The 288,358-nt window shown below is 42.9% G+C and overlaps 2 protein-coding genes across 6 annotated transcripts; both read left to right on the plus strand.

The window, feature by feature from the left end:
• Window positions 1-38,619: 38,619 nt before the first annotated feature.
• Window positions 38,620-163,398, plus strand: pacrg (PARK2 co-regulated). The gene is made up of 5 exons (XM_041954034.1): window positions 38,620-38,688; window positions 57,893-58,018; window positions 100,841-101,012; window positions 107,929-108,078; window positions 163,167-163,398. Exons 1-5 carry the CDS (start codon window positions 38,620-38,622, stop codon window positions 163,325-163,327), a joined length of 678 nt encoding a protein of 225 aa, XP_041809968.1. The 3' UTR covers window positions 163,328-163,398.
• Window positions 163,399-173,316: 9,918 nt separating this feature from the next.
• qkia (QKI, KH domain containing, RNA binding a) lies at window positions 173,317-251,201 on the plus strand. Of its 5 annotated transcripts, none has more exons than XM_041953401.1 (8): window positions 173,317-173,731; window positions 201,069-201,211; window positions 213,613-213,729; window positions 221,773-221,916; window positions 242,245-242,332; window positions 243,781-244,221; window positions 246,231-246,305; window positions 247,570-251,201. In XM_041953401.1, the coding sequence occupies exons 1-8, from the start codon at window positions 173,587-173,589 to the stop codon at window positions 247,584-247,586; spliced, it is 1,170 nt and encodes a 389-aa protein (XP_041809335.1). In that variant the 5' UTR covers window positions 173,317-173,586; the 3' UTR covers window positions 247,587-251,201. The 5 variants fall into 5 exon arrangements, with proteins under 5 accessions (XP_041809335.1, XP_041809339.1, XP_041809334.1 ...); XM_041953405.1 differs by having other exon boundaries at window positions 243,781-244,080; XM_041953400.1 differs by lacking the exon at window positions 247,570-251,201 and having other exon boundaries at window positions 246,231-247,138.
• The last annotated feature ends 37,157 nt before the right edge of the window (window positions 251,202-288,358 follow it).

The following is a 288,358-nucleotide window of genomic DNA, read 5'->3' on the forward strand; positions in this document are numbered from 1 at the left end:
AGGGGAGAGGCGGGCTAAGTTTGGGGAAATAGTTGAATGGGAAAGGGAATATATGGCTGAAAGATAAGAGAAGGCAGAGGGACTGGCTGCTCGAGGCTCTGATTTACACTCGGGATCCAGAGACGGCAGTGAGGGGACGAGAGGCCCTGAGCTGACTGGCTGCTGGCTGCAGACATTTCCATACTATAATGACGTACTGGTAAGATTAAGGATAGTTGACTGACAGATTGCGCCTGAAATTATTTTAAAATGAAATGACAGCTCACTCAAGAGTGAGATTGTCACCGACAGACGAGCCTGAAGCGTTCTGTCAGCTTCTTCTATTCCTTCGCCATCTCCATCCACCTGTCCATATCTCTTCACCGCCATCCCCCATGATAGTAGCTCCTGTCCCCATCTGTCCTCAAAGACGGAGCAGAATTCGATTTGACATCTTACACACATCCAGCGACGACCAAATGAACAGAAATGGGGAGAAAAGCGGTTTGGGGCAGAGCCCTAAACGCCATCTGATTTGAAGACAGGTTTGGTGAGGTGTCATGCTCAGTTCTTCAGCTCTCAGCCCATTTCTCTGTCTCTCTCTGCTGTATATTAGATAATAAATGACATGACATTCTTTCTGCATATTTCTACATTGGCATGATGTGTGATTTTGTGTGTGTGTGTGTATGTGTGTGTCGCAAATTTGATTGATGGATGGAAGATGACGGCGCTGTCATGCAAGAGTGGTCATGCATTTTCATATTTGTCTGCCTGGAAAATGATGCATGCCTTAAAGTCCCACACACACACACACACACACACACACACACAAACACACACACACATTGATCTGAGAATGCACACAGATCCGTGCACACATGCATCCATGCCGCCCCGCACACACACGTGCAGGACATAAACAGAATTTTGTGGCTGTTGTGTTAAGCTGGGTGATGAGCTGTTTTAGCTCCCAGTGGCAGACAGGACTTGTCCATAAGGCAGGAGACCTGGAGGGAACAGGTTCAGGAGCAAGAGAGGCAGTGAGGGGGTTGGGACTAGGGACAGGTAAAAAGAGATGCATACAGAACAACAGGCAGTCACAATGAAAAATGCTAAAGGGATATAACTGCTAATGAAAATACGCTGTAAATTTTGATGACAAAAAACATAGAAACTCATGCTCTTGGTGTTCGGTTCCGCAGTTTTCCTTCCTCTCTGTCTCCTGTCTCTCCCCTGTCTGTCTTGTGTGCAAGACTCACCTGCTGCCACAGTACAAAAGCACCGGCCTTCCGCTCGTCGATTTGTCCATTCATCCTCGTGGTGCCCACCCCAACGCTCCAGTCTACGCCCTGGCAGTTTGTACCATGACTGATCTGGAACTGGATTCCTTTTTGGCCTGTCCGCTCACCGGCGTCAGTGTGTGGACCTCCTACACCCGTCTGTTCCACCTGTCTTTGGAACTTTCATTAAAACCACTGACTTGTAGCGTGCTCCTGCTTCCGTGTCTGAGTTTTCAGCATTTGGTTGCATCCACTGTTAAACTGTTTGTTATGTGACTCGGCTGCACACAGCACGGTTCACATCCTGTAACAGGATCGTTTAAGTTGCAGGTAACACTTACCTGTGTTTTTTTTTAATCGTACCGAGCTCCTCTGGCGAAAGGCCTCAGGCCGTGTTCACTAACACTCACAGTCCTCTCAAAGAGCTTTTAAAGTTTCTATCTTTGGAGTGATTTAGGAAAATTCTCCAAGCAACTCTCATGATGAACACAGAAACATTTACTTTTACTATTACTTCTCTAATATTCAGTTGACATCTTTGAGTTTGGGTACTAATTTTGTTGCCTCTTTTTGTAGTTTCTTATGTTATATCAGGATCCATTTACTTTTGCCATTTGTTATTAAATTGATCAGCTTTATTAAAGCATTTTTTCTTCTTAAACCTTGGTGCTTTGGCCTGTTTTGCTTGGTCCCTGACACGACTGCAAAAGTTTATCTATTCCAGAGTCAAGCAACGCTTACAGTTGGAGATGATTGTGAGATGGGAGATAGTGAAACAGGAAATTGGTGGCAGGGAAAGAGGGAAGAAGCAGTGACTTCTTCTACGATTTCGTTGAATTTCATGATCGCTCAATCCAGTCACAGATATCTGGACTTATCTCAATTTCTACACCTCATCTGAGATCAGCCGCGTGCGCCTCCATGTCATCATGAAAACAGTCTAGGACACAACAGCAATTCAGAGATTTTAAAAGAACTATTTTGGGTTAGCCTCAAAAATACCAAACAAATCTGTGCCACAGCTGCAACGATCTTAAATTCAAGGGAAACGCGCTAAAAGAAATCTTGGCACCGCATGCCACAGAAACAGCACTAAAAGGCACTGCCCTTTGATACATCTGGAGTTAACTACATTTTTTGGTTAAGATGATATTTGAGGCATTTTGGCCCGGAAAGTATGACTGCTAAGAAGCAGACAGGGAACACAGGGAGAGGGAAGATGGTTTGACATGCAACAAAGGTCACCAGCTGAAACTGAGCTGCAGCTTTATGATTATGTGACATGTGCGCTCACCATTCGGCTGCAACATCTCTTCTTCATCCCTATACCAAATGCCAGGCCTGATACAAATCTGGAGAAGCTCAGTCTGAAATAGATTTTTTTTTAAGACTAGAGAGCTCCCCACAGAGCCGAAAAAGACATTATACGACTGTTACCACAGGCTAAGTGGTACTTCTCCTGAAGAGACTCCCAATCTTCATGCAGAAGATGTTTAGAGTGCCACTTTAACAAAAGGAAAGGAAATTAAAACTGGCCAACGGAGGAATGAAGAAATGAAAGAGAGGAAGAATGGAAGAAAGAAGCCCTCTTCCTACTAACCTGCATGTAAACACAGCAGCCAATCACAGCCCCCGCTCACCACAATCACATCACTGGGAAGCAATCTGGATCAGACCTGGTCAGGAGGCTTATATTATGTTAAAGCACCCTGTTCAGAGAGCTGTTAGCTTTACGCTGCGTATCACTGAAACCACATCAGCAACCCAGACACCTCATTATACTGATCTCCCTCTCGCTCCCTCTCCCTCTCTCTCTCTTTTTCCCTTTTCTTCTTTATCTCGCTCTCCCAATCGCCGTCTCTCGATCTTTCTCCTGCTTCCCCTCGAACACACACACACACACACACACACACACACACACACACACACACACACACACACACACCAATACTCATTACAGCCGTCCTCATTGTCCAGGAAGTGGAAGCGATAGCTTTTTTCTCGTTATTTCCATCACCCCTCTGCTTTGCCAGCTCTTGGCCTCCTCTAAGATAATACCCATTTATCCCACAGGGTGTTTACACAAGCGATTCAGGTTAAGCGACTGGCTGAGAGGAATGACAGACAGCAGCTTTCCTTTATTCAAAGAAAATTGGATTCATCAACCACTGCTTAATGGTGGCATTCAAGCTTTTGACTACACTCCATCTAACACATTAGTAGGTGTTTGTGCTGTATTTAACCATGTGTTTGCGCACATGTATGCCTGAACAAATGCCTGTACCTTATGATCTAAATAAGGGAACCCAGCTTTAGAGGGATATGCTATTGGTTTTTGCTATCAGTGCTCAACAACCATAAAGCCTGAAGCCTTTACATCCCTGTGCCTTATAAAAATCACTCTCTGGGTTACCCATCATAAACTACACCAATAAACAGCCCTGTATCCACTATGCTAATATGGAGTCTTTTTGCATGAAGTGTGTTTTAATGTTTTACTGGAGAATTTGAGGAGCAGCGGCAGATCCCGAGGTCATTTTAATAGGTTATTTCAATTTATCAGCCCTGTAGGTAACAGCAGAGGCACAAGCATTGAAAACACCTTTCAGCGCTTGTCTCCTTGGTTCATTTCTTATTTTATTCTCTTCAATTAATTTATACCATTTTCCTTTCTCCTGCTTCCCTTTCCCTTGAAAGAAATCAGTTCTATCTATCTTGGCTTTTCTGGCCCTGTTCAATTACGTCTGAAATGCCCAATACCTGCTTTAGAAAAACCTATACATAATGAGGTTAAGTCCAATAATAGTCTATTGAATATAAGGTTAAAATAGACAAGGACATTTTATAATCACTTTCCAAAGTCCTGTGTTCGTTTCAGCCATCCATCCACCCCACCTGCCTCCAAATATGGACTTTTGTGCTCTTTAGGCTACATCACCTGACTTCCTCTTTTGTTTTTCGTTGTAATTACTGCGGCCACAAGTGGCCACCTAATAACAAACAAATGTAAAGGTGGGCTGTGACAAGCTGCATGCAAAGTTGACCATATGGCCATGTTAGGCATAAAACTTTAAAATATTTGACCTGCGGCTGGGACTGGCTCACGGGAATCTTTCATAAACTGACTCAGTAATGGTAAAGGAGAGGAGTTTACCTCACAAATTACACCATCTACCTTCAAAACACAGCATCGCCTGTCTGTGGAAAATGGATGGTTGTTTGATTTCTTTCTTTCAGTGTGTTTGGGGATTAACTCCAGAATAAGATCTCAACAGGTCAGTAGCTCTGTGAATGTATAATGATTATTTCCAATAGAATTTCATGGATAATTACTTTATGTCACTGTGTGCAGCATTACTGTAACATTTCTCCACACAATTTCAATGTACTGTCAAGAAATTAAGAAATGTGATTCAATGGAAAACAAATGTACAGGGATTAATAAGAGAGAAACGTTAGAGCGGCATGCCCACCTTTCTAATGGGTGTAAGATGGTGAACCATTTCATCCTAGTGTGTTTCACTGGTGGAACGGCTCTCACATTGTAATTAGCTGCCATGGGACAACAAACCATTGCAAGAGTGTGCCTTGTTTCTGATTTATGAAGCATTTAAAAGGTTGCACGGGAGGAAAAAAAAAAGACAAAAGGTTCCCGACTAAATAAAGCAGGCCTCAGCCCGGCTCTCAAAGCCAATGTAACACAGAGAGAGAGAGAGGAGAGGGGGAAAGTGAGAGAGGATTCATGATTAACTTTCATTTCCTATGCCTTATTATTCCCTCCCTAAATGAAATTTCAGAGGAGGAGATAAATCTTCAGGCAGTGGCCGTGCACCTAACGTCCAGGAATAGCTACTGCTCGCCACTGCTCAGCTTATCGCTTTAAATTCACAGCAAACTAGCTGTCTAGCAATATGAAAGCCTTGCATTGCTTTAGTGTGTGTGTGTGTGGGTGTGTGTATGTGTGTGTGTGTGTGAGAGAGAGAGAGAGATAGAGAGAGGGAGGAAATAAGGCCGTCAGTCAGTCTACCTCAGATATTTATAGATATGAATGGTGGATCTATGTGTGTGTGTGTGTATGTTCATATGTGATATGCATGCGAGTGGCTCCAGTAATGGTTTATTTAAGGAGATCAATAGAATTGAAAGCATGAATCACACAGCCATTTAATCACATTGCTCTCAGACGATCTCGAGATGGACACATGGATAAGTAGATATTGATGTCATGGCTCAACCATCCATCCCGCTCATAATTCCATTGTGGTGGAAAGACCGACTGCCCACCGACTCCTGTAACTATCAGCTCTCCTGTGCTCTCCAGCCAACAGGTAACGACCACTTTCCTTTTTCTCATTTATTCCAACCGGACAATTGAATTTATTCTAATACACGAACACCAGCCCTGAGTCATTAATGCTTTTCCATTAAATTTGCCAGATGAGCACATTACATATTATAATACATCATATTGCAAAATAGGTTTTAGGTATTCGGTGTCAACATTAACTTTATTCGCCAAGGGGAAATACGTCCTGCAGTCGAGCAAAATGCAAAAAGCGCGTGATATAAATATGTATGTTTAATTATGACCGCAACACAAGCTCACCTATAACAATGTATGTGTATCAGTAGCAGCATGAATGAAAAGATAGACAACTGATCTCTCACATTATTATAATTTTTTTTTGCATTTACCAGACGGAAAATACATCCACACATGTATGGATTATGAGAGCCAGACTAGATGCTGTCAGTTCAAAACAGTAAAAGTTGCATACCTCGCACACGTGTTCTCATGCTTCAGTGTTGTGTGGATGCACATTAGTTTATCTTTCCCTGCCCCACCCACTGGACCCTTAGACCATTACACTAAAATGACATAAAACTAGCTTTTCTAAGTTGTGATAAAGTTTGTTTGCAGTTTATTGATATATGTATTGGAATTCTATGGGGAAAGTGCTTGTTGGTTGCAGGAGACTTTTTGTTGCAGTACCACTGTTGGCCAATTGCCTGATGGGAAAACACTTCTGAGTTGCATTATGGCACTAGTGTGGGTGACTGACAGTTCTGTGGCTGTGGCATAGATTTTAATGACTGAACCGCATCAGTTTTGACCGTTCTTTTTTCAGACCTGGCTCTTGCAAGTCCCCTAGCTTTATAAAAGCAATACTGGAGAACTCTTGTGAAAGTGCAACATCAAACATTATTAAACGTCAGTTTATCATTGTCAAGTAGACAGCAATACATCGGTAAACCTGCTGCAAAAATTCGACTGTGGAAAAGATGATTGATAGCCATGATTTGGCAGTAAAATTCACATCCACCACAATGGCTCCAGTCACACGTCAGTTCTCATGGCAAAGTCCTCTCTGTCTGAAGAGGATAAATAGGAGCGAGCATGGAAGTGAGTTTTTTTAATCAGCCTCACACTAACTCTACCATCTGCTATCACAGGAAACTCTCAAAGCTTTAGCTCCATTTTTGATGGAAGAACAGAAACTGTGCTGTGAAATTGACAGTCAGCAGTCAAACCAGTGCGTATATGGATGAAATTGTTAACAATGATTGCATTAGTTTAGTTGCTAACACAATCGATGCTCTAATTATTTGTTTATATTAAAGGGCAAACGCGATAAAACACAACAACGATCCACTGATTTCCATTGTCAATGTGCCACTTTATGATACATTTTAAAGCATTTAAACCCTCAAATGAATGCCTCATTCTTTACTTCACATCACCCTATTTATTCTGAATGTTGCCATGGTGCTGATTAGGTCTCAGTAGTCTCTGCAGAAACTCCCATTTCATTAGGACTCTATTCTAAACATTGTGAAAAATGATAATCAAGGCACACTGAAGAATTAAACAGGACAAGAAATTTTCCAGTTTTGGGTTTGGAAGTACTGGAAATCTGTTTGCCCAGTCCCCGTTTCATATTCCCCATCTATCGTTGATATTCATGGTGCCTGAGCCATTTGCTTGCTTTCTCGGCCAACTACGGTCCACCCACCAGTTATGAAAATTTATGGCCATGTTTGGAGACTACAGAGACCGGCGGACCAAGCGTGTGTCCTCTGCTCGTACCTTTGAATTATCCATCTTGCTTTATCCCCCAGCCTGGCCTGCACATACTGTACACAGCTTGATTGCGCGCTTGCTCATGCTGTACTGTACCTCCGCAGTGGGAGGACAACTCACACACAACAGGCGCTTCAATCAAATGTGTGGTAATACATTCTGCCAGGCATTATGTCACGGTAATTACAGGTATGGAGAGGAGCTGTGCATGATCAGCGCTGCAGGTGGTAATTATTCTCCACATGCATAAGTGAAAATGATTGACAGACAATGATGGACATCTAAAAAATTATATATATCGCCTCCTTAATCGTTGTTAATTTGCATTCAGTGTCTATATCTAACGGGGGAGTGTAATGATAGACTGATTGTGCTTGTTAATTATCTCGTCCTCACAACACCTCTTCTCCTCAGTGTTTATTTGTTCTGCGTTGTCTCGTATCTCAGCTTAAACAAGCTATAGATCGCACAGTATCCGCATGGTAAAAAAAAGGCACCAGATTAATCATGTTTGGGATGCAGCGTTGTGAGGACTGAACTTTAAACCTGCTATCAGATGCGGAGTGTTGGTGGTTCAGTCCATAGGGGCCAGACCCTGGTGTGCCGCAGTGCTTAAGTGGAAGGCAGTTTGTTTCTCTCCCCGTGTGCATGTATAATTTGCGTGTGGGCGTGTTTTGCATATGGGCCCCTGTCAGACAGCGGGCAGTAGAAACAGGGTCCCTGCGACTTGTGCGTGTGTGTGTGTGCGTGTGTGCTGCGTGCATGTGTATGCTCGTGTCCCTCCACCGTGATGCTTATTATGCCAGGAGTAGAGCCTTCGCAAATTGCCGCAATAACAGACATTTTCAGCTCTCCTGTTTTTGACCTGCTTTATCTTGGCCGCCAATTCAGTCATCCACTGAAGCCATACACGCCATCAAGCGAACACACAGGCACGTCTCTGTGCGCGAGATGCGTTCAGTGTGATGTTGGCAGCGTCCGCGCGAGTGTGTAATTGTTGTCGGACTTGGATCAGACGAATTTTGAGATTCTGGGAAGACTGAACTTGTTGATGGAGTGCGCCGGCTGCAGCAGGCACGTGCGAGTGTGGATCTGAAACGCTGCCTAAACAGGGAGAAGCAATGAGCAGAGCAGAGCAGAGCAGAGCAGAGGGGAGGCCTTTAAGCGCTGTATCACGTTCTCAGGCCATTAGCCTTTAGTCTAGGCTTTTTGTCTACTGCTTCTTGGTTCCTGCTGGTGGCGCGGTCAATACTTAATTAAAGTCTGACACAAGAGAAGGGCCTTCATGCTGCTGGGGAGCGGAACGGGTCCTCTCTGATGTGCCTCGCTGAACCACACACCTTTATACTTCTCTTCTCTTTTTAAATATATAGAGTTTATTACAATTTATCACGACTGCTTTTGGCCATAATTCCTATGGAATCACATTCATATCAAACAATTCTGCACCTCACAATTTAAGTGCCAGTATTCAGTGCTCATGTCCTGAGGTAAAAAGTTGAGGCGTGGATGTTCTAGAGTTGGACGGGCATGAGGCATGTCTGACTCTCGTGCAGAAATGGTTGGTCTTGTCACAGACATGCGATCATCTTTTTATCACCCGTAATCACAGTCTTTCCCTCATCGCTCATGCTGTAGTTGACAGGTGCAGATATTGTAGACGGTGTGGGTTTAGAAAATGTTTTCATCGTAAACTTTAATTCATGTAATCTTGCTCAGTCAATTTCTTGACTGGGTTGAGCACTGAGGTCTGATAATGGATTGACATTGCGAAAATGTATGCGTGCAGGAAAATAGAGGCAAAGGGTAAAATAACCACCCAAACTGCGGGTGCATCATATTTAGTGATTTCAGCTCTTTACTTGTTGAATACGATGGCCTAACTAAGAGAAACAATGATCAAAACTACAAAACTAAGACCCAGATTGCAATAAGGTGGAATCTTACTTTTAAAGGAAGTTGTTACATACAGACATATGAATGAACACTTTCAAACAAACAAAGTCATTAAAGCACGCAACAGAGCACCCGCTTTTTCTCACAGCAGACATGTTGACTTGCAGGAAAAGCACAGGTGTAACTAATAATACTAACGATGGCTTTGTTCCATTTAAGCGTCCCAGTAAACGTTGCCAATGCGGCAACTTAATAGCATGAAACTGGAACACCTCAACGAAATTGAGCCATCATTATTAATGCTATTAATTACATCTGCGCCTCCTGCTATGACGCACCGAAATGTCTGCCTGGGAAGTGGCCTATAAAATGTACTTCTGATGCATCCTGCTAAGCGCTCTGTGTGTGAACACGGAAAGACCTCATAGAAAACAGCAGCAATTAGACCTCCGCCTGTCATCGTTTGATGATCTGCCCTCTTCACATACTTTGTTTGATCGGCTCACAGCCTGCCGGTTGCTGGAAATTAAACCTCTGTTCATTTCCTCGCCAGTTTATCCTCTATCGGCCCGATGAACGTCTTCACGGTCACTGACCACAGAGCAATCTAGGGCGCCCTTTTATTTGCGTGCCCACACCACCAGTTCCCCGACAACAGGGAGCAAACATCTTTCAACTAATGATCTACTTTACATTTGTTTTAATTAGGTGCATTTAAATAGCTCTGAGCAATAATTAACTAGCCAGAGCATCGAAGTGGGAGTAAGTGAGTGAGTAAGGCTTTTCTGTTGCGGGGTGTTGTTGTTGTTTTTCCTTCTGCAGCTAGCTCCATCAGCCAGGGCAATGTGCCAAAACTGCATTAAACAGGAGCGTGTTCTTTCTTCCCCTCTTCTTCTCCTCTGAACATTTCCAGGGGGGAAGAGGGTCCGCCTCTGGTAGGCGCACGTCGGCTGCGTGACAACAAACAAGCCACAGTGGGACAGGTGCGGAGTGAAAGAGCGGGAGTGCAAACCCGCCGTCGAACGCAAAGCGCGTTAGAGGAAACGGGGGAACGACAGAAGGAAAGGCGGGGAGAAAATGTGACACATGAAGGGAGAAAGGAGGGAGAGGAGGGGAGGGGAGGCGGGTGAAGGTGGGCGGATGCTTCCAGGGCACAGCTCAAGATGGTGTTTGAAGTGCTCCGGGGGTCTCTTCCCTTTATTGTCTCTCTTAATGAGCTTTTTATGTTCTTGTGTATTTTACCCACCATGTGATGGTCGCTGAACGCCTCCTTCATGGCCTCCTGATGGATCTTTCTTTTCTATTCACCGCTGCATGTAAATTTAATTATAAGCATCTGGTTAGAGAAAAGGACTAATTAGCAGATAGGGGCTAGAACATCAGGTCAGAGGCTTTCCTCTCCCTGCCGCCCCCATGTCCTCACACTCTCCCCTCTATCCCTCCGGCGGAGATTATGCCGCTTTTTGGACCAGAGTCTTGGCTGCGTTCATGCTTCTGGTTTTCGGTTTTGAGGACAGCATAGTCACAGCAGAGCAATACCAATCCGGGTGAAGCAAAATAAGGTTAGGACAATTGAAAATAGTAGGAACAAGCTGTCAGGAAAACACGATGAATAACAGTCTGAATTCAAAGGCGCAGCTGGGCTTGTAGAAAAACAAGCAGTCTATAATTAGAGGAGAAGGGTGAATTCCGATTGAGGCGAGCGCGTAACCCGTTAAGGGGGTTATGTAGAAAAGGGAGGCTTCGGAAACTCCAAAGAAACACTAAAGTTTGCTTTCAAAGATTCTGTGTGATTTCAAACACTGTACTCTCAGAGCTAGGAGTTTCTCCCAGGGCATGTTTTCCACCAAAATATCGCCTATAATGATGCAGCCTGTGGGGTGTAGAGGTATCCCCAAGGACCTCAAAATTAAGGCTTTTTTTTTGCACCCTCAGTACTCCAAAACTTAAAAGAAACCCCACATCAGTAAGATACTTCTGGTAATTTAGCCCGTGGATAGCACGTCCAGCAACACTTTCCTTCTTCTTTTCTTTTCTTTTCTTTTTTCACACATCTCAGCCAAGGTTATTTGTCTTTCGTAAATTGGCAAAGACTGCTTGAGTGTGAAAGCGAAGGATTGATTAATTCATTTGTTCTGTGGTATTTAAAAGCACACACGAAGAACAAATGCGCTCTCCCTTCCTCTGGTCCATGAAATGATCTGACAGCTGATGTTAAAATGCTGATGCTCTTACTGTCACTTTGTCATGTGATGGAAAGCTTCTACTTGCCCCATTTCCACAATCACTGCAGCATACAGCAGTAGGTTATAACTTATTGTCTATTGATGTTTTGCTCTCAGCCTTTGTTTTTTTTTTGAACTACTGACCTTGTTTTTATCAGCATAAAACCAGCAATTAGCGGCTAACATGGGCATTAGCCTGTCTGTCCTGGTGGCCCTGGAGGTAATAGCCTTGGTCAGACAATAACAGCACCCTGACATGGGTAAACGGATGTGATGTTTTAATGAGGAACTAAGGGATGCCGTTGAAGAAAAGTGCGGTGAAGCGAAGCAGGAATGGATGCAGGGAAAAGACGGGGCAAGAGCGGAGCACAAGTTCCCTCTTTACCTTTGAGGAGGACGCGAGTCGTTTAATTGTGTTGTAATGGAGGTCACTGCTTACATGGTCTCTTGGCAGTCTGCAACCCTTTGGTCCTCCAACCAGCCCCACAGTCTGCAGAGCTCCATGACTAAATGTCTGGTGTCTGTTAAGGAGATGAAGAGTGATGGTGGAAGAGGATGAAACAGAAGACAACATGGAGGACCTCTAAGGCCTTGTTTCATTTAGTCCTGTGGTCACAGGGGGGAGTGGTGACTGACAGTAGAGGTGACTTGCTTGTCTGCTTGGCTGATTGCTGCACTGACTGACTCTCCCTCTCTCCCTCTGTCTTTCTCTTTCTATCCACCTCTCTTGCACTTCATCTCCCCCCTCACCCCTCTCTTTCTCTCTCTCTCCTCAGAAAAGACTTTTTTTTTAGAATAAACATGATAATGGGTCGGGATAAAGAAACAAGAAAATGTCAGACAACTTACACGAGGAGATACTGTTTCTTGTCTTCTCTTTGACAACGGTAGGTCAGAGCTTTCACTTTCCAATCTTTTTTCTTTGCACGACTGCTGCAAGCACTTCGTGTCAGCTGTGTTTTGGCAGGGGGCACCTCTACAGAGGTATATATTTCTGGGGCAACCGTGGTGTTTTTTGGCTTGAAGAGAATGTTGAATTTTTTTGAAGTTAACCTGCTGTAAAGTTGCAGTGGGTGTATTAGTAGGGGTGCTAATAGAGAGCAAGTGGTTGCTGCCCAGTATTTGTGTTCTCTATTTTGACTGGGTGGTGCAGCAGCTACCAGCTTCATGCATGTAGGCCCAGCATTTATTGTAACATACACTACCATAGTACTGGCCTTATCTCATATTCAAATTCTATATCTTAAATCAAGGTTGAAAAAAATCTGTAGAAAGCAACTACCTTATTTTTTGCAATCATAGAAAATAACATATAGAATAATAACAAATAGTAGACAAAGACATCTTTCCAGGTGGTCCCTGAACACAACACATATAGTGGTTAGTGTCATTGAAGATATCTATCATGGCAGTTGTCAAGAAAACAAAAGCAGATGCGTTTTCCAAGAGAAATGGACAAATAATATTTTTTTTTGTTAAAAAGGAATGATGAAAAAGGTCAATCTCAAGCACCATTACTGCTTGAAACCTGTTAAACTGGATGAGCTATAAGTACAGGTGTGCCTGGATAAAGTTAATGCTCTTCGATGGAGTTTGGATGCCAAACAAGTGGCTTTCACAAGACAACCTTCCAACAGGGACAGTTTTATGCAGGCAAGTTTTGTGCTTAGCGAGCTAATAGCTAAGAAGCTAAAACCTGATTCAGAAGGAGAATTTGTGAAGGACAGCCATGTTGCTGCTAACAATTGGTTGTGTGATCTGGTCTTAATGGTGGACATTACAAGTTCCTCTCAAAGCTAGGTACAACAACCCCCAGCAGTTCCAGCCAGCGTATTAGAGGTTAGTGTGATATACCTGTTCAATATTTTAGTGTGTTGAAACGGCCCTTAATAGGAAAAAGCCATCACTGGAGTTGTAGCATAAAAGACAGGGAATGGTTAGAAAAATGATATTATAAACATTTTTATAGGTCAAGGATAATCCAACTTTGAAGCTGATGCTGCTTCAAGCCTTTTCTTTCTTTAGTATCTTTGCAAACTGGTTGATTCTAGCTACTAACTAGGGTCTAATTTAGATTTTTTTTTTTCTTGTAGTGGTTTTGCCATGGCTATAACGCAATCTGCAGAAGTCACTGCATTGGCCAATCAAATATCAGCAATTCCTAATGTGAATGCAGTATTTCTACTGTTTACCTTGCTATTGCTGCAGAGGAAGATAGAATTATTGTCCCACTGATCCTTTTCTAGCATTATCAAATCTGCAGTGCACCGTTTTGTCATCCGAGAAGCCTTCAAAGTCAAGCTGCAAACTGGACTTCCTAGGTCATATGGCATTGTCTCACCAGTACCTGAAACAACATGATCCCACCATCACAGCCCCTTGCATTTTCTTTTGAAGCAGTGCAATCATTTCCTTCCACTCAGATGCCGTTAAAGGGTCAAAGCAGTGGTCTGTGCCAGAGAAAGGGAAAACTCAATATAACACATCCCAGAAGCAGTTGAAGAAAAGAGTTTGACAGGAAACACCCAAAACAAGTTACTTGGTTTTTAAAAGTCCTGTCCTCATAAAAGAGATGATTAAAATGCTTTTGTGCAATGGGACGTAACATTGGTGATGGTGGGAAACTTTTTGATATCATCAAAACAACACACCGTAGCTGGCAGCCTATCTTCTAAATGGCTAATAAAAGAAGTGTTCGTAGGCTTAATGTTTTATTTGGTTTATCGAGAAGGAATTGTGTGACATTAAGTTTTTTTTTCCTTGTAAACACAACATAAGCAGAGGCCTCAAAAAATAGGCAAGGGGGCAGAATGAGAAAAGGAAGAGGTGGGGCATAAACAAGTCGGGTCTGGCTGAGTGAGCAAGCTAATTAACTCGAAAAACTATAAAAATGTAAATTGCAATTTGCTACCGTGGGCATCTAATTAAAGCCACTGGAATGTTAAGGACCAAATTGAATTCGCTAAAGAAGAGGAAAAATATATGATTTTGCCACATTTTCAGGTATTGATCGTCTACAGTGGCCTTCTTCACAGAAATACGGAGACAGAAAGAGGGAGAGGGTGGACGAGGGATGTGAGGGGGAAGCAAAGTGAAAGCTAGAGAGACGTCTGGTGAACTCGCCACAAGCAGACTGTGGGTATTGAAACGGCCAATGGCAGGTCCTTCCACTAACTGCGTGTTACTGTTTTCAAAATCCCCATCGCTACAGGATGCAACTACAATGACAACTTCTGAGCAACCTCCATGCTGAGTTATGCTAACAATGGGAGGTTACCCTAACCCTAACCTGGTTGCAAAGAGCATGAGTGTAAACAAGCTAGCGGCTGTTACCTTTCTATGCAAATATTCCACCAAAACAAAAGTCCCCCCTAACACTAGATTGCCCCCCTAACACTAGATTCCCCCCCCAGAATGATCCCTTTCTCCAGGGCTGACACAATACAAGACTACAGTGAACTAAGCGTTCCTGCAAAAGCAAAACAGTGTGACAGAGACAACAAAACACAACACCTGCCAGAGACAGAGACTGTAATCACAGCCAAATGGCACCACTAATACTCCACAGGTGCACAGTGTGGGTGGTTACATGATACTTGGAAGAATTATATGAAATGAGAATTGACTGGGACTTGCTACAAATCCTCCTAAGGTTCACCAAGCCTCAAAGATCCTCCACGGCCCTGGAGTTAATTGTGTTAGCTTAATTGGTGCAGTGTATGTATGATACTTTGGTGTTATTATTGTGCGTGCAAAATTGTGGTGCTTTATCTCGTTACGTCATGTCCTCTGGGCATGTGATTAGCATGTGCTCCCACAGTCTTTTGAGGTGTGTGCGCAGATGTGTCTTTGTTGAAGCGTGTGCGGGCGTGCGGGCGTGTGTATGTGCACGCGTGCAGGTAAATAAACAAAATTATCCCCCATGCATCATCGTTGAAGAGCCAAGCCGCTGCGTTCAGATGCCAGTCCATTTCTCAATCCAAAACTGGAGGTGTATGAAAAAAGAAACAAACCCTGAGGGGAAGCTAGCCAGCTACTACACACACTTTATTTTTTACTCATTCTGTTTTTATTTTACGGCTGCACAGCTCTGAATATTTAAGTTGTCATTATACCAGATGGGCGCAGGAAGGCTGCGGATTGTATGGCTTTTATTGAAGTAATAAACAATAATCACTAGCTCCCCTAACAAACAGAGGAGGCCGACTGAACGCTCCGGCTTTTTCTCCACCATGATGTTATATTCCTAAAGCTAATGAGTGGGATTCTGGTACGGCAGAAAGGTGAGTTTTTTGTGGCTTTGCATAAATTCACATCTCTAAAGCCTTCTCTGTGTTACCTCTCGTTTATCCTCCTCATGCTCGCCTAGGTGTGAAACAGGATCCCTCCGCTAATGAAATGTGTTTAGCAGCTCGAAAAACAAAAACGTTTCTTTTATTCTATCCCAAGAAACGAAACATCTTTTCATTTTAAGTTGAACATACTGCGTGTGATGGGTAGAATTGATCTGACTCGAGGTGGAGTCTAGACGGCTTGTTGTGGAGCCAAGAAGGCAAATGTAGCTGATAAGAACGAAAGCTCTGATGGACAAATTTACAAGTTGCATAAATCCTTCCTTTTCTTCTCCTTCTCTGTTTCCTCCCGCCCTCCACGGCCTACCAGCATCCCTGTCGACAGTTGCAGTTTGTTAGCTCTGTAAAAGTTTTATATGCGCAGAAGAGAGGAATGGTCTGTCTGTTGCCGGCATGAGTTACGGGCTGCAGTAAACAAACTTGAAAAAGGCGATAAATAGACTGAATCAGGATGTCAGCTCCAATAATGCATTAACAAGAATCTCTCGGTTGCTCAAGACATGCTACTAAATGCATACTGTACAGCAAGAGCATGGCATTGTGTCTAAGCACACGTGTCTGCTCCCTAATTCTTGTAGTTTCCTTGAACAGCCACACTTATAAGTTGTAGCCCTCAGCATGTCTTCCTAAAGTAGTAAATTCCCGCTTTTGAGTAAATATTCTTTTAAATAACCTCCTTATGTTAATGTGTTACTGTGGCTGAACATTTGCACTTTTTAGCACGGATGTGCAGGAGAGTAGAAAGAAGCAGGGATATCTGCCAAATTAGTGCTATCAAAAACAACAACAACACAAGCTACAGCCTCAGAAAATGGTATAGAGTTGATACATTTTGTCAGGTAGCTTTTATTGAGGGTGCTGTTGCAACATATTGCCAAATATTCTTGTTATTTTCACAACCTCCTGTATGCACAATGAGCTTTGAAACAGCTGCCAGATCATCTGCAGTCTCCACTGCTTTGCATTGCATCAATTGTGCACATTAATTTACAGGTCTTGTGGAGTGCTAGTGCCTAAGTGAAAAAAAAACTTTGCATGTTGTGTGAAGCCTTTTGTGGCTTATAAATTGCCTCAAGTGATGTCAGCGGAGTCAGTGTAGTTGGGGTTGAAGACTGTAAGTGAAAAATTGAGCTAAATCTGGGTAATAAAGTGAACTTTGTAGCCCGCTCCTCATCTCTGCTTGAGGCAAGGTGCTTGAGGCTACATTAGCCGGAAACTCCCTCTGTAGTGAAGTTGCATTGTTGTTAATGTAGGCACTATGTTTTGACAAGGAGGAAGAACATGTGGAATAAAAAAGACGATATCTCTGGTTCTGCTGCATCGACTTTGATGCTTTTTAAAAATCTGTCCGTGGTGAGTCCGGCAATGTGCAGTGCCAAACCGGTGGAGTCCTCTTTTGAAGTAATCACCGAACAACTTGCCGTCCATCATGTAGTTGCAGTAGCATTTCCTTTCCCTTTTCTCACACTGCATGTTTCCTCTGCTCTTCTTGCTAAAGCTCACAGCCACAATCATTCGCAGATGCTAAAAATGACAAGATTGTATTGATTGCATGACACCTCCACTAAGCAGTGTCTTATTTATATCCACATTTGCTTTTTAAAAATGCATTGTGTCAGTAGTACGTTGTTCTTTTATTACAGTGGACACACGTACACGCACACACACACACACACACACACACACACACTTACACATATTGATCAGAAGTTAAAAGACTCAGGGAGCAAAACTAAGCGAGACAGGCCAGACATTTATGAGCAGAAAATGACAGTTAACGATTACCTCGGCGTTGTTTTTTATCAAATACATAAAGACATTCATATTTTTCCCTCTCTGCTGGTTGCGGCACCTAGGGCCATTTATTCCACCAACTGCAATCCAACTTTACATATTCATTGCCTTAAGAACAAAATCATTTATTACAACAAACAACCAATTAATAAGAAATCAATATGAGACTCCCAGAAGTGTTTTGCTCAAAACGTTAATGAATTTTTAAAAACCTCTTAGGTGAAACAAATTGAAAAACTGAAGAAAGTAAAGTAAGAGGGTGCTGGATGCCAGATATGCTGAGGTAAATGATATGAAGCAGAAGAAGAAAAAAAAATGTGCCAAATTAGTTTTTTGTATGCATAGTGTTAATGATTAAAACTGTGTGTGTGTGTGTGTGTGTGTGTGTGTGTGTGTGTGTGTGTGGAGGGTGGGTGGGTGTGTTGGTGATAAAAGTGGGAAAGAGGAAATAAACCTGGCCCTTCTGAAGGTGCGACACCATTAAACAGCATATTTATTGCTCCCCATATATCATTTTTAATTTACATTTATGGGGTCGTTGATATGTGTTAAACATATATTGATGTGTCGCGAGTTTGTGTTTCATATTGCCGCGCTCGTTTCCTTTTATTTGACCTCCAAGTGCCTTTAGGCTCTTCTGTGTGCAGAATCAAAACAAATATGCTTTTCACCTACTGTTTTTTCCCCCTCTTTCTTCTTTTACAAACGCCATTTTAGGCAGCAACATATACAATAAATAGAGACAGACTGGCTACTTGGATAAATACACCTGATATCATAAAGAAGAGAAGCTGTCTTTTGTTGCTGCAACCACAGCGTCTTCCAGTGTGTCACGCACAGTTTATTGAATTTGAACCTGTTTCAACCTTCTTGACTGATTCACGATATCTCTCTCTTGAACCGTGAGTCATACTGGCTCTGTTTGTGTTGGATTTACAGAGCTGCTGAGAATTCTTCACTCTTTTGTGTTTTCTTCCTGAGCAGCTGCTCTCTAATGCTCTGCAATGGCAAATTTTAGCTACTTTTATAGTCAAAGCATTAACTTGAACAAACATAGAAGACACTCGCAGGTGCAACATGCACACACACACACTCACACACATGAGCATGGATATACACAGAAAATAGCAGACTGCAAATCAGATGCTGCAGCTTCTGTGAAATCTCTTTGTTTGTACTGCCGGGCATCAGGCTCCATGCAGCCCGGTGTGCCTGCGTGTGTCATGTGTGTCTTGGTAGAGACTGAATCGCCTCTCTCTCTCTCTCTCTCTCTCTCTCTCTCTCTCTCTCTCTCTCTCTCTCTCTCTCTCTCTCTCTCTCTCTCTCTCTCTCTCTGCTTGCAGGGAGACCGTACAGAGCCCTGGTACAGAAGGACACAATGAGGTGGCAGCTCCGCTTGGCTGGCCAGGCATAGGCGGAACAGGAAGAGAGATTACCTCCCAGAGGGTGTGTGTGTGTGTGTGTGTGTGTGTGTGTGTGTGTGTGTGTGTGACATCCTTTCCCAATTAGGAACACATTCACCTCTTTGCTACCAGGGTCATTGGTGCATTATCTTCATTTTGGAAAACACAACCACATCTCCGCACATTTTCTAAATGTTACATGACAGGATGCTGTGGAAGTATTTTAAACACTTGGCAGTATGTACAGTGTGAGAGGGCGTGTGACAGAGGCGTGACTTTCATTAAAGGATAACTTTCGTTTTTTACAACCTGGACCTTATTTGTAGCATTAAATACGACCATTTACTCACCCAGACAACTTTGGTGGCATTTGGAGTCGTTTTGAAGAATTTAGCCCCAGAGGAGTGGCGCGTATATCCGTATAATGCGAGTACTCGGGGCATCCATGCGCAGCCTCTATACAACGCATAATCTGCGGCAAAACTCGTTCATATTCCAATATTTTGTTATGATTGTTTATTTTATTTTATTGTAGTTATCTTAATTTTATTCACTCTTTCTAGTCTTATCTTTCTTACCATCTAACATGGGGGTTGCAATGAAAATTTCATTGACATGTGCAATGACAATAAAGACTCTTGAATCTTGAATCTCTTGAATCTTGATATGCTGGTGCTATTTCCCTCAAAAAAATCTAACAATGTAGAGTAGTGTGGAACTTCAACCTTCCATCCATCCATCCATTAACTATAGATGCTTATCGTGGGGGAGTCTGAAGCCTATCCCAGCACGCTTTGGCCGAAATGGTGGGCTACATATTGAATAGGCTGCCAGCATTTGACAGTGCAGTATTAATGTATAATAATAATATTAATTGCTAGCTATGCATCAACTGATTTCAATGAAAAATCAAGTTCCTTTCCCAAATAAACACACTCATGCCAGTGAGATAAAACAACCTGTGCCTGCTAGTAAGATTTTCCCATCCTTGCTGCAGTTGTGCACCTGCCAACTCCACCAGCTTGTTGTTTACAGTTCCACTTTGTAGTCTAAGTTAAAGTTTCACATATGCACTGAACAGTTCTTTGGCACACGCGGAGGTACAGTTATACTTGCCTGGGAGCTTATACTTAATTAAACATAATGCTTAGCTTATATTGTAAATAAACTAAATATAGACAAATAAACCAAGGAGTCCCATCCCTCTTAATATACATACAACTGTAGTGTACAGACCCATAGTCTTAGAGCCAACTCTGTAATTCTATATAGACTTTAAACGTATTTTAACAAGAGGACAGAAACCTGCCAAGAGAGGCAAACATCCCAACATATAAACTGCAATGCACTGTACATGTATGCATCTATGGATAAATCTGTCAATATGTGTTTTCATCATAGTAGCAGCGTCGATTTTGTTTATTTCTTCACTTTTATGCTCATTTTCCACCACTTCTGACACATTATTTCAGTCCAGACTCTTCCCAACTTTTCCCATTGTTCCTTCCGTCTTATGTGCACCTGCCTGCACACCCTCATTCCCCCTTAAAGCAAACCAGCAAGAGTAAGATTTTGATTTTGAAAGTAACCAACAAAAAAAAACAAAACAAACAATCCCCTCCCTTCAGGCCTCCCTCCAAAGCCACTCCACCAAAACACATGAATGCACAAGACTGCTGCTGGAGGACGAGTCCACAACAGAGTGCTGTGGAGAGGATCCTTGTCATCGCTAACCGTATCTAACTACCTCGTGTCTCCATCACATGTAAAACACCAGGCGTTCATCAAGCTAGCACTGACAGCTGTCAAGCTACACTGGCATTTTGGGTGCACTTTCTCCGCCGTTTTTGTGTGACTAGCTGCCTGTAGCTATGGCAATATATCTGCCTGGTCTTGAGTGCATGGGCAGAGTGCATGCAGGTAGGCAGGTCGATGGGCTGACAGGCAGGTAGGTCATCCAATCACTTCATTCAGGCCTTTTTTGTGTATTTTTTGTCACTTTTGTCGTTTGATTTATTGGTTGATGCCAGGATGCAAAGAGAATTTCAACAAATCTAATAAAAAATGTTTTTAAAATATATGATCGACTATAGCTTTAATTAGCCACTCCCTGTACATACAGTACAGTTGCCACCTTGTCTGTGGTGCCTCGTAGCCTTTAGTCTTTTAGTTTTTGCTTGTCTCCCTTGTCCTTGTTGGACCTCATTGACTGCCTACTTGTTGCTGACCTTGTTTTCGAACAAACACCAAGTATTTTAACCTTATCCGCTGTGCCTCTGTGTCATGATTTGGCTCCTCGCAACATTTACCAGATTTGTCAGTTCAATTCTTCAGCTCCTCCGGACTATAAAATCCTAAACCTCAGTCAAGTAAAATAAAAAGACAGGACCCTGACAAGTGCACACAGAGTGTAGGAGTTGAGCTTTCATAGGGAATAATAGCTACTCTTCAGGCTACTGTCTTTTTAAATGAAAGACCCCCAAGGGCTAGATAACATGCAACCCATTTCCTACTAACTAGATTTTCGTGATCCCGAATATACATCTATGAGCTGCATGTAGGCAAACAGACAGATAGACAGCGAGAGAGGCAGACAGACGGGACATGTATCCGGAGGGGAGAGTGGTATTCTGTGAGGATTGATAGACTCCATATTGTGAGCTAATGATCTCCCTAGGGCGCTGGGGAGAAACGATGAAACCAGCCTGCATGACACTGTCACACTCCCTATGTCGCGCTGCCACCTTCATCTCTCAGTCTTTTCTCTCCCTCTCACTCTCTGTCTTCCTCTCAACCTCACTTTGTCTCCTCCTCGGGGAAATGCATCGATTCACCTTTGTTTGTACTGTCACCCACACATATTCAACTGTCACAGCGAGGAGCGCAGTTCACCGAACTGATGGAGCTGATTTAGAGTAAGAGGCATACGCTGTCCTCATTTCCCAAAAATGAAACTCCACCACATCTATTCTAATTTGTTCAATCTGGATGAAAAATGCCAGAAATGTCTGCAGGAGGTGTTTAAAAGTTGCTGGAGGGATGGTTTCGAATAGGTGGGAGATAGCATCATTTGCAGACATAGTAGGGAAAAGATCATTTTTAAACCAATTGTCAGCACTCGTACAATCGCGGGCACAATGAATGCATTCGCGGGTCGTGTTAATGGAAAAGCACAATCATCTGAAACGATCTGATTCTCACTGCAGTGCCAAGCTGTCACCGCTTCAAGACAAGAGAAGGTCGGAGAAGAGGTAAAGACACAAAAAGATCTGATGTTGACTGCAGGTAGAACTTGCCACTGAGGCATTTTATCTGGAGCTGATGTTTTGAAACAATATTCTCCAGCCAAAGACTGTTTGTCTATGTGTACCGTGCCCATAGAGGGATTATGAGACAACAGGTTCCCCGGCACAAACATGTAGAAGGCGACCACCGAACCTCTACAACACGGAGACACTCAAACTGAAAAAGACTCAAAATTGTGTTATTTTCACCTCTTTTTAGTTGTTTTGTGATGCTTTCAAGAAATGTCAAAGTTGTTTCTGAGATTACTAATAGTTTTGTGAGCCTGTGTTCTTTTTCTTTCTCTATGTAGGCTTTTCTTTCTCTATGTAGGCTTCTTCGTGGTTGTTTTGTGTCTCCTCATGGTCATTTTGTGTCTCTTTGTTGTCGCATTGCGTGTCTTTGTAGTCATTTTGTGTCTCTTTATTGTCATATTGTATCTTTGAGTCTCTTTGTAGTTATATTGGTATATAATAGGTATTATAGTTATATTGTGTCTATATTGCATCTCTTTGAAGTTGTTTTGTTTCTCTATGCAGTCGTATCGTGTCTCTCTGTAGTCATTTTGAGCCTTCGCAGTCCTTATATTGACTTTTTAACTAAAATGTTAAGAGTCACCTCAGACACAGGCTCCCTGCCGAGAGGCTCCCTGACCCCCTGATAGGCCAGTTCAATAATCCATCTGTGCCGGCGGTTACAAACAGGTTGTAATATAAACATAATTTTTCCTGCCACATCATCTTTCCTGTTCTTAACATGTGACTTGTGCTTCCGTCCTCCTGCAGAGCTGAAAACAAATAATCTCCTTTTGATGCTGACACCTTGCCATTTTTGGTTCATTCTCACCTTTCCCACGAGAGGAAGTCTTTGTAGTCTAGAATTACAGTTTTCTTAACCTCCCGTCTCTTCACCTCCCCTCAGTTCTCAATCAAATGTACACAGCGAGGTCTGTGTTTTGATTGCTTTGCTGCCTTCATATTGTTGACTTGTTTCATAAAGAGATAGATGCTGGGGGAGAGAGACCGAGTAGGTGAGCCACAGCTGGTGAATGGGCTGAGATGGGGTTAGATGAGGGCTCAACTGTGTGTTGGTTTGCTTTGAAATTGCTAAGACTCATCTGTCTGAATTCCACTGCTATTTCAACCTTATCTATGCTGCACTGGAGTGTGGACAAGATTGACAAAGACAGTGCAGCATTTCAAAAAGATTTATGCACCTGGGCTACTTGTTGAGAGTGTACTAACTTTCTCTGTCCTTCTGACTCACCGTGCCATTTTCTGATAATGGTTTGATTTCCCGACTCATTCTCTTTGGGTTGTTTTACCTGCATCATCAAGGCAAGCAAGCAAAAAGTGTCATTGCAAATCTCAGAGGAAAAATAGCATTGATTGAAGGCCCAGGGGACTGTGAATCACTTACTGAGGAAGATTCATCCCAGCAGCTCCATCTTGACGCATGCAGACGCCAGCATGTTATCCTGTTTGTGCCAAGAAAATAATGGCATTTCTGAGTATCTGGAAAACATATTTTGTTTCACTTGAAAGTTGGGTTTTTCTGCACTATAAAGGCAAATTGCAAATACTGGTAATAAAGGTTTAGCATGGCTGTATCAATTATTACGTTTTAGCCATAAATGCTATTGAAGGGACAGTAAGATTTTTACACGCTTTTTACAATCGTCATAGCATAGCCTGTCTGCTGGGATTTGACAGGGTTATTGATCAATACTAGCTCAGTCATTATTGTGCCTGGCTTTCAAACATGACTTCCCAGATTGTACTCTAGCTTGTAATAAAAACCACAACCATTACATCTGTCACCTTTTCATGGTTTTATCTGACAAAAGGTGTTGCCTCTAAGGCCAATAAATGGCTAAAGCAAATGAAAAAGCAATGCCATTATTACAAAATTCAGCATTTTGATATAAGATCTTTCCCCCTTTAGTTCAAATCACAGGAGGTTTCTATTAAAAGTTCCAATTATAGAAATTTCCTGGGTCTAGTGCTTGCTTTGGAAAATGGCATAGGGAAACTAATCAATACATAGGATGTACCGTACAGGGGACATATCCTGTGTATTAATGCCTCTCTAATTTGTCATTTCTATGTACTGTGTCGGCTGAGATGTAGCTTCCTACAGTGATGGATGGTACTTCTTCTTCTTGTTAGCAAAACACTGGTGGAAAAACTGAAGAACATTTAGCATTACAAGGGTTTTTGGGAGGCCATAAAAATGCCAATAGGCCAATAAAAACCTGTGAATGCACAGTGTGATGACGCCGCATGTGAGCATTAAGTGTGGGTTTAGAGGGTTTTGGCTCCAAAATCAACAAATAAAAATGTATACTTCTGTATGGTGGGTCCTCCCACAGAATTCCTTACTTGGGTAGAAAATGTGTCATACCTCAGCCATCCAATGGGAATCACAAAGCTCTAAGTGTCCAATATTGCTGCAGGTGGGTTGAAATAAGGACAATGCCCGGCTGGAGCAGTCGCTCTGGATGTCTAATATTGCCAGTGGTGATTTAACATTGGTGCAGACACAAAGGTTGACCCGCTGATATAGTGTTTTTTAAAAATGTGACTTTCTGTTTGTGTCATTCAACCTCCTGTCACTGGCACTAAAGGGGATTGTGGGAGTGGGATGGGTAATTTGTGGAGACTGTGAGAGTGACGATGCCACATATAGGAGGAGATCAGGAATCCTAGTGATAGTTTTTTTCTTGTCTGAAACAGTGATTCCCAAACCTTTTATATTATGACTCCTTCAAGAGTCAAAGCACATAGATCATAAAAAAATCTGAAAAAATATATAATATCTGTAAATATGTTTTTTTTTTCTATTTTCTTGTCCCGCTAACCATCTTGTGACCCCCTCAGGTTGATCTCAGGTGAGGTCTAGACCCCCTGGTTGAGAGTCACTATTCTTACATCTCCACCGAGCCAAAAGGTCTCAGTGAAAGTCAAAGCTGTGCTTTTTTCAAAATATTATGTAAATTACGGTATATTTGCATCTATAATTGAAAAGGCTGACATGCCAGGGTGGTGTTTCAGGTTTACTGAGTCATCTTTCATTTCCATGCAGAGTAAAACCCTGAATCTGGAACACTGATGTCAAAACACCTGTTCTGCAACATTTTCCAGAATTCAGTGCATCAGTGTACGTTTTTAGTGCATTACGGCCGACATCGGCATTAAATCCACCTGAACCGTCACTGTGACGTTCCCCATTCTTCTGCTGGGTCTGCATTTCAAAGCAGAACTTTATGAGCGTTAAATATCAGAAATGGCTTCTTCATACAGTAGGTTCTGCATCGAGCCTGAGTCCTTTCTGGCAACAAAATAGTATGAACACAACCGGGGAACATGACACAATTTTCACCCTAAAGAGGCATATGATTGTAGGCTTCGCTGCATGATACCGTGTGTATTGGATTTCAGTCTGCACAATTTACATCCATTACCACCTAAGTCTCTCTCTCTTTCTTCCTCTCTCTCTCTTTCTCACTCACACATACAGTATATATCCATTCATACTGCCGAAACAATTATAAGTAGTTTCCCTCAGTCTTAAGAGAGCTAGTGAGGTGTGCTTGTTCTATAATTACAACTTTCATTGTGTGCGTCCCACTGCAGTGCCCCAGACCACCATATCTGCCTCAGCCACTTTGTTCAATGGATGTCAGATCACACCGTGTGGTCTACGTTGGCAGAGACCATTATATTTAAAACACTGCAGGAACTTCTGAAACAACAGGGACGCTCATTTCCTTTCTTCTAATTTCCTCTCTTCTCCCGTTTTTGACACTACCCTTCTTGTGATTTTTGTCTTTCGTGCGTGCCGACATCGTCTCCTTTTCTCCTTTTTTCCCCCCTTCCCAAGTCTTTTTATATCTCCCTCCACCGCCAATCTTTATGCATCGCATGCTTTCACACTCCATTTTCCATGCTGGCTCTGGGTATCCCCACTGTGGAGAACTCTGCCTGTTTCATCTAAGTGTGGAAACAGTGCGCTAATATTGCCTGCTTATACCCATTGGGCGGGGTAATGGCAGCCATCAGTCACTGATGCAGCACAAAAACTGACATTTCACTCTTCTTGCGCTGACAAACAGTGTATACCTCCCACAGCTCTGTCATTCTCTCTTTTGTTTCTTAGTAGTATTTCCTTTTTTCTCTCTGATTCTTCATTTGTCAGTCTGCCTCCAAGTCTCCTCGGTACTCTGTTTTCATCTCCCGATCACTCTTTTAAGCTGGTATCATACCACAAGGCAAAGGTCATGACCCTTGAAGGATGTTGTTGCAGAAATGGAAATAGCACTTGATTCTAAAAGCTTTACGACTGATCATTTTACTCATGCATAAATTATTCAGTCAGGTCCTAAACAGAGGGACGCATTAAGAGTCATGGCTATGATTACAACTCAATCATCCTGCAGGGAATTCGTATTGCAGCTCAGTGAAGGAATTATTGGCAGGACGAATGGCAGATATATGGCCAATGTCTTTAAATCCAGCAATCAAATCACTTTCTTTACTTTGTCTAGCTTCCTAGGAATGAACATCTTAGCACAGTGAACCAGGATTTAAGTACCGACCTGCAAGCATTTACATATTTTATTTCATCAGAAAGTGAAACAGAATTTTTCATTTGAAATTCAAATTCAGAGTCACATTCACCTCATCTTTTTCGGGGTGATGTCCTTTTAAACCTGCATGAACTGATTTCTTGGTCACTTTGGGTCAACTGTGAAAACAACACTGACGTATAAACTGACCTTGCAAAGTTTATATGTTGAACTTACTTAATTACACATGCAGCAGATGTACCAAAGAATGCTCCGTTATGTTCACCAGTTATTCGCTAACTTTGTCCGTCTGTTGTTTGTTGCTGGGCAGGTAGCGTCCAGGGTTTTTAGAGATGTAAAAAAGGTGTTGATAAGACTAGTGAGAGAAAACAATGAGACAAAACAGGCTGAAACACTGTTAATTCAACACTGCAAATGCGACCTTTCATATTACATATAGTCATTTATTGGTCCAGGAGGGGCCAAAGAGAATACATACATACGTGTGTGTGTGTGTGTGTACTGATAACATATTTAAACATCTGACACATAGCTCTTTTGTTAGAGGATAGCTAGCAGTGCTGTTGAATGAGCTGTGTATGTCTTATGCTTGGATTAGGTCTCGATATAAATTTTCTCTCTTTATGGCCACTCTGGGCTCCATAGTCATTTGATCAATTGCTAATATAAAGATATTGATTTTGAATTATTTGATCAAACTCCAAATTCATTAAACCAGGTCTGGCTTTCTCTTCTTCTTGCAGGAAGTGTTCTTTACAACAGTCCCGGCATTGAGCACACATAATGGTGCTGAGACAAGCTCCACCCTTTCTATTTAAGAAACAAAAGCTACAATAATCAGTCGTTGCAGCTGCATACATGATTGCCTCCATGAATAAATAACTGTCATTTAGAAGTCAGTGGGGAAACTCTCACATATACTGTACATATTGTTCAGATGCTAGGTGGTTATTACCAGATGGATAAAAACTGTATCTGATAATAGCACATTTGAGATTTCTATCACCTCGACAACACAGTGCATAAACAGCTTCTGACGTCCTGCACGCGGGTAGAGTTTTTATAAAAAGCTAATTAATTAAAGAACTGATGTAAAAACTTGACATGGAGGACAAAACAACAGCAGCAACAAACGGCAAACAGCATCTGCTTTTCTGTGAGGGGGGCCTCGAGTGGGAGGCATTGTTAGGAGGTGCAAATCTGCAAAAGGATTTCTTCCTCTCATTTGTAATTGCGAAGGTATCTGGCGCGTCTGCTCGTCTCACACAGGAATGAACTGCAGAGGCTTATTTGTGTAATTGCTTTGGCTGAGGAGGGAGCCCAGAGGTGAGCCCAGCAAAACACCACAATGACCAGGCTGTTTGCTCGCCTGAACTCAGAACAAAGGCCACAACACCGCTCTTCATTTGCGCTCCTTTTTTTGTGTGTGTTAGCTCACACTGCACAGCACGAAGCTTCATTCTAAATTGCACCTTCTCCTGTAAATGCTCAACAACCTGAAGATGATGATCCATTTTAAGCACTTTCAATGACATAATCAAGCATTATTCTCTTTATTATATAATGCTGAAGCTTTTGCAACTCCCCATCCTCTTTCCCCTCTCGCCTCCCCTCCTGTCTTGTTAATCTGATGGGGAAACAGGGACTTGCTGGGCTAGCAGGGCACACTGCTGTGGTGAAGAAGCCACTAGAAGTCACAGGTTTGATTCCCACAGTTCAATAATAGCTGCCCTTGCTGCTGAAACATTCTGTTGCAAGACTGTGAGTCTCTTAACGCTTCACACATTGTCATTGCTGTAAATTAGTACATTAGACAAAAAGTGTGAATGAAATTTAAATTATGTGAGAGGAGTAGTGGGACACACATAGCTTCCATCACACATGTGTTTCTGGGAGATCAAGGAAAGCATAATGAAGTTCAGGTATAGTATGGAAGCACAGTGGAATCTTACTGCTGTGAGACCCCTTTAAATAAAAGAAAACATCATTAGAACAATAATCATCAGACATCATCACTGTCCAAAATTTCAGCAAATATTAGAGAAACAATAAGATTAGCCTGTACTGAACTATGTTTTTCTGCTTTGTTATACTGTTGATCATCACCTGACCCCTCTGATTTATCTTGTGACGCCTTAGAGGGGCCTGACCCCCATGTTGGGAACCACTGGCAAATAATGTACAGCAGTATTTTATTTGTCACAGTGCACTTTGGCTTAACTCCTGAGGCTTTCAGCTCCTAAAACACTAGGCTACAATGAATGCACGCAAGAGTGTTACTTTCACAAAAGGTGAGACAAACACAAAAAGGTATTTGCTTGATTGTCTCACAGGATGCTCACAAAACATCATTTTCCACAGTGGCAGCATGCACTTTAACAGTTAAGTGTAGCCTTTTCTCATTAACCCAGCGGATCCTGGTGCGGATTCGTCTGCCCTTTCAAATCGCTGTCTCCAGGGTAACTGAAGCAGTAACTCTTGCACCTGTTAACTACTGAACAGAGAGAGCAGATGATTCATCTGAAGACAGACTGCAATCACCTCTTTTCATAGATTAATAACCTCCTGTGGTTCTCGACCTGCAGCATTTCAGCGGATGTCTGTTGTGGAGTGCTGGTGGAGAATCTCGCTAAACTGCATTGCACTTGCTGAGCAATCAGCTGAAAATTATTGGTAATTTTGACAGGAGAGGTGATATTTTGCTGTTTTCATGCACACATGCACACACAGAGACACGACTACACATACAATATGATGTCACCCCGTGGGGCAGGCAAGAGTTCAGTCTGTGTGGGATGAGCAGAAGGCGGTTGCTGGGCACTCCAGAAGTTGCAAGTGGGGTTGCTGAGGGTCAGTGATCTGCAGCCCCACGATCCCAGAGACGGCGGCTGCTGTGTGGCTACACCACCCGGCTGCAGGGTCAGGGCACCAGAGACTACGGGTGCTCTCCCTTCGAATGTGACAAATACGATCTGACATGTCGCTGCATGCTTAAAAACACTGCCCCCTTTCACTCATACTGGCACACAATTTTTTTTCCCCTCCGCTTCTTTCTCTGGCACACAAACACCCACACAGACAGGAACAGACACATGAATACAAAAAACAAAACAACAACCAGTAGCTTTCTCTATTTCTCTTACAAAGGCAGACGCAGGAACACAAAGACAGTCAAACCCAGAAAGGCAGTTACTCACTCTTGCGTGAACACGCACACACACATCAGTCTATACTCCCCCTGTGGCTGTCATCAGAAGCAGCCACTCTGCCCTGCACTATGTAAAAGTAACAGCTTGCTTTTATTCTCCCTGGTCTCAGTCTTCTCTTTTCCTCCTGCTCACTCCTCCTCTCCTCTGTGGTGCCTTCCAGTCATTCCGCGTCATCCCACCTCTCCGACACCTCTCCTGCCACCTAAAAGTTAAGTGCATTTGCAGACCTTCTCAGATAGGCTGTCATATATATTTCAAAGGCGTTTCTAAGCACACTGAGACGGGCCGAACGCACATTTACCAAGGGGCTATACGGGCCGTACTTTCCTGCTGCGGCTCTTTGGAAGTCATTTTTCGTTCTTGAATAAGATACTTTTTGAATGCTCTCACACTCACTCAAAAAATTAATGTGTACTTATGATGTTCGTAGTGGGTCAATAATATAAATTGCCTGTCTTTTACAGGATTTAAGGAGATGTCTTACATAAACAGAAAGTCATAATTTATTCATTTAGTACAATATTTGAAAATGACATAAATGACATCGATTTTTGCTGCTAACTACACACTACATAGCAGTTGTCACAATTACACTGGTTCATTTAACTGACTTACATATTTAATACTTATACATGTACGTGTATAAAAACAGCAATAATCTTATTTTATGGATGGGGTGTCATTTGTGGTTATTGTTCTAGGTTTAATAGTGGAAATCTTACTGATACAACACACATGCACATACAGATAAGCAGATGTATAACATGATATGAATAGTGGTGCACAGATGAAACACAAACATAAAAAGGGCGGTTCTGGAATTTGAAAGATTTTAATCTAAGGCACGCAAATCACACACACACACACACACACACACACACACACACACACACACAATTTGTATTTCCTCCTTTGATGCTCTTATGGAAATTGTGGTAATTTCACCTGCGCGTCTGCTCGTCCTCATAACCCCCACCCAGGATCTTAGAATGCTGGGAAGTGTTAATAATATTTAAAGTTAAATGCCATCTGTTCCCAGGGCCTAACGTGAATACCAATATGGCCGGCAAACGTTGCAATTAACGGAGCCAAGATGTCAGGAACACCGAGAGGCAGGCTTCGAGCCTCCTGCTCCGGGAAAAGAGAGGCAGATGTGATGTGAGCAGAGATGACTCTTCTGTTCTTGGGGAAAAAAAAAAACCCTCCTCTTGTCCCCCCTTTCCCTACCTCCATCTGCCCATATGTGATAGGATCCCCAGTATCATCTTCACTTAAGGGAATCTGCTTTGAAATATATCGGCTTTATAAATGCCTGTCTCTCTCTGTTTGAATGTTTTATACACAGAGCTGAGACGCATCAGTCAGGTGAATGAGAGGCATGCTGTTTTTTTCTGGAATGAAAGCAAATTGCATTTGCCCTGCCATACACAGTTTGTCGCCGCGGGGATGTTCTGTTGGTGTTTGTGTGTGTCTTTGCGTGTGTGAATAAGAAGGGAATGCATTTGACTAGCTAGATTTTAAAAAATGCGTACGTAAGACGAGGGGATTCAGAAACATTTGTGCAATGCATATCAAGACTAAGACTAATGTGGATGATATTGAAAATGTAATTAATGGAAGGAAAATTTTCTTTCTACTTTATGTTTCTTTTCTTTTTTTGCCAGTGCTTGTAGATCCTTATCTAAAAGTTTTCTGTCAACATCTCAACCTCTTCTTCTCTTTTTTCCTTCTGCTTTTAGTTTAATGGCAGACAAGTAAACATAAAATTGTGCATTAAAGTCACATTCACGAGTCACTGCCAAGTTTCTCTGTGGTTATTTTGTACTTAAATACAGTCACTCAGATAATAAAGGGAATCACATCTTTCTGTTTGGCAGCAGATTATATCTCCTCCTCATCTATTCAACCTCCAGACCCTTCAGATCTGCTGGCCAATGACTGCTCTCCATTCCACGGTCCTCGTTAAAATCCACGGATGACCTACAGCTCTATCTGGAACTGTTAGATCTCTCAGCTCCACTGACATCTTTAAAATGCATCTTTTGATTGTCATCACAAAGACATGACTGTTTCTATAATTGTATTTAAAATTTTGATTCTCATGCATATGTATTGACTGATTTTCAGAATTCTGTTTGCAGCTGTCATTTACCTCTGAACTAATTCTAAGTTGTCATGGCTGTAATTTTAATGCTACATGTGCAGAGGTAGAACAGGGGGTTCGTACCACCAACATTACAATTAATGGCCAACTTGCTAATCCCTGAGCGACAGCACTGGCAATCATCTGACAACAGACACAACTCTTTGACTGACATCTCCGACAAAAATATGTTTATATACTACAAATTAGACATAATGTTGGCCTGGCCGATTAAATTTCCCTGGAAAAAAAATGTATTTGCGATGCAAATTAGTTCTAAGTGTATGTCATTTTTAGACATGATTGGCTATGTATATTGAAACACAAAATTAGACGTCATAGGGTGGATTGGATGTGATGGAAAATTGGATTTTTAATATTGCTTGAAGCAAATCAGACATGTTCCTGAAAGTTTCGTCACCTGACAATTATAGTGTACACTAGTGTTTTCAAGAGGCTCAGCTTTCCATACACACACACACACACAGATTTTTGTACTATCCATAATCACTGCAACTACATGCCTCACCCCAACCCTTACCTATACCTAATTTTAACTTAGCCCTTTAAACTAAGTCTTAAGCCTCAAACAGCCCTTTGAAGGCCTGCCTGAAAGTGAGGACAGGCCAAAACATCCAAAAATGCCCTCTCTTACGCACATATACGACTATCTACTATCAAACAGATACATTTGAAAGCAAATTTTCCCCGGGCCCTGTGTTCACACGAAGTTGGTGTTTCTGACAGCCAAAACTGAGCTTCTCAGTCGGTCTCCCCAGAGCAGATCCTACAAATTTTAAAACACCATTATCCCGTCACCTTCTCTCTTTTTTTCTCCCTCTCTCTTCGCACCATGTCCACAGTGGAGTCGTGTGCAGGAGAGGCCAGCCTTTGTGCACCCCGGTGGGATCACTGGTGTCGCTGTTCACACATTTAGGTTCATGTGACATTGACCTGTGGGTGACAGGGAAGCTCAATTCTTTGGAGGTTTAGGTGTTGCCAAGGCTGCTGAAAGCGCCACCAGTGAAGTCATACTGTGAGGCATGCAGCATTCAATGGGTTTACTTTGATGATTCAGGCTGAAAAAGCCTGACAGCCCACCGCAACACAATGGCCTGTAATCTATTTAAGATTAAAGTCTGTCAGCCAGACAGTTTCAAAGAGACATACACTACCCATGAATTTAGAGGGGACAGATAAAAGTGTGTTACCTGTAGCAAGCATTATCACGTAAACAATTATCACCCACAGTGCAGCAATATTAGATATATTATCCATTTATATATCATCTGACCTGTGTCTGATTAGTGCTGCTATGGTCCAGTGGGCATGTTAGAGTGTATGCTCCAAGGAAGAGCCAGCTATGCCTTCCAACATCAGCTGGCCTCAAAGCTGCTTCTATAATGCATGAAGATCAATACGCTGTGGCTTTGTGAGTGAGGCCTTGCAACTCTGTGCCCATATCAAGTATTCCCGCCAACTGCCCTGCCGTTTGAAGAGATCTAGGCCTTTGGATTTATCAGGGCTCAGGGGAAAGCAGACTACGGTCTGGATACCTGAACTGCTATTGTTTGGTTAAAAAAACACAAAGCTGGTAGTGCTGTGTTTTGGGTATTTCTGACATTTGCAGTTTTATGACAGGATTTGATGACGGCTTTCAGTACTAAATGGGTTATTTTCTTCAAGCTTTACCTTCATCTTATTCCCTGTTAAAGGACTTTGCTGCTGTTTTCATTGTATTTTAAGCTTCATTGTTGTATGTTCTTGCTCTCATGTGTAATATAAACAAATTTTCATGATTGCATCACCTACATGTTAGTGCTTAGAAGTGCATCTGCAGCTATTGCTGTAAATGCAAATTCAAAGAAGAAGAAATTATCTGCATGTGTGGTGGGGACTAGTAACAGTCACATCCAGTCAAATCTGTTTCTCTCACATCCTCACATAGCAGCACACCCCCTACCCTGGTGCAGTGGCACTTTTGTTTTGCAAGAAGAGAGTGAAAGTTGAGTGTTGATTACTTTAAGGCACCCTGTGGATTTTTCCATATTGGAGGAAATGTGGCTTTAGTTACATCCAAATTTTCTCACCAAAAATACATTTTGTGAATCCCACCACCCAACAAACATATTTAATACATTGACATGTTTAATGCATAAACATATTTGTTGCAAAGCCCTTAAAAAATATTTAGAAACCGCGCTGGCTGGGTTCTTCTCTTCTTTTACAACCTTTTCAAACGCACACAAGTAGTCAAAAGCTTCACAGAGTACCCGTAAGTGATTTTAAAAAAAATATATATTGATTCAGAGAATTATTTATTTATTCATCCATGTTTCATATTCTTACTTTTTCCATCTCAGGGTCTGGGCTGTCACATAGCCCACTCTGCACTGGGAAGAAGGTAACCAGCCATGGTGACCATGCATGTTGTTATAATATGGGGAAAAAACTCCTGCAGGAAGCTCACTTGAAGAACATGCAAACTCCACATAAAGACACATGGCATCAAACTGAGGGCTTGTGGCCTTGTGATAACCACAGAGTCAGAGTCTGCGCTGCCAAAGAATTTATATCCATGTCCAGCAGGCAAATGTTACATACATGAAAGGGTTTTGGTGATGATGGGGAGGATGTGTACAGGTACCTTCACCAATCAAGGCAACTACAGCAACAGCATAAAGCCTGCACTCGCACTGAGACAGCAGTAGGAGGCAAAACCAGGATTTCTGATACTAAAATGGTGCTGTATCAACCTACACTACTTGTATGAATATATTACTCTCTGGGGACTAGTGTGCCTACCCACAACCACTCATCGAAGGTTGAACATGTATAGGAGCTCAGTTCTGCCAAAGAGTGATGTTTCTTGTTGTCACACTGTTTTTAATAGAGAGGAAACTATTTCGGTTGTATACAGTATTTCAAAAGAAAAAAGCAAAGGTTATTAAGGTATTTTGTATCTAAGATCTTCTAATATGTTACGATATGACCCTTCAGATTTATCTCTGGCCCTCAGGTTGGCAACCACTGTGCTCCCTTGTTCAATCTCCCAAATGCACCAGCAGAGTGAACCACGTGTATGTCCAATTGACAGCTTTGGTTGTGACGCCTTGTTTGTGTTAGAGTTATAACTGAATTGAGATTTAAACATTTATTGAGCCCCACACTGAGCACCTCTACACAGAGCCTACGCCGTAGCCTACGCAGTTACAACGCCAAAACACTAGGCAGTGCCTAGCAAACGCTGAACAGTTACTTTTATTGAAGTTACTGCAACGAAAAGAAGAAGGAGCAGCCGGAAATGTGCAGGAGGAAATGCGACGCCATCAAGTGGATCAGTCACAGTTGTTGCAGTCTGCATCACCTTGATGCAGTTACATTTTCTGTGGGGCAGAGCTTGATCTGGCATACTTACACTGTAGCTTATGCTGTGGCCTTGGTGCAGAAGTGCAGTTTTGGTCAGGTGCCACTAAATATACACTATAGCTTTTTCTATATTTAAATAACAGTTTGATAGGCTGTAACACTTGTGATATGCATTCAGTCCCCTCATAGCAAATCACTACAACATCCCAATAACACTCCTTTTGGGAGGACTGGATCATGTATTAGTTGAGCAACACTGTTGGGCTTTATTGTATTGCTTCTATACTGTCCCTATAGGACATTAAATATATATGATTGTGTATCTTTTCTGATGTAAAAGTCATAAAACATTTAACATCGTAGGCGACCACACATACAACGATCCTGATTCACTCTTGCAATGGATGTGATTAATCACAGTCACATACCTTGTACAGTACACTTTGTGTGACTTTCACAACCTGATGAACTGCTAAACCCAACAAGCCCCTGGCCGCTCTCCCTACAGCCTAATGGCCTGGTCTAATGGCTGTTTGTCTTGTTTCATGGTAATTGGGTGGCAACTGACTCTGCAGCAAAGTCTCTGCTATCCTTTTCCTGCAGAGATTCTTCTGCTGGTCCCCTCTGGGTCCTCTGCTTTGTAGATACCGGTTTCGGCTCTAATGATATCATAATTGCTGTTTTCCCTGACAGTGGACAATGGTTGCCAAGCCTGAAGGTGGCCCAGCAAATGAGCTGGAGATCAAACAGGGGACACCATGATGATGAAGGAACAGTGTAGATGCAGGAAAAATAACATAAATTAACCAAAGCATGGTGTATGGTGGTCCCTTTTCAATGCTGTTACTCGTATTTTTTCCCTTGATTCTTCCCCTACCTGCCCAACCACCTGGTTATCCACAATACATCATTAGTGGAGGAAAATGCAAATGAATCTTTGCTGTGTAAGTGGATCTGGACACTATGTGTGTGTCCTTGAAGCAGCTGAGAAACTGAGATATTAACCTGACCCATGTGGTGACCGGCTCCAACAGCCCAACAGAGCTACAGATATTCAAGCTTACACACACATGTTCAGACACGAACACAGGAAACTCAAGAGACTGGCTAAACGAATGATGTATTTTGTATTTCATGCATCATTTCTGCAATGTCTGTTTCTACAATTCACAAAGACCAGCTTCCACCCTCGCCGCACACTCACAGGAGTGAGATAGCGCAATGCTGTTTGAACAATCATTTCTCAGTCCAGCTGAATTCATGCTGACGCTCCAGTTTGCTCAGTTTGCTTTCTGAAAACTCCCCTCTTCCTCTTTTTAATCCTCTGAGGGGAGCAGAGAGAGGGAAAGAGAAAGAGAGAGAGACCAGCATTGAATGCTGACAGGGACATAACTTGCCTTCCCTGCATACCTTGTTTACAGTCTCCCTCCCTGCTGCTATACCCTCCTCTCTCAATGGAGCCATAAAAAACAAATAGGGGCTTTTAGAGAAATTGCCTGTGCACTGAAGATTAATAACAGTTGCACCAGTTCACCCAAGAAAGTCTCCAGAGGCAAAAACGATATTGGAAGATTAAAAGTGCCACATCTCTAAATTGGAATGATTCAGAGCTCAGGCTGCTCTCTAACCAGCTTATTGAGAGTCAAGGCCTTAGTCTTCCTGCCAGACAAAGAGCATCATTAAGTATTTACTTCTGGATGAGGATCTGCTGCTTGAGTACAATGATAGGCAGAGGATGTGATCGATCCTCTGTGTCTGAGACGAAAGTGTTGTGGCCCTGGAGCTGTCACAGAAGCACACAAAAAGACAGGTCACCTGGTGTGAACTTAGGTCGTCTTTCCACTGTTTGTATCAGTTGAACCAACCTGGTGACGGTAAGCACCACTTTGACCCATCACTATCAAACACAACAAAGGTTAAGGAGCAGTGCAAATCTTTTGGCCCGCTATGAGACCTTCATTGTAGCTGCCTTTGCAAACAAATAGACTATAGGTCCATTGCCCTCCTCCTACCTCATGATAATTAAGAAGATTAGGTAGCAGGCAGTAGTGGAACAAGTCTGCAAATCTTTTACTTCAGGACATTGTGTTTCAGGCACAGCTGCCTTACACTTGAGTGGTTCCAGGTTAAATTCCCAGCTGGGATGGATACTTCTGTCCTGAATTCAACCTGTTACTTAAGTAAAAGTAAAGAAGAATTGCCAGTGAAATGTACTTCACTGTAAAAGTATGTCATGCCATTCTAGAATAATATATCATTCTGTTTGTATGGGTAACAAATACATATATGAATATTTTACTGTTGTAATTCATCAGCTTTAGAGCTACTTTAGATACTTTGCATACCACTGAGTAGATTAGTAGCACACAATGACATCCGATCATGCAGGCATATCATGTACAATAATTGCCCTGGAGTAGAAGTGTAAAGCTAAATTAAATGGCAATACTCAACAAGTACAAGTCAGAATTGTACTTAAGTACAGTACTTGGGTAATTGTACATGTGCATTGAGATATAATAAAACAATCTTGCCCCCATCTGAAAAAAAACATGACATGACAAAGAAATCACTCACTAAGTAATCACACAAATAATATTTCTCTCATTTCTGTTTTGCTGTAATATTATAATATACATTATAATATAATATACATCTTCTGATTTTATCTCCATACAAATCTGCTGACTGCTTTTTTAATGTGATCAAAAGAAATATAACCTTTTTCCTGCTTACTGTGAACATTCAGACATCCTCCACTGACTAACCACGACACTTCGCTCTATTTTCAGCAGCGCCCAGGGATTTCTATGGTTACAAGGAAACACACGTCTCCGCAGCAACCAGACTCGAGCGTCTTTGACGTTGCATAGCAACCACTTCATTAAAAAAAACAACGAGCGTCACGTTTTGAGAGCCACACAAACAGCCTATTAATCAACTTAGTTAGTAACATCGCGTTACATTTTCGGGTCGGATTTGCCTCATCATTTCACAAGGAAACACCTGTAGATATGTCGAAGAACAAGAAGGAGCTGGAAGCACAAGGCTTCACCGTGAAGGCCACTATGAAGAACTCCGTGGTGAGTGAAGTTATTTGTGAGTGTTTGGTTAACGTTAGCTTTTAGCAGCGTATGCTAGCATTAAGTTTGACTGCCTTTTCTGATACAATTGACTGTCAGCCGACTGCGTTCACTATTTACTGTATGTGTTATTGGGGAAGTTCTAAAGAAATATCATGTGATAATTGGGATAAAAAGTGCGCATTTAGCGTGAGGTAATCGGTAGCGAGCCATTTCTGTCAGTAAGCTCAAGTTGACTATCTCTACAAAGTCTTGGCTTGAAACACTAACAGTGCCTTTGAGTGACATCTTAGACAGGAGTCACATACTAGTATCGGGGACAGAGACAGTCTCAGCTGTGCTTTGTTTGGTATGTTACACGAACACTGACAGTCTGGACCCCCGCATGCTGCCATCAGTCTGGCACCACTATCTAGGTTAAGTTACAATTGATGGAAAAGGATGGAGGGAGTTGGCAGCCTCTTACTTGCCGCTTTAAATTATCCTCTTACTCTTTCTTCCCCTCCATCATTTCTCTATTGTTATTCAGCAGAACCTATCATCTTTCTGTTCTTTGTGCAGAGAAAAATCTCAACACCCTGAAAAGACCGCAGAGATGCGGTAGCAGTGGAAAAAGAAAAAAAAAAAAAAATGCGTGAATAGTCTCTGTTGTGTGTGTGTGTGTGTGTGTGCGTGTGTGTGGAACTCTTTTGGTCAGACAAGCTTGGGTATGTTTCACACAAATTATGGGGGTTTCAGAACTCCAAAATTATCCAATAACTTTTATGGGCTAAAATGACACTTTTAGAACCCATTCCAAAGCTATAATGCACTGATTAGACACTATGAAATTCAGAAGCCATATGCTAAGAAAAATGCAAATCTCTTTCTTTTTTATAGCATCTTGGAGATATCACATGAGAAGGGAAGGTTTTATAGACGTCATAAGCATTCTTGTGGGGTAGTTGGAATTGGATGCAGCATATGCTTTTGACAAGCTTAGAGTTGTCTATTTGTTTTTCCAGCCACCAAAGCTTTTATGTGTTCTAAAGAAACTATTGTGCACTTATTTTTGTACTGGTGCCCCAAACAGAAGCATCCTGGTCCATGGTTTCCTTGCAGAGCTCTCCCCATCATGGACCTCCAGTGTAGTTAAACTGTGTTGAAGGAGTTGACTAATTTCCAAAGACAGTCATGTTGTCGGGTCTTCCTCGCCTCTCATTTACTGCAAATGAAGATGGATCAGGAAAGTGTAATAGGTTTGTATAGCGGAGGACATTAGTCTTTATTGATGACCTGTATTGACTGGTCGGTAAATCTTGCTTCTGTGTGGGAAAAAAATTATTATTTTAAAAAATCTGGTCTGGTTTAATGTGGAGTAGGTCTTCTGTTCCATGAATCAGTAAATTTATTAGATCAAGATGCGTTGCAAATATATTGTCACTGTAGTGTATGGTTTGGTGTACTTGCAGAATTATGAAATCGAGTAATTTACCTGACCAGTGGCTTTAAATACAGTCTTGTAAAAAATAGGATGATGTATGAAACTGGCTTTCCCTCCAGCTGATGTTGTTTGGCAACAAAGGCCACTGAAAGATGTATGTGTAGCCTCCTGCTACACATGTGGTAGGTCATCGGAGCAGCTATGGTGACAGACTGTAAGCTTTTGAAGAAAACAAGCCTCCCAGCAGCACATTTACACAGGCATCCTTTCTTTGGCACACATAAACCAGAGCTTATTGGTGCTTTTGTGAGGTTATGTAAATAAAATGTGCCATCACACTTTTTTAACACTGAAATCTGTGTTGATTATAGTCATTCTGCTGTTGGTTTTTTACTATACAAATTTGACTTACTTCAGTTGAAGTTGTTCACCTTTTGTCATCAGAAAGACTGCCTTTCTTCAGTTTGTGTGAGGAGTATCTTAATATAAGGAACACACTCTGAGATACCTCACTTACTGTATTGCTTCTTCTTGCTTTTAATTCTCACTTGGCACTTTTACACAGTCGCGGCTGGTGAGCAACAAAGCATGTCACAGACAGACACATTGCTGAAATTGACAGATTGAGGCGCTCTTTTACTCTCACTTGCCTGGTCTGTCAGGCAATTATCCTCAACCTATTTTTTTAGAGACAACACCATGCTCTTCATGAGAATTTCCTTCTTTAAGGATGAAAATGAAAACAGGTGGCTTACATTTTGAGAAATCTTTATTTTTCATTGTATTTCGTACATGCAAACCTGGCAACATATCATTGTCTTTGTTTTTTTGTCAGGGCTAGAGTAAAACCTTCATCTTCAAGAATACCTTACGTTGTGATTCCTGTGCTTTGTTTCGATGCTGTTTATGTTTTGAATTGGTTCATGGTGAAAGGAGACTGCATCAGAAAGTGAGGCATCCATTGTCAGCAATAATTTAATGACTGAATTTAACAAAAGTGTCAGTTCAATATTTTACTGTCAGGGATTCCGCGGCTCTCACTTCCATATCTTTTCTGCATATCTTTTCTGATTAGAGGTTGACTGTCCAGTCTTTGGTACTTTGATGCAAACAATTTAACAAGGTCTCTGACTCTCTGAGCTGGTTTTTAGCATACAGTTATTGCATTATTATGTTCACACTTCACTTAAAAGACTCAGGCCTTTGTGATAAATAGAAGTGGAATATAATAATAACAGTAAATAGTTGGACATGAAACTGCAGCTGTCTTTTTTCTATGACAGAGACTACCCTGAGATACGAAAGAGGCAGTCAGAGCTATCATTGACTTCCTCCTCCTTTTTTGAAGGTCATAAACAAATCTGCTGTCAAGAGCCTTCACTAGGAAGCTCGTGCAAAGCCCTTTAATATTCACCATCTCCCCAGAGGATCTGATACGTCTGATACATGACTAGTACTCCTACGCTACCACACCACTGGCTAAATCCTCAACAGAAACCATTACATTTTTCAGAAGCTTGCTTGTGTCTGTTGCCTTCTGTTTTTTTCCTCCCCTGTGGTCACTGACATATCGCTCTAGAGAGGGCAGCTTTGCAGAGAGCTGTGATTTGTAGGTAACGACAAGGCCATTTCAAGCCTTGAAAGGGTGTGGGGACTTGAAGCATAGGCTTATTATGCTTTAAAGTATTTGTGGTCATAGAAATTGAATCAATAGCACAGGCCCCTGAAACTCTCCCCCTTTTTTTCTATTGATTCATCCCCAAGCATTTAAAGAGGGAAAAAAGATGCATTTTACAATTGGGTGGGAGGTCGTCACCTTGTGTTTCAGGCAGAAAGAGGGACAAAGCAGTTATTTTCTCTGTCAGAGACTTATTCCAGCTTGGTGTCAAAAAATAACAGGGGTTTGGGGAGAGAGCACAAATGCCTGCATAGTGTTGACAGGAATGGACATGAATACACATCATGTCAACATTGCTGTTGACACAGATACAGAAGATGAAGAAGATAGTGGTTTTCTTATGATGCTGGATATGAATGAGTGCAATGAATAAAATTGATTATTGGTATAATCTTTAGGAAATATATGTTTTTGGCAATCCTGTCTAATTAAATAGCTGACAGAGAAATACTTCAAAAACTACTTCATACTAGGCCTGGGCGATTAATTGCATTTTGTTTTCAATTTCAAATCCAATATTGCCTTAATGCAGTCATGTTTTTGGTTTGCAACATTGCCAACAATGGTCCAATGGATGTTTTTTCACAGAGGAGATTCTGACTTGTCACAGCAGGAACAGCATGTTCCATAGCAATTAAGTGTCTCAGTAAGACACGCCATTAAGCCACCTTGCACAATATTAGAGCCCTGACAGGGCACCTAAATGAAATGCAAGTCATCATTAGTGTCTTTTAATTACACCTATGCTTCTCCCACTATGTCATATGAAACTGCCTTATGGTATTGCAGATTCTCACAGTTGTGTCACAGTACACAGTATGTTGTCATATTGCCCAACCTAATTATGCAGCATTTTTCACTTATTTCTCCTCTGATAATCAGACATAATTGTCATTTCTTTTTAGTTCATTTGTTCAGGCTGACATTATGTTCATTAGTGAGACATATTTGTCCCGCAGATATCATTTTCAGTTGGTAAAGTGGTAGCGGCTGCAGTTGACTTACAGACTGTCACATCAATCAAAAAAAAATATAATTGGAAGAATTTCTATTTCTAAGTCAACTTAAAACAACTTGTAGAGCTGTATCAATCTAATCCACACTTGTCACGTTGTTGCAATTTTCGATACATGTTGTTAATTTGTAGGGCTGTACAATTAATTGCAGTACTGTTAAATCACAATGTGGCCAAGTGCAATGTCCAAATCACAGGAGGTGCACTTTTCGTTAAATGTAAGATGCGCTACAACAACAATTACCGTTGCCACTAAAATTGTGACTCATATATATATATATAGCTGTCAAAATAGTCACAATCGTTTTTTTTTTTTTTTGTATGTTGCTTAGTGCTGCTAGCTATACAGGTTTGAATTCCAACACGTCTGAAATGTCTGATTTGTCAACTGTTTTTCCAGCCATCTATGGCACAACACAAGGCCAACAGTATTTGAGTCACTCAACAAGTTAGAGATGTGGGTGGTGATTCAAAGGTGTGGACCCAGGCTAACTCATTTCATCTCTCTGTTTACATGTCTCCCTTAAGGTAAAAACATTTGGTCAATAACTATTGACCTCACTTGGGATCAGCCATGTAGATAAGGTACAATTGATGTATAGACTCTTGAAGATGTCGAATATGTGACCTTAGATCATCATCATGCCCTGCAATTGATTTATGTAGTCTGTAATTTGTTTGATGTTTGCCACAACACAGCCTGTAATATTTCCTCTGTTTGTGTGCTTTGACATTTTAACAAAGAGCATCTCTGGGGATATTTTCAAGCTCTCAAGAGTCATGAAGGCCTTTTGTTCAGGAAATCCTCCTTTATGAAAATACTTGAAAGACAAGATGAAAGTTCTTGATGTCCCTATACTCTCTTGTGTCCTACACTACATATACAACGCAACCCAACACTCTTGAGAACATGGACAAGATCCTCTTTAAGACAGTGCATTGCAGCAATTCACCTGAGAGGGCAAATCAATACAAACTGCACCTGATCCAAACCTCAACTTTCGTGTGACGAGGTTCTGCGGATTGCTGAGCCAATAGACCGCTTTTATAACAAGCACCCCTCATTTACTGTTTGCTTGGTCGCTGGGATAAAAATTGAGCTGGCAAACAGCTTCCCCAAGTCTGCTACAACCCTCCTCGCAACCCGCCAACACCTTTCCCTCCAGCACCACCGTCATCCCTGGCTCACCCCACTAACCCCGGGGGACAAATGGAGACTCCATGCTCGCAGACGTGACCTCCATATCTTATTCCATTCCTCCCCCACAGCATCATCATTATATACCTGAGCAGATGTCTCAGCCCCCTGTGCTGTCTCCCTCTCTGTCTTTATCTTTACCCTCTCTCTATCTCTGTCTTTATCTCTCTCTTTCTTTCCCTGCGGAACCTTCATTCAACCAGACAGGTCTATGGGTTACTAAATAATTACTTTATATTATAGTAAAACCTAAACTAAATCAGCAATTTGATAATGACAAATAAAATTATGCTAAATAATAAGATGGAACAGATCATAGATGCACTTGAATGTTATTTTTGTTTCACTGTAGTATTTTTGCCTCCAGCAGATAGTATGCAACCATATTTTGTTAAGCTTGTGGCAGAGATGTGTTCATTCGCAACTCAGCTGTGTGCCTTTAATGCTATAACCTGTCAACTTAATAAATCAGGTCATCTGATCAAATTAAACAAGTGACAGTTTAGAATTGATCCTTGATTAGGGTTTAAATGAGTCTAGAATTTCAGTGCAAACTGATTAGAGGTAATCTTGCTTTAAATTACAATATAAAATTTAATACAGATTCAAAAGTTTGCCTAATAGTCTGGTTTGTATCTGTTAAAGGTTGATTTAAAATGATTAAATTATTTCTGCCGCCCACCGAAACACCACGGGGTGGAGAAACAAACAGAACATAAACTCAACAAGGATAAAACTTTGAGACAGAAATAAGCCCATTGTCAGTTGTACGGATGGTAGGCAGTTGTTGACCAAGATTGAATCCTTGAAAGCTTTTATTGAGATGAATCTGTCTATTTATTATTTTCACTCGCAGTCAAAATCGCTCTTCCCCATCGCTCCAAACACATTTACCTGACACAGGAACTCATAATGTGCCCAGCATGATACATAAATTGGCTATGAAGACGTTTGGGGTGTTTTGCGTCTGTGTTGTGTGTGAAGCATGCCTATGCAAGTAAAGGCAAATTGAGCACGTTTCTGCTGCTTGATGCCGTGCTGTAGATTCCCTTACCTGTCTGCTCGCCTGCCTCACTTGAACTGCCTCGTGGAAGTGTTTTCTAAACCAGTCGTGCTTGTAGACACACAGACCCGTGCACACACTAAAACTGTTTTTCTGGATCCAGCTTTCCTTCCCTCTGCTCCTGCACGCTCATCTTATCAGCACCAGAAGCCTGTAGTCCATCCCGGTAAGCAGCTGGGTTATTTGAGGAAGAATTGAGTCATGGTAAAACAGGTTAAATTGGCAATGGTCTCCGGAGGCCTGCTGCCGTTTCCATTACTATCGATCAACCACGGAGCCTAAAGGCCTTGAGTGGACGGAGCATTGGCTGACTTGGAAATCTTACAGTTTCCCCCCATAACTTTTGACTTTGTTGACTTTGGCTGCCTTGCCCCTTACTTTAAAAGCAGTGGGAAAAAAACTGATCCAAACAGAAGTACATTTTTAACATTGTTCGGAATGTTGTGATCCATGAAATGTTATTAATTAAAAGTGAGTATTAAAGGCAAGTGAAGCCTGTCTATGAAACGCCATTTCTTTCGACACTTTGCTTTGATCTACTAGAAACCAAAATTTGGCGTTCTGATCACATTGAAAATCAACATTTCAACTGCAAATGAATTTGGCAGGACTTAAATGAAGTACTTTCTGTGCTCCTCACACCAGGTATCACCAGATAGATTAGGTTATAATTGATGGCATGCCATCTGAAGTGCATGACTGCTGAAACGTCTGTGACCTTTTCCGTGGTTAAGGAAGACACCATCTGGAAACTTCAGTCAGATATGGAGAAGTACTTCCACAGCGTTCTATCATGACCTTGTAGGATGTGCTCAGCTGATTATGTCTATTATGTTTGCTTTCTTCAGAGTCTGGTTGACAATTACACTGGCCTCTGTGTTTGTTATGTTCTCCTTCAAGCCCTTGTAGCTTGCATCCTAATTAGGTGGCTTTTAATGGAGAATGTTTATTGCTCTTGCAGGGCCTCTATTTTCCGCTCTTGAGTTAATAAGCCCTGTGTCATGTGATAACCAATGCAGAGGACATCTAGACCTATGCCTCTTCTATGAGCAGTGTCCTTCCTGTATCAAAAGCAAGAACAGAGGGCCATCAGCTGAATTATGTGCTTGTTTTCACTTGGTCTCAGTCATATTGAAAGCACAGAATAATATGGGGTCATACTTTAATGTCTCATATTAAAACATAACCTTACATACATCCACACACAAACAGAGTGGTTGATGTGGGTTACTTTGTCCATTACACGCCAGGTTTCCTGTAAATGATTAGGAATGGCCATAAAAATCTGTTTGCTTAATATGCTGTCAGCTAATGTTGAGTTATCCATCTTTAACAAGCTTGGTAATACAGTAAGAATGCTGAAAGCTAACTTTCAACCTTGTTTCATTGTTGCGTATCACCAATATCACTGTTTTCACATAGAAATACAGTAAAAAGTATAAATTCATCAGCAGTTTGTCAATTGGTAATTGTTTGGTAACAAATTTGGCATGATAACTACAAGTAACAGAGGAATTGTCCTGAACCATTATTGCAAAAACTTCTAAATGTGGGTTATATTAGGTTGAATTCCATTCAGCAGGATTTGGTTATCTATTGTACTATTGTACAGTATGTCCATTATGAATGTTAGTTTCAGTTTGTGGCTACATTTCATCATTGTGATTTGTCTGTATTTTGTAATGATTTTTAGACCCGTTCTTCTTTACATCAATAAAAAATTTAGAACTCAATTTTAAAGCACTGATTCCCAGACCTCTTTTATAACTGAACAGGCTTTCAGGCTGCTCTGACCCTTTTTGTCTTTAATTTGAATTAACCAAGTGTTTACATTACTTTGTGTCTGTGGCCGTATGTAAGTGTACCTGTTATAAGTGACACATACTGCCCTCGTGTCTATACTGTGGATATAGGGGTCAGCTAAAATTAAACCTAAATGAGGCTATTCTTATGTGTTTTAAACTGACAGGACATCAGCCATTTATTCACCCATCTTCCATCATTACCACCCATCGCACTGACTTGTCCTTGCTAGAGGAGAATAGGCCCTAGTGTTCTAATCTACTGGTGTTAGGCATGTGTTATCCACTTTTCTACAGGGTCATATGTGGCTGCTCACATACTGCCTACATCAACATAATAGGAACCAGTAGCAGAAAAATCAATGTACCTGACAGTGTTATTCCATTCCAATAATGCCAAATGGTTGCCTTTGTTTCGCTACCCCCCACCTTGAAAATCTTTTAAAATCACCATCAATGCAGTAACACTGGCCTGACCTTTTGAATTTTGCTGACGAGCACAGAGATCAAATTGGGCTGTATGTCTGTGATCCCTATGCATTAGTGACGCATAGCAAATATAACCTCATATAATAAATGTTAGAAGACCAACATGCAGCTATACAAAAACCTAGACAAGAAGGACGGGAGGCCAGAGCAAAACTACTGCAGTGCCACCATCTCGCACACTGAATTCAGTTTAAAACGACAGCAGCCAACTTCATAGATGGTGCTCCAGGGCTCTGGTGTTCTTCACCCAGTGCAAGAAAGTAAACCTGCAAAACCTTTGAGATTTGAAGTAGTGTGTTCGTTCCCTTCAGAATTCCACTAAGGATTACTCTGCTATTTAGCTCATGCCTCGCATCCAGCTGAGTCAAAGTGCTCCCAGTTGAAGGTACGCTGGAGGCAACGGCTCTGCTGCAGCAAGCTGGAGAAGGCAGGGAATAGGGAAGGGCTCGAAGGCAAAAGTACTCCGATACTGTCAGAAATGATCCACATCACGGCCTAGCACCCCTCCTGGCTCCAGCCACCACTGCTCATTACCCTCACCGTACGGAAACAGAGAGCAAATTCTTCTAACGAGTGTTTGACCAACACGGCGTGCTGTAGCGAAGACAGAGAGGCAACCTGCTCATGACTCATTCTCTCTCTCTCTCTGTCACTCTCTTCTACCCCTCTCTCTCTTCTCCCTTTTTTCTCTGTCTTTTCTCTCTCTCCCTCCCACTACCTTAAGACAGAGGAGAACAAAGGGAGAAACAGAAGAAAAGCAATATAACCTCTTGGCCCTTATCTGCGGAGCACACCAGAGCATGTCTGGCCTCAGACACGGCTTTGCCTGTCCTTTGAAGGCCCTCATCTCCCTTTGATTTCAGCCAAATGGTTCAGCACAGTGACAGATGCTCAACTTTCCATCTGTCACTCTGACACCCGTCTCTTTAGTGTTGGTGAATCTAACTGACTTTGTTTGGACTGGCTGTCTCGTTGTCTGAATAAGGTTGTGACATGGATGCTGATGTGAGTGCTAATGTAGAGATTGTGACTAAGACCTTTTAGTTGAGACAGATAAAAGAAAACTCCCCGCCACTCTTTTAAGGTCGTCTGTACTGTCTTAGCTGTATGCATTAACATTTCAGGCATTTAGTTGATGCTCTGATACTGAGTGATTTAATGAGGAGTCTAAGGGTCATCATCACATTACCTTGACAACATTCCTCTGAGATGGGCCACAGAAAGACATAAAAATTCAAGCCAAGGAGAGTCATAGAAGGCAGCCTTTTTATGAGAGGAAATTAGAGTGAGTAGAGGGGAAAGATATTGGAGAGCGAATATGATTCAGGAGGGAGTGGATGACGTAGCATACCTCTTAAACAGATGAGTACTCATTTTATGATTGAAGATGAAAGGGGGGTTTTGCTGCTCAGGCTGAACTTTGGAGGTCATATTTAACTCTTGCTTAAACAATAAACAGTAAAGCACTCTTTTTAATCATTGTTTTGGTGTGGTCTGTGTTGAGATCTTTCCCATCCACTGTAAGCTATATATTGGTATTTGACGATGAAACTAAAGGCACAATGCCTGGCTGTTATTGTCGCAAGCCCCTGATTCACTGTTCACATAGCCTTGATTTATGCTTGCCATCAGTGTTGTGGGATAGAGGAGGTGGTGCAGAAAGACTCATACTAATAGTCTAGACACCTGTTTCACTGTCAGAGCATCAGCAACCTGCACTGCAGAGCAAGAGGTGGAAAAGTGGGAGGGTTTATTGGATAGATGGATGGATAGGTGAATGGATTGTAGGAGCAGGGATTGGCAGCTAGATCTGTGTGACTTTCCTGCCCTCTGAATAAAGGCGAGGGGTGGCTGGCACAAGGCGCTTTGGGCATATTTTTGCTTTTGCTGTTTTTTTATTTGTTTGCATGTGTGACTGTGCATGTGTGTGTCTTTGTGCGAGTGCCTCCCTGTAGCTCAGGCAAAAGTGTCGCCTCTCTGTCTGAGAGATTTGCTGCAACCACAGTGTGAGATTTGAGGCGTTTGAGAAGTTGGCTGTTTTAATGGTACTGGGGAGCCAGATTTTTTTTCTTTGTCTCTTGGGCTATTCCGAAGGGTGGATCATTCAGATGATGATGACGCAGGGGGTCTCAATGACAGACCTCTGTTCCATATATATCACTCACTGTTTCCTGTAACAACATCTGCTGGGAGCCCCTTTCCATTTTTCCATTTAGTAAACAAATTCCAGATTAAGAGTGCATTTTAGTGTACATTCAAGTAAGTGAAGGAAGTAGATAAAGGGCGCGTCTAAAATTCCATTCTCTGCACTGCACACTCAATATGTGTACTATTGTTCAACATACTTTTGTGTAAATAAGTACTAGTATGCATCTTCTTAAATGTACTGGTCAGCACTGAAGTTATACGCATGCCGCTCTCCAAGAGCCTCCTTTGAGACGCATCACCATGGTAACCTGTGCCAACCAACCTCACCTCTCTCTAATCATAATAATCATAATAAGTGTGGGTTCAAACATCATTGTTGTCGTCAGTGCCGCATAGTGGGATATTTGTGCCAGTGTCGTATCCAGTATTTGCATATTGAAATATTCACCAGAAATAGTATGCACCTCACGTACTATTTAGTTAATTAGTTCACGGTTTCGGACATATTAAAAAAATTCAGATACTATTTTAGCATACTCAATAGTATGTTAGTATGGAATTTTGGATGGACCCAAAGTGTATGGGTGCGTGTGTGTGTGCGGATGCGTGCTGAGTTAGGCAGACTGTGTATCTTGGGTATCTGCTCGCAGGGATGTAGCTTTCAGTGTGCTTTCCCTCTGTTTAATTTATGTAAAGGTCAAATTTCAGAGCATGCCCGGCTTTTTCGTCTCTGCATGGTGTCTCTGTAAGCAAACCCCCAACATCATTTTTAACAGACGGCCTTACAGGCAGCAAGACTGATTTCCAGGAATAGAACGTCACACTGGGTGTGTGATAAGACTAAGGGCCTGGGGTTCATTTTGCAATACATACTAATCACCAAGATAATGTTCTTCACTGTTAAACAATATGCCCATATCAGAGGTAGAACCGGTATCTCTTGCCATGTGCTGTGTGCTTATCTCCCCATGCCTCCCTCCACTCCTCAGGGATCTGTCAGTGCTGGGCTACCTGTGACACTTGTGAATGTGTGTGTGGGTGTGGGGCAGTGTGGGGAGGCTGCAGACTGACCTGCTCCCTCCTCTCTCATCACTACGGCTGTCTGTCTGTGGCTCTGTGGTGAAATCGATGGCCTCCTGCTGCTCTGGGTGTGTCCTTCTTCTGTTCCTTCCCCTGTGGCCTTGTTGCTGCCAAATCAAACCTTCCACAGCTCCCAGTGATGGTTCTCTAAAGTGTGTGGTCGCAAATACATTCACCTCCTTGCCTATCTCACTGCTCATCTCCTTGCCGGGCTCCAGCCAACTTGCCCATCTCAGCATCTTCCTGTCTGGTTGTTTATTTCTATGACCGTCTCCTTACTACTCTTTCAACTTCAGCTTTTAGATGAGTCATTCAGCTAGTCTGAGCTGTGACCAGCCCTCCATAAACAATCTAAAACAAAGAATCTACTAACTTCAGGAACATTAATATTCTATGAGGTGGTTATCAGTCTGCCTTAAATTAAATGCAGTTATGAGGATGTTTATTGACAAGAAGCTACTTATTTGATTAATAAAATTGGAAGGACAGTTAAATTCTTCTTTCTCAGCAGCAATAGTGGCAACTGCAGCAGGTCAGGGATGTAGTTTTCCTTCTGTGTCTCATTAATTTCATGGCCCAGCACAGTGTTTTAATACCTTCAGGTGTCGTCACTGATTGGGGCTGTAAAGACAAAGCATTGGATCAGTGCGTGCCCCACTCTCATAAAAGCCAGGACCACAGAGTGTGCACCGTTATCTTTGCTGACGCACAGACACATACACACTTATATACATGCAAACAAACACACACACAAATTGCACAAATTGAACAGTGGTCAGACAAATACGCCCCCAAAAAATAAGGTATGTCTCTTGTGGCTGTGTGGCCGTGTTTGTGTGTGTGTGTGAGTGTGTAGCAGTGTAATTAGTGGACTGAGCTTCTGGGTCTGAAAAGTGAAGCCAATAAACCTGCATACTTTCTAATGGTCAGCAGGGGGCAACTCCAATGGCTGCAAAATTAAGTTGTATGTAAACTTGTGAGAAAATGACCCTGCTTCTCACTTGATTTATTTCCTCAGCAGTCTTCTTCAACACAGCATGATGTTCGGTTTGTGAATTATGGTGTGAGTATGAGTAAAATATGATAAAGCTTCAGGGTGTGGCTACTTTGTGATAGCCAAATCACTGTCACAGTGTGTAGCGCATAGCAATCCCCAACTCTTTCCCCACCCTTTCATCCAAATATGGTTTCTGGCTCCAAAAAACAGAGATGGGGACGACCATAATGGCCACAATGGATGATCATAGTGGCTCCATCCACTTTTTATCATACAGTCTATGGCAATACATTGCAGTTGGTAAACAACTGAAAAAAGAGAATGTTAATTCTCTCTCTAACAACAGTTTGCATCAAATTGCCAAATTTCAATCTTGTGCCACAGTAATTGATCACTGATATGTTGACCAGTTAGTGTTGAAAAGTGTCTATTTGCACCTGGGTGAGAAACCTACATTTGCTGACAACAACCATGATTTGGGTGAAAATAGTATCTGCCTTAATTATAACAAGACTATGAGACAATTATATAGGTTTAGCACAACCTGCACAAGTGTGGTGTACTGCATACACGTGTGTTTATGTGGTTTGTGTTGGTCTAAATCCACACTGAAAGTCCATCTTGGCTTTAGTTCAGAGTTATGTGAGTCAAGCAATGTGCAAGTTTCTTCTGAGTTTAGCCTCATGGGCTCAGTGCATGTGGTTTCCCGTTCACTTAACAAGTAGTAAGAGTTGCTATATTCTGCCTATGCCATGCAGCCTGATTCACTCTGAGCCATCATCTCAGCTGTGGTTTGGTGATATGAATCAGCCAATAGGGCTCTGTAAGCACAAGGCTGCCCTGCTGCCTGGCTGATAAGTGGGCCACACAGAGAAGATGGAAAATACTCAGGGCATTCTCACTCCTTCTCTCTCCCTCATTCTGTCTTGCTCACTCTCTTTTTCTTGCTCACACAGAGCCTCTTCCACTTACACTCCTCCCCTCGCACTCCTACCTCAAACTCTTTATTTCACATCCTGTTAACGTCTCCCTGTGTCTATGCTGTTCTTTTAAGTGATGGGGTTAAACTAGAGGAGACAGAAAACAGTGGGGCGCTCTTCAATGCTTGAAGCTTCTTTTTGAAGTTCTTCTTTAAAGTTATCCTTCTTACGCACAGTTCAATTGTAGGTGGCTGTCACCTGTTTCATCCTTCTGTCTTTGTAGTGACATGAGGTGTGTGTAGTGTTGTCTTTGCCTAGCGGTGTCGTCATTTTTCATTACAAACATCCCTGCCCTTGTGCCTGTGTGCACACAATACAGTTGATGCAAAAGCCTCTGACACAGTGACAATTGTAAAGTACACGTCTACAGTCCTGTGAGCTCTGAACAAAAGGCTCTGTTACCTTTCATCAGTCTGTGGTTTTCTCGTCCAGTGAGAGCTCTTTACTCATTTGTTCTCATCCGACCTTGTCTTTCAAAACAGGGCTAATTTCTGCACATAATGAAACTGGCTCTCAGACTGATTGCACTTCTTGCTGTTTGGTCATGAGAAATTAATGGAGTGCTGCACAAATATTGCAGATTTATTCTTCTGAAAGGAATCAGCCTCCCACCAGTCTGCGTTTTGCCCTGCAGAGGGAATGAGTAAGCAAAAATATCCTGTCGGAATGATTGTTTGACCATATAGCAGAGATTTCCTAACAGCCTAAATACCTCCATTATTTGGACTATGTCTTGTTCATTTAAATGCAGTTTGAGAATAAAGCATGTATCTCAAGCCCTGCTTGTATCCCTGCTGGGTGGCAGGCAGCGAGCCGGGCTATGGCGGGAAATGCCCTGTAAATAAAGAGAGCTAATTTTGTTGCCTGTGGCAGTGAAGTGCAAGCTGACCTTATCAGGAGAGCCTCGGCCTGTCTATTCCATCCTCTGTGACTCACCTACCCTGCACCCTCCCTCAGGAAAGGCGGCCTTCTGAGCTAGATTTCAATAACCTCTCAACCGAGAACAACAGTGAAATGCAGAGAGAGTGAGCGAATGAGCAAGCGGGTGCCTACACCTTTGCTGCCTCAGTAAACGGGTGATGCAATGCACCTGTGTGCAGTGGCAGTGTTGTACCCCTACAAATACAATGCAATACAATGCCAAAAAAAATTATTTTTGCCCTGACAGACAAGAGGCAGGAGAGTGATAGGAGATGGATCGAAACGATAAGGGTGATTAACGAGGGCCTCATTTGAGGAAGTGCAGTAGTGATGGCAATGCAGGGTTGACAATTAATTGACAGCCCTTCACCAGACATCTATGCAAGGTATTCAGAGGTGTTTTGGGTGGTGGTGGTGATATTGAGGCAGAGAGATGGAGAGATGAGAGAAAGAATGCTCTGGAGCTAGAGGCCCAGACACGGTGATGGATCACCTACATGCTGCAGCCGCCCCGCCACGCTGAACTCACCCTCAGAACTGATGAGCCACACCTCATGTCTCCTCTTTTCCCTCTTCCTGTCATATTATTCCTCCATCACCCTCCTCCATTCTCCATCTCTTGATTTCGTCGCTCTCTGTCTCTCAGTTCTTTCTCCTTCCATTTCTTTCCAGCTTGGTCTTGTGTCTATGTCTCTGTGGTTTATCTCAACCACCACCTTTAGCCCACTTCAGCCTCTCTCATTATTTCTCTCTTTTTTTTAATTTTGTGTTTTTTGACTACCCAATCCTCTCTGTGTGGCAAAATCAGGCGGGAGAGCCATGGAAGTGCCATACCAATAAGGTTAGAGCGAGCATCTCTTTTTCTTGTGGTGACACCTTTATAAATGACAGGAGCATGAGGCCCTGCCGGTGCTCAATCACCTCTGCAGGGACTTATCCATGGGGAGCTCAGCATGTATGGTGTGTGAGCGAGTGTGCGCATGCAAGAGTGCATGTTTGTGTGTTATTGCCTCTGTGGGTCTTGCAGCAGCCAGGTTTACGGTAGAGCTAGTTGGAGTGGACAACAGCATTAGGGAGGGAACAGATCTGGAGGCAGAGTGAAGGCGAAGGAGAGAAATGACAGCCTGGAGCTCATCTGACCAGTACTGCCTTGTTATGACTCCCTGATGTGTGCACCAGGGGCACACAAAACAGACACTTCCTCCCTTTATTGCCTTACACCACCTCTATCTCTGTTCTGTAGTCTGTCGCCTCACAGGCTTGCTTTATGGCCTCCACTGAGGGGCGGGATGTTATCTTCTTGTATTGGTCTTGTTATAGGCTCCTTTTTTCTGTCTTTTTCCACCATCTGTGTTTGTGTTTATTCCTGTGTTTTAGATCAGGGATTTTGTATCACACAAGGGTATGCTGCGCTGCATGGGGCTGCTCCTACGGTTTCTTATAACAATGCAACCACCTCTGTGGCTGTTCAAACCAACAATGCAGTTAGATTAGGGTAAGAGAGAAACCATGATGATTCAAATGTGTTTTTGAGACATTCGGAGCTAAAAAGTGATGTGATGTGCTGGCTGACAAGAGAATCAGCAGTTGTCAAAATTGAGTTAACACAAATGCATGCTCACCCTTACAATGAAGAACTTAAGGACGTTATTGTCCACAACATGTACACTGTCTGCTTCTTATCTGAAATACTTACGCCCTGTTCATGCCCTGTTCATGTGGTTATAAAAGCCACAGAACAAAACAGAAGAAACAAACTCTAGTTTCTGTTAAGACAAACTAGGTTAGTGACAATTACTTTGGGATTCAGGGATTCAGTGATACTCTTTTTACTCTGAAATGCAGGAGCTTTATACCCAAATGTCATGAATGGCAGAACAGGAGCAGGCAGATCATTGGACTGGCATCAGGAAGCCGGCAGGTGATAATCTCCCCACAACGCTGTTCCTATTACAGTTTGCCTTAAGCTGCTGCGAACGGAAGCCCACATCTATAATGGAGGAAAGGGATTCTGTCTTTGGGTGTTTGTAGTGTGTGCAGAGCCACATGAAAATACGTCATACATGCCCTACGTGCATGTATGTGTACCTTTCTGGCTGTTGATGTGTGTTAGGTGGCATTGATGATAATTGGAGAGAAAACCGGGAAAAAGCAGTGAAGCTTGCAACACCTCACCCATGAACACAGGCCATGGAAGTGACTGCAGCGTCATCATTCCTGACCATAAAAGCTGCTCAGCCAGTCAATGCAGTCTGGGTTCATTCTCTCCTTGCTGCCCAGTCTGAGCTATTTTTAGCCTCCCTGTGCAGCGTGGCTCAACCACCATCGTAGCTACCTGGATATGAGGGCTTTGTCACTCCTGCAGGCTGGAGCAGCACTGATCTTGCAAGCTTTACAGCTTCCTTTTTCTACAGCGAGGGCTGCAAAACAACTCCTGCACTGAAAGGAATGAACAGAGACAGATAGAGAAAAGAGTGAAGACAAACGATAATAGTGATGTATATTTCACAAGGTCTAAATGAAACAACAAAAGGCATTCCATTCCTGTATTAACTTAGAATTTCTCTTGATGTGACAAGACAGAAACAGTATTTTAATGAGACAAGCTGACACCTAACTATTCAAGGCAATGCTAAGTTAAAACAATTCAGGCAATTATTGACTATCTGATTAAAATCTAATACTGTAAAAGGAAAATTTGGAGTAATCTCTCTTTTTCAGTCGTGCACTGTCCACAGGCATTTTACAAAACAATAAATTAACAATTTTTTGTAACCGCGCGTGCGTGATTAAACACACCGTTGCAACTAAAATTATACTCTACTAAAGACGTGACTTTAGCGGGCATACTTGTATGTTTGTTGTGATGGATTTTATTTAAGACTATTACAGTAGGCAATACTGAAAAGTGACTTTTCTTGTGTTTTACATGCATTGTTAGTCACAGACATTTTGTTAAGGTAGTCCTTCTCCTCCAGGTATACAAACCTGTGCCTATTAATTCAGCATAATATTATTCAGTATTCCCTGGCATGGTAAACAAATGCTCCAAACAGATTCATTTGAAATGACTGCGCTGCAATCCCACGGTGCATTAGGGCTGTTTGAATGCAGCAAGTGCTTGGAGACACTCACTCAGAGTCCCTCATAATAGTTTCTCCTCTCTTCTTGTTTCTCTTGTGCCTAGCTATGCTGGCACCAGCTACACCCTGTCACACGTGTAACTTAAACTGTGTTCCATATTACATCATTCCTTGGTAGTGGTTTTAGCTACATTTGTGGTTCTGGGCTTTTTTGTATCTATTTTGCATTGGAATTATGCAACAAACAGGCAACACTTGTGAATGATGTAACATAAAAAAACTAAACTACTGTTGAGTAGCATCATATTAATAGACTAAAACCCTTTAAAATCTCTCAGTCTGAGGCAGTCCTGCCAAAGATAACACATCCCACTCTCGCTCTCCTCTGCCTGTGGACCGCTGTGGCAAAATTCAGTTTCTCAATGGGTGGTAATCTGAGGATTAATGACAGCAACACATCTGCCAGTCATGTGGCAGCGCGACACAGATGGCAGGGGATGCACACAAGGGACACAGACAAGGAAAAGATTTGCTCCAACATTCTGTCATTCGTCCACTACAACATGCTGTTGCAAAGCTGTAATGTTTTCAATCAAATAAATCCAAATTCCTCAAGTACATTAATGGCTTCCACTGGAGCAATCTCACCATCAGTGAGAAGTTTCGGTCACTTCCTTGATGTGGTATGAGCGTTTCTGTGCAGATTTTTTTGGAGCAGTTGATCCATTCCAGGCAGCTAAAACATGTCATTTTTCAACACATTGTCTTCGTAGTATCCTTCATCATGTTAAGAACAACATTTTTATGAATTTAAACAACTAACATTCTTCTTTCTAATCTCAAAATCTTTGGTCTCTTTTTTCTACTTCAATGTGTTGCATTTATTTACATCTGTTGTATGACTACCGCGGTCAATGGCCCCCCCAAACAATAGCAGCAGATACTGTGGCTGATGTGATAGGAGTCCCATTGACTTTCAGTGGCACAGGAATAGCACATATCCAATATGGAGGCAGAGAAAAGATCATCCTAATAATGCCTCTGGCAGTGCCTCTGGCTACAGGGCCAACACACACACAAACGCACACACAGGCACACACTATCTGTGTTTTCCCTTCCTTAGAGGAGCTGAGGAGCAGGCACATGTGTCTCCCTGAATTACTTTTAAGGAAAGGCAGGGGGAGAGATTCTATTCTTGTAGGAGAAAACACAGTCAATTCTGATTTCATAAAACAACGCTTTCACTTGCTGTGTACGTCTCATTCTCTTTATTTCTCTGTTTTGCTCCTTGCTCTTCATTCCCATTTCCTCCTTTGTGTCTTACCAGGTGGTGGGTCCCCCAGTTGCAGGGGCTTTTAAGGAGCGTCCCTCCAAATCAACCAAATTTCGCAAGTTCTACGACCGCGGAGATTTCGCATTTGTAATGAGGCAAGGAAACGGCATTGCATGGAAGGTAGGAGTGCTGGTGCTGCCCTGTGTTAACTAATGGTTCTGGTTTTCACACACTGTTAATAAAAGGGCAAGGGTGCTAAATTTGCCAACAGGGAATGCTGTATGTCAGAATGTGGATGGAGGGCGGGTACTCTCAATACCATTAAACAACCTTTAGGAGCAAATGCAAAGCTACAGGGGCCTAATTAAAAGCTTGTAAAGAAAAAAACATCAATCAGGCCACGATGAAAATATCTGTCAGACAACACCCACGAATTGTTCATTTACAATTACACATAGATCTGAGATACTAGTCCTTGAAAACAACAGTTGTGGTGGTTGAATTTAAGACTTGATGGTGCTATGCAAACACAGTTTATTGTCATCATTATCAACTCTGCTGGAGGTGATGATGACAGTTTCTCACACACTCACAGGTCCAATACGGGCTGTTATCCTGTAGGAGGCAGTGTAGATTAGCTCACTTGAAGGCTCCACCTGTCTCACAGCACCAATCACAGAATCCATCAATCACAAACTCTGTAAGAACTCAGGGAAGTCGCAACGAGGCACAGGGAGTAATTGTATATGTATTTGTGTTTGTACTATATGTATGTGTGTGAGTATATTTCAACACACAAGCCTTCACAGAGCCATTAGGCTCCTGACTGGCACAGTGTGTGTGGGATGGATGCATTCTTCTAATCACCATGTTGCTTTATTTCAGTTCCCACTACGCTGCCAGCTATTCCATAACTTCACAACCGCTGTGCAGCGACCGCTCTTAATGACATTTATTCATAGTGAGCAATGATAAATGAATCAAACAAATTATATCGGTTTCCTCCCCTTTTTCTTACTTCAAAGAGAGAAGGAAGGGTGGGTGGGTGAGTGAGCTATCTCACGAGTTAGCTGTCTGTCTTCAGGTGAAAACAGTGTAAAAGCTCTCTCTATATGAATTATTTATGTAAAATGTTCAAATGAATCTTTGCGTTTGCGAAAAATAATGGATTTTTTTTGTACTCTGCCCCTGAAAAAGCACTCAGCAAATGGGATTTGGTGTATGAAATTGTTGCTGTCATATTCAATGCAGCTGTTATGCTTATTGATTTCCCTCAATACTTTTATACATGCTAGTCATTTTTGAAATCCTCCAAAAGATTATTGCTTAAGCCCATTGTGGTTCTTTGGGTTTGCAGTTTGGCTGTGAACAAGTGTCTGTAGTATGTTTTTTTTATGAGGCAGTGTCTTTTTTAGGAGAAAGATAGATTTTTCCTGTCCGATCACTGTTTCCTTAAAATCAGTCTTTATCAGCCTTCTGTTTGTTTGAAGCAGTCCAGGTGGAGAATGTGGCCACTTGCTATGTGGATTTGTTGTGTGGGTTTGTATGTGGAAATAGTGTAACAAAGAGTGTAACCATGATCGGAGTAAGTGGAGAGGGGCTGCTGCATGTTTGCACTGAGCTGCCCTCAGGGCACAGGTTCAAGACGGCAGCTCAGGATCAATCCCAGTCTCAGAGCTCAGCCCCCTAGCAAATAAAAAGTCTGGGGAAAGTACGAAAGAGAGAGAGTCTTTCGGAAAGAAAAATAAATGGTGTGTTGGTTTAGTTTGTGGACTGAGTACTCAAGCATACGGAGTGTGTGCATGTGTGTTTGTGCGTGTGTACTGTATTTGTGTATCAGTTTGATTGTCTGCATGGTTGAATAAGTGTATTCAGGTCAGGAGTTCAGCATCCCTCCTACAAAGATGCTGTCTGTACATGTTTGCCTCTGTGCAGCAGCAAACAGCCAATACTACCATGAAATAGACAAACAGGCCTGATTGAATGTCACAACTGTGCTCGGTTGCACCTGCACCCATAGTGCAAGAGTACTGAACACACCCTGAGCACACTTAAACCATTGGAAATTAATCTTGAAGTCTTGGGAAATAACTGCTTTGATTGCTAGATGACTCTAGCATGCAGCAACAAGCTTTGATGTGATACATCAGGTCATCCCGTGCATTGTTAGCAAATGCTCAGTTTATTTACACCCAAGCCGAAACAAAGCAAGTGAGTTTTGGAATCCTCTTTATCCCTGCCTGTGAAATGTGAGACACACATTGACAGATTGGGCCCACTAACTCCTGAAATATATATCTTGGTCTGTTTTGGCTTGCTAAATGCTTTCCATAAGAGCTATCCAATAAGTAAAGCTCTCCACCATTTCATGCTGGACGGGCAGCATACAATTGGCCTGTAACTTGCATATAATTGCAGAGTCTGGTGTTGATTCTCAGTGGGATCTTTTTTTTTTACCCTTGCTAACTCACATTTCCGTATATCAACCTCTTTTGTTTTCCCAAGTCTTCACACAGTTCTCTTTACAGACACGCACAGCCAGTAATCTCAAATCCAAACCCAACACTAACAGTTTGTCACTCATTATATAACAGTCATAAAGATCACTAACAACAGGTAGCATTACAATATGTATCACTTCTTTACTGCAGGGGTTGTGCTGCCTGACAGTATTTCTCACAGAAACAAATCAGAAATGCAGCAATATGCTTCAATAGGCTTTTCTTTTTTCTTTTTTTTTTGCCATTTTTCCTGTGCAATCTTCTGCAGGTATGTCCAGACATCCAGCATTTATTGTGTCCAAGTGGGACAACTGATCATGTGGCAGGTGGCCATAATCTCTCCACCTCAATGAGGAAAATATTTCCTCTATAGGGTTTAGGAATAGAGCGTGAGGTGGCTGGAAAAATGACACCATCCTGGAATGGGCTGTAAACCAGTGACTGGAAGAATCGTCACATTGTCTCATACAGTTGCAAAATATTGTGGATTCTGCATCACTTCTATATTTTCTTGCTTGGCACAAATCCTTCAAAGAATTCATCAAGGTTATGATTTTTTTTTTATTACTTTTTAGTCAGGTTTTGAATGTCAGTTTAACAGTTTTGACAGTGGCATGTAAATGTGCACAATGGAGTGTTGAGAGATTTGGTGGTGATTGCGTTTAAGTGAGAAAACTGTTCAAGAAATTTGAAGGATGTGGTCATTGAATGCATTTTGTGTGAAAGCAATGAAAAGTGAGCCACAGTTTAGTCCACACTGACTCCTGTTGTGCTGAATGTGTGAAGATTTTTTTTTTTAAAAAGTGAACGCAGCATAAAGAAATGTGAGTGAGCAATTGCAAAAAAAGGGAGTAATTGAAATGAATGTTGCTATTAAAAATATTGCATAATGTGGTTTTGATATAGTACATGATTAATTGTGGAAACAGAAAACATCAATTTCTAATTATCTACAATTACTTGTACAGCCTGAACCATATTTTATGGTTTCAAAACATCCTGTGTTTGGATACATTGGTGTTAGTGAAGTAGTCTCCTTATATTTATTTTAATTTGGATGGTAATAAGTAGAGAGCTGGGACTAGTGTTATTCGATTGATATTTCCCTATAACCTGTCTCTTCTTTTCTTAATAAAACAAATGCAAAGCGAGCCTTACCTGTTATTGCAGAGTATGAAATGCTTTGCAGTTTGACAGAACATGGTTTGCTCCTTGGATATGGTAGTGTGTTTTAAGCAGTGTGTTCCATCCTGCAAACACAGTATTTGTTGAACATGTATATGTTGTTGAATTTGTAGAAAAAGTGTGAGGTCTAAATGACTCAGAATAATGAGCAGAGGGACATACAACTTTGTGTAAATGTGCACGCTTGTGTGCTGGTGTATGTGTGGTTTTATAGTGAGCCTATAGGTACAGGGAAATGCAAGTGAACTAAATGTCAAGGGCAAGTTGAAAAAGGGAAGGTTGTATCTGAAAGGTAATTTGGCTCTCCAGAGGTAAAAGCCTCAGCTGTAATGGCGCGCTCAGGTAAAAGCTTTACACGTATGGGGAACATGTGCAGCAGATAGATAAGAGAGAGACGAGCAAGTTCCTATCCCTGTCTATGTGTATTTGTGTGTGTGTGTGTGTGTGTGTGTGTGTGCATAAGTGCGTGTATGTTTGTCTGTGTATTTGGCCCCTGCCATAACATAGAAGCCAAAGGCCTGGAACAGCACCGTAATCTACTGCGATCCCCAGTGCCAAAAAGAGAGAGATGGAAATGTTGGAGAGAGAGAGAGAGAGAGAGAATGAGAGAAAGAGAGAGAAAGAGAGAGAGCAAGCGAGAGAGGGAGAGAGAGAGAGAGCTCCACAGGGACTCAGCAATCAGGAGACATGGCAGCCGCTTGGCTCTCAGTTATAATGGATGAGTTGAGGTCTCCCTGTGTTCCCTGTGGGGCTTGGTTTGACTCTTCCATCTCTACCCTCTGCTGTGCTCTGCAGGCTTGCAGCCAAACATGACGGTACACAGATACATGCACACACAGTCACCTCACGTGTACTATTCCCCTCCTAAACAGCCTTGTTTATTTCATTCCATTGATCGCCTATCTGCTTTATCTTGTCTCTTGATCTTCTGTTCAGCTCTGTGTCTCCTGTACGCTCCAGGTTGTTGTTTTGTCCTCTTTATAAATCCTGCCTGTCTGTTTCTGCAGGCTTCCACCATTCCATGTTGCGCTACACCCCACCCCAGCTCATGTATTTTATCTATTCCCCTTTGTCCTTTTATGGGGTCTGTCTGGGGGCAGAAAGAAAAAGCCATTTTATAAAAATATCAATGCAAACCTGATTTCTATACACCCTCTGCCGCCACACCAGCCTCAGTCGGCAGAGGGGGCACAGAGATGAGGGGGGGACAATCAATTAATCTGATCAAGCGCTTTAGGAAATGGAGAGCGTAAGCGCTCCTAGGGGACGGATATCCATCTCCTTGGGATGATTGAATTACGCACAGAGTGAGAGTTGGAGAGGAGGGAGGGCTGGAGAAATGAGGTGGTTAGGGTGACCGAGGATGAGGGAGCTTGTGCTTGAGAAACGCAGTGGGAGTGTGTGCTTGATACAAGAGAATGAACGATAGAGAGACAGAGAATGAAATAGAGCAAAAGACTGTGGTGAAAGAGAGATGAGGTCATTGCAGAAACAGCAATGGAGAGGAGCCTTATTTCTCTACCTCCCTCCTTTCCCCCCCATCTAACCATTTACATTTTTATGTGTCATACCTTATGGTTGATAACCTCTTCTTTTGACAGCTATATTACATGGCATGGGAACATCATTTTGCTTTGGAGTGAGTTCACAGCTGAGTGCTACTCTTGACAAATCTGTCATTTATTTGATGGTAAATCGTCATTCAGTATGCATATGGACCAGAAGTATGGAGGGGTTTATAGCAATGGCCTATGGTGCGATAATGGCCGCGTCATCTCATATCTAAATTGAATTTCTCATAATGTCATAGACTGAAGTGTGTGATTGACAAGGAATTACTGTAACATTGTGCTAATATACTGTAACTCCTGAAGTTCTATACAGAAACCTGTCTAACCTAACAACAAATACTGTAGCCATCCCAAAATACAAAAGCATCGCACTTTCGCAACAGCTGTTTAATAGAAATGCTTCAGTAAGTAAGCTCTTCCATTGTTTTTTAAGTTGCACAATATGGTTCAACAGATTGCTTAGAAATGCACAGCTCCCTTTGAATGCCACACTTTTGCAGAAAATGACCTTCTCTCCTGCTTCTGTTCAATGCATACCATACCTTCTCTTCTACTCTATGTGAATGATTTTTTATCTGCTGTGAGCACTAGAGCTTTGTCAGGGAACCTTTGAATAGACAGAATAAAATGGGGTTAACCATGCGTTTTCTCCAGCTCCCTGGCTGAAAGCTGGATACTCTGGGGGGATAGTTCTGTGTCATAAGGAAAAAGATGAAACACAATAAGGGGAGAGAATATGAACAAGCCCCCCTGGGCTTTCTCTGAGAGGAGAGAGAAGAGAGAAGGAGGGAGTTTAGATTAGAGAAGTGGAAAAGGCATCGGGCATTCTCACTGAGAAAAGAGAGAGATGAGGAGAGAAAGAGGAGAGGAAGGAGGTTGTTGTTGTTCCAACAAACAGCGCTGGCTAACATCAAGGCCTGTATGGTCTGCCTCCCTGGAGGGAGAGAATTGCAGAATGACTGCTGGGAAGAAGCCCGATGAGCTGCGCCGCTGCCATGCTGCTGGTGTGACTGCAGGAATGGTGGGACTGTTGGAATGGAAGCATCCAGCTGAGATAGCTTGTCTGCGGATCTTGAACTGCCACACCGCCTGCCGCCCTCAGCCATTATTCATAGCTGACGAACGCCACACGAAGCTGATGATGGTTGTTTAGCCTGTGGGCCTTCCACTCTTGCTGTGGTATGAGACAATTGCAAAAAATGGATTTTTGGAGAAAATGGAGGATCATTGGTGAAGCTTTTATTTCTGAAAACGACTTACAATGTGAATCAATATAAAACTGTTTATGTCTTCATCAATGGGTGGGGAACAAAGTGACCTAGCTCCTATATGAGGCTAAGAATTACTCCTAAGAAATTACATTTGTTGTCACGATCCCAATTTCTAGCAATAGTGAGCTTTTTCTGTGTAGCTTCCACATGCAATGCTTTTACAGTTAACCGTTGGCTTTCCCAGGATTATCTCTCCTCAAACCAGCATGCCACACCTCACACTGATACTTTTAGACATGGATGCAGACATGGAAAATGAGCTTCTCATTCTGGGTTGTGATCTTTGGAACACCGTGCAGTCTTCCATCATATGGACCTCCCCTTCTGTTATTTCCTCTCTTTGTCCCTGAGCTCACATCGTCCCTCTGGACATCCTGTTGATCTCAGTTCCACTGCTGCCCACTGCAGCCTCCCACACCTCCAACCCCAGCTGCAACCACTCACAGCTGGCTCCCCTCTGCAGATGGTGACTAAAACAAATGCACACGTGCTCTCGTAGGGAAACACAGGACTGTGACTCCTAGTAGGCAGATGGGAAAAGCCGTGGATAGCTGGGGGTAAAGAAGGGAGAGTGAAGTGATAGATGACATCACAGTGAAGAGTGGGAAGGAGATTGTGGAAGGGGCAGGGTGGCTACCAAATTAGACAGAGACAGAGGACAAGACAGAGAGGGACATGGCACGTCTGCCAAGGCTACAAATCATGTCCCCGAATGCAGCACCCGTGCTGTCACCCCTCCCTCCCACAAAATAAGCCAGAGATCTATTGATTGGCACTCGTATTTGCTAGCGGGCTCCAGCTCAAAATGGAGCCTTTAATTAACTTAATGGACCGGCTGCAGCTGTGTGTGAGCCAGTGAGGGAGGAATAGAAATAGATAGATAGAGGGGTAGAGGGAGTGAGAGCCAGCATAAAGAATAAGTGGGGTTAACTGCAGACCCCTTCTACTATCAGTCAGGATGGACAGGACTGAGGCAAGGAGGGAGAAGGAGGTGAGATTGATGGGGGTGGTTTCCTCTCTATTCCTCAGCATCTTCTATTCCCCCGCATCCTGTACCCAGTGTACCTCTTGGTGCCCACTATAATTTCCTATTTTCACCAGTACCCTGTACATACAGGAGACATGTGTTTGACACAGGTCTGCTGCGCGTTCAACCAGTATATCCCCATACAGATCAACCACCAACCACGTGTCTGTCTGAGTGGGGCACCTCTGTGGGGTCCATCGGACCCCGTCATGTCACGCTCTCAGTCAGCAATCACTCCCAAAATGCAAGGGCCTTGCCAGCCAGCCCCCAGTTTCTGCACACTGCTGGCCGCTCTCCTCCACCCACCTCTCTCTCTCTCTCTCTCCCCTCCCCTATGCACCATTCTCATTCCTGTCCACTCATCCATTCTGTCAAAGGTTAATTGGTTTGGAAATGATTCGATTCATTCTGGACGTTAATGCTGTTATCATGCTTTTGTTCGAAAAAAAAAGAGAGAAAGAAAAACTACCCCCCACATGCACTTAAGCCTAATTTAAAATAAAGGAGAAAAAGAAAAAAATCCAATTTAATCTTTTTTTTTTTCTTACTCCAGCCCAGGCTTGTCCCCACAAGTCTTTTCCTTTAAATTATGGCAGAATTTCATTACCTTGAAAGCTTTTCTGCCCCCTCCCTCTGCTCCCCTCCCTGTCTCCAATACTTTGAATGGATCAGGACTAATGTCTTTCTCGTAACCTCAAGGTCGGAATATTTGGATCCGTGGAAGCGCTCAAGGGTCCCTGTGATTAATGCACTGTACAAAGTACCTTGGAAAAATGCGGTGGCTGGCTGATGGCTGCACAGAGTGATCAGTTGTGCACCCGCACATGCACAAAGATACGCAGACACATGACTACATCTGCTGGAGGTAGTTGTAGACAGAGGTGCCCCTGTGAGTGCCCTTCATGTGGATCATGGGAGGCATTCTTATTCAAATAGGGTTACCAAGAGGCCCTCTCTCAATTCTCCCAAACAGTGCCATACTGTGCTTCCTTCCCCAAGGAGCTTTATGCTTTTCTCAGTGTGTTATATCTTTACTTACACAGGCTTTGTTGGACACAACCAGGTTATCACTTCCCTCAGAGCTGCTTATAGGATGATGGATTTTCATTGGAGCACATCATTTTTGTTAGATTTCCTCTAAGAAAAAGTCCTGTTGCACTGCTGTGAAATAATTTCAGTTTTCATTGACTTATTAACATGCCACGTCAATTAGAGAATTAATTAGATTCCATCTAAATGTCAAAGAGAGATGTTTTTTTTCTACTCTGATATCTACAATAAAACAGCCGTTGTCTGATTACCGTTGTGGTCTTGATGTTTTTTGCTGACACAGCTGCGATGTCTGATAAAAATGTGATTTTCTCTGTTTCTGTGGCCAAAGGTTGCAGAAGGTCCTTGTTGGCTGATGTGCATGCTGTCCACGCCCTATTGATCAGAGACACAGAGGCCTCTGTATTGAAGTTGTTTGCAGAGCTGCAGATGCTATCTGCACTTTTGTTAATTATTTACATTCGGTTCCACAAATCTGATCAATAGTTAATTGAGCCAGCGGGAGCTGTCTGAGAGAAAAACAAAAACTTTGCAGAACCAAGGGACAAAATCGTCAGTGCTGCCAGTTTTATTTCCCCATCTACTCTTAAGTGTAATGATATTATATTGGTTTTCCTGGTTTTAAGACAAAGTGAGAAAGCCAGGAAGAAACACTGAATGGCTTCATGCTCCATGCTTGTCTAGTCTAGACTTCTTCCTCTTACAGCAGTAATAATTCTAAATGGCAGCATTTTAAGGGAGCAGAACTCGTGGCTATTCTGCTGATTGAAGTGCCATTTAAAGTGGCAGGTGGGTGACTAGAATACACTTCTAGTGTTTGTCTCTGGTGAGCGGTTGGGAAAGAGAGGCCTGTGAAGTCCAGGGACTGTGTTTATCAATGCGTGCATAGAATCTAGATGTATGAGCTGCCCATACCCACGAGGTTAATGAAGCATGCAGTATAGACACCTGTAAGAAGTAAACAATAATAAATCCTACCTGTTCTACATCTGCTCCTGCTTGAACATGCTAATTTTAAAATTCATTTAAAATCTTTGTTAATCATAGATTCCTGCATTTGGAAACAGACTCATGCTCCCTGAATGCCTCAGTGACCTCAGTAAATATTTTCGAGTATCAAATTTGTCCTGCCTTTCAGAAATACTTGAATAGCTTGTAGTCAGTTCTTTCAGTACACATCTGTCTGAATATGGAGACGATTATAGCATTATCTCAGCTGTTGCCTAGTTTTAATTACTTTCGACAGTAAACATATTTATCAAAAAATGTTAATAATTTTTAGCTAATTTTATTTTATTTTTTCCAAAATCTATCCTCTGTTGGCTTCATCAGCAGAAAAACCTGTAACTGGTTCATCAGCTGTTCATGAGATATTTATCAGTGTGTGTGAGAAGCGACAGCTAAATTCCTGCCACCTGCCACTAAGGGTGTTAAAAATATATCGATATGCAGGTGATACCATTTTACACTGTTCCGCTGTTCCTTTCCACTTAACACTGAGAAGTTACATCTATCGTGCATTGCAAGATAATCCTATATTCCTTGTATGTAGCAATATATGATGGAAATAAGACTAAATACTAAATTCATGTTATTCTTGTGAATTAAAGATATAGATTGCAGACATTTGCATATCTTTACTGACTAATTTTAATATTACAAGGCTCACAAAAAGAAATACGGTACTTTGGCATCTGACTTGATGAAAAATTTACATTTGAATACAGTATCATATATTCAACCTTCGTCAACTGTGACACAAGCTTGGCTTTTTGTGCAGAAATAGAAGCATCTTCCTTCTGAGCTGCAAGAAAATAAGATGGGGAGTGGGGATGTAATTTTAAGACATTTTGCAGCCTCCACTCCTAAATTCTTGGACTGTGTTTACCATCCTGCATTTTGTTTGTTTATTATTTTGCAAATTTTGTTTTATGTCCTACTAGGCTAAATATATGACTACTTGTAGAGGCATTGAGCAAGAAGATAAAAACTTAGCAGACAATGAAGTTGAGCAAAATGAGGTTCAGTTTATATGAGCACTTTCACATATGACACAGGAAAAAAAAACACTTAGAGGCAGTTAAGCACTGTTTCACCTATGATAAGAGCTGTGACAGAGGTGAAGAAAAAATTGCTTGACCTTAAAAAAAACTGCAATTTGCAGCACAATGACAGACATTATTGCCACAGAAGGGTTCCAGGGTACTTCAGTGTCACCCATAGATGACAAAATAGTGGCAATTATTGGCGAACCGTCCCTAAAACACATCATCCCTGATGGTGACACTGAGAGAGCAACTGTGTCAACCACCAAAGAGGTGAGCTTATTATGATAGCAAAACATAGCAATTCATCATGTGTGCAGAATGATATAAACTTAATTATTGTCCTCAAATTACGTTGACTGAGAAAAGGGAAGGACGTGCAGTATGCAGCTGTATGCGTCCAAACATGAGATAGCCCAAAGGAAGACTGGGTGGAGGCTAATGTACATTTTAAAAAATAACTAAATTACACCTAAGTCCTACAGTAGGTTTTGAAATGAGCAAAAATGCCTATTACCTTGTGAAAATTTCATTTTTTCAGAACAAGAAACATCTATTAGCTATGAATAAAGCTTACCTGAAAATGGTGTATTATCCCATGTCTGAATTGCACTGAATCAACAGACTGTCAATCAATCTGTCACTTACGTTGATTTACAAAAGTGTAGAATTTGTAGAAATAGATAAATCTGATTATATGTAGAAATGAGTGCACAAATGCTGTTCGTACACACAAGTATCGATGTCTCCACTTTCCAGACAGGAGGAACAGGAGAGTGATGAAGCAGACGCTGGTGTGTTTGAGTTTGTATGTATGTGTGTAAATGTGTGTGTGTGTCTGTCTGAGTGATTGACTGACAGGAACTGATTAAGGTATGCAGTAGCAGCTACATTTTAGTAATCTGTGCTGCCACACCTCAGGGGACGAACCGTATGCGCCTGGATCTAGCTGTTAATGCTGCAGGGCCCATAATGCATTATGAGGAGAAATTCATCTCATTGTTTCTTTTCCCATTTACCAGTTTGAGCTGCGTGTTTGCCATTGTTAACTGACAAACGTGTCAATGACTAATCTGCCTGGGTGTTCGACCACCATACCTTGTATTGGCTTTGGCGTTTCCTTATCTGGCTTCTGTTTCCAGCCTGTCACTGATAAGAGAGAAGGGAGGGAGGGAGGTGTATGTGTGGAGCTGGATGAATAAGAAAAAGGGAAAGAAATAGCGAACGGTATAAAAAAAATTATATAGTGAGTTTTAGAGCAAAAGAGAGAGACAGAAATAGAGAAAGAAATAGGGCATGATTAAAGAGAGAGGTCTCTGTGGTGACACTCTTTCCCATTTTCTCAGTTTTGTGCAAGGTAGTTTGTTGAACACGCTATGTTGTCGTTGTTTCCTGATTTCATGGGAGCAGATAATCTCAGTTTTGTCCTCCTGGGCCACAGGCTTGGAAGTCTTGAGAGAAAATACAATACATTTGGGGCATCCATCCATCCTCCTGCATCTTTAGGATAGTTGCTTTTGATTTGATTTGTGCGTGTGTGTAAGTGCCTGCACACACACTCACACCAGTGTATATTTCTCAGCGTAAGGAGGAAGCTTCAGTAATTTGTGCTCAGAGGGATGAGCAATGGAGGAGGCAAGCAGCGTGGTGCCAGCCGTGACTCCAACTTCAATCTGAGTCTGACCTGACCCAGCAGTATTGCTAAATCTGACTTGTTACATGACGGGTGCTCTGGCTCACCTCGCCTCGCTGAGACAACCTCTGGCCGCAATCTGGGTGTCTTTGTCAGCTCAGAGCAGCCCGGCCCCCAGAATCGCTGAGGTGGTGGATTTTCCTCTCCACCCTCACTCAATCTCTACCCCCTCCCTTCTTCCTTCCCAACATCCACAGATCAGCATTTTTTCTTTGCTGTCACCCATTCACACTCCCATGGAGCATCAAGGCTTTCTCAACACCAGGGGACAGTAGTCTCGAGATGGAAACCCCTAGATTACTTTCTTACTGCCAATTAGCAGCACACACCTCACAGTAACCCACTCAATGACCTGACACAGAAACTGAAGGGAAAAAAAGGAATGAAAGAAAAGTATGACAAGAAACAGGAGGGGAATGATGAGAAAGAGAGAGAGTAAAACATACACACACACACACAAGGGCTTGATTAAGTGGTCTTTTTAAATGCGTGAGTGGGTAGCAATTCAGCAGCTCTTTAGTCTCAGGAGGACCTGTCTCAATTACCCTAATGAGTCAGAGTGACTCTGGCTTCATAGGAAGGCTATGGGAGACAGGGAGCCCAGCAAGACCATACAGGAGAGGAGCAAGGGCCTCGATATGTGTATGTTTGTGTGTGTGGGTGTGTGTGTGTTTGTGCATGTCTGTGTGAAACATGCAGGATGTGGATGCCCTGTGAAGTTAAATGGAGCATGCTAGATTCCCAATGAGCCAGTGTTAGCTGGCGGTCTGACACACAGTGACCTCCCACAGTGCACATCACTTTCTCATCTGGGCTGTCAGGGAATGGCAGTTAACTCCAGTCTGCCCTGAACCTTGGCCTTCGCTAAACCAATACATATCTCCAATAAAGGCCTAGCATGGAGAATGCTCATGTCACAATATGTAGGCCTACCGCTGTTTTTGTCCTGCCTCGTGAAGACAGAATTAAATCATTTTGCATTTGTGACCCGGAAAGTCTCAGTGTTATTATAAGCTTTAAGTCAAAAATGGTGCGAGTTTGGCTGTCATAATTTTTCTGGGACAATACATTTGGCTTTCTGCTTCCTGACACAAGGTAATGGAACCAGCTTTGTTGCTGTATATTAACCTTTCCTTCAGCAAACGCACAAACATGTCACAAACTACACTGTTGTGGAAGCTATCAGCACAGTGTAATCATCACTATTACCCTCATGTATCCAGCATTCCCCTTCACATGACATTCCATTAGCAATTCAACACACAACCACTCAGCACCCTGTGGCCTCTCAGGAATACATGTCAGTGTAAGAGCACCAGGCTTTACAATTACTATGTGTTATTCATACAACCCTCGCATATCACCAGTACACATTAGGTCACAGAATATCCTGTAGTATCTGTTTTAAAGTAAAATACAGTGTTTTCTTGAATTTATCAAAAATGCATATCTGACACTGTCCTTTGGTGTCTCTCTTTGTCCTTCTGTTATGCTGTTTGTGAACACCTTTTGCTCTAGAGAATGATGTCTTGTCTGGCCAGATTCCCCTGCAACCTGGTTTCAGGGTGATTTGTTTTTAATGACCCCATGAACTTTTGTCTAGCATAGCATAGGTAAAAATTTGATCAGTGACAAAATGTCAAAGACATAACGCAGGCTGTATTTCCATGAAATATGCTGCGGAGATTCTAGAGAATTTATTTTGGTGATCTCATGCAACTCTAAAATCTCCACTCGCACACAATACACTTCATGTGATTATCTGGCAAGAAAATGGCACCATTCCTAAGTTAAACATGCACATAACATTTTCTGTAATGTCATAGGCCAGTTGTTTTGTATTGCCTCGTTCAGGTCAAACCTTTTTACCTTTCTACCTAAGTAAACTCTTCATTCTACTGAACTTTAAAGTTTTAGTCTTGTTTCCTCTCTTCCTTTGTTTTTATCCCTGTGTTTTACACTACCGGGCAAGGTGTGTTTGTGGGGCCAAAGCCCTCACTGATAGCCATGTCACCTTTCACTTTCAATTGCTGAAAAACAACTGAAATCATTTGTCATTCTTTCTGGGCCACTGAGTGAAATATGACTCATAGGCCTCAGAAATGTTGAAATTGAAAAAGCACATTGGCACACAGTGCCTTCGTCTCAAATCTCCTTCCTCTCCTCCTTCTTTCCTCCACACTGTCAGTCATACAGAAGAAATGGCCTCCATTTAGACACTCCTAACGGTCTGTCTTAATGGCTCTATGTGATAGAAGTTATTTATGGCAGGATTAATGTTAATCTGTCAGTCTGGGGAAAAAATCTAACCATGAAATGGTCATTCTAAAAGGCTGTACCCTGTTGCTGACGACCAGAATGCTCCTCCTCTTATAAAGGAAATAAAGAAAAGTTGTATGCCAAGGCCAGGGATGATTTAGCTCATTGCCATTAAGTCGGGGTTTGAATTGCAATACAGCTGGCAGAGCTTGGCTTTAGGTGTGAAAATGTCAATAGCCAAGAGTGCCGCGTCTCCCTTGTCAGCCCTGACGGAAGACCAACGACCAGCCAGGCTGCCATTTGTCTTCCTGAGTGAGTTTTCTAATAACCGTAATGGCTGTGGTAATAAATTACCACCAGCCTGTCACAGAGAACATAGTGCAGCATTTAAATCTAACAAAGAGCCCCCATTCCCCCTCCCAGTTTTACCCTGATTTTATTCTTAAAACTTAGTAACTCCCTCATTCCCCTAAGGAGCACTTTAAGCTAATAGTGAATAGCCAAACCCCACTGCAGAGCTCAAGTATATCACATCCTAACTGGACAGAAAATCCTCGACTCTCCTCTTTCCCCAACATTAGAATAGAATATTTTGCACTTCCTTGGTAGATATTTTTAAAATTCACACTATATTACCCGCTAACTGAATTATGCAGCAATGTCCTAACTGCATTGGTCACCTGTCTGCTGGACTCCCACTTTGGTGAAATAACAAATTACGGCTGATGGCTGATTGGAGTGAGGTGTCATCTTACCCTTGACCCCATCATTATGTGCCCCTCACACAAGCGAGTGTTTTTCCATCCCCCTCCCATGGAGTTGACTGCAGTTCCTCTGTGAGATGAGCATGCTCAGTAATTGGAGCAGTGGGAGGCGATTTGTTCCCGTCCTTTCCTTCAGCAGCAGCAGTTTGCCGGTGGGCAGCCCATGGAGCCATGCCATCCTGCCATTTGTCAGACAGGGTGCAATTTCCCGGTCATCTGTTTCCATCCATAACTGAAGGTGAGGAAGAAAATGGTGAATGATGGAGACTTTAATGTGGCTCCTCATGCTGTAGGAGCTTACTCCTAGTAGCGACAAGCCACACTCATACACTCTCACCCTTGTGGCAAATGCCACAGCACAGTGCTCATAGTCTTCAAACGCTCGCTATTTACAAGTGACGCATTTCTCACTAATGTGGGGCTCTGCTGCTTTTGTAACCAGACCTGTGGTGTACAGATGGATGGAGGATAAAGTGCCCCTGGGAAGGCGTGTCATGTTGAAATGAAAGCTGCCTAACACGAAAGACTTGCCCCTGAGCAACAAGCGAGAGATTCCAGTCATTTTTGCCTTCCGCCCTAACCTCTTGTTACTATAGCTCCCTGAGGCAACATGTACGTCTAAGCTCCTATTTCCACATCTTCCTGTGACCGACCTGAAAAAAGGGCACAGAAAAACATTGTCCCAGGGTTAGATTAAAAAATTAACTTCGAAACAGGCCTGCTTTGGTGTTCTTCATAATGCTCTATGTATTCAGAGCTTTTTTCAACAGTGGTTTTAAACAAAATAATCTGCCACACTAGCAATCAAGGCTCTTCTTAGTGAGGTGCCATAAAACAAAGAAACCCCACAGTGTGCAGCTGTGCAGCATGATAAGCATGCAAACTCTGCCTCCCAAACTTGGCCGATCACACACTTCCATCTATCCATTTACCAAAACCAATTATTTTTTTCAATCCAAAGGTGCACCTGATACCTCCCCCATCAGCCTGATGCAGCAGGGACAGAGGAGTTCTAAAGAAGAGCAATGGGTGGTATGGGCAGTGCTCCTCTGAATGTGGGGAAAGACAAGCTGTGTTATTTGTAATCACAAATTGATGTCCTTTGTAGCCAGGGGTTGGTGTGATCTGTGGGCTGGGAAAGGCAGGCGTCATGCGAGGCAGGGCAGCTGCTCTGCCTTTCTTCCCTCCCTGCAGTAAAGGGTTTCCTTTCAAAGCAGCCAAATCTCCTTTCAGCTAGGCGAAATGGAGTCACTGTAGTCCATTTGGGAGCTCAGATAAGACTGGACAGGTGTTAGGATGTCAGTTGAGCTTTCACACGAATATTTTGTATTCTCCTTTTGTCTGGAATTAGGTAAAAGAACCTGTTTTTGTGTGTTGCCTTTGTCATTTTGTGAGATGTTCCCTCTTGACTCAGTTCAGGAGGTACTCCTCTTTTTTTATCATTTTCATCTTTTATTCTTTTTAGCACACATGGCTCTGAGTGAGTCGTTTGGTACTGTTTGTGTTTGTCTTAAGGCATTTCTTGAAACAGTTTTTTTTTTCCATTTTAACTGAAGGCTCGATTGAGAGGACTGAGCATAGCTGCCTTAGTAAAAACAATTACAAATAAAGAAAACACAATGTTTTAGATGTTTATTTTTTAATTACCACCATCAAGAGAATTGGATAGTCATTGTTGTTCTTTCCCCTTGCTATTTTTTGTTTGTCTGTTTCCTGGAAACATTAAAATATCAGGATCGGATTTGCAAAGAATTTGTTCAAAAGTTATTGAAGAGGCAAGAAAGAGCTGTTTATCTTTTCACACTTTTTGGCCAGACTGTGTGCCTATCAACAAACAAAGCTGCCTGTTCTCCAGAAATGTGCTACAATGGTAGAACTGCACGGATTATTGAATGACCACTGAACAAGGTCAGTGCTCAAATGGCTTTATGGTGTTGCAGTCCTTGGCTATAGATGCTTAAAAGTGCCTGCAACCTGAACTCATAACTCATGTCCACTTTGAGGTACAGTCACGAGTGGGGGTTTGTGTCCTCTCAAACATCTTTTTCTAAACCAAACCAAATCATTTTGGTGCCTAAACCTAACCAAACTGCAAAAGTTTCACAATGTTAACCACGTGTTAGCAAGGCAGGCAGGAAGGCTTTGCGGGTCTCGCATGCACGCCAACGGGTACTTGTGCGTCTGTATGAGACAAAGCAGTGTTTGACGACCTTGGATGAGGACGCATCGCACTACCAGACCATGGATACGAGCAGCCAGGAGTGAACCTCATATTAGAATAAACTGCCAGTAAGGATGAGGGACTGTTAGAGAGTGCATCTGTAAAAGGGCCAGGGTCTGAAAGGAAAGGCAGTCCCTACTACTACCGAAGCTATAACGATGCACTGTGTGCGACCCCCCCGACAAGATTGATCAATAAGTCACTGCAATGAAGTGGCACATCGATTACACCAATGACAGGGCATTTACAGGTTTAATCTGTATAATGAGTGTAACCTTTTCTTTCAGCCACCTGCTTTCTGCCTGGCACAGACTTGTCCAAGGCCAGCAGGGACCAGAGGGGGGACAAGGGGTGGGAGCAAGATAAGATGAATGTGTGCATGCACGTATATTGTGGTGATGCAGGGAGAGGGGAGTGTGGGAGGTGTGAGGACATGATCATGATGCGGAAAACATAGGGAGGGGAAAAACAAAAAGACAGGAAGTGGAGAGAGGAGGAGAGAGCGGCAGTGTGTGGCACTCGGGCGAGCGTTTGTGTCACAGCTGCAGGTAAGATAGTGGTGCAGGGGGAGGATCATCATCATCATGCATTCGTATGCAGTGTTGAGAGGCCACCAATGATTAATGTGTGTCATGGGTAACTCGAGGCTCTGCGGTCTCTTTAGCATTTACAGTGTGTCCTCCTCCTCTCGCCTTCACAATCCTTCCTGAGCCTGAACAGCTTCTTCTGCTCTTTCCTTATGTCCTGTTGTAGTAGAGACAACTTCCTCTCTGGGCCTGCAGTGATAGATGTTACTCACACTAACTCATTTGTACAGGACTTGTTTCTTTTTGCAACTGTAACTGAAATACTCCTTTCAGTTATTTCAACTTTACTTATCCGTCCTATATCTCACCCCTCATTATTTTTTTCTTCCTCTTTTGCAAGATGACACAAATGCCAATTAACATGAAGGACATAGCTGCCAATTAACCTACACGCTTATCAGTGGAAGACAGACTCGGTAAGGACTCTTTGAAGCGGAGTGCGCTTTTTAGAAACAGCTTGTTCACTTGTGGAATGTGTCGGCATTAAGCCGTCTTTGCACAGCTGACGTAGCTGAAAATTCCACAGCAGACAGGAGAGCGTAAAATGATGGATTTCCACAGGCGTGTGAAATGTGTGAAGCATGTCTCGCAACTGGTAACTTATCCTCTTCACGCTGTGGGAGGGTGATCTGCGGCAACATCTTTATTTGATTTCATTTTGATGAAGGGATTTCTTTCATAGGTTTAAGATTTAACCGCTGATTTTTTTTTCACTTTTGCCTGAAAAAATTAAGATATTAGATATTATAGAAAGATTATTAAGATAGCTTTCATTCTTTTTTTCCCCCTTCTGGGTTTCTTATCAATTGGTTTGAGCCAAGATATTTCACTCACTTACTTGTTTTGTCCACTTCTTTCTGGTTCTGTTCATGAGTGGGTTTTTTAGATTTCTAATGTACCACTGAGAATGTTTGATACTGTTTAAATATTTATTTAAAATAATAAATACACCCTAGAAAATTAGAGAAGCACACTGCGGGAAACGCTCCCCTCTTGTCTTGAATTAGCTCTGTATTCCCAAATGTGTGATACAATAGAATGCAGTAATTTTAAGGGGTTTTGAATATGTATAAAACCTTGTCCACTGTCCCCAGAATCTATTTTCATGCTGTTTGAAATTGAATGTAAGTGAGTAAACCTGACAGGGATTAAGTGTCTTTGATCTTGGACCAGCCATATAGATTAAACGTATTAAACAAAACTCAAAAAAGGCAGGTGTATAGAAAACAGGAAAAACTGAAGTCACGCTGGAATCATCCTTTAAATGATTAGGCTTCTAAAAGACTGTCTGCTGAAGAAGTCACAGCATGGTAAATGTTCTTCCCCGTGGATGGCTGCAAGAAATGTCTCAGGGGCACAAAGTGCTCCGTGCGTGTTGTCAAGGGAATATTACTGCAGTGTTCTGATGTGTTTTTATTCTGTCAGCCTCATCGCCAAGGGCAGGAGCCCCACTCACAACTGTGCTGCCTGCTGGTTCACTTCGCCAGAAATGCTTCAACATATATATATTTATATATATATATGTTGTGGCGCATAGACAACACAGACACAAAAAGCACTGACACAGACATGCAGATACAACAAACACCAACTTATACGCATATATACACACTTGCACACACATAATCACCCTCAGAAAGTTGACTTCCTGTAGCCGGAGCGCAGTTAAATGCTGCTTTGCCAGTCCATCTCTGCATCCCCTCCCTCCTCTGCTCTCCTCCCCTCTCCTCGTCTCTTTGACTCCCAAGGACAAGGAGACCCACTGTACAATGGGACACCATTTATCACCGCAGGAACAATTACTGGAGACATTTCATTGTCAGAAAATTTCAAGCCAGTTCTTCCCCCAATCTCTCTCTCTTTATCTTCCTCCTCCCGCTCTCTCCCTCTGTCTTTCTTTCTTGCCCTGCTGCCATCTCCTCTTTTTTCTCCCTTCCTCTACTCTGCCTCTTTGCATGACTCCCAATGAGCTCTATTGCAGGTCAGACTCCCATTAGCCCAAGCCTATCACTATAGATTACAGCACAGAGGCGGTAGAGTACTGTATTCTATCTCATCTAAAGACTCTGACAGACTTTTCTCCCTCTGTTTCTAACAATGGGATTCTCTTTTTCCCAAGGAAAGGCATGGAAAATTGCCTCTGATACCGCATCTCCAGCCCTGTGCTTTAATGAAGCCTTTCAACATGGCGCGGTGTGAAGGGGAAAGAAGACAGTCAGTTTTCCAATCTCTGTTTGATCACACATGCAGGCCGGGCCTCAGTAAAGCACAGCACAGCATAATGGGGGGGTGGGGGGATTTAAATGCCACATAGCTACCCCCCCTACACACACACACACACACACAGTTCTCGTCTGCTTTTACTAATGTGTGACTTCATGTCTGCCCAACAGCATTTTTGAAAGTGGGGTGTTGTATACTCATGACTCACTTGGTGCTGAAAGCCTTTACCGTAAAGGAGGGAGAATGAACCATACAGCTACATTGCGCCAACAACCGAAAAGGTCTGTATGAGTCTTTGCTCCCTATCACTAAACCAGCAAGTCTGAAAATACTGCATTCAGCTCTGAACTGACTGACCTGTGCTTTGCCTCTGTGCTACTTCAACTTATTATGTCCAAACTGAACCTGGACTTGAGGCCCTGAAGCGCACGCCCCTGTTTGTAGGACTGTTTCGTCCTCCTAAAAATTTTCATCGCATGTCGCACTAAGCAATATTTGGTTTTGATGCCCCCGTGGAGTACGTGTTAGCAGATAAGCAGATTCAGTCATGTGTGAAGCAGCACCTCAGGTTGCCTGCATGGCATTCTTGACATCCATCAGTGCAGAGTGGAAATGGGCTTTTGGTGTCAAATGTGCTCTGATTTATCCGCAAGTGCTGATATGATCACTATTAGATCGTTTTTAATGACTAATGACATTTGAAAAGTGCTTGGGTCTGTGCTGAGGCATTGAGGGCAAATTACCTCTCTCCGCTACAGTGCTGTGTTCTCCCTGTGGTGATAGCAGCAGGTCTTAGAATCATGTACTGAGTGTATGTGTGTCCATTGTGTCACTAAAACAAGCTGGCAGGAAGGACGCCAAAGCGCTGCCTGGGGGTGCTATGTGTTGCTGTGGTGTATATAATGTAGTAATTGGAGCCAGGTCCAGATTGCAGTGTTACTGGCATCTTCGTGAAATGTGTAATTAAGCTACATTCATGTAATTTCATCTGTCCTTTTTTCTCCTTTTTCTTGTGCTTTGCATTAATTTCTTAACACCCTGCCCTTCCCTGTTTGGGAAACATGACAACAACAACATAAACTGACCCAATAGTTTGTAAACTACCTGTAAGTAAAAGCACCTTTTCGCTGTGGTCCACTCATCCGGACAGACATGGCTTGTTGGTGCTGTATGCATGAAAGTGTGCCAAAAGGGAGGAAGAGAGAGAGGATCAGGAGAATAAGAGGAGAGGCAGAAAAGGTAAGGTGATAGACAGAGTGGAATGTGTGAAACAGCTGACAGATAGTGAGAGAAATATTATGCATCTGCAGCCATGGGCTGTCTGTTGGTTTTCGGAGAGGGTCACTTAGCTCTAGGAGCCACAGCTGGTTTCAGCAGCAGCCAGACACCCTGGGGAGCTCTCAGACATTCCTACGGGTCTGTCTCTGTAATAACTCTGTACTGACATGGGTTAAAAAGGGCCAGAGAGACAGAGGGAGTTATAGATCTGGCATGTCTGTACAAGTGAGTGGGGATAGAACTGACCATCTGTCTGGTATATACACTGAATCAAGAAAAAATAAAATTTAAGCTGTTACATTCAGTGCTGTCTGTTCTACTCTCAGCCCACAGCCCACAGTGCTTTAACTCAAGTGGAGGTTTCCAGTACTATTCATTGAAACTACCGTAACCTTTAGGGAGATTTAATACCGAAGTTGCCAGACAGTGGAGGCTTTGGGTTTTGTTGCTGCGCTGTCTTCCTCGTAGCTCTTTTAATTTCCATTTCAGCAACTGAATCCAAGAATAGACACGAACCACAGACAAACCATACAGCGTTTAATATCACTGAGAGGGCTAGAACAATGATTTAGAACCACTAAATAGATGCTCCACATAATCAACTTTGCATATTTGATGTGAGGCGCTCTCCAGAGTGGGCTGGCTTTCAAATGTAAATTTTGCCTGCAAACTTAAATCATTTAGTGCATTTTACTTGAAGCGTATCTTTGACAACCATAAATCACAAGGTTGCTGCATCCATTAGCAAATTGGCTCTGCAGTGGATGGAAGACTAAAGGGAGAGAGAGGCAGAGCGAGAGTGTGCGGCAGCAGTCTTTTATAATCAACAGTAGCAGTTTCAGAGCTACAGTAGCCAGACACTGCGGCACACAGACACCCATAAACCTCTGGTCACATACATCACAACAATAGGCCCATTGATTGGTTGGCCTGGACAGTGGGTGGGAGGCACGGACTCTAAGTGATGCATGGCACAGTCAGCTTCGAAGGGCCTCTGTTCTTTCTGTGGCCCCGTCGCCCTCGCGGCCCTCTCTGTGTGTCCGTGAGATCCCCGCGACGGATCTTTCAATGCGCGTCCTTCACATGCCTCACAGTTTGCAGCACACCCTTGCTGTCTGCCTGTGCTCTCCATCTCATCCCCATTCTGTCAGTCTCTCTCATACACGTGCGCGCACACACACACACACACACACACACACACACACACTTTTCAAGACACTGGCCTTGACTTTTCTCTTTGGTTTCATTTGGAGAGTTTTATTGTATTTGGGTAAGTGCAGGCTACAGTATGTCCACCCTTTTCAGAAACATGTATTAGACAGAGTGGCCTTTGCTTTCATGAGCACAAAGAGGGAGACAAGAGGAGGAGAAATGGGGCCAATTAGAGGCCTGGAGCTAGCACTGTCTTCTGATACTGCTGGTCTGGGCCAGAGTAATGTGCGTGCTTGTACGCATGCTTATGTGTGTGTGTGTGCGCGTGAGCATGTGTGTGTAGGTGGATTGTCTGCAGGTTCTGTATGGGAGGTGATGGGTGAAAAAGAAAGACCAGGAAATCCATTATTTCTATTTTGGTGTCCGACATTACTGGAAGCTGGCTGAAATATGAATTATGGAAATTACTGTAGCCCAGAGGCTTCGCTTCAGAACCCCTCTTTTCCTCCAGTGATCAGATGCGATACCAAAAGGTGGATTTCGGGAGGTTAATTTTGTCTCCATGCCTTTATGCCAAAAAAGGGGACTTAAAATGGACTCTGAGCTCAGTAGTTCTCTGTTGTTAAAGTCCATGTTTAATGTCAAAAATACCGAGTAGGATGCTGCTAAGACCACCTCTTCCAAATGCACCAAAAACCTATTATATCATTTTTTGGATGAAGTCACTGCAGTATAAGAATGTGAAGGAGAAGAGAGAAAACTATAGAAAATCATACTGTGGACTCTTTTTCACACCGTGGTATGTGGCCAAATTGGACTGCCCAACTCTACATTCTGTATGATCAAAGTTTGCAGATCAAACAGCTCAACTGGCAGAAGAGCGAGTTACCTATCCTAAGGCTTCAGGAAATGGAGCTCAAACCTTGCGATTACTCATCCGCGATGCAGGGAAAATTTCTAAACGCTCACTGGAGAGTTGTTAAAGGGGTTGACCAACAATATTTGTCATCTTTGTTTTGAGTATAGAAGCCTGTGTGCTGTTACGGCTCTTTGTTGACTTGTTCGTGCATCCTCCCTGAATTCACACACCACCTATCTTTACAGCCCTAACCACATCCCTGCTAATTAACAGGACAATAAATAAACATGCTGGCTCCCATTAACTGTGGCGGCCGCTGCATATTTCCCCAGGCAGTGTCTGACTGGTAGATAGGAGCTCTCTGCACTGCACAATATGTTAATCAGCCTCCTTCATCTCAAGCCCTCCATCTTCTCTCTCTGTCTTCAAAGTCAAGTAGGAGACCCTCTTCCCTCCCGTCCCCAGGCCCTGCCCTATCTCCATCTGCAGGTAGCTTAATCTATCTTCACTGGAGAGCTTTGCCACATTACTGGGGTGCTCACCAACCAATTACTATCCATTTCAAGTGGAGGGCTCATCAGGTTTGTGTCACGAAGGAAAAATGCCCACGTTCTCTTGACCTTTTCATTGTCCTCCTGATGCATCAAGTGCTAAGGCAAACAAGAGAAGTGGTGAGTGGGTCGTGTCAGGCTTTGGGTGACTAACTCATCATTATCAGCCAGAGAAGTGGAACAGTGTAGCCATCCTTAAAATCTGTGCTGAAAGTGCAAGGGAGTGTGGCACAGCTCTGACAACACTTTGGGCTTTATGTGGCGTGGAACCTCTTTATTTCGAAGGGGAGCGTATGGCAGTAATCCGACCTGCAGATAATAAGACCCGTTGTCATAAATCCTCTCAGAAAACTAAGGCAGTTAGGCTCATATTTGCTCATTCCATCAGGGCACGGACTGTTTGCTGCTCAGAAGGGATTGTCTCCATTCTTTTCCTTTTTTGTGCGTTGTAAGACTGAAACTCATAAAATAGTCAAACTCTTTAAATGTCAACTGGCCTCATATACAAAGAGCAGACACCCACACAGCTTTCAGTGGAGCTCAAGTGTCAACTCTGTAAACAGAGATTGTCCCTCAGAGAGCGAGAGTCAGGAGCATTATCATAAGCAACTGTCAAATTTTGTCTTTGCATTGTTAAGTAGAGAGAATAAAGAGCAAACCATGATTTAATTAAAGCTAGACTGAGGGCACAGGAGGAATAAAATATATAAAACAAAAGAAAAAAGAAAAGAGGCTGATAAAGTAGAATGAGTGAGGATGTGTGTGTTGTTATCATCGGAACAGTTGCAGAATTATTTTTTTACCTTTGGGCAGTTAGAACAGCGGTGGGCGATGTGTGTGTCCAGCTGCTGGTCTTAGACAGGCAGCAGTTAGGCATGCCAATCTGGTGGCCTCTTTCTGCCTGCCAGTCTGCCCAGCTCTTCAGGGCTCCCCGCTAGCCCCTTCTGCTTTTCTGTGCACTGGCAGAAGAGCTAATTAAAACAGGGCTAAATTAACAACATATTCACAGGCTAGCCTGCCTCGCCTGTTTGACTCCCTCCTCCCGGCTTTTTTTCTCCCTACCTCAGTGCACACACAAACACAGAAACACACACGCAGACACTCCTCCTCCCTTTCCTCATCACCCTATATCTCACTGAGGCTGCCTATTGCGGGAACATGTGTTTACCTTAAGGGGTTTTATGGCAATTACACTCCTGTGCTCTCTCTGCCTGTTTTGTTTTCCATTTATGTGTTTATTTAATTGGCATTCAGTGTGCTGTAATTCTATTAGTTCCTGAAAAGGTCAGGGTCATAGGGGATTGGCTTCTGGCAGACTCGCTTGTGAAACACGGAACACTCGAACCGTTCCATACATGCAGAGAGATAATTAAAAATGGTAGAACTTACTTCACAACCTTTTAGGAAGACAATTAGAAAAGAAAAACCCAATGGCACTAGCAGGAGCTCTGGATTTTAATCAATTCAGTAAAATGTAGTTGGAATATAAATATTCGTTCCCACTGTCTTCACAGCACAGAAGATCTGAGTTAATTTTGAGTCATGATTTCTTTATCAAACGGTTACGTAGTTCAATTAAAGATTATTAAACATCATTACGTAACAGAGTGCTTGGACACTTTCCGAGACGGTTTTCATTAGTTGTATTTTCCTATGAACAACCACCAGGCCTATTTGCAGCTACCGTTCCTTTCTTCCTGTTTATCTTATTATCCTGAGATAACAATACATTTAATTGTTGGGCAGTAATAGCTGGCTTCTGTGCAGAGCGTGAGTCGCTGAAAAAAGCCTTAATGCTGTCACTGCAATATTAGCTGTAAATCTCTGTGAGATTGTGTGCAGTGAGGCACCTTTCTGCTGTCAGGTCATTGTCTAAATTACCAAGGAATTTTAAAGTATTTAAATTTTAAACCTCCATAAAGTGGCCTACATGGCCCCGACTGCATTTGGCTGTTAATAATGAATGAAGACGAACAGATCAGCATGCGTAATGGGAACTTGGCTGGAGACATGGCATGAGCTGACTGGGTATTCAGACGATCTGTCAGCATGTCTGCTGACCTCGATGAGCAGTTATTAAAATTATGCAAGATGAGATACAGACACTTGATGGAGCCAAGACTTGACAAGCCTTCAGTGTGTTTGTGCGGCTACAGTAGTGAAGCGTTCTCATCAAAGCTTTAGCATAAAAGAATCACACTATCAACACATACAGTAGATAATGGTTGAATTGTCCTAAGTGTGTAATCTGAAGATGCACTGCAGACACTTAAAAATAATCAAATGACACACAAGTTTTATGATGACATAGCACTGATTCACACAGGTCAAATTCAGGACAGGTGAATAATAAAAGTAATGCATTGATGCCTGATGGACAAGTGTCTATAATTTTCAATGGATTCAGGAATGATGGGTATTTCACTATACCTCATCACAGCAGTATTCTGCAGTTAAAAAGTCACATAATCAACCTTAATTTTTTGATGGAGTTTTTTTTTTATATGACAGTAAATGTTTTTTGCAGCTCTGCCACCTTCAGTACATTTTTACTGACAGTGTTTTTTTTTCTCTCTCCATCATCCACCTCGCTCTCTGCGGATGGTGCTGATTATGGTTAATTATGTTGATGAATGGTAGTGCTGAGGGTACTTCATCAGCATTTCATAATCTGTCTTCTCTCGCTCTGCTCTTTATCACGACTAAGCTGAGGCAGTGTGCAGGAGGGTGTGCGTGGCGACGCTGCTCAAATACTCATACATGTCAGACTTGAGCTCGGACCCGGACAGACTCTCACAACTCAAGTCTCTCTGTTGAATGCTGAGACAGTCTTTGCATCTGTTAGATAGGCGAGCATTTGGAAATTAATTAAAATGGAAGTAAAAGCTGAGCATGTGCTACTTTGCATGATGGTTAACAGCTACAATTTAGACAAGGGCTTACAAAACTCCTTTTGTTTGGCCACTAATGTGGCAGCGTTTCTTGTATAAATTTGTCTGATGCTGAGTCACTGGGGCTAGTTTTAGTAGTGGCACTAAATCTGCCCCTGTTTTAATTAGACTTTTTTATGTAGTACTGGCTTCATCATCAAACCTTTCTTTATTTAATGAGGATACCTTAGTTTTGATAATAGCACTTGTACAGAACATTTGGTCTTGTTTCTGTTTTTTGCAGAATTGTGATAGATCACAGTGTTTTCATTCCATGTAAGCAGTAGACACAATTTCTTGTTGTTGTATAATGCTTCTGTAGAGGAAAAACATAACTACCTAGACCTTGAAAAGGATATTTAGCCCTAACTATTCATTGTTAATGATCTGTTCCTAGTTCACCACAGCTTGTCTTTTTTTGTGACAATTCCTCGCAGAGGCTGCATGTTTTTTTAGTGGAAACACATAGGTGAATGAATTGCAGGTAAGCCATGCTGCTGTTTTAGAGTGGACTGGGTCTTCCTCTGATATTGCTCTTGAATGTGCACTCTAATATTCAAGCAAGGATTATGCCCCATCCCCAACCCGCCTCTTGCTTAATTGGCTTAGATGAATATCTAAAGAGCTAAAGCTGGGTTTAAGCCATGCAATTAGTAGAGTGCTGTTATTGAATTTACATGAATGCCACGGATACTGATTATGTGTCATAAACAACCTTTAAATCACAGTGCATACATGATGGATACTTTACATACTGTAAAATGTTTATTTATAGAAAAGAGGGAGCAGGAAAGAGGGAGTCGGTGTGAGAAAATTGCACGAAATTCAATATGCTGTGCAATTATCATGTGTAATAGCCTGTAAAATCCTAATATCTATTCAGCCACTTGGAAAGGCACAAGAAATGGCCTGACCACTTAGCCCACTTTCTCCGGCCCCTTCCTGGCTATGACAGACGGCCCTGTCTGGAGAGCAGAAAGAAATAATATAAGCCATATTTCATTCAAAGGCCCCTCCATGTATCCTCATTCTTTCGGTTTAACTGGCTTTCCCCCCTTTCCTTATCCTTCCGATTTCTCCGGAGCCATATTGGCGATTACCTCCAGTGAATCAACAGAGGTAATGGGGACTGCATCCTGGAGGCAAAATGCAGGGTGAGGATGTCGTTCTCTTGTTTTCTCACTGCTCAGTCCTATTTATTACTCAGGTTTAGAATCAGCTGAAAGTGAATGTGGGACCTGTTGAGCCTCATTTGCCATTTCCTGTTATGCATGCATCAGTGTATGTGCATCCAGGAAAGGTACAAATGAAAGGAGTAATACAAACACAAAACAAATAATTATTTCATGCAAGCAAGGAGGGCATTCCCACATGACAAAGCATTTACTGCACCCTGGTTCTGTACATGAAAGCAATGTTTAGATGTCCTCTGTCATGGTAACAATGTACCCAATTTAGGGCTGTCAGAATTGGCCAAAAATGACTTTGATTATTCCGTCTTAAAAAACAGATAAGTTTGAACAATAATGTACTTTGCGTCCATGAGGGAAAACCAATACAAGGAGAGACATACTGCTTGTATATTATTTCAACATAAACATGTATACACACGCACATATTAAAAAATAAACAAATCAAATAATGTCCTATACCATGTTGCTCATATCAGCTTGACCAACATTTCAATCAATGAAAGTGACGTTGTATGCAGACTTTCCAATTGGTGTCAGTCCTCGTGTCCAGGAAGATTTCAATATCCTGCATATTGGGAGGAATTGCTTTCACTCATTATCTGATTAGATTCAAGATTCAAGATTCTTTATTGTCATTGAGCATGACATGTCAATGAAATTTGCATTGCAACCCCCATGTTAGAAACAAGATAATAAGAAAGATTAGAAAGAATAAAAAGATAACTACAATAAAATAAACCAACATGCAATAGTAAAAGTGGAAACGAGTAAAAACAAACAAATAAAAACGTGAACACTGCGTCTGCACGCGCCGCCATCTTGGGAAATAGAGGTAACCTATTTTCCCATGTTTTTGTGTCCAAGTGACTGATAGAGATGACAATTTTTCAAGTTTTTCCAGTGTTGAGCAACAGCGGTGCGGCCAGCAGACACAGAACTGACTGCAATGTAATCCCTTTGGGTGTTTGCACACCATCAATGTACATCCATTAAACAGTGTTTGTTTTTGCCGCGGACAGGCTCATATTCTAAGTGTCTGACAACATTATGGAAAGGATCCCTACAAAGATACCTTGTCGTAAGACTAATTGGCTCTGGTTTTGTGACTGCTGTCCGTCATGCGGTACATTAAATGTGTCTGCTGAGGCAGTGCAGCTTTTTGCGGGACAAAACCAAGGGTGAATCTGGTTCCTTCCAATTGGCACGTAGGCGTTATCCATCTCTGAGGTAACTGCTCATCTTTCAAAAAATCAGGAAAATCCACATTTACAATTTCTAATTAATTATTAGAATTCTTAGAGCCCAAGGGGATGTTACACAGTAGTGATGGTTTGCAATTTGCTGTGCTGTTGTTTGCTTTCCGAAACCGGAGACAGGCTAAGCCTGGCCAAGCATAATGCTAAATAAATTGATTTAAGAGTAGTACATACTACACACTGCGTGCCTCGGTTCCGAATGTAGCCCAGATTTGCATCATTTGCAGAGGATTTACCGTGCATGCAGACAGACCTGCCAGACAGGCGTTACAGTAGTCAAGGCGAGACATAACCAGTGCCTGAAGACGGAGTTGAGCTGCACAGTCAGTCTGCTCGGACCTGAGAATGCAGCATATATACATACCTTTCTCTCATGCTATGTTCTCTAAAGTAAAGAGAAAAATCAGAGGCAGTGTATTGTATGTGCAAGACCGCATGTCCCTGTACGCGTGCATGCATCCATCTTTTCATGCACTTAGCAGCACCAAGGCCAAGCGGCTTGCACCTACAGCTTCTGCAATAAACCAGAAGTCAGAAGCACACCCATCCTCATCTCCCGACTGTTCACTTTGTCATCTGACAATGCCTGTCAAATCTCTCCACAGGATTTCCTAAAAAACAATATCTCCCCACATCTTTCACACCAACGGCAGCAGCAAAACAGCAACAGCAGCAAACAAAAGCATAACATGTGGTGGTACTGCATTTACAAAATGATGGTACAACAGTTTATAGGTTTTTGCAATATGATTAATAGCCATGACAAGCAAAATTTAATTTACAGCACACTTGCTGTCCTACTACCAAACCTCTAGTCACTTCGTATTATTTAACTTAGCTGCCTGTATGTGTATAAGTGGATGGCTGGACTAGTGCTGTTTATCTGCCTCAAATCTCTCAGTCTGAGTCAAACTACTTGCTGGTCAGAATGAAGGAGATACTGTTTCCTCCTTTGCTGTCCTCCTCACTTACAGCCCAACTGCCACCTCCACCACCACCATCTTCCCAATGTGTCACATATGAAAAGAGCAAGGGAGTGCTTGCCACCTCTGCCGCAAGATTTCCCCATTCTGTGGCACCCTGATAAGCTCTGACTTACTTCCTCAATGTGGGTCAGAGAGACTTGGAGATACACAGCTTGTATTGCCTTTTGTAATTACATCTGCTTCACTGCACTGTTTCTGCTCCCCTCACTCTCTCCTTCTTCCAAACGGGAGGTAGATTTGTGGTTGTGTGTGCATGCATTTCTGTGCGTGAGTTTTCTGGCACCCACACAAGCATGAGCAAGCGTAATCCCCGTACATCATCTTTGGGCACAAGCTATTTTTCTTACATCCAGGCAAACAACATTGGAGGAAAGGCTTTTGTCCTCCCAAGTACATATATCTTTGTATGCACTCTCCATCCATTGTAATGCCACCCACCACCTGCTGTAATTGATCCCCTACCACGATTCCACACTCTTCAGGGTGGTGGATTCAGACTGTAGAATTTATTTATCAATCCAGATTGTCATTCTAATAGAAAATGGTAATATTTAATGATCTCAATACACTTAACATGAAAATATGCATTGGTGTGAGTATGCAGCACTGAAAAAATGTAGCAAAGCAACTTTCTTCGGATATATTTTAAGTTTCAGAACAAGTGGTTTGTTTCTGTTTTACATTACTGAAGTGAGAAATAATGAAAAAAAATATCGAAAGATCTTCCTTGTTCTGCAAGGTCAAGTTATGTTAGTCCACTCAGCTTTGCCTCTGCAAAGTACATGTTTACCACTGTGACTACAGTAGCAATACTTAAATGAATAAATTCTATCCAGCCACCATTGAAAAAAAAACAACTCTTCACTTAGTTTAAAAATGTACTGGAGTCACTGGTCTCAAACTTGGCTTGTGTTGCCAGCAAGCCTGATGGCCACAGCTGACAGCACCAGAACTGTATCTTAAGGCTCATTTGGATGGGATTTATGGCTCTGGAGAAGGTTGGGTAATTTTAGTATTGCATTTACTGATTTTCATCCCATCCAGAGTGCATATTCATGCAACTTTTTTGCCCTACTCCAGTATTAATCACAGTCCCAAATACCTGTTTTTCAGTGCACTCATTTGTCCTCCCATAATTTAAAAAGTAACATTACTGAATGCATCTCTTCACTAGCCTCTTAAACGTGCAATATATTAGAATGTGAAGCAATTTACATGTATTCATTGCTTTGCATTGCCAATGTATGAACAGATTGTAATGTAATTTAAAAAATGAGACCTTCCCCCGCTTTCTCGGTTGCCTTTAACAGACTGTGGAATGATTTCTGTGTCAAGGACTCGAGATGGTTTTTCTGGGAAAATCCAAAAGATGTGACGTTTATGCATGCTCCCAAGTGCATGGCTTGCCTCTCTTCCTCTCCCCTACTGTGCCAACAGTGTGCAACACTAGCTAGCATTAGCTTAGAAATGAATTTGGCTAATATCAACAAATGACATACAGAGTCCAACACAAAGCCATCTAACGTGAGCCGTGATACTAACATATGTATTATGACAAACTGTGGTGATATTTAGCCAAATATAAATTATGTAACTGAACAAAGCAAAGGTGTATAACGACAATTGCTGTCTACCTGCCCAGAAAGATGCAAGCAGCGGTGGCCAGCAGGCTAACTGTAACCTTGTTACAGCCTTTTGTCACACACCTTGTAAAGTTGTGGTTGGCCAACTCGCTGTGGCATGGCATGGCGTTGGTCTGGCATTGGGAATGGGAAAGCAAGTTAGTATCATGGAGCCAATGGTCCAAATAATGTCTAGGAATATTACAGATAGTAACATTATTCTAATTATGATTGTCACAGTTTTGTCACTCTTTTAGCACGTTCATGCACAACACTGCTTTTCCATGCTGCAGTGGGAGCTGTGGACTCATCTACAACAAGCACACAGGAGAAGAAGAAAGCAGAAAAAGCTGCATGTGAAGATTCTTTGTGAAAACTTTCACAGTAGCTATGTTTCGCCAGTGTGCAGCATTCGTTTTGTTTTCTACTTGTTACCTTGTTCATTTTGTCTTCCTGATGCGTTTTGGAAGGAGGCAGAACTCATTGGGTTGAGGGTACTCTTGACTTTTGTTTGTTGTCTGACTTTTGCCATCTTTTTTCTTCAGTTGCCCACCATGTGCCTGCTTTTGGGTGTAGTAAACTGCCCTTTACTCTTTAAGCTGTGTTCTGTCTGAATTTGGATTGTTGCCAGTAACTTGAACTGTGACAGATGTTGCATTTTATCAGAGGAAATGTTGATCTTTCTGTATTTTATCCCGACGTTATCAATCCTGGTTATTTTTTCATTGCCGTTCGGAAGACAAGAAAGACAGTCATTTCAGCAGAGCTATGCGTTGCTGTGCATTCAGTTATTCATGTGATTATCAAAACATCATGGTCAGACTAGTGAAATATGAATCTTGCATTAGTAGCAGTAGCAGTTCTGTGCATGAATGTGTGCTCAGACTCATGCAGCATTACGTTGTCTGTGACATTTGAAAAGCTAGCTTTCATCCCACTCATAAGGCCCTGCGTGTAGAGCACATTAGTCAGTTTCCCTGAAACAATCCTCTTCTTTAGATTCAGTCCTTTTGTCAAAGGCCTCGAGTGAAAGTGTTGAACCATGGGACTTAAGATGCTATCATCAGCGCTGAGGGAAGACATCTTTTTCCCTGCAGGTGTATGATGGAGCTCTGTGTGTTGCATGTGTGTTTGTGTGTGAATGTGTGTGCAGCCCTGTGCATGAAGCTTTATTCTTTTTTGCTGGCCACTTGTCACCTTTGCTTTTTATATTCATCCCACCAAACCATTTTCCTATCTCTGGACCATCAGCTGCACAGCTGGCTGCCACTCATAACTTAAAAGCTTGATTCCACATCACCTGACAAAGAGCTTTGCCCTGACACCACTACTGACCCTTAGCAGGGAGGGCTAACCTTCTACCATGTGCTGATGGGCTACAAGCTACGCCTGCTTTGGATGTGAAGGTTCCTCAGTTCACCACTTCACCATTCATTGACCCAACGGGTATCCGCAGTCACGCCCCTTATCTGACGGTCTTTAACAAAGTATGACATTTCTGGAGAAACGTGTTCTAAGTGGCACCATCATCAATGGTGCCAACTTTGTGCTACTGCTCATAGCCATACCCCTCTCTCAGCTTCCCCAGATTATGTTTAAAGGAACCACCTCCCACTTGACTTCTTTTAGATGGCTTTCATCTTTTTTTTTTTTGCTCTCCTCTTTTCACCTCCCCTTTCCTTCACCTAAATAGACGCAGAAAATAGAAGAATGGGCTTTCATCTGACTGTGAGGGTGAACAGAGGGACACAATGCAGGCTCACAGCTCACATGCTCACACCGCATAGGTTGTTTTTTCTTCTATTTGATTTCTTTCTTTCATTTGTTCTATCATTCTTATTTTCTCACCTGTTTGCTTGCATGCTTTCTTATCCTAACCTTTACTTACCCTTCCTACCCCACCTTCTGCTTACGTCCTCTCCATCCACGCTGCCCTGGTAGCTCTGTCGAGTCCAGACCCTCTTTGATCTGTAGTCCAGAACATAGGATGAGAGTTATCCGCTGGCAACAACAAGAACATCCCATTAGGAGCTGGCCAGAGCCTTGACAGACACTCTCTGCCTCTGCTGCTGCTGCTGCTGCTGCTTGGCCCTAAAAGCACACTTCCTGCTGCTACTGATGCTGCTGATTCTGTGTGCCGCTCCGCAGCTCAGGGTGGGCATTACTGGCTCAGCACACTTGACACACAAGCTCAGAGTCGGGTTCACTTGTTGAATTTAAAATGCTGAAAATGGTCTCTGTGTGATTTACTTCTCGGTGGTCATGGAGTTGTCACCCAATGGTGTTTCTGGTGCTGATATTCTGGCTGTCCGCCCCAGTTGATCAAAGTACCTCAGTGGAATCGGAGCAGCTTTGATTTAAGCAGGCACGATGTGATGCAAGAAATATTTTGTTGAACAAACACTCTCACCTCAAGGTCCATTTAGTAGCTGCTCTCGATTTTCTTCAGCAGATGGAGTTTGCCCAGCTGTCATGGAATTGCACATGCTCAAATTTTAAAGGACTTCTTGTCGGTGTTGGCTTAAAAGTTGAGCTTTGGGGTTCACTCTTGGCAGCAGTTGACAAAATAATCTCACCTCAAGGTCCTTTTACTAGCTGTTCTGAAGATTTTGATCACAATCTTCTTAAGAAGCTTTCCCTACACACGTGAAGTACAAAGGAGCTTGGCAACTTCTGTGCTGATATCTGCTCTGCCTAATTTAGATTATTATACATACAATACATAGATAGTGTGTTGTGATAGGCAGCCAACACAAAACATGCATTCATTAGTGCGGTACACAGAGGCTTGATATAACACTGACATTTGAACTTTGATACCACTGCTTGGGTGGAGTAAGGGATATATGATTTCAGCATCTCATCTTGTACACCATTCTCTGTGTAAGAGACATATAGTCAACAGAGAGACAAGCTCACATTGAAAATAAACTGCCGGTTAACTGCTTTTAGATGTTAATGGCCACAAATGTGCAATATAATTGTAATTTGTATCTCCTAAATTATATCACATCTTTGTTTTCTTAATTTTTTTGATCCACGCACATAGAGAGTGTCACACAGCCTGCTAAAGCTTCCTTGTTATCTTGAACAGACCGAGCATTTTTCTTGGTCTCTATTGTTTTAGCTTCACGCACACAATCAATGGAGCTCATTCATCACATGCTCATCGAAAATGAGCATATTTGTTTGAACATTTGGGAGGATTTTTCAGTACAGTGTGGGGCACGCTAGCAAGATTTATCAAAAGTGTGCAGGCAGTAGATGTTCCAGTCATGGTATTTGCCTGCTGAAAAAGCATTACTCTGTTCCCTTATCTTCACTGTGCATCTGACATGTACAGATCACACAAGCATGCAGATTCACACACACACACGTATATGGGAATAATTAATGCATACGTAGACGCACGCATGCTTGCAAGCTCAAACACACACACACACACGCGCACAGACAAATAGACTCTGTGGTTTCTGTTTCCGTCACAAACAACCAGTGATGGATTGGCCCTTTCCATTTTAAACAGGGAGAAAACACATGCCCCCGGGGACCCTTGTGTGTGGAAGTACTTTGAAGTGTCCACATTTAATTCTTCTGTATGATAAATGAGAGGAGAGCTGTAGTTGTAGCCTGTGAGGAAAAGCTCAGCTCGCTCGACGAGGGGAGCGGTTACAAATGTAGCGATAGCTGATAAGCTGACTGTGTCTCTTGCTCTTGCTTGTTGTTCTGCTCCCTGCAGACCCCCACAGCCAGATAACAAATCCATCCTATCAATCAAACCCATCAATGGCTGGCTGCAGATTAGAGACAGTGATTTTGGGGCTGATTGGAGGGGAAATGCTGATTACACCTCCCTCTCTCTGACTTGATTACACTCTGCCTGTGTGTTGTCAAGCTCGGCCGCTGAGCTGTAATCACTGGAAGCTAAGAGCGGAGGCCGTGGTTTCGGAACAGACGAGACACAGACGCAGCCACACCACTAGCTGGCGGCCTGTGACTTTGTGACCATTGCTAGGTCAGTGGAAAGACCCATATCTCATACTGTCAGAGCATCTGTGCATGGTAACTGCGCATAGGCCAACACGTGCGCAAACACGCGCGCATTACACTGCGATAAGGAAGACTCCAGCTATGAAGCCTTTTGTCACACTTCTTTTTTTCTCCTCCAGCTCTTGTTATGTTCATTGCCTCCTGTTTCCCTCCTCTTGCTTCTCTCTGCTGTTCTGGCCTACTTCCATCACAGTGGCAGAGGGTCCCGTGCTGGAGTGCATACACACACACACACACATGCTCACACTGAGCACAGTGAGCAGAGTCCTAATCTTAGCCGCATTTAGCTGCTTCACCTTTAAAACTGGAACAGGCTCCAGACAGTTTCTTCCTCACACACCTCAGCTTCTTCCTCTTCACTTCCTGTTCACCTTGCTTCAGTCACTGCAGCCACGGTGGCCTAAGATTCAAACTGTCACTTCGAGCGTACTGTGCAGTGGCTAACAGACAGCCACTGTTTATGTGTGCAATAAAAACTGCACGAGTTACTTGAAGAATGTAAACAACAAATTCATTGCCAGATATTAACAACATTCTTCTGGCAAGTTTGAAAAGTGTGCAGGAAATTAATTGGTTTTTACTCGCTTGCTTGTTTATAGGAAAATAATTGTGATGGGTTCTCAGTGGGAGCACAAGAACAAACTGAATTTATTCTTTGTTCCTTATGCAGACAAGGAAACTGTAGAAACACAAACTTAATAATGATTTGGATGATGACAGTTTAGGTAAATAGAGTACCCAGCAAAATCAGGCCTCTTTAAAATGTGTTGCTAAATATTTGGTGACATGTTGACTTTTTTAAGCATCCTGGAACACTCACTGATGCTCTTCATTTGCTGTGTGATAAAGACTTAATTGAGAAGAAAATAAATATCTGTCACATTCAATTTCTAACAGCAACATTTACCAGGATTTTTCTTCTTCTTTAAAAACAGCGTTAACAGGCGCACAATCTGAACAGGAACACAGTCTGCGGGGTCACTATTTCAATTACTCTGGCTAATGTTTGTTACTCCAATGACACCCTTCTACTCTTAATCCTCAACACATCCTATGAGTCCGCTGGCATGATTGCGTGCCAAAATGAAATTCTTTTCATCTCTGTGTATGTATGTTTGGATGTGTGTGCGCACGAGGCAGGTTCACATAAAATTCATAACTCCCTGTGTCCTGCTTTTGAACTGTCTTTGAAGCTCCAAAATTGTCTCATCCAGCTTGTGTTAGGTATCATTTCAATTGACACCATGCACTCTACTACTAGTGCTTTGAATTGAGCATACTTGCATGCTTGTTAGATGGAAACAGCTGTCAGGGGAGATAGCGAGAGTGACTCACTCCTCTTTCCCTCACTTATCGTTTGCCTATTCCAGTCCTGCTCCTCTTATTGTGACCTCCAAGAAAGTCAAAATATTCTGTTCTTTTTCTCTTTTTCGTCTACATTTTCTTTCTCTCTTTCACAGCAAGAGCAAACATGATTTTTGGAAATGAGGTGTGCAGTGCGTCTGTGGCACGGTTGGACACAGGGTTGGATTAGGATGAATAAATTAAAAAATATGTGTTTAGTGCTACGTGCTCAGGACCATTTCTGGATTATCTGGAGAGCCTCTACTGTGAAAAGCTTCTCCGAAAACGATGTTATAATCTGTACTTTTGTTGACAATGTGTGGCAATACAAAGCAGCATTTACATCCAAGCTTGCTCGTCAAGGATAACACACAACCTTCCAGGGCTTGTTTTGCTGCCACTGTGTTAATTAAGCTAGTGAGGATGTCTCAACATGTGTTAACAACTTCTAGAAGAGCGAAACACTGAATGTTCAGTGATTTATTAAAGCTAGATCCTGACAACAATTGATAAATTAAGTGCTCTGACTAAAAAAAAAAAAAAAAAACAGGCTATAGGCTATTGCAGACCTATAATAAACCCATTTAATCATTTCATTTGGCCCGAGAAAAAGGATTGGATGGCCTGCCAGCCCGTCTACCTACATACGACTACACTTCCACAACCTCCACTGAAAGTTTGTAAGGTTTCATGCACACGTCAGCTCTTAACATCATGGCTATTGCGCTTTGCAAGTGCGTTGCTGCTAAATCCATGTAATCTTTTCCTGGCTGGGTTCTGGAACTAAATAACTCTCGACTGTTTGCATGTTTGACTTCAGTGACATCTTACTGGTATTAATCAACATGGTTTATTCTCTGGCCAAGTTGTAACAGAGTCCAAACTGTAATGTCTGCAGCTGCATGGGATGGAGTTGGAGGCTGGCCCTATAGACAGGTTTTGCATCCAAAAAACTGATTTTCTGGTGAGGCAAACAATTTATATGAGGCATTAATAAGCAGGATATTGCTATCCTCAAAGCCGATGTCACGTTCATTGTGATCTGAGCTCCGACTTATTGAATTAGTTCATGGAGGGTTTCCTTTACCTTCATTTAAAGGTCTTGACTCCCACAGTTTTCCCACAGATTTACAACAATGATCGCAGTTTATGATTTACCATGATTCCACCCTGAATGACAATTTTAATACATCACCATCCCCATAATGGAACGTAATTTCGACTGAGGGCCCTTCTTAAGTTGCAGCACTTTATGTAAGTGATCCTTAAATCACAGGACGCCAGTCTGAGTGTCAGAAACAACAAACAAGACTGTCAGAAACAGGAATGCCCTGCAGGTAGAGAAGTTCTACAACAAAAAGAAAATCACAGCATAGTGTCAAGTCTTCATTATTCCTATTTTACCCTGCAGATGGGGTTTTAGAAACTGACATGGATTCTCAGAGCAGCAGTGTGTCTAGTTGCTCCATGAAGTCAAGATCACACTGACGATGGATAGGAATTCTGTTGCGGTATGTATTATTTTTTAGTACTTCTTGGTTCACGCCTGCCTCATGCATCCCCCTGGCATACAGTAAGGCCCTTTCAATGCATATCTCTTTTCTGTGTGAGTGTAAATATCTTTTAGATGCTTGCCACACTGTCTCCATGCCATCATGTGTGAATCCTGCATCCCTCTTTGGTCTTCTGTAGTACATTTCCAGCAGAACTAATGGATGTTTGTTTTGCCATAGTGACTGTGTAATGAATGACTCATCATGTGAGTGGCACCAGTGGGAAGACTGTTCTCTTCTCAAAGCTGAATTGACAGCAGCTCATCTGCCAGCTCATCTAAATACGGAAACCTGTGCCTTTGTTAAGAGAATCCAGGTCAAGTCTTCATGGCGTCATCAATTAAAATAGCTTCATTGTCGAACAGCTGGCAATGCTGCCTGCTTCTTGTGTGATCTACAAGACATGTTTTAGTGAAACAGCAAAGGTTAGAACCCAAGATTGTTTGCTAGATGCTTTTGTAATGTCACGTATTTCTGACTGAAATGGCGAAGTGTCATGTAGAGCGGGATTTGATCAAGTAGTTGGGGGATGTGACAGAAGTCAGTTGTAGAAGGATTTGGAGCTGTATAGGACAGTTGACATCCACCCATGAAGGAGATGAGGAGAAATTAGTTCATTATACGAAAACTACTCTTTTGATATCACTCTACTAGCTACCACAACCCAGCAACTAACAGCCAAGTATGGTTTTATATACTGTGCATGGAAGAGGTCGACTGATTGATCCCACTCACATTTGATATAGTCCAATAAGGAGCAGTCAGGAGCAGACACATGCATAAACACAAACATGCACTCTTCCTCTGTTCTTCCCTCATTTTCTCTGTCGCTTTCACACTATCTTAACCTGCTGCAAAGCCTCTTTTTCCTTTTTTTCCTTTTTTTAACATAAATGACTCACACCATCCTGGCAAACTAGCTCAATAGCTTATCACATCTGAGCACACATAGGCTATACATGGAGTCACATGTAAGGGTTTACACACACACACAGGTACACCCACACATGTATTCACATGCAATTCTGCACACAATCATGTCCAGCTATTGTGTATTTAAAGTGGCAACCTGCTGTTTTCATTCCTCCTGGTCTCCTGTGCCTCTGATACTGTTGTTTAATGAGCAGAGGCTCTCCTCAGGCTCGCTCCTAGTCTCGTCTGCTTCTGTTGCTGTGTGTCTGCTGTTGCAGCGCTGACCAGAGGAGACATGCAGGTCTGTGTCCCAGGGCTAATTGCTGCTACTTGGCTGATAGTCTTTCTGTGCTCCACTCTCATTGACTCCCCGGACTCCAGGGGGATTCCCATAGGCACACAAAGACAAACAAACCTGGGCGGACAATCGATAACGGATGCAAGAGTTACCGCTCAGCGCGGCCGCTGATTAAGATTCCCTGGGAATGTGTGTGTGCGTATGTGTGCGCTCTGTAAGAGCGTGAGTGTGTGAGGGTGTTTACTGATTGTCCCCACTCCTTCAGTGCTAACTGGAATCTTCAGCCGGTCCCGAAGTGCTTGTTTATGTGATTTTGATTAAGAGCGTCACAGAGTTCAGAGCCATCCTCGCAAAAAAGCTCCCAGGTAATTATTCCTGCAACATTTCAGATTCACAACAGGGTGGGTGAGATAGTGTCGCTGCCTAAATGTGAGACCTGATAATTTACTGACAGCATCGAATATGACTGGGTGCTTCTATCAGCTGACTTAAAATACAGCATTTATATTTCACATTTCTCTCGTTATATGCAATGTGTGATGAAATACAATTAGTGCAACAACAACAAGCCATTAAACAGCTTTTTAAACTAAACATTTGCCTTATATAATAGAGAAAAAACATGTGACAACACAATACACACAGGGACACGTTAGATCACATGAACAGAAACAGTCTTAATGCCCTAGACAAGAACACTTCACCATAAAATCAAATTAGGAATTATGCAATTGTTCTTTCCAAACCTGCACTTTTAACTTAATCTTTCATTCTAAGTTTTATTTCTACTTAATCCTATTATTTATTTGTAGTATTGAAAGAGCAGCATTTTCACATTTCCCAAAGTATAATCAAACAGACCAATATTATGTCTAATGTAGGTACATCTTTCTAGCGCTATATAAATCATACACCATGACATGCTAACATGATTGCAGTCCCGGACACTGTTGATTTGAGGAGTCTAAATGTAACGGTTGGGATTTCCTTTACAAATATCTTTGTTTTCTGTGCCGGCAGAAATTTAAAAAAGCAGCACACGGCGTGACGGGTCCGTGTGTGACTGCCACTCGACTCTCCTCGCCCTCTCTCCCTCTCCTCCCTTTCTCTTTGGGCTCATGTTTGCTTTTGTTCTCCTCTCCAGCCCGCCTGAGTCACAATGATGATCTTGACCAAGCGCAGGGAAAGGTCAAGGTTGGCCGGCAAATTGCCTCAAAGCAATCAGCCTTGTCTCTTTGCGCTAACAGTGTGAGCTCTCTGTCCCTGTCGCCATCTTGCCATCTCTCCATGTTTTTTCCTCTTCCTCTCTTTCTCTGTGTTTACCCAGTGGGGGAGATGTGTGTCAGGGAGGATTGGCAGCAGCAGTGGAGGGGGGGGTCTGCCCCGCTTTGAAGTCTGGGCTCTGACCGGCAGCTGAACGAGGGCTGGGGACTTGAAAGCGCCGAGCGCCACTGCCTGGGTGACATTTCAGCACAGACCAGCGTGACCCAACAGGGTGCTTGTGTGTTTATATACTAATATATGTTTGTGGGAGTGTGTGTGTGAGTGTGTTTGGAGACAATGAGTGAGTGCTTCCTCATGGCTTCAGCTGTCCGCAAGGACTGCTGGCTGCTGTGGGCTATTTGCCTCTGCACCAAAGGGATTACCTTTCGTTACATGAAAAACAGAATCACCCAACCTCTAACCCCTCGCTCAACAATAGTGCCATTGGGATGCAGTGCTACAGACAACGCCCCTGTTATAAATACACACCGAGTAATCAGATCTAGTTCACGCAGGTATTGCACAGTCAACGCGTAACATTTTATATGATTTTCAGAACACACACAAGGCTCAAGGACTGCCTGGTTTGGGTCAGCTGGTCGTTCCAGCCTAGTGTGCCTAAGTGGCTTTACTCTGATGGCTTCACGCACATGAAAGACTTCACTTAAACGTGTGTCGCACAGTGCTGACACACTCAGCCAAACAACATCAAAGCCTGCCCGTGGCCTGTAGCTGGACGAATGTCTTCATCTACCGACCCGATTGTGTGTGCGTGTCTTTCTGTCTGTTCTGTAATTGGTGTAAACAGGTGTTAGCATGTCAGCCCACAAGATGCCACATGCCGCTGTGTCATGATCTCCTGAACAGCTGTCCCCCATCATTGTGTGTGCGGGTGTATGTGGGTGAGTGTGTGTGAGTATGTATGTGTTTACTGTAAGGGTTATAAATGGCTGCAAGAGGGAGCTTTAGCCCCAGACATTGAGCAAGGCCAAGGACAAACAATGAGAAAGGGCAAAGAATGAAAGGGAGCTTTATGGCAATAACTGACTCCCTCAAGAACACTTGGAATTTTCAGCTGCTATATCTCTCTCTGCGTGTGCTTTTGTATGTTTGTATGCACTGGTGCAGGTGTGAATCTGAGTGAGCTGGTGATTTTGGTGGGTAGGGAGAGAGACTGTCGAGTAAACAAAAAGTTCATCCCTGCTGCTAGCTGAGGTCTCCACCAACAGCCATATGTTATAACAAATGCCCTTGAGTTAAGGACAGAAACCCTACCCTCCCTCTCTCTTTGTCTGAGCCTCTGCATTGAGGAAGCAGTTAATCATGTCGCTAATGTAAATGTAAATTTCTGTCCTCAGGTGGAGATTGAGAAGCTGGACTACCACCACTACCTGCCGCTGTTCTTTGATGGCTTAAGCGAGACTGTTCATCCATACGAGTTCTTCGCCCGCCAGGGAGTCCATGACATGCTGGAGCACGGAGGCCCCAAGATCCTGCCGGTCATTCCCCAGCTCATCATCCCCATCAAGAGTAAGTCTGGGGCACTGTCTGCTCTCATGCTGTACAAATCACCCACATCACAGCCCTTTTCCCAAGCGACCCTGTGCATGTCGCGTAGTCACACAGGACCACTAATTAAAAAAAGCACCTATTCAATTAACTTAAGCAGCAAAATAGCCCTACTATCTTATTCATTTGCATGCAATTTACAGTTCTTTCTATATGTAAATATTATTGTTATTTTATATGTGATTGACATTCAAGTAATCTTCTCAGAGTTTAATTGCAGCCTTAATAAATATTTTTGCATGTCATTATTTCATTATTTACTATTTTGATGACAGCATCATTACATTTTTGATTGCTGTTTGCTGATCTTAGACAAATCCCAAGTCTGGAAGATGTTCCCAGTCCCTCAAAGTGTAACAAGCTGCAGTCTTAAATATATCAAGCTAATAACACACAGGTTGCGGGAACAGTTGGCGTAGAAGAGTTGGTAGGAAACCGAAACAGAACTTAACATGAGGTTTCATAAAGAATATTCTTAACATATTTTTGGAACAATTATACATTGGCACCCCTCTCAGACAATATCGCAGCAGCAATGAAGTGCAACCAAAATAGAACAACATACTTTACCAGGAATAGACTCACCTGTCTTACGCACTTGCGCTACAACAGAGTCTAACATTACCATACAACCAGTCCTGTGACAAGTCCTAATTTGGCTTCGCAGTCATACAGTTCCTATTATTACATTAACCCTCAGGGCGAAGCGTCCTTGTTTTTGCATGTGCCGGAAGAAGTTGGCTCTAAAAGCATGCCTGATAATCTGCCATGTGCAGTGTGATGACATGCTACATTTGACTGTGGCATCATGTTGTGCCTCTTTACCTTTTCTACGCTGACACGTTTCCACACACACACACACACGCGCGTGCACACACACACACACGCACAGTTGGCAGATGGAGGTGGGTGGAAAGGTCATGTCCCAGGGCGGAGTGGTCTATGACTTCAAAAATAGACATCAGAATTTACAGTGAAGTGGATAGGAATGGTGTCTGCTGTGGCAAACACAAGGAGGAGCAAGGTGCAGAGAAGTTAGAGGAATGCAGAGTGTGGCTCTTGTTGGAAAATTTCAGCACACACGCAGAGGCACACAGTCTCTCTGTCACACACACACACACACACACACACACTCACACACACACACACTGTCTTTTGTTTGGCGCCGCTGCCAAGTGGAGTGTCAGTTTCAAAGTGGGAGCCTTTAAGTGGCGCCTGGTGAGCCTGGGATAGTGTTCATGTCATGGGCAGTTGGCTGGTGGTGTGTGCGTGTATGTGAAGTGTGCTCCCTGTTTATGTGTGGGTGTTGGACGTCTGTGGAGGCACAGGGGCGTAACGGCCAACAATAGGCAGGGCTGTTGGAGACACAGAGACACAGTGACAGACCGACCCTGACTCTGTAACCACACTGCACTGAGCACACACTGCAAGGTCTTACCCAACTTGCATTGTGCGGCTTCTCTAGTTTTGTGTTGCTGTATTTTTAGCCATAATTTTTTTAGATAAAATTAATGGATTTCAGTTTGATCATTTTCATGCCATATCTAATGCAACATGTTGGTTTGTAAGCGCATGATTTGCCAACAACTTTTCACAGATTGCTTAAACATTTTGACGGCCTAATGTCCATTTTGCCCTTCATCAAGCGGCACCCACTTCAGACACAACTTGACATTATGCACAGAGTGACCAGCCACTCGCTAACTTCGATAGTAGTTTATAAATTCAAACCCCTCAGCAGTTTTGGTCATTTGCCTTTGGGAGACCAGACCAAAGGTGATGGTTATGCTCCTCATGAAAATACACACTTTGCACTGATAATGGAATTTTAAATGGCCTGCTCCTTATTAACTTCTTGGTTTATTAAAAATCGGGCCTGTTTCGCCATCCACAAGGCAAAGCCGCCAGTCCGTGTCTCTCTTGCAGATTAATTACTTTTCTATGGAGCAGGGAAGAAGAAGGGATGGTGGAAAGAGGAAGAAAGTAAAAAGCCGTCTGCAGTCTAAAATGGCAAGATATATATTTTTCTCCTCTGACGTTAATACATCTTCAATGTGGCTGGCAGGCTCTTATCTGCAGAGCGACTGAGTCACGTCAGGCCCTGGTGAATTTTGATGATGACTGCAGGTCACCCAATGAGAATACACAATGAAGAAGGCTCTGGCTGACATTATACTCTGAGGCCCTGTCCTCAGTGACTTAAAGACTGAACTCTTTCCCCCTGTACACCCTGTGCCCTTCAACCCATGTTAGAAAGACTACCTTATATGTGAAAAAAAGAGACGAAAATATGAAAAAATAACATTTTTATAGTAATTGGTTTACTATATCTTTGTGGTTTTGGTGAATTCTAGAAAGTGTTTTTTCCCCTGATGTGTGTTGTTGGATTTTACCACTTGTAAAAGAACCAAGAGGCTGAATGTACAGAAAGAATATGGCAAATTCTTTATAAGGCAAAGAAAAAGGCCCTGTTCATCTATACAGGACCATGGTGACTTAAGATGTTACTGAAATGCTGTAGTTTGGGTTTTTCTGGCTTCCTTAAATAGGGAGGAGGATTCAGAGCCATGCCTCCATTGAGCCTCAGTTGATTGGCATAACATTTGTTCAGCTTTGAACCAAAATGAGACTTTCATTACAAGAAGATCCTCAGTCACGCCTCTGCACGGGAACATCTTCTTCTGATCTGAGAAAGTACATTTATACAGTAAGCGAAAAACAATTCGCCGCTAAACACTCAAACTCACCACCCTAGCTTCGACATTTCACAGGAAACAGAATACAAGGTCACCATTGTTTTATTTTCACACTGAATATGAAACAGGTCCAAGCATGAATAGATTATTACAGTATTCAGATTTGTCCCAACACAGGTTTTATACCAGCCTTAATATATCAGGCCCTCGGCTGCTTTCTCCCCCCGCTCTGTAAATTTTTTTTCCTCTCTCTTTTTTTTTTTTTTCAGCAAGGCGAGAGTGCCGATGAATAATTGAACAGTCCCGCGGTCCAAATGTCACAGCAGGGAAAATTGTTTGCGCTGGCTGGTAATTAGAATTTCATTGTTTGTTATGTAGGTTTGAAATTCCTGTCATTCTACATTCCACCTTATCTTGGTGATGGCAGATATCTCTGTGCTTGTCTGTCTGGGGAGACACTATGGCAGAGATGGAGAGATGACATAAAGCACAATACATTCGCTCATTCAGCATCATCTCCAACGCTGGTCCTCTGTATAGGCCTCACACACACACACAAGCACAGTCACTGACAGAAACAAAGACATCCCTTAGCGAACTGGTCACACACTCAGATGGACACAAAACAATGGACCCGGTTCAACTGGTCATTTTCTCGCATGCATTTACAAGGTTTTTTTAATGCAAAGCGTAAAATGTATGAGCCTCTTGTTGGTTATACGACTCTCTACATTGTATAACTTCATATTTTGCTGCTGCCATCTTCAGCTGTACCCATGACTGAGGCTGACATTTTGCCTCATTGCTTCTAATGTGTGTGCGCGTGTGCGTATGTGTGCGTTCATGCTCGCCTGATTGTGTATAAATGTGCGACTGTTACGTGTGAGTGTACGTGTGTGTGTGCTTGTGACAGCTTTGTATTTGCATATGAGCTGTTTTAACACAGACTGTGGGTGATGCAGTATGCTCCTCTCTGACTGCTCTAACTGTCATACACAATATTTTAGGGTTGCTGCTCTCTTTCTCTCTCAGTCAGTTTCAGTATGGTGCCAGGGGAGGCTATTGTCAGAGTGTCATTGAAATTTCTTCTCTTACTGCTTATCGGTTTGGTACTTTCCTGGTATGTCTGTAAAGATTCTCATTCATCCAGGTCATGGTACTTCTAAGGCAGCTGGACTTGCTTGTGATTCTAAAAGGCTTCTTCAGTTCTAACTGGAAGGCAGTGAGTAGTGGTACTGGCCCATTGACCCATTAACACCATGACTCATGTGACCCTAACGACTCACGTGGTAGCTGGGCAGGTCAATGATCCTGCAAGAGGATAAATGCCTTGGACTCCCTACCAGCCAGTTAGAACTGAAGAAGCCTCTCGGATGAGAGGCGTTCAAGAACCACAAGCACGTCCAGTTGCTTTTGGAAGCACTTAGAAATAGCATGACCTGGATGAATGAGAATTGTCACAGACATACCTGGAAAGTACTTAGAAATACTTTCCTGGTATTTTGTCTATTGATTGATTTGAAAGAAACAGAAGCGAATTGTATGAAAGTAGAAGTAACATTGCTTTATTATTCCCTATAATGAAAATATTCACTCTTTAGCACCAATGTTATTCGTCATGAACACTGTCTCTACAGCTGTGGCGCAATATGACATGTATTCTTGTACATGTTTGTTTTTAATGATGTTTTGATTACCAATGTTTGGGAATGGTCCTCTTTTTTCTGATTGAAATATCAATGTTTTATCACATGTGTTTTCAAATTGTAATGTTTTAATTCACCACAAATTATCTTTCACTTCTTTAACCTGCACATCACTGGTGGCCTCTGCTCAGGGACCACAGATGAAAATGAGCTTTTAGCTGTATCTGGTGTAATAAATGTATTGTCCAATGAGTCTGTCAAATGAACAATATAAATAAATAGATGAAGGGATGCACTGATCCAATGCTCTGGATAAGTATTAACCCTATTAAGGAGATCACGTATCGACCATGATGTGATTGATCCGTGTTAAAAGCCGCTTCTTTGTCAGTGTCATTAGTTCAGACAGTTTATAGTGCCACAGCAATGCCTCATAAAAACATAAAATGATTTCGGGTCTTGGTATTGTTGGATACCTCAAATTGAGTTTCTGTAATTGGCAATGAGAGAAAAACAGTTGGATAAATGATTCCCCAGTAACATGACTTGCAGCGGAGAGGGCTTTCACAATTAAATTTTAGTTGATGATAAATTGTCATTCAAACATTTTAATTGTTTTTTCAGTTCATTTTATGCCACTATTAAATATAAACCTAATTGATTATACACACACTCTTAAACATGGTCTCATATGAGCTGAATCAAAAAAAACATGTCTAACAACAGTACTGAAGGCCAAGCGTGTCTTTTTGCTGACATCGGAACCAGTTGCTCAGGTAGACAGTTTGTTTGCCTCAACCAGCTGATGGAAACACACCCAATTCTCTTTCTATTTGTTCTAACATTTTTAACATTAGCCAGGTCCAGATGTAGGCCAAAATTTTAATAGAATTTACAGTGATGGAAAAATGACATTTCTGTTCCAGCTGTTTTCGTTTAAGTGAATGTTAACGATTGTGCAAAATGATCACGGTCTGCTCAAGTAATCACAATCAGGTGATTATGTGATAATTGTGACAGGCCTAGCAGTCGATGAGGAAGATAAATCGCCTGTGTACAATGGAGGACTGTGCCACAGCGTTTGAAGACTGTGCATCTCTGTGAATTTATGTCGTTCGCTCAACAGGCGCTTAACCAAATTAGTAGCATTGCCTCCTCGTGGCTTGTAAAACACTTTATTGCACTTGTGGCAGTGAGCTTTGTCATCATCAGCATGACTGAAGAGTAAACACCTTTCATCATTTTAGTTTTTCCCTAGTCTTGTTGGCAGCCATTTGTTCCCGGAGAGTTAATGTGACCGCCCCTCTTGCACAGTCAGGTGTCAAGGGAGGAAGAGAGAAAAGACCTAAAAGAGGGAGAGAGCGAGCTCTGGTGCCGTGTGCTGTATCTGCGGTACAGTGCAGATACTCTGCACAACCATTTGTTCGCATTAAGACCAAAAGCTGGTTTAAATAGCATCATTTCTTTTGTTATTTTCTGGTGTAGTGTCTTTTGCCTGATCTAAAATTTGCTTTTTAATGTTCCTCAACAAGTACCATGTCTCTCACTCATTCTCTCCTTTTCTATCTCTCTCTCACCTGTTAGTATGTTTTTTCCTCCTCTCTGTCAACCACAAGTATCTCTGCTCACGCTCTGTTGTCTTTGTTTTGAGTCTTTCTTTTGAAATGCTGTTTTCTCATGCCTTTCATTTTTTGTGGTTGTAGGTGCTTACTGGCAAAATAAATGCTGTGATGCCATTACCATCCTTTTTTTTTTTTTTTTTTGGAAAGAAGGCATCAAATGACAATTTAAGGTTTCATAAAGAGAAATGGCTCAGGTCTGTTTTTCTAACTTGGGGTATGCTGTTTTAAGCTGACAGTCTGCACAAAGGGAATTACCAGCACTCATGCAGAAGCTCACATAAAAAAAAACTAAAAGAGCACAAATAAAACTAGCAAAAAGAACTGGAAAAATATGTCAGTCTTAGTTGCTAATCACAGTTATTTTCTAACCCTTTGCCCTCTGCCTGTCACATCTCTTTATCTCTCTTTCTGACAATCCGTCTTTTATTTTTCCCCCCTCTTTCTATCTCTGTATTTGTCTCTCTTGATCTCTCTAGCCCTCCATCTCTTCCACCATCATTCCCTTTTGTTCTCTCTATCAGTGGGAGATGGAGTTAAGTGCAGCTGTAGGCCAAATAGCCCCGTGATTGGCTCTCACTTACTCCTGCCTCCCTAGTGCATTTGAAATCACTGATTGCAGACAAGCCAGTCTAAATCAAAGCCCAGCTATAAAGGAAATGCTTTCAAGGGAAAGGGAGTGTGTAGGGGTCAAGATTTATGCGTATTTTTGCTGTGTGTGTCTGCTAAGCCCACTCCAATGTACCATATAGTTGCAGTTGTCACAGTCACTCTGCATTTACTGTACCTCCACCTGCCTGAGCAAACGACTTATAAATCTAGTTTACATCCCAAAAGCTGGTCTGTCTTTGCAGCTCCTTTTGTTCCTTCTTGCTTTTTTTCCATTAAGTGACCTTTGCCAAACCCTGCCTTCCAGATGCCCTGAATACAAGGAGCCGCCAGGTGATCCGCAACACCCTGAAGGTCCTGCAGCATCTGGCGATGTCAGGAGACATGGTGGGGGAGGCTTTGGTGCCGTACTTCAGACAGATCCTCCCCGTTCTCAACATCTTTAAGAACATGAAGAGTAAGTTCCAGCCATGCAAATGGTTGAGTGTAATCTTTGGACAGATGGTGTGTCAGCGTGACGTGTCTTTGCACTTTTGTGGAGCAGTCATTGTGTGAGCACGGCCCTTTCTGTTATAAATCATTTTTCGTGCTAGTTCTGCTACTACGTCAGTGAATTGAAGAACGGCGAAAGTTTCTGAGCCTGTGAAAGGCATGTGTAGTGTGTAGCCTGTGGTGAGGTTAAACCAGGTGATTTCACAGAGCTGCTCAGTTCTGTGAAATGCTATGCAGATGTTAAGTATCTATTTTTGTTTGACTTTGAGTCTTGCCACGCCCAGGCAGAAAGTCTCCTGTTTTCTACCTGTTCTTTTCTCTGTGGAGCCAATGTATGTGCCTCTCCCTGAATCCTCTTTCCTTTTCCTCTCCCTACTTAAACACCCACTTGACACAGAAGCTCCATTTTCTCCTTTCTGCTGTCAGTCAGGCTGCATTGTGTGGGGCTGCTGTGGAGACTTTGTCCTTGCTCTCTCTGAAAGCCTCCACCTGGGTGACACCAGGACCTGGGGAGATTGGCATGAGATAGGCAGGGCTCTTTGTGCCGCAGTGTCAAAGCACTTAGCATGGTGTGACATGATGTGGACCCATTGAAGGTTTAGAGGCACGACCAATCCCGAACACTGCTCGCCACACAGTCAGTAGGATGTGGAGAGTGACATTGTGAATCAATCATTTAAACACAAGCTTTAACAGGAGAAAACACAAGGCTTTAGTCTCTTAATCAATATCCAATTTGAATCTCTTGTCTCTTTAATTCGCTTACATTATCTGTTACTATTTGCTGAGGTCTAAAAAAGGAAGAAGAGAGCCAAAAGAGATAGCAAGGAAAGACAAAGGATGGAAGAGAAAAGCCTGCCTTATTAGCGCGTGGCCGTATGCAAATCTCCTCTGTAAATTAGCTGTCAAATCAATCCCCTAAACCGGTTTGAAGCGTGAGTTTCTCCGCTGCGGCACAGGCTCAGCAGTTGGCCGGTGAACCCCACCAGGAATAGTTTTATCTCTGCCTGGTAGTTACTGTGCCGGCCTGTCTACCTGCCCATCCGCTTGTCTGTCCTCCTCTGGCGGGCATCGATTAAACCTAAGCCAACCCCTCACCTGGCAGACGTCCCTGCTATTGACCTCTCTCAGAGAGACCAGTCTGGGCCGGAGAGGGGTCCATACAGCTGCCAAAGCACAGGACCCAATCTGCCTAACAAGGACACTGCTTCCTGTTCAGCAATTTGTGGGCATCCAGCAGAGTTACTCTCTTTCTAAAGTTTGGTTAGAGTTGAGACTTAATGGTGATGAGAAAGTTTGAATACAATACAAACTACAACATGCAAGTATTTCTATTTAAGTAAGAACATACATAAGTTCATAGATAGTTAGTATATTTTCTAGTATTATTTTCTTCCATTTCCATCTGGAGCTTTAGTGTTAGATAAGCTGTGAATTCATGTCCTGCGCCACCCACTCCCTGCTAACACATAAAGATACGACTTCAAATAGAGAGAATACACACTTCTCTTTTGGGGACAAAACTCTGTGTGAACCAGAACTCTGTGTTCTTTCTCTCTAATACGCAGATATTTCAGGGTTGTTGTTCTCTCACACGCTTCCCTTCACTGTGTGTCTTTGCCTCTGCCTCTCTTCTGTTTTATGTGGCTTGTTTATATTGATATCAAAGCTTTCATTGAAGTCTATCTATTATCTAATATCACTTATATACACCTCCAGCTCCATCCCACGCTCGTCCGGCTGTCTCAACTGGAGCCAGCGTGCTGCCTCTAGCAGACAGACACCGTCATTGTGTTTAACACACTAGAAGACACAGAGGACTGTCTAGTAGTGTGTGGTAACATCTCCCCTCAGCTCTCCCACACTGTAACTCACAGAGCTCGCATGGCATCCCTCTTATCTCCTGAGCCACAACCAGGCCACTGTCCAGTATGTGCCAAGTGTGTGTGTCTACATTTGTGTGCGTCTGTCATGAATAGATCGGTTGTGTCCCATATGCAGCTGTTGACTTCAGCTTTCTGTCTCCAACCTTCTCTATTCACTTTTGTTTAGGTCTGCTAGCCTCGGACACATAATGCTCTACTAGACTTCTACGACGTGCTCGCACAAACGCACAGACACACGCGCATGTACATGATCGCACACTGTCCCAGTTGTGGCTACACAACCTGACTCCGTCCCTGTCTCCCCAGTTGCTGGAGCTGTGAATCAATAGGCCGACAGCCACTGCTGTAGAGCCTGGGTTACACTGAGATATCACCAGCATCTCATCACGGGACAGATCCCCTAGGCTGTGTTCACACACTCCCACTGTGTCGCTCCCACTCTGAGACAGGGTTGTGACCTGTTAAATTTGTCTGTATACAGGCCTTTTCTGAGCCGTTTTTCAAGGGTCAGAGCTGGAACTTACCAGCCATCAATGGACCCTCGGGTATCCTTTCACCCAGACAGGGCTCTGGACCTCTGACCAGGAGAGCACGCTCATGACCCACATGCTCAGCCTCTCAGGGACTGAAGAAGCAACAGCTCCATTGTTCAATGAGACAAAATATGCTTGTTTAAGTCCAGGCAGCCGGCTGCCATTCTCATCAAAGACACAGTAATGCGTCATTTTGAAGTGCACAATAATGAGCAATCACATAGTATCGCCGTCCTTGATGCACCCCTTTGTCTCCTGAATCAGCTCTCTCAGCTTTTGTTTGCTTTGTGCTTTTTTGCGTATGAGCTTGTTTGTGTGCGTGTGTTTATTGTGTGCGTGAGACACAATGCCGAGGATAGTGTAGGAATTCCTCCAATGCGATTTGCACGGCTCTCTTGTTTGCTTGCTGTGATGAATCTTATCCCTAATGAAATGCAACAACGTTCCTTATGAAGGAGAGATGTGCTCCCTCATCCAGCAAATTCCTCTTCTGAGCTCGAAGGAAGGGAACTCATCTTTAGTACGTCATCTGGGGAAGAGAGAAAGAGAGTTTTGCAAGGCAGCAGTATAAACTGCACAGAGACATTATTCTGGGGTCTTGAATGGGGATCAGACAGGTGCCAATATTAATTACTGACCTTATTTAGTTGGCTTTAAATAAAACTGATCCTATAGATTTAAAATTTGTAAAAAGAGGACACTGTTGTCTGATTGGTGCTAACACCACATTTGTGCACCCCTACTACTGAATATACCTTCCCCTAGAGCGCGACAGATTCCGAATTTTTGGGGGCAATACTGGTATCAATTTGTGAGAATTATTAAAATCTGATTACTCAATATATGCCAGTATGCCTTTGCTTTTACTGAGATATAACTTCAACATTTTGTGATGAAGGCATGTCTGAGTCAAGATATTTTACTGTTGAACATTAAACTTTCAATCAAAGATAACAGTAATGAAAGAACAATTTGAACCACAAACATGACAAACTTGTTTTAAAAGAAAATACATAAAAGCCTATTGAGCTTGAGTTGAAAAAAAATAAGTGCTGCAAATAAGGCATTTACTTCTGCAGTTTAGTGCTCTGCAGTCTATTTTTACATGTCTGCCAACACACAAAATGATAAAAGGCATCTGTTTCAGCTTGATATCAGCCTTTGCATGTATGTTACAGTCAACATTATTACCAGTCTTTGTGTAAGTGGCTACAAGGGCTATACAAGGACATGCCACCCAGTGTATGCTATTTTCTTGTGACATCTTCAGCCTCTACATGGCTGTGCATTGTGTCTGCATGTAGTTGATGTTTGCCTGCAGGGCTCCTCTGGTATTCATCTGAGCCTGCATTGTAGCATTGTTGTTGTTGTCCAGATGATTTTCTCCACTTATCTGTAAGGTGTAGGTCCTTAAACTCCTATTCATCACTGACAAACACTGTGTCATACACACCTATGTATAGGTTCACACGCTCATACTTACAGTGTATTGCTCACACACGCTGCTGTGATCTGGTTCATTTGGCCTCTTTTATCATCCTGCTAGGAATGTGGCCAGCCATGATAAGGTCTCACCCACATGCATTGCTGAGCCTACACACACACACACACCCACACACACACACAGAGGTTGTGATTGTGGCTCTCTGTCTTCTGTTCCTCAGCGACTGGTGAGGTTTTTGTGTTGGTGACAGATGCAGTGCTGTGGCTGGCCACTCTGTCTTCCCCCGTGGGCTTGCTTTAGCTGCGTATCACATGACACACACATACACAACACGCACATACACACACGCTCGTGGGTCATGTTAGACGTCTTCATGAATACAGTGGATCTCTTGCAGCCCACGCTGACCAATGGAATGGAAATAAACAGGAAGAACTGGCTGACCTAGTCACCCCTCCTGCTCCCTAACAGACAGGCAGGGACGGTCAAGAACGAGGAGTGCAACGACACTCCATTATCTGTGGATGGAGATCATGTACATGTAACTGTCACACACGTGTGTGGCCGTCACGAATACTCATACACTCACCACAGGCAAATTTTAATTTGACAGAAGCCCAAACATATGCCAGTGTACTCAGCCACCTGTGGTCTTGTCCACAATACAACGTAAAGCTCCCATTTCCTGCCAAAACACTACACTGTGGCGTAAAGTATGGTGCTGAGGTTAATTCCTGGGGATTCCTGTTCACAAACATTTGTTTTATTTAATGACCTTTTCCAGCTGCCGTTGTGAAAAATGAATTCACTGCCATGCTTTGACTGTGTACATAGCCACACGAGGAAGGGGACCATTCCCACACACGTACACACATACATACACACACACAAACCCATGGCCCCCCATGCAATTTATCATCCTCAACAGACACACAGAACTCCTTGTCCCTGCGGACGACAGAACACACACCTCATCCTCAGCCGCTGTCTCCTCTTCCATGTACCCCTCTCCAACAGGAGATATCTATCTATCAAGCAATCACAGCATGCCAAGACCCCTCTGCCATTAAAATACAGAATGAGTGGGAGGAATGGAGAGAGAGAAGGGGGAGATATGGAAGGAAAGATAGCGTGAGTGAGCGAGAGATGAAATCCAGGTAATACTGAGCTCGTCTGTTCTTACCTGCTCCACCGTTAGCATGCTTCACAGCACATAATGACTTTTTCCTTCTCTCCTCAAGCTTAAGAAAAGACAGTTGCGGAAAATAGCGGAAATATATTTTTATATTAATGCAGTCTCCACCTCCCCCTATCTCCCTCCACCCCATACTTCTGCCGCCTGCGGATATGCCCACCTGGCTCTGTTAATTTCTATTGTCAGCAGGTCTGAGGCGGAGCAGCCAATCAGGTATGAGCGGCAGCCCTTGGGCCTGCAGTCGCTCTGTGCCTCCAATTTAAAGGTCAGCTGATAAGCAGCCCGATTCATGCATAATCTGGGCTGCTCTGCAGGCAGACAGGCAGACTGCTCAACACACACACACACACACACACTCAACAGATATACATACACATCATACTCTCGGTCTAAGATTGACCCTCTCAAACTTTTACTTTGCTGTGATGGACAGGTCTTGGTCTTCCTTTTCCAAATGAAACATATTTGTTCCTCTGTTGTTCCATCAGGTTGATAATGCACTTTTACTAATTGCTTGAGAGGAGCACCTTATTAAGAACTTGGCTCTGCGTTTGTTGATTTGTCCAATAATTTGTACATAGTGCCTTTTGCGACGTGAAGCACTTAGGAGAATTATGGGATCCACTCTTTAAATGGCAGAGAGCCCTGCGGCTGGCAGTATGCTTAAAATGAAATAGAATTTGGCATCTTGGCACAGGCAGTCTGCAACTTAAACAAAGTACCACTTCGATTGCTGCAGTGTTCGGAGCCCGGCCAGCAGAACTCGCCTGGCCTCGCTTGCCTCTCCTCAAGTCACCGCTACTGGTCAGCAGCGTTGTGTTGTGTTCTTCCCTTCTGGTTCTGTCATTTACCATGCCACTTCACCTGGCATGACTGTCTCTCAGTCCTGAACCTGACAGCACTATGACAGCCTTTTGTGAACTCTCTAAATGTAATTTTGCAAGATTTATAGTGGAATCCTGTGCTGCAATCACACTGGATGCCTTAAAAGTGAAGTGCTGACGTGAGGTGATATTTTCTCTGTCTGCAGGTCTGAACGAACTAACAAATTTGAGTTTTCTATTGTCTGTTTAATTTGTGTCAGACAGCACTGAGTGGTCAGCAGTAACCAAAACTTTCTTTAATGTTTTTGTTCAGTTGGAACAAAAGCCTGACGCCAATCCACACACACACACACACACACACACACACTGTCAGATAGCCTATGAGAGGACTTGAGGGAAGCAGTTAGAGAAAGCTTCTAAGTGAAAGTTGTGCTTTTGGATGGATAGGTAGAGGTTTAGCACATACTTACTAGTAATCTGTAGATGGCAATGTATGTATTCTTACTATGGAACCAGACGTCCACAGAGGGGCTCCTCCTTTCATTCCCTTTAATCCAAGTAATACTCAATTACTTAATTGGATGAGTTATGAGGGTCCTTTTCTTCTCTCCAACCCCCACCCCCCCTCCCCCATCTCAATGAGATTAACAGACTCTGTAATTAATGAATTTGGGGCACTTTGAAACGATTCGCAGGATTGTCCAGGCTCTGGGGGCCTGACATGTGTAACACAATTATCGAGTTGTCGAAATTAGACAATGGAGTTGGATGAATAGTGCAAACATTCATGTGTTTGCTGACAGGTGATCGTTCTAGTCTGAAGGTGGATCGGGTTGATGTGGCTGCTTTGTTGTTGGTCCCTTCAGTGTGTGTATGTGTGTGTGTGTCTGTGTGGATGGGGAGTCAGCCATTTGATAGCCAGTGTGTGTGCTGCTTTTTGATGTCATTTTATGTGCATTCTTGTGTATGAATCTGTGTCCTTGTGTGTGCCTTTGTGTGTGTCATGACTTCCTTGTAGCGAGCAGGGAGCTCTCCTGCAGCCTCTCACCACATCATTGTGTTTGACATCTCCGCGGGCAGCCAGCGACAGAATGCTGGTGTGTGTGCAGACATTTGTCCAGCCCGCTTTGGATCAGCATTCGCACCCTGCGCCAGGTTGCCTGTCAGCTTTCATAAACAGCCACACCTTCACAAATAGGCCCAGCCGCTTGAAAGTGAAAAAAGGCACAATTTCGCAAAACAAACGACAAATAGCATTTCTCACACAGTCTCACTAACTTGTTGTCGCAGGCAAGGACACACATAATAAACAATAGAAACAGAATAGATTTTTATTACTAGTGTCAGGATACAGTTCTCTCATGCTTTTCAGGTGTGGGCAGAATCTAAGCACACTGAAGATGAGAGAACAGTAAAATAACCAATATATAATATAATAATATTATACAAGCTGAATTTTGAGCTTGAGACACTTAAATGGACCACTGAACTGCATTTCCTCAAATGCAACATGCATTAGTCTTCAGAGAATATGGAGTTCTCTAGACATGATTCCAAGTACAAGTCACTGTTGAGGAATTAAGATTGTCAGGTGAGTCCTTACTCAGTTATAATGCCTACACACCTGTCATTTTTAGGGTCTGTCTCCTGCCTGTCTGTGTCTTTAGAGACCCACCACCTATTACTGCCCGTTCTCAGCACGTTTCCTTGACAGAGGTAACCTTATCTCCTCCATTCTTACACAGGCATGTCAGCATGTGGCAGTCACAGTCCTCACTATCTCTAATGGATGTAATTGGACCCTATTCTAACATTCTAATGTGCCCTATTTCTCAAGAACCCCCCAAACCCCCCTCACAACATCTCCCTCCCCCCCAACTCACACAAATCCCCATAAGGTTGTCCCAGCCAAGTCTTGTCCCACTTCCAGACAACAGTTTTTTCGCTGGCTCCCATCTCTAATGTTTCCATCTGGCTCCATGTCTCATATTCCCCTAGCCATCAGAAAATATGAGTATACAATACCATATATCCAGAGTTTAGCACAAATTGTGATATCCATTATTTGACAAAGAAGACATACTCTCACAAAATGATTGCTGCCATTAAACTAAAATTCATTAACACTTGCTGTTTAGTTTACAATTCTCCTAACATTCCTTAAGTCCAAAGACAAAATGATGACACTTTTATCATAAGCAACCATTTTTTTCTTAAATGACAAATGCAAAATTCAGTGGGCAAGTGAAAAAAACAAAAACTCAATCGTCATCTTTATAGGTAGTCACTCATTCATCCTGTTCATATTAATTCATCCCTGTCCTGTTCGACATGCTGTTACACATAGAGGTTAATCATACGTCTGGTATGCAGGTCAGCAACATGGATCAGCTGTTGGTGTTTTCTGAGCAGAATTACAGAGCAAAATAATTACAGGAAAATGTGATCATGCTGACCCTGTAGAATTACTAAAATGCATTTGTGGGCTTTTTTCAGTCACAGGAGTATTACAAAGAGTTATTTTTGTTGCTAGTATTGCTATTACTACTAATTAACTAGAATGATACCACTTGGCTTGCTTTGCTTGGCTCTCCATTCACTCTGCTGTTTCAACCCAGGACAATACCTGAGGGGCACAACGTCTGTTGGATTTTGCCTCAAAATAACAGGGTCTTTTGGTATGTGTGTGGGTGTTTTAGCTTCTGCACGTACGTAGCAAATGAAAGCCAGTCCAGTCCACTGAACCAGATGTTACCTTATTATATTCGACCACCCACGACAAGGGTACAAGGACAAGGGTCATAGAGAATAAAGGCTCCCATGTTTTACCAGGCGGTCCATCAGAGATCCTCAGAGGCCTTCAGGCGGACAACCAGAACAGCCCACATTCACATTTTTGTGTCCCCGCCTCTCTGCAGTGTTGCATCACATCATCACCCCTCTCTTCTCCTCACAAGACCATATGAGCCAAAAGTCCCATTTGCACTCATCATTTCAAGAGTCTCATATCCAAATAAAATCCAAATGCGATTTAAGTAAATGTAGACAAACAACGGCATTCCAAGTGTTGTGTATGTTACAGCCTGCCTTGTGTTCAGAAAAGACATTTAAATGTGTGTCTCTGATGGCCAGATCACAAATCTGATTGCAATCCATACTGCTTTTCCTGGGCTACATGCAAATCAGGTTTGGCCAGAAAGAAGTGGTAATGCACCCAAAGCTGTTTATTTACTGCCAAAAATAACAGAACAATAACTTCTGCACTTCAGCAGTTGAGCTACAACAACAGTTAAGCTAGTTTAAGCTAACAACTTTCCATAAGCAAACACATGTGAATTAGTGGATTGCATTTATGAGCGAAACAAGTTTTATCATCTTCACAGGCTGTCATTCCCGTCGCTCCCTCCATCCCTACAGATCAATTCTCTCTTATCTGATTGGATTTCACACCATCATCAATGGTCACTGTGTCAGATTAGGCGATTATAGAGTCCTAAATACTTCCTGTGAAGAGAAATGACAGACTACTAGCTTGCCTTCTTTCACAACCTGCGTGATGTCATCAGAAATAGGACCTACTTCCTGGAACAACAATGTAAACAAGTTTTGTTGTGTAAAGCAGCGTGCATGATACTGGCTGTCTTGTATTCAACAAAGCCTAAAAAAAGAAAGAAGAAAATTACCAACGTCACTCCTCTTTCACTTAGCTGTGTTTAGAGTTGTGCACAGAAGAGCACTTTCTGCCTTCTCTTGGTTGATGTCATAGGCTGTGCAAAATTTGTCATGCTTGGTGAGAGAAGGAAAAAATGATACACCACACAGAATAAAACAAGCGACATGACCGACACCCTGCTTTTGTCAGGTCAGGCTGATACTGTATAGTGTAGCCTGAACCTGACATAAGTGTAAACATCTATTTAAGTAGAAGTGTTATCATCATTATAGGTGTACCATCTATTAATCTATACTCATTTCTGCCTTTTTGGTGCAGCAACAACAACGAATTTCCTCTCTGGGGATCAATAAAGGCTTATCTGATCTTATCTTAAATGGGCTCTAGGATTGTCTCAGTGTCTATAATGCCAATAATATTTGACACTGTTTTCACTGGTAACTTTTGTAGTAACAGCTATTCAATGAATAACCATGGCTGGGAGCACATTGGGTGGTTTCTCATTGGGGCCGTAATACTTAAATCTGTGCTTCTCGCTGACCACCTGCTCCTAAGTCTCCTAAAATCTCTCTTTGCCGCTTAATGGCATCTTTGAGTGTTATACTCTATAAAAGCTCAGTTGCACCAAACTGCATTTTCTGAGAACCAGTGGTGGTGGCCTGAAGCTAGAACCTTCAAGCCTCAGATATATGGCCACACAGGTCACCTGTGTGCTGCACAATTTGGTGTGGAAACACTGCATGACAAACGTGACAAATCTCAGGACACACCTTGATTTGACTTTATTCAGCTCTAAAACCAGTAACAACCAAATGAATGCAGCTTGAGAATGTTTTTGCATGCAAGCTGCCAGCTGAAAGTGTGCTCAGAAATTAATGGAGTCACTCGCAATTTTTATCTGCAAAGAATATGCTTCAAGCACTTTCGCTTTTCTGTGCTGCAACATTGCTAATGGTTAAAATTCTTTTAATGAAGAAAAGATTAATATTTAAATAGGCTCCTGGCAATGCCCAGTATTATAATTTAGAATGCACATTGTACATTGTTTGCATAATTAATTCATTGCAGCTTCATCTGTAAATAATAATGGTACCACACCAGTCGCCCAAGCAGAGAGGACCACTATCAGGACCCCTGTGTGTGTGTGTGTGTGTGTGTGTGTGTGTGTGTGCGTGTGTGTGCGTGTGTGTGTGTAGTCGGGTGCACAGTCACTGCTGTGCAAACATTGAGAAAATTCCCACAGTACTGTCTTATTTACTCTCAGGATCTGTTCTGTCACACAAGGCATGCATTCACAGGTACACACACTTGCACACACACACACACAGGCACACACATTGTCCACGACCTTCAAAATCAATATAGGGGATATAAACATCAATATGTCCACTTCACAAAGATTATGCCTGCTATGATCTACTTGAGATCATATTTTGTAGGCTGTTGCTGGACGTCTCTCAAAGGCTCTCATGTTGCTGATGACCTGATGACCAATGTGAACTGAACTGAGATGACTGCCAGATTACATTGTCACCATGTTTTTAAAAACATTTGTAGTTACTTATCAAAATTGTGAAAGGAGTAAAATGAATAGTAGTTCATTCACAGTCAGTATAAACAATCTCAATGTAGTATCAACAGTAGTTTTTTCAGGCGTCTAAATAATAAGCTGCGGCGTGACATAAACTGCAGTACTCTAACTGTATAAAAACCACTGTCAGTGCTTATTGATAAACACTTTCACTCACTTGGAGCCATTTTCTTTGTTTGTGTCTGTCTCTAACAAAAAAAATGTTTCCATGTTACGGAACACAAAAACAAGAAAACCAATGTTCTTGATCACATCAGCAAACGCTGTAAGGGTCAAGGATCTGGAATGCCTTCTGTGGTGGTGTATACACACCCAGTGTTTCCAATTCTTTCTTGTTTTTTTCTATTGTTGATAGCGGCACAAGGGAGACCTTTCGTGCTACATCCTGCAACAGGAGCCACATAATTAACTCCACCTAACCTCCGACAGCAACGAAGGCTTTTACATTATCTCTCATCGTCTGTTCGCTTCCACTCCTCCTCCTATTTTTCCCCTTTTTTCTAACGCTGCCTTTTTCTCTCTCCTACGTAGCTGAAGCTATGCATGGTTTTCAGTTTTTGTTCAGTGTAGCGTATGTGCTAAAAGCCTTTACCTCTTTGTTCTCTGCTGCGAGCCACCCATAATGCTGTTCTAGTGTTGACCTCAGCAAGATGAATAATTCACCTGGCAGACTGTGGCAACTCCTGTATCGTCCTGACCCCCTCCAGCCCCCTGTATGCCTGGGACACTTTACACACTCCCGAAGGAGATGCACCCATGATTCTCCTCCTCGCACCTCAGCTATTCTCCATCACCTTCTACCATCAAATATTTAGCCAGTGTGGTTGGAGAGACGCACATCCCCGGCTCCCCCATGGCGTTCACTCACTGCCTCACCTCATCTCTGTCCCTCATACTCAGCGTGTCCTGCTGCTCTTCTTCTCTGTGCTCTCTTTATGCACAGAGGCACGGGGAGATGGAATGAGGCGATGAGTACCTGAGACATTTGGGCCCCCTCCCTTGTCAGACATGCTGAAATCTCGGCTCTGTGATGCTTTCGAGGCTTTGTGGATCAGACTGCCTTGGATACTCGACTCACCTTCCCCCTTTATTGTTTGTAATAGTAACAGTGCTACTCAGTGGCCTGCAGACACCCTCAGTGATGGACCAACACAGCAGTTTTCCCTGCTGTTTCTCTCACAAAGATGCACAAAGGCTGAAATATGAGACACTCTGTCTTTGAGTGTTTTGTGTGCATCAAGGTTCTGTTGGCGGTTGATGTGCTTGTCAGTCAGGATGATGTGTAGGATGGTGGAGAGTGTTTGGATACATGTGGATGTGTTCCAGTATGATTGCCACATCTATGCTCACATCTTAAAGGCCCAGAAAACCACAGATTTTCTCAATCTGCCTCTCAGTATAAGAGGGTCCTACAATAACAGCCAAATGTGCCAAAGTTAGAACAGTTTTGTTTTGTGTTTGCTCTTGTCACTGATTTTAAGTGGTTGTTGTGATGTGATGTACGCAGTCACATCCTGGAGTCTGCGGTGGTTTCCTGGCAACTTCACAGTAACCACAAGGACCCCAGGGAGAAAAAAGTTGTTGATTAGTGAGTTTTATAGGTTGTGGTAGGCAGATCTGGTGAACTTGGCCAGAGCCAGTTTAGCTGTTGCCCCTTAGTTCCTGTGTTTGTGCTATACTAAGCTAATCGGCTGCCAGCAGTAGCTGCATATTTAACATACAGACATGAGAGTGGTATCGCTGTTCTCATCTAACTCTCTGCAAGAAAGAAGCTGAGCACATCCCCCAAAAGGCTGTACTATTCATTTTAATAAATAATACAGGAAGATGTTATTTCACCTGACATTACTGTGGATTGTTGCTTATTTAGTCATTTAAATGTAACGTTTTAGAGAAATGCTGAAGATTTTCAGGGACTTTAATACATACTGTATACTGCGTGTCAATGGTGGTGCAGGTGTACAAGCTTAGAATTCGAGCTTGTGTTGAGAGCATGTGCGTTGGACCCTGCGGGGTCACAATCTCCCCTGTGTGTTTGTCATCTCAGCTTTTGTTCCCCACAGCCCTGCTATTCTTGGCAGAGAAAGGTCATCTTCCCCTCAGATACTGGCACCTTAAGGATGCTTAGGCGTAGGGTTATCTGTTGTTCATTTTCAGCTGTCGTTCTCAGCCGTTCAGTTTCAGCAGTGATGTTTGCTCGTGTACCAGTGCTAAAAGTCGATGTGGAGGGTTGATTTTATGTCAGAATTCCTGTATCCGTTTAGGATCAGCTCCAGCACATGCTGGATGACAGCTTTTCATAAAAATGCTTATGTTATGACGTGGAGACTTGTGTTGTTTCGATTTGACTGTCAGAACAATCATATGAGATAGTGATTGTTTGTTATGTTCTCATGTAGTGTGTGTGTGTGTGTGTGTGTGTGTGGCTTGTTCTGTGTGCCACATTGATGGTGTACAGCCCCAATTCCAAAAACGTTGAGATGCTGTGTAAACCATAAATAAAACGTGATTATTTACTAATCCTTTTTGATATATAATCAATTGAAGTACATAGACAATATATTTGATGTTTTACCTCGTCAACTTCATTCATTGGATTTAAATCGTCTGTGCTTGTTGAGTACTGAGGTATTTGACAGTTAAAGTTCCTCCTGAGTTCCTCGCCCTCATCTCTATTTATGTCTGTATGTTGCCCTGACATATGTAAGCAAGCTGGTGGGTCGTTCATGGAAAACTGACCTGTGCAGCATGACATCTGTGCCCCCCTCACCCTTCACATATGACAACGTAACCCCATATATTCGTGTGAGGCCTCCCCCTCACTGGAAAATACAGAGAAGCGGGCTTTCGTCACCTGATGCCATATGTGCGGGGAGATCGAGCTAGCAGCTGTTTTGGAGCGACCGGGAAGCTTCGACAAGGATAAACACCTCTTGCTTGGGGAGAGAGAGGAAACCATCGGTCGCTGAAGGTGAAGGAGACCACGCAATTTGGAGGAAAAGGTGCTTTCAACTTGAGGATGGTAGTTGAGCTGCTGATAAATGCGAGACACAGAGCATCGATTGGAGCATTTAAGAGAGCGTGTGTCACCTTTACTTGAGAGTCTCCTGATATTTTCAACCCAGCACCCCATCAAAAAGCAGATGCGCATATTGATTAAGCCGGTGGTACTTCAGAAGTCCTCACCAACAGGACATCTCACAACTGTTCTAAGTGTATAAATGATTAATATTGTTGCAACAGACATAAATGATTTGGGCTGAGCTGCCTGCTAGCGAATGATGCTGTGCTTGCTCCATGTTTGTGAGTTTGTGTTTTTCCTGTGTGTGTGTGTGTAAACAGAGATTTGGTTTCCCATATGGCTGTGTGTGTGTGTGTTTATACTACCCAGAGCAGCAGTCACCGCAGGGTGGGCTTTTATTAAAGAGTTGTAATGAGTGAGAGCCATCATGAGCCAGCTCGCCTATTGATTACCTATAAAGAGCACTCAGTGGAGACGTGCTGTGATCCATAGATAATGTTTTGCACAAGGAGGCTCCACTTAGCCTGGTTCCAAACCTCTGAATCGCCGCCCACATCTCAAATTTTGTTGAGCAATTCAAATAGATCTTATGTCGCTCTGGCAAATGGCTGTTTTCCAGGCTGCAGAATCAACTGAGCCAATCAGAGCCTTTGTGGAAAGGACTAACCAGTGAAGTGGTGACTTCAACAGCTGAACGTGGGAATCTTGGTCATCGCTTCTTTAAACAAGCAAATTGTCTTTGCATAAACATGCAGCAATAGAGAATGCCATTCTCTGTAGACTTGCTAAACCTACGCTAACTGTAAGCTGGAAAATGCAGCCTCCGTGCTGGCTGAAAATGACGTCAAACAGCCAGGCATGCCTTTCAGGAGTGTCTGTTCAGGGCAAAAGCAAATCCTCCCACAGACGGCTAACAAGAAGGCAATCAGACAGAATAATGGAGTGGTAATGAAATGGCCTTTCAATCTGAACATCAGGCTGGGCTCAGCTACCGCACCAATAACATCTCAGCATTGCAGTGCCAAAGGTGTCTGCAAACGTCTGCATAGCAACAGCAATGTGGCACACAGACTTGTGTCGACATCTCTGCACGCACAGGTCCAAGATCAAGACACACAGTAAATATATATCTTTTGTCAGTGAAAAGGTTACATGATATTTGAATGCTGCAATACTAATGTGTTGGTCTACCTCTATCAAACAGCTGATTTGCTTGTCCACTCTGTTCATAAGATTGATCTAGGCTTTTCCTTTCAGCATAATTTATTGCTTCTCTATTTGCGGAAAGGTTAATGTAAAGATGTCAGCAAGCAAACGTGGACAGCATCAGTTTGGGGATGATTATAAAGAAATCCACCGACTTGAGTTTCTGCACTATGAGAGCCATGGCAAAAGTTCATACTTATCATTCATTCCATATCATAATGTCTGAATAGAGAGGCCACTGCAGTCATGAATTCTTACATTGCCTCAGAAAATGTCTGTGTAGAGGTAAACATGGTCTTTTTTTAATGGAACTCTGCCTGACCCAATCCTTTAATATGATTTCCCTGAGGAGGGACTCGTGTTTCTGTGTGCTGTTTTTGTTGGTTTTCATTTATAGCCCTATTTGATTTCAAATGATTTCTGTTGAGAGGTTTAATCATAATATTACTGCTCCTTGCAGTAAAATGATTGTACTGCTTGGTACTTAAGTACGTGATTCTCGTATACTAGCTTCACAAAACCAGTCCGCAATTTTTCCTTCACTCAAACTCAGTAGTAGAACATTTATTCAAGTGCTTTACATAAATATAATTTTGAGGTACTTTATTTTCGTGCCACTTTATACTTCTACTCTATTGATGGATTTAACTACCCAACAGAGTGTGTACAATCAGAGCTAAAACAATTAGTTGAGCAATCAATAAGTTGGTTGACAGACAACTAATTGGCAAGTGTTTTGATAATCATTTAAGTATTTTTTTTTCTTGCAAAATGCCGAACATTTCATGGTTCCAGCCTCTCAAATGTGAGGATTTCCTGCTTTTCCTTGTAATTATTTTGACCATTTCTGTCCAGTTATTGATCGGACAAAACAATCATCGCGAAGGTGTCACTTTGGGCTGTGGGTAATTGCGACGGCATTCCTCACTATTTTCTGCGGTTTTACAAACCATATAATCAATTGGTTAATCAAGAAAATAATCATCAGATTAATCCATAATGAATATAATTGCTGCAGGCTTATGTAAAATAGTTAAGAATTAGCTCCATCGCAGGCAGCTACAACAGCAAAGTGCTGCTTACACATAAATGCATGAGTAATAATACTCTAAGGTTCTGATATATGATTCCCTGATTATACTTTGACTTAAGATTTTCAATGCAGAACTTTTACTTGTAAAGCAGTAGTTTAACTGTGTGGTATTTTTAGTTATACCAAAGTAAAGGATTTAAATACTTCCTCTGCAAGATTAAATAGACATTTTCTTGGAATAATGACCTTGTCAGTTGAAATCATACTACAGTCTTTCTTGTTGTGGGTGTTTTCTAAATCATGCACCACAGCTTATTTTCTGCCAGACTCCATTGACTCTCTGTTGATGTTGTTCAAACTAATGTTCTAGCAAAACCCGATCTTACAAGGTTTAGACGGCTTGTTTAAGGCTACATGTAAGGAACAGTAGGCTTACGCTTTAGTATCAAGGCTTGTCAAGGATACACCTCAATAGGCTCGAGTGAACTGGACCTTCTAGCAAGCTTGAAGCTAATAGTCTATAAAAGTGTTACAAATGAAATTTTGTGCTCTAATCAGAATATGTCCACACATGAGTGTTTGTGTTGTTTTATTGGTGGCCAAATATTATATGCCACTTAAACGAGGGTGGGAGACATGACATGAATTTTGCAGAATAGGAAATCATGTCACCCTGATATAGAATGTGGCTAAAATGAGTTTTGCACACGACATGACCTCTTACATTGTGAATTCTATAACTGATTCTAAAACAGATTTTCTAAGGTCATGTTGATTTACAATGGCATCGAATCGCCAATGCGTGCCAGCCTTGTAGATCATGCTGGGGATGAGAGAGCACTGCAGCAGCACAGGGAGTGGACAGAAAACATACACTATGTGTAAGTACAGCCAGATACAGAGGTCCCCCTGAGGCTGGAGAGCGGGTGGTGAGATTGAGGAGTCACCTCATCACTAGTGATCCATGCAGGTCGACACACAACGCCCCCTTGACAAAACACACAAGTACACACCATGGTTACAACACACACACACGCATGTCTCAGACAGTTCATTTCAATGCAAATAAGTGTTCGCCCCTCTTCTGGGAGGAGGATTTGGCAGACTGCATTTTCTCCTCTCTATCATATGGAGGATCTAGATTGTATAGTGAGCTCTCGGGCAGAACCAAGCAGCAGTGAGTACATACAGTGCAATGCTTGCTTGAACAGATTTATTGAGTTTTATGTTAAGTACCAGGCAGTTTTTATTCTGGCTTGTTGCATTTAAACTTTGTTCATGCAGGAAGATGCAGTCATGCTTATAGTGAATGATGTGTATTTACATTGTCTTAAATGTGCTGTGTGGTTTAATTATTTAGCATCACAGACTTGTAGTATTGTTAAACTGATATATGGTCCACTCTATGTCCACTCTATACTGTATGCCTGCAGCACTGCAGATGAGGCATGATTCTTCCGACCTCCCAGCGGGCTTTTGTCCTTAAAAGAAAGGAGGCTCTTCACTTCATCGGATAGATTACAGTCAATTAAATGTGTCTGTTATCACCCATTAATTACAGCCACCACTTATGTTAGAAATAGGCCCGACCAAGCAACGGCCATGGACGTGAAATTGACCCAAATACGTCAAGATGAGTTTCCATTTTTTACCTCTTTTTCCCAGCCCTCATCTACAAAGGCCTATCACTGCACAGAGTCATCCTTCACACTGATTCCCCATGAGATGGTTGTTGCTGGGTTAGCATGCATGAGTACATTATGTTTGTGTATGCATGAGAAAACGCTTACACATACACTTATATGTGTATGTGAGTGCACATTGATACATACACATGTTCGGGGTAAGCATGGTTGTACATGTGCATTCATGTGTGCGTGTCTGTACGTGCTGCGTTATTTGAGGTCAGAGCTGATGGAGTAGGCTCCCTGGGAGACAGGCAGCGACCCTGAAGGATTGACACTTTGTGACACCTCTCATCATCAGCCTGATTAGTCACCTCTTTGATGTAGCAGCCTATATTAAGGCTCTTATGCGGAAAACACTTGTCAGCTGAATAGGCCTGAGACAGATACAAAATCTCAAGTCGTATGAACAACATAATACTGAAACACCTTCTCCATTCAGCAGATCAGATTTTAACACTTTGCTCCATCTACTATGCCTTTTGGATGTGGTACTTGGCACTTGTAGCATTAGAGGGATTTCAGGAAATGTTAGCAAGATCAGATTTCCTCCCTGCCTGCTTTTTTTCCCTCCTCCTCTCTCTTTCTTTCTCTCTTGTACTTTCTCCTTCTTTACAAGCTCAGGGGAGCCGACAGCTGCCCCCTAACCCAGAATCAGGCATTAGAGGAACAGCCTGACAATTAGTCTGCTATTGCCACACTGGGACGGGATCAGAGCAACAAGACTGACAAAGAGCACAAAAGAGAAAGAGAGGAAGGTTTAAGATGTGTTTCTACCATGGGAACATTTGAAGGAACATATTTAGGATTTCACATTTTCACTTGAAAGTGCCTGATCACATCAGAAAGTGACTTGCTAAAATTAATTTGCATGTCCTGGCGAACAGTGTTGTTCTGGAAGCTTGCAGACATGCAAAAGTGTCATTATTCGGAGAGTAAGTTAACACTGTTCATTCAAGGGAGCGTATTGCTACTTTCATTCCTGTCTCATTACTGATTGGTTGTATATGGTTATGTAGTTGTATAAAATTAGATGGTGTGACATGGCCAATATGATAGCTTCCTCCATGTTGGTTCTCTGTTCCCTCAATGCTAAGTTTAGCACTGATGGTTTGCAATTGGTCAATGGTGAAAATTTGCATGTCAAAGTTCACCTAACCTCCACGCAAAAGCACTGAGTGAATTTACATTTTTAATAAGTAGTTTGTTGTCATTAATGCTGGTGTGAATAAACCTCAATTAGGATTGGACAGACCTGATTATTTCTGAAATCACTTTTTCTTGCAAGCCAACACAGACACAGTTTTATTCTGGATTTTTATTTGTAGTTGTGTTTTGCCTTGATCTTACTGCACCAAGGGTGGGCTTAAGGGTGGCAGTGTTGCTTGGTCCATTTCTCAGTTTGTTAATCTTTCCCTCCACCTGTGATCGGCAAGTAGTTGTCAAGATATCTTCCTCTTATCGGGTAGCTAAAATGGGTCGACTGAACAGTGGCCTAACTCTGTTATAGCTGGTTGTTATGCCACGGATCATGTCAGACACGTAATGAATGCTATGAAAAAATCAGCCCAAGCACATAAGATATGCAACACTCGCCCAAAGCTAGCCTGCAGCACTGCAAACTACTTCTGATTATAAAGTCATCTGCCCACACCCCTAAAGCTTAGCTGCAGTGCTCTGATCATACTAAGATGCAATTGGTCAGATTATGTGAGTTGACATGAAATTTTTTTCTATGGATATTCAATGTCCCCAGAGGATAATTCAGTGTTATTTTTAGTTACCACTCATATTTCCTCTGTTTCTGTCAGGCCAAGATCTGGTTTTTCAAATGTCAAGACATATCAAAATATAAACATTCTTTTATTCATGCTCTCAAGGGGATGAACCCCTTTGTTTGAATGACGCAATGACCTTTCCTCCAGTAACGGGACACAGTTTTTGTCCACTACTCCCGGAACAGCAAAATCATCGGTATGTTATTCATTCTGTCCAACATTTGAATACATGAACCTCTCAGTGTGAGCCCATTTATTTAGTGTGTTTTATTAAATAATGAAACATAAAAATATGTCAAATCTTGGCATCTAAAACAACAAATTAATATTTATATATATATGGGGTAGGGAGGGTAGGTGTGAGTTGCCAACACAAGCATATGCTGTCTTCTTCACACTGAAAAAGATACACTTCACTCTGAAAGAAGTTTTTTTTTTGACATATGGAATGTTAAGAGGAGAGTACAGGGGGAGATGAGGCAGGTGATGAAGTGGAAAAAAAGGAAAAGTTTTTACCTGCTGCTGTACATGGTTAAGGGCATCAGTGAATTTTTTGTGTGCGTGTGTGCTTGTGTGTGTGTGTGTGTGTGTGTGTGTGTGTGTGTGTGTGTGTGTGTGTTTGTGTCTGTGTGTGTGTGTACATGCACATGTCTGAGCAATCAGACTTCCTTGCAGCTCTGTTAGTTCCACGGTTGTAGAAAACATTTTACAAGATCAAAGCATTTAACACTCCTGAGGACTGGGAACGAGCCAGCTTTCTCCCTACCCGTTTCTTCACATACACACAGCCAGGCACACACACACACACACACACACACACAGCCATACAAGCACACATCCTAGTTCATCTAGCCTTTACCCTGCACATCTGTGGGGATTTTACAACACAGAAGTCACCCAAACATTCCACCTGGAATGGACCGCCACCAGGTTCTGAGATAAGCCGAATGACGTTGAAGCCCCTCAGCTCTCGTATCCTGAGCGGCAGCCACAGCAGCAGAGTGGTATCAGCTCGACCACAGCAGCCACGATTCCCCCCCCCCCCCCCCCCCCCCGGTGCTCTTTGACAGAAATAATTGAGGTAGGGAGGTGGTGGGAGGTTAATGAAGCACTCCCAACACACAGCTGACCTTTCCCCAGCCCCTGCGCAAATCATCGCAGCACAGTTTTTTGGACATTTTTAAATGAAAGCCTTTAAATAATTTATCTAACTATAGTTCCCGGAAGGCCCTTCATTAGAGATTGCCCGTGACATTTCCCTCCTCCCCCCAGCCTCTCATACTTACCGCCTCACATCCAGTCCAAGAATATCACTGTCGATTTCTCTTTCGCCTTTGTCTCTCTTCCGCTGTCATCTCTGTCTTGGTGTCTGTCTCCGTGTCTCAGTGCCCCCCCCTTCTACTCTCTCTCTGACATTAGCCGCATTAAAGATTTATCTCTGGTTTGTCCCATGCATGGCTGTGAAGTGACAGACAGGCGTCAGGGCATGAGATGTGATATTGCTGGGGTGAAATGGAAATCAAGCTTATTAAAAATGTTGCAGGCTAACTGATTGCAGGAAGGAAACAACAGGAAGCTGATTAAATACTAACTCAAGTTCTTGCACATCTTATTTTGTGTCATTTGGGTCTTAATCCAAATGAAAAATGCTCCTGCATGATTGATAATCTAGAATGTCCTGTAAAGGCTTGAAAATAGCTGACATCAGGAGCATCAGGAGAGACAGACAGACTCTACCTCTATGCACCCTTGTTTCTTTACTTTACTGAATCTCCACAGGAGACAGGATACATAATATTGGCTTCTGTTTCACACCTGCTTCATTGTGATGATGAATGATTTGTACAGTATTAGACAAGCTTGTATTGGGAATAGGTGAAAAGACAGGTTCACGGAGGAAATCAAAGCCATTCCTAAACAAACCCCTGTGCTAACAGATGGACATATGAGTGCACCTGTGTAGACATAAATCAAACACAACACAACAAAGCCACCCTGTCGCTCTGGTGCATAGGTGCGAAAGACAAAACAAACTAGATCAGATATGTTCAGGGATGAGGGCTGTCATTTCATAAGAAATGCAATTCATCAGGCCTGTTTTGCTGATGAAACGGAGAAAAATGAGACGTGACAACTGTTGGAGTTATACAATATTGATATTAGCAGAAATGTTATCAGATACAATATGTGAGGCACTACAGAAACCCAGCCTCCCCAGGGGAAGAGCAGTAGTAAGGTAATATCCACTTGTCTCAGACACTCTCATAACTTGAACGGCTTCTGTATAGCTGTAGGGAGTCTCCAAAAAGTCTGGCAAGTCAGTTTAGCAGACCTCAAGTAGTGTGATTTAACCTTTCCTGTGTGGTGGTTGAGAGGACTTTACACTCTACAACCAAAGCAGAACCCCAAGCAAATCGACAGAACACATTCACCCGTGTGACAATCACAACACTGCGTTTGGAAATGTTCTGTGTGTACAGAAAAATGAGCGTATTAAAAAACACATTTATCAGTTTGACAACACGCGCGTTGCATTTGGAAATGCAAACACAGAAATGCCTCGCAGGTTTAAGAGAGGTGTTTGTGTGGCAAGAATAGGTGGAGAGATTGCTTCAACTAGAATTAAGCTTTCAAAATAAAAACATGGTAGTGAAGTGTTTAAATGTAACCATGACACCTACTACATACAGGAAGAGTTCAGTTTGATATATTGATGATATTAGAACATGAAAACATTATTTGCATGTTATTTGTTATTATGTTATTATTACACACAATTAGCCTGATAAATAGACTGAATTGCTCTTTTGTGTCACTTCAGCTTGACATTGTGGTTCATGTTAGCTAGCTTCTTGTTCATGAGGGGTAAGTTAGTTTTATTGTATCCAGACCAATCAGCAGTGATAGCACAGAGTATATTGAGTACAGTGAACAGTTGCTCCAAAAAAAGTAAAGCAAAAATGTTTTTAATGTCATTTTTGCCAAAAGATGTTTATTTTTTATTTTTTTGGGTGCCTTGACTAACCAAGTGAAACTAGCTAAGTTGGAAGGTAAAAGGCATTGCTCGTTTTATTATCATTTATTAATTTGTCTGAGGGTTTTTAACCACATCGTTGTAACCGTACAGATGTGTTGAAGCACTTGTTTGTGTAATTATTTTACTTTGGGCAGCATAAAGTGAGTCTATTGGTCAGTATAATTATGAAAGTACTCTGTACTTGGTGCCCCTGTATTGGCAGCACAACACCTCTGCTAGAAACTGACATTTAAGTGGTAAACTTTGCTAAACTCTTAATTTGCTGACTTTGCTGCTGGCCTCTGTGGTTTGGTATTAGTGATTTGTGAGTATCCAAAACACCTCCCACAACCCCATAATTTTTGTGTGACTTCGAATTTGTCATGTTATTTTGCAATTAGGCCGCACTATTGTCCGTAATTCACTCACCATGACCATTATACCATGTGGCATCAGCACCATGAATCTTTTATTCACTTCATTAGTCAGGCATTTTTTTTCACTTCCTGAATAAATCTGTTTCTTCACCGCTGCAGCTCATATTTAGCACCACACCACAACCCCTTCTTACTCTCACTCTCTCTTTCTCTCTGCTGCTCTCTTGCTATATCAGAAATTCTTTATTACCTGGAAACAAGGGCAGATTTATGCCTTTGTCCGGAACAGAGGCAGGTGTGGTTTACAGTGTGCGTTGTGAGGGATGAGTTGTGAGCAGGATTAGTTTTCAGGGCAACGGGAAGGACTAAGAGGAGAGAGGAAGAGGACTGTCTGCTACCTTGTGCTGTAGTGGGAGCAGGCAGAGATATTAGGGAAGGACTGCTTCATTAACTCTCAGGGTCCATGGCCAGGGTCTGTCTGTGGCTGTCTGTGTTGCTCACCTTGGAAGACTGCTGTTCTTGCCCTTTTTATCTTTCTCTGGCTCTCAGTTTATGTCTGGTCCTCTCTGCTCTCTCTTCACCTACTCAGGCCAGGATTTGTATGAATGTAACCAAGAGAAGCCATGGGAGATGCCTTGGATTGATGAGTAAATTGCACTTACATAAAAACAGATGGTGTCAAATGAGTAAACAAAGTATAGATACATCTTCATAAAGTCATGCTGAATGGTCCATTTGGACTCATCTAATATGTTTTGAATCGAAACCCAGAAAAATAATATTTGTTCCCATATTCTGCAATGCCTTGGTGATAATATTATTAACTATTTTGACTTCCTGTGTTGTGTGCCCAGGGATACACGACTCTTCTTGTTTCAGCAGTTTACGCTATATTTCAGATGGAACAAAGGGCGAAATGCGCTGTTCGTTGCTGCCTCGAACACAGTACTTTTCCAGTTCCAACCCCTTCTGACTCCCAGGTTGAACATAACAGTTTTGTCAAACCCGTTGGCATCTCAGTAGACACGTTACCCTTTGGCGTCTGTACAGTGACACACCAGGTTTTCATTTGACTCCATTGTTTATCCATCCGCAGCAATATTAGGCACTCAGAGCAACTGCTGCGGCTGTTCGTTCTCCTTAATTTTAATCCACCCGCAGCAATATTGGACACTTCCAGCTTTGTGCTTCTGATTGGAGAACAGAGACATGACACACATTTTATGGCCAAAAAAGGAATTCAGTGGGATGATCATTGGGCGGAAGCAGCTTTGAGAATCTTGAAGTAAGTTTAATTTTGATGTGTTTGTTGTCTATACTGTTATAAGTTGCGTGAGTCCCCTCGGTTTGCTCGCCAAACAGCATAGCCACATCGCTTTAGCTAACTGTTGTAGCTAACAGTTTGCTAACTTTGTGTTGCTCGGTTCAGAGCCAGATGATGAAATCCAATGTTATTTAAAGTTAAAGTGTGAAGGCAAGAAGTCATTGAATCAGCATGTTGTTGGTGCTCTGCTGCCTTGTATCAGCAATAAACACACAACTGCTTTCTGTGTCTCAAACCCTACCTGCTAAGACACAGCATGCAAAGTTTGGCCTTCACTGGCTTCAAAGGACTGGAACTATGGGAGGTTTGCTTTCTGTTATTGCTTGAGCTATAATTTTAGTATTTGTATATATATCTATCTATATATAGATAGATAGATAGATAGATAGATAGATAGATAGATATATCATATAATATATAGCATCTATTGAGACACCAGCATGTTTGACAAAATGTCAGTGTTGTATGACCTGGAAGTGAGAACAGGTTGACAGTTCTGTTTTCAAGATCTAAACATTTTGAGCGTAGGAGTTTCTGCCTTAAATGTTTCTCCTAGCTGGGAAACACACACACACACACAGACACACACACACACACACACACACAAGCACACGCCCACACAGAAGTGTCACAGTAGGTGATTGGATGTTAACCAGTTTGGAATCGAACAGATGGAAGGCTGCGCAACCGCACAAAACACAGGAAATGAATTAATCCCACCCACCCCCTCCTGTTTTCCCATAATCCTGTACTTTCCTCTGTTCTCCCACCATTACACACTTACACAGAATGATGGACATCGCACACCCTTAAAGTCCAGCTGTTCTGGATACTGGAACGGATGCAGAACTAGGGGGGCCCGTCATGAAAACAAAATATTTTCTTGGTTTCTGATTATTTTTCTCAAAGAAAAACACAGGACAAATGGTTTTTAGAACAGACATCTATGCTGTAGTAGGCAAAAAGAGGTCATTTAATTTCAGTTGGACTTTAACCAGTAGTTTCATCTCTATCCACAGAGTGCATTCAGCTATCAACATTTTTTTTAAAGGCAGGCCTCTTATCAAATTTGAAGATGGCTGACAAGTACGATTAAAATTCTTGAGTATAATCCTGTTGGTACAGCTTTTGCCGTACTTAATCAATGTACCTCGCCTTTCCCTCTGTGCTTTCTGTGTATCTCTGCAACTTTCCCAGAACTAATTGCGGAGATATTTAATGGAGATAGGTGCTGTCTGGCTGCCTCAGCCCGTCCACTGCAGCACGTTGATGACCGGGGGAAGGAGATGAGAGGAGAGTGTGATGTTTTGAGCTTTTAATAAGCCGGGCACTCCTTTCCATATCATAACAGAGGAAGCGCTTTATTTTTCTGTATGTTTGTGGTCACTGTGTGCATGTGTGTATGTGCACATGCTCTTTATTTGTCTCTCTCTGCCATCCCTCTCTCCTGATGACATATCCCCCCCTCCAGCTACTTGTTTATTGAGCACAATGACAGCCTTACATATTACTGCTGTTGCCTTTTTTGTTGTTGTTGCCACTCACATTAATAATTCGCTTTTTTGTTAACTGACTGATGTAAAGTGGGCTAATCCCTTTATGAGAGGAGAGGGTGAGGCTGAATTTGTCAGCGAGTGTTTTTTAATGAATCAAGCTTGTATCATCGGTATGCACAATGTGTTTTTGTGTAATGCGGGAGCGGGTGTGTGTTTTGTCTGGGAGGGAGCGGGGCTAATTTCCACCCTGCTCGGGTCCTGGAGGACTAAGCTGCTTTTGACCTGATAAGCTCATTAGAATTCCACACTAATTACAACAGGCCCTGTTTGGCTGTCACCGGATGAGAACAACAGGTCCCAAACACATCAGCCTACCTAAGAGGGAGAGTGAAGTACAGGGATAGATGAGAAGACGGATGGATGCTTGTGAGGAGTAGGGAGAAAGGGAGAACTGGAGGAGGTACGAGGTAAGGAGAGAAGAGGGTGAAATGAGAGGAAGACAGGACTTGTTCAGCTGTATTTGTACAGGCAGACAAATATGATGAGTACAATGAGATGTAGAAGTTACAAACAGAAAATCCAAGTTTAATGCAGAGGAAGAAAGACAATGACAAGCGAAAGAGGGAGAGACAGAGGTGGGAGGGAACGGGAGAGAGAGAGAGTGAGAGAGAGAGAGATTGTAAATTAGCCGGGCCGCCGCAGAGCGTTTTCTCTGACTTGTCGAGGCTAAACTGAGGGCAGCAGGGAGTGGGGCCCGATATGTCAGAATCTCCCTGGCAACCAATCCTTCAGCCGCCCACACACACACACACACACACACACACACACACACACACACACACACACACCACACGCAGCACCCTGTTGAGGCTGGGCCGGTGTGTTGTTTGCATCCCTGCCCAGATTAAATCTAAGGCAGGCCTGGAAAATTTATAACAGGGTCTCCCCTCCTTTTTTAACATGTTGAAAACGAGACCGGGCTCTCTTTTCACACTCGTGCTCTCTTGTTCTTTTTTCTCCCTTTTTCATCTCGCTCCCTCTTTCATATGTTCTCCTCTTGTTTCTCTCTTGTGTTTTTCTCTTGTAACTTAGGCCGTAGCGCCCACAGTCAAAGAAATCATTTGTTTCCATTCAGTTTGTGTGTTGTGGCTATCTGTTTGTATGTGTGCGCTTGCATGTGTACAGATGTGTGCATTAACATCTTTGTGTGTGCGATCATGGGCTGTCTGGGGGGCAAAAGCACTCACAGGGGACCCGTCTGCCTCGACCTCTATTATTCCCTTCCATTTGCTGTTTCCTCTCAGAGTGCCGCAGAATGTGAAAGGGAATTATTAGAGTGTGTCAATTTGTTCTGTGTGTCAATATGAAGCATCCCTCTAATCCCACTGTAGTGCCATAGTCAGTCAGTCACTGCTCTGTTATGGTCCAAAGCCACTAGAGCCAGAGGCCTCACTCATTAACCAGGCTTTTCTAAGAGACAGCAATCCATCTCCAAGGCCACAGCCTTCATGTGTGAGACATGGGCTGTATTGTTTATGTGTGGCTTGTTGTGTGCCTGCGTGCTTGTATTTGCCTATGCATACGTGGGTGGATGTGTCTTCTATTGCATGGAGACATAACACGTGTGTGTTTGTATTTGATGTCTGGCTTACTCCGGGGCTCTGTGTGCGCTGTCCCTGGGCAGCAGCTGGTGGGTGGGCAGAGCAGAGCGGAGCAGAGATGAGTGGGTTAGCCCCTGGCACGGATCTGCACCTAGGGACCAGTAGCTGCTGGCGCCAGCCATCTTTGGCACCAGGTTGTCCTCAGGTCCTCCAAAGGCCGAGCCCCTCAGGAGGTGTGTGCAATCGCGGATGTGTGCGAATGTCTGTCTGTGTGGCAAAACTGTTTTGTAGAGATTTTGTAGCCATGTATATGTTAGTGCCTGTACAGATTGTGTGATGAGGTTTGTGTGTGTGTGAGTTGCATGTGACGAGCAGTGTGTCCTTGGAAGCTGCCCTGGCAGGAGAGGATGGGGACGGTTGCCTCCACTGGGATGACACTTAATTGGACTCCTGTCAGCGTTTGGCTGTCTTTCACTCTACTCACTTCCCTCACTCTGCTGTAGTATCTGTGTCTCTCTCCCCACCTCTCCATTTCTTCCTCTCTCCATCTCCTCCTCTTCCACACTTAAATGCTCTCTGGCCCCACCTACTTCAGCCCCGCCGTCTCTCTGTCTGTCTCTCTCTCTCTCTGTCTCTCCCTCGCACTCATCCCTCCCTCTTAATTTGAGAAACAGCAGAGGAATCGATTGGTGGTCGCAGCCTCTCATCTCCCCGCCCTCCTAGAATTTATTATTCACTCATACATTCAAACACTGATGGTTCTCTGGAGGGATGGGTTTGGCAGATGCCAACAGACACACATACACACGCATGCACGCCCATACACATATATGACACAAACGTCAGATGTTGATGCATTATCACATCGCAGTCCAAGAGCACACAAACTAGGGTGCACATACACACAATAACATGCACTGCAGTGTCAACTCATGCATTATGGATATGCACAGACCAGAGCGAGATGTATTCACACATGCACATTAATTTAAGCAAACACAGACACTTTCTGACACAGGAATCAGAATGAGCCAGGGGGCCCTGATCTGACTCAGCATTTCACTTGTACTGGTAACATTTCAGCTTCATCTTGATCAGTGGTGATGGCATAGTTTTAGCACAGAGCCTTATGGAGCAATAGGAGGTTAGATAACCAGACTGAGAGATACAGAACTGCTCTCAGATGGAAATGTTCCATCTCTCAGAAAAGACAGCTGTTTGGCGTGATTGCATGCAGAGGAATTGGAAAAATGTGAGTGGATGAGAGTTGGATAGGTGACATAAAATGAAGCAAGGATGCACCCATGCAAGAGGTGTTGATATTGAGTGAAAATTCCACTCTTATTCCAACCTGTGGGACTTCAATCCATGACTGTCAGAAAGAAAAATGAGAGTGCAGGAAATCTGTTTCAGTTTTTGAACCGGGAAATAATAGACTGAACCAAGGTCATAATTTCCACAGGGAATGAGGAGGACATGTCCCTTTCACGTTTCAAAATCCTATTTTTGTCCCCTTCACTTTTATAGTTTTTAGGTTGATTTCCTTACTAAAAGTCGCTCTAAACAGTCTCCTTCTACCGTCTTCCTCCACAGTCATGTTGATATGCTCATCTGAGACGATCACAGCGGTAAGCTTAACAAGCAGCGGTGAGTGCTTTGTGAACTTTATTTGCCCTGGGTTTCACCTCTGAGGCTGCATACAGGCTTCCCTAGCTTATTGGTGAAGGTTGTTGGGGTTGACTGCAGCCTGAAAGGAATACCCGCAGACAGGAGCATTGACAGTACAGAGATTCATATTCATTTATGGTTATTTATTTGTTCGATTGAGTCAAATGCATATATAATGCATTCATACTCTGTATATATATATACATACAGCACTGTAGAGCCACAGTCCATATCCATATCTTCAACTGTCTGTCTGTCTGTCTGCCTGTACCTCAGTCCTCCATGTTGATTCGTCACTTTGTTATTTTACACTTTGTCTTGAGGAGTGATATGTTTGATGAGATAGCGATTAACAATGCATTTCTCATCTACGTGCGGCTGTCGGCCTCCATCAATCCCACCCCCCTCCCCCTGAGTCCTGCCATCGTCTCCTCCCTCCTCTTTATGGCTGTGCTTTGACTTAGATCCGTAACTTCCAATTTACGCTCCACCACATATCATCCACTCTAACGCTGGGATGCTGAGTTGTCTGTGTAGTAAGCCGGTTTGATGGTGTGAGCTAGGCCAACAGGCTGGGAGTAAACGATGCAGAGAGAATTCAGACAGGTTTTGCTTGATACAAAGCACTGAGGAACTTGTTTTTCGAAGTTTGGCTGATGATACTGAAAGCTAAAGCCAGACTGGTAGGAGGACACAGTTATATAACTTTGATCTCCCTGATGGATTTCGGTATCGATGCAAAGACTATTCTTTGTCATATTATGCCACGGAGTCTCCTCTGTATTTTTGTCCATCTGGAGTGGAAAACAAAGCAGAATCATACTGATGAGTCCGGGGCCATCCTCCCCTTAGAAGAAAAATTAAGTCTGAAAATCACTGCTTTATGACTGACTCAAAATGTTTCATGAGCTATTTAAATTGTTCGAGCCAAGTAATTTCCCTTGCATTTAACTCTGACCGTCTTGACTTTACTTTAAGTCTAGATCCTGATAGCAACCCTTCATCAGCTTAAGTCTCCCTCAGATGTCGACTTCTCAGATGTTCGGTCTGATTGAGGAACTGAGGTGAATTGAAGATGATAGGGAAATATGCCGCCTGTGTTGTGTGTTAGTTCTGCAACTTGGCACATGCGAGATATGACCATGCTGTAGTACCTCACCTGCCTGTTCATTTAAAGAGACTCGGCCATGTGTGTTCAACTAGTCCAATGTTCTGCTTACAGAACAAAGAGGTTAGATTAGTAGCTACAGTAAGTATATCAAAGCTGCCGTTTTTCAAAATTTCAGGCTGCAGAATTACCCCTACTGTTAGGCCTATACTGCGGTTTGTAGTTTATAAAATAATCATAAACATTATAATCTCATCCCTGCACAAACATCTTATCATAAAACCACAGCAAACATAAAACATCATTAAAGGACGGGACATAAAAGCAACATAAAAGACGTAAAATAAAATAATGATTAGGATTTTTTAAACTCATGCATAAACAAGCATGTAAAAAGGGATTTCAGAAGATTATGACTATTTTGCCAAATTACAACAATTAGAGGCATGGCCGTACATGACAAAGACCAGAACCACCTCTAGTTTTCTAGTCTCGCTGCTTGGTGGTGAATAGCAAATCTGCATCTTCCAAACAAAGAGGAGCAGAGATTTGAGTTTTCATATCTATCTTTAATTTTTCAGGCTGTCGGTCTCGACAAAAGTGACGACACGCCTTTGTTTATTCAAAGCTGGCTTTGAAAAGTAGCATGAGAGGAAGATGAGAGGGAGTGATTTGTTTGACACACACACAGACACACACATACACATACACACAAGCCCATATCACTCAGTGCCCAAGGATGGCAAGCTTTCACTTTTAAAAGACTGTTATGGAAAGCCCCATTACAGTGCAGAAGGTTTCAACCTCAATTATATGGAGAATATATAGTAGTCAAGCTGCTAATGAAAATGGAGGAGAGTGTCTACTCTAGCAAACAGCTTTCTGTGAAAGATGGGGAAGTAATCTATTCTCTTTACGAGGAGCAGTACTTTTTCCCCTCTGATTGCCGCAGCTTTAATGAAGAGCTTACATACCTGGGGGGATGATTCAGGAGCAAAGCATCGGGCAACATATTGGATGTGGCTCTAAAATGGAAGTCAGAAAATCAGGTCTTTGCTTTATGTGCGTGTGCTTGTTTTTCTATATTTGTGGGGCCCCAGCAAGGGAAGCCCGCTCGCGGTGTGGGGTCAGACAGCTTCATGGGGACCAAAATGCTGAACCACATAACAAAATGTCAGATAAAAACAAGCTGTTGGAGAGTGAGTCTTGTTCTTGTACAAACCTACTTCACATTGCAACTTTTCCCTACTCTCAAGCTAAAGAAATGCTTTAATTCTGTGTACTCCAAAGCATAAAAAAAACAACACTCCAGTGTACGGTATGGTACAGTTTGTCTTTGATGGATAAATCAGGGTCATCTGTGACGCTCCAACTACATTCATATACATCTGGCATATGTGTCACATAGACATACTGAATCCATATATATATATGTCTGGGGTGGATTTGGCGTAGAAGTGGGTGGAAACATTAAAATGGTAACACTGGTTTTAATTTATACACGTCATGTAGGGGATGCTCAAAGACAGGATTTAAACCAGACATCGGAATGAAAGCATTTGAGCGTGTGAGCCTTTCAGTTAGTTGATACTGGACACATATTCACCAGGTTCTAAGCAGCAGCCTGGCTCCACAGAGTACTGCCATATTTTTTTCAGGTATTAACAGAGTGATCGCTTAATGTGCTGTAGTTGCACGTCATGCTGTTGCTGCCGCCCGTTAAAATTAATAATGATTGATTCTGTACAATAAAAGGAGTTTAAAAATTGGCAAGGTGACAAATTCATATGAAAACTGCATTCTGATCTTAGTCAGTAAAACTCATTCTTTGCAGCTGGTGGGTTTATTTATTGCATTTTTTGATTTTTATTGTTCACCAGCCCTTGGAGGATGAAACAAACCCTAATCTTGGACACTAAATAAGAGTTCCTGCAGACAATGTGCAATCAGTGTTGTTTACACTACAGCTACACTACAATCGAATCCAATCAAGAGAACTATGGCTGCATGCCTGTTTTACCTGTGGTCAAAAGAACAGCTTGTCTTGTTAATCATTTGTCCTAAATATTGGTCTCGGTGATATCGACTGACGCACAAAAAACGCTGTCTAGACTAACGTCTGCTATTACGTGGAACTGAAGCACCGCTCAGAATGAAGAAAGAGAACTCCAGTCACTCAGGTCTGAGCTGCGAAAGATCACACTCGGGTTAATACAGCAAGCCAGAGGGAGATAAAGACAAAGAGAGAGACAGGAAGGAGGGAGAGGGAGAACTAAGATTTCATTTAAGAGCGCGTGGCGCTGCCTCAGAGACAGTGCAGTGATGTGAGGCTGACCTCTGGAAGGAATGCAGCAGCAGGGGTCACTGAGGTTGATCCAATTCTGGGCAGTCAGTGCCAACTCTCTGATTAAGAGGTGATGAAGAGAGCAGGCCGACCATCATCTCTGCAGGCAGATTCACCATGGGCTGCATGCTGGGTGGGAGAGGCGATGGACACAGAAAGTTCAAGCACCATAGCTGGAGAGATCATCAGCAAAGGCACTAGAATTACTCTAAAGCTGTTGTCCAATCATTGTATTTGCACACTCTGTATCAGCACTTTAATACTGCCTTGCTGTTTGCAGACATTATAACTATTCTATATTTGTGCTACTGTTACACTCTGTTTTACTCAGGCTGGGACAATATGCTATGATGATAAGATAATATCTCCCAATTTGAGACAATTACGATACCTGGGCGCCAGTTTGTATTTGTATTGCGATTCCACAAGTATTACGATTCGATATTATGACTGACTACAATTTGTGTTTGTTTTCCACACACTAGACCATGGGAAAAAAGTTGAATCATACAGATTCTAGAGACCGTATATCATGAACAACTTTCTAAAAGCAGTGGACATCACATGTCTGTAAGTCTTTCTGAGTTTTATTTCAGCAGCATCATATATGAAAGTGGTAAATAAAATACTTTTTGAAGTAAACTGCTACATTTAGCTGTTCCTGCTCATCAAGCTAGTGCCATTAGAAAATAATAAATTGATAAGATGTTAGACCAAAATGAATAGGGTGAACCGCAAAAAAAAAAAACGCACACAAAGCAAATGTAAGACTTTAAATTATCATCCTTTACATATGAAGTTGGACTTGGACTAGCTTGACAATAATGTGTGTGTGTGTGTGTGTGTTTTTGTGTGTGTAAAGAGTAGCAGATTGAATTAGCAATGGGATTTCTGCAGCTATTAGTTCTTTTCCTCAGAGCACAGGAAATATATAACTGTAAGTATCAGCAGAAATGTAATTTTATGTTTAGCATGTGAAGTAAAATGGATAATTTGTTAAGATAATATTAGCGCTGTCCCAATGCTAATTTCCATTAGTGCATTAGTGGTAATTCCCATTATGTGGTAGCATCAAGCTAACAGACTAAGTGCTATTTATATCTCTATATAAAGAGACGCAATTCAGGAATCCCCCAGTCAATTCAGGAAAAAAAAAAAACAATCGCAACACTTATGTTTATTGATTTTTTCCCCCAATGTTTCACGATATCAACCTGTCAGTGGTCTTATCACAACAGTGAAACAAGAAGTAAACACATCATGCCTCACTATGACACGTGCTAGTTGTGCTTGTGCTCTCATTCTACTTGCTCTTAGTCGGGTTGCTTAATGAGAAGCTTTTAAAGTGACTGAACAGAATTTTCCCAAACAAGGGGAAATTCAATGAGATATTATTGTGTAATTACCACTAGCCACAGTGGCCCCTGTTGAGCAAAAGATACATCGTCTTTCTTTATTGCAGTGGTGATTGTGAGACATGCAAAGTAGCCTGGTGCCCATGAGGGAGTTACATATTCTCTTCATAACAGTTCATTTTAGTCAAACGTTAAACCAGGTGGTGCTAAAACAGAACCTTGTGCCCTTTTACATAAACTGTTACCTTCATTCGTGCTACTTTAAAATACAGAATTAGGGGTGTAGTGGTCTTGCGATTAAGTGCCTCAGTTTGGTTCCAGCCAGAGAACTTTATTGCATGTCATCCCCTTCTTTCTGCCCATGTTTTCTGGAGGTCTCGGCTGGTGGCCAAAAAGTCTTGATAAAATGCACAATTAAAATGGACTGAAATGGAATGTGAATATGAAGGAGCAGAGGGGCAGAGATAGAGTTAGAGGGGAATGGCAAGAGACGGATAAAAAGGAGAGACGACGAGGTCAGAGCAAGTGCATTCAGTTTCTCTCCCAGCCAGTGAGCCAGCCGGAGTGTTGGCAAACATGTGTCAGCGTGTGTATTTGTTTGTGTGTGTGTATGTGTGTTAATACGTGTATGAAGCGGTGGGGCGTGGTGTGGAGGCAGTGGTGGTGGGGAGTTTCCGTGCTGGGCCAAAAGATGGGCGACTGCTCAACTCCTAATTAGGCCTGTCTCAGCAGCCTTTCCCCACCCCGGGTTCCCACACCTGTCTTCCTACCTGTCTGTCTGCCAGGCTGCCCAAGCTGGGCCAGGACAGCCCAGCACACACAAACTCACAACGCACACATACACACAGGGAAAGTGTTGCTGTGTTTTTGAATCAGGCTGGGAATCTGTCCTTTTGTTGTCTGAAAGTGCAGACACAGGTAGGAGACAGACATGAAACCAAACCAGACGCTCAAACGGCAAGAGTGACAGCCGTAACGCACAAAGATGGAGGGGAGGCCTGCGGAGAGATGAGAGAGTGCGTTAATCCACACTCCGGAGCATTTCCTCTGTGGATCTGTGCGCGTTTGAACTTTTCAAGGGGAGGATGGCAAGGAGCGATCGGCCACTCTGTAAATGTCAGTGGATCTGAACAGCCCGAGACCAGACAGCCTCTCGCCGTCGCCTGCCACTCACTTCTCTGCCTTGGTGCTGTTTATTTTCTCCTCTCCCCTCTGCTTCCCCATCCTCCATCTCCTGCCCTCTCCCTCTTTTATTATTGCCTTTTACCTCTGCCTCACCATTCCCTGCAGGAAAATAGCACATCCTGTAATAGACAAGGTTTTTGTTTCTCAGTCTCTACTACTCTCTCTCTCTCTCGGAATCTCCATTGGACCTAAATCCACTCAGTAGCAGCCTCTCAGGCTCATGTTACTCAGTTTCATAGACCACATAGGATTCTGGCTAGCCAGCTTTATTTCCTCCTAATTTATTAGCCTACCATTATTTCGCTCTGCTGGTAATTAGATTTTTTTTTTCTTGTAGAAGGAGTTGTTGTTATATTTCATTCTTCAAAACCATCTTCAATTTCCTAGGGAATTATCAAGGGAGGGCTCCTTGATTTAATTTGTACGGAAATTAATTTGTCAATGTGAGAAATAGGATACTTGCTAATCTGGTTAGGCCAGCTTGTCCCACCCCCCACCCCACCCCACCCTGCATTAGGCCTACCCTAACTGTCTTTCCAGGGTTCAGGAACGTGAGTGAAAAGTCAGACAGAGGACAGGCAGAGTAGGGATTCAAAGACAAATGCAAAGAAAATACAGAGCTTTTGTGACAAAAGAAACACAGGAAGGGGAAGTGAGAAAGACAGAGGGAGGAAGAGTATTAAAATCAAAATGCCGAGAGGCGGGGTCATAAAATGGCTGCCTTTATTGAGCAGGGCACAGTGGGCCAGTTGCAGCCTGCAGGCCTTTTCTAGTCAGTCACTTGTGCTGCACTGCATCTCTCTCTGTCTTGCTCTCACTTCAGTGCAAGCCAATGAAGCTGTATTGTCATGATGTACTGATGAGAACAAAACCTACATTTTTGCCAAAGGAAATATAAAAACAGAATTACAGGACAGCATAAATACATGTAATTAATACACATATTTATGTGTATTCTTAAGGATTTTCATGGTTTGGTTTAGGCCCATAACAGAAGTTTGTGTTTGGTGTGAGAGAACATCAGGCCTTATCACCTAACGTCAGAGCCTGGTGCTCTTCTGATTGATTGGGAGCAAATTCCAGCTGTTTCCAAAATGGATCCTGGAAAGTCTTCCCGGAAGAGTATAGGCTATTGCATTCTGGGAAAATTAGCTTATTTGTGAGAGGACTGATTCCACTGAGATAAATGTGAACAGAACAAGCTGCTAGCTTTATCTTATCTTAAAGTCTGTAAACGGGGAAACGAGTAGGTAAAATCTAAAAAATGGCTCTTGTTTTTACATTTCTATGATAACAAGATATAATATATTTAGAGGAGCTGGTCAGTGGATTTTTTTTTTACAATTGGATAGAGCCAGGTTAGCTGTTTCCCTGAAGTCTTAATGCCAAGCTAAGCTAACCGTCTTCTGGCTGTAGTTTAGTAATTTCTGGACAGTGTGAGAGTGCTGTCAGTCTTCTCGTCTACCTCACAATCACATATGAATGAAAAGTTCAGAAGCTCATATACTTTGCCTGGCTGTCCATGTACTTTTTGCCATGTAGCGCATATACAATGAGCAAGTATTTATTGAAACAAAAATCTGCATTTTGAATAAAGTTGGAATCCCTCATTCGCTCAAAAAACATGGAAATTTATGTGCATTGCATCATCTATCAACAACTGAGTAAGAATGAAGGACGAGAAGAAAACTGAAATGTTTTTGTCCCTCTCCTCGGTCTTGTCCCTTCTGGCCATCTCTTCTCTGGACTCAGGCAGACTCTCTGGTTGTTGTGTGTTTGTCTGAGATATGGACTTGGATGCGCGCTGAGCGACCGCCCACTCCACACATTCCTCTGTAGTCCGCCCGCTTCTCTTGGACGTTGAACAAATTGATTTGGGCGTTGATTATTCAAGGGGCATATTTCACAACTTTTGACTGGCTTCTCTCCACCTCCCACTCTTACTTTTCGCCGTGCATCTGCCTCTCGCTAACTCACACCCATATCCAGCTGCCGCTCTGCAGGATGCGGCTAAAGGAGGCCCGTGGGTCGTGTAGTTCCAGGCGCTGTCTCTGAGTCTGATTGCACTGTAGCAGATCAGCGGTGTAACCTTTCTCCTCAGGGAGCCACAGAAAGTGCCCGGGCACGGCTGAGAGTCAGAGATAGGGAGACAGAGAGGATCCATCGGTAACAAAATCACCATCCTTTTTCGGAATAGAGACACACTTTGGTATCAGGCTGTTAATTTCTCAGATTGCAGTGGAAGTAGTTTGAAAGAAATGTGTGTATTTAAATTTATTCTGTTGCTGTTTTTCAGTACGGTGTGTTTATGACACTAAAGAGACAAATTCTTGCAGCGACATGTTCCACTCATGTGTGTTGCTTCACATATTTTCCAGGCATTTAATTATTTTGTACCACTCCTGTATAGATTAAAAGCAATTGCTACAGGGAATGAAGCCCATGACTGCATAAAATCTATATATGTATACTAATAATGAATATTCAAGGAAGGATTGGACGCCAACCAATAAAGCATTCATCACAGAGACATGAGCTGAGGCACGGCTGCAGGCTCACTCCCGCTTGTTATTAATATAAATGATCTTCACCGCAAATGACTAATCGACTCTACTCCGTCCCTCTGTCTTGGACAAGGAAGTCAAATTCTTTTTCCCTGGAGATTAGTGTTCTTTAAAAATGTGATAATCCTAGTAAAGGACCACATACAGAGATCAAAACCTACAAGCTATTGATTTACAGTATAGTGTGATTTATATTTGTTCATCAAAGTAGGGCTGCAACTTATTGATTATTTTCCAGTGCAATCGTTTAATTGTTTACTCTTTAAAATGTAGGAAAAAAGTGAGAAATATAGAAGTTGATGCCTTCAAATTGCTTGTTTTGTCTGAGAGATATCCTAAAATGCTAAGATGTTTAATTTGCAGTGGCACAAAAGAGAGAAAAGCAGGAATCCCTCACATTTGAGAAGCTGTAATCAGACATTGTTTGGCGTTTTCACTTAAAAAAAAAAGAGTAATAAAGTATCAAAATAGGTGCACATTAATTTGTAGTCGATCGACAAATTTCAGCTCTGCCTGAAAGAAAAAGTCTGTGTAGAAGGAAAAACAACTGATTTGACACAACACATGTCGCTCTAGCTTTCAAATCAGCAATTGAACCACAGAGTGCAGTTTCAAGATCACAAACAAATAAAAACGAAAAAGTCAAAGCATCCATTCTCTCAAAGTGACGAACCATTCGACCGAGACGTTATTTGCAGGCTTAGATCCACAGTTTGAGGCGTAAAGTTGGTCAGTTCATTTAGGATGGAATGAGGCTGGCATCCGCTCGTAAAAGTTACCAAAAATAAGCCTGCAAATTCTTCAACTATTTAAAAACCACCAACCATCGCTGCTACTCTCAGCAAACTCCATGTAGCCAGCGAGAGCAGAGGGACACACAAAAATGAGCCACAGAGTAAATGAGAGTGTTATAAAGAGAAAATGAGACACTAGTGATTAATTAACTACTCTCTCCTCCTCGTCCTCATAAGGCCAGGATCAGTTTTGTGACTCTATACAAGGGCTGCAGTGCTCGCTCTCGTACACCCCAGACGAGGCATGAAACATAGATCAAGAGGAAAGTTTGAGCAAGGAGAGAGTGCGTATTATATGAGTTTATGGTTGATTGCTCTGGAACCGGAGGAAGAGTGAGGGGGAGGACTAGCTTTGGTGAACTCACTAATATGTCTGATGTATTTCTTCCTCTTGAATGTAACCCACAATGCACACATGCTTATGTAATACAAAAGCACTTGCAGACATGAACCGTCCACCCTGATGTCCAGATCTATCCAGAATAGAAAGTAGCAGCTGCTGCTCGTTGCTCCCTCGGGCCATCGGTGTGTGGAGATTGTGTGTGCGCGCCTGTTCCTGCCAATCCACGTGTGTGCGTTTTACTGTCCTCCAGCGCTGTGCTGTAATCAGGTAGACCCAGCGGCAGAGTAATCTCAGTCAGATACTATGAACCACTAGCTAACTCCTCTGCTGCTCTCCTTTCGTCTTTCATCTCTCTTCCTCCTTTTCTTCCTCCTGCTCCTCCTCAGCAGCCTCCAGGCACTCTAATCTGCCTCCCCCTCTGGCTCACCTTCCTCTCCACCCTCCTCCAGCTCCCCTCTGGCACACACTCTGTCACCGCATCACCAGCACCAGGCCCGGGCCTGTGTCTCTCTTCCTCCTGTTTCCCGAGAGGAGAAGATCTGTGTTGTGTTGTATGTGCTGTGTAAGAGTGTGGAGTAGCATGTTTATCGTGTTTGGGTGCAACAGTAGCTCACCCTGTGGTTTATGCGGTAATCTGCATGTGAGATAAAAGCGATCATATGCACAGTGGACACACATATACGTACTTACAGTGGTGGAGTCAGTTGCACCAGAAGTTCCTCTTAATTCCACTGCATGAATATTACAAACTCTTAAACATGCACATTTCTCCACCTGTGCATATATCAAAGGAAAACACCCACCCTCCATCCTGTGTGTGTGTTCAGATTGGAAATGAAAGCTTCAGGTGAAAGTGTTTGCCAAGGTGTCTGTGTGGTGGGTAGATGATTTAGTGGGTGATTCTATGAGGAGATTCCTCTGTGGTCTCAGCTGGGATGGAGCGAAAGAGATAGCGATGAGAGACGAGTGGAGGAGACTATCCCAGTCATTTGATGGAGAGGTGGAGTGGGACACGAGCCTGGGTAATAAGGCTTTGCTTGTGTCCATGCGTGCACACATACACACACACACACACACAGACCTGAACATACACGTAGAATCGTCCAGCAGATTAAATGCGCTGCAGGTTGTATGAGACCAGAGAGCGAAAGAGAGAGACGAGGAAGAGGGTGTTGAGTCAGTGTGTAAGCCGCAGGGCAGCAAAGTCTTCCTCCACCACTAAGTCAGCCACTGATCTCATTTCTCCACAGATGGACTCCTAACACACTCCCATCAGGGGACAAATATATATTCCCACCGTCTCTTTTCCTCACACATTCCTGCACCGACGACCTTTTCTCTTCATTCGTCTCCCACACTCTTTCTATTTCTCTCTCTCTGTGCCTTGCCTTGTTTCCTGACTCCCCGTCTTCTCTTCGCTCTGTCTGTATCATCCTCCTCCACCCCACTTCCCCTCCCGTTGTCTCACACACTCCTTTTTTCTCCGTGTCTCTTTTAACCCTCTCCTCTATCCTGTGTCAGAGCACACACCATTACCCTCTCTCTTCTTCCTTTGATCAATCACAGCCAACAGGTGCTATAAATTCTGTCCTCTGGCGACGGGATACTGCGGCGTCTCCTGTATGTGTTCATACCCTGCCCTGCCTCCAACCCTGCTCTTTCTCTTCGTACTCTTCGCCACATCCCTCCAGCTCTTGCCCCAGTTTGTCAGCGAAGCAAAACTGGCCCCGTCTCGGAGCCCATCATTCATCTCCCCCCATCCTGTCACATCGGCAGCTTGGCTGGTCTCAGACAAATAGCATCACGGCAGATAATACAGCCACAGCCAGAAAAGAGCCAAATAAATGGTCCCTTCTCCGCCGACCTAATGGTTCTGCTTTCCACTTGGCCAGGGGACAGCGCTCAGCCCAGGGACTACACGGACACAACCGTCAGCTTATAATGAGGAAAACTTACAAGCTTCAACTAGCCATGACGTGCATGCATCACACATACACGCACCTCATGAATAAAAACCTGTTGACTGTCAACAACATCCCCAGACAAATACGGTGTTTGTCTCGAGAGATGTTCATTGTGTAGAAATTGCATAGTGATGTATGTATGCGACGTGACATGGTGCTGGAGTACATAACAGTGAAGTAATTCATATCTCAAAGCCCAAATCAAATCACACACATGCATAAACACACACGCAGCACACTGTAACCTGTAGGAATATGTATCAGGTGTAAAGACAGTAAAAAATACATGTTTTTGTTCTGCAAAATTTTATTTTAACTTCCGAAAAGGTGGCAAAAGGAAACGCTCCTCAGAGTCTGGTTCCATCATTTTGTGCTACAGCATATGAGCATTCTCAGCAGGGTGTGAGAAAATGACATCATTTAATGAACACAAGCATCTCTTCTGTAACTCCGCCACATCATGGCATTTCATGTTTGCTTTCCACCTGAGATGGCATTTGTTGTGGCATTTGTTGTTAATTCATCGTCTTTGTCAACGCACCAGGTGATTTTTTTTTTTAAGCAGTCGTGATTTGGCCTTTCTGATGGAGGCGTTGCAGAGAGTGGCATCAGTATGCCATTGCTGCATGTCACATCTGAATTGTTTTTCAATGCACCAACATTTCCTGAACGAAACAAGTATAAAAACAACCCATTCTGGGTTTTTATGCACAAATCTAAGATACACATTAAAATCAGTTGGATGGACAGTTTGTATAGTTTACATTAGCCAGCAACAACAGCCACTTGGTTAATTCAAAAGCAGCACAGTGCATTCAGGCGTTTAACTGAAAGGATTTCAGGCAGATACGTCAATAAGGCAATACTTATAAGGCAATAAGTCCACATGTTGGTGAGGTGTCGCTATATTGTCTGAATCTTAATCCCAAAAATCTAAACCAAAAACAAACATGAATCATCATCTTAATAAGATAATTTAGCTGATCTCAGTTAGATAGTAAGATAGGTATTTTAAGATATATATAAATGATGTATTTGCCCACCATGTTTTCAGAACACATAAGTGAAGTGACCCCAAATAAACAACAAGTCCTTTGTTGTTCAAACATGACCATGGACCATTTCTGAGAAACGTAACAAGACACCAGAGAGGGAGCTTATTAATAACAATACATATACCTAAAAAGACCACCACGGCTTAGCAGTATGCTACTGTTGAGGTTCGATTAGCTTGAGGCACCAAGACTTCTTGCGTATGATTGAGAAAGATTGTGATTTGGCCTAAAAGAGACCACTTTGACTGCCAGTAAGAAATTGGAAACAAGCAGTGGGCTCCTGTGTCAAAGTCCGACATTTACTTGACCCATCCATCCACTTCCTCCTTTGCTCCCATCACACAACAGTCACAGTCCCCACAGCTGCAAGCTTATGTTGTTCTGGGGCATTTGCTGAAACAACGCTTTTCTTCAGAGGACAGTCTCCAACTCAGATGCATGGGAAGTGGCTAAATTTGATCAGCAACAGATCTCCCAACAGAAATGGAGAGCTCTGCATAAAAATATTTAGTCTGTACATCTATAAGTTTCCGTGCCGTCATCATTATAGGACTGAGTGAAGTGCCACCACCATAACTGCTGACGCTGACTGCATCCTCTCTGTCTGTCTCACACTGATGTGCCTCTTCCATTCTCCTTGATCATGGCTACTGTTGTCATCTTCTCTCCTCCAGCGTAATGAGTCAGTGTGTGATGTTGGATGGCTGCTGACAGTGTGTCCTATGACTCACATCGGGGTGGTACTGCTGTCCCAGCATATCTCAATGCTCCCTCCTCCCTGTATCCTCCCCTCCCTTTCCTCCTCTCTCGCTCCCTCTGCTTCTGTTTTTACTGTACCTTCCCCAGTGAGTTAGGACACCTGCTAATAATAAGTAAACATAGTGTAAAGGTGACATATTAAACCCCCAACATGCACATGCCTGGTCCAGTTGGGTACTTGTACAGCTAAGCCTGTTTTCCGTCGTGTTTATTGTGTTTTCATCAGTCACATGTTTTATTTCTCTGTGGAGAAAGACAAGCAAAATAGAAAAGAGCTGGAGAGAAAAGGGAGTGAGCTGGCAGAAGGCACAAAGTGTTGGCCAGTGGAAAGTCTGATGATGATGGAGGCCAAATTGACATTGGAACTCGGTGAGACTGTGTGGGTTTGATTGCATGTGCTTGTGCAAAAAAGATTTGCTGTATCACACTTTATACTTTGAGGGCTATAGGTTTTTGAGATGTATTACACCACAGCCCTTGTTGTTTTAGCAGTATTTAAATTTTTACATCACATTAGTGTGTTTAAAACAGGATTTCTTTTTTCATTTTAGATCCACAAACAGAGGAAGGTATGACTGCTACTGGACCTGATGACATGTCAGTGTCAGCATATCAGCTTGTGAGAAACAGTAAACAGGCTTAAGACAGACACCTTGGCCTGTTTTATGTAAATACCACACTTAAACACTCCTGCTTTAAAGGGCTTGGGTACTCGTAAACCTTGACAGACCCTTGGGCTGTGCCACTGCCTGTAAAACACTGACTGTTTATGGATGCCTGTACCTGCATCCTTCCACCCATAAACACTTTTCTTTGTCCTTCTTGGACAGAGTGGGTGAAGAAGAGCCATTATGTCCCCTCAACCAGGAAGTGTTTTAGGCCATGTCCACTCTAATGTAAAAAAAAAAAAATGCCAGAACAATAGAAAGGCATGTAAATCTCTTCAAGTGAGCATGGAAGGAGTTGTTTGACACCAGGGCAAGCCAGTTGAACTGAGTGCACCATCAGGTCAAGGTTTCCAAACCTTTATCATAGAGGATTGCATGACTAATATCAGCACATCACAATCAGAATGCTGAAAGGCTCTGTTTGACCTGTTGTGCATCCACTTAGGGAAGTGTTAGAAAATATCCTTTTTCAGTGGGGATGTAGATTTTGTGTCTTCTCCTGGAGAAAAAAAACAATGCTTTTTCATATTTATTTGTGTGGACGTGCTCTTAATCTCCCTCATTGCCCACCATGAACTGCTGCCCTCGGGCCTCTCCCGGCTAGCTCCTGCTCTGAGTGCAGACGGACCGCATGCCGTCCTCTTGGTGCCATTGTCATTGTTGAACCAAAGTTCTTTTAATCACGCTGCCGCCCCAACCCACTGTGATTTACTAGCCCTCCGCATTCATAGGCAACCACTCCAGCCAATTGCATTAAAGAGATAAATAACCCAACCAATAAAAGTGCTGTGAGGAGGCCGAATGGGTCCTGGAATGCTCATCGTCCATTTGGTGCAGTAAGCAATGGGGGGTGGGAGGGGGGGCGGCGAGCCAGGGGGAGGTGTGGGGCTTTTAGTGGAAGGTTTTTTAGGGGTGATATTGTGATTGGTGGTGGAGGTGATGTCATGTCATCCATCTTAGGGAGCCACTTCATTAGGCTAATGGAAGGGCTGGACCGCTCACTGTTCGTTCCTGTACGTGAATGTGTGTGTGTGTGTGTGTGTGTGTGTCCTTCCATTGATGGCAGCTTCCAAGGCTAAAGTGGTTATGAAGACTAAAGTGATTTTATTTGCCAGGCACATAGCCCATCACTACGTATGGACATAACTGTGTGTGTGTATGTGTGCATGTGTGTGCACTTGTGAGTTACTGCGTGTCCATATGAGTGTGTGGGCAGGTGTGTGTGACAGTGTTTTCACACAGTGCAGTAATGACACTGTTTTTGGTGAGGGGAGATAATGCTGCGTGTCTGAGGAGCTAAAGCACACCTTTTTTTCCTTTGATGATTAAACTACAGTCGTGTTTCCTTCAATGACTTGCAAAAATGTGAAGTGCAGTGAGGATACTCACCACGCTTTAGGGTAATATCAGTGATAGACTTTGATTTGTCACTGACTTAAATTAGTATGTCACTTCAAATGTTCCTCTTGTGACGAGTGAAGAGGACAAATGGAGCCCCTCTTTGAATTTGCTGCGCCACTCGGCCTCGTCTCTTTCTCTCTCTCTCTGTCTCTCTCTCTGTCACTCCTTGCCTCTCCTCGTCTTTCTTTCCGACTCTCCATCTTTGTCAGCTTTTCCACCTGAAGTCCACATGATTTGCTGTCTGAACATGTGCTGTCTTTATGAGAGCGATTCCTCTGATTCCATTCCCTCCTTTGTTGTCCAGGTCATTCCACCTTCGGCAGCCTGCTTTATCCATTTCTTTATTTTTTTCAGATGTCATACGTGGCTTGCCTCTGACTCTTTGTAACACCCTGAGCCTATCCTGATCATCTGAACTCTTCTCTCTCCCCAAACCTCTCCATTGTCCAGTTGTAAAGCCTTTGTAGTGTCTTTTCTCTGTTTGTAGATCAAACTACAGTTAAATGTGTGACGTTTAAGCAACTGAGCTTTCACTCACAACCTGGTGAAGCTCATGGCCTTGACATGGTGCTAACAATAGGCCATTAATAATTTCATGAAAAACAAGTTGTGAGTCTGTACTCTCATGTAAATACATTGACAATGACATCTGACTTGAATTAAGGCCAAAATCAGAGAGGGCATAATGTAAGTAATGTACCTGGATTGCTGGATTTCAAATTAAATTACAGGTGAGGAATATTATTTGCATAGCACCTTTCAAGAGCAGACGTCACACTGCTTCATATTAAAAGAAAAAAAAGCAAGTAAGAGACAGAACAACAGACATTAAATGCATCCAGTTAAAAACATAAGGCGAAAAGCAAACCAAAACAAGTTAAACAAGGCAAGTTTAAACAAATGGGTCTCGAACTGCTTTTTAATGATCGGCTATTCACAGATCCAGTCCAATGGCAGAGAGCTCCAAAGTTAATGAGTTACAACCTCAACAGCACAGTGTCCTTTTGTCTTGAGCCAGGCATGAGGAGCAACCAGCAAAACCTGATCAGAGGACCTCAGATTCCTGCTGTTATTGTACTGCTGCAGTAGCTCTTTAATGTACCACAAAAGGCTCTAAATGTGAATCTTGAATTCTGAATTTGATGGAACGCCAGTGTAAATATATCACTATTGGTGTTACAAGACCTTTTTGAGGACTTGAGTTCAGCAGTGTTCCTCAGCTGGTAGAAACAAGAGCAAAACAAGCAATTTACATGCTGGTGAAGACTCAAAGCCGGGCCCATAGAAACGCCTTGATTACGAAGGGTAGATTTAAAAGAGGATTAAAGAGCCAAGACTTTCCCTCCCCTTCAGGACAATGCCATCTGGTGCAGAAATAAGAACTTCTCTTTTGTCAGCATTTAATTGTAGACAATTATTTGCCATCCAATCTTTTATAGAATCGAGGCAGTTCAATAAAACATACAATTTGTAAATATTTTGAGGCTTAATCAAAATGTATAATAGAATATCGTCTGCAAAACAAGGACATGTTGTAGGACGTACCTTTATATTTGCTCCCTGAGAGGAAGGAAGTACAATGCAAACAGTATCGGGTCCATGACAGACCCTTGGGGAACACCAGAAAACAGAGGTACAGTTGATGAGGCGTAATTCTAGCGATAACCCAGAAGGTCCTGTCTATAAAGATATAAAAGGTGACTTGGAAATAGCTGCTTGTTTGACGCCTTCATTTGAACTCTACCCTTTATTTTGATTTTGTACACAAGAGATCATGAAGTGAACCAGATGCAAAGTGTTCTCTCTGTATGCAAACATCAAATTAATTTCATCACAAGCAACACCAGGAAAGTCTCTCTCTCTCAGTTTTCCCTCTGTTTTTTTTGCCACACTCATAAGATGTTTCCACAGGACATTAACCTGATATTACATTAATCTGTTTATTCACACTATTTAGTGTATAATATGAGTATAAATATACTATTTGTGCATCCATACGTGTACAGTAGAGGTGTTAATGCAACAAAATAGCCGCACCTTGTCCAAGCTGTGCTGTAATGTTTCATTCAAAAGCCTCCATTACCCACAGGAAGTAAATATAAGGGGGAAAAAAACCCAACAAAAATGACAAAAAGTAGTAGTAGTTTCCTAACTTAAACATATGGTCTCCATACCCATTAAGATGTGTAAATGAGAGGACAGGATGAGTAGTAGCCTTATCAAGGCGCTGGTATCCCCCACGTATGGACACCTGCTACCAGAGCAAAGGTACACGAGCCAAGCTGTTTCCTATGAATATTAATTTCTTCACCGTTACCTTCTGGTAGTGAAGGTCGCAAGCCACCCGGAATAGAAATAAAAATATTCCTTGCCTTTTATTTATTACTTGTGACAGCCATTAATTTGATGTCTCTATATGCTCAGATCTGAGGAACGAATGGTATTGCGACATTTTCAGACGAACATGCGTAGGGGTGAGGTAACTCTGACGGTCTGATGGATTGAAGGATGCAAAAAAAAACTTGTCAATGCTTATTGGATTCCTGTCAAACATGTTCAAAATGAGAAGACAGGCTTTCCGCTGTCGGCTCTGAGCAAGCAATAATCAGCTTGATGTAACAAGAGACAACATTATTAGAAGACTGTGCTATTGTCTGACGTAACATGTGGGTCACAGGTAACAGGCAAGGTGTCGAAGAGATATGCATGATGCGATGTCGTTGTACAGGTTTTAACCCTTGGTGTTTCAGAATCTTTTCAGGAATTGCACTGAATAGTTCTTAATTTTGAGATTATGATAAAGTGTCTTCCATTGTCTGTATGAATAAAGCAAAAACGATAGGAAAAGTTTTTTGACTACTGACTAAATAGAGCTCCTAGAGAAATATTTGCTGAATTCTTTTTGCATTAAAAGGTTTCAAGACATTGTGTTAATATGTTAATCTGCAGCCATTTCGCATTGGCTTCAGTCCATCACGACTTTCAGAGCTTTGTGTGTACATGTAAAGTGCCTCCACCTGTATTAGCAGGCCTTTGCATTTCTAAGTGTAGTGCTTGTTTGGCTTGTGTGGCCTTTAACGCATGTCCCTGGTGCAGATCGATTTTGTGCCTAGCCAGCAGCCCACTGCTAACCTTGAGGTAAGGTGGCGTAATGAGATCGCATCTGACGGCATTGACTCACACCTGACAGCACTGACACTCTCCTCCCAGCCAGGGAGAGACACAGGCAGGCAGCGTGGGAGAGGCTAGGTCCTCTATGGTAGTCGGCACTGTTCAAAGCTTTGATTTGTTTCCTCTTGATTTCACTGTAATGTATAATTCTTCCAAAGAAATTAGAGTTTTTGAATGCTAATGGATGAAAGGGAGACAAAATGTTGTTAAATATTATTCAAGACAAACATTTGCAACCTATGTAGTGAAATTTAAAGCTGTCAGATATTATTAACACATTAGTATTTATTCTAAAAATCCTCTCTCAGAATCAGTGTACGATCCCTATGAACATCCCTTTCATGAGAACGGCAATATTTTGGGTCAAACTTTTTCACTGAAACTTCAGCAGCTGCAGCTTTGTAGTGTTTAGCACATTTGAATTCAGAGTACCGGGGCTGCAGGCAGTGCTGTGTTATGCACGGTCCTCTGTCTGGGCCATGGCTGCGATAAGAAGGGCCCAGTCTGTATATTCTGGCCCAGATGAAAACCTCTACTACAGCAGGCTGCAGAGATCATTCGTCACCAACAACACACACACTTGTGCACCCTGAAAAACCTTTAATCTAATTTGAACATAATTAAAATGTAGCTTCCCATCCGAGGCATCAGTGTGATATACCTGCGAACATAACATGAGATGACTTTTTCTTTAGGGCTGTGACAAGCATACTGAAGCTGATTCACAGATGCATGTATCAGGCTACAATTGGATGAGATGGAACTGGGATAACCATTATCTGAGTGGTGGTAATTGAAACAATAATGGACATGGTAACAGCTCGGAAAATAGCATTGATCCATCATCTAAGATGAGCCCGCTTTGTGCATTAATACCATGACTAAATGGTGCAAACTGATATTGTTCTCGGTCATGGCTAGGTCTAGTTGGCTAATTGAAAAAGAAATGAGCAAGAAGACAGTTTTGTGAGGTGTGGAAGAGTGATTCCCACCTCTCCTCTGTGGGGCTTTGAGTCCCTCCCACAGCCTGGGGCTTTCTAAGGAAAGATTAGCCAAAGACATGGCACGATTTTGGCGGAAGTGTGGAATTGGAATTCAATTCTTGTATACCTACGTACAGATTTAGACGAGTAAGCCAGTGGGAACCAGATCGATAGGAATCTAACAGCTTTAGCTCCCGTGCAGCTCAGGAGCATCCTCAGCAGGTTGCGTCTTTGTCTCAACCTTGTCTACACATTCTTTCAGTCTTAGTTTCTGCTGTGCAATCTGACCTTGACACATTTTCCTCCACCTGGCGTACTGCTTTGCTGATGCCCAACTTTCACCGGGTTGAAATGGCACTGAGCTGCAGCCAGCCTATAGGCTGAGCACTGCTGGGCTGGATAAACACATGGAAAGTGAGATCACTGACCTACAGCAAAGGTTAGACTTCAGTAAGCATGAGCAGTCCAGATGATGTCTGGTGTAGGGGCTGGGGGTTTAATGAACTTCTGATGGCCACAAGCCTATTGTTTTACCTGTCTGCTCGCAACCTCGTGTGGATATCCGTGCATGTGTGTGTGTGTCTGTGTGTGTATGTGTTTGTGTGTGTGTGTGTTTGTTGTAATGTGTCTGAAGCTGCAGCCCTTATTGTGGCTAACTGTGTTAAGCTGAAATGCTGTTATTGATTACACACAAAGGTTGAGATGGAAAAGCAACGGAGTGAGAATGGGCCCAGCTCCAGGTGTGTGTGTGTGTGTATATATGTGTGTGTGAGAGTGTGATTGTGTATGTGAGCCACAGCTGTGCTGTCCGTCAGCCTCTGGCTTATCCATCAGGGGAAAAGGGGGCTGGGGATGCTGACGAAGGGAACTACCAGTGCGAGAGAAAGAAGGCCGAGTTGAAAAGTAACAAAGCAACTGTCCTGTGCTGGACTACAACTACAACTGTGAAGTACTATTACTTTACTCGAGTCCTTACATTTTGTGAATCTCAGTACTTCTTCTCCGTAACATTTCAGAAGGAGGCGTTCTTTCTAATTAAAATCTATTGTTCATTTCTGACTGTCACTTCCTTTGGAGATTTTACATGTTAAGTCTATAATAAGCTTGGAATTGTGATGCATTATTGCAGTTTTAAACTACCTAACATTGTATGGAGTAGTTAGACCAAGCAACATCTGGACCAACTAACAAAACACTGCTTTTGCATCAATATTGGAACACTGTGAAACGGAACATTCTTCTGACTGAACGTAACTTGCTATTAATGCTTTGTACTTTGTTTTTTTTTTTTTTTGCTATATTGTTACTTGTACTTCCATGCATCGCTCCCTGTCTGTCTTTGTACACCTGTTCCCTCACTCTTTCTGCCCCTGTCTCATGTAATTATACAAGCACTCTTGTTCTCTCTCTACGTGTGTGTGTGCGCGCATCTCCACATGTATCTGTCTGGATGCACGGCCACAAAAATGCATAATAACCTCTACATGCACATGTATACGCACACACTGCAACATATTCTCACTCTGTGTGGCTGCCTTTCCTCTGCAGACACCTGTGGTTAGGTACACACATAACTCTCTCTCTCTCTCTCTCTCTCTCTCTCTCTCCCTCTCTCTCTCTCTCTCTCTCTCTCTCTCTCTCTCAGACACACACACCTGGTCTCCCCCACCTCTCACCCAGAGTGTGTCTCTTTATGAGAGCCCTGCCTGGCGCCAAACTGTGAGGCCCTTTTAATTAGAGTCCTGCTGTTAAGCACAGGTCTCCTCCAGTGGTCCCATCCTCTCCCTACCACCTCCTCACACCTATACACCCTCTGTCACACACTCACCACCACCACGCTCCTCTCCTTCCCCCTGCCCACATGGCCTGATTCACGCACGGTATCCACATACATCTAGACATCTAGAGTAGAGCATACATTTAGAGAAGAGAATTGCAGTGGTTGTTTCCACATAAACAGTCTGAATGAACGTGACCCTCAGTATTTCAGGCTGTACCGTCATGTAATTTTGCTGTATTTACCTACAATTTTCACGCAGAATGTTCGGAAGTATAATAGTTTAATTTTAGCCTCTTTAAAGCCTAAACAGAAATGATAGTATGAATTAAATCAATTTGAGTCATGAGGGAAAACATTTGAAAACAAAGCTTTTATACCTTCAGCTGACTCAAAAAAAGTAATCTACTTAGACTGCTATGATTAAGCTTAATGGTAACAATAACTCAGTATCACATTTTCACAGGAGAGGAAACAAGGAAAAATAGAATACTTTGAGAAAATGAATTTCAGCACATTTCCCATTGATTCACAAGGGAAAATACGATTGTAGTTTTATTGTTGCAATAGATAATGTATATTCTAATGCTGATATAGAGCCCTGAAAAAACTTGGGTTGGAGCATCGATGGTGGGTTATCAGTGCGTGGTTGGTGAAAGGAAAGAATGAAAACACATGCACTCACATAACACCCTCAGCTGTGCAGGCGCAGTCAACTGCTGCACAAAGTATTCCTGGAACTCAAGTTGCTCCATCGCGCTCATAACCTGCATTCCTCCATTTCCCGTTTTAAGCGAGGCCAAAGCCCTTGTTTAAAAGCCGAGGTCTCACATGCATTGATTCTCTTCTGCATCTGGCTGCTTTGATCAAAGAGCTATTGTGCTGGGGGGCCTCTTGTCTAAGCTGCTTTCATACGGAACGTCCACAATCAGGGGTAAGTTGATTAGGAACAATGGTAGGTGGCTTGATATTATGTTGAATCAGCTCTGGAATTTTGAGCTAAACTTCCCAAAGCTGCTGCGATGTGTGTGTCACCCGGTCCCTGGCGGGGGATGGGATTATGACCATACAACATACACACAATGCACGCCAACCTCAATCTTGACAAGGCGGTTACAGTACAGCTCTGTTACCGCCTGGTCATCCATCAGGCTAGAGTTCCCAACAGTAAATATCCCCTTAAAGTCCACCCTCCATACATGTGAAATTAGTTTGGCGGAACCACTAAGCGCTGCCTGCATCTGTGACTGCTTGTCTTCAGCTTGATGTGGGAAGGCAGGTTGTTTAGGACCGTGGGGAATGAGGGATGGAGAAAGAGCAGGGAGGAGGAGGAGGAGGAGGACGGCTGCAGCTGTTGTTGTGCGGAGTTTAGTGTTGGTCTGGTGTGGCTTGAAAGAAATCACAGCGTAGATAGATAGATAGATAGATCTCCGTCATCTGTCCCCTCTCCTTCTGTCCTCCTCACCACTGTGGGTCTTTGTGCTCAAGACCCCTCAAATCCCCGGGATTTATTATGAAAGGCAGAAACAAAGCACATCATCTGTGCCACCTTCCTTTTCTTCCTCCACCTTCTGTGTAGCACATGTCGCTGCGCTGAGAATCCTCCTCTGTCTGCGTCTGTATCGACCCTTCCTCCTTCTCAGAGGAACAGACGGCAAACTCCTGCCAGGGCCCTTTTTCCGTCTGTTCACGGGGTGTGAGTTTTTATTATGATTGTTTTTAAAGATTTTTTTTTCTGTCTGCCCAGGGTTGCAGATTTTGCCGAAAGCAGAGAGAGGGAAAAAAAAATACAAGAAGTAGAAGAAGAAGAAGAAGAAGAGAGGGAAAGAGAAGTTATTTTGCTGAAGGACATTTACAGAGGCAGCTTTTAACGCTCCCTCCCCCTCCCTTCCTATCCTTCCATCCCTCCTTAAACACACTTCTCCCTTTTTCTGCTCTTTAAATATTGAGAATCGTTGCAAATCCTCTGGCCTTTTCCTTTTGATGCTACTGGCCTCCCAACAGCTCAGCAATAGAAATGCACTTGGATGGGCTGAAATGCTCAGTCTAGCAACAGCAACAATTCCCCCCTTGCAGGACCTCCTTGGCCCACACCAACCCCCACCCCCCGCTCCAGGCCCCAGTAAACGGGCCTGAGCTTCGCTGGTTCCAGAGTCGCACCTCTTCCCCGGCTCCCCGTGTTCTCCAGTCTGAAGGCCAAGCTCTCCCTCTGGGCTGGCTTTGGCTGCTCATTTTCACTCTAACAGGGGGTGGCTCTCCACAGGCCTGGCTTTTTAACCTACACCAACATGCATGCACACACACAAACGCACACAAACACACACCATGCTGCTGAAGCCGACTGTAAGAGTGACCCGGCTGACTCCTGTCACTTCATTCCTTACTTTTCCCCGCTCCCCCGCCCCGGCTCCACACATCACAGCATACTGTTTTCCTCATTTCTCCCTGATTGCTTTGCCTCTTTTCTTTTATTGCTCAGATGGCTGCATTTTAGATGCTATTTAAGATTTTGCTAACTAGTAGTATGCAGACGGCTGTGTTGTGGGTAGCTCAAGAATAAAACACAGCCTGGTTTTACATACAGAACAAGAGCTTTTTCTTTAAGGCTGCATTCCTGAGCATATGTAGCTATTGTTGCTGTTTCTCTAAAAGGAAAAAACAGTAAACAGCTGCTAAATAAAGACAAGGCTGTTAAAGTTGCGCTGTGTCCAGGCTAACCGGCGGTCAAAACACGGCTGGAGAATTCTCCCCCGTCGCTTTCATGTAAAACAGGACAGCAAATCCTTAGCAGCAAGCAAGTGCAGCAGACTGAGATCATAGACGTGTTACTGCTTAACAACCCACTTTATGGGGCTGGCTCTCTTTGTGTTGTAATGAGGAGGCCATGGATGGGTGGAACGGCGAGGAGAAGGAGAGAGAGGGAAGATTGAGTCTGTCGAGAGGATGAGAGATTAGAAAAGATTGAGAAATAAAGGATGGAGTCTTAGGAAGAAGCAGGAGAGAGGTTTAATGTGTCCCTCTCTCTTCAGGTCTAATTAGGAGTGAAAGAAGGGGCTGAAGGGTCCCTCTTAAAGTGCTGCTGTTAATTTTTCACACCACAGGTGCACTTCATAATACACCTTTCTCTTCTCTGCGAGTTAAATGTCGCCCGCTATCCTTTGTTTTATTTCATAGCATCAAGAAATAAATCCACTGCTTCTCCCCAGAACATTTTAGTTGAACAGGACATTTCTTGCAAACAGACTTCGAAGTCTTTGTGTGTGTGTGTGTGTGTGTGTGTGTGTGCGCGCGCGCACGTGCCTCGTTCCTCTCTATATTTACCTCCCTCTGAAAAGTGTTCTGAGCCCCCAGTGCAGTGACTTAAGATTGGCAGTTTGCAGTGTGCTGATAAAGCCACAATGTGTGTGTGTGAGGGTATGCGTGCGTGTGTGTGTGTGTGTGTGTGTTTGTGTGTGTGAGGGTGTGTTTGCTGGTTAAAGGGAGGAAGAAGGAAGGAATGGAGGCTGGACACCTCAGGAATGTTTTTTTCGATAACAAGTTCCACCAGCTCACTGGAGCTCTGTTGTACAGTTTCATGTGTTTTTCAAAACTGTCTCCACGTATGTGTGTGTCCCCTGGGGGACGGGGGGCTTCAGCAGCTTTCTTGCTGTATTGTGATTGGCCACAAGTGCATGATGCTCTTTTTGTCATTTACCACTCATGCACAAACACCTGAAAAATGCAAAAAAAACATCTGCACGCAGGACACTCGTTTCTCTTTTGGACATTTACTGTTACTGTTGAGTTTGTCCACACACCAAACACACACACACACACACACACACATTCCTACCTGTGGCGTTTGACTCCAGGTCACTGCTCATGCGTCGTGTGCATCGGCGCAGCGTTGTGCAACAGCAGAGCCGTCACTAACTCGGTCGTCCTGTACACTGCTCTCCTCTCTGCAGGTTGCCTCATTAAACTTTCAGCTGAACAGTTAAAAACTCTTCGGCTGCTCAGTCCCAACAGGCCGCGGCGTAAGAGCAGTAAATTAAATCCAGTCTGTCCGTTGGGTTTGAAGTCAGATGGAACGATGGCGGCTCGGTCCGTAGCAAAGCAGTGCAGCGTGGCCACAGGTGTTGCTTTGTGAGCCCTGACATCAGCCTCACAGTCTGTGATGACCCAGACTGAGTTCTGGGGGGGGAGTTAATCTTTTTTGCCTCATTCTATCTGCCTGTTTCTTGTACTCAGTCAACACTGGAGATGGCATCGACTACGGCCAGCGGAACAGAGAGACCATCGGAGACCTGATCCAGGAGACTCTGCAGGTGTTTGAGCGCTACGGAGGAGACGACGCCTTCAAAAACATCAAATGGATGGTGCCCACCTACGAGTCCTGCATGAACAACTGAGGGGCGGCGTCGCCCTGACGTTGCACAGACTCTTGACTTTACCTCTTTGTCAGTCCTTTATCTGCTTCTCACCTCTAAATGAAACTCTTATCTTATTCTTTTCCAGCCCTCCCCTAATCTCGGCTTCATTCCATTTGGTCTTCTTTTGTTTCTGAACCAATCTCTTACCCCACAAAGACCCAACGCTCCTTCCTCTCTTCAACCCCCCTCTGCTCTCTAGCATATCCTATTAAAGCACTGTTAAATTCATAATAGCAAGTCATGTGGTGTTTTGTCAATCTGTATCTGTGCATTCATCACCTGCCAACAGCAATCAGCCTGACAGGACACATTATTATTTATTATTTTGATTAAAAGGTGCTCATGCAGCTTAAGGGGAGTTCACTGAGATTGCAGTGATGCAGGCCTGTCTTTCCTGCGTCAGCCCGTAAAGTCCATGTTGTACGTCTGCACTGTGTTTCGTCCTGCTCCACAGCTGCTTCTGTTCACAGCTGCAGTGCTGTTTTGTAGTGTATTGAACCACTGTACCCATTCTGTCACAAACCCAGCTGGAGACAGAGCCTGTCTAAACATGCAGGGAACGACGCACAGGAATGACGGCCGACAGCATTCCTCCAGACAAACACACGCTCATACACACACATGTTTGGTTAACATCCTTTGAACTCAAATACCTCGCAGTGATCTTAGTGTTTTGGGTGTGCATCTTGGCGTGCACACAGGCTTGTTTGTGACTGTTTTTTGTGCGTGACAACGTACATGATTTTGTGTATCCAGACCAGCAAGTAACCAACTCTGTGTTCTCACACTGTGCTGACTGAAAGGTCTCTACTGCATTAAAGTCACAGTGGAAACTTCATCCCAGACACAATGGAAGGTTTAGTAACCGTATTTTCCCCGCACACACAGAGACACACACTTTCGCATATACATATACAACCCTGGGACCCACAGGGGAAACATAGCGTAATTGATTTCTGACACTCACAAGGACACTTGCACCGTCTCTTATTGTAAGTCATGTCTCTGGCAAAAGCAACTTTACAGGCCTGCGGAGGAATCTATTCTCAACTAGCAGACAGGTTCATAATGCTCATATTTCAACCTCAGCACATCTTGAAAAGAATGTTACTGAATAGCTGTTCCACACTGCTGAACCCGGCCATGCTGCACTCTGCCTGCTGCTTGATCTGTGCAGTGAAAGACGAAAAGAGATGTAGCGCGGTCCCCGTTCAGCACAAAACTCATATTTCATCTTAATAAGTGCAGCTGCATTATAAAACAAATATAGCAACAGCGCGGGCACGTGAGCTTCTTTTAAAGGCGAGGTACAATTTCTCTGTTCGCACTTGATGAGCTGATCGAACTCTCAACAGCCTGCGGTTTTGTCGAACTGTATCAGTGATGCCCCGCTGTCCCGCTTCACCTGTCCAATTTTACTGAGCCACGGGCTAGCAAAGGAAGCCAGCAAAGGGAGCCGATATAGAGGACAACTAGAAAAAAAAAAAAGGACAAAGTGAAACATGGTGAACATTTTGTGCTTCAAATATTGTTTTTCAGAACAGGCTTCGCCATAAATATTGCTCACAGCTCTCCATCTGTTCATCAAAGCCTCTCGCTTCGAGCTAGCATACAATGTCATACGAGCCATAATATACAGAAATTGGCCACTGTTCACTTCTTCGCACTTAAAGGACCGGGCAATCTGATTGCTTTGGCTCAATTAGGTCACATCATAGGCGCCAACGAGCATTAAATGCTAAATGGTGTCCGTTTCGACCTCTTCGGGAATCCACTGAAGCTCATTAAGAAAGGTGACAGTCTGGAAAGGAACATCGGAGAATATGGTCTCCAATCAAGAGCTGCACACATATGCATGGGCCAAAGCACTCTCTCTCTCTCTCACACACACACACGCACAATAATAATGGCAAAACAATACCAAACAACAATACCAAGCTGTAATTGCTCATGCAAGTAATAGAGTGAACTGTGAAATGAACAGGAATGGAGGCAGCCAATGAGGTTATTTGGTCTATCAAAGGCATCAACGCTTGACTGGTCCAGATCTACAGGCTGGAAAGACCAAGCATGACATTGCTTGAGTTTCTGCCTTATCTCGTCTCGTGCACGGACATGAATAAAAAGCCTCAAAAACAAATGTAGCATAGAGGAGAAATTGTCGCGATCATCATATTCTAACCTCTTTCCCCTCAGTCATAATGAGCAATTGATCATTTGGTGACTGCAGGTGCACCAACATACACAAGGAAATAAATTGCTTCCCATTCAGAGTATTTCCTCCAGTCATAGAGCACAGGTTGTAACATCATGCTCTACTTCCCTGCAGCAGATAGTATCTGTCGCAGATAAAGCCACATTATTATTTTCAGTTGAGAGGATTTCCGAGTTTGGTTTTTTCTGTGGAATCCTTGTCTATTGTGAAAGATCTGCCTCATGGCATGTGGGGGCGATAGTATTGATCTGACATGTTGCTCAGCCATTTTGCAATATTGTGCTGTCCGTTTGCCTTTATTTGCCTTTGCTAAACATGCCTCAGCTCAGAATTCAAGGTAAAGAACTTGTTGATAGTGTTTCTGATGTGTTTCACTGCTTCTATGTGTGCGTATTCCAATTTATATTTAGTGTAACACTCACTGCCATCTGGATTTGAGCAAAACGCTTCATGTACCACATGGTTAACAAGCATTTTTTTTCCCCAGAGTGCATTCAGGGTGTTAAACCCCAGTGGTAACCAGTGAATGTGTAGCACACCTGCCTTTGTCCTTGCAAGGGTGAAACAGCATTCTCTAATCCAAGACCTGGCCTGACCCTCACTCTCCACTGCAACTGGACTCCGGGGGGTCAACCCTAGACGATGTGGGGCCTGTGGGCGCTCACTCAGCTCCCGGGGTTATTATTAGTTCAGCTAGCTCTGCCCCTTGCAGCAGTTGCCACTGCCCCGCAGCCAGCAATAACTCCCACTGAGGAACACATGCAAGCCATTTCACTGATGGAAACATGAAGCATTGCACTGACGTCGGACGATTTATACACAAAATGCATAGAGCCTCACAGATCAGCACAGTCGACCACGCAGACAAGTGTTTACATGCGTGTCTGGCTCGCTCCCCACCAACTGCTCCAGCGTTCAGGTTGAGCCATTATCACGGAATGAACAGTGACTTCCTGAAAGCTGGCTCCACGGAGCTCAAGTTTGTCCTTGTGCATCTCCGTCTCACCACATCACAGCGGTGGCAGGCCAACAAAGGCTTTTGTATTGCAGTGAGCTGTGCAACAAAAGCTACACAAACACGCCGATAGCGTTCTGTTGACGGAGGGGGAAAAGGAGATTGAGAAAAGTAGAGAAACGGCTAAGACTGAGGAAGGAGGAAAAAGACAATTATGGAAGAGGAAAGGCAGCGTGAAAATGTTTGTGGTGTGTGTGTGTGTGTGTTTGAGAGAGAGCTAGTGTTGGATAAAGACGAAGACGGCGAGATGTGTTGCGCCCGAGCTCCGAGACAGACCGCCGGTCCAAGATGAATCCAGCCGCGAGAAGAAATGAAGGGAAGGAGAGGCTGTGTGGGCCGCCTGGAGATGGATGGATGGAGGGAAGTGGAATGTTGTGTCACCTGGTAGAGAGAGCTGTCTAGATCTGGCCAGACCCGAGATTTAGGACCAGTCAGCTGCAGAGAGAGGAATAAGAGACCAAAGACGGGGAGGAGGAGTAGGTGGAGAGGGGGCCAGAGACTCCACCACGTGGTTATCTGTTTTTCTCTCACAAGCGAAAAACAGAAGAGAATTGAGGCGACAACTGGCACTTAACGACATTGCCACGCTCCCTTATCTGAACAAACAAGATGAACGTGAATGCCCTGAATTGTGTGTTGAAAATCAACAAATAATTCTCACTCACTCACTTAATATGATCAAAGTTGGGTTGCGTGTCGCGTGTTGCAACCCTGTGCGCAGTTGGAGGATTTATTAAGCATTCAGGAAGTCTTCGTCCATCTTCCTGTTTATCACTTCCTTCCCTCTTTTCCTCTTGTCCCTCCTTCTGCTGAGCTGTCTCTTTTATTCCAATGTTATAGTCTCAAAAGGCAGATTGTTAGGACCAGCAATGAGGGGATTGTGCTGTGCAACAGAAATAAATGCCCCCCTGGGAATGATTCGTCTTGTTCACGTCCGCCTGGTGGACTCCACGCTCATCCGTGGAGCCACTGAGCATGTGCGATACAGGGCAGCACAATGGAGATTTATCTATCTGCCTCTCCATATGCCAGGTGTCTCACATGCTTAATTCGAGAGTGGAGGAATAATGTAAACACTTTGAAAGAGGAGATCATATTCTGTTTTCCTTGTGCTGTCCTCCGTAAAAACTCCCCTTCAATATTAATTAAGTCTGCTTAAATCTCACATCCTGATTTGCTGCTTGGGTTTGTGAGCGATTCTCTTATCTGTGATTCTCCGTGTGTGTGTTTGGATCCTCGAGTAGACCACGCCACAGGATCAATCCTTCTCTGGACAGATGCGATCGATGAGGATTCTCTCCGTCACTCTCCTTCTCCCACTTCCTCTGTTCCTCGTCCTCCTCTTCCTCTCCGACAGGTCTTATCACTCACAAACACTCATTTCTTTCCCTGCTACGGGCTGGCAGGCGTGCACAAACAGGCGAACGAGCAAGTAAACAAATGCGGGCGCCCACAGTAGGAGCAGGAATGGATCCACACTGTTAACAATTGGCGGGGACAGATGTAGCATCGGCAGGACTTCTTTAAGCCGTATTGACACCAGTGTGTTCTCCACAAGGGGAGGAAGGAGGAGTGGGTGAAGCTTGTTTATCCTCAGCCTGTTTAAGTACTGTAAAATGCTAACGTGTGATTTTGTGTGTCACTTCCTCCTGTTGATCGGTGATTAGCAGGTTCGAGGTTGGAGTTTGGAGGTGACGTTTTCCCATCAGAGCTTTCTATCACAAGCGGCTCCAGCTGTCCCAGCCCACCCCCGTGATCCCCCTCTCTCCCCTTGTCTGGGCGACAACAGGCAGGCCAACAGGCATTTCCATCACCAGATTGCCAAACCACTGGAGCAGCTAGACTACAACACCCAAGGTGACCTTTAACAAAGTACAGGATGGTGAATAGCTGTGGCGGCAGGAGTAGACTGGGTTATTGGAAATGCAGCTTCACGCTGAATTGTGATGACTGTGGTTTTACAAATTCCACATTGTAGCACTCCAGCTGACACTTCTTCCTTAAAGTAAAGTAGTATGTGAATGTACACACTCTGTCATGCGTAGTCTAATTTCTGAAGGATTGAAATTCAACAAGAATAGCCTAAAAAGAAAGAATTAAAAAAGCCAGTCAAAGGCTGCGTCCACGCTAATACCGTTAAATTTTAACATGAAAAGGCCTGAAATGCCTGAAAACCCATATCACATGACCATTCACACACACTCAGCATGCACATGCCTGTGCTGTCTCCTGCGCAGGTAGGCAGTAGATAAAATGCAGAGTTTAAGTGCACAACAGCTGCTGGCATCGGCAAGAAAGTCAGCGATGATTGTAATTCATTATCCATGTTGAAGTTTTGTCAGTGTTTCCTACCTGTCTTATGTGTTTTAAATGTATTAGTGTTGACGTAGCCACGGTTGCATTCTCCTCACTTTGGTACGCTGCACGTCCTTTGTGGTCCACTTCGCATCCACATCACCGCATTCACATCTCCAATTAATTCTGCAACCACAAATAAGCCAAAAACCTATGGTAGGAACACTGGCGTGGCTCAAGTTAGGTCCAGACCATGCAAGCTAAATTTGAAAAAGCTTCTTTTTGTATCCGTTATGGCCGTCCGTAACCCTGTAATCCAGTCAGCAGGCAGGCGTCAAATATAACATGATGGCTAGAGGTCTATCTACCCCCGACACCAGACTGGCCCCTCACTCACAGCTGCACTGGAACCCAGAGCAACGTGGTTGTTTTTGATCCTGCAGAACCAGTTACTCACACCAGGACTGAGATTAAAATCCACATTTAGTCAGCTAAATCTGAATCAGGCAGTTCTCCATCTGCACTAAAACTCCTAAGCCTCAGTTCTATCGCTTCCTGCTCTCCTTGATCACCTATAATGCGTTTCAGTGAAGCCAATCTCACAATTGACTTCTTCTCATTTCCATAGTCTTCTGCTGTGTGTTGTCAGACAACTGAACGAGCATAAAAGTGATTTGATCTCGGCTCATAAATGCTACGTGTTAGCCACAGTGAACGGTAATTCCTTTGCTGCTGCACTGGGACTTTGTGTAATTGCTGAATTTTATGATCACAAAGTCGTGAGAATAAACATTGATACAGTTAAATGGTAGCAACTGTAATGTGTGATTGTTATATTGACATTTAAAATGAGTGCTCGCAAAGAGATATTGAGGCTCTTAAACTTACTGAATTTTACAGATTTAATCTACAGCACCACTTAAGGAAAATAATGGTGGGACGTGGTTGATTTCATGTCATCCCGACATGTCCTATCATCACATTTATTTACGCATCCTTCCTCTTAATCCTTATTGTCTGCAGTTCTTATTTCGGGTGATTTCAAGACAAATAATGTTCACCCACCGACAATAACAAATGCACACACAGTATTCTATGCGAGCACACTCAAACACGTATGAGTGCAACAGTGCATGAACACACGAGCACGAACGGGGCATTTGTCATGTCATGCTTATGATACGAGTTCAAATGAATAATAGGTGCATTATGTATTTCTCTGTATGTGCTGTGGTTGCTAGAAGGACATTTATTTCTGTTGCGCTGTGCTCACACCTTCCTCAAAATGTAAATGACCCAGATTCTGCCAGCACTTTTTCCCCACAGTCCCCAAACGAGTAAGTCAAAAGAAAAAAGGAGAGATGTTGTTTTGTATGTATGTATGCGTGTTATCAGAGCCTGTGGGCCTCTTTTTGCCTCCTCCAGAGCTACAATCCTTATCTCAGACAGCCTTGCCTCGACAGAGTCACCGTCTCCCACTCACTTTCCTGCGGCTGTGGCCCCCGAGGCAGGCTACAACCAGCTACAGGGCCCCATAGCGAGGGCCCCATTGTCTCCATCAGCATACTTTCAGCTGAAAACCCAGGGCGCTCTCCAAGCTCATTGTGAGTGAGCTAACAGCCTCTCTTCAAAAGGAGCTAAACGCATGTTCATTAATTATCTGGATCCTTGTTAATTGGATTAATTGTTGAATAGAAACCGTGTTATTAAAAATGACGAAAACACAAGGGCAGGGGGAGCAAAAGTGGGGATTAATATCGTTACTGTTTACTCCCGGCTGTCAGAAGACACAAGCATGCACCGGCTCACGCACAGATTTGGGCATGTTCTGCCTGTCTCTCTCTCCTCCTCTAAATCTGTGTTTCTATTTCACACACAAATCAACACACACAGAAGCCGTATGTGACCCAAGTCAAAAGAATGAGTGCTAGGCAAGGTGCAAATTACCATGCGCACCGTTGAGATAAGAACTAAACCCATTTTCAAAGCTCAGAATAAATGCCAGATTCTTTTTGATGCAGATGTCTGTGACTTTTTCCATCTCTTATATTCAAAGATTAGGGGAGGAAATAAAAGGGAAACATAAAGTCAAAACCATGAACAATTTAGCTATCTCCAAGTCACATGAAAAATGGGGTTTCTCATTCCTTTTGCCTATCTACACGTTCTTATCCGCCAAAATCGCTTATCAGTGTTTGACTTCAAGGCATGGTTTTATCATTGTGGTTTTAAGATAGCGCGCTGATATTGCAGACCATTTGGATGACAGGACCAAAATTGCATGTCCTGTGTAATTGGTGGAGGTGCAAATGACAAGCCATTATGCAAAAAACTTGCTATCTGTGTTTTCCTTCGGTCATCGGCTTAAATTGTCATGATCGGAGGGTAAATATCAGACAGTCCAAAAGACAATGACTATGCTAGTGGGACACTTAAGGTATTAGGCTGTTCAATCCAATCAATGGATATAATTTTCTTTTTGATGTACAGCTCTGAAAAAATGTCTTCTTTAATCTTTAATGAGTGATCAAGTCTTAAATATTTTAAACAAGTAAATCCATTCCAATATAGATGAGGGCAATATTGTGTTCTTGCCTCAATACCAGTGTTTCTGCAGCCTATCCCAGCTCCTGTGATGAATATAATCAGGTTTATCAGACCTGCAGAAGCCTGCGTAAAATCCTTCAAGATTAACAGCTTCATTTTTGAAGATTTGTTTGTCTCATCTGCACCAGGCTCGGTTTGTTTTAGACTCAGACTGAAGCTCAACAATAATTATAGGAATAACATGCTGTAGCGTACTGTGTAGATGCTGGCTGAGGGGCAGAGAGGCAGGATCCTGTAGATGTGTTGCACTGGTTGTTAAGGCAACTGTGTCTGTCTTGCCGCTTTGATGTGGAGGCTCCTGTCGCCTGCTGCTCTCCCAGACGCGGTTATCTGGGGCTGTAGGACTGATTGCGAATATTTTTGTGGGTATATGTGTGTTTTTTGTTAGCATGTGTGTAAGCAGGTTTACAGTGACATATGTCTCAAGAGTTAATGAGACAGAGACAGTCTAAGTGAACGTGTCCAAAGACATCATCAGACCTAGTTAGTTTTGTTTGATCAATTTATTGGACATGCTACACAACTACACGCTACGAGTTTGGACTTAATTCACTTTTCTCTAAACCAACACAGTGCGGACAAGCTGCAGCCAGAAGGTCATAGTGCAGCTGTTTGAGCATTCATGCACCCAGCGTGGGGACTACTTTTACAAAGACATGAGTGGGTGAGCAGTAAGCAGACAAATTGAATGAGGCCAAGGTCGGGGCTCAGATTTAGCCGGGCCCCTCTCAGCCAACAGCTGTTAAAATCAAACCGGACCAGTTGTGGTTTATTTTCACGCTAGCGGGATGTGAGAAACCAGAGGTAGCTGGTTTGTGTGTGTTCCATTGATCAGGGATGTTAATCTTCAGAGGATATGTAGAAAGGTCCTCCCAAGGACAGGACAATGAAAAGGCTCTATTGATTACTGGACTGTTGATCAATCGGTCCCAAGACGGATAACAAGATGTACAAGTCTTGAGTAACAAAAGGAGTCTTGTAGGATATGGACTGCGCAGGTTAATATTTTTTTCATATTTAAACCCTCCAAGGTGAAGCACATGAAATCAGCGTGATGCAGCCTTGGTGAGCATTGGCCTACTACCTCACACTCAAAGTCTGTGCATGGAGTGGGAGACTGAACACATTCATGCCTTGCATGACTATTCAAACCAGATTGCTAGTCCATATCAGATTAGTAGACCCATCCACGTTATTGCTAAACCATATAATTACACCAGTCACTGTACAATGTATGTGACAAATGCAGCTGTCGTGCTCGCAGGAATGTTGTTTTTCACACAGGATCAGCAACATGAAGGGCTGTGCTGATCATCTTGTGGAACACAGAGGCGTTCATTTTCGTCACATTTTCTAAATAGGCTTACTTGCATGATCTGTAACCCTTCTACACCATTCTTAACCCCTTAAGTTGGATATGTTGCACTTTTTTTTTACAATCTAGAGGGGAAAAGAAAGAAAAGAAACGGGCTGGAACTGGAAGTGTAACAAAAAGAGGACTCCAAACTGAGAATTTTAAAATAAAAATACATCTGAAAATGTTTAACTACAATAATGTTGCTATTAGTGGGCAAGAGAGAACGAAGTAAATGTGTGCCGGTCTGTGTTGACAACACTTTAGGGGCAGGATTTGCATTCCTGCGCACTCCACACCATTGGCCCGAATTTCTGCCCGTCATTCCATCAACCACTCCACCCTCCCCTCTTGTCTCGGGTGTGAGCGCGCATTGGTTCTCCCATTAGTCCCCTGAAAGCTCCGCTGGCCAATAGTCGTTGAGGAGGACGGAACCTTTCCGGTGGAACAGTCTCTCGCGCCTACAGTGGTGGAATCGAACGTCCCCGAGCGCACACGGCGTAGAGGAGAGTACGGCGCACGAGTCTCTGGAAGGAAGATAACGGTTTCTTTTTTTGCCCCCTCTCCACTCAAACAGCAAGAGCAAACCAAACCTGAATTTTAGGGGGGTTTATAGAGTCTTCTCGTCACAAGGAGGAGGGAAGCGAGGGATTGGAGCCGCAAGTTTTTTTTTCTTTTTCGTTTTTTTTCTCTTTTCCCTAAAAGAGGATTCTGTGTTTCGCGGTGGTTTGTTCTCCGCTCTCGCCGCAAAGATGATGGTCGGAGAGGTCGAAGTGAAGGAGCGACCGAGGCCGAGTCCCGACTATTTGATGCAATTGTTAAACGAGAAGAAGCTCATGACCAGTTTGCCAAATCTCTGCGGCATCTTCACACACCTGGAAAGGCTTCTCGATGAAGGTAAGTGGCAGTCTGGAGCAACGGGGGAGACGCCGGGGAGGGGGGGTGAGCGTGACCACGGCGCAGTCCGGTCTCGACACGGCTTCGCTCGGCGCCCCTGCTGCATTACGTTCTAGCATCGTATACACCGATATTGCTTACCGTGGCAGGCATACTAACACTCGCAACTTCACCCGAGCAATACCCCACACCATACACAAGAAATCCAGTACATCCTGAGCGAGTTTGTTAAACCCGAGAGCTCAGCGAGCTGTGGATTTGAGAGTTGCGTTGCTAACGTTAGGCTCCCACGGAGTTTGTTGCTGCACTCCTGACTTTGTGGTGACAGGACGAAAACTTTCTCTCACTCACTTAGCAATCCAGAGCTGTGTATCACTGCCAGCCTGTTAACACGAAGCGTTCACGGAGAAGTTTTGAAGCACACTTCAGGTCGATCAAACGCGAATCTCGGGTAATTTAGACGGGGCCTGATTCCACATGTTCCACAGCAATTTAGCTCGGGTTAGCCACATTTTAAGCTAGCGAGCCTGGGTGTCTGCGTTCCGTTGAACTCTTCAGAAATCAAAGCGATGGCGTTAACTTAGCCACGTCTTGAAATGGAGGCTTAACCGGTCAGCCCGGCGTTTCGGGCAAATTTGAAAAAGTGTTCTCAAAAGTTGACTTTCGCTTTTCTCATTTGTGCTTCGAGGGGTTGTGTTAGTTGTTGACCAGCGGCCGAGCTTAACAGCACGGCGGAATGTGTCTGCTTGTTGCCCAAACAATGGCCAGCGAGTTTCTGTTGGGAGGGGGAGCGCAAGATTATTTCAGCCGTCCAACTTTTTTTTTATTAAAAGAGACACCGTTTTTTTGTTTGTCTCCCTTCACTCAGCTACTACGATATTTGTCCTCAAGCGGGGACTTCTCTCGATTATATTTCCTTCCTTCGCTGCCGCCGCCGCCGCTGCAGTCGTCGTGTTTTTTTGCCAGTCAAGCGTGCTCTGCCAAAATCGCGTCGCCTTTTGTCGGCGGCGCCGTCCAGACGGGGCTCGTCCGTCTGCGTGTATTTTCACGGCTTTGTCGCGGGTGTCGGCGCGAGCAGCGGCGCACATAAACGAGGCACATTCGCCGTTTATGTTGATGGTATCAATAACATAAGCTGGTCTGAGCGGAAGGCTGGACCTATGGTTTATGTAACTGAGCTGGGGACACTAGAGAGCGCCACAGCCCCCTGGCAGCCTGTCCCCATGCTGCGTGTGGCATCGTGGTGGACACCATGACACTTAGATGAATTAAGAAGAGCGACAGGCGTTCAGACCGACTCACAAACGGCCGAGTCCCTCATAGACAACACGGGACGTGAAGGGCAGTTCATACCTCATAGTGTCGGTTGAATGTCTGCATGAGTCGGCTCTGTGTCGTGTAGTTGCTAAACCGGTCTGCAAAGATTTTCTTGCTTGCTTGATGGGTGATAAACAAGACGGTTCAGACACAAAGTGGACTGAGTGCTGCCTATCCCACTTGAAAATCACCACCACTCTAAAAAAAAAAACGTGTATAACATGAAATAAAAGTTAAGTAAGGTCCCATTAATGTGCAGATTGAATGCATCAGACATGTGTGAATGTCTGTAGCATTATGAGAATTATTTTCATTTTGGAGAAATTGGCACTTAAGTTTCAGGTTGAGTCCTGCAGACAATCAGTTAAGCAGTTAATCAGCAAATCATGACACCACCATGTTGTAAGAAACACATTCTCCAGCATGTGTTGATAGCATTTCCCCCTCATGTCTGCAACCAGATTTTGCCTCTAAAAGCGCCAATTATTTGCTTTTAACAACATTATTTGCTTTAAATGATTACCCTCCACACCCCATAAACGCTTCACAAAAGAGGCATTACGGAGGATTTTTATTTTATTATTCCAGAAGAGTCAATTGGTTTTTTGGACTCATTTGGGAATGATGAGTGTGTTGATGTTTTCATTTGAGGGGTGAGTCAGGAGGCAGACCTGTTTTCTTTTTCGTCCATGCTCCCGTTTGCCATTTCCCAGCCCACATAGTTGCAGACCCTAACAATCGTCTGAAAAGTAAAGAAAGGGGATCGTGCACACAGTCTGTGAACCGTACGCCAGCAACTCAGCCGTGCTGCTGCTGGCACACAGTGTGAGCTAATCAGCTGCAAGCGAGGAACAGTTTTTAGCTTCTGTGTGGTCAACAGTGAGTTTTTTATCTTTAAATCTAATATATAATGCATCTTCTACTTATTGGCTTTTTTTTTTTAGCTAACTAAGATAAACTATTTTTGCAGACTAGAATAACCAAAAGTGCTACACTGATGGAGGTTTTATTTTGTTTAATTTTTTTTTTTTAAATGGACTATAAACCCAGAAAAATCACTAAAATGAGTTCTGGTCCTCTGGTGTTCAGAAGGAATTTTTCCTACATAGATGACGTTGAACTACTTTTAGTTTTCTGGGGTTGAATTGTCCCCTGTTGTGTACTTGACCTATAGTCACTTTTCTTTCTGTTTTGTGTTTGGACTCAGGGGGGAGCGGGAAGTGTGGTGACGGGCAAGAGATATCACCTTGTGGAGATGTTGTGTGCTGAATGTGGTATAAGCAGCAAGTGCTTGTAAGGACATTCAAAGACACGTATAGGCAAATACTATAAGTCCTCATTTTGACCTGTGGGGATTTATGTGTACAGATTTATGTTTTGCTTCATTCAGCTGATGTCAGAAGTAAAACGGTGGATCTGATTCGCTCATCATTCTGTCTTTTAAAAAAGCCTCTCCCACATGTCGTTTGACATCTTGCACCATATGATTTTGTGGCTTTGGAGGAACTGATTTGTTCGTGTTTCAGACGTCGCTCCTGTAACGCCGGACTGGTCCGCCGCCTCTATGCAGCGCTTCTCAGTTAGAAAACGGGCACAACATTCCCTCCTCTGGTGTTGAAGAATTCATGGCTAGGACGCACGCGAATCTCCAGCTTCAGTCTTGCTCCTCTAAAGCCTCGCAAGTCTGAGGTTTACAGGGGTTTCCACAGCACCAGCCCAAACTTTACCCTGCCGCCAAAAATTGCGTGTGAGTGTGATGAAACCCACCCCAGTGCTGTGGAGGCCTGTCTTAGTGTCTGGCTCCTGTTAGGGACTGTTTGCTTTCCTTTCCCCTTTGGACGAGGCTGAAGCCCAGATGCGATATTTGAGGCCGGCCTCCTCCCACTCCCTGTCCTGAACTGGTGTAAAATGACCCCACCCAGCGTAAAACCAAATGCACAATCCAGTCTTTACAATTTTACTGTAAAAAAAGAGAAAAGGAAAGAGCAACAGTTTCACAATAATAACCCTTTCCTCTGGCCCCGTACTCTTGAAATAGTTGTTTTTAGTATGTCTTGTTTTTATCATGTTCTATCAGGTGGCCTGTGCTGTCATATTGCGGCAATACCAGAAGCACAGAAAAATTAGTCAAAATTATTTTATTACTTAATGGTAAGTGAGATTGAGACTTGTGTGATAAGAATCTCTGTGACAATGAGTGAAGCATGTTTTGTGACTGTGATCTTTGCCAGCAGCAAAGCTACACGTTTGACACTCGTCTGCAGGCAGCAGATACTCCAGAAGGGAATCTTTAACTTGGGGTTTTGTGGTGTGAATCACTTTTGATCTAAAAGTTATTTTGTGTGGTGTGTGCGTGTAGCTTTCTCCTCAGAGTCTGTTGCGGGTATAGGAGATTTCTCAGTCAGTTCCGTGTCATTGTAAATGGGCGTCTTGTCAAGGCCATAAGGGGAGACAGAAGGCGCTACACAAAAAAAAAGCTATTGATGCTCATGCAGGTGTAGAAATGTAACCAGTCAGTATAGGGTTATCTAAAAGTGAAAGGAAAGTAAGAAAAAAGAAAAGTTAAGGTCTGTCAGCAAGACATTAGTCGTCTGGTCTTCCCTTCCATTGTTGATCTGAAGTGCACCAGTAAGAGCGAATATCTGACCAGTTACAGTTGAACACTTTCCCAAATTGTCCACCTCTCAAGAGTATACCCTTCCGACAGCTGCACATATCTCCCTCACCCACCCAACGTTTTGTGCATGTCTACACAGCTGTTTCCACGGCGGAAGAAAGCTGACACCACCCTAGAGTGTGATGACTGCCCCCACCCTGCTTTAGTGGTGTGGACGTCCCTGTTACATTCCCAATATGTGTGTAGTCCCTCAAGGTCACTCTGGCCGAGTGACAGGCTCCTTTTGAAATCCCCTTGCGTTGCAGTTGTTCATCTCCCTGAGGTGACACCTGCTATGGAGTTTTTTTATTTCTCTTTACGATCTGCCAGCCAACAAGCTGCTTCAAATTGCTATATTTTCTCTTGGCAGGAGGAGACAGTTCATATAACATCTAGAGATGTAGCCTAGTAGTGAGGTGCAGGCGCTGTTGTGAAGTACCAGAGAACAGAGTAAGAGAAAGGAAGGATTTTTATTTTTTTTGTTGTCACGAAAGTGTGTGGGGTGTTTCTATGGGGAACAGAATAGTCTGATTGATTGAAAATATTAATTGCAACCTCCCTTAACCTTTCCTTATGTGCACATTTTTGAGCTTTGTTTGTATAATAGATTAAACGGTCCGTTGCTCCACTGCACGCTGTGTGGGGGAGCCGTGCGGTGCTTTGTGCCACTCGTTCCTGGCTACAGCATCCCCCTTTGCATATACAGTTTTGTGTCTGCTTGTTTGTCTCAGTGTGTCGTGATTTAACAGGACCTTCCCGGGAGAGCTGTCAGCGTTCGGAGGACAAACTGTCTGCTGCCCACTGTTGTGCCTGTATAGGGAACCAGCCCTTTGGGAACAGCTGTTTAGAGAACAGATTTTGAAAAATGGGAGAATATGTTGGTTTTCTACCTGATGTCCCATATTTCTGTCAATCTGTCTATAAGGCTCTCCCCCCTTTTCCTCATCTGCCTGTGTCTTGCCGTTGCAGCACTGTGCTCTCCCGCTGTAGGTTGACCCTTGGCATTCCTCAGCACACGGCTAGACCTGCACTAACCTCTGACATGCAATCAATTTAGCAGCTAACAAGATTGAGCACCGCTCGCAAAGTAAGATAAAGCTTGGAGCCGTTAGAGAGCACTGATAGAGACTGACAGGAAGAGAGAATTGGAGGTGTTCAGCGAGGACTGTTGTCGCAAGCAGAAACCTGTTATATCCCCACACCCACACCCCAACCCTTCCTCTTCTCCCCACATTCTCTCCCAAAGCACCACTTATAAGCTGGAATTTAATTAACCGCAAGCCATTCTGTGAGCTGGTTTACTGAGCCGACGCCACCAGCGAGAAAGCAGAACTGGAGGCTTTGTGCTGTTGTTCTCGCTCTGCCTCTTGTCCTCATATGGTCCCCGTTTCTCAGTATCTCTTCCTTGGTAATAAATTAGGTGGTGGCATAAGTTTGACAGGGTGAGGTGCAGGGGTTATGGCAGGACCCAGCATTGCCATGCCTGTCTTCTCTCTGACGGGCCTCACATAGCAGCCTTCCAGTCCACTAGCCCCACCACAGTGCCTGTGTGAGCTTCAGTCTGTGTTCTAACAGCAACCCCAGACCCATCTTGCTCCCCTGGCCCCACTCCAACCCCAGCAATGCCACCCCCCAGCGGGTGCTGTATGATAAAGTCATCCAACGACAGCTCCCGGCTCTTATCTCAGGCCTCAATCCCGTGAGTGCTGGGGCCTCCTTATCACTGCTGCCTCTGCCTGGCCTCCTGTCTCCATGCCCTGCCCTGGCTGCCTGGCTGACTATCTGGCTCGCTGTCGCCAGAACTAAGCGCTCCGTTCTATGCTGTTGGCTGTTAGACAACACATTGCTAGGGGCAGTTTATCTCTCTGTTATTCCTCAAGCCTTAAAGCAGAGCGATCACGTTAAAATGAGCAGTGAATACGGTGGCAGATGCACAGTGAATTTTACTGAAGGAGTTTAAATGTGTGGTTTCTGTCAAAGCGAGAGCCAGGGTTTGGTGTTTGTGTGTGTGTGTGTACTAGATGACGACAAGCAGTGTTAAAAGAAGAAGGTGAATTAGGGTGTGTTGTAATAATTATGTCACAACAGCTCCCTGACACAGACTTGTTCATTAAATGGGCTTTTTTTTAATTCCGTGGCTCCTCCCATTACCCTTGAACCATGATATGTTAGCTTTTACCGTTTCTTTTCCTCATTTTTTTGTTTCTCATGCAAAAACATCTACGGGAAGTAACGCCCGTTTCAGACAGGAAAGGACTATGGGGAAGGCGAGTCAGTGGTTTGTTTTTCCTTCAGACAGACGGAGAGAAGGAGGGGGGCTGTTTTCTTGCTGTGGTGACAAGAGAAGCCTGCTCTTCTTTTGCCCTCTCCCACAGAGGTGTGTCTGTCTCTCGGCTTTCTTTTGACTAATTTATATTACATCATGAATCATCGCTCTTGTCCCTCCTCCACACTTTTGTGTGGACACGTAAGGCACATAATATTTCTCTGTATATTCCTCAGTTTGTGGATGTATGGGACCCACCCTCTTACATTCTTGGAGTGCTTCAAATAGCTCTCCCACCCCCTCGCTCATAGTACCCCCCCTTATAGCCTTGCTCTTTCTTTTTATGTCTTTTTTTTGACGTTTTAAGTCTCAACGGTCACAACAGATACAGAGTCTAACAATTAGCTTTTTCAGGAATCATACCAGCAACATTTGTCACGGTTTCCTGTTCCCTTCGCCATTTTTTTTTGTGTAGAAAAGAGGTGAAAAAATGAGCTGAATGCTCACTCTGTTCGTTTCTAACTCGTCTGCCCCTCTGCATTCATTTTCTCTCTCCTTTCAGAGGAGGAATAGCAACGGAGCGTTGGCAGCTAGCTCAGGAATTTTACCGGGAGCACAGTCAGAGCACTTAACCTCCAGCCTGGTGTTTGTTTTCCCCACACACTCTCTCATAGTGTGTTTTAGCTCTGCTTAATGTGAATGCCATTCACAGCGAGGCATAGGAACTGCTCCTTCGCTTTATATATCTCTAAGTGTTGCATAATTTGTCTGTAATTTGAGTTTTTGCTTCACAACTGGCAGCAGCAAGCTCCATTCCGCTTAGTAATAGTAACTCATTAGCAACTTAGTAACTCAGTAATGTTTTCTTGAACCCTGAATTTTGTGACGCACTCACTCGCTCTCTCTCTGGTTTTTCTGTCATCCTCGTCCAAACCCTGTACTCCAGGGCCACTTGCCCCATGCTCCTTCAAAACACCTCAGTGGTTTGCTTGCTTTGCCTTGGTTTCAGTAGTTTCAGGCTGGCCGATAAATCAAAGATGAATAATTTACCTGTCCCTCAGCAGCCGTGTTCTTTCTGTGAGACTTGGCAAAAGCAGACGGTGCTGCCATAACCTTCCCTAAGGGCCACAGAAAGCGAGGTGGCAAGAGGTGGTGAGATTCTTCTGTAGAATTCTGCCATCAAATATGAAGCACTGGGAACTCCATCCTTTCCAAATCTCAGCTACTCCTGAGTCTCTGCAGCTTCAATACATTTTTTGTCCTCACATGTCAGAATCTCCTGTTGCTCTTTTCTGTATTCTTGATGTTGTGCAAAACACAGTGGGACATTGACATTTTTCAGTTTACCCATTAATAACAAAACATAATACATATTTTGTTAAATGGTATTACTGTGCTTATATTGTGCACTCCAGGTTTCTTCTCCATTTGTTTAATTCTGGCATAACATTACATTAATTGGTACACCTGTAAACAAGCTTTCCAGTGTCCAGTCTTCTTGAGAGAAACTGCTATGGCTTGGTCCTTACATTTAGATTACATTTGTTTTTATGGCTTAAAGTAACAGTAGTTTCCAACCCTGTTTTGTTTGAAGTTGACCTAGGGCAGTTGTTGTTCAACTGGCTCTGTATCTTGAGTGCAGAGGATATCTTGGAAGTATGTTTACTCTCCTCTTTTTAGATGGTGTTGTCCCTTTAAATTGACTCTCTTTAGCAGGTGTTGACAGACACATTGGGATAGCTTTTCAGCACTGAGGAAAAAAAATCTGTGCCAACATAAGTATTGTCAACATAATTCCAACCAACTGTAAATATTTTTCTGATGTTGTTTGATGTCAAGGTACTGGCACTACTGATAATAACTCACACAGAACTTGATTATTTTAGTCCTTGTAGGATCTCAGACTCGAACAGTAGTTTGTTTCACTTTTAAGAACCTCAGTGTTTCACACCTGAACGCTTCAGCTTGCTCCACCTTAAGATATTTTTGAATAAAATCTTCAGAGCAATTGAAAAACATTTGATAGTCAACAGACTTTTCAAGCGTGTTAAAGGGAAATTTTGCCACGGATGTCTGGATGTGCTATCAATGTTGGTGGCAAATGTAGTCAATTGAAACAGTGAATTCCTCAGTATGTTCTATATTTTTGAAGAAGCCGAGTTCTCTTGCTCACGGAGCAGACATTCTTATACCTATTGTAAGTTGGAGTGGCATGTAAAAGTTTTGGTACCCCTGGTCAACATTTCTGCATGCCACTGTAGCTTATAATAGGTATAAGAATAGCTAAGTGAGTGAAAGATGACCTGATTTCCGAACAGCATAAAGTTAAAGTTTAAAGTATTTAGGATCATGATCCTGTTGCAGGAGCCATCCTCTGTTTATCTTCAGATTTTTTGATGTGATGTTTACTTCCAAAATTTGTTGATATGTAATTGAATACACTCTCCATCCTCTATCAGTGAAATGTTCCCAGTGCCACTGGCTGCAACACAAGCCCAAAGCAAGATCGATTCACCTCCATGCTTAACATTTGGAGAGGTGTTGTTTTCATGAAATTCTGCACCCCTTTTCTCTGACCATACCATTGCTCATTTTGGTCAAAAAGTTCTTTTTTAACTTCAACAGTTCACAGCCCTTGTTTTTAAAAATGTTCGCAAACTTCTGATGCTGAATTTCATGGTGAGGATGCAGGAAAGGTTTTCTCCTGACGACTTTTCCATTTGTGCAGGTGTCACTCCACGATAGAACAGGGTATCACCACTTCATAGTGTGCTGAATCTTTATGAAGGCCTTTTGCAGTCAAACAGGGGTTTTGATTTGATCTTGATTTTTTTTCCTGGTCTTCCAGGCCTCAGCTTGACCTCCACTGTTCTTGTTAAATGCCATTTGTTAATTCCATTTTGAACTGAGGAAACGACTACCTGAAATACTTTTTATCTTCTTATAGCCTTCTCCTGCTTTGTGTGCACCAATTATTTTTATATTCAGAGCACTGTGCAGCTGGTTGGAGGACCACATGGGTGCTGATTGTTGAGACAAGGTTTAAGGAGCCAGAGTATTTACAAAGCTTTGAAATTTGTATCACTTGGCCTTTCCTAATGATGGTTATGATCAAGCCATAGCCCGAAGAAGCTGATTAAGGTCAGTGACCTTGGTAAAAGTTATGAGAGCCCAAATCTATTGGGGTGCACAAACCTTTGTGTGGTGCTCCTTTTCTTTTTTCCTTCTAGAATTGTAAAAAACAAAAATAATATACTAATCTTTCTTAAAATGTTGAAGATAATGTTTCATCTTAGACCACTCTATCTTCTACTGATCAAAATATTCACTTAAAAACTTCAATGGTTAACTGCCCTCTCAGCCCTGCTGGTCTTGGTTATCCTTCCCAGTTTATCTTCAGACCCCCTTGAAGAAAGTCTCCTCTGTCCAAGTTAGCAGTGAAACTTTCATGCATAATAAGGCTAACATGGGCTCTCTGAGTTGGCGACAGCATCCAGCAAAAACTCTCCACTTTAAAAGGGGTGAAATTTCCCTCAAGTGTTAAGCAGAAACACAGCAGATAGGGGGAAGAGACTGATCAGTTAATTGAAATACCATCTAAATTGCAATATCGCTAGGTGCAATATGATAGATAGATAAATAGATACTTTATTAATTTCCAAAGAGAAATTTACATTACATTACATAATATTACTACAATAGCCAGATCACTGCAATTTTTTGGATAAAATGTGTCACAACATACAATTATAAATGAAGCATTAAGGTGCAACAAATATGCCCCATCTTACAAATCATGTTCTCCAGACATAAGGGAACATGTTTGTTTTGGTGCAGAGTCCAGCAAAAATCAGATCATCGTTTTTATTTTTGTATTTTGTAGGTGAAAATCTTAAATCATCAGATCAGAGAAGGGTCGCAAGTAGCAAAGTACCACTCAACTGATCTGCTTGTAGTGATGTAATTTATGCTGGAGGAAGTTTTCACAGATTTCTTACACAGAGCTGACACATGTTCACATAGGTTTTAAATCACGGTCCACTCTACCTATTCAGCAATGTTTCCTTTGCTTGAATGGGCTCTCCGCTGTCTCACTGACAGTCACACATCGTGAGTGTCTAGCCTAACTAAAATTACATGTGTTGCACAGTTGTGTTTTACAGTGGCTGTCTGCCCCGCAGCCTTGTGCTGTAATGTAAAACATGATTTGCTTAGCATAATTTATGCCCATGTGCAACACGTCCCACCCAAAGTATCAGCACATGAGTGAAGTCAGAGTTGTACAACTGCAAGTGAAACAGTTTTTCTGTCTGTTCTGTTTGTTTAGAGTTTGTCACTGCTTGTCTGTTTGTGGTGAGGCTTAAGTCTGTCTGTCCTTATCAGTTCAATGGTTGGGAGGAGATTACAGAGCAGAAACAATGGGTGGTTTTGTATGATTAGGCTTTAATTGGTGAAACAAAGAGGCTCTTTAGCACCCTGTGTAACATAGGAAAGACTGGTATAAAAGCCCACAGATAGCTGGCAGGAAAGAATGTGCTGTGTATATGAAAGGGTTAGTGAGCATGAGCCACGTCCCTCCTCAGTTGATTGATTGTGTTCACTGAAAGGAAAAAGGCGAGCAAGGCTGTCGAGAGCGAGGGGAGGATGGTGAGTGTGATAAAGAACAGTGGGGGGAGACAGAGGATTCCTATGTGCTGTGAATGAGGTCATCTAGTTGGTTATGAGGAAGGTCACTGACCCCTCCCTCAGCTTCACACTCCACCCATCTGAACCCCCGCCCCCACCCATCTAATGATACACAATGGCTTTTTGTGCTTTAATGGGCCAGACGAACACACTGGGTCATTCCTACCAGTTCACATAGAAGTAAGTGCTGTCTGTAAAACAAGCCCGATACATCGCAATGCATTTTTACATACTGCATCTATCACTTAGTTTATAATCTTGGCTGAATATACAGTGCTGAATGTACTGTACTCAAAGCTACTGAGTGATGTGGTTTAGGCAACCCAAGACCCCCCCCCCATCTATATTGTTGATTTCACAGTTGAGAGACAACTTAGAACATGGTGAAGAATGGTTTTGTAATTTTATTCTTTTGACGTATATTACATGTGTGGATTGGTGACTTTTTGTTTTTCTCCAGCAAGCAAAGCTACTTACATGCCGTTTCCTCACAGTTGTTGTCCTTTATTGCTGTACAGCAAATGAAACGATACCCACATCATTATATTATAAGATGAATGCACAACAAGTGTGGTGCTGCTGCTGCAGTCAATCAAAATCTTAGGCTGTGAACCTTTAAAATCTACACTGGAGGCATCTACGGTTGGATCACAAGAACCCCTCCATGAAGCGTCCAGTTGTACTTAACTTCATTTTTGTTCTTGTCACTGTTTTCTTACTTGGTCTAGCAACAAAGTCAGGTAATGTGACAAAGAGGGTATCGCCTCTGAATTGGTAGTGTTCCTGGACACTAGCTACATTGGCAACTGTGTTTTTGTCCTGCAAATAGTCTGTTTTAAATTCCAAAATACCTAATACATTTTCTCCACAATACAGCCGCACATGCAGCTTTGTAAGTACTGAGCAAGAGTGCCGCAGCCAGTAGCTGTGAAACGGGCTGCAATGTAATACCTCTGGGAAACAGGCACTATATCCCTCTCCAAAGCCACCAGACTCATTTATAGAAACAGTCATTTTATCATTGTAAAACACACTTCACTTAAACTCAACAGAAACAAAATCAAACTCACCAAAACCTTCCTGGTTTGTTCTGACACTCTTCCAGCAATCACTGCCAACTATGGCTTGGTCAAAATAAACTCTTAATTCACTGAATCCAGAGAGGAGTGAGAGAGAGAGGAAGCCGTCATCAGAGAAGCAGTGGGGGAAAATAGCGTACAAAGCATTGAAAAGCATTAATTACCAGATAACAGAAACCCTGCTCCCAGTCGGCATTGATGAAGTAAAAGGTAGTTGTGAAGTAGCTTTTGCTTCTGAGAACTGTCCAGCAATTGATGGTCAGAGTGGCTCATCCTTCTTCTTCCCATAGTGTATTTCATTGCCTTTAGTCACAGTAGCTCTCAATTGCATAACATACTTGGTCTCAAGGTACTGAACTAGCTCTCTGAATTCCTCGCTCGATACCACACCAGCTGGTGGATAGCGCATGGGTCTCAATCATCCTACACACCAACAAGGTGATGGCCTTGGACAGGAGTGTATCACACTGTTTGTGTGTATGTAACTCAACCTATATACCGACATGCATAACTGGTCAAAAATATTCTCGGCGGCTAAACGATTAACAGTTAACCATTGACATCCCTAATACTAATCCATCAAAAAAGCTGGGATCTGGCCTTGTTCTGGAGACCCATTAAAGACCATCCCTAACCACATGTTACTTTTTTTTCAGTTTTTTTCCCCTGACCCCAACCACGATCCTTATTACTGGGGCTGAACTCTGGATGCACCTCTGACCACAGAGGTCAGGGTCAGATCAATGACTAATACACTTTAGCTAGCTTACACTTGGTTAAAGCTCCCACAAGTCGTAAATAGACTACCAATGTAAAGTGACATTGTTAGTAATTTGCAGACATTCCTGCTGCCATGCCACAGGTCACACAATTACTAATTGGTTACAAAAAGTTATAAGTAAACTATACAATGCACAACCAGCTGGCTCAGTTGAACTGTTTCTCTCTGCTTTGTAAATACTGCTTCAGTACACTTAGCCTGAACTTCCACCATCCCGGCCCAGTGTCCTCACATAGGAATGTTGCTCATAAAAGACTTACAAAGTGTTTCTTTATTGTCGTCTCGGATAAGATTGCAGCTGCTCCTGTCTGTTGCATATATTTCCTTGCGGGACGTGCCAGGACAAGCTCACTGACATGAAGCACAGTAGATTTTGGATTGGCTATATATTTGTGATGTCCTGTATTGTGTGGCTGAATTAAATAATTTATTGTAAACGTTAGGGGTCCTCTAGGGAAGGTTAAAGACAGCTGGGGCTGGACGGTGTGTAGACACAGCAGAGGAGACAGGTGTGGGCATGAGCAAGGTGTCAAGGTGCCAGCTGTTGTTGACACCTTAAGGTGAAGAATAGTCTGGCAGGAGATGGACTTGTCTCTCTCTGTCCCCTCTAATCCTTCTCTCCCAGTCCCTGTTCCACTGTTACCTTGCTTTCTTGGCGAGTATTTGTCTGACATGAGTTTAGGGTGTTGGTGATGTGAGCATTTCCTGCAACCTTATTTTTATTGAGCGCCTGACACTTTCGATGAACCAGACCTCGGTTATATCTCCACTCCTCCTCCCTCATCACCTTGTACATAGTCCTCCTCTCCCTGTCTGCACCCCAGACACAAACACACACACACAGTTTGCTTTCTCCCTCTTACTTTCTCCCTTCTGTCTTAAACATGTACATGCATCCGTCTCATCTGTTTATTTTATATTGCCTTTTATCATCATAGCGTTTCCAGAGGAGAAAATCAGTATCTGTTTTCTGAAGGGGGAATGACTCATTTTTCCTGGCTTTGCCTTTTTACCGATTTATTTTAGCAGAGTGACTATGGCTTCTGTCACCCCCCCCCCCTCTTTTCCTTTGTATTCTCTTCTCTTATCTCCAGCTTCTACAGATTTTTCTTCACACACTCTCTCCTTCCATTTGTTTTCTCTTTTTTAGCTTCCCTCTTCACTCATATGTGTGCCAAAAATCCAGCCTTGGGGCTACATTGCCTCTTTCATGTGAGGACCAGTGGTGACATTAAAGGCCCGCTACGTGGCCTGTCAGTTTGTATTAGCTCAGCTCTCACTGTCTGCGCTCAGGACCCTAGCATGCGCTTGACTCTCCACTCGATCACTCCCAGGCCCAAGCCATTGGTTGGTAGAGAACAACATGCCTGCACCCGCTGGCTGTAATTGTGCACACATATATGCACTTGCAGATTTTTTTAAGCCCTCACACCCAAGCGCTTTGAAGCAGATCGATGTTTAAAGGCTTAAGCAAAGTGGAAGCTTGGTAATGACAGTTGAGTCAGCGACTCTCCCTCCTCTCTGTTTATGACACTCTGACCCAGTTGTTACAGCCCCTCCAACATGTTTGTTTTTTAAATGCTTTAAATGGTACATTCAACATGACTTGGCAGACAAAACAGATCAAACGGATGATCCCCAGGACCAGACACCCAGACCAAACACACAGCCAAAGAGCAGATCTGATGATCTGCAGACAGAAGGGAGTAGGAGTAGGTCAGGGGTAGTCTTTTCCTCTTCTTTTCATTGTCAATCTTACTATCTAGAAGTGCATCAAGAGAGTTATTTTGCATTTATAAACAGTGCCAGGTCTTTTTGCTCTTCATGGAGAGTCGGTATTTACCACTTGGCCCAGAACAATTTAAGTTCTGACTTTAAGACCATACATATTCATCCAGATATTTTACTCTTTCTGACATGTCTAATTTTTATTTTAGAAGAGGGTTTTTTCTAAGTGGTAAGATTTTGATCCTGGGAAATTGGAATGTCTGACTGTGAAGACAATGAAAAGCTGACTCAAAGACACAACAACAGCTGTGATGTGAGTCTGTGTTGTCACACCCAGGGACAGCAACTGGCTGCTCAAGTTGAACTTATGATGGTAACCACAAGGCCATGCAGGCCCTGTGCCTGGGGATGAAACAAAACCTGACACATGTATACTGTACGTTAGGGCTGTCAGCAAATATTCAAAATTCAAATGTGTGTTAGAATTGTAAAAAACATTTAGACTTCCGTTGTGAAAAAGAATATCTGGTTGTGGGAAATTTTTTTCCACAGCACAGCTGCAATGGACACATTGAACATTAAAAGCACTGCATGACAGACATGTTTCTCATGTTTCTTTTTTTTTTTAATTCTTTTCGTTTTTTTTGTGTTTGTTTTTTTTCCTCCCAAATCTGACCTATTCAAATCTCTCCAGTCATAATGTCCAGTCAGAGTATTTCCCTTGTTAGAGGTGAAAATATTCTGGCTTTACACGCTGTTTTCCCCTACTGCTTCTCTAATGTCTCTCTTGCTCCTCTCCTGATTTGGTGAATTAAGGGTTTATTTCAACCAATCCAGAGTTGGTGATGATGTTGGACTAGCTACCAGTCAACCTCTGTATCAGCTAGTCCATGCCTGACCTGAACTAGCCTCCCTCCAGTCCCCAAGCCAAGTCGTTATGGACTGAAGTACGTCTTAGCTACCTCTTTGAAATCGTTTGTCTCGACATAATGCCTGAGTAGGCATTAGCCTGTTTTTTCTGCATCACCAAGGGCTCAAACTCACAGCCTCAGACACCAAGGGCAAGTCATGATCATGTTGAACTGATAATAGCTGTGCTACCTGAGAAAGATAAGGCACATAGGGCCTTGCACATCTGCCTGTTTACATTTATTGTCCCTTTGAATAAATCAAGCTTCACTTGGTGACGAGTAGGGCCGGGCACCATGTGGCATCAGTGCTTTCTTGTTGTGATCACGTGACCTCATTTCCTGATAATGAGAGAGGAAAAGGGAATCTGTTGATCCCTCTCTCTGCCACTCCCCCACCTACCAAACGCATATTAAATGAAGAGATTTTTTTTAAAAATCTGTTTGTTGACATTCTCAATACTGCACTTCTGGCAGGCTCCTGCTGCTCCCATCTGTTCCTCGCCCAAAAATCACTAGAGTCACAGTTGATGTAAGGATTTGCAGAAGGTTTACTGTTAAAATGCAGCCTGTGTCTTATCCTTTCTCTGTGTTACCACTTGCCAGTGTTTAACTGATGGAAATGACCGCTTGAACGTTACCATCTCCCATTTTGTCCCGTTCACGTTAACCCTTTGGTTCTCTGTCAGTAGACTTTATAATCCTACCGAAAGCACTGTGCTTTCCTGTGGATTCAGATTATTTGGAAGCATTTTGAAGCATGGGTAAATTATCCTTCTGGAACAGAGGACAGGGAGTTTAGATCACATACAGTCAGAATGCCCTCAATTTTTTTTAACTGATGATGGGAAGTATGAAAAGTATGGGAAAAGATCCTCCCTCCCCTAAATCTTTCCTATTGGTTGTGAGCACTGTGGTCTCCTTAGTTACAGGGGTGGGGACAGGAAGCACAGTGCATGTTATCTTCTCCAGACACACTGACAGCCAGAGCCTTTCCTTCCTCCCTCTTCCTCTCTTATTTCCTCTTCTGACAGCTGGACCTTTCCTGGCATTGTTGCATGACAGACAGGGCAGCTGTGTGTAGGGGTAGACACAGCTGAGATGCGTTGAATAGATTAATAGTGTTCTGTACTATTAGATCCTCCGATCAGTGTTTTTTAGCTCACAATTATTCAGCCTAACTCTTTCAGGCATAGGTTTTATTAATGTCTTAACAACTGTCAGGAAATGTCAATCCTTACAGGCCCCTCCAGCTAGTGGGCAATGGAAAAGGATACCCCCTTTTCACAGACCAGAGGAAATAGTTCCAGGGCAACAGTCGACACAAAATGGGGCCAAGGCCTGCTCTTCCAAACTGTAGACCTACACCCCATCAACATGCATCCTGACTCTTCATCCTGTTATTCTTCCCATTCCTTATCTCATATTCTCACATCTTGTTGAGCTCACAGCATGCATCCTGTGCTTCATTTTACACAGCATCCCCTGCATTGTTGTGGGTGTGTGTGTGTGCGCGTATGCCTATGCAAGTGCGGAAGGATGCATGTTTGTAAGAGTATGCCTGGGGCCTCAGTGGATAAAACGGCTGTGTTTCTAGATGCCTTAGTAGTGCGCGTACATCCACCAAAACACTGAAAGTAGAGTTAAACGGGTTAAAGCAGAGTGAGAGAGGGATTCTTCAGTAGCACTGTGCTGCACAGCTCAGGTCTCGCTTTTGTTTGTCTGTCTGATTTCACTGGCAGGTAAAGTCTGTGAAATGAGTTCCCACGAGACGCAGAGGAACCAACAATCTGTCTGGCTGGCTGTTTGGGTGCATACTTTGTTCATGCGTTTGAGTGTGTGTTTGTGTTCGTACTAATTAATACACCAGCTTTGACTGCTCCTGTCGTAACTAAGCACACCTTTTTAGTATGCATGGAACCACACGGATACGGCTTATATCTAATGGAACTAAAAGGTGGGCTTCCTCCTTGTATTGTAGCTCAGTTGAGGCAGGCTGTTTCTTTTTTCATCCAAGATTTGTGAAACCATTTTCAGCTCATGAGGCTTCACTCTTAAAGCCAGCCTGTGTAATGACTATTGCTGTGGCTTCCAATTTAACGCTACATATCGCTCCCCCTTTAGATGGCAAAAGCAGCAGTAAAATAGCCTATCTTTGCTTGGTATTTTAGAAGGAGCCTGAGTCTGCATTTGTGTGCATTAGGTTGGCTGTTTCAGCTGAGCTAGGGTATTGGGCTGCTTTAAAGGGTGAACCGAGGAGAGAGGAAGTATAAGCACAGAACTCTAGCTTCTGCTGTGCTGGATTAGAATATTTTCGCAATCGCTGAATAATTAGAAATATTCTGAAACTACCCTTAGAAGGAGCTTTTAGCATTCTGTTAACTACCACACTAACACTCCCCTGTGCTTCTTGTAAGGGAACTGTATCTGTGGGAGTGTGTGAAGGAAAGAAAACAGTTTCTGTAGCTTTCTGTCTTGCGCACTCGCCTTGGGGTGCCTCCCTCAAGTTTAAATGTGTGTGAGTGTACATGCACATGCAAGTTTCACCCTGGGATCCTGTCGAAAGTCCCCCCACGCAGAGAGTAATGAACGTTGGCCCCTTGCGGCAACCATTAAGAGTAAGCCATTATGGTTCAGTATTGAGCCAGCCCTCCCTGCCAGTTTCACCTCACTCTATAGTAGACCCCACTGAGTGCACAAAACTGGCACTCCTATGGCTCATTGAGCTGCCAGCGTGCCCCCCACCAGCACACAGTCCCATAAAGCAGTTCCACATCATCAAATGTGATGATCCTTGTTCTAATTTTAGTCTGAAGTCTTAATAGCTCAGCAGATACTGTCTGAACCACTCATTTCACTGTAGTGTTGTGGGTGAGGAGGATAAGATGGGTTTTGGCTGCAACTTTTTAGGGATCATGTGAACTATTTAGCTAGTGGCTGAGTCAAATGTAGCTGGCTATGATAACACCCTTTTGTAAAATGTGCCCGATGCTATTTTTATTTATTTATTTATTTTTACTACTCCTCATTTTGTCTTCCCAGTTGATTGTTGTGAATAACTGGTTTGGGATCAATCCATAAACATAAAACTTTATTTGGAATATCCAAATGAATAATTGTTCTGATGTCAGCATTAACCATGCACAGCATACAAAATGGCCTGTTGGTCTTTTTACTTTCATTTCAGCATTCCAAAGACAGCTGGCATTAACCAGGAGATGAAGCGTTTTGGCAGCTTCCGAGTAACAGCCCTAGCAATCGTCGTTCTGTCATTTCATTTTTCAGACATGTTCTAACACTCTTGGAAACCGCCAGTTTTGGGACCATAGCAAGATTTTCTCACTATTAGCATTTTTAAAGCCATCTTTGTTGCTCTGGCCATCTTAGGACATTCTGTAACACTGTATTTCTTGGTCACTTGGCAGTGGTTTAAGGACTTTTCCTCACTGATTCCCATGATCTCAAAATTGGCATCATAATGCTTTCTCAAGCTTCAGTTAACTGGCCTACTTTAAGCCACGCTTTCCAGGACAATCACTGCACATGTTTATCTGTCAGTGACAGTAGTCACTCTAATCAAACGGTGACCTTGTTTTACAGCCGCTATTTGCTGATATTTTGCCAAATGTGAGACAACCTTTTCAAATATGTTTTCCAATCCAGGCTATTATGTTTTTTTTCTGGAAAACTGTGTATGGAAATACATATGCTTCACTTCTCAGTGTATTCCAAAACCTTTTTATTCCACTCTATCGCTATTTCTGCTTCTTTTCCACCCCGCCTCAGCTCTGCCTTTCCTTTGGCCCCTCTCTCCTTGTCTGCACTGTCTGTTTGCTTTGTTTAATCACCAGACTAACGTGCTATGACACGTTCCTATAGCACACCGTCACCGTTGCTGCCAGCAGCCACAGAAAGCCACATTCAGCTTGGCACCCCTTCCCCATTCTGCGTGCACAGTGACAGCCCCAGAAAACATTGCATTTGCCACCGGTTATGATTAATGGATTTGCTGATTGCTGTTCTTGGCCATCACCACACCTACACAGTCTGCTTTTAGCATGCATATTCTCAGGGGTTCAGCCAGAATAGAGGAGGAGGAAGTAAACTGTGTGTCCAACTTCTCAATATTTCTGACATAATAAGGAGTGTAAGAATGTGCTCACCTTGTGATTTGATTGGATTGACACGTTTTTGTGTCCATGTTTTTAGTGCAAGTTTCATTAAAACATTTGTAATAATCCAAAGATTAGACCAAACACATTGCTCAAGTCTTGCTCTTTGTTTTTCAGGTGTAGTTCTACAATGCATATTTTTACATTAGCCATGGTAGAATATTTAACCAGTACGAGTTGAAGGACAGTGTGGGGGTGATGTGTAATATAGAGCAACCTGCATTTTTTCCTCTGTCTCTTTGAAGGTAGAATTTATACATGGCAATGGCTAGTAAAGGAAGGTGGAGGAGCTATGTAGCACCATTTCCTGCTTGTTTCCTGCTGTATTTGTTTAGCAGATTTTTCTCTAAGGCAGTTTCCCTCCTCCTTCCGTGTGCAGTGTTATTTCTGTGGGTTCTCTCTCTCAGGAGAGCCTTGCCTACAAACACACAAAAGCTCATTAGCTCATGCGTGCGTGGGTGTTTTAATGTTTAGCGCGGCGTTTGTTTTTATACGTGGATATGTACTTAAATTTGTGTCAGGAAACACACATTCCTGAACACTGTTGGACCATAGCTAAATGTTGTGAGTTGTTTATCCACGTGTGTGTTTTCAGGCAGCTTCAGCTCATCATTGATGATCAGAGAGTACAATGTGCTGCTTTTGGGGAGGTAGTTGCCTGGAATATAAATGCATGTGTACATTGACTGCAAAACCAAGCACATATATTCTTTCTGAAATTTCTGCACATAGTGTATGCTTTAAAAAAGATTGGGTTACTGTAAGTGTGTGTGTAAGCATTTTATTGGTGTAGAATGCATCATCTGTCCCTTCCCAAGTTGGATGAAAGCATAATTCCTCTGTGTCCTGGCTTGCCGTTTACCCTTGAGATGAGTTAAGCATGTGTTTACGTGTATGGGAGTGCTGTTCTGTAATTTAATTTTTTTTACCTGGCACGTGGAAGAGAGAATGCAGAAACTTTGTTACGCCAGTTGTTTATTTAGTGGCGTATCTACTTAAAGACCTGATGCTGGAGCTTTTTACCTAGCCTGCCTCAGGAGAATCCCTGACACACAACATAAATCTCTCTAGCTGCCAGCAAACCGCATCGTCATTTTTGTCTACAGCCATTTAGACCCCTCAGCATCATGTCCGGGTTCAGTAACCGTGTGGACAAGTCTCTGTAAAGCAGATCTGAGATGTATTTTTCACTACAATTTTGAATATGATAGTTGAAATACAGTCTGACATAATTAACAAAGTTTGAACTTAATGAAAAGGTTAATACTTTTCCCAGGCCCCCTCACAGTACTCGCATACAAAATTACTTCTTTGTGTTACTATCCCTCAGCTTCAGCTCAGCAAGGAAACACTTGAAGGGTAACACAAACAAGAAATTTTGTGCAAAAGTCTTCTAACTTTGGAAGATATCCAATAAGTGATCTAATAAAAACAAAGGACAGTATCTCTGTTTTGCTCCAGCTTAATTACGAAACCATTCTAATGTGAATGAACATTATCGTGGGGGGCTCGAGCACTTTGTGTTTTCTATGACTGCGTATAATCACGTATCTACAGCAATAAACAGTCCTTGGCATTTGTTATTGCCTCTTCTCTCTCAGAAACTGTGGAAAGGGGCCACTTCGATGCCATAGGGAGAACGACTTGCACCCCAGTGTGTTATAGACTACTGCAAGTAATAGACACACTTGAGTAATGCTGTCGCAAATGAGTTGCAGTGTTTGATGTAGCAATTTCCAGAGACATTACATTGCCTTAATTGGGTTGAACAATGTTGATCCACAGTTCTCTTCTGATGTACTGCTGCTTGTACAGTGTTACTATTATTTACTGGGAAACCATAATCTTTCTTTGCCCATAATTCCTTAATTCATAATTCCTTTGGTTCAAAGGGTCAACAAAACCAAAACAAGTTGCCTACCAAACAGAAGATCCTGTACTTAACATTTTTTGATACAGTACAGTCACAGCGAAGTACTGACCCTCTGCTACAGGATGTTGACGTTGATATTAAAGTTCCACTATGCAAACTCTAGAGAGAGGACATTTCGAACTTAAACGTGGTGTTTCTTTATAAGAACTGAACTACATGTTCTGTTCTTGACTATGCTGATAGTACAGCATACTCATTAACAGCACAGGCGTTGTTCGTGCATAAACATCAAAGGATTGTGCAGTGTAGGCCTACTCTTAAATCAAAGATTAGGTGGTAAAAATAAGACAGAAGCATAAGGAAACATTTTTTTTTCCTTCACAGAGAGGGAGGGGGAGAGAGAGGCAGCTGTGAGTTGACGATAAGACCCAGAAATGCATACGTTTTCATGGCTCAGTCACCCCCACCAAAGCGCACTATACTTCTGCTCTCTGCTTTAAAAGAAACCTCCGTCTTTCATATGCTTGGCCTGCCAAACCCCTAAACTGTTGAAGTGGAGTGTCGTCTTGGATAAAGTCGTCTGTGCCATGAATAAAGGGCAGGAATGCATTAAACGCCCAAATCCTTTCGCTTGCAACGGGTACCCAGGCTTTGTGATTGCTAAAGTGCACAGCTTTAAAGTGAAAAGGCTTGTTCCTCGCCTCAGTCTTGTTTCACTCAGCACCGGCACATTTAGGTGTATCTGTGATTGCTGTAGTTTTTTTGGACATGACCACCACATTTTTATGTCTATATTTATCTCAGCTTCCTCACTGCTTTCTTTTTTCACCCGTTTAAATCATGAATTGAGCATGCATGCATGTGCAAGCAGGAAAAGATGGAGTGATTTTGAACACTACAGGTTTTTGATCTTAAATCCCCTTAAACAGGGAGGACTCATTCAGTCTCTCTGCAGAGTTGAACATTTGATCATTTTGGCTTGAAGATTAATTGGTGTTACACTCAATCTGTTTCAGGTGCCAGATATTATCAGCCTAATACCAGGCATCACAAGGTATCTAAAGCTGCTTTCCTCAGGCAAAGCTGATCACACTGATTACTCAACCATTACATCTCTCTCTCTCTCTCTCTCTCTCTGTCTCTCTCTCTCTCTCTCTCCCTCTCCCTCTCTCACACATATTTACGCACATTACACATATATGGACAGATGTGCCCTCAATGGCCAGAGGACTTTTTGCTCAGAGCTACAGGGTGAGGACACAAACCAGTTATGGAGCAGGTCTATTTTTGGGCTCTTAATGGACTTGTTCCCATTCTCTAGTGGAGCAGGTCTAGCTGAATGATCTTCACCAGTCTTAAACCTGATTACAGTATCTCCTTCTGGACTACTCCATTGTTTTTGATTTTACTCTGCCCTCCGCCTATCTCTTGTGCCGTCTTTGATCTCTCCTCGACTCTATTCCCCAACTTTGTCCTCATGCTGTGATTACATTCATTAGATCACGTTGAATAGGAGGGGTTGCAACATTAGAAAATATTCCTACCTTAAGTGACTATTCTTTTGTTTTAAGCATTCCCTATTCCCATCTCGTCCTCTTCTGAACTGCCTCCCTTGATTCTGCCAATGCTGCTTCTATGTCATCATGTTTTCGGCGTCAGGCTGGGTAAATAAATGAGAAAATTTCCTATCCCATGGTGCTGAGTTCACACTGGCCGACTCTTTCAAATATCACTCATTCTGATGAGTAGATACATTTAATTTTGTTTTTCTCTGTCCCTTCTATCTTATGCTCTCCAGCCAAGGCCTAGTTCTGCTTTTGCCTTATCAAGGGGGTAATGTCTGTGTGGGTAAATATCTGACCATATGCCACTCAGTGCTGCTTTGACTGCTGATATGGCAGGGATAGTGTGCCTGCTAAAGAAGCAATCATGGCAATAGCAGGAGCTGAGCCTAAGGGCTAATTGAAGAAACTTTGCGACCTGCTGCTTTTATGCCTCCTTACACGATGTCAACACATTTCATATTGCTTATCAGTAAATTTAATTTTATAATGCTATTGTAGCTATTTGGCTACAGTCACTCTATCACCATTCTGATTAAATCAAAACATTGTTGAGACCATTAATTGCTTGAAATCTGCAGTCATTAATGGGTTTATATCTTAGGGCTATCTTTTAGTCATCTTCTAATGTTTGACCCAAAAACTTGCTTAAGGTCCACACTTGATAGCTTTTTAGAGTTTTCAGGAGCATCCCGGTCTTCCTCTGCAAATTGTTTTGGTCAGTTGTCATGGAGATACAGCCTTTACCTTCTGACCTAAGTATAAAACTCTTGTGATGTTTGATAAAAGGTAAAAAGCGATTGAAAGATTGAGGAAGAACTACTGTCGACCTTTAATAACATTGACCTACCACACCACATTTAATTCTTAGCTGTCAACTTGCAGCAACTCCCTCTCCCATGCTCCTTAGTCAACTGCCTCTCAAGCCCCTCCACCTGCCATTCTCCCCTCCCACATCCATCCCTTTTGGTTCTCATATCTCGCCATTGCCAATATCACCAAAAAGGATGAGGAGAAACTGTCTCTTTACTTGAGCTTACAAAGGGCAGATGGATCCATAGCCGCAGCCTGTGACATTTTCTTTTGTCGCTGCAGATTTTCGAAGATAGGGCAGACATTGAGAGAAACAAAAAAAAGGATAAAATGAAATGTGTCTTAACTTAAGATTGAGGCAGAAAAGAGCAGTTCAAGTCCAGAAGAACACAACTGAACTCTGCTTGCTCAGCACTGTGGTTATAATATTTCCTCTTTCTTCTGTCTTTGTCACTTCAAACCTTTCACTCTGCCCTCTATAACTACTCTCAAGGTTGATTTCTTCCTGATAGATGTCTGGGAAAATCACTGAATAGAGATATTACGATCTTTTCCTGTGTCTGTGTGTGTGTGCAGCCACCCCCCACAGGTAAATAGACAGCTCTGACAGAAAGTGCTGTTTATGTGTGTGGTTTGCTGAGTCAGGCTGTAGATGACACACACTGAGCTGAGAGATGCCTGAAGGGGAGTAACAGGGGATCTGTTCCTGCTCCTCATTTAGCTGTTAAACACGTACATACTCCAGATTTTTGCCATCTAATGCCAAAGTTCAAGAAAAGTTCTCATTCGATAGCATGCCCTTCTTTTGCTCCAGCCGATTCATTTCTTTTTCCTCTTTTGTCTGTTCTCTCCAAGATAGCAGTCTCCTTTCTCTGTGTCTTTCTTACAAAATCAGCCTTTTCTTCCGGGGTGGACAGCTAGACAAATGATCTTGTCGGTCGCGCAAGGCAGGGGGTAATTTTTAGGTGAGCACAGCGCTTCAGAAAAGACTTGCTGCGTTGAAATTAGAGGTTGTCAAATGCTGCACGTCTCCACCGATGGCCCAGCACGGCCCCCTTATGTTAATGTGGCATTTCAGCAAGAGGAAATTAGAAGGAGGAGGGGTGCTTCTGGTGGTTGTAGGGCAGCATTGTCACGTATGCACACTTCTTCTTTTTATTTTCCCTTGTTTTCTGAAGCATGCATGTTCTTGCACGCAAATAGCATACTGTACATTTGCTTTTGCTCTAAGCTATATGCAGAGACCCGATTTTCTAACCTACAGAACATTGGCTCCTTTTTACCCATCCATTGATGGTTCCTACACACATGCTTAATCCACCAGTGGTCTGTTAAATAGCTCTTCTGTGTTTATTAATGTTAGCTCGAAGAGAGACGCAGCAAGTAAGGTTCTGAGATTTATAGTAAGTGGGAGCATTTCATTTAATAGTGATCTTCTTTCCCAGATATGCTATAAGTGATCAAGCTGTGGATGGATTTGCATACCCATCAACCAGTTACAGAGATTGGATTTATGACTATGTGATTAAAATAATGTCTCTTTAACCACTAGACAGTCGTGTTCTATCATGCCATCAAGTTTTATGGACTTGATGGTTCTTTTGGACACACAACACACAATCATTTTTTTATAACTGTTCTGTTTTTCATATTCGCATTACTCCTTGTGCTTTGCTGACCTGATCTCCTCCCTGTGGGATGTGTCACTGCCAAGCCCCTCCGTTCATACACACAGCTTAGATGTGGCCTGAAGCCGCTGGTGTCGGTTCGGACTGATGTCATCTGTCCTCTAGGTTAGATGCCGAGAGGATGACTACATCTTCAGGGAGGACTGGGAGTGTGTGGACAACAGAGTGCTGAGGTCATGTTGTTTGCAAAGGAGTTGGTCTGCACTGAGTCTCCTGCCTTGTTTGTATGGTTCAGATCTGTCCCTTAGGTGTTGTTCACACAGCTGCCGGCCAGATGTTGATTTGTATCCTTGTCAGTGTCCGTGAGCCCATCAATCATACATTTGTCAGTCTGTCATCGAAAGTATCCAGAGAAAACGTTTTATGATCAGTAGGAAATCCCCATAAACTGATTCCATGGCTAAATAAAAGTGTCTTATTTTTTCCCTCTTTTTTATTTGTAAAAGTGTACAATTATTCTAACTTGAAACAAAGAAAAGAAATATAATGAAACCTAACTATGGAAGTTTGACCCACCTGCTAATTTTACTTCAGCATAAGGTTAAGGCTTAGAGGTCAGCTATGCTCTACTGAGGGCTGAGTGTCAGGTTCCCCAGCTGGAGTTTAATATAGAGCTCCCAACTGCTTGAAAGTCTCATTAGAGATGGAAATGGTGCCTAACACCTTCCTCCACTCCACCCCACACACATCATTCCTTGAGGCCTTACAAGCCCTACCATTTTCTTTCACACTCAAACTTAGAAACACGTTGTTATGGGTGCGTCTTTTTGAATCACGTCTTTTCTACGACTAACTGCAGGTTAACATTTTGGTTCAGACTGTTTGTAGTGAGGGTAAACATGGGAAGTTCGAATGTGCGACAGGTGTGTGTCCCCTATTAACAGGTACTGCAGTCGTCTGTCCTTATTCAACTGTGGGACTCTTACACATACTGTATATACACACAGACACACAGCATGGGGCAGGATGAATGAATGCCTTATTTTTCCCTCAACCTGCATAGCAAAGCTTTAGTTTGTGTGAATTTTTGTGAGCTACAGAGGCAGTCAAAATGGGGCGAGACTGTGTGTGTGTGTGTGTGTGTGTGTGTGTGTGTGTGTGTGTGTGTGTGTGTGTGTGTGTGTGTGTGTGTGTGTGTGTGTGTGTGTGTGTGTGTGTGTGTGTGTGTGTGTGTGTGTGCGCGTGCGTGCGTGTGAGAGAGAGGGAGGTCCATTAGTTTTATCTGACAGAGGGATCAGATCTGAAGGCATGTACCTGAGCCTGAGCGATTCTCCGCATCTCTCCTCCCCACCTGCCCAGCTGCTTGTACAGGCTACTCTATTAGACAACAGTCACTGGGGAGTATCAGGCAGGAAGGAAAGATGGTGGCCCTAACCCTTAAATAATGCAGCACTTAACTTTTGTCTCTGGCATACAAAATAACTTGCACATGAGCACACATTTACTGTTTTTAGTCAGAGCCATTTGTTCTGAAAAATGGCTATTTCCTGCAGGTATTAAGAAGCATCCATGCTCAGCTCTCATATGTTTTTACACTCACACGCTATAATAATGATTTTGTGTACTCTTGGAATACAAACTTGCACAATTGTTTATCTATAAATGACAAACAATACTCAAGGCAATTGACAGATTTCTGTTGTTTTTCTTTTCTTTTTACCAGCAAAGATTTATATGCTACATTAGGCCTTTGCCCAGAAGGCAAAATCAATATGACAGTGATATATCAAATACAGAGTAAAATAAATGTTCGGTCGTACTTTTGTTATTCAATTGCTCACCACAGTGTACATGTTTTTCTTTTTCAGAGATCAACAGAGTGCGTAAAGACATGTACAGCGACACAGTGAATGGCCTTGTGGACAGACACCCTCTGGAGCTGCCTGAGCCTATTGGACCCATTGTCCACCTGCAGGAAAAACTGTTTGTGCCTGTCAAAGAGTACCCTGATGTAAGTAGCTGGCCCACACATCTCACACTATAGCAGCTGTATCACAGTGGCAATAATATTACTGCATTTGTCTTAATTACTTTATGACTGATATTTACACTGGAACAAAAAGTAAGAATAGTGTCTTGAGAAACAATAAAAAATACATAAAATACAATAAAGAAAATAACTGAAGTACATAAAATCGATGAGATAGAAGGCTAATGGGAATATGCTGTTTGCTTATTCTTCTTCAAATAAGAACTTTTTCCTGCAAAATGTTTAGATCAACAGCTGTAATACAGTCAGAATTCTTAAGTCTGTGGGCATGCACATCCACAAATCCTCTTGCTTTAGGCCTTCATCTTTGTGGTGTCATCACTGGACTGACAGCTGCCAATACTTCTCTCTCTCAGTGCTGAGGACATACCTGTTGTTTCTCTCTCTCTTTTTTTCTGTTGCACAGTCTCGCTCGTCTGTGCTTTCCTCATGCACTCCACTCATAGTTCTGTTTAGTTCATTTGTTAAACGATAGTTGCTGGACTCATAAAATGTTCCAAGTCGTTAATAAACCACAGTTAGAGCTTTATCAGGTGACTGTCTAAATTTGTCCCGGTGTCAGGAAAATATGGCATGCTGGGGTGTTTATGGGCCAACTCAGTGGTAGATTAGTGCTGAGAGGGGATGAAGGAGGGGATTGAGAGGAGGAGTGTCATGAAAAGTAAACTGCACTTCCATAAATATTCAGTTAAAGAAGATGGAAATCTTTTGGACTTATCACTTGAATTGGTTAGGGCGGTGGCATAGATGGCTTTTATCAGATGGAACGACTTGTGTGTGTGCATTTACATGCGCACACACATACACACACACACAGCTGGGAAATCATGCTGGTTGAGATGAGGAGGCTGGTGGCAACACTGAAGAGGCGAGTCAGTAAAAGTCTTGTCTGAATAATGTCAGGGGTGTTTGTGTGTACTATGTGTCTACCATATGTACAGCCCTGTAATGTGTGTGCGCATGCGTGTGTGCATCTGTGTGTATATAAAGTTGTGGCCACAGTCAGTCAACCACCTTCCTGTCCTCATGGTAATCTTTGGCACACACATGAATGGTTGTGTCACGTCTTGTGGAGCAACATTTCTCTTCGTAATCCCAGCAGCTTGCAGTGAGGAAATGAATGGAAGGAGGTGACGAAGGATAAAAGACACTGTTGAGCAGGCCAAGGCCTAGCCAGGCGTGGATTGCATTTTCCTCCTGACAGAATTGATAAAGGGTGCCAGGGGACTGGCTCGGATCAGCTTAGCTCCAGCTGACCCTCAGACCAGACCAAGTCTCTGAGCTCTCAAGCTAAATCAACCAACCCCAACCCAGTCTTTCACCTTTCGTCCCTAGCGACAGGACTTAGGGACCTTGGACTGTCCCCTAATTTGTTTTGAGAATCAAATTTGCTCTTGGTGCTGCTTTTGTGTTCTAGTTGCTTTATTTTTATTTTTATGCAGATGCTGTTGTTTGCTCAGAATTTCATTGGTCAACGAATTACTGTGTTTATTTAGTTTTATTTTAAATGGCCTGTCCTACTTAGTGACATTATCTATTGTCTGAGTATGCTATTTAAAGATGGCCAAAACCTTAACCTTTTTGTTGGGACATACCCCGCGGTTATGCTTTTTTTTTTTTACTAATGTGTGTCTGTGTGTGTGTGTGTCTGTGTCTGTGTGTGTGTGTGTCTGTGTCTGTGTGTTTTGTGCTAACCTTGTAAATGGCAACAAACGAGTGGCTATTTAGAGGGTGAGAGTGTGGGAGGTCTGTTAAAACGTGTGCAACAGTGGTTGCCACCTATGACTTTAAAAACAGGAATGGAATCACTGTCTAGCACAGACACACACAAACTATTTAAAAGTGTGGCATCCTAAGATGACCCCTGTGTTCCCTTTGCTCGATTTGCTATGCTGCTCTCCGCAGAGCAGGGCTGTAACTCAGTATTGTGTTTACGAGCTGTCGAGAAAGCTACTAAATTAATTAGGCTTCCCCCTGGTGGCTGAGATGACTCACTGATGACCTTAGCAGACAAATTTATACACGCACTAACATGCACACAAGGATGTGCAAGTAGAGACGAATACACATTCATGGTGCTGCAGAAAAGGCAAATATTTCACTTGGACATTTTTTCACTCTATTTCGGTACACACATGCACACCCCCTCCGCCAAGTGTGGTCATTAAGTCTGCAGAAAAACAGGAAAATGCCAGATAGCTTTGATTTATATAGATGTGATGATCGGAACCAGGGGAAATCAGCAGCAGGTCTAAATGAAATTATTTTTTATATTCCTGCCTCTCCTGTTTTCAGAAAGTACACAGGATTAATGCGCAAAAACTGTTAAACTGGTAATAACAAAAGATATTTGTCTGGGTCGGCCAGCTGTTGTCCAGGTGTTTAAGAGAGCACAACAATACTGGCCATTACATCCACAATTACATGTACATCAAATACATTTTAAGATTATGCTGACCTTTTTCCAACATTGAAAGTGAAAAGTATTTGAATGCTACCCGTCTAACTTGTAATAAGGGATGCAGGCAATCCTTCTGCTTATACTGCGTTGTTTTCACTGCTGCTCTTACTGCCCTTTACAATTTTTAGCTAGTAGGGGTGGAAAGAGAGGGAATAAAATTTTGGATTTCATTATTTGAACAGCGAACAGTGACAGATAGTGTTACTGTGTATTCAACTGACTTCCATGTAAAACTGAGCTTCTCTTGGGACTCTGTAGTTTCAGAATTGTTGTCTAAACACAGTATCGCTATATCCAGTTAGTGTTTTCAAGGAAGATGAAGAGTAGAATCATTTAGTAGTGTGGTAAGAGCGGATATGATGTCAATTTGAAAAGGAAGAGAGGAAAGAAATGATGAAGGAAGGGAAGAAAAATGTCACTTCCTATCCCCATCTGCCCACTGCTAAAAGGAGAGGAAACTGTAATGATGATTATTAGACTGGGGAATATTTTCCCCCCTCTTCACATTTCCGTCTGATTTCCCAGATTCCCTCCATCGAAACAGCATATGCATATGTGTGTGTGTGCTTGTGTGTGTACGTGTGTCTCGCTGATGCAATTCTAGGTTCTCCCAAGAAAGCAGGGAATGATGGTCCAAGTCTCTGTTTTGTGCTCTTGGCACCAGCTCACCTGCCGTGGAAGATTTGTCATCGTTCATACTATTTCCCCATCTTTTCTTTCTTTTCAGAGTTCTCTTGTCATTTTGGGACACCTGCCATCCACTTGCCTTCGTCTCTGTTTCCAGTTTAATTTAAAAACATAACTCCCACTTACCTTTACCCGCCATATCCTTATGCCGAGGTCACACTCACTCGATGGGGCTTTCTTTGTCTCTCCTACGTGTCCCCTGCTCTTGTTTCACCAGTAGATAATTAGATTGTCCTGGTGCCTGGATGCCGTGCAGCATGTCAATTCTACCAAAATAACTTGCCTTGCCAGCATGCTTCTACTCTAATTCCCTTAAGTGTGTCCCTCTTCTGGCCTGTGTGTGTGTGCGCTTGCCAGCGTGCCCCACATCTGTCTGTAAACGAGTTTGTGCGTTAGGCCCGCGTCTCTATCATTCTGTCCGCGTGCGTGCATGCGTGTGTGTGTCTACCCGTCGTTCCCTCACCGTTCTTCAAAGTCAGCCATTTCCTGATGTCGTCAGTGGTGCAGAGTGCTGTGAAGCGTCACCGTGGTGACTGCATCTTGACTGACAGCTGAGTCGCAGGCTATCTGATAACTTCAACCTTCAATTAAATGCTATCTGTGGCTCTGCTTTTCTCCCGAGCACACGCTCACACACACATTGATAGGCAGCTGACTGACAGCTCAGCATGTCATTTCCGTTGACCTTCAGGCATCTGATAGGATGGGTGACATGTCTTTTAAGTTTGTCTCTGTCTCCACTTTATTCCCTGTGTATTTGTATTTGCCAACTAGTAGCTTGTTGGCAGGTCACTGGGTTAGTCTTGTGCCGATTGGTAATTGGATTGTATACTGATGACTGAAGGGATGATTGTCAATTGTTTTTTCCTATGCCGATATTATGGTGATTTTTACCTAAATTACTACCAGAACGAAGATAATCTCTAGAATCTGCACCCTACTGTGCATTTAGAGAAGTCTGTGGTGGAACGGCATGTCCACCCGCTGAGCCCCATTCATCAGCATGAATGACGAGTGAATTTGAAATCCTTAATTACAAACCGGTTTGCCATCTCTCTTCCATGGATTTGACACCCTGCAACTCTGTTCTCCATTTGCTTGTTCACCAAAATCTTTCTCTGCATTCCATAAGAGTAGCTACTGCTATGGATATGGTTTGGATTGTGATATTAAAAATAAGATAATAATGTTAAGCAGAATGTAATGCTGTGATGTTGTCGCACCGAGCACGCAGACACAGAGACTTTTTAAAGGGAGCCTTTTGTTTGAATAAAGGAGAGATTACTATTAGGGGGACTTTTATGTTTAGATATTTTAAATAAAATGCTCACACTCTTTTATAAATGCCATATAATGGCTTTCAGAGTCATGTGCTTGCAGGCTGTGTAATATACTTAGGCTCTACTTCGGTAACAGGGTAAAACCCACAATGTCCCCAAAATACGAGATGTTAGGTTTTTACTTTGACACTAAGACTAAGTCATCCATACTGGCATTTCACTGGCATGCTGTGACGTAACTGCCCCCACCCACCACTACTCCGCACCCCCCTGGGGATTGGATCTTGAATAACCACAATTGGACAATATGAAAATAGAAATGATTGCCCAGCCCTACGCTGCGTAGTAAGAAGTGGAGTGATAACACACATGCACACACAGACTCCACCTTTGCCATGCTGACTCTATGAAATGGGACCCTCAGTTAGACGTAAGCGGTTGAGCAACTGCTAAACAGAACTGTCTGAACTCCTCTCACCAGCTAGAAGAGGCCTGAGAGAAGAGAGTGATCAGTTATATACATAGGTCTATGAAAACAGTGGTGCAATACAGCTCTGCGGTTAGTGTTTGTGTGGCATTAGTTTGTCCGGTGTTTAGGGGTTTGCCATTGGTACTTTAGGTTATTTAACTTAGTAAATGAAGCCTTTTAACCCCCATTGGCAACTTCCCTTCTTCCGCTTCACCTGTCATCTGTAAAATAAAAATCCTCAGAGGAACAGATTTTTGATCTCCTTGGAAGTCTATATTTTTTGGTTATTGGTCTGTGTTTTGAAGGCTAATGAATCCAGTTGAACACTGCAAATGCGTTTTGCATAGGTTCTGTACTCAGCTGTCTGAGACAAGAGATTGGTATTTTTTGTTGTTGTTCAGTGTGTTAAAGCTAGAAAGGTTCTCATCAACTTTGCTGTGTCTCACAATTTTTAAACTTTAAATGACTGTAAGCCCTCAGTGCTGACAGATTGCTGAACTAAATTCTCTACAGAATAAAACATGAATGCTATAAACTAATATTAAATATTTTCTCAAATATTACATTAGTACTCATGAATCATGAACTACTAACACTGATGCAGTGCTAACAATTGGGATTAAATTTAGTTTGCCTTTCAGTGAATCCTACTGTGAATAATGCCCAACTCTCAAATTGTCTAGAAACATTTTTTAACCACAACATGCTGTGTGTGCGTGCATGTGTGCGTGCATGTGTGTATACATGCGCGTTTGCTTTGTCAGGTTTTTGAGCAGGTGGAAAAATTCGCTTCAGTGATTCAGTTCGACTGCAGTGCACAAATTTGAGATACCAAAAAAGAGGCTCTGGTGATTTGAGCTGACAGGGTGTCCTGGACCTTTCTGTTTCACTGCAGTAAAATTGCCCTGACCAAACCAGCCAGTTCTCTGCACAGAGAAAGTCATTAAGCTTGTTCCCATGAGGGTGTCATCACTTATCACGCCGGCTCCTGATATCCTTCTGACCCCCTTAAGTCATTACCAGTCCTGGAAATGTACTGCCCCATACCTCACCTCACCTCACTGATAGAGCAGCAGAGTGGAGGATTTTGATATCTCTAGCTAGCCAGCCATGCATGATGATGATAATTTGATGAACGGATGGTTTTCTAGTTAGCTATTTGATGAGGAGGGTAATTACAATGATAATTTAAACAGAGATCTCTATTTGTTGTAGTCAGTTAACATGACGAAGGGCAACAGTGTAAGCTGTTAGATGTGTATTTATAACTGCACTAATGCCCGTGATTGCTTGCTTATTACCAACTTGTGCTTGTATACTGTAAGTGGATGGTGTTTAGTACTCTCTTGGCCTGTTCATGTCTGCAGTTGTTGAGAAGCAGAGGTGAAAACAGAGAATGAAGGACAAAGGAAGCAGGTTGACCACACAGGCATCAAAGGCTGCACAAAGGATGAGGTTTGCCTTATATTTTGTATAGATTTTTGAGACCATTATCAGTGTTTTTGAGTTTAAAAGGAATGACATTATGATATACAGTGTGCAATATTAATGATAATATTCATTCATCGCATCCAGACATTTGGGAGATATGTTAATACATTTATCTCAGGATAAATGTATTAACATATCTCCCATTGTCTTATTAAAACAGCATGTACAGAAGTAGGATATTTTACAGTTGAATAACAATCATTACTATCATCTACAATCTTAGTGTGGTCCGAAATACCACAAAGCATCAATACTTTGAACCAGCTGAGTAATAGGCACAACTTTCAGGTTCTTAATACCTTTCTGTATACCAGGACTAATAAGATTGACTGACTGTTACTGTCACTTGGTTGCCAATCATCCCATGTAGGAGCCAATGATGATGAAGCGTGAGTGAAATTAGCTGATGGCTGAATAGCTGATGCAAGTGTGACATCAGTGCTTTGCCTGAATTAACACAATTTTCTACTAAAAGGATTTGGTATTGGCCAGATGTGTTCAATCTATAGTAAAAAACCACTTCACTTCCTCTGCTGGGTGAGAGGGTTGCAGGTGGCTAGTAGCAAAGCATGGCTAGCATTAGTCCAGATCTTTCTGAGCTCTCTAAGAGCAGTCTTCTATTGACCTCTTATTAAATAATAGTTAAGATGAATATTGAGGTGTGTGACTTAATGTTATTTAGGATCTTTCTGCTTATTATATTTTTCTCTGTCTGCTGCTCGCTTATCTAAAAGTTCACAAACTTTGCTCTCTGCTTCCTTCGCTCACGTCTTCCAAACTTCCAGACGACATCAATCTTTACGCTTTCCATCTCTCCGTCTTTTCTCCTCTGTATTTCCACCCTGCCTGCAACCCCAAAATAAACCCAAACAGAATTATCAAAGGAGCCATGGATTAGGCGCTAAATGCTGGATGTGCTGAATAGAGAGCTTTGAAGTCTATAGGGCTTTGAGGCGAAAATGTCACCACTGGAATCTAAGTCTAATTTTCACTCCTTCATCGCCCCAGCCTCACCTCCTCTGTCCCTCCTGTCGATCAAGCATGCAAACTGCTGTAGGTTAGGCACCTGTCTGCTCTCCATCTCCATTTTCCCTCACTCTTGTCCTTTTACTGTGTGGAAAAGATAAGCTAATATGTGTGTGGGTTGTGGGGATCAGGACGCAAAGCGAAGGTTAAGATAGATTAATCGAATGATGGAAGATTCCCTCCCAAAGATGAACGAGTGATGAAAGGCAGCTGACTAGTGGCTTGGGAGGTTGCGTAGTCAGAGAGAAGCATTGATTGGTGCTGTAAGAGACCCATGGTAGGATGGCAGATATGCAGAAGAAGACAGGCAAGATCCTGTGTAAGAGGAGGAAGCTTGCTCAGTTTCCAGAAACTGAAAAGAGGTGGGGAAGGAGAGGGGAGGTGTTTTGGCAGCCAATAGCAGCGTTCAGCTCTGTGCCCTCTGTGAAGCCTCCAAATTCTGTAACTTGGAGTGTAATGACACGGAAGGTTTCTTAGGTATGAGGAAAAGGTGAGTTTTGCTGTAATAATGGTCAGCCATTACTTTGGTATGGGCTGTTTCACAATAATACTTTGTAAGGAAGGTTAGAATCAAGTGGGTGTGAGGAAGAGGGAGGAGATGAGGAGAGATGGCAGTGTCTGGTTGTAACCACAACAGATTCCACCTTGCTTTGATACATTGCACTGAATCAACTGTTTCCTCATTTCCATAAGCCCCTCAAGGCTGGCTAATAAGTGATTGGTATTCTCCTCCTGGCCTGGCCCTGCTCTTCGATAAGCTCTGCGCGCACACAGCCAGAGCCCTCAGCGTGATCTCATTTCCTGTCTCCCCACCACCACAAACAAACGCCGTCAAAGGCACAATTGTTCTGCTTCTCTGAGCATTGTTGGTAGAACTGCTGTTTCTCAGTTGTTCACACATAAACAAACCACAATGCACATGCACAGAAACCCATGTGACAGTCAGCTCTGGGTGCTGAGGGTGTCTGCAAGAGTTCATTCCGTACAGTACATTGCGGTTTCACACACACTCGCACTCATAAAACACACAGTGGCGCAGACGTAGATATGCTCACAACATAACCCGCCTGTGGAGTAGTGATAACTGGGGCTAAACAAAGGCCCTTTAATGTCAGTGTAAGCCCTTGTCCTGAAGGGGGCTTTGTCTGTGTGTGTGTGTGTGTGTGTGTGTGTGTGTGTGTGTGTGTGTGTGTGTGTGTGTGTGTGTGTGTGCGTGTGTGTGTGTGTGTGTGTGTGTGTGTGTGTCGGTCTGTCTTTCTGTGTTTGCGCACAAACTATGTTTGTATATACTGTATGTGCCTCTCTGTATTTGTGTGTTTGTTTGTGAAACTTTGAGAAAACCGAGATAAAATGAGACTGAAACAGAGAGAGGAAAAGAGTTTGTCCACCAAAGGGTCCCAGTGTCTCTAATCTACTAATGCTGTAAATGAGCAGAGGAAATAAGAGAGTGCAGCAAAGAGAAAAAGAGACTGCTGGGAGTTTCCGAGTCAACAAAACACAGTTTATGCATGTAGTGTGTGTAAGTAAGTGAGTGGTAACAGAGATGCTATATATCTATACACTCCTTTTTCTATTCAGGCACCATTAAGGAAGACACTTGTTGTATTTGTATTAATAATCTACATTTAAAAGCCTGTTTAATTTCAACATTCCATAGAGGGTGCAGAGCTTTGGAAATACAGCCAACAAGCCATGGTGTTTCCCAGACATGACTTTTTAAAGACCTTAGTCTGGGGAGCCAGTGGAATTGATGTAATAGCAGGAATAGAGCAGATGAAAACTAGCTTTTTTTAGTAGGTACGGAGGAGGCTAGATAGTTTAGCAAGAGGAGGTGAAGAGCGGATAGTGCATTTGGCAGTGAGGGCACTGTATCCATCCTACTCCTCTGGCTGTACTGAGAGGAGTTCCTGGCAGGCTCAATGGCCCTGCACCCTTCTGATAACTCACCCGCTTGGCTTTCCATTGTCTCTACATTCCTGTGGCTTAAAATGGAGGTCGCCTTTTCTAACAGCATATCAACATCCACAAGAAGAATGTCAAACCCTCAGCACATGGGGCAGGAAGCCAGAGAGTAGAGAGGACTGCCATCTACTACAGTTAACATCGAGCTTTAGAAGATTGTGGCATTTTTATTTACGATAAAATTACAATTCTGATTGCAGGGTTTTATTGAGATGAGATAGTGTTAGTTCTTGTTACATTGCCAGATTGTGGTGAGATGCTTGAAGCAGAAACAGCCATTTGATGTGTGTTTGCATTTAAATTTACTTTGAGTGATGCATGTGAGTGAAACTCGCGGTAACTGCTTGGCCAGACACAACGCCTACACTGCACCGAGCCCCCGCCCATATGTTTGTGTGAGTTCATGCACATGCGTCTGTCATCATTAAATCACATCTAACACTGGCACAGCAGCCGTCACCCAAAAAACATAGAGTGGCCCACCACAACCCTTTATCCCTGAGTACCCTACCAGATGGAGTTGAGTTCCACATCTAGAGTGGGGAAACTGTGAGAATGTGGTGGCGGTGTTGACCCTCCTTGTTCTCATCTAGCTCTCCCCTAGTTCTGGAAAAACAAGACATTTATGACTTTTTTCCCCCTCTGCTCTTGTGTCATCATCTCCCTAACCTTTTCTCTCTTTATTTCGCTCAGCTTTCCCCCAACAGGCCCTGGTCACTGTCAAATCCAATTGTCATCAACATATTCTTGTCCATAGAGAAACACCTTCCACTGTCTGAAAGAGGGTACTAGCAACAAAATGAAAGAAGGACAGAGAATAAAATATTAAATGTTCTTTCGGTAACATTTCAGGATATTCCAACTAGTCTCACTCTTGGAATCAGATATACCGTTTTCCCCTTGTCTTGTCTATTTGACATCTGGAGCTTGCTCTATAATTCATCTACTGTATGTATTTAATATATTCATGGTGTGTAAATCTGACAGGATTTGGACCGATATTGTAGCCTGTTAGGTTGGTGGCAATTGTCATACATGTGCACAGAAACCTACATATAAATACAGAAGCTTTTTACACGTTGTAGGTGTGTATTTTGTGTGTGCGCCAAACGACAGCTAACGTTTTTCAGATATGGTACTGCAGTTGCTAGTAGTGTGGGTTGTATAACAAAATGCAGGACGTTGTCACTGTAGTTTCTGTGTAATAGGTTACAGGCCATGTCTCTTTATGTGTGCTGTGTAGGAGCACCACAGCACCAACATAATGCCCAGAGCTTGGGGTTCACCCTTGTCTGCAACGGGCACTGTGATACAGACAGACAGCTCTCTCCTGTGCTCCTTGAGGCTGTGTGTTTGCCTGTGTATGTGTGTGTATGTATGAGTCGGAAACAGGCCACCGTGCATCACTGGTGGCTGACCTCCGAGGACAGGTGCCTCTACATCCTTAAGTAGGCAAACACACTCTTACAAATAGCCCCTCCACCAGTTTCCTTGATTCGAGTTAACCAAACGGACAGTTGCCTTGTGACAGAGGAGCACATGCATAAAGCCTGTGTAGCTGCATGCTATGAACATCCGCAGGGACTTTAGCATCTTAGGGTGTGTCTTTCATGCCAGAGACAGACAGGCAATGGTTGCAGGCAAGCCCAGTGACAGGGACAAGGAAAACAACATCCTGGAGGTTTTGACTGTCCTCACTAGTGTTTGTTTATGTAGTTCAGGGGAAATACACCAACATCGCGTTAAATTTGTAATCCCTCTGTAATTAAATGTGACTTCTCTGATGGCCTTTTGGATTTCACAGAGGCGTTGGTGCGGTGGAGTGCGTAAGCAGATGTGACTGCGTTTAAGAATTTAATGCAGCAGTATCACGGCTCATTGTAACAATTCAAGTGGCAAAGAGTTGTGCTTCTCATTGTCCAGGAAAGCTCTCCACTATGCCAATGATCATTTGAATGTTTCAGGTTTGGACATTTTTATCCCATTTTTTGTCAGAGGTCTCTTACCCGTCATGCTCTCCACCGGCCGCTGTGCGCACTGTTTGAACGGGTGGTTTGTTTACCTCTTTATGCGTCATTGTGCTCCCCCTTTCCCCATCTCTCCTCCTTTCCTTCTGTTTTTATTTTGGCTGAAAATTGTGCTGGATTATTTCGACACATTTTCCCTTTATCCCGTCGGAAGCCAGTTTCAAGTGGAGAGGATTACGCCGTTAAATACGTTTCCTTTTGGTACAAAGCTCCAAAGCCACACACCAGTGAAAGGGGGGCCTTGATAAGAGAATTGTGTCAAGTATGCTACCTCACCTCACAACTTACCTCCCCCTCAACATCCTCTCCACTCAATTTTCCCTTTGTTTCCCACCCACCATTCTCACCTAGTCTAATTTCATGTAGTTAATTTTCTGTTTTCTATTTAGGACAGTTTTGACATTTAGTGGAGGTGATAAAGAAGGGGCAAACCAGCCCCACTGTGGCTGGAAATCAAGCCAGGTAGAAAAACATTAAACTGCAAAAACACTTAAATTATTCTTTTTTTTTTTTTTTTTTTATAATGTCCGAGTTGAACTACAGCAGCTATTTTATCATTGTTGTAGGAGAGACCATGGCTGAGGGGCAGCTGCCTTCTCTTTGTCCTAGAAAGGCAGATAGTGTCATGTGATAGATTTGGTGTGGTGAGTGTAGTTGTGGCAGCATAGGCGTGATGCTGATGTCATGCTCCCTAGATGCTCAGGGATAGTGGAATCTGTGTTTATATTTTTCTGTGTGGATGTGCATGTTTACACAATACTGCCTGTTGTCCTATGTTGAGCAAATTCAAAATGAACTTGACCATTTGAATTCAGCCCTTGTTATTGACAGATTTTAATCGCCAATCAAGTCTTTTTGACATCCTGATGTAAAGGAAATTTAAATCAGCAATAAATAAATAAGTCAATAACCTCTCACACTCTATATTCACCGGTTTATTTCTCTTTGTGCATCTGCAGTATAACTTCGTGGGGAGAATTCTTGGCCCTCGGGGACTCACAGCCAAACAGTTGGAAGCAGAGACGGGATGCAAAATCATGGTGCGAGGCAAGAGCTCCATGAGAGACAAGAAGAAGGTAAGCTCATCAGCGTGGCAGTGTGCCCGGTGTGTTTAATGTGTTTTATGTTACTTATTATATCAAATTCGACTCACATAAATTCAGAAAAAAGCCATACATTTATTTTATTAAACCAGAACTCACCTCTTTCTTCCTCCACATGGATTTATCCTCTGTCTTGAGATATGAATACAATAATGTGAAACTAGCTGGGACTTCTGTCACACAAAAACATCCCACTAGCCCTGTATAAACGCAGACAAAGAGACAGACACACACTCAGTTGATGCTTGGTGTCTGCATGGTGGCTGCATTCTGACAACTGATAAGGCTGTACGCAAAACGCTGTGCAGCAGAAAGTACAGACAGCAGGAGTAAAGCAGACCATCAAGGCCAGGGGCAGCCTCTATTTCTGGACCTACTGAGCTCAGACTGGAGATGCAAAAGGCTAATGTTGTGAGTCTGTATATCCTGAGACCCAAGGGGTGACTTTATGCAAAAAAAAGTTTGTCATTTTACCTGCAAATTGTGCATCTGCACAAAATCTTGCACTGTATGTTATGGCCTCAAGCAGCCACATCATAGCATTTGAAAATCCAAAGTAATTGACTGTTGCAAAGTAATGTTAGTAAAAGACCATGTTGTGCTTTCCTGTGTTGCACTTGTACCAGGTCAGGCTTGCATTATGTCTGTTTAGCCTACAGACTTGATTCATAGCCTATTTCTGTTGCCCACATATTGAATTTTGATACACCATACCTTTCAGCCAAAGCAGATGGTTAAACAATGACAATCTAAACTTTGAATGCTACAGCATCTTACATGCTTCCCTGAGGGGATTTGGTGATGTACTTTGAAGTTACTGTGAGGACAAATTGACAGTTTTGAAAACTGTGGTATTTCAAGCGTCTGTGCATGTGTTACCCATGGGTTTTAGCCACGCTATGATGGCTGCTTTTGGCTGTTTTTCTGTTTTGGTTTGTTTTTTCATCTCTTGAGTGATACCTTTTGGAGTTGCATCCTTGTTTTTAAAATTCCCCAATTTCTCCTTTTGTCTGTACCTCCTAGTTGCTCTGACTTGCCAGACAGTGGTGCTATATTACATGCATTTCCATAAGTCAGTAACAAGTGTGTTTCATCCCTCTTCGTGTGGGAATCACCTTCTCTTCACACACACACACACACACATGCACATGCACACATTCAGCAGTGCATCGTAACAGAAACAGGGTTCATACACACAGATGTACACAGATTTTCAGCTGAGTCATAATCTTACAAGCTCCAGTTTGCTGCAGGGCCAACATTTTTCCTCCCTCTTTCTTCTTTTTTTTTATTGCTCCTCCATTCGTATTTTAATTTCTATCTCTTCTTCTCTTTTCCCTTGGAGTATGTTCATTATCACAGAACAAGATGAAGACACTCTGCTATGGTTCTTTCTTTGGAATTAGATCCAGGAGCAGTTAAATGAAATAGAACAAGCACAAGCATGTACAAACCAACATACACTCACACAGATATTCTTTCAACACAAGGTCCTCTTAGCTTATCTTAAATTAATCTATGATTGCCTCCTTAATCTCTTAAATCTTAGAATTTAATGTTGTGTGGCAGTTTGTTTCGAGGGGCCTGTCAAAGACTCTGTGCAATTACAACACTACAGTTGAATATTTATACAAAAAAACAGATGAGCAAAATCATTTCTTTACTTTGTAGTGTTTTGATATGAAATTAACTCAGGGAATAACTCAATTTTCACAGTGTTTTAGAAATTGTCCTCGTTTCTACTCTAGTTAAATTATTGTGTCAGCTTTTTACACAAGGCTTTATTTTCTGCATCGTCCTCCATTATAAATAAATTTCTCTTCCTCACCATTTTTCTGTCTCGTACCTTAGACTCCACCAATGTCTTGTTTAGGTATTTTTAGTACGTTAAGCTTGGGAAATGACAAAGGAAAAAAAAAAGCTCAATGGTCTGTCAGTTTTTATGTCCTTTCTGCATCCACTTTCAATGCATCTCAAGAATCACTATCAGGTTAGCTCCCTTTAACCTAAAATGTACTGGACGGCCTGGGATTGTCATAACTGTGGTTCAGCCCCAGACAAAGCCTCAGCCGTAGCCTCCAGTCGCTGCATCCTCAACCTCAGTATTTTCAGCTTGATGCCCTATGGCAGCAGAGGAAGCCGCGGGAGCAGCTTAGCCAGTGTGTTTATTCAGGATCCATTAGCGGCAGCGTTTTTATGCTCTCAATAATTCAGCTGGTTGCTCCCTCCTGGGCCGCACTGCCTGGTGGGGAGTCGGCTCACTAGAGCTATGCAATGAGAGAAAGCGAGCGGGAGAGAGAGTAAAATGAAGAACAATGGCGAGAGAAGAAAAGCAGATCAAGTAGAAAATAAGGAGGAAAGAAGCAGGTGAGGAGAAATGTGGTAGCTTGCACTGTTATCAAACAACAACCAATATAATTCTTATAATTGGGTCATGCCATGAACACTTGCAGTCCCTTTCAAATTCTTTTGAAACTCGTTAATTGTTTTTGTTGCATATATTTTTTCCTGCATAACAGAACCTATGTTTCACTTCTTTCATACAATATTTTGTTTGCAAATTATTTTGACTCCTGTGATCTAATTCTTTCTATAAGTAATGTATAAGCCTGCTGTCACTGAATACTGATATCCCCACCCTTTTTAAACTAGCCTCTCCTTCTCTAGCTGTAATCAGACATTGTGCTTTCTCAAAGAGCCTTTCTTTTATTCTTGATTTTTTTGTTTATATGTAAAGATCAATTAACATCTGCTATAGTTGTTTGCAAAATTTGAGCACATTATCATTTTAACAAAGATAAAAACTAGTAATTATGCTACCATTTTCACCATGTCGTAGTTACTGTGTATGACAGTAACTATACCATAGGAACTGTTGTTAAATGTCAACAAAGTGTCATTAGTTTAATTTCTTTTTTTTTTTTTTTTTACTAGTAGTAAATACTTAGCTCAGAATATATAGAGAGAACCCATAAACCAGTTGTTTATTTATTGAAATGACGGTCACAATCACAGTATGAAAATGGAGAAATCAGTAAATCCACCTGTGCATGTGTGTGGATGGGAACTGAGTTCATTGTTCAGGTTAAATAATAGGAGACAGGAGAGATGAACGCGGCATAATAACCTGTCCAAATACTGCACCTCACACTCTGATCAGACAAGACCAAGTATATGGTGTCTGATGGTGACTGAGGGTGTTTTCACACCTGCGCTAGTCCATGTAGATCGGACTTGGGGTCCTCTTCCGTTGGTGTGATTCCTTTGGGGGTGTGAACACAGTAATTCTACTCAGGCACGTACCAAAACAACCACACTGAGACCCGTGAGAGGAGGTGGTATCACTCCAGTCCCAGACAAACTCCGGAGTGGTTCGTTTGTGGTGGGAACGTAAACCAACTTTGATCTGACCCAACTACCAGGTGTGCGGCTCGTAGCTCAAGCTGCCTTGTTCTGTTCAGTTTGTAGCGGACAGTCTTTTCAAGACCTTTCTCCAAAGCGCATTCAGCGCTCAGCTGGTATAGTTTTGCCTGGTATATTGCCCAGATACCTCGATTATGAGCAAATGCCAACTGTGCCATTGGCCATCAGACACACCTGACCAATAAGCAGAGTGAACATTTTCATGTGCTTTGTATTGCTGCATTTTGGTTTGCTTGAATTTTTCTCTATGTGAAAAGAAAACAAACCAAGGAGGAAAATTCATCAATTTCAAATAACATATATACCAACTGATTTGGACTAGAGCAAACAAAAGATAAGTGTGAAAATTCCCTAACTATCTATGCAAGTTACTGAAATGTTCTTGCACTTAGAAACTATTGGCGATCCTTTTTTTGACACATTACTAGAGAGGCCAGGATGGACCACGCACCAATTCCAAAGAGAGTTTTTAATGTACGCTACACTCGACTGTCTTCCAGTCTCTTCTATTTGGGAGCTTTTTCGTAGTTTGTACTTTACTCTTCAGATACTGCGAAAGGGGTGAAGCCAGTGTGTCTTGATGATTGTATACACAGTTGGAAGGAAAAAAGCTCCTGGAGCCGTATTCCAATCAAACTTTCATCAAATGTGGCAGCTTGAGTCCCCCGGGTTTTCACTTTTACATTTATGCTTCATGCAAAACAACAGCAGGAATAACAGCAATTAAATTACAGGTATGTTAGAAAATAGTGACCATTGCACAAGAAGAATTGGGATTACCCTCCCTTTTGAAAAACAATTCCCTAATTCTATTATGGTCACTACAGCATGAGATTGCAGTTAGCACAATAGACATCTGCTTTAGTTCAGTTTTCAGGTTTTCATTTTGAGACATGCTCTGTATGCCTATCACATTGACTTAATTTTTGATTTGTTTTTTTGCTGATTGTCTAGACACATGATGGCTAAATTTGTGGCATCAGCACGTTCCCTTGCAGAATAGAACAGGCCTCTGGCTTGGACCTTTAAGTTCTGCCAACCAATAGACAGTGCCACAGCACCCGTTTGACGTTTTATTGAATAAGATGTAATGTGTGACATTGGCAATCAATGTGTTAAACTTGATTGACCTGTTGGCCCTGCAGCAAGCCTGCTTGTTTTGTTTAAAGTTTGAGCTGAGATGAATAACAAATAGCGCAAGGTGTAGCAGCCCCTGCAACATTTTTTACTGGAGCTTTAGTTTATATAATTTCTTCTTTTGAGGTGTGCTGTAATATGGTTCCTCTTTCCACACAGAGCTAGGAATCCTGATATTTAGGTGAACTGCTCAGGATTGACCTCTGTTGTCCTCAATCCCACTCTGTTGTTTCGCATTTCATATAGTTTATCTTTTATAAAAAGAAATCCAACCCAAATCAATCATTGAAGTAGACCAAAATGATCATACATTAATAAATCATTCTATATTTCCTTTCTCAATCCATTCTTTAGTGAATCTTTCGGTATTTGAAGGCAGTCTGTCTCCTCTACGACCCTGTCTGCCCTCTCTTGTCCTTCCTGTAGCTCCCCACTGCACCTGTTTGGCCTGCTGGCATTCAGCCTCAGTTGCATTGACCCCAGTTGGGAATGTCCTTTAGGATCAAAGGAGAAGGGGCTGTTCAGAGTGGGAGAGGTAGAGCTCAAGCAGTGCAAATAGTTTCATTTATGAGCCTTTAAGTGCAACGGTGCCAAGACAAAAGCATTGCTCCACGTAGCCCAAAATCCTATTTAGGCAGCAATGCGTTATATTAAGTCGGACTGACCTTCAGCCACAACGCAGAGGACTGAGAGCTTTGTGTGTGCAAATGTGCACCCTGTTATGTGTCCTTGCGCAATGCAATAAATCGCTTCCAGCTTCAGTTGTGACCCCGCAGTATAACTTCCCCGTAGAGTGGAGCAGGCAAAATGATGGTACCATCAGGATCAATAAAGTAACGTGAACAACCAGATTGAACTGCCACTCATGTTGTTTTTAGTACAACATTAAAAAGGGGGAAGGGAGGGAAGGAAAAAAACTTTTATTTTTGTAACCTTTTTGCATGTGGTGTCAACCATGTTGAGAATTGAGGCCTTAAAGTTTATTGGGCTCAAGCTGAGAGGTGTGAAAGCCAGCAGGCAAACAGGTGCTGTGCAGAAGATGGAAGTCAGGCAACGTAACTGACAAGCAGTCTTTCCCCTGATCCTATTCTTAGATGGTGTTTCTAGATGCAGTGTCCGTGCTATTAATTCTTGCTACATATTTTGCCAAAACCGATTACCCTCTGGCATGTGGTTATTGCCATGGCATTTGATGTTGGCCAGTGAGGATATTCTATTCAAAGGCCTTCCCAGTATTCCCTTTAGCTTTCACTCTGCCTTCCTTCTCTTCTCTCACCCCTCCTCCACCCTTGCTCGTGTTTGTCATGCTGTCAGTTTCTCTCAGAGGGCACTCAGTGACCTTGTTCATAGGTAGTCATGCTGGCATGGGGTGTGTGTGTGTCTGTGTGCGCACGTCTGTGTGTGTTTGCCCTTATTTCTTTTTTCCCAGATCTCTGTGGCCATTCCTAAGCAAATAGGAATCTGCTGAAGCATTGGCATGCACATACAGACAGATGATCAACTTGACTTGTTTGGTCCAAGTTGAGCAATAATCGGTCAATAAATGGGCATTAACTACCATGTGCTTTCATCCAGTGCCCTGCATACAGAGGCAGCCCCTGTGGCCTGTCTGTCTGTGTCCCCTCTTGAAAATGCTGAGTCACCTTCTAGTCCCCATGTCCCCTAATAGGCCATAAGCAAACAGCCATGGTGAAATAATGACCAGACTGCTGAAACTAGGCCCTCCCCCCTGTGTGGAAAAGGGGAAAACGAGAGCGGAATATTGAACTCTCTCTCTCAGTGTGTGCGTGCGCGTGTCTGTGTGTGTTGTAAAGAGCAGTGCCATGGCAACAAGTCTCTGTGGAGTATAAAGCAGGTGGGTGGCACTCAGCTGAAGCTCTGTCTGTCTGTGTGTGTGTGTGTGTGTGTGTGTGTGTGTGTGTGTGTGTGTGTGTGTGTGTGTGTGTGTGTGTGTGTGTGTGTGTGTGTGTGTGTGTGTGTGTGTGTGTGTGTGTGTGTGTGAGAGAGAGAGAGAGTGTGCGTGCTCCTTCTTACTTTGTGGTGCTTGTTGAGTGTATTGAAATCATGTCAGGTGGACCTCCTGCAGAGCACTGCAATGCATGGTTTGTAATTAGACACCCTCACAGTGGCTCACTCCTCAAAAATGAGCAGTGATCTGAAGTTGAGGTGGTTTGTATGGGTGGGGGTTAAACGGCAGTGTTCATCAACAGTCTGTACAAACCTGCACCAACAGCAGGAGGGGAGAAAGCTTGGATGCAGTTGATGGCTTGGGACTCTAACCTCCTTTGCCAAAGAAATGGTTTTGAAATATTTTTGAGTTACATTCCCTTTGACATCCTGTTTTGTCTTCATAAAATATAATAGTACCATTGTAACATTATAATCCGGTTTCAAAGTTTTAATGTGGTGTCACACATCAGAGAATGTGAGGTTGTGTCTTTTTCAGAGAACCCAGACCTCAACTCCTCACCTCAGGGGGAAGTAGTCAGCTTTCAAACCGCTGGCTTTCATGGTTGTACAGTGACATGCGATACAACCTCAAAAGCTTTTTCGAGCATTCTCAGTGTCTGCTCCCTGCATTTACTGTCAGAGGGACAACCGGAAAAGGGAGGAAAGTAGCTATGCTAAATGGTGAAGCGTGTTTAAAAAAATGTAAGAAAAAATCTGCTAATGTGAGGCTACTCCATATTTGTCTACACATCCCATTTTACCTTTTGAGAAAGGAGTCAGGCATGACTGGGCTTTTCACAGAGGCACATGAAAAACGTAAAAGGTCTTGAACCATTTCCCAACCTCAGCCTTACCAATTCAAATCTTGAAACGGCTTCCTATTTAACAGTGTTGAAAGGCTATCGAGCAGTGATGTTGGTTTTGAATACAACCCATTTTTCCTTTCAGGTACTGCTAGTGCTACAATTTGGCGCCCTCTGAGTGCCTTGGCGCAGCCTTTTCAGGAGGGAAAAGGACTCCCTCAGAGAGCTATTGTTACACTGACAGCATTGTCTGTGCAAATACAAGTCAGAGACAGAGGCACATGCTTGTACACCTTCACACAAAATCCTGCGGCACTTTGAACTATATCCATGTATCATAATTGCATTCCTACTAGTTAAGTTAGTGTGGCTTAAAAAATCCCCATCCATCTCTCTCTGATCCCTCCACCCATCCATCTTTCACTGATATTAATTGCTGCAGGGCTAGCTGTCGTCTTTGTCTGTGTGAAGCGAGGGATCTATTAAAGAATGGTGTCCTTTCAAAGTTAAAGCTAAATAGCTGACTAAAGGGCCGCTCCTGTCATCCTGCTTCTCTTCACAGGGCCCTGTCGTCCTCTGTGTATGCCTGCCTCTCGCCTCCGCTTCCTCTGATATGCCGTGTTACTGCACTGGTGCTCCAACACACCCACACTGTCACATTCACTCACTGTCTCTCTTGCTCTTCCGCTATCTCTCCGTCCAGGAGGAGCAGAACAGAGGGAAACCAAACTGGGAACACCTAAATGAAGACCTTCATGTCCTGATCACAGTGGAAGATTCACAGGCCAGAGCTGAGATCAAGATGAGGAGAGCAGTGGAGGAGGTCAAGAAGCTCCTCGTACCTGCTGTGAGTACATACCACACACAGGCTCATATACACACATCACGCACACAGTGGTAGCTACCTATGGCCTAATAAGCCATTAAATGCTTTCCACAACTAAAGTTGTTTGTGTCAAGGAGGTTGACACAAAGGACATGGTTATCTCTGATTTAGTAGTGCTGAGCGAGGCCTTTTCATGCTTAACAGTCTTAGTCCAAACAACAGGATAGTGGGGCTACATATGGCACACCACTTCTGTCCCACTGTTAGCATCCTGTTTACTTCCATATATAGACCAGGGGAACAGGTTGGCTGTACCCCCCATGGAGTGGAAAAACATAGCTAGCTGCACACACCTCCTGTGACTGCCACATTTCATCTCCGCTTCCCCTCTGCCCCAACTTCCTCATACACTGTGCCACTGGTGATGGCTGCTGGTAGTTTTTTGGCGTGCAGTGTGTATTTTCCCTGTTAACTGTGGCGAGCAGGTGGACAGGGCAGGTTTACCATCAGGTGGCAATGCACAGGCGTTGGTGGTTTGCAGAAATGGGGCCAGGCAATGGCAGGCTACACAAGAGATGCACTTGAATGATAATGTTGTGAACCTGCTTTCCACCTCTTAAATGGAGAATTATGTTCACACTTGTACTTCACTTGCTTTCTTTTACTATGGGAGAAACAGATGCAGCAAGGATGATGTTTGCTGTCGATATAGCTGCATTAAAATTTATCAGTTTTTTCCTGTAGCAGAATTATGATGCTTTCCTCAGCCACACTTCCACAAGGAAGACAACCCCTTAATTATAAACAAATTCCCAAAGAATAGAAGAGGCAAGATAAATAGAACAGCCAAGTTTTGGAATATTGGTACATCTACTGTATATGCATGCCTGAAAAGGATAAACTGTTTCTGTTCACATGAAAATGCAGGCTAGCTTTATTATGGATATATCTAGGACCATGATTTGTAACTTTTTGTTCAGCTTATCTGAACTGCACCGTTATGGATGTAAGATCTGACATGAGGTGCCATCATGCCGGGGTCTCCTGTCTAGTAGGATTGTTCCTTCCTGTCTGTCTCAGCCAGGCCTCAGCCCAGCCTGACAATGTGGAAAGCACTTCAATTCATGTCCTCTTGTTTAAGGATTGCTTGTCTCCATTCAGCCTGCCTGTCACTTCTTTAGGCACTTGTTTTGTTTCTGAGTGCAGGATTGTTTCAGATCTCCACAGCCTGTATGCACACAGACAGGATGTTGACACACTTACACATGCACACACACAAACTTGAGGCTGAAAACCATCTCTGGAAGCGGCAGTGTTGTAAAGAGTGATGCAGAATGAGTCATTGTTAACACACATGTGAAGACACATACACAACAAAAACCTCTTTTGGCGTCCTTTTCAAGTCAATGACAGCTCTCGGCAGCTAACACTCATCTGAATGGATTGCCACAAAAATAGCTTCCTCACTTTTCTAGAAATCTCTTTGCATTTTGCAGCCTGACAAGTGCATTAAAGATGGTCTGTTAATTCCGTATCTGAACCATTTATCGGGTTAAGGAGAAGCTCTCCTCTTTTATTTCTCAAACAGAAGAAAAGCAGCTTCGAGCTCTTTTGAGACACTAATGAAATCTTGCTCATAAAAAGTTTCACTCTACCCTTAATTCAAATCAGAGTTTTATAGAGCTAATTAATGACCCATCGCAGTCCACCGGAGGCCATTTTTCCTTCAAGCAACGCATCTTTGTTCATTTAAATGTAATGAAAAGATCCTTCCCTTAAATAGACATCATGTGTTGTGTGTTTTTCTTAACCTATCAAATTCACCTATAAATGCTTTGATTCTTGAAGGAAAAATTGCCCTGCCTCATTTTGTAATGTAAAAATATAAATGGCACATTTATCTCTTTTGTGTATATATATATATATATATATATATATATATATTCCAAATGTTCAAGAAGCTTTTTACTCTTTGAAAATGTTTCAGTTTTTTTTTTTTATCAATGCCTTATTAATGTGTATTGATCAGAGAAATAAACAAAGTGTTGTAGAACTGACCTTTCATACTGCTTACATCAGGGGGCAGACTCTTAATGCACTTTACCTCAGTGGTCTGTCACTGGCCTAAGGTATGACAAATTTAAATGTCAATAGAAGCCCATATTTTCAGTATGGCAGAATAAGTGTCCACTGGTCCTGTCCCTAAATGTTGAGTTGGTGCATCAACCCATGAAACCCGTGCACTATATTTTCTTCATGTCACTGCCTGCATGTGCATTCATAAGTCATGAGTGGGTGGCCAGTAGGGCTGGCTGGCAGTAATGCCCTTTATCATGCTAAACTAGATTGGATTAAAGTATGGACATGCAGGGTACGCATTGTTCTAATGAAGGGCATCTTTTCCACATTTGGCAGCGTGAAATCGCCTTTATTAAATCATACAGGAAACAAAATGAGGTCATGCTTTTTATTCCCTTTCAAGGAACAGGCTTTACTTGTCATTGAGGAGGACCCAGCTGCAAAAGTGAAGCAGGGAGAATAGGGTGATAGCCAAAAGGTTGTTTTGTCCGTGAGCATGGTGATAAATTTAAGTTAAAGGCTTTTCAGTAATCTCATAATTGACGCGCTTGGGATTAGGAGCCAGGATGACTAGCATTCAAAAACATATACTTAACTCAGTTAAGATAAATTTGTAATGAACAGTCAGTAATATAGTGTTTATTTATGTGGTGAGAGAATTATATAGAGGACATTGTTTAGCAGTAGTGTTTTTGCAATTTAATCATCAGAAGTTGAACATGTTTTAGACGATTTACTCAAATTCACTAAACTAACTAGCTATGATTTGCAATAACAATATGCACTTACGTTCTTGACATTTTACAGACAGTCCTGTGAGCAACCAAGTGTGACTCACCTTAAATAGAGTGAGAGTATGTCAGTTGTAAATACATTATGACTGTCTGAATCCACTGTCAAAAGTGGTTGACATGTCAGCCGAGCAAATATTGACTATTGACTTTCAATGGCTGCTCCTTACCCAGATTGATAAACGTTTGGAAGACGATACGAGTGGTTCCACACTTGTTCCACTTTGCCCTCACTATCGTTCTTTTGCTCCCAAGTTCTGTGAACTCCTCAACTCTCCATGAACTGGGAGCAAGGGAACATCGGCGAGATGAGAGAGACAGAGGGAGGGAGAGAGAGAGAGCTGGGTGGGAGAGCTTGATTGAGCTACTCTTTCAAGTGTGGATTTACTCCACTGATCCTGCCCTAGTACGCTCGCACACCATAGCACACACAGACGCACACACGGATGTGCATGCCCAGAAAAATACTTCCACATGCATGCACGTACACACACATACACACCAAATGAAATGCTCTGCTCATCCCTTGAGTCCTTGGTTAAGGCCCTCAAACTGAGCCGCCAGCAGAGCCCCACTGCACTTTAGGTAACCTCCACTCACATACTTGCAGAGCTGTATGCATAAACCCTGGCTGGCCCATTCCACTTCACCTTTTTGTCCCTAGAAGAGCTGGAGAGCAATAATGATTGACCTGGAGGCAGGTGTTGTCCTGTGTTTTACAGCAGACTCTGGCCAATTATAAGAGAGACAGAAAATGTTTCTTGTGTCTATGCCATGATTATATAGAATGAAATTGCCATCACAAATATGAATCGGCTCTCAGCTAAACAGACACCAGTTTAAGTTGAAATCCATCTGAATTACATTAGTACAAATTACTAATGGGCTTCTGCTGAGTTGTACTTCCTATGTTAAAAAACGTGTGGATGGTGAACACAGAATTTCTGCTGTGTCATGAGACTTGTCCTGGCAACTGTATGCACATAACCGTAAGACTTTTACCAAGCAGGCCCTTAGCTTCTGAGCAGTTTTACTGTAATCCTCATTAAAAGGCCAAACATGTACATGGCAAATGCCTTTAATTGGGTAAATTGACCCAAAATGACTTGGGACAGATGAGCACATCACTGCTGTGCTTTTCTATGTGTGTTAAAATATTTAAGCATGTTGCGTCTTTGTGGAGCATGCAGCCGCAGTTGTCTCCAAGTTACGGTAGTGTAGATTTACATTTTAATTAGCAGTATTTATATTAGTTGAAAGATCCATTAAAGTGGTATTAAAGTGCGTATAAATACACAGAATGTCATACAAACCTGACAAGTTGGCTTCCTATACTGGGTAACAGGCATAACCACAATGAAATGAAACCGTGCCATCCTAACACACTGTGTATGCTTTTTACACATCAGCTAAAAGATGTTCTTGGCCTTTTGCTGTCACGTGTAGGTGACAAGAAGCGATGCAATCAGTCAGTATGATTGCATATTTAGACGCATCACCTTTCTGCAGGAAGGCACTGGCAGATGTGACAATAACCCCCAAATCTGACGGGCACGGCTGTGACCGCCAGAGGTGATCACAGCCAACTCGAGACAATGCTTGTGATTCCACTTAGGCACGCCATGGTGCGGTTCAGAAGAGGCTCTCTGCCCTGCTCCGTGGAGAATACACACCTAGTTCATTTTTGACGGACGCTGCATCAAGGTGCACAGAGCAGATTGAGCCAGGCAGGAAGTCAGACACAGGAACAGCATAGAGAATACAGTCAATTTTCTAAGTAAAACACCCTGTGCAGATTCCAGATCGTATATCAACAATAAACAATTAAACAACAAAAAAAACAACAACAAAAATGACCATACCAGCAAAATCTGAGGAAGAAACCTGAGCAAGCAGGCAAAACATTCTGTAGCACTCTTCTGTAACGCTCCTCGTGGGCTTTAAAGCCATGTGGAGGATGGAACAAAACCGCATCGCAGCCAGAGCGTGATGCAGCCCTGCCCGGTGGTATCTCCGGGTAAGGTATGTGACACTGTGCTTGTGTTGGTGTCCACACCAGTTTCTCTTGGGGATAAGTGAAGGAATTCTTAGATTTTTATCATGCTGAACTTTGCACACACAAGTCAGGCATGGCCAGTAGGCTCAAATTCTGTCATAGTATTAAAACACATCTTCATGCTTCATGTGCTGTAAGTTTAGAGGTCCCTTAAGTTATTCTGCTTTTTTCTTTTCCGAGCAATAGAATTGTCAGGGTGCAATGGCTTTGACGTTTGCATTATTTTTCAGTCATGATGTTGCTGATCTAAAAAATGAAACGTACAATTCTGGCGCATTCAGCTGCAAGTTGATCTATAAAAACCCGAAGCAGGCTAAATCCTAAAATGTAAATGTAAACACGTTACCTTGGAAACAAACCCCCAGTACACCTCATGCTTTCTGAGAGATCAAATTGTTGAGCTCTGTAGTGTTAAGTCAGCTACACACAGTATTTTTACTCTGGTGAAAAGGCTGGTGATTCTAGTCTTTTGTGAACCTATTTGATCTGCAAGCACTGATATAAGGCAAAGTATGGGGATTATTATTATTGGGATTTTATAAGGTCTTAAAGGGAGGTTCTTATAGGGACAATCCTGTACATGTTACAGCGAGAACTGAAGCAACATCATGCTATTTAAGTTGTGGTTGGTTGCCTGATAAAGGGAGCTTGAGACAATGAGACTATTTACACTGCTCTACATTTGATTCAGCGCAGTGACGGCAGGAACTCAAGATACACACAAGGCACAAGAGCGGTTGCAGACTAGCCTTGGATCTCTTAACACACCCAGACACACACTAGAGCACCTGATAAACGGGAAAGGTTAGGTTTAAAAGGAGAATAGCACTCAGAAAGAAAGAACTAGTTGGCCCTGGAGAGCCAGGTGCATGTCTTCCTGAATGAAACTGTCCTCGCCGAGAACAAAGTGAGCAGTGCTGCTCTCTATTTGCAACATGGTGGGAACTCAGTCCAGTATTCCTCCTCCAGCTTACTGTTCCCACTTGTGCCCCCCCAACCACCATTTTCCCTCCATCCTTCTGTTGCCCCTTTTCTATTTTAGGCTTTGTCTTTGGTTTTCCACATATGTATTTCTAGTCCACATTGTAGAAATTGTGAGATGTTTTCATTGCTCTACTTTCCTTTTTTTCATTTTTATAAATGCCCTGGCAGTTGATGGCATAAGGAGAGCTCTCCATCAGTTGCCATGTTTGGATCACTAGTCTCATTGTAGTCCCTCTAGGCCAAGACTAAGTTTCTCTTTTGAGTATACCTGTGCGCCCATTTTTTTGTTCTTATTCCTGTCTTTTTGCTCCCCTGAGCCTTCTGTCATTTCTCATCTCTCTCTTTCCTCTACTCTCGTCTCCTCTTTCTCTCTCAGCTATGGACCACCTTTGAGGATGAGCATACAGTAGATGGTGTTTTTGTAAAAGCCAGACAGATGGACCTTAATGGACGCCAAGTTTGGCGATCTGCGGGGTGTTGTGTCTGTACTCGCCAGTATGCATCCGGCTTGGCAGAGTGCTACAATGGCAGCGCCATCAGAACCACTCAGACAGGAAAGGCACAGAGCGAAGATGATGCAGAACAAGCAGAGCTAGATTTAAACAGTGAAAGTCTGTTCTAGGCAGCAGTGTACAGACTTTGCAATCAATAAACACCTCTTTTTGTTTTTCTTTCTCTTTCTAGCTCTCACTCTCCCCTCCTCTCTGTCAGCAGTGTCTGACAAATGAGTACAAAACACCATCTGGCTGCATCCATCCATGTGTGCCTCTCCAATTAATGATGTTTATTCTCTGTTAGGCCTACCTATCACTACCATTCTCCTCCTATTTACTCTTAATCTACCTGTACACACACACACACACACACACACACACACACACACACACACACACACACAGACACACACACACACACACACACACACTCAGTCCTCTGTCATGTATGATATCCAGCCATATCCATAAGAACAGAGTACTCATTTCCTTATTGAGCTTGATTGATTGGCTTAGGTGGCGCATGCCTTTGAATGTGCTAAATGCAATTTGCATTTGTGCTTCTAAAGGCTTAGCCTGCAACAGGTGTTACCTTAAAACTGCGACTTAATGGTCATAGTATGTGTGAGACTATGTCTTTAGTTCCTGAAAGGAAAAAAAAAGGTAATTTGAGGTTTGATGAAACTAGCTTGTAGATGAAAACATCCAACAGCCAGGCATTTTTTTTTCTGGTCAAAATAATAAATTGCCTTTTTGTGTACATATAAATTTGTTTCAGTACATTTCATTGCATTTCAAACAAAATTTTATTCAAAATAATTGTTTGCAGTTGTGAATTCAAGAAGTCTTGATCTCAAAAGTGTTTCCTAGTAAATGTACTAAAGGATCAAAAAGTAACTTTGAAGGTTTTGTAAACCTATTGGATGCTTAATCATTTTAATTAACTTTTCCTCATCAGACTCCTCACTCTCTACCATTACCAATAAACATCCACCAATAGCTACCACTAGCCAGCTAGTGATACCTTAGCAAGTAGCTGATGTCAGAAAAAAATTGTTTGGGTTGGCTACTAGAGCTGCTCTGGTGAGCAAGAAGGCAACAGATTTTGCTGAAGTTGCAAAAAACATTACACTCTTATAGGGCTGCACAATATAGCAAAAAGCAAATCAAATCGTCATTATTTTGACAATTATTACCATTGTGATATAATTCATGGGGAACTACTATTTTTGCATCCCAATTTTCATTTTCATTGAAAAAAAATTATCATTTATTATGTGACATTTGTTGGGGTCCGTTCCAAAGTTTTCTTACATCTGTCGGACAAGATTTTAATTTAATCAAAAAAGTGCAGCTTCTGCGATTTGGATATTGCTCATAGCCATATTGCGATTTAGATAATATTTCGATTAATTGTTCAGCCCCACAATCTTATGATCTATTTCAGTGATGACAAGCATGCCCAATTCCCCAGTTACACCACTGAAAATGCCCAAAGTCATAGGCTACTACAGGATTTCACTCAATGGAGGCAAAAGCAATGGGTTTTACATCAGTCACATTGCACGTCAGAGAAAAACGCAGCACATATCTGTGTTGTCTATCTTTTCAGTGCAACTCCGCTTGGAGATTTATGTAATTATTATTTTTAAAAAGTAACAGCAGCAGCAAAACTATATTTCACACTATTATGGTTAAGACTATTGGTACAAGTATTTACCTGGGGGGGATAGCCTTCTGAGATTCGCTCGCCAAATGGAAGACCTACCTGCATTTGGCACTTGTTCCGTTAATTTCAGACCCTGAGTACACCTGACAGATACACACAGCACACTATGTGATAAAGACTATAATACCTGCTCTTGTCCTGCATAAATATGATGAATGACAAGAGTAGTTATTCTCTCACTATGGCAGCCAGCTCAGGTAGGCTTAGAGGCATTGCAGGCCAACAGTAGGTGGATAGTTTTAGTCAACCTGGCAGCCTCTGTCCCTGTAGGCTGTTATTACCTTCATCAGGCTAATGAAGGAGCTGGATTGGATCATATTAACCTCCTGATCTCTACCTCCCAGGACACCACAGTTACAACAGGCTGGACTGCACTGTTCATTGCTCTCATTATATATATATGTGTGTATCTGTGTATGTGTGTGTGTGTGTGTGAGAGAGAGAGAGAGAATGGCGAGCCCATCCTACCTGCACGTAGACACTGCATCTCCCACATGAATGTTAATCATCTTTTTAATTGGCTTCCTTGACTTGGTGACCTCTGCTTGAGACGGCAAGACTGCATCACTGTTCTCCTCCTTCAGTGCTGTTTTCTGACTTTGCCAGTACTATGCGTGTGTCTGTGTTATCCGTTGTATTTTTTTTAGTTTACATTCACTCTCCAATAGTCGAGATTGGAGCAGGCCTGGAGGCAGTGTGACCTTTGACTCCCAGCCGTCCACTTGTCCTCCACTTTCATCATTATCATTCTTCACATCCTCACACTCTTTGTACTCATTTATCCAGCCTCTCGGTCCATATATGCCCTGCGAGTACACGTGAGACATGTACTTCACAGTCACCTGTAACCAGGAGAGCAAACACTAAAACCTTGTGATGTATAAATCACCACTGATTAATGATCTGGAGGTGATAAGTGGGTAATTGGAATTGACTACTTAAACTGTTTCACCACAGGAAACAGATGTGGCTTTTCCGACACTTATGCCAATAATGATTACTACTGCATGTCATTTGATTGGTTAGAATGTGACAAGTGACCATCATTGGCCATGTCAGGTGGAACTGTATTTATCCAACCATGCACACAGACATTTATACATCTCCTGCTAACAGCCTTTTTTTCATGAACTTCTTGGTTACACAAATAACTGGCAAGCTTAGGTCTAGCATCCACTCTTCATCTGCACTCCATGACACTAAAGCAACAATAAAATGCTTCAATCTTCTGACCTACATGTTGGGATTAACTTCAAACACATGAATGCAGTTGCGGACAAGACCCCTGACTGGCATCCCAGTGCAGACTGGTTTGAAAATAAACACATGCAATCCATTGCAGTCACACTAAAGTCCCACACATGAAAGCATTATTGGCAGAAGAATCTGTGAGCTATTCTTACTTTAATTTCTCTTATTTTGCTTGGATACTTTTATTTCCTCTTTTAGTGCCACCAAGTATGTGACTGACATCTCTTATTTCTTTGCCTCAATCTAATATAACCAACAGTATCTGGCAAAGTAAAGGTGTGCACTTATTCCGTTGTACTACTTTCATTCTTGTTTCTCCCCTGCTTTCTTTCTACCCATCTTTCCCCACCCTCTGTTTCCCCCTTAGTGTGTGTCCTTTATCCTGTCTTTATTCGTCGTGTATTGCCCTCTCTATTGCTGTCTGCTGCTCTCTTTCTCTCTCTGGGTGATCGAGGGGACAAGCCATTCACCACTCTCTTCCATTATAGTATCTGCAGTAGCCTGAAGGCCACCACATCCTGTTAGGTTAGAAACCACAGAACAGGCTGGAGCTGTCGGTCTCACCAATGCCAGTCACACAAAAATAGCATGACCGTGTCACTGATGCATTATAAAACTACATAAAGATGTTTTTTCAAAATGTTGTGGAGAGAAGATATGCCACAAAAAGACTCTGTTCCTTGTTTGGACCTAATATTAATCATTCCAAAGTTGCACACATTCCTCCAGTCTAAGCTTTTTATTGCTGTACTACATACGGTAACTATTGAGCTTCTTTCCATGTGTGCCAGGTCCCTCCTGTCAGCTCAAACCCGACAGGAGGGACTTGGACTGGTCTTGGCCCAAGGGTTCCTCCCCTGCCATCCCTCCCCTCCACATCTCCATCTGCCCATCCCTCCTCATCTCCAGCTCTATGGCTCTCCTGAGGGGTAGACAGGTGGTTCTACCCTAAAGAAACAGTACCCCTGCAGGGAACAACCTGCCCAAGCCTGGCCACCTTCCCTAGTCTTGTCCTCATCCTCTTTAAATTCCTGGCCCTGCAACTGAAAGGCAGACAGACTTCTTCAGCCAACCTTAGCCTAGAGAGACTTGGCCACTCTGCCTCCTAAATGTAGCTGAGAAACACATATAGAAAAACAGTCTACAGCAGACATGATCAGATGAAGCTGCATGCCATTTAAATAGATGCTAATTATTATCAGATAAATTCCAAAAATTTAAAGCTTTCCAATAAATAAACAGTTGATTGCAGTGGCTTTGTTATCATGAGAGTGATAGTGATTAATTTAGATAACATTTCTTGTGTATGTGCATCACTCCAGGGGGAGGCCTATAGCATGCTCATTAGTTGTTGTGGGGTTTGTGTTTGAGAAATGTGTGCTTATACGCACATGGTGACATAAGAACAAGGAAGAAGGCAGTTTGACTTTGAATTCCACTCTGCCTGCTGTTTCCTCCATCATCGGGAGTCTGCTCACGGAGCCAGCCACAGGAAATGGTGAAAACTCTAAAGCGGGGAAAAGATTCAGATTGCAATAACATTTGTGCTGAATGGCATCTTTCATCCTCCTTCCTCACCTTTCCTCAGTTGTTTTATGCCTCCGTCTTTCACCGACTCACTGGTGTGGACAGTACAGACAGAGAAGAGAGAACCACAATTACATGCATATGCATTGCTGCTGTCATGTACAATCTAGACATGCCTAAAATGTAAATTAAATTTAAAAAGTAAATTATGTATACTTCGTTACCAGCTTTAGTTGCACATGCTGCAATTAAGTCCAGCCGCTGAAAATATACACACACTATAGACTATACTATAGATAGATATGTTTAATTCAACCTATTCTGAACTGATTGAGTGATCAACAATTAATCCATAATACAAACACACATCGTAAGGTCTGTCGAGTTGAACAAGTGTCAAGCTAGAGTGAGGAAGACTGGTGCCAAGTCATTTATTGTTGGTGATAGCTCTGTGTCCTCAGTTTTGCAAACTTGTCATCTGTGGTCCTGAACCAAACCTCAGCCTCATCACGCCGCAATTAGCACTTTCTCTCTTACGCTCTCTTGAGCTCTTCCTTCCCTTATTTCTCCTTGAAACATCATCCTGTTGCTAATCCATCTCTTTCATTTCTTCCCTCTAAGGGGAATTAGCCCTGTTTCTCCTCGTGTCTCATTCATTTAGATTTTTAAGTCAGCCAAGATCCCCAGTGAAAGTGCATTCTATGTACACAGGCCCTCTGCACTACTTACAAAATTGCCTTGCCCACTTGTACTGTCCTTTTAATTTCAGTTCACACACATACACATGCACATGGGTCCCTAACCACCCAGGCCTCTCACATCATTGTAAAATAACCTCCTTCCTAATCCACCTGGTTTCGCTAGGCTCCTCCAGGGGGGTTTTCAAGTGTCCTAATACAGTACGCAGGAGGAGGAGGCGGGAAACAAGGCAGCCTGAGCAATCCGGGCAGTTTTAATCTGCCCTGGTCCTTCGGTGGCAAGGAGAGGGACCCTGCAAGCCCCTAGCCAATCTCTCTGCCTCTCTTTGAAGGTCTCCTTAATCCCCTTACAGAGAGGCTAGGAAATGCAGATGTGTGCGTATGTGTGAGGATGTTTTCATGTGTGCATATGCCTGTGGGTGGATTGTAAGGGAGCTGTGGTTAGGACCCTGCATCTCCAAAGGTCCAGTGCTGATTGAGATTTGTGCACATTGCGTCTCTGCCACTCTTTGTCTCACTCACACACATTCCACTTTATACATTGTCCACCCACAGTAGTTTCTGAACTTCCCCAGGGGCCTTACCAGGGCCAAGCTTCAACATCTGTGAAGTGGGAACACACATATACACGCGCACATGCACGCACGCACACACACACACACACACACACACACACACACATGCACACAGTGCTTTCATCTCTGCCTCTCCAGTGACTGTGTCCCTGTGTTTAGGCAGGAAAATAGGATTGTGTAGAGCTCAGCGTTTAGAGAGCCCAAAGACCGCCCGTCAAATTCAGCTCCTACAGTCTGTGATGCCTTTCTTTGCCAGCCGTCGCTCAAGTCATTTCAAACTCCATTCTCTCAGTCCCACCAGCCAGCTCTGGACTGATGGCTTTCTTTGCCTCCACCATGGTGTCTCTAGTGTAGAAACTTTGCCTCTCTTTCTTAATCTCACTTGGGTTCATTGGCTTTGTTTATCGCAGTCCCCTTCTTTTCTCTTTCTCTTTCAAACTGTTATTGTTTGTTAGCGGTGATGTTTGCAATACTGACTTGAGGCCTCTTGCACTGACTAGTTTTCCCATGGAACCTGGGTTGTGTTCAGTGACGCACAGCAAAACTAAAACCAAAACATTTCTTTTTTCTGTTCAAAAAGCTTTGTTGAAATCCCAGCGTTTTTTTTTTTTTCTTGGCAGAGAAGGCACAAAACATCTGTAACACCATCATAGTATGAAAATAGAATATCCTTTTCAGCAATGACTTGTAGAGGAATTACACATTGCTGACATGGTTCTGCAAGCTAGTCTGTGATCTAAATAATCAAAACAAATCCTAATAATTCTTGTGTTTTTGGTAACATTTTGACATGCAATGTGGAGAAGTGAGTGGAGTGAGTGTGGAGATGTGAGAAATTAAGAGTAGGTATGGAGGGTGGTAGGAGGCTTGTCCACTGAACTGAGGCTTGCATCTTTCCAGAGATTGACAATTGGAGCTTTGTCACATTCCGCAGAGCCAGATAAGCCAAGGACAACCAAGGAAGGTTTCTCAAAAATAGCTTGGTAAAAAAAATGGTGTTCCTGGACTGTCTGCATGTCCAGGTGAATCCATCCGAAGGACTACAGGTCTGATTCCACACCATGCAGGAGGTACTAAGATCCCTGTTTTATGAGAAGCCTCCAGTGATCAGCTCTGAGTCAGGATCTCTGAATGATGCAAATCCCCTAGCAGTATTTAAGGCTCCCAAATCATCCCTGGCCAAATCCCTTCAAGATATTCCCTGCTCGATTGGATGGCATTAAAGGATCGCAGCGACAGAACAATACACCGTCTGGCAGCCCGATGGAATGAGGGATAAAGGGAAAAGTGGAAGGAGAAATAGAAGTGGATGAACAAGCTAGAAATTGTGTTTGCAAAATGGGAATATGGGCTGGGAGGAGAGAGGAAAGAGAGGGAATTTTATTGGTAGTCAGGGAACAGATGACGAGAGAAAGGAGACAGAATAACAAGACAGATGTTAGTTGGGCTGTACAACATGGCGGGGACTGAATGATCCCTCCTGCTCTTAGCTCCTAACATCATCTGTTTGTCAAAGCCATTGCAGGCCAACAAGCTTTAATATGTATCTACATAATATATCTAAATCTTGTTGTTAAATCTGTGTATATTTTTTCTAGGTTATTTATATGAACTTTAATCCGCTCTTAATGCTGTTATGTTACATGGAATGCCAGCCCAGTTTCTGAGGATAAACAAGATCACTCAGAATTTCCGCTGAGCTTTTCCCCTTGTACTATTGGAAATGCTTTTGATGGGAGTGAAAAACTGATTTTTTTTTTCCCTTTCACTTCTAGAGAGTGCAGTGAGCTGGTAGAAAAACACATTTTCTTTCCTCCTCTCCTTTTCCTCCCCTTTCTCCTGTCGGTGGCACTGACTCTGTGTATGTCAGTTGATATTGATGGGGCTTGCACAGAGCACCAAGGGTGCCCACTTCACTCTCCTCCAGCACCTTAAAAGTCTGATATAAGCCCCATAGATCCAGAGGCCAGAACCAATTCCAGGCTGCATCGGCCACCCATACTTTGCATGTTATGGATAACCCCAGAGAAGCTGCTGGAGTGAACTAGGCTTTAGTGATTAACACTTCACTGAAACAAATTGTAACACCCTGAGCAGCCACCAACGCTACATAATACAGAACATAGGCAGCACTTTTACTCTGAGGCCTTGGTGCTTGTGAGCTTTGTTGTGATGCAGAAAGTGAAGTATTAACAGAATAGTTGGTTCCTGACTTTGTAATGTGCCACAACTGTACCTCAGTAAGCTGTGTGATTGACAGTAATGGGGCGGAGCAGCCGTGATGTGTTTGTAATAATCTGACTGGAGTCAGGTTCACTTCTATGCTAATGAGCTACTGTGTTGGTGGTTTAGCATGACTAATGGCGCACATCGCTAACAGAGCTGTCTTGGAGTGAGGAGGAGAGCAAAGGAGTAAAGGAGAAATAAAGAGGCTTTACAGGAGTTGTGAAGGTATAAGACAGTCAGTGAGGAGAGTTGCAGGAGATTGCGTTGTTACTCTTCGGGGAAAAGGAAAATACAGTTGTGGCCTGATTCCCTTGGCAGATAAGTTCACAAAAGCCAAGGAGCACGGCAGAGGAAGGAAAATTGCCTTTGAAAATGCAGCAGTGAATTTGAGAAAGGACATGCAGCACTTACTCCAAAGTCTTTGCAGATGCTTTATATGAAAGAAAGGAAGTTATGTGTGTGTGTAGCACTTCGTGTTTTTTTGTTTTTTTTTTTTGTATTTTCTTTGATACATGGTCTTGTCGTTGAAAACTGAAAAGGGTTTCATGTGTTTTTACATGTTGTGCGTGTGTATGTATGTATATTTTACTTTTGCTGAGATAGTTGCTTGATTTATAGTCTTTTCTATTAAAAAATGGGAATCAAGTTTGCTTCACATGTTTTCACTTCTTACCCCAATGCAGCTTCCAAGTTTGCTTTAGCTGACTTGAACTGATTAAACTTTCTTGTCACCTATTTATTTAGTGTTGCAATGTTTTGAAGCTTGCTACAAGTGCTCATTCCTTCCTCTTCTCTAACCGTCCGCTTTCTGGAGAGTGTGGAATTGTTGATAAGTCGTCTTGGCAGCGTGGCGAGAGTAATCATTTTCCTCCAGATGTTAGAGTTTGGGAAGAAACCAAAAGGGAGGTGAGAGAAGGAGGGAAACGGGATAAAAACCAGCTGCCGCCACTACCAGTTCCACCCCTTTACATGAAGTCATCTACTCCTCCCTCCCCGAGGCTCCCAATACCACCTCCTCCACTCCACTCTGCTGGATCCCCCCCACCCCCCCTGCCCCCACCCTCAGTTCTACACATTCTGCCTCTCTCTGTATCCCAGGAGGCAGCCAGGGCAGGCTGTGTTTACTGCCGAGGTAATTGGAGTAGTTTGGAGAGAGCCTGACCCTGGCCCTGCTAAGGCCTAAGACGTGTGTGTGTGTGTGCGCGCGTGCCTGCGTGCGTCTGTGTACACGCATGTTTGTGATGACTGGCAGTGAGGCCAGAGAAGGAAAGCAGGCCTTAGCCAGTGTCAGCCCACTAGGGAGCAGACAAATTGGTTTTCACTACGCTGTCTGTCTTTTCTTGTCTCATATTCTCCAGCTATCCCTTTCTTCTTCCTGCATATCTCTCCGTCTCTCCACCAACTCAAAGACAATCATTCACGCTTTCTCTTGTACTTGCTCTGCAGCGCTTTTTCTCCTCCTGGTACTCTTTTGTTCCACCTCTCTTTCTATCACTCTCTCTGCTCATCATTTCATCTCTCCAAGCTGAGCTGTTAGCTGAGCTGAGTTGGTAGACGGTGACTCTTGCCAGATATGAGCAAAAACTCCCCCTCAGTTGCAGCCACAGACGTGAGCAAATTCATCCATCCTAATCCAGGCGCCTGTTGTGTTTATCTGGGGGTGAGATGGATAGGAAAGGGCCTGGAGTCGTGGTGTCAGAGGGGAGTGAGGGTGCAGCCCTATAAACACTGTCAGAAAGGGACTCATCTGTTGCTTATTGTATTCCACATGCACATACAGTATGTAAGATTGAACATAAGCTCTATTGTCTGTAACAATTGGCATTATCTGCAGTTTGTATTCATCAACAAGAACACAAGCTTTGATCAGGAGAGAGGCACAAAAGAGTGAAGCATGACAGTGATTTAGCATGCATCGAGTGACCTCATCGCAGGGTTGTCAGGTAGTGGCAGTGGGACACGGCTCACCTACTTTAGCTCATCGCACTCCCGCCCCCCTTCTCCTCCCTCCCCCTCGTTTTCCTTCCCTCCTCATCCTTCTGTCTTGCTCCTCCCTGATAGGTTTTACCGCTCTGCTGATTTCACAAATAGGCCTCATTGATTGAATCTGATTCTTGTGGATAGAGCAGCTTTATTGAGTGGCTTTTTCGCTGATGGACAGGAGTGTGTGCGTGTGTGTGTGTTTGTTACCCGCATGCATGCGTGCATGTCAGGGATGATAAAGGAAAACTTCCTTTCCTCATCCCTCTTGTTCTGTAATCCAGCAGCTTGTCTTCGCTTGGGAATTCCAGCAGCCAGATCATTACAGGCATGCACATGCAGCATTCTTACACACATGGCCCAAGCGGTGACTGCCTCTGAGTGAATGTTTTATTAAGGGTGGTGCAAGCTGACTGAGGAGTCTGTTAATTGTGGCGACACCTTGAGCAAGGCAACATTAAAGTGCTCTCCCTGACGCCGTTCATCAAACATTCATCTAAGCTGTGCTTCTGTAGTAGGAAGCTGGCCCAGTACACCCAGGGCTGCATGATTTAAGTCGATCCAACTCCACTCCAGCGGTATCACCAGCATTATCTTTTGGTTTCTCCTGATCTCATGGCTCCTGTCTGCATCCATTTTGGATCTAAACCTCAAATCAGGGAGCAAACCCTGCCAACACTTAGCAAACATCCATGTTATAGAGAACAAAAGCAGAGAAAGGGAAATGTTGCAGTAGGGGATTGGTATTTTGATGGGGAAAAATTAGCTTGTTTCAGATGTAAAACAGAAATTATCTGTCGGGGTTTTGGGGCTTTAGCTGACAAACTGTGTTAGTGAGAAGATGGAGCTATATCAGCACCACTCCAGTGGGGATACACACATTTCACACACAGCAGCACACACCTCATCCTAGCAGCAGCATCTGTGCTCTTCCCCTCTCGCTGCCCTCTATTTTGTTTCTCTCCTCTCAACAGGCAGTGTGCTACCTATGCAGAGTTGGATGGATGGTGGCATCCTCTTGCCCCGTGCCCATTTAACCCCCACAACCATGCAGATCCATCATCACCAACACACACAAACACACACAAGCAGCCCTAACACCCATATCCCAGCATTTATTTGTCCTGACCTGCAGCCTGCTGCCAAGCTACCCCCTCTTGTACTCTCTCATACGTACGGTCATCTTGTGAGGGACCAACCCACCTTTAACAACCCCCCAAATGTGCTCATTATTTTGTCTTAATTTTATAAGGTTAGTCTCGTCGTAGAGTATTTAAGTATAGCCACAAACACACCAAGGATCTGTGGTTCTCCTGTTAGCATTCATACTGCTGGGATACACCTCGCTCATGAGTGCCCCCCGCACTTGATTTGAGATGAAAGACAAAGGCCATTTGAATTATCGTTAGGGGAGAGCCGGCCTGTGCATTGTGACAAGTATGGTAAAGCGGAGTGGATAGTGTTTATACAGTGACAATAAAGTCGAGACAAATGTTTGATTAATTGTTGTCACAAACGTGTTAAGCTTTGAAACCGTTACACATTCAGCGCCCTCTGTGATTTGCATCTGGCAAAGACATATTCTTGTTTTGTCTAGTCCTTTTCTCTTTCCTTCCCTCATTTCTCCATGTTGTCTAGTAAGTTGGCTTGGCCAGCTTCCACAGAACCACTGGCAGGGTTTTCGGGGAGACACACACACACACACACACACACACACAGACAGGGAAGGAAAAAACGGCTGTGTTGATTTGTGGGATTCATTAGTAAAGTGTAGTATAGTTGTTTTTTTTTTTTTAATTGTACAATGCTGTAGAGGTCAAGGTCTGATTTAATTTGTTATGTAAGTAACTGAAGAGGAACACAGAAAAGAGGAAGTAACCGAGATAATGATTATGTTTACTTTGCATTCTTCTAGGTGTGATAGGCAGCTATTTCTAGCCTTGCTCGTTCATGCATACGTAAGTCTTTAAATAGAAATTGCAGCATCTTATTAGCAGGGATTTTACTGCATTGAGGAGGGTTTACTTGCCCATATTAGCCATGCTAGCTATTGACCTGGGCCATGCTCAGTTACCCTAGTTTGGTTATTGTTCTTGACACTGCATGGCAAGTGGCCCTTTACTCACCTCCAAGGCTGTTAGTGAGGGAACAAAACAGGACATGGCAACTACTTCAGAGCAAACTTGGCTAGGTGTGTGTGGTTGTGTGTATGTTTTAGAAAAGTTGGGTTTAAATTATTGAGGAATGCACATTTTTTAAGAACTACTTAATGTGATAATTTGAATAACTGTAGCATAAGGTTTGCTTTCATCGACAACACTAGATTCACAGTCTTACATTACCATGTTGTTTTGAACAGAATGAATAGTGAATAGCTTCATTGTAATCATTTGCCATATAAAGCCATTTGTTGAGTATCATGAATGTTGCATCACTAGTGTTTGCGTTACTAGCCTTTTGTCTGTCGTTGCCCGGAAAAGTGTTGTAGCTTGGAAGAATTTTGGTGTTATTTTTGTGCTTCAAGACTTCCCCATTAAAAGAAGAGAGACAGAGCACAGTGGAGGTAGTGAAGGAGAGAAAGCAGTAGAGAGAATTTCCTTGCTTCGTTAATTGGCAGCTCTGTGGTACACTAAACATTGCGCGCACACACACACACACACACGGACAGAGAGAGAGAAAGAGAGAGAGAGAGAGAGAGAGAGAGAGCGAGCGCTGAATCCTGTGACTGCTCTGACGCCACTGCCTTATATTTAGTCAAGGGAGACCAGCCTCTGTCACTTTTTCTCTTGCTTAACCTCGCTCTTTCTCTTCCTCTCTCTGTGGCTGTGTTGAAGAGGAGTCTCAGGGGAGGGCTTAACTCTGAGCCCTCGTTCTTTTTTCCTTTCTTTCTCTCTCCACTTCCACGTCTTTCTTTCCTTATCGTCCTCTGAATAGAGCGGCAGGCTGTTGTTAAACTTAGTCCAGGAGACAGACTCGGTGCAGAGATAGAATAGAAGAGAAACGGAGGAAGGTTCGGTATCGGCCTTCCTGCTTTTAGTACTGCCGCCACTAACAGGCTGGTCTGCCTTATAGGCTTTGCGCACATGATGTGTTTACATGCAGATGCAGAGTGTGTGTGCATGAGCCACCTTTCTTTGCTGAAATGATGTGTGAACAAGCATCACAAATTTAGCCGCCCGAAATCAATAGTTCACTTATGGTGTATCTGAGGTCAGCATGGCTTGGGATGCCTGTCTTCGTACCTTTCAGTTTGGAGAATAATTCACATAAGGCCCTGCTTAAATTATGATGTACAGCCTGGAAAATCACAGGGGCTTTTGTGTTGTCATGGTTATTGAGTGTTCGGTTGCTTCAGGGGAAATGGAGTTTTGGGGGGGTGGAGGAGGGGGTGCAGAAAGAAAAGGGGGGAGGAATGAATGGGTGTGAGTGGGAGGAGGGGTGCTATCTTAATTGCTTTCCGTGAATAATTTCAGTCCCCTAATTTGGCGATAATGACAGTGGCTGCGGCTTTTGTATTTATTTATCCAAACATTAATTGACAGGACTGACATTAGCCAGGGCGGTTATTGCGCATTTGATTGCGCACAAGGGAGCAAAGAAAATTACAGTAATTATCATTTTGATATGGATTATGAATATGCATTCCCAGACTTAATGTCTCTGTCAGCATTTTAGTAACAACAAGGCACTCTGCCATGACAACAGCACTTTAGCTTATCTCTATCTCTGTTTCCCTAAACCCAATCCAACTGGTGCTTGTGGAGAACAGATGACATGTAGTAATGTCTAAATGATACAGCAGCCCCACTGTATCTTTTTAACAACACCCAAGCATGTTGTTAGGTGAAATGGTCGTCTTGTGGATTGTTTTAATCGACCTGTAAATGGCCCTCAGCTTGTGTGGAATTAGCGTGTGGTGTATTATTGTGAATGGACATTAAAGTTTCTGTTTTTCACAGGCGGAGGGAGAAGACAATTTGAAGAAGATGCAGCTGATGGAGCTAGCGATTCTCAACGGGACATATAGAGACAACAACATCAAAACACGTAAGTGATCTGCCAGGAACACACACAGCTCCACAATTTACGCTATCCCTCTATTTTGCACCACACATGACTCATCTTTTAACTCCATGGACCATACTTAATTATAGAAAAAACATATTTTTTTCTGTATTTCTTATTAACTAATACTGTTTACCTTCATTAGATTAATGTGTAGTCAGATCTCCTGTGTACATACATCATATTATCTCTGACCACTAGCGGACCTCTCTCTCTCAAGCTCTCCAAACAACTCATGTTGACCTACCCCACCATGAGTAGGACAGCTTCCATTCCCTTCTACTCCATATTTCTTTCCTCTTCATCCATTCCTCCAACCCCCCCAGCTTCCCCCACAATCCAGATGCTCTGTATCACTTGCTGTTGGCGGACTCTTGACTTTTTCAGCACATTGCTGTATTCCACTCGCTCAACTCTGCATGTTAGTCACTAGCTCACACATGTGCATTGTTTGCTCCTTAAGCACTAAATGCTAAATCACTTGTATGATTTTGATATAACCAATCATATATGGCCCAAACATTTAAATATATTCATGCATTTGCTCTCTGGACCCTTGGTTATGTTTTAATTATCATTCAAAGATCATGAACTGGGTTCTTCTATATAATTGGGCCGAAATTTATGGAATGAAAGACAAAGTGATTAATTTCACTGTTCAATTTCCCCTTTTCATTTAATGTCTGCTCAAGTTGTAGCCATGATGAACTAGCCCACCACCTAACCATAGTTAGCGATTGATTTAATTGACCGATGGGGAAGCTTTTGTGGCACAGCTTACAGCACATGCTAATGCAGAACCACTTGAAAAATGATTTCTGTGTGTTCATTTGTAAGTTATCCAACTTAAATGGACTGCTGACTGTGTTGGGGGATCCCCAGTTGTGTTCCCACTGGTGCCCGGTGATCTCATATTCACACCAGAATTCCTGGTCAATCTTTTGTGAAACCTTCACCGTGTGGCTCCTCTCTACACGTCGTCAGCCGCTCCATTTCTGTCGGCCTGTTGTTTTGCCCTCACCTATGCCATTTCCAGTAGATGAATGTGTAGCTGCCATGGTGATTTGTATGCTTTGAATGCATTGGGATGACAGCTGCATTTTGTGCTTCTTGTGTTTTGGTGTGATGGGTCTTTTTTTTTTTTTTTTTTTTTTAAATTTTGTTTGGCTATGTTGACTTTTTCTTTTGCAACAGATTGTGGCTTTTGTGGTTCACCACCATGATCATTGCATGGACTAATTTTCCCTTTTGCTCTCCTCCCCTCCTCTACCTGCCACCTCCCCCTCCCTCTCTTTTTCCTCCTTTTGTATTTTCACCCTTCACTGTTCATCTGTGATTATGAACAACCACACAAAACTATCTTTTCACACAACACTTTATCTTTTCTTCTACTTTCCTACTCCTGTCCTTCACTGTCTTGCTTATGGCAGCCACCCTTGCATTCTCTCTTGCAGCGGCAGCAGCAGCTGCTCAGGGCCCTCGTCTCATAGCGGCCCCCACTGGTCAGGTGTTGCCTCCCCCGGCACTCCGGCCCCCAACGCCAGCTGGGGCCCCCATCATGAACCTCATCCGGCCCACTCAGATGGCTGCCATGCTGCCCAATGGCACCCCCACTTTGGTGCCTCCCACACCGGATGGCGGGCTTATCTACACCACCCCTTATGAGTACCCTTACGCCCTGGCACCCACCTCCCTGCTGGAGTACCCCATCGAGCACAGTGGGGTTCTAGGTAAGAGAGCCTGGGGAAGCATGGGTGCAGCAGGTACAGCGGCCAGCTTTAGCCAGCCTGGACAGGAGGGCAGCTTGTTTTACCCCGGAGCTGGGGTGCTCGACGCGGCTTCCATGAGCCACAGTCAGGACTTGTTGAAAGGTAAATATGTCGTGTCCACCTGAGGATCAAAAACAGACAAACTCACAGAGTGGATGTGCTGGTGAAGCTCTCGGTAATGGGATGACCAGCTATGTGGCTCATATGGACAGTGTATTAAAATGGCAAAGGGGGACAGAATTACCTTGTGAGGGCTAGGCTCTTGGAAAGTTCTTTTATAATTTAGACTACGGTGGCTTCACTGTTTTTAGTTACACCCTCGCCAAACAGTTACGCTCTCAGGTTTACATCGCCTCTTTTCTGCAAGGTTGATATAGGAGGACTTGCCTCAGTGTGAAATGAGGCACGCTGACAGAAACACGCTCACATACACGCAGCCTGCTCTCTAACCCTTTCATGCACTGGCCTGGAGGCATATTCAGTCTGGCGGCAGATCCCCTCGGATTTCTGCAGCTTTTGAAATCATTTCTCTGTGCAGTTCTCTGCAGGCAGGCCTTGATGCCTGTAAATAGTCCCTCTCTCACTCCCACTGGGGATGTTCATTAAATTCCTCCAGTTTTTCTTCTCCTTCCCCTCTCTCCATTGTCTTATCTTCACCCCTCGTGAACTTAAGCTCTGTGCTAATACCTGACGTTCCCCTTAGTTTCTGTGTCAGGAGTACGGTTCAATAGGAGGGTCGGTATGTTCTGTTCTTAAGTTATAAGCTCAACACATCTGCTACCAAAGAGACAACTGACCATCTATTGATGAGATGGAGTCCGATATGAACACCATTACACTGAGACTGCAGTTAGCAAAAGCAAAGCCATTTTTCACATGTTAAGACAGAAGAGGCCTTTGTCAGTTGCTTTCCAGCTTCATTTTGACACAGTAGTTCTCTAATGTTGTCCGCAGCATCATCTGGCAGTAGTAGACACAAGTGTGATTTTAGCTGACCTGTGTATTTGACGTGCCTCTGGGAGTCATGTGTAGAACAGACAGGGGCAGCTGACTGGCTTTTCTCTCTTTAACTTGCAGGGTTACACCAGCTTAGTGCATTTTATTTACTCACACTATCGATTGGTGCCTTCAGCAACGCAGGGCCCTGTGGAACACACTCTCTCTCATACTCACACACACTCATGCGCTTGGCTCGGCTGCCCGCGCTACTGTATCTAGCCACCATTGGCTTGTCTTAGAATAAGGAAATGTCAGGCCATCTGCTTCTTCAGGATAATGTAGGTGGCTGTGTAGTCATAAGCCAAAATTCACTCTTAACTTGACAATGCCAGAACAAAATCCTTGTAGAATTTAAACTTATTTCACAGTCCCCTCTTCCTCTGGCAGGCCTTGATTTCTTTGTCTTAATTCCTGCGTTTCATTTTGGAAATACTTGAACATATACTGAGACGCGAACAGTCTGTTTATGCTGCGTACAGGAGGCAGTATCAAGCACTGCAGTGGGAAGAAATCAGTTGTGACAAATATAGGAGGAAAATGACAGCCTCTGCCGCCAGTGAACAGATTGACCTGGAGAGAAATGGTGAAAGAGGGAAAGAGAAAATGAAAGAGAGAGGGAGAGGCAGGTGGTGTCTGGCACTATTCAATTACCATCAGAGCTGTATTGGATTTCCCCACCTTTCAAAATAAAGAGACAAATTTCTCTCAATCCCCCTCTGGATCCCAGAGGAAGAATCACATTATTTTTTCCAGACAGCCCAGGAGCCTGTACCCTTTGCCTGTCCCCTTTTCAAAGAGTCCTCCATGTAACTGAGCACTGTGGAATTTTAGTACTTAAGTTATGCATTTTTAAATACCAAGTTAAACTCCAAAAAAGGTGTATTATTTTTTCTACTGCAATTTTCTACACGTAAACAACAAAAAAAAAAAGTTCTGCGTGGTGTGTATATGTACTATAATCTGTATTATGTTGCTATTCTGTGTATTGTTGTATTATCCAAACATTATAATGATAATGGTTAAAAATGTGAATGTTATTACTGTAAAAGATGACTGTTTTTCCCCTGCTCAAAGTGAATGGTTTCTAACCTTGTGGACCTGTTACAATCTAGGTGCAATGGCTACTAAAGTGAGACGGCATGACACGCGGGTCCATCCTTACCAAAGGATTGTGACCGCTGACAGAGGTCAGTTTAGTCTCTTAGCTACACTCTGCTATTGACTGATGAATTTCAATGATTATTATGCCTATTATGCCTCGATGCCTTAGTTGGGAATTTGTATATTGTCTGTATTGTATTTTTGTTTTCCTTTCCCCCCACCACTACCTTTCCTACCCCATACATCCACACACCAGCTAAATGGTTGCTTGTGGTCTGCACATTTTGTTTACATTTAGTACTTAACATATACAGTATACGTAGACTGTGTATATGTCAAAGCTCAGGCAAAAGTGATCTTAACAGCTTTTGGTTCATGCAGCTGTGAAGCCAGGACAGGTAGTACTTAGCAGGCAGTGTTGAAGGTGTATAATGACATTCCTCTGATGTGAGATTAGAGCCTAAAATGGGGCAGGCTTGTTCCCATACATGATTTATCTCCTCGGCTCATAAGGAGCAAAGAAAAAGGAGAAGCATTTCTATACTGTATCTGAGAGACCTAGCAGGCAGAAGACAAGTAGCCATGCTGCTACCAGGCACCATTTCACCTTGAGATTTAAATTTATTTTGCATTTTTATTTTTCTATGGAAGATAGACACGCACAGACATAAGCTGAGGTAGCTTGCATTCTCTCCAGTGTATTGCAGATAGATTGAAATAAAGCTAAAATACATTTTTAATATTTCAGTTTCACATGAGGTACTGTCATTTTATATTTGAGCATTTTATATCAAATGTATTTATGGTTCTTGTGTATATTTATATTATATAAAAATATACTGCTAAATAAAGAGAAAGAATCGGAAAACATCGATTCATCTATTCATTGCACATTTACCACTAGTCACAGTTATCCCTCACATAACATTAGTTATTGTTAAGTCGTCTTACCACTAATCACACTGTTTGTAACTTGCACTCCAACTTGACAGACACTAAAACACTAGATTTATGTTTCTCTGATTGTGTTTGTCCGTTCGACTTCTCTTTGCTTCTGTTTTTTGGTTTTTGGGGGCGATGTGCGCTTAAATTAAACCACCAAGCTACCTTATTCAGGGTGGGGGCTGTAGTAGTTTGAGATCATGATGTGACAACGTCATGATTATAATGAGATTAGCTGGGTTCATCTCACATTGGCAAGGGGATTTAGGAGCAGTGGGAGGGGGGCAACATAAGAGATTGCATTCATTTTATTGTTAAAATGATGTCATTCCAGTCTCTTCTTGCTGACACTAATATCCTTTCTATCTTTTTTTTCTGTTTGTTTTGTTTTTGTTTCTAACCACCTAGCCGCCACCGGCAACTAACACATGACCTTCTGACCTCTGAACTCTTCACCCAATGACGAGCCGCCCCAAGCCTGCCTGCTGATCAGTTAACTGGTAATTGCCTTTTGCTAGCCTCTCGGACGCAAGTGAGAGAGAGAGAGGCGCCTGCCCGTACAGTTACCCTAACACGTTCTGACAAAAAATAGAAACCAACGCAGAATCTTCACAGAAACACAACAAAACCCAACAAAGTTGTGTAATATTCATTTTTTCCCTCTGTTCATTGAGTTCAATTCCCATTCTTTCTCTTTCTTTTTCTTCATGAATCATATACTGGGTGGATGTGTTTGTGGTATTACTCATAAATCTGCACTGAATTATATAGCAATAAAGACCCCCACCCCAACCTGCCCACCCACCCTCCTGCAATTGCTCTAATTTGGTGACCTCACTTGTATGAATCAAAGTTCAATATCTATTTGACGCAAACCATTTGGTTTCAGAGTAATGACATAAATGTCAAGCCCCTTCCTGCTCCCACCCTGTTCCAACCACCCGCCTACTGGGAGAGAAAAAGAAATAGAAGGAAAGAGAACATACACTCACATTAACTTGTTTAATTTCTGTCATTTTTCACATGTAGTGCAGTTGTTGAGCTCTAAGATGTAATTATGAGCTGACACATTCTGGGTGTGCACCTCCAAACAGCTTTCTGTCTGTTTTTAAAACGCATGGCTGAAATGATTGCAAAAGGAGCTTTTTATGATTTATGTGTTGTTGTTTTTTTTTTTCTTCTGTCTTGTTTTTTTTTTCTTATACTTTTGAGTCATTTCCTCCACTTGATTTTGTTTTTTTCTGTTGTTCATATTTGACTAATTAGCTTTGCTTAAATTGACTAGCCAAAATTGAGGCAGGTGGTTATCTCTGGAAAACAAAACGCAATCTGATGTTTGAAGCAGGCTGCAGAAAGTAAGAAATGATGAAGGGCAAGATGGGAAGGTCACTATTTGGGATGATGGGTCTCCGTGTGTGTGTGTTTTTAATTAATACTACGATGAAAGTAGGGTGTGCTGAGGCTTCGGGGATATTGGAGCAGTGCTTATTAGCCACTGACCATTGCTACGCCCCCATCCACACTACATCCATTATACAGTGCCTGATGTATTTAGAAAAATATCTTGATGAGTTAGCTGAGCTGTGATTGAAAAGACAAAAAAAAAAGTATTAAGTGTGCATATTTAGCCAAAGGGTTTTCCAGTGAATTATATATCTGCAATTATGCATCTGTCTCATTGAGGGCTCTCTTTGTGATTTTAGAGTTTGGAAAGGTGTGAATTTGTGGTGCCTGCCTTCAGCTGGAACAGACAGCCAGTCAGTCAGTTAGATGATTTTTCATCCATTAATACTCTATTTTTTTCTGAGGAGGTGAATGCAGACAGTTAACACTAAATCAACATGCTACTCATTTACAGTACATTGCTAGGGGGAAGGGCACTTTGAAGTTCTGTACATAAATGCTTTTGTCATGTTACCTGGTTTGAGTTGTCTCATCAGCCACATTGCCAAAAGAGTGTTTCTTTTTCATTTTTGCATCTCAGCATTTGGCCAATTTTTTTTTTTTTTTTTTAAGTGTATTTTTATTTTTAACCTCAGTTAAATTTTAGTTCAGACATCAGGTGGGCATAATCTGAGCCTCCCTGCAAATTAGAGAGCCTTTTTCTTTAAGTGATGAAACATTTCTTTTGAACACATGACAAACCATCCAAAAGCGCATCCACAATGTGTCACACCTCCCTGTGATCGTAGTCTAGCTCCCGAGCCCACAATCTTTTGTTTAACTCTCTCAAGAAAAAATAGGATGTGAAAGCCATGCCTGCCTGTTCAAATTGCTTTATACATACGTCTTATATATATATAAATATATATAAATATATAAAAATGTAGATATCTGTCATTGCATATACAAATACAGAAGAGAACAAAACATAGATAATTTTACAGGGTGCTGGAGAAGAGAAAAAAATTGAAAAATCTATTTTTGGCAATTTTAGCTTTTGATACTTTACTTGCAGTTACAAAATCAGAAAAAATAAAATAAAAAAAGTTTAAAACAGTATGGGGGGGGGGGACTGAGTGGGTGAGGAAAAAGTGCTGTTACCTTGGATATGATTGGAAAGGAAGACGAAGACCAAAACAGTCATAACCCTTGAAAAGCTAGCGAGGATCAGAAGCGAGACCGACGCCTAGAGAGTTTTAAAAGGATTAAATCAAAGTGCCTTATGAACAGTGGTTTCTGTTTCCTGAGTATTCCAGTTGTGTTCAATAATATCCAGCACCCACCAAGATGGCGCAGAGAGGGAATGGCTAGTGTTCCGCGCTCTGAATAGTCGAGCAGGGTAGCTCCCACCATATCGTGGTGTTACCGAAGTTATTCTATGCAAAAAGAATAGCAGTCGTTTTGACCAGCTAAAATATGTGCCATGGTTTTGTCTTCCTGAAATTTCTTTTTTTCTTTTTCCTTGACTTGATGGCCCTTTACTCTGCTGTATGTGCAGGTTTTGTTCTCTTTTTATTTAGATTTTAATGATCATATGAAATATTGTCTTGATTTATGGTGACTGTGACTAACTTCCTAGAACAAATTGAACTGCCAATAGCAACGCAGTAGTCTGCCAGAACATTTGATCATGAGCTGAGAAAAATACATAACATACAAGGGAACTGATATGAAAAGGGGGAGGGGGGGCTGTTTCAACAGCTGCAAACTGAAAGCATCCAGTCCACGTCTCTCGATGTCAGTTTGACAACAAACTATCAATACAATCAGGAGATGTCTAATGGACGAATGAAATGCTGGATAATGAAACAAGCGACTCTATTTCACAGCCAAATAGTTTTCAGTTATTGAAACAACCGACAGTTTATTGCTGGAAGGTGAAATCAACTCATAATATCAAATTGAGGAATTCTTAGATCCCAATATTACTTGGCAGTTTGTTTTTTGTATTCATGGCTCTTTCATCATGCTGTTACACCGAAAGGTCAATGAATTTTTCTTTTTTCAGTGTTATTATTTTAAATTGAAATGCAATATTAAAGTGGAGCAAGAGATGGCAATTCAGCATTTGACAGTATTAAGAAAATTCCCTCTGCAATGTTACAACTTGCTGTGTCATTGTGAACGGCTGGATAAGTCCATCAGGTGAAAGGTTAACTCTATACCTACCGTATTCTCTCTGGCCTGCCTACTACATGTATGATAATGTAATTAACAGCCATTGTTACAGGTTTATAATGTATTTTTCTAATCTCATTTTATATGTATATTAATCATGTTTCTGAGTGCTTTTTTTTTTTTTATGAAACCCACTGCAACTCCCCTCCCCCCTTCCCCCAAGCAGCCCTCTCTTCCTCCCCCCCTTCTCTTTTACATCTTGAAAACTGTCTCTTGTGGGGAGTGTTGCCTTTTCCCTGTTATATTTTGTTTTGTTTTCTTGCCAATTCCCAGCTTGTTTAACTCATTAGCTACTTTATTAGTTTTCTTGTCATAAGTATTTTTACATGCTTGCATTTAGTTTTCATGGTGTATGCTGTTATTTTTCTTATTAACCTCTTGGCATTTATTTTAATAAAACATTCTTAGTAAGAATTTTACTAACTTGCTGATATTTTGTCTTGTGTTTTTAACCAGTTTCATGAATGTATTTACCTTGGTCTGGTTCACGGACTAACACAATTAAAACTGGTGTCTGGCCACCACTTACACTGACTGACTGACTGACACGCACACTACATGAACACACACTCACACACTAGCCACCTGTGCACACACGCTCTACGTTAAAATCACTCTGCACACACACACACACACACTTAACTGGAAACTGCACGAGTTGATAAGCGTCCCCTCACTGCCGCTCACGCACTCTCACCTCTGCGCTGGAGAAAACCTGCTGACACTCTTCATACTTGCCCTCCCCGCTCAGTTCCAACACCGCTGCTGTGTCTCGTCGCCTCTGTTAGAGACAACTCTCTTGTTAGTTGTCCTGTCCTTCTGTGTCATCGACCCCCCCCCCCCCACCTCCCATGAGACGACAGGAAGCGTCAGGGGTGCGGGTGCGAGCTGCACGTTACTTGAGGTCACTGGTTTACTTCTGGGTGAGCTGTTCCCTCTTTAACAAAGCACATTTAAAAGGGTGATCTGTCTGCGCACAGTGGTTACAGCCTAATCCCGACAGATAAAACTCCATTTTCCTCTTTCTCTAGCCATTAGTTAGTGCGGGATAATCTGTGCAAAAATGCTGCATATTAGTCATCTCAAAAGGATTAATTTAACTGTGAATTATGCAGAGCAGGACATCTCATCCGAGCACACATTATAGATGTAGTGAGTTATTTACGACAGACACTCGGGGCAAATTTATACGTGACAGTTGTGTGATAGTCTAAAGCTGTACCCAGCCTTTTTTTTTCCCCCCTCCATGGCTTGTTATGCCTGGATAGCAGCATTATAGTTATCACCAGCTGTTGCCTGTTTGGTGAACACTTCTCCCCATTCAGCTTATTGATATAATAGCTAATACTGGGCCATTTGGGAGCATCCGTAATGCTTAGACACACACCAGTACACCATGCCAATATAAAGTACTTTGGGATCAAAACAACCTTACTATTCCTTCCAGTGTAAAATGCTGATATGGCTTTCAGCTCGCTAGTATTTATTGTTTTGGGGGGAAGTTTTGTCTTTTTTTTTTTTTTTTTTTTTATTTGTCTGAAACACTGCCAGTGTGTGTTGTTCTCTCTACTGCTTTGTCAGTGCACTCATCCCTGGGTTCATTCAACTCTCTTCTCTCTATTCAGCTTTCTTCCTCCTCCACTAATTCAAGGTATTGACACTGACACACGAACAAAAGATTAACTTCATTAATCCTGATTATTACTTTAACCCACTGAGTGATGCCTCCAGATTTATTTTTTTTTCCCCCTCTCCCTCCTTTTTAAATCTGCGCAACAAAAGCAACTTGGCCTTAAATGTTGCAAATTCTCTTCATGTCTCAGCAAGCAAAGAACAAGGATTAAAAGTGTCTAACATCAAACTTAACATTTCTCTCCTCTCTGGAATTAACATTTTGTGTCTTTGATCTGGGAACGGGTGTTTTCGCCTGTAACACCTGCTTGTACACCAGCAAGTAGAGACAGAGATTGGATTACTGGCAGCCAGCCCAAATTGTTTTCCCTCCTCTTATACATTTGGCACTGTGAGCCATGAGCTTTTTTTTATTCATTAACATAGGATTGGCCTTTGGTTTTGATTGGCTCCTTTGTGCCGTAATGAGCAACTTGAGCTTAAAATCCGTCCATTAGCAGCTGATATCCTCATGTCGCGAGCCTCGCCATTTATATGTCAGAGAGGTTTTCAGTCACTCGCCTCAACCACCAAGCTGATGAAAAAGACATTAAGTGGCAACTTATTGTCCGCAGCACAATGTACAAAAAAACACTGCCTGAAATGCTGCATCTGTGAGTTAAAAAAGTGCCTTTTTCTGAGATTGGGAAATTATATATTTTTGTACATCATTCAAGTGCCAATTTTCTGTCTCCCTTTATCTCGCCAGAAGCTTTTTTGTTGAGCACAAAAAAAAAACTAAATGCCCACGCTTTTTTTTCCCTTTTTTTTGTACATACTCCGTAAAACAGAGGCCGGGAAAGCTTGACCAAAAATTGGGAATTTGGTCACATACGTTTCCCGCCATTAAACTTTGCTTTAATGGGTCCTGTTTTGAATTTGATGAACTGAGAGCTTTTGATTGGACCACAGTATGCAGGAAACGTCCGTCTGCATACTGCTGCCATCTCTGGCCGAGTTCTCGGTGCCTGTCCAGATCTGTCGCAGGGCATTCAGTGTATTTATCTACTAACTGCCTTTTCACCTGTCAATCTTTTATTTTTCTTCTGTTCTGTTTAACAAACATTCCTCCAATGAGTTAAACGGCAGGTTAACCAGTATTGGTCTCAGCCATGTAGCACTCAGGTGGTTAAAAGGGCAAATGCTACCAAAATACAGAATGAGAATTTTTTTTTTTAGCCCCACTGGATTTTTTTCTTCTTTATTTTTTGACTGTGATAAAAGTATAATACTTCTTTTTTCCTAAAATTATACTAGTATGGTATATACTGTAAGTTCCTCATCCATATAGTGGTGCACTAAAATCTGTGAGATTTTTTTTTTTTTTTGTGGAGTTGTAAGTTTTTATGTGAAGTAGCCTTTATTTGTTTTGTGTTACCTTGTTTTTATAGAGGTTTAGACTGAGAATTTTGAATAGGGTGTAAAACATGTAATGCCAGTTTTTGTTGCTCACACCAAAAAAAAAAAAAAAAAAAAAGGAAAACAAATGTCATGTGTGCAATAAAGAACCATATTTACAAGCTTCCCTCTGACTGCTCTACCTGGACTGGTCCTTTGCTTCTGCACTCTGCTTCTTTATCGGTGACATCATGTCTTTGGATTTGCTGTGACTTTTTGACGTTTGAAGGTAGGTGCGCGCGCTGCATTTGCAGGAAATAAAATGTGAAAGTTCAACACTGGTAAAATAACTTGCTTAAGCTTTAAAAGTGAGATCAAGCCCTCTCTTGGATTTTAGTGTGATGGTGAAATGTTGACCTTCTGCGAGGGTCACAGCAAAAGCTTTCTCTCCGGAGATGGTATTTAGCGGTCAAATCCATTTCTGGCTGAAGTCATTTTAAACTGACTCTGAAAGCGTGGTCTGAGGAACAACTGCTACATAAACTGCTCCACGTTTCCCCCCCACTCTGCACCTCCAGCAGCCAGGCGCAACAGATGACATGAAGCAGTGTGGCATCAGGTTAAATGTTCATACTGCTACTGCCGCTATTTAGAGGTGGATCTATTTTAGTGAAGGCTGGCGTGCCATTCCTGCGCACAGTGAACGCACCACAGAGGTCAACCACCCACTAACAGCTGCGTGCCTTACTGAGAAGAGAATATTGGTCATTAAATGTCACGCATCAGTCAAAACTTTCTCTTGTCCAAGTTCAATTCTAATGCTCTAAATCTCCTCAGACTCTGAAGTTCTTCATTTAACCCTCATACCCACAAAATAAACTTACCAATAAATGGAAATTATTCTGAATATGACAGCAAAATGACACCTAACCTCGAGCTCCAAATGCAGTGGATTTCTGTATGTTCTAATCTGGGTCGACTCTGTGCAGCGCTGTCCCTCTCAGGTCTAACAAGGAGTTTGACCTCTCTGGGGTCAAACTGACCCTAAACATGAGTACATCACATTGTATGATAACATACAGTACACCTCTTTGTCTGTGAATGAGTTGATGGCCAACAAGAGAAACACAGTTCTTCCAGGCCACAATTACAAATAAAACATGAAACACTTTCATCAAACATGCAAGCTCACTTTGTGGCAGAGGAAAGGGTTACCGCTCCTTTTTTTTTTACATGCTGGGCTTTAATGAGGTCAGAGGAGCATTTCTGAAAAGGTATTTAAAGGATAATGATATTGTCAGTTTTGTCACAGTTAGAAATGCTCCACCTAATGCGCTGCTGTCACCTGAACACTGCATTCCATACAGTAAGGCTCAAAAACAGAAGCATAAATGAAATGCATCAAAGCAGGCACAGGACTCCATTTTTCCCCTCTCGTTCCGTCGTGTCAGTGTGAGATGTTCGCTGTAGGCTACCGCACATCCTCGTAGACGCTCTCCCTGATTATCAAACACACCGTGTCAGCTCTGGGTTTGTGGGGGAGTCAGATGCATGTAAATGTGCCCACAGAGGCAACAGAATTCTTAATCCTGCAATGAAAGCAATGGCAACCTGCCGCTTGAGTGGGTGATTATCGCTTTCTTCCTTGTCAAAGTGATGAGTCAGTGGCGTGCTCGCCAGTTCATGAGTGTGTGACTCCGATGGGCTTCCTGATGACTTACGACCTGTGAGGAGGTGAAGTGAGCCAGCTGTGTCACACTTTGAGGGCAGAGCAAAACTACCTATCCTTGGATTCTCACTACTTTATTTGATGCACTAATAAAAACAAAGGGCTTTTAAGTGGACATCTCATTCCGCCTCAAACCGGCAACTCTGCAGGAAAAAACTCCAAACGCCAGGGACAAATCTTCCTCTCTCCACTGCTCTCTTTTCACTCCTCCTCTTGCTGGAGGACAGAGTTGCTGCTGCTGCCGCCGCCACCGCCACCACCACCACTGCTGCTGAATAGGACAGTGGGGAGTAACGGTTCATGAGGGGGCTGCTGGAAGTGACTTTAATGTCATGCAGGAAGCGGGGAGAGCGAGAAAAAGAGCGGAGAAGTGGAAGGGGAGGAGGTGGTGGAGGGTGCTGATGGTGGCTTTGGCCCCGGGGAAGATGCATCAAAGGAGCATTTGTCGCAGAGACCAGCTGGGAGACTAATCAGAGAAAAAGAACTGGGGTTTGTGTGTGTGCATGTGTGTGTTTTGAAGGGGTAGAGTGGAAGGGTTGCATCAGTAGTGACAGATGAACCAGCTTCCTGTGGAATGAATATAGGGCATTCATCAGAGTGCAGCTGTTTCTGTGTGTATGTGTGTGTGTGTGTGTGTGTGTGAGAGAGAGAGAGAGAGAGAGATAGAGTAAGTTGGTTTAGACTGCACAGTTGTTGCAGGTTTCAAGCTTAGACTGATGAATTAAACTCAATAGTTCTTTGGGCACCTGTGTCGAGTGACGCTGTCTAGCAGCTGGATTTCGTGTGCAGCTGATTGTGAGCGTGTGATGTGTTTGAGGGAGCGAGAGAGTGAGACAGGGAGACAGACAGCAGGGGGACGAGCAGGGGTTTTATTTATTTTGTGGCTACAGAGGGTATCTCTCCTGCAGGAATCAGTAATTCTTTCTGAAATTCACATCTCTGTGTTGTAAAGCACAGGCGATTTAGTCCTCCAAAGAGTATCTCTGTCTGCAAGAAAAGCTCTTGAGAACATTTCCTGCTTCTCTTTGATAGCTTCAAATAATATGTTTTGCTTGGTGGCGGATATGTCATATGATCTCTAAATTCTTCATAGCAGGAACATTTTCTTTCCTATTTCAATATTTAAACCGTGTCGAATCGGACAGGTCAGTTGGCGTGTCCCTGGTCCGTCGCGTCCTCGCTGACACACGGACGTCACTGTGAGAAAAAACGCCAACCCATCAGACACGCCACACCAGCTTAGACAAAACTGAACCTTTGCGCTGTTTTAGTATTGAGTGATACAGACAGGTGTGGATACTGCAGGCCTGCTGTGTCACCTAATGCTGACAGCGAATGTCTAACAGGTGTGTGTGTGTGCGTGTGGTGCATTACTCAAGTTGTGGGGACATAAATCTGCTCACACCGTCATATTGTGGGGACTCGTCTTCCTTGTGAGGACAAAACGTTTGTCCCCATAATATAAATCTTTAAATTTTATGCCGGAGATTCATGTTATGATCAGGGTTAGTTTCCAGGAAATCAATGTGAGTCAATGTGGTTTCCCCACAAAGTGATGTGTGTGTGTGTGTGTGTCTCTGCATGCCCTCCACTCACAACAGCTGTACAGTAACAACAAAACTGTGATCCACCGCACACTGCATTCATATGGAGTTCAATGTAAATCTTTCTAAGTTGTGGTTGTGGACCATGAAATAACAGGTTGTGTCAGCGACAGTACACCATAGATTTTTGGTGGACGGGACATTTCTGTCAACACAGTGAACCAGCTGACATCAACAGTCTGACAGAATAAAAATAATTTGAAGTGTCAGCAGGTGAAACGTCTTCTCGTCCAGAACTCTTCCCTTCCATCTCGCGAAATTACTCTCCAACCGCCACGACTGAATGCCGAGAGACGCACCTCCAAAACGCTCCTGGTGGCTCCGTGAAAAACTCAACCTGTCAACCTGACATTTACGTTATTTATGCATTGATGCACAAAAATCTGGCCTCTTACTGCAGTTTGAGACACGTGGACGACAATAAAGAGTAATGCAAACCCCCCCCCCTAAATTATACGTGCAGTCATTTCATTATACTATCACTTGATCCCAGTCAATAGTGTTCATTGCAGCAGTAGTTATTTGCCCTTCTCCGGAGAAAATTAAGTGATGCTGCCACGTAGGCCAAAAAATTAAATGAAAAATCTATGATGCTGGATTGTATATGCTCTGAATTACAACGTTCGCTCTCCATTCCCCTCATATAAATCGAGGAATCAACCATCAGCATTGTGGAGCGGTTGTTAAGTCTTAAATTGGACTAATGGTCTAGATGTTTCCAGCATTTACCCAGCCATTACTGCTTGCGCTTCCCTTCCTAGGCGAACCCAGCCGTCAGCCAGTGTTCGCGCAAGTCGTTCTGACAGCCATCATGGCTGGAAAAGCACAGGTGTAGCCGGTAACGCTAACTATCACTTTCATCGTTAAGATCCCGGAACACCTACAGCACCTACTGATGTCACCAATTAGCTACACCTGTGATTTTTGAGGCTGCTACACAATGTCACAATGCAGCCTGTAGTCTACATGTTTTTCCTCCCTAAAAAGAACTAGCATGGTGTCCAGTTTTAATCGCAAACTATTTACGAACCTGTTTTATAGCGTTTAAGCCAATTTACAACATTATTTAGTTAGAGGGCAAAAAAAATGATAATGTAATCAACCTTTTAAATATCCAGTATGTAGGATTTGTTGTGTATTGTTACCTTAGAATGAGGTCTTTGCTGCTAAATGCCACGAAATCCGAAACACTGGACGTTTCACTCAGGTGAGCTAATGTTTAGCTAGCCAGCTAAAATAAAACCTAGACATTTCAGATAGCTTGACAAAGCTAAGCTACCGTATAACAATAATGAGGTGTAGTGCTGAGTGTGGTTCAGTTTGCTATTTATTAGGGACACGGGGCAACGTCCCGAGTCACTGGCTCCTACAGCTATGAAATAGCTGCAGGAGCCAGTGACTCGGGGCGTAGCCCCGAGTCACTTATTACTATCCCGCGCGTTTCTTCTTCTTCTTCTTCTTCTTCTTCTTATTTTTCATCTTCCTCCAAGTTTTCGTCCTCAAACTCGTCCCACAGCTTTGAGAAAACCCTCGCAAATTATATATCAAAATGTGCGTATTGTTCGGGATCGGTGTGCTATTACTTTTCTCAAATTTATCGCAGTTTTTCGCGTCGTAAGACGCGAAAAACTGCGATAAATTTCCCATAAGAAATGAATGGGACGGGCGAAAAAAACAAGATTGAAATTGGAGTTTTTCAAACATCTGTAGCTCAGGCATACATTCACCGAGAGACTTCATTTCAACTTTAAAATGTAGACCCAAGTCTGGTCTATTGGTGTGTTCATCCACATTTTGATTGGTCCTATAGTTTTTGATCAGTCACTGTTCAATGACAGTGATCGTTTGGCGGGAAATTTTGAGATTATAATGGGTGTGTATTGCGCGGAATGTTCGTGCTAGAGTGCGTGCTAGAGTGGCACAGAGTCTAAAAACGATCTGAAAATCTTCTCTTTTTCTCGTCGCTACGGCCACAAATTACACTCTACACGCATAATTTTGGGATCTTTTGTAGACAAACTTGTCCTCTTTCGTGTGATGTCCTCGAAAAAGCCGAGAGACTTACTGAATTTAAATAGTGAGACGTTTTGTGCAGCCAGCGCCCTCCTGTTCTCCCATTAAGTCCCATGTTAAAATTCAGAGCTGTTTTGTGAGCAAAGCAGAAATGCCTCCTGTCTTTAGATCGCCATAAAACGAAAAGTTGTTGTGTCAGGAATAAAACGAGGAGATGGTCGGACTCAGGAAGTTCTCGGGAGTCCGATGATCTATAGTACACTCTGATACGAGGTACGGTTCTCTCACCAGAGGATTTAGTTCAGGAGGTTCGCCGAACCCAAATCTCACTGCATACAATACAAACTCCTGTTCTCTGAGTCGCAGAGTCTTTTTAAGTCGACCATTTTGTCATTTTTCTAAAGAATATCTGGACATAAAACACACGTACATCTGGCCCAGACTTGTCCGCATCTCACAGTGTAATCGGTTTTTTGATAGCAGCTACGGTTTTGACACAATCGCAAGTTGTTCGGAAGAAACCGACAGCGAAAAAGCCGCTTTTCAGTTAACAGGTGTAACTGTCATTTACACACACACCGGTCAATAACCCACGCACACACATCTGCAGGACAACAAGCCTGAGAATGATTATCTTAACGAGCTCAGTCAAAACAAGGGCATTGTTTGAAAACAATCTCCGTCCAACAAACAGTTAAACTCAGCTTCACCAAGCGCTTTGCCAAAAAGGTTGAGACAGTAGTCACACAAACACACACACAAGCAGGGCTAACCAACAGCTAAAAAGTGATTAAAAACAAGCACGTCAAAACTGAACAGGAACAGGTAAAAAGTGGGAGAGGTAGAGAGGTAATTATCAGCAGGTGGGGCAGAAGTTACACACGCACACAAACAAACACACACACACATTCAGACACACATATACCAGACACATCTCCATGTAGGAGCTGGTTGGGCTGCTTGTGTAGTTCAAGCAGACACACACACACAAACAGACGAAGACACACACATACGCAGTCACACACAACGACAGATACATAAACACACACACACAGACAAATGCATAATGAAAACCCCATCCCCCCGCCCCCTTGTTAACGCCGTTAGCTCTGTTAGCTCTGTTAGCACAGTTAGCTCTGTTAGCGTTAGCGCCGTTAGCTCTATTCGCGCCGTTAGCTGTTAGCTCCGTTAGTGTTAGCTCCGTTAGTGTTAGCTCCGTTAGTGTTAGCTCTGTTAGCTCCGTTAGCATTAGCTCCATTCATGTTTATTGATTCAGTTCATTAATTCATGTTAACAGAGACATGAAGCAGAGGAGAGAAGCAGACACAGACAGCTGAGGTGATCAACAGAGACAGACAAGGAGAAAGCCACAGAAACAGACGAAGACACACACATACGCAGTCACACACAACGACAGATACATAAACACACACACACAGACAAATGCATAATGAAAACCCCATCCCCCCGCCCCCTTGTTAACGCCGTTAGCTCTATTAGCTCTGTTAGCACAGTTAGCTCTGTTAGCGTTAGAGCTGTTAGCTGTATTCGCGCTGTTAGCTCCGTTAGTGTTAGCTCTGTTAGCTCCGTTAGCATTAGCTCCATTCATGTTTATTGATTCAGTTCATTAATTCATGTTAACAGAGACATGAAGCAGAGGAGAGAAGCAGACACAGACAGCTGAGGTGATCAACAGAGACAGACAAGGAGAAAGCCACAGAAACACAGCTGGGACCAGTTCATTAATCAGGGACTGACTACCTCTGATATCTGCTGTTTTCTCAAATTGCAGCCTTTTTCAATTGTCCGCTGCTTCGCCATAGTTTCTCCTAGAGACTTCATTCAAACTTTAAAACGTAGATAATTTTGTCGGCTCAAAATGACCCTCGGCACATTTTGATATCTCTTACGGTTTTCGAGCTATGACCATCGAAGGCCGACGTAAGACGCAAACAACTGCGATAAATTTCCCATAAGAAATGAATGGGGAAATTTCCTCAAATTTCAGCCTTTTTCAATTGTCCGCTGCTCGGCCATACTTTGTCCTAGAGACTTCATTCAAACTTTAAAACGTAGATAATTTTGTCGGCTCGAACACACCCCGTGTCCCTTTCAAAATTTCCCAGGGGGAATTTTCTAGTTATTAGGGACACGGGGCAACGTCCCGAGTCACTGGCTCCTACAGCTATTTCATAGCTGCAGGAGCCAGTGACTCGGGGCGTAGCCCCGAGTCACTTATTACTATCCCGCGCGTTTCTTCTTCTTCTTATTATTAGGGACACGGGGCAACGTCCCGAGTCACTTATTACTATCCCGCGCGTTTCTTCTTCTTCTTCTTATTAGGGACACGGGGCACGCTCCGAGGCACTGGCTCCTGCAGCTCTGCTGCAGGAGCTAGTGACTCGGGGCGTAGCCCCGAGTCACTTATTACTATCCCGCGCGTTTCTTCTTATTAGGGACACGGGGCAACGTCCCGAGTCACTGGCTCCTACAGCTATGAAATAGCTGCAGGAGCCAGTGACTCGGGGCGTAGCCCCGAGTCACTTATTACTATCCCGCGCGTTTCTTCTTCTTCTTCTTCTTATTATTATTTTTCATCTTCCTCCAAGTTTTCGTCCCTTAACTCGCCCCGCAGCTTTGAGAAAACCCTCGCAAATTATATATCAAAATGTGCGTATTGTTCGGGATCGGTGTGCTATTACTTTTCTCAAATTTATCGCAGTTTTTCGCGTCGTAAGACGCGAAAAACTGCGATAAATTTCCCATAAGAAATGAATGGGACGGGCGAAAAAAACAAGATTGAAATTGGAGTTTTTCAAACATCTGTAGCTCAGGCATACATTCACCGAGAGACTTCATTTCAACTTTAAAATGTAGACCCAAGTCTGGTCTATTGGTGTGTTCATCCACATTTTGATTGGTCCTATAGTTTTTGATCAGTCACTGTTCAATGACAGTGATCGTTTGGCGGGAAATTTTGAGATTATAATGGGTGTGTATTGCGCGGAATGTTCGTGCTAGAGTGCGTGCTAGAGTGGCACAGAGTCTAAAAACGATCTGAAAATCTTCTCTTTTTCTCGTCGCTACGGCCACAAATTACACTCTACACGCATAATTTTGGGCTCATTTTGGAGACAAACTTGTCCTCTTTCGTGTGATGTCCTCGAAAAAGCCGAGAGACTTACTGAATTTAAATAGTGAGACGTTTTGTGCAGCCAGCGCCCTCCTGTTCTCCCATTAAGTCCCATGTTAAAATTCAGAGCTGTTTTGTGAGCAAAGCAGAAATGCCTCCTGTCTTTAGATCGCCATAAAACGAAAAGTTGTTGTGTCAGGAATAAAACGAGGAGATGGCCGGACTCAGGAAGTTCTCGGGAGTCCGATGATCTATAGTACACTCTGATACGAGGTACGGTTCTCTCACCAGAGGATTTAGTTCAGGAGGTTCGCCGAACCCAAATCTCACTGCATACAATACAAACTCCTGTTCTCTGAGTCGCAGAGTCTTTTTAAGTCGACCATTTTGTCATTTTTCTAAAGAATATCTGGACATAAAACACACGTACATCTGGCCCAGACTTGTCCGCATCTCACAGTGTAGTCGGTTTTTTGATAGCAGCTACGGTTTTGACACAATCGCAAGTTGTTCGGAAGAAACCGACAGCGAAAAAGCCGCTTTTCAAGGGAGGAGTTTAACAGGTGCAACTGTCATTTACACACACACCGGTCAATAACCCACGCACACACATCTGCAGGACAACCAGCCTGAGAATGATTATCTTAACGAGCTCAGTCAAAACAAGGGCATTGTTTGAAAACAATCTCTGTCCAACAAGCAGTTAAACTCAGCTTCAGAAAGCTCTTTGCCAAAGAGGTTGAGACAGTAGTCACACAAATGCACACACAAAAAGGGCTAACCAACAGCTAAAAAGTGATTAAAAACAGCACGTCAAAACTGAACAGGAACAGGTAAACAGTGGGAGAGGTGCAGAGGTAATTATCAGCAGGTGGGGCAGAAGTTACACAGGCACACACGCACACACACACATTCAGACACATATATACTATACACATCTCCATGTTGGAGCTGGTTGGGCTGCTTGTGTAGTTCAAGCAGACACACACACACAAACAGACGAAGACACACACATACGCAGTCACACACAATGACAGATACATAAACACACACACACAGACAAATGCATAATGAAAACCCCATCCCCCCGCCCCCTTGTTAACGCCGTTAGCTCTGTTAGCACAGTTAGCTCTGTTAGCGTTAGCGCCGTTAGCTCTATTCGCACCGTTAGCTGTTAGCTCCGTTAGTGTTAGCTCTGTTAGTGTTAGCTCTGTTAGCTCTGTTAGCATTAACTCCATTCATGCTTATTGATTCAGTTCATTAATTCATGTTAACAGAGACATGAAGCAGAGGAGAGAAGCAGACACAGACAGCTGAGGTGATCAACAGAGACAGACAAGGAGAAAGCCACAGAAACAGACGAAGACACACACATACGCAGTCACACACAACGACAGATACATAAACACACATACACAGACAAATGCATAATGAAAACCCCATCCCCCCGCCCCCTTGTTCACGCCGTTAGCTCTATTAGCTCTGTTAGCACAGTTAGCTCTGTTAGCGTTAGAGCTGTTAGCTCTATTCGCACCGTTAGCTGTTCGCTCCGTTAGTGTTAGCTCTGTTAGCTCCGTTAGCATTAGCTCCATTCATGTTTATTGATTCAGTTCATTAATTCATGTTAACAGAGACATGAAGCAGAGGAGAGAAGCAGACACAGACAGCTGAGGTGATCAACAGAGACAGACAAGGAGAAAGCCACAGAAACACAGCTGAGAGCAATTCATTAATCAGGGACTGACTACCTCTGATATCTGCCGTTTTCTCACATTGCAGCCTTTTTCAATTGTCCGCTGCTTCGCCATAGTTTCTCCTAGAGACTTCATTCAAACTTTAAAACGTAGATAATTTTGTCGGCTCAAACGCACCCCGTGTCCCTTTCAAAATTTCCCAGGGGGAATTATCTAGTTATTATTATTATTTTTCATCATCCTCCAAATTTTTGTCCCTAAACTCGCCCCGCAGCTTTGAGAAAACCCTTGCAAATTATATATCAAAACGTGCGGTTTGTTCGGGATCGGTGTGCTATTACTTTTCTCAAATTTATCGCAGTTTTTCGCGTCGTAAGACGCGAAAAACTGCGATAAATTTCCCATAAGAAATGAATGGGGACGTCCTCAAATTTCAGCCTTTTTCAATTGTCCGCTGCTCTGCCATACTTTCTCCTAGAGACGTCATTCAAACTTTAAAACGTAGATAATTTTGTCGGCTCCAAATGACCCTTGGCACATTTTGATAAATCTTACGGTTTTCGAGCTATGACCATCGAAGGCCGACGTAAGACGCGAACAACTGCGATAAATTTCCCATAAGAAATGAATGGGGAAATTTCCTCAAATTTCAGCCTTTTTCAATTGTCCGCAGCTCGGCCATACTTTGTCCTAGAGACTTCATTCAAAGTTTAAAACGTAGATAAATTTGTCAGCTCAAAATTAATACCGGCACATTTTTTGATATCTCTTACGGTTTTCGAGCTACGACCATCTGAAGACCATCAAGTTTCTCACAAAAATGCTCAGAATTTCTCCCCCTAGAGTGGATAAATTCAAAAGTTAGAGTGAGACAGCCGGTGAGAAATCACCTGAAATGTGTTTCTAAAATTGCCGTAAAATCCAAACGGTGAATAGGAGACACATAATTTTGGGATCTTTTGTAGACAAACTTGTCCTCTTTCATGTGATGTCCTCGAAAAAGCCGAGAGACTTACTGAATTTAAATAGTGAGACTTTTTGTGCAGCCAGCTCCCCCCTGCTCTCCCATTAAGTCCCATGTTAAAATTCAGAGCTGTTTTGTGAGCAAAGCAGAAATGCCTCCTGTCTTTAGATCGCCATAAAACGAAAAGTTGTTGTGTCAGGAATAAAACGAGGAGATGGTCGGACTCAGGAAGTTCTCGGGAGTCCGATGATCTATAGTACACTCTGATACGAGGTACGGTTCTCTCACCAGAGGATTTAGTTCGGGAGGTTCGCCGAACCCAAATCTCACTGCATACAATACAAACTCCTGTTCTCTGAGTCGCAGAGTCTTTTTAAGTCGACCATTTTGTCATTTTTCTAAAGAATATCTGGACATAAAACACACGTACATCTGGCCCAGACTTGTCCGCATCTCACAGTGTAATCGGTTTTTTGATAGCAGCTACGGTTTTGACACAATCGCAAGTTGTTCGGAAGAAACCGACAGCGAAAAAGCCGCTTTTCAAGGGAAGAGTTTAACAGTTGCAACTGTCATTTACACACACACCGGTCAATAACCCACGCACACACATCTGCAGGACAACAAGCCTGAGAATGATTATCTTAACGAGCTCAGTCAAAACAAGGGCATTGTTTGAAAACAATCTCCGTCCAACAAGCAGTTAAACTCAGCTTCACAAAGCTCTTTGCCAAAGAGGTTGAGACAGTAGTCACACAAATGCACACACAAAAAGGGCTAACCAACAGCTAAAAAGTGATTAAAAACAGCACGTCAAAACTGAACAGGAACAGGTAAAAAGTGGGAGAGGTGCAGAGGTAATTATCAGCAGGTGGGGCAGAAGTTACACAGGCACACACGCACGCACACACACACACACACACACATTCAGACACACATATACCAGACACATCTCCATGTAGGAGCTGGTTGGGCTGCTTGTGTAGTTCAAGCAGACACACACACACAAACAGACGAAGACACACACATACGCAGTCACACACAACGACAGATACATAAACACACACACACAGACAAATGCATAATGAAAACCCCATCCCCCCGCCCCCTTGTTAACGCCGTTAGCTCTATTAGCTCTGCTAGCACAGTTAGCTGTTAGCGCTAGCGCCGTTAGCTATATTCGCACCTTTAGCTGTTAGCTCAGTTAGTGTTAGCTCTGTTAGCTCTGTTAGCATTAGCTCCATTCATGTTTATTGATTCAGTTCATTAATTCATGTTAACAGAGACATGAAGCAGAGGAGAGAAGCAGACACAGACAGCTGAGGTGATCAACAGAGACAGACAAGGAGAAAGCCACAGAAACACAGCTGGGACCAATTCATTAATCAGGGACTGACTACCTCTGATATCTGCCTTTTTCTCAAATTGCAGCCTTTTTCAATTGTCCGCTGCTTCGCCATAGTTTCTCCTAGAGACTTCATTCAAACTTTAAAACGTAGATAATTTTGTCGGCTCAAAATGACCCTCGGCACATTTTGATATCTCTTACGGTTTTCGAGCTATGACCATCGAAGGCCGACGTAAGACGCAAACAACTGCGATAAATTTCCCATAAGAAATGAATGGGGAAATTTCCTCAAATTTCAGCCTTTTTCAATTGTCCGCTGCTCGGCCATACTTTGTCCTAGAGACTTCATTCAAACTTTAAAACGTAGATAATTTTGTCGGCTCGAACACACCCCGTGTCCCTTTCAAAATTTCCCAGGGGGAATTTTCTAGTTAGGGACACGGGGAAACGTCCCGAGTCACTGGCTCCTACAGCTATTTCATAGCTGCAGGAGCCAGTGACTCGGGGCGTAGCCCCGAGTCACTTATTACTATCCCGCGCGTTTCTTCTTCTTCTTATTATTATTATTTTTCATCTTCCTCCAAGTTTTCGTCCTCAAACTCGCCCCGCAGCTTTGAGAAAACCCTCGCAAATTATATATCAAAACGTGCGTATTGTTCGGGATCGGTGTGCTATTACTTTTCTCAAATTTATCGCAGTTTTTCGCGTCGTAAGACGCGAAAAACTGCGATAAATTTCCCATAAGAAATGAATGGGACCGGTGAAAAAAACAAGATTGAAATTGGAGTTTTTCAAACATCTGTAGCTCAGGCATACATTCACCGAGAGACTTCATTTCAACTTTAAAATGTAGACCCAAGTCTGGTCTATTGGTGTGTTCATCCACATTTTGATTGGTCCTATAGTTTTTGATCAGTCACTGTTCAATGACAGTGATCGTTTGGCGGGAAATTTTGAGATTATAATGGGTGTGTATTGCGCGGAATGTTCGTGCTAGAGTGCGTGCTAGAGTGGCACAGAGTCTAAAAACGATCTGAAAATCTTCTCTTTTTCTCGTCGCTACGGCCACAAATTACACTCTACACGCATAATTTTGGGCTCATTTTGTAGACAAACTTGTCCTCTTTCGTGTGATGTCCTCGAAAAAGCCGAGAGACTTACTGAATTTAAATAGTGAGACGTTTTGTGCAGCCAGCGCCCTCCTGTTCTCCCATTAAGTCCCATGTTAAAATTCAGAGCTGTTTTGTGAGCAAAGCAGAAATGCCTCCTGTCTTTAGATCGCCATAAAACGAAAAGTTGTTGTGTCAGGAATAAAACGAGGAGATGGCCGGACTCAGGAAGTTCTCGGGAGTCCGATGATCTATAGTACACTCTGATACGAGGTACGGTTCTCTCACCAGAGGATTTAGTTCAGGAGGTTCGCCGAACCCAAATCTCACTGCATACAATACAAACTCCTGTTCTCTGAGTCGCAGAGTCTTTTTAAGTCGACCATTTTGTCATTTTTCTAAAGAATATCTGGACATAAAACACACGTACATCTGGCCCAGACTTGTCCGCATCTCACAGTGTAATCGGTTTTTTGGTAGCAGCTACGGTTTTGACACAATCGCAAGTTGTTCGGAAGAAACCGACAGCGAAAAAGCCGCTTTTCAAGGGAAGAGTTTAACAGGTGCAACTGTCATTTACACACACACCGGTCAATAACCCACGCACACACATCTGCAGGACAACAAGCCTGAGAATGATTATCTTAACGAGCTCAGTCAAAACAAGGGCATTGTTTGAAAACAATCTCCATCCAACAAACAGTTAAACTCAGCTTCAGAAAGCGCTTTGCCAAAAAGGTTGAGACAGTAGTCACACAAACACACACACAAGCAGGGCTAACCAACAGCTAAAAAGTGATTAAAAACAAGCACGTCAAAACTGAACAGGAACAGGTAAAAAGTGGGAGAGGTAGAGAGGTAATTATCAGCAGGTGGGGCAGAAGTTACACACGCACACAAACAAACACACACACACACACACATTCAGACACACATATACCAGACACATCTCCATGTAGGAGCTGGTTGGGCTGCTTGTGTAGTTCAAGCAGACACACACACACAAACAGACGAAGACACACACATACGCAGTCACACACAACGACAGATACATAAACACACACACACAGACAAATGCATAATGAAAACCCCATCCCCCCGCCCCCTTGTTAACGCCGTTAGCTCTGTTAGCTCTGTTAGCACAGTTAGCTCTGTTAGCGCTAGCGCCGTTAGCTATATTCGCACCTTTAGCTGTTAGCTCAGTTAGTGTTAGCTCTGTTAGCTCCGTTAGCATTAGCTCCATTCATGTTTATTGATTCAGTTCATTAATTCATGTTAACAGAGACATGAAGCAGAGGAGAGAAGCAGACACAGACAGCTGAGGTGATCAACAGAGACAGACAAGGAGAAAGCCACAGAAACACAGCTGAGAGCAATTCATTAATCAGGGACTGACTACCTCTGATATCTGCCGTTTTCTCAATTTGCAGCCTTTTTCAATTGTCCGCTGCTTCGCCATAGTTTCTCCTAGAGACTTCATTCAAACTTTAAAACGTAGATAATTTTGTCGGCTCGAACACACCCCGTGTCCCTTTCAAAATTTCCCAGGGGGAATTTTCTAGTTATTATTTTTCATCTTCCTCCAAGTTTTCGTCCCTTAACTCGCCCCACAGCTTTGAGAAAACCCTCGCAAATTGTATATCAAAACGTGCGTATTGTTCGGGATCGGTGTGCTATTACTTTTCTCAAATTTATCGCAGTTTTTCGCGTCGTAAGACGCGAAAAACTGCGATAAATTTCCCATAAGAAATGAATGGGACGGGCGAAAAAAACAAGATTGAAATTGGAGTTTTTCAAACATCTGTAGCTCAGGCATACATTCACCGAGAGACTTCATTTCAACTTTAAAATGTAGACCCAAGTCTGGTCTATTGGTGTGTTCATCCACATTTTGATTGGTCCTATAGTTTTTGATCAGTCACTGTTCAATGACAGTGATCGTTTGGAGGGAAATTTTGAGATTATAATGGGTGTGTATTGCGCGGAATGTTCGTGCTAGAGTGCGTGCTAGAGTGGCACAGAGTCTAAAAACGATCTGAAAATCTTCTCTTTTTCTCGTCGCTACGGCCACAAATTACACTCTACACGCATAATTTTGGGCTCATTTTGTAGACAAACTTGTCCTCTTTCGTGTGATGTCCTCGAAAAAGCCGAGAGACTTACTGAATTTAAATAGTGAGACGTTTTGTGCAGCCAGCGCCCTCCTGTTCTCCCATTAAGTCCCATGTTAAAATTCAGAGCTGTTTTGTGAGCAAAGCAGAAATGCCTCCTGTCTTTAGATCGCCATAAAACGAAAAGTTGTTGTGTCAGGAATAAAACGAGGAGATGGCCGGACTCAGGAAGTTCTCGGGAGTCCGATGATCTATAGTACACTCTGATACGAGGTACGGTTCTCTCACCAGAGGATTTAGTTCGGGAGGTTCGCCGAACCCAAATCTCACTGCATACAATACAAACTCCTGTTCTCTGAGTCGCAGAGTCTTTTTAAGTCGACCATTTTGTCATTTTTCTAAAGAATATCTGGACATAAAACACACGTACATCTGGCCCAGACTTGTCCGCATCTCACAGTGTAATCGGTTTTTTGATAGCAGCTACGGTTTTGACACAATCGCAAGTTGTTCGGAAGAAACCGACAGCGAAAAAGCCGCTTTTCAAGGGAGGAGTTTAACAGGTGCAACTGTCATTTACACACACACCGGTCAATAACCCACGCACACACATCTGCAGGACAACAAGCCTGAGAATGATTATCTTAACGAGCTCAGTCAAAACAAGGGCATTGTTTGAAAACAATCTCCATCCAACAAACAGTTAAACTCAGCTTCACCAAGCGCTTTGCCAAAAAGGTTGAGACAGTAGTCACACAAACACACACACAAGCAGGGCTAACCAACAGCTAAAAAGTGATTAAAAACAGCACGTCAAAACTGAACAGGAACAGGTAAAAAGTGGGAGAGGTAGAGAGGTAATTATCAGCAGGTGGGGCAGAAGTTACACAGGCACACACGCACACACACACACACACACACATTCAGACACATATATACTATACACATCTCCATGTAGGAGCTGGTTGGGCTGCTTGTGTAGTTCAAGCAGACACACACACACAAACAGACGAAGACACACACATACGCAGTCACACACAATGACAGATACATAAACACACATACACAGACAAATGCATAATGAAAACCCCATCCCCCCGCCCCCTTGTTAACACCTTTAGCTCTATTAGCTCTGTTAGCACAGTTAGCTCTGTTAGCGTTAGCGCCGTTAGCTCTATTCGCGCCGTTAGCTGTTAGCTCCGTTAGTGTTAGCTCCGTTAGTGTTAGCTCTGTTAGCTCTGTTAGCATTAACTCCATTCATGCTTATTGATTCAGTTCATTAATTCATGTTAACAGAGACATGAAGCAGAGGAGAGAAGCAGACACAGACAGCTGAGGTGATCAACAGAGACAGACAAGGAGAAAGCCACAGAAACAGACGAAGACACACACATACGCAGTCACACACAACGACAGATACATAAACACACACACACAGACAAATGCATAATGAAAACCCCATCCCCCCGCCCCCTTGTTAACGCCGTTAGCTCTGTTAGCTCTGTTAGCACAGTTAGCTCTGTTAGCGCTAGCGCCGTTAGCTATATTCGCACCTTTAGCTGTTAGCTCAGTTAGTGTTAGCTCTGTTAGCTCTGTTAGCATTAGCTCCATTCATGTTTTTTGATTCAGTTCATTAATTCATGTTAACAGAGACATGAAGCAGAGGAGAGAAGCAGACACAGACAGCTGAGGTGATCAACAGAGACAGACAAGGAGAAAGCCACAGAAACACAGCTGAGAGCAATTCATTAATCAGGGACTGACTACCTCTGATATCTGCCGTTTTCTCAAATTGCAGCCTTTTTCAATTGTCCGCTGCTTCGCCATAGTTTCTCCTAGAGACTTCATTCAAACTTTAAAACGTAGATAATTTTGTCGGCTCAAAATGACCCTCGGCACATTTTGATATCTCTTACGGTTTTCGAGCTATGACCATCGAAGGCCGACGTAAGACGCAAACAACTGCGATAAATTTCCCATAAGAAATGAATGGGGAAATTTCCTCAAATTTCAGCCTTTTTCAATTGTCCGCTGCTCGGCCATACTTTGTCCTAGAGACTTCATTCAAACTTTAAAACGTAGATAATTTTGTCGGCTCCAACACACCCCGTGTCCCTTTCAAAATTTCCCAGGGGGAATTTTCTAGTTTTATATATTGCTATAAATTAGATGTCTCAAATATGTGGCAGAGGAACAAAACTACTAATAATTAGCCTGTGTTTGTACAGTTGTTTGCTCAACTGTAGCCTGGTATTCTATTCATGCTAGCAGCTGTATATTAGCAGCAGTGTGTATGAGATGTCTGTGAGCAGCCACATTCCTGTGCTAATACTCACATTTTGAATGCCTGACAAAGCTGTTTTATGGTGTAAAATCAAACTCTAGGCTAATGTAGCACTGCTGGCTTGCCAAAAGTAGGAAATGTAGCAGACAGGTTGGAGTCCTTGTCATTGCATGGTCTGAGTAATGCGTGTGCGTAGGTCGGATGCTAACCCCTTGCACCACTCAGACCGAGCAGCCACTCCTAGCAGCATTCAAGCTAGCCCTGCACCGCTTTTCATCTCTTTCAATGCATTTTCCGTTCTCCTGCGCCCTTCTTTATGATTCACTGCACTGTACGTTCTTGCTGCTTTCTGCTATTGTTGTTGCTGTGACCCAGCGGCTTTCATGATGTCTAAACAGACTTCAGCGATGTGACGGTGAATCTCAGGAAAGGTGGTCACCCCTAATCCAGGTGCACACAAAGAACACGAAGTTCAAACTTTCTTTTTTCCAGGAGCTCAGGCTCTTTGAAGGGAGTTGACCTTCCTCCGACCTGCCTCCCCTTTGGTTTGAGCCGTGGATCCGGGCAGCAGCGTAAACTGTTATTTCCACACGCTCCAAAATAAACACGAACACAAAGTCACAAAAGGAGCCATAAAAAAAAAAAAAAAAAACAACTTCCTTCAATTTTCTTGTGTGTGACTCAGGCTGAGAATCTCCTAATCTGCTTATCTGGGAAGTGTTACTGTGTGCGTGCATGCGCATGTACCGTTTGAGTGTGTGTGTATTCTTATGCATAGCATGTGCAGGTGTGTTTGTATCAGGGTTCACTTTGAAATAGCACAATTCTGTTAGTGTGTGTCTTCACGCGTGTGTGTGTGTGTGTGTGTTCACCCTGGGAAATGAAAACGCTGACCCAATTTAATACACCTGTGTCTCGCTGCACTCTGGCCCAGCACTCAATCTCACACACACACACGCACACAAACACACGCACCTCAGCCCGACTCCATTGGAGTACAGCTCTCCAACACCACATAATCCTAGAGCGCTGCCTCGGCTATACAGATAAGTTCAGCCAATTCAAATATACGAGGTGTTTTTTCCGACTTTTTCAATTTTTTTTCCACTTCAGAGTCAGAAAATAATAAAGCCACAGCAGGGAGATGGAGTTATAACTTCTCGGTAGATTTTTATTAGTTTCACTTTTTTTTTCATGTGCATGATTAAGGCAGTGTGCAGATGCTCGCGTTAGCAGCGTGTTTCAGAAGCAGATTTACAGTTTTAATAATTATAAAACAAAGCAGTTTGAATTTAGTCATTTAGAGCCGTTTAAACAAAATGATTCGTCTGTAGGTGCACCTGGGCACAGCAAAGATATTAAAAAAACAGGGAGTATTAATAATGCATACAAGTATACAGCATAAGCAGCAGGTGTAATTTATTCTGGGATTATTATTTGTTTTTGGATTTATGGTTTCGTTATATGTCTGCTGTTAAGGATGTGCCTTTAAACCGAGCGTGTTCCCCCCTCAGGCTCAGCTCCCATCATGCCACTCAGCTCTGTGCCGGGCGGCCTCACACTGAAGGCGGTAATGAACTTCCTGCCATACAACTTCCACACACACAGACATAATCTCATCACATCCCCGAGGAACGGAGAGATGTCACATTAGCATGGTGCTATCTTTTCATGAGTGTGTGTTCTGGGAGACAAATGACTACATTGTCCCTGGATGTGCATTTCCTGTGTGCGTCTGTAATTAATCTGGGCGCACGGCGGGTGTAAACACTAGAAAGGACAGTTTTTTTTTGTTCTCTTCCTTCTTTTCTCAGATTAATCTGTCTTGTCAGATCTGCATCCGCACTAAATCTCAAAACGTTGGCCTGGCATGGTACCATCAACACACGCACACACACACACAGAGTAAAACATGGATTCAGTGTGTTGTCGTGCACATAGTACATGTAGCTGTCATGTTCTCTTTGAGGTTGTCAGTCATGATTCTATTAAAACGCTGCAAACTTTAAATGAAATTCTGACATTTTGACAAGACGATGTGACAAGATTACAGAGTTAATCAAGCACCAGTAACTCTGATGCATCACAGCATTTCTGGGTGCTTCTCACCTGAGACGGCCTTTAATTTAATTTTCTAATGATCCATATGTACTCTGGTGTCACTACGGTGATTGAGCTTTTGGGGAGGTTTTGTAATGGAGTGGAGACATTTAACAGATGACGTGAATGTTTACAGTAAAAGAAAAACATCTCTTCCATCATCTTTTCTTTTGAGATATGCCAACTTCTCACCATGGCCAAGCTAAAACTGACAAAAAAAACCTCACTTCAAAGTCCATTTATTGTTCAGAGCTTGTTTAATAATCACATCAACAGATGGAGTTGTTGTGGAATTGCAAATGCCAAAATTTCCGGTTTTCTTTGCTTTAACGACTTTAAGGTGGGATTGTTTTGCCGACTGCTGTTTCCAAGGTCACAAATAAACTTTGAACCTCTCCTCTTTTTTTTTTTTCAACATTTCCCGTCAAAACTGTGTGGCTTATTATGTGGCTGGAAACAAGGCTGCAGTTCTGTGGCGTCTGTTTATGTCTCTTTCAAAAGGACCTCAAAGCAGCTGAACTACTTGGGAGGTTTTAGTTTGGGCTTTTCATGCATCAGAGGAGCAAAACAATGGATGGACACCCCCACAACACCCTTTGTCAATGTCTCGTCCTTTCTGTGACAGATCATCGCTAACAGGCTGCAGCCATGTGCAATGTTTCAACCCTTTCCCTCATCAGTAGCCTCAGTGTGGCTTTTTTTATCCATATCAAGGCATTTCTCCCTGAATGTTCATTCCCAGCTTCTCTCCTGACCTCCTCCTCGCACCAGCTCTCACCCTCTGGCCTTTCCACCTCCCTCACCTGCTGCCCTTCATTCCAGGTCCTTACACTTCCTCCCTTCCTCCCACATTAATTTCCCAGCCTGGCGTAATGCAGAAGCAGTCACTGTTACACACAACGCTACACAGGTGAGACCACAAGCTAGTGAGCACATGGAAATCTATAATATTACCCTATTAATTATTCGGGAGGCACATCTGGGGTCTTCATCAATACGGCTGTAATTGGCACAGGAGGGAGAAATAATTGTGCAGTAATTAGCGAGCTTCTTACCTCTCACTGTTTCGGCATTAGAAGGTACCGCGTGATTTAGTCTTCATGTTTTGGTAACTAATGAACTGCGTTACACGTCCGTGGCGTCCGGGTGGAGGTGGAGACATTGAGATGACGCAGTCGTGTATGTTTGTAAACCTGCTGGTGGAAGTGGAAGCAGCAGAGGTGCAAAGAGGTGAAGGATGACAGAGGTTAAACAGACAGAGGAGAAAGAAGGAGACATGTCTGAAATGATTCATGATTCCATATTAACAGATGCTCCATAGTTTATAATGAGCAGTAAATTGAGATTTTCAGCAATTATATCATAGAGAGCAGGACTTTTCATCATGTTTACAGAGACACAACAGTTCCCACCATGAGCAAGTGCTTGGCAACAGCGGCGAGGAAAAAGTCCCTTTTAGCAGGCGGAAACCTCGAGCAGAACCAGGCTAATCATAATGATAATAATGACTGACAGCATTCTAAATAATGCACGTCTTAGTGATGAAACTGAGCCATCATTAACAGCATCTGTTTGTTTCCTGATACGAAAAGTCAAAATGCTGCTGTGGAAAAAGGTCTTTGCAGGATGAAAGCTATTTATTAGTGTATTCATGCGATTATTTTCTTTAATTAATCATTAATGTATTGAATGTCAGACAATAGTGGAAAATAGTGAATTTCTCCATTGTGAGATCAATAAAATCTTATCTAAAGTCTTATCTAAAATGGGCATCGCATTTCCTCAGAGCCCGAGGTGACGTGTTCAGTTTGCTCGAGCTCTTTCGCCAGCAGTGATAAATCAAAGCTATTTCATATATGATATTATAAACCGGAGAAGAACAGCTAAGGCTTGGGCTCGAGAAGCTGGAGCCAGCAGCTTTCCTGGCTCTCTCGCAGTTTCGTCACTTCAGCACCACTTCACGCCAAACGCACCAGCAGAGCTGTCCGTCCGTTAGTTGCTAATAAACAAGACTGACCAAGACATGAGGCTACAGACTGCTGTATAGTTTACATGTAGTTAGCTGTTCTTAAGACACTGCCGCCACAGGAAAATAAGCTTGCTCAGAATATTCTTCTGTGGTATTTGACTTTTCCTTAATGTAGCATTTATCGCCACCTACTGGCCGGCATGCTTGTTTTAGCATTCAAAAGTGTTTTTGCGCGAGTGTGCAAAGGTATTTTAGAAAACGAAGGTCAAGGACAGATTTTTTTTTAAAATTATAGATCAGAGATTGAACATATCTGTTTTAAGCTAAATCCTGATGTGTGCAGACAAGACCTGAGACAGGGCACCCAGCTGATATCCAGCGCCGAGACTCCCGCACCTGTTTCCTTTTACAGTGTTATGATTGTTGGAAGTCTGGATTATGTGCATGTGGGAGACTGAGGCCACAGAGGACCTTGTACATGTCTGCTCTTATCACAGTCTGCATCTCCCTCTCTCTCTCTGTCTGTCTCATTTATCTGCCCATCCAGCACTTTTTCATATCAGCCGCCACAGCAGCTCTCTCTCCTCTTTCTGATGTTGCTTTCACGTTTTCCTCCTCTTCACTTAGCCTAATGGAAAGAAGGGAAAAAGGACAGACACAAGAAGCGTCCTTGCTGTCTGCGGTTCTTCATTCTAATGCCAAGGCTGAGATATTTATGCTTTGATTAATTGGCTCTGCGCTGCTTAAAAGAGTGGCAACGGGTGCATGTGCATGTAAACTGGTCTTTAGAGACCAAGGTTGGCTGATTTTACATTATGAAGACGAAGGCAAGCTCGAGGATTTGAAAGGATGAGTCAACCTTTTGACTTTTATAATCCTTTACAACAGCGCACCTTTTCTAAAATACAGTCGACCTCTTGACAATATAACAAGCTCTCTATATGGTGTTCAGTCCCTTTGGTTTGCCAAAAAATCTAAATGAATAGAGCCCGACAAACGTTTCTTTTTGTTGCTCCGCATGTTTCTAGCCACTCCATCCTATATCTGCACGAGTAAATTAGCTGTATCCTGCAGGGAGTCCCTCTGTAGCTTTATCTGACATTGCAATAAGGCTGCGTTTTGATAATGAAAACCTACAGATGTGCAGAGTTTTATAAGTAGAGAAAGAGCTGTTGCACAAACAGCTCAACAATGCACATTGTCATACAGCGGGTTCGAGAAATATTTCCATTTACTGAGCTAAACAAGATCAAAAGTGTTTCCAAGGTCATTAGAAACTTTATGAGATGCAGCCCCGCCAATGCAGATAAACCAGCAGACATAAAAGACTTTAATTAAATGTGTTATGCTACACTCCTGCTTTAAGTGTCTTTGAACAAACTGGAGGGGAAAATGTAAATTAAAGATTGAATATATACATAGATAAGCAGACTGTGTTCGTCAAGCCGGTGAACCTATGAGCAGTCAAAACGCACACGCGAGCAATCATGAACAAATGCTGAACAAATAAACCACAACATATGGACACGACTGCACGGCATGACAAAAAAAAAAAAAAAACCCAAAACAACACAGCAACTAAACAACGGAAGACAATAACACCCGCTCCCACAATAGCTGGGCGTTTTCAGTGAGCTATGTTAAGCACAGCTTATCAGCCAATCTGCTTCTCTTTCCCTCCCTGTCTCATGCACACACACACACACACACACACACACACACTTCTCCACCCAATCATGTAGGCCTGGGGCAACTTTTCATTAGTGTTGTGGTATTACCTCAAACCCATTAAAATAGGCCCCTCCTAATCTAAATCCAATAATTTGTGCACTTCTCCCTCCCTCCACTGGCATCATGCTTTCCTCCGTCCGTCCCAGTACTAAAAGAGAAGATTCATTATCTCTTGTTTGGACAGGGATTATGCTGATCAGGGCAGCTTAAGGCAGAAGATATAAAGACTCTTAATAAAATTCTTCAGCCGTTGCAGCAACGTGCCATCTAATTTAAAGCAGTCAGACCCCTGAACACTGACACACACACACACACACACACACACACTCACACACACCACATCCATCACCCTCCTCATTTTTACCTAAATCACAACATGCCTTCTTTTCATCTCCATTTCCATCCCTTTCAGATCCTCCTCGTTTCATGGTCTTTTGTTCCTAAAACCCACAATGAAATGTTAGTCAGGGCTGGGTTTATTATCATACTGACTTCCTGTATGAGAGTATCAGCTCCCCATGAAGCTATAACTTCCTCATTTTACCCATTAAGACCAATGCAAACTCCAACATGCATGTTTTGTGTTTGAATCTTCTACATAGTTTAGAGGTTCAAGACAAAACATTGTGTTATATTATTGCACATGGTTGATGTTGGCTGCAGAAGAGCAATAGAAGTTTGTTTTTTTGTTTGTTTCTTGTGTCATTACTGTAGTTCAGCAGCTGCTGGAGTGCCATTTTATTGGCTTCTATTCACTGAGGCACAAGAGTAGGTACAAGTGTGAGGAATTCAAATTCATTTCCAGAAGGAAACATATCCTTGAGCACCTGAACGTCATCATTAAGCACTTAAGTATTCAGCACTTAAAAACCCAGAGCGTTCTGTTACGTGAACACTTTTTCCACTTTGTCAGCAAGAGACAAACAGCTGAAAAAGTGCCATAATTGTATTTCGTGCAATCATTCTTTAAGGTTAGCTGTCACTATTTTTCATAAGCAGATGTAGAACAAAACATTTTTTATTGTTTTGAACTTCGTTTGCAGCAGATAACTGCGTCACGTTCGGATGTAGCAGATTAAGTCATGAGAGTTGACGCGGGTTAACCTGTGGAGCGGCGCTAGAGCCCCGAAATGTGTTCATGGTCGTCTAATGTACATACAGAAATGAGTCGGGGGAGATTGCACGAGGCATGTCGACGGTTCAGAGAGGTGCTGGAGGCAGAGCATCTATCTATCCGTCCTCTTCCTCGTCCTCCTCCTCAGTGCTTTAATGATCATAGACCTCACCACATCGCAGTCCTTCGCAATTCAAACTCCAGTTCATTTCCTGCTGCTGTTTATGTGGCACTGAAGGCAGTTTTTATGAAGGCATCTGTCTTCTTGATGCCAGCGCCATTTGACAATTTATTGTCAGCTGAATTGGCTGGAAGAGTGACTGTTAGCCACGGCGCTTTCCAGAAATAATATCAGGGGCTAGTTTTACCGGCTCGCTCTCCCCTCTGCTTTTGTTTGTTTGTTATTTGCTTGTATGCCATTGTGATAAATAATCAGCTTCATACAGTTCAGTTAATGCATCTGCTTGGCTTCCTGCGAATTTTAGCTACAGGAGGAAGATGTAGATGATAACAAGCCAGCTCCTGTAGGAAGACACAATGCACACACACACACTGTAGGGTCGAATGGGAACATGGAAAACACCACACAGTCATTTTCAGCCAGCGGTCAACACACAACGATCCAATCAACGATTCATTAAGTGACCAGGTTTCTGAGGTAACCGGACAGCGAGTGTGCGTCTGCTTCAGTCATCATTAATGTTAATTTACAGGCAAAACTCCTCTCTCCCAAACCTGAGGAGCACTGGAGCACAATATCAAAATCTTTAAAACAAATACATAAAATATGACCTGTTCCGAAAGAGAATCAATATTGCATGTTTGTCTGGAGGAAAGCTGCTGATGCATTTGCTGTGCTGACTTTTCCAATTTCTACATCTGAGATTACCATCGCTTTCGAGTATGCTGCTCATTTTGAAAAACAGAATTTCATTCAGTCGCTGCTGTAGCTGTATGCCCCGAGGCTCTGTGAGAGAGGGAAAGTGTATTAATGAAATGAGAGACAGAGAGTGTTATTTAAATCACCTCAACAGCATAACCTGAGGTCTAACACAGGCTCTCTGCTGCTTTCCAGACCTGTTTTCATACCTCAGCCAAGCAAACCAAACTTAATCATATCCACATAAAGTCAGCCAAAGACAGCCAAACTGAGACGCACCGGGCCTGAACCACACTCAATCCAATCAGTGTATTGAGTCTTCAAGTCAAATCAAAACGATTCAAATGAAACCAAATCAACCGTGCTGGAACCAACCATAACATACTATATAGTGTAGAATACTGCACACCGAATCCGATAAAGACGAACACAAATGAGCAGCAAAAGCAGAAAAGCTTGTGTCACAGTTTCCAGATTGTGGGTAAGAAACAGGAAACGGACTCTATAACAACCACCTGACTTCCTCCTCCTCTCCTTCAGCCGCTGCAGAGCTTCCTCACTTGAACTTAAAGGTTTCTATAAAACCCTTTACTAAAAGCTTTAATGTCTGCCTTGTTATCTGGTATTTCAAATTCTCTATACTAAACTTAATGCATTTAAAACAAGCGTGCGATAACTCGCTACACGCATGACTTGTGTCCCCACGTTTTATCACACAGGGGCTAATAAGTAGCATTAAAACATCAACTCTGTTATTTTTAGGCCTGTTAGCTCGCGATACGGCCGATTGAGCACACTCGGTAAACACTTTTCACAGAGACTCAACTGTGGACCGGGAATCCTGTTTGTGCGTTCAACAGGAAATCTCAAAGAACTCCATTTGGTAAACGCACACAATGAGCGTAAGTGAATGCGAGTGTGTGCCGACAGTGCTCTCTGCATGCCAAAGCTTCAGAAGCTACCTGTTCTCCCAGAACAATTAAGCCAAGCCTCTTTACAGTATCTCCGCTCCAATTAATTTTAATATTTAAACAGCCATGCAGAGACTTCTGAACCCACTAACGCAAGATTAGAGTAAACTCAATTAAATATTGATGGCCATAAATAAACATTCTAATTTGGAGAGCTGCCATGGCGTGCAGTAAATCAAGAGAAAAAATGGTTTCAGCTGAAACGCTATGCTTATTAACTGAGCAAATGTTGAACTGGGGGGTCAGGAGAGGAGGTGAGAGGAAGGACGGAGGATTAACATGGAGGGATGTTGCAGGGGACGAGTGGGGAGAAGAACAAGAGGACACACTGCAGGTGTTTCAGTCCTCGCTGAGACGTTACCACATGACAATACGGCCCATCAGGATCAGTTTAAAACTGCGTTATTTTCCACCCGTTCCAGCAGATTATGTGTTTTATAAGTTTTCAGCACCCTGTTGCTGATTGTACTATAACAATGCATTTCATGACAGCTTCCTCCACTTGCCGGCCTATTAGAGCAGCGTGGCATACAGCAGTAGCTCTTTCTTGTTAAACAGATGCACCGAGAGAGATTTACCAGTGGGAGCAGCAGTGGTATTTTATTTATAATTAATAGAAAAAAAAAAAGATTTTACAATTACTTTGCGGCTCCTTTTAGCCAAGCAGGTCTTTACCACGACACATCTCTGACCTGAACTTTTAGATGATTTAACATCTAAACCTCAGAGCACCACTGTGCTGAAGGTTTACCACGGACGAGACTTCTGTCACATTACAACATCCTGACTTCATCCTTCGAGCCTCCCTGCACAATTTGGTTTTTATCTAAAAAGGCTGGAAAATGTTACAGAACTTCAGATGGAAAACAAGTCCTTGAGAGGCTGTCCACGTGCTCGGCTCTGACTGACAGTGAATCATTCATGGAGCGCAGGAAACATGATGAGAGCTTGATTAAGGACAAGGAGAGATGGGCTCCAATGCTAAATCAGTCCAGACTGAAGGCTGATTAGACGAGAACTTTTACATAAAAAACTGGTTCTGAAGAATCTTCTATCAGACAGGTCGAGGGATCTCCACAAAACTGGCAACTTTTTAAATGCTGAAGCTCATAACAGGTTATACACCAGTGCCCTGCATGCAAGATTAGACCAACCTGCAAAGATTATTTCTCATCATTGCCCATATTAATGTTTTGCAGCGTTACATTTATGCAGCATGTCATCACAGCTGTGCCACCTACATGCAAATGTAGAATCAAAGGCAAACATATGTACACACAGACAGAGAGACACACACACATTTAGAGAGATTTTTCATCTTCAAGCTCATGAATTCAGAAGACGGTGTGTATGTGGAGCAGAGCAGACTAACATGACAGCCTCCTGACAGCTCCCGTACACAGGCAGCCTGCTCTGTGTTTTAGATATACAGTATATTTTGAAAGTTATTCAAGAGCGAGGGGGTGGGAGAGCAGAAACACCACATGAATAAATAGAAATCAAACATTCAGCGGCGGTGGTTTTGGCACTTTGAGCGGAGATATGGGGGAAGGTGTCAGGGGGTAAGGCAACAGGGTTTGACAAGGGGGCCACGACGGGCAGCAGCCGCTGTCAGAGCGCCAGGTGGTGATGCGTGAATTGGGGGAAAGGAGACGTGACGCGGTGGATTCCTCTGCCGGTCGCTGGAGAGGACCAGAGGCTGTGGGAGGGGTCCCTTAACACACCGTCCACCTGTCAGAGCTCTAGCTTCACACACGCTCACATGCATGATAGCAGACATGCAAGCAGCTCTTCATGTGGATGCAAAAAGACACAAAGTGATTTGGTTAAGAGAAGTCATATCCAGACTATATAGAAGGAGAGAGGAATTAAGAGGCAGAGCATTTATGTGGTTGATCAATCAATCAGATCCAGCCCACAGACAACAGAAAATTGTAAATCTGTGCTTTGTGATTGGCTATACTGACATTTAAAGACCTCCTCCAATGATAATGAAGTTCTTATCCTTGCTAACATGTCCAGTTGGTAATTATTTTATGCTACAGAGTGAAATAAGCCATGAAATCAACGTCATGGCTGAGCATTTCCCCCTTGGGGCTGCAGCGGACCAATCCCAGTCTCAGAAACACAGATTCAGACAGCCATGCGTTCACTGCGTCCAGACCTGCAGCGCGCCAGATGATATTAGCCCACGTTAGCCTGTCAAGTTACATGATGATTCCCATCAAACGCCGACAGGACATTTGATGTAGAAAGCTACAGCAGAAGAGACTAAAAACAATTTGTCAGACAGCAAATGTGCTGAATTAGATGGCGGTTATATTCATTACGCTAATTCTGGCAGAAAACTTCACAACTTTGGGGTTGTTGTTGTTCTTCAGAATCGGTTTCTGGGTCAGACATTGATAGCTGAATTACTCCTATGTTACCAACTGTCATTGTGTGGCGTACAGCTGCTAGAGAAACAGAAAATGAGCAGAGGTTTGTGTGTTTGATGAGCAGAGCTGAAGCTGCAGGCGGGCTGCAGAGGAGGTGGGTGGAGATGCAGGCGGGGACTATAAATCTGTGCACACAGCAAGAAGGCAAAGGTGTGGAGTTTTTAAGGCATGAAGGGATTTTTTTTTCATGGGAAAAAACGTCTAAATATGTAATTTGATGAACAGAGATGAGTTTTTCGAGGTTTAATCAATGCCAGGAGAGGAAAGTAAGTGAGAGGTTACTGTGACAGGGCAGGCTTCAGTCACAGTTTTCCCCGTGGCATTTAAAGATTTATCCACTCTGGAAACCGGTTTGGTAAAGTGTCGTGTTTGAGTAAGAAAAATGCTGCAATAGTAAGACCAGAGGGCTGAAATGAAGAGAAAACGATGCATTTTTAAACTTAATTGCCTTAGTGTGGACACACTCTGAGACGGAAGTCAAACTCTGCTTGCTCTCAGACGTCTGCACAACTGGCCGATAGCTGCAGAATCTCTGGGTAAGCTACATAAAGTCGGACTCTCCGAAAGTTGCCCCTCCCCTGTCTTGGAAAGGTGTGGTGGGAGGGGGTCTCAGAAAATGTTTGATGACTCGACGAGCGCTTCTTTTGAAGCGTACCGTTGGCGCCTACAGCCCCGCTGGTTTCCGCTCTGGTTCTGTGAGTCAATCGTAAAAGCTCATTGAGAAGAAAGATCTTCGACTACAGTGAGAGCTCAATGAAAGCATGCATGCTGTTCAGTCCAGTCGTCCAGTCTGCCCCATCTTTCTCAATATTATTGCGTGTTCTTGTTCTTGATACAGTATTAAAGTGTTATGTTTCTCAATATAATGGTTTTAATTAGCTACTAAAGGAGTAGAAGCACCTTCAGAACTACTTTAAAACTTAAGCACATCCTATTTGTGGCTCATTTAGTCTCATTTACACTTTATAGTTAATGTGTATGTCGGTGTGTATTGGACTAGCATAATTTTCTCAAGATTCATTTACTTATATTAGATGTTGTTAAAGTTACTCCTCTCAAGAAATCTGGATAATTACATGGCCCCAATGTTACACTAGTTGACCAACCCTTTGATAATTATAACTGAGTTTGAAGTCAACATTTATGCCACAAATCATAATTGCCCTCAAATTCTGAATATAAGCTTTTACTTGATGTTGCTCCCATCACTCTCTCTCTCTCTCTCTCTCTCTCTCTCTCTCTCTCTCTCCATCTGTCTCTTTGCATTTCCCGAGGGAAAAGCCGGACAGTGGGCAGAGTGTTTTTTGGAGCTGGCATGGGAAGCAAAGGCAAAAGGCAGAGAGGGGGGGGGAAAAAGCCTCCATTCACAGCCCCATAATACTCTATTCATGAAGCCCCATGTGCTTTTATTATTTAAAGCATTCTCCCAGCACAGAGAGCTCCATCCTGTCTCATTGTGAAGCCATCATCTGAGGAGCTATTTCCACAGAAGCAAAAAATAGTCCTATTTGTGAAATTCTGATTATCTAAAATGGGACCGCAGGGCCTCGATGGTGGGGAATACCAGATTCCACGGGCGTCCACGTCCCACGGGTGGATTATGTTGTTTTTTCTCCTTTCCCTCATCTTAACTCTGCTTGATATCATCACACACCAACTGTCAGAGAATGCAGACTGTAATGCATCACTTGTCAGCGTGAAAATATATAATTATGCCCATCTAACAAGTTTTCAAGGCCAAATGGAGGTAATATCTCTTGTGTGAAACAATAATCTTGCAATGCATCAGTGTAATTGAAAAAAAAAATTGCTACATTTGCTTATTTGTCACCTTGTCGGAAATGTGCTGTGTTGACAGCCGAAGGGGGGAAAAATGCTGAAAGGGTGCCAGTAATTAGCTTTGTGTGGGTGGACTTGTGTAGATAATGCACATGGTGTGTGTTTGTGTCGCTCTCGTTTGTATTACAGCATATTGTCTTACCTGTCTGTATTGTTTATTTGCTGAACGGCGCCAGCATCGCATGTACCTTGACACCCGGGCCTATTGTTGCCACAATCAAATCACACGAAAGCCAGACTAATTGAACGTGCATTGATGGAAATGCCTCGACTCTCCCCCCCGGCAAACCCGGAGCTGACTGCTTCGCCGTCACGCAGGGGGTGGGGGGCTGCAGGCGGACGAGCTACTCTAAGTACACATCTCGAGACACATCTCGAGACAAAGGTAGATCTCTGCAGAAAGAGATGAAGTTCTCAGACAGACATATCCTATAAGAGAAAGAACTGAAAGGATTAACAGCTACCTGTCACATGTACTGTATGTCTGCAATCAGGACGATGGTGCTAAATACTGGCAATCAGGGCAAATTCATCAGAGCCTTCTTCTCCTGCCAAGGAAGGCAGCGCACTGTAATTATGTAGGCATCAGCCTCTGCGACAGCCACCCGCGCTAGTTGTAATTTCGCCCAATTTACGTTCGAAGGCTTCAAAGGGCCTATAATTTGAATGCCTTCAGCTTTATGGTAATGTGTTAGCATTGACTGTCGCACCTTTTGTTCTCACCATGAAATGAGCGCATGTGTTGCAAGATTTGCTGGAGGGAATATTCCGCGAGGAGGAGACAGCCATGTTGACTTAAAGGGAAGTGGCTGCAGCGACAGGCAGATGGAAGCCTCTTTCACACCTGTTGTTCAGTTCATTTCATCTAGAGCAAGGAAAGAAGAAAGACACACCGCTGCCTTTTAGTTCTGGTCAGGTTTACGTTCACACTGGCTCCCTGTGAACAAACCGAGGGCTGTAAACAGACAGAAATTGGAGGAAAAAAAGGGCTATTTTTCCATGATATTACAGCAGGATGGTAAAATGCAAAGACTGGGTGGCTCAACACACCTCTGATTGCTTCAGTTCACACACAACAGATGGATTTATTAGCAGTTTAACTTCTGAACGTCCATTAAAGTCACATATATACTCTCACACAGTCCTTTGGCGATCCTTATTTGCAGGTGGTCTTGGTCCGGTTGTTGACTCCACACCAGAGTTCAATTGACAGCTTTCACAACAGCCAAAATGAAAGTTCAAGAGAGGTGTAGGTAGGTTGTGGACACACATACAAACACATGAATGATGACATGAATCCGATGTAACCTCTGTTCCTCTGCCCTTTCTGTCCATATGGTCAATTACAGGGCGTTAAATGAAATGACAGCACCAGAAAACCATTGGCTGAGGTCTCCAGAGGTCAGAGGTCAGTACAGACCAGTTAGTGACTCGAAAAGCTCTTCTTTGAATTCCACACCGTGTGTTGTTGGAAAAAAAAAAACAAGCAGTCGGGGTCAAAGTTTGCAGTTCTGTCTGACCAGGATTAATAACGAGGCTGCCGTTGCTTCTCTCACACTCTCTGCTCGCTCTCTCGTCCTACCTCCTCCCCCCGTCGCCTGCTCCGTCTCTTCCTCCTCTCTGAGGGCTTCTTAATGACTAACCTGTCAGGATTAGCATCTCTCCCTATTTCACACTGTGGCATCCAGCTTCCTCCTCCTCCTCTAATGAACAGCCCCGGCTCCAAGGACAGAGCAGACGGGGCGAAGACAGATGAAAAACTCAAAAGCGCACATCACCGGGCCGAGCTTCACATTTCAGGAGCCCACACCACCCGCGTCGAGCCGAGCCGGCTCCCTTCCTCTCTTCTCGCCCCCTTTCAACGTCCTCTGACGTTCCCGGCTTCCGATGGTTAGGACAACTTAATTAATCACAGTACAGCTCTAATGAATTGACCAGCCGGGGTGTATTGATCCCTGGGGTATCAACGGCTCGCCTTTGTGAAGTCTAATACCCTCTTCTGAGCTCAGACATCAAACATCTTGAGAAAAAGTGGGAAGGAATATCACACTGAAACCTTCTTCTTTTTTCTTTTTTTTTTTTGAAGAGCGGGAGGAGGTCAGCTCAAAAGACACTGGCTGAAGCCACTTCAGCAAATATGTGCATTAGACAGAGAGCAAATCCTCATCTTCATCCCCCACACGCTCCCCTTCTCTCCTGCTCTTGCCTCAGCTTGTGTTACATGTGTCACATTTATAGAAATAACACTCCTTTCATCAAGGGAATTAGTGTTATATTTCAGGTTGTCTTAAATCAGAAGAGGAGCTTACAGCTTATTAAAGTGTCGTCACGGCACCACCACTAAGGATGCTGGGGGATTTGGCAGCCTCCTTCAAGACTGGATCGCTCAGATCTTTTTCTGGGCCGAGGTTAGATTAGGCATTGATCTGAAAGGCTAATTTGATGCCACATTACAGCTGTGAAATTACAGCACTGTATGCCTCCCATTTAGGAATATGAGCCGGACAACTCCCTCTCCACTTCTCAGAAATCAGTTATGTAAATGCGCAGTGAGTAGCAGCGAAAGCTCGGCCATGTACAATTATAGCACCAAAATGGAGCGGCGGCCGAAGAATTCAATTATTAGTTGTCAAATTTCAATCTGAGACATGTTCTGCACCTTTATCTACACTGCATACTCCTACTTTTCACTCCATTAGGCCACATTAAAAGTCATGCAGGCAATAGCTTCACGTCAGACGCAAACAATGTGCTAATCAGCGCGTTCTGTTGGTTCGCTAAAGCTATAATTAACTGCTGCTACAGTAACAGTCAGGTGTTGTCCTCTTCACCTGTTGATTAATGCTCCTTTACCAAGTCTCTGCCCACTGGGAAATTTAAACCAAACAAAACAACCTCTTTGTTTTGCACCTACAAACTTTTCACTCCGCTGATGAGGAATTCATTCGGCTGATTGGGTGTACACATTCTCCACAAACAAACACCAGCGACTGAGTGTCAAATTAGAGGTAAGCGGCGCAAGATATAGTGTGTAATTATCATCAGGCAAACAAACTGACTGAGGAGCAGAAATCGCGCTAAAGTGCAAGTTCACGCCTTTTCTTTCGAATACCTCAAATGAGTTTGACTCATATATACTTTGCAGAGAATTTACATCAGAAGTGCTTGAAAAGGTGAAGTTTGTTCCACATATGAAAAAGGAGGGTAGGTGGACGAGTTTAGGCAAATTCACCAGAAAAATATCTAAAATGTACAGGGTTGAGAAGCAAGGACACAACAGTGTTGTTCATCCTATTTTTGCAGATTATTATTAATCTGCAAAGATTTTATAGACGTGTGCATCCCTCTTGATCTTTGCACGGATTGTTTACCACTTTTTAATAAGGTGGTACACATCATAAAGGGCTAATAAATGGAAACAAATGTCTTCATTGCCTAATTGATGAGCAAATTCTCATTAAAAACAGGTTTGTGGGTTGCCAGGTTGTGACTAATATTTCTGCTTCTCCAACATAAACTCGTCTGTGTTCATCAAA

The sequence above is a fragment of the Chelmon rostratus genome, chromosome 15 (assembly GCF_017976325.1).
Source record: "Chelmon rostratus isolate fCheRos1 chromosome 15, fCheRos1.pri, whole genome shotgun sequence".
NCBI classification, from domain to species: domain Eukaryota; kingdom Metazoa; phylum Chordata; class Actinopteri; order Chaetodontiformes; family Chaetodontidae; genus Chelmon; species Chelmon rostratus.

Excerpts from the sequence above, each read along its gene's own strand:
- pacrg (XM_041954034.1), top strand. The coding sequence starts at position 38,620 with ATGTCGAAGAACAAGAAGGAGCTGGAAGCACAAGGCTTCACCGTGAAG. Across the intron at positions 58,019-100,840 it reads GAAACGGCATTGCATGGAAG|GTGGAGATTGAGAAGCTGGA; the intron begins GTAGGAGTGCTG and ends TTCTGTCCTCAG. Across the intron at positions 101,013-107,928 it reads GCTCATCATCCCCATCAAGA|ATGCCCTGAATACAAGGAGC; the intron begins GTAAGTCTGGGG and ends CCTGCCTTCCAG.
- qkia (XM_041953400.1), top strand. The coding sequence starts at position 173,587 with ATGATGGTCGGAGAGGTCGAAGTGAAGGAGCGACCGAGGCCGAGTCCC. Across the intron at positions 201,212-213,612 it reads CTGTCAAAGAGTACCCTGAT|TATAACTTCGTGGGGAGAAT; the intron begins GTAAGTAGCTGG and ends GTGCATCTGCAG. Across the intron at positions 213,730-221,772 it reads CCATGAGAGACAAGAAGAAG|GAGGAGCAGAACAGAGGGAA; the intron begins GTAAGCTCATCA and ends CTCTCCGTCCAG.